The sequence below is a fragment of the Diceros bicornis genome, chromosome 24 (genome assembly GCF_020826845.1).
Source record: "Diceros bicornis minor isolate mBicDic1 chromosome 24, mDicBic1.mat.cur, whole genome shotgun sequence".
Lineage (NCBI taxonomy): Eukaryota > Metazoa > Chordata > Mammalia > Perissodactyla > Rhinocerotidae > Diceros > Diceros bicornis.
The window spans coordinates 45,019,687-45,308,044 of record NC_080763.1 but is presented as its reverse complement, the minus strand read 5'-3'; the positions used below and the strand labels follow the sequence as shown (position 1 = coordinate 45,308,044).

The window sequence follows — 288,358 nt, the reverse complement described above, 5'->3', positions numbered from 1 at the left end:
GAGTGAATGGATGAGGGCAGGGGCAGCTGAGTACAGGGCCAGGCTGTGTTCTGCCAGGCGAGTCAGAGGTGGGTAAGGGAAGGCAAGAATGGAGGGAGTGAAGCTGGGCACGGGCTTGAGAGGCCGGATGGCGACAAGGTGATCGGTGGAGGGCACGCAGGCTGAGAGACGCTGTGGTGGCAGTCAGACAGAAGGACCCTGGGGCACGAGGAGGGGGCAGGTGTTGGTGAAAACAAGGTTTGGGGGCAGCCATGGCAGGGGCAGGCCAGGGTGGGGTCATCAGAAGGAGGCCAAAGAACAGGCAGGCCAGACCGGGATAGACCATCCTGGAAGACGGACGCAGGGGTCACCAGGGAAGATGGGTTGGGAGCCAGTGACCCAGCATTAGTAGGTGTCTGCAGCAGAGCAGGGAGTGGGTACAGAGTCTGGCGGCAGGAGCCTCCGGAGAGCAGGGTTCGCAGGGGGCAGAAAAGATTTGGCAGAAGTGGGGCCAGCCCGGTGCCGCAAGTGGTTAAGGGCACGCGCTCCGCTCCAGCGGCCCGGGGTTCGCCGGTTCGGATCCCGGGTGCGCACCGACGCACCGCTTGTCAAGCCATGCTGTGGCAGTGTCCCATATAAAGTGGAGGTAGATGGGCACGGATGTTAGCCCAGGGCCAGTCTTCCTCAGCAAAAAGAGGAGGATTGGCAGATGTTAGCTCAGGGCTGATCTTCCTCACACAGAAAAAAAAGATTTAGCAGAAGTGCAACGAGGAGAAGCCCACCCATCCGCCTGTGGTAAGACAGCCCCGGCTTGGAGGGCTTCCAGCCCTGCCTGCCAACAGGCCACACTGAAGCCCCTCAGCCTCCGCTGCTCCTCTCTCACCCTCGCGGACACCAGGTCCTGACTTCATCCAGGGCATGAGAGTGGTCGTGCCATCTGCAGCCGCTGCTCCCCCTGCCCCACCCTCGAGGGGCGCCACCCCTCTCCCTGGTCCGGGGGTGCACCAGGAGCCCTCCCACCCCAGGCCTTGCTCAGGTGGCCACTCCTGGAATGTCTCCCCTGCCCCCCACTCCAAGCCGCCCTACAAGGGCATCACAAATACCTCCCCATCCTCTCCCGGCCTCTCCTGGGGGCCAGCCCGCCCCTCCCTGTTCTCGCGGCCGCTGGTTGGCAGGCGCCTCCGCCTCCTGGACTCTCTCAGTTCTTACAGGTGAGCAGGTGAGCATCTTCTGCTCAGGAAACGAAGCCCCCGAGGTCCAAGGTTATTTGCAATTCTGTCTGGCCGAATTCCAAGACCTTTCTACCCGGCCTCCCGCGTCCCTCCCACCACAGCGCCCCGGGTCCACTCGCAGGCCCAGGGCTTCCAGGCTTCCAGCGGCCGGACGGCGGGCGGCGCTGCCGTGTTGGTGGATGGAGGAATGGAAACCCCGGGCCCTGTGGGTCCGAGGGGGCTGCGCGAGGGCACAGATGGCTGTGGGCGCCAAGGTGCAGGGCCTCTACGCCTCCCCGCGCCCCATCTGGGGCTCCGGACACTGTCCGGGTCTTCCGAGGGGCGGGCTTTCGGGGTCGCGCCATCCCAACGCGCGCACGCGCACGCGCCTGCCCACCCCGCCCCAGCGCGGCGGGAGTGCGGCGGCGCTCAGCGCCCTCCAGTGGCCGGAGGGGGAGGCGCACCCGCCGGTGCGGGCCCAGCGGAAGGGTCTGGGACATCCCGGGGCTCCCGGAGGGTCTAAGGCTGGAGAGGCAAAACTAAATAAGTGTCAGGCCAGGCGGCCAGAGCAGCTTAGGGGAGAGGCCCCGCGAGGGCATCGCAGACGGAGGGAGGGCTAGGGCAGGGGCGAGAAAGAATTTGCCAAGGCAAGGAGGGGGAGACAGCTCAGGCAGAGGGGGACGAGGGTGAGAGAATGGAGGGCAGCCGACCAGGGAGCAGAGGACAGGGCTGGAGAGGGGCTCTGGCCACCAGCGCCTGGGACATTCATGGGGTCTGGTGCCTAAGCAACGTGTTGCAGGATATGGAAGGAGCTCGGGCCATGTCACTTCCAGCCAGGTACACTGCCCTCCTCCTCCCTCCCTCCCCACCCCATTCCTCTGCTTTCTTTCATAGCATCTGCCCATATTAATCTTGTATCTTCTCATGTCTCCTCTACGAGATGTAACACAAGTTCCGTTAGGGCAGTTCCATCAGCATCTACAACAGAGCCTCACACATCACTGGTGCCCAGTAGGCATTTGTTGAATGAATGAGTGAACCTGGGAATTTAAGGATAGGGAATGTTCAGAACTAAAAACTGCAAGGGGAGGTGACGACAGTCGGAAAAGTAGGTCAGAGCTGCAGCTTAGCTTTAAAAAGGGCAGGCAAAAGCTCTGGATTTTATTCCAGAGGAAGCGGAATCCACTGCAGGTTTGAGTGGGCTGGTGAGACCCCCATGCTGGAGACCCAGTTAGCTGACGGCACAGTACAGGGACATCAGAAAGCTGGAGAGGAGCAGCTGGCGCCCGAACAAGGAGCTGACAGCTGGCAGTGGGGAGCCCTGAGAGCCAGCTTCCAAAGCCGGGAGAGGCACTGTTCTGAGAGCCAGAGGCGGCAGTGCTGGGAGACAGGGAGGCTCCATAACAGGGACTATGGCTTCTTTGAGAGGGGCTTGGAGATGAACTCAGGCTGAGGGACCAGCGGCAAGCAGAGTGCAGTGGAAGCCACGTAGGCCTGAGTTTTGAATTCCAGCTGCCAGACCTTCACCAATGACCCTCATCCGTGACAAATGCTTCGGAATCCCTCCACGGGCGGTTTGGAGGAGTAAATGAAGTGTTCACAATGCCCAGCATGGTCCTGAGGACGGCTAGGTCCTCAACAATTGTTATTACAGCCAGGCAGAGACACGGGCAAGTGCAGAAGTACAGACACCGGTTGCAGTGTTACCTGGCGGTGCCCACAGTAGGCAATTCCAAAGCCCTCAATGACCTCAGTTCCTTTGCATCTGAAATGTGCAGCAGCACGCGCTGGTTCCACCATGGCTGTTCCTCAGCTCAACTCTACCTCAGGCCAGCACTCAGCAGTTCTGGGCCTCACGGGGCTGGGACTCGCCGCCTCAGCAGCATTGTGTCAGCTGCCCCTTCCACCATTAGCAAAAAGAAGGGCAAGTCGCATGGATTACAGTAATAAAAAACCTCACTCTGCAGTACACCAGGTACCAGGGTCCCAGCCAGGGGGGACCAGGATGCCTCTGCATTTTGCTTTGGGCCAAATCCTCACTAGCTCTCAGTATATTTTATCAAGTTTTAAAGAGTCTATCCCAGTTAGTAAGCTTTTCTTTCTGGCACTGGAGCTCCCAGAACTAACAGTGGGGATGATGGGCCCAATGGCATGAGAATTCCACTTGGCTGTGCTTTCTCAAAGTGGGTGAGGTTCTTGTTAGGATTCCTTCTGGCCCATTAGTCCATCTTGGAGCGGAGAAATTATGGGGAGGAAGCATGTCTTGCTGGTGTGAAACCAAATCCTGGGAGTTTCTGTTCCTGTGTCAAGAGGCAGCCCTCAGACCAGGCAGGAGCTTACAGCCAGGTTTACTGTGTAAGCAACTCAAGAAAAGGGGCAGCTTAGAGAACTGAGGAACAAACAAGAACCACAGGCATTAAAAAGCTTAACATTATGCGTTTATTATATTTTATAGAGCCATGTTACACATGCTTGGTGCTTCAAACTGAGTTATCGTTAAATGTTTTTCTGGATGCAAAGCCATCTGATGCTTGATGCGGATGCCTTAAATACTATAATATTTCTGCATCTATGACCTATGAGCTAAGGAAAAACCAAGGACAATTCCAGAAATGGCAAAGAACATTTAAGAAAAAGATGTACATGAGACGCAATGCTAAGTCCTTGAGCCAGGGCCTACAGAAGTTACCAGAAAGTGAATAAAAACAGAACTGTTCTATGAAAATGGTTGGACCAATCACTGTCTGTAGATAAGAGAGCCTCATAACGGTTATGGGTGTTGTAGACAAAGGTTCTCCTGTTTGGTAGTGATGCCCTTCCCCTCCATAATGTATGCAGACATCGTGCGGCCCCAGACAGAGCAGCAAACAGAATACAACACAGCAACTGGCCCCCCTCCCTGCGGCACCCCAGCGCTGTTTCTTATGGCATCTGAGTGTCTTTAATGAAAAGAAGTCAATTTGATTAAACTTGCCACTTTGTGGAAAATCAATCATTGTGCTTTAGACAAATGCTTTAGATCCCACACTCACCCTCTGCAGACTCCCAGAAGGCTGGCCAGAAAAGTGGAGACCAGGGGCACCACTCTCCGGGAAGTCTGATTTGCCTGCTGACCCAACGCCAATGTGTAACCGTCCCTTCCAGTTTTTATAAGGAGAGTGGATGAAGCATGTCAACAGGGTGCCCCCTGCCTCTCCCATCAAGTCTCGATCCTGTCCCAGCTGAAACACCCTCCCCAGCACTGTGCTGACCACCAGCGCCTGGAGAGGATGCTGGGAAGCCTTTCAGCCACACAGACACCCGCCTGTGGAGGGGCCTGCCCTCTCCTGCCTGAGGCTGCTGCTCTAAGGGCCTCACTTACACCATCTTCAGGGAACCAGGAAACCTGAGCACCATCTGAGCAGTGACAATCAAGGTCAATCAAGGTCAGTAAGTCAGGGGGCAAGAGACCTAGCCAGCCATCCAGTCACTTGCTTCTGCACAGGGAGGGATCCTGAAGGCATGGAGGACCTTCTGTAAAGCCAAAGAGCAGGCTATGGAGTGCGTGACCGCAGCTGCAAGGAAGCAGAACTCAGAGTCCTGGCTCCCTCCTCTCCCTCCTGGGTTACGAGTGTGGCTGGAACGCACCTGCCGGGACCTCCTGGGCCCAGACTCGGACAAGGTGCTCACTTGCACTAACGCCAATGGGAGCCGGGACAAAGGGCTACCAAGTCAGACAAGTGCCCCTAAGGCCAGGGGTCCCAGGCCACACAGCGACAGGCAGGAAGGAAGCCTCGAGGCACGGTGAGGGCTTTAAGTGGACGCCTGCGAGCAGCTTCAGCTCTCGCCATTGTTCTGAGCTCTGGGATCCTTGCTCTCGCTGGTGGTCAGATGTCAAGAAAACAGAAGGAACTTAAGGAATTAAAGATTAATAACATGGCCTTCCTAAGCCACGCTGATCCCAAATCACAGGAGTCAGACACAAGTGATCTATGCTCTCCACCTACAATGGGGGTGGGTCATCAGCTTCCCAACTCCAACACTACATTGTAGGCGCCAGGATTCCGTGCCGTGGACAGAAATTCTGCGGTAAGGTACCATAGGTACGTTTTGCTAAGCAGAGTGGGGGCAGCAATAAGCCCACTGAAAGCACTCCAACTGCTACTCAGGCAGATCCGCGTGTCTCTCTAGGCTTCTTGCTGAATGAAGTGACTCTCTATTTGTGAAGAAATGAACTAGAACTCTGCTTGGAAACACTGCCAGGCATTGAGCATACTATTCTGTCAAAGGGTCTTACTTTACTCAAACTTAGCAAAATAAGTGACATTTAAAAGAACTTGTACATGAAAACCAAATAGGAAAAAAAAAATCTTGATTTTCCTCAAATCCTCAGGCCTTGAATCTAGGCATAGCACACAAACACCATATGAAACCAACAGTGCGAGTTCAATGTCACCTTGGAAAATAAATGTCACTCTGGGGTGACAGTTCTTTATACAAATATTATGCTTCCCCCTAAACCCCACTACCAAAATGGGGGAAAATAATAAGAAATCCAAAAATAGAAAACAACATCTTGTTAAATGTAAACTTATCCTCTGAAGTTTTTATATTACATATGCTAGAAACATGCATTTATTTCAGTTCAGATGTAAGAAAATATGTCTATCAGTATTACTTATAAATCAGATTAATTCTCAAGACAACTGACTCACTGTTAGAACACCATTTCAAATTTTAGTAAATTACATCTTTAGCAAAATTATAAATTCTAACCACAAGCAAAAAGGGTTTAAGTTATACCCAATGAGAACTACCTCTACTCTAAATGGTCGCTCATTTATTAGTTTCCTACACTGTCACTGCAAATTGAGAGTGCTACATCAACAAGGAACTTGGACATTTTTTCTTCAACCCCCAATTAAATTCCTTTCAGAAAATAACTCTGCAGATTGAGAGAAGACACGTGAACAGAGAGAGTCAAGGGGAGTGATGACTATTCCACTCAGAGACATAAAGGGATGAAAGAGATGACCAAAGGCATCCCCCAAGGGATCAAGGCACAGAGGAAGAGGGACCTCCCTCCACACAGGAGCCTGGCTTCTGAAGGTCACGGCGTGGTTCTCAGGGCTGCCAGTGAGACTTTCCCACCACACGAGGCTACCCTGCCATGGGCCCTCAGGCAGGAGTCCTGAGGACAGCGCCGGGACCAGGCTCCAGTGCGGCGCAATGATGGGGCAAGGGTGATACAGTCCCAACTCCTAACACAGTCACCCAACTGGAGCAGCACTTCTGTATGGCCACTCTGAGACTGCTCACCTGAGAGTGGAGAGGGAAGGTGTGGGCGCTTATATATACCACAGGCACCAACGGAGGCCTCTGCCCCAGGTCTAATCAAAGAGCCACACGTTCGCACTGGGGTACTCAGCTCCGAAGGGGACCTCCATCACAGGCTTACCTCTCTCCTGACTGCCAGATACAGCAAAGCCTGGCTTATCCAGAGAACAGCTGGGGTCTTCTGATTAACTCAGTTCCATCAAACTACTCAATGGATAACAGATTCTGAACAAATAAAAAAAGTGTCTCAAGTTAAATTTTCATTTATGATTCAGAAGGCACTTCAAAATTCCGGAGAGCCACAGGGTCACTGTTATTTGGTCACTAATCCTCCTGTACAGGACCGATGGAGAAGCTGTAAGAGATAGGGCTACATTTTTGACCTGACGGTGTCCTGGACATCTTATAAATAAATCTCTGATATTAGCTAGTTTGTCAATTACCTTGCAGAGTCAAGCATACAGCACAAAGACACACGGTTTGTATTTTGAATAAATGGGATTTTGCTGTATCATGGCAGTTTATAAAATATTCTCATGAGTCTGATATTCCGACTCTAAGTAAAATTATTCAAAAATTATAATCATACATTTAAGAGGTCACAATGTGAGAGGTAAAGTACTCATTGAGTACAGTTTTCTTAATAATCTAATCACCTTGCCAATCTGTACTCAGTATCTGTTTAGAAGCATGAAATTAAGCTACTGGCGCTCAATCGCTACATGTTAGCATTTAAAGACTCCACTAGACAAAGGAACCAAGGCTCTCAACCCAATCGGCCGATACCCATAAACGCTTCCTGTTCAACCAGCCCTGACAGCAGCCTGAGCAGCGGACACGCCTGGTCTTCCCTGGGCTTGCGCCTCTGCCGGTTCCCCCTTACCTTGAGAGCACACGCAGGCAGGGCACAGCTGCTTCAGTCACACGTCTGCTGGGGGAGCTAAAATCAAAATCCTCTCACCAACGGGCCCGGCGTGGGGCACTCTGAGGTAGTTCCTTAACTCGGGGTGCCTGTCACCTACTCTCTCTCTCTCAGAATTCAGTACACGTAGAAAGTATTAAAATATCCATGCATCGCTTTAATCACAAGTCACTGTAATTGAGTGCAAAATAAAGGAAACTTGAGTAGCTTTATTTAGCTTCCAATTTCTGGGAGGCTCAAGAATTATAATTATTCTGGACAACAAAAGGAAATAAGACTGTGCTTACAGATCTTTTCTGCCATCTTCTTTCTGTAGGATTGCTATTTTATTGTCGCCCTTTCTGTTACATGGGATGTACACATCAGGTGTTAAAAGGTACAATACATTCTACAACTGAGCACCACTTTCTGTAACTGAACAGGCAAAGAAATTACACTGAACATCAGCATCTGGCAGTATTTTTCGGAAAAAAAAAGTGACTAAAATGGGTTTAAATTGATTAACACTATTAAATCACATCTAATATTTGATACTACATGATTCAATACAGCTATACGATACAATTATACAAAATGTGTTAACATCAAAGAATACAACCAAAATTAAGATAGCAAACAAAACCTATATAACTTTTTTTTTACAGGAAAAATACTTTTGAAGTATGCATGTAACTGCCCATTCTTTTAAAGAAAATCTACTGCAAGCAAAGTTATCAACCTCCAGAAAAATCACACATAGCATTACTAAGCATATCCCCAAAAAGTGTACAATATGCACACTTGGAAAATACAAAATTAAAAAAATTGTAAGCAACAGGTGAGCTTCATATTTATAAGAATGTGAAAAGAAGTCCCGTTTTTAGCACTGTTGTATAAAGAATTGTCTTTTGATGAGAAGTTCATGAATTGTCCTCCTGTTGGGACCACACTTTACAAAAACACCGTGTTTTTGAAACGAGATTACAGAGCAAGATAGAGCATCTCAGCAATGTCATCTTATTAAAGTTTTTTTTTAATTTTTACTACTTTATCAAAACATGTCCCTTAGGTGTGTAGGATTCATTTTTAAAATTCTTTCCTAGAAACAATATACAAAGGAGAGGCATATTTATTCCCAATCACACTCCTGGAAGATGCTTCCCGAGGTCGAGAAGGGTCTTCTCTTCTTCTCACTGGTTGTTTTTGGCCTTAGCATGTGTTAAGATGTGAGATTTCAGGTTAGTCGACTGAGCAAACTTCTTATTACAACCATCGAAGGGGCACACATAGGGCCTGTCTCCGGTATGAATTCGCACATGTGTGCGCAAATTGAAGTCCAGTGAGAAGCGCTTCCCGCAGCCTTCGAACGTGCACTGTCGAGGAGAGACCAGAGACAACCCACTCAGCGACTCTGACCAGGCCCAGGAGAGGGAGCAGCCCACTGCTATGGCGGAGAGCAGCCTGCTTCCCTGACCGAACACTTTGCCTCCTTGCCCCGGGGACATCATCTAGATATAGTCTACAGTTAGCGGGAAGGAGCTCTAAATGCATGTTGGACAACTCCTAAAACCCAAGGACAGCCCTCGTGAGCTGTTCAAATACAACATAAGAGAAACACTTGGCAAAACAGCAAGAATTCTTCTAATGTGTTAAGGTCCTGTACTTGTGTAAATATTTCAAATAATAAAATACAAATGATTAGGGAGGTTTCTGGTGTCAAGTATCAAAAAGAACCATGTTACATTTACTAGCTGCATTGCTAGTTGGTTCACTTGTTTATGGGCTTCTAAAAACAGACAAAATATTAACTATACTTACTCTCGTACAATAAAATTTTGGAAGTTCTCTGTCAATTAGTAATTCAATATACTATTAACTACAAAAAATAAACTGCTTCAGCCCCATAGTGAATGCACTAGAAATTTAGTTTTAGGTTGCTCTCGAGCAGCCCTATTTTTCTCCAACAACACCCTGACCCACCCCATCTCCAGTACCACAGGGGTTACACACAGGGAGTCAGGGCTTGGGCAGCTCTCCCAAATGACTCATCAGGACACCAATTTCGTTCCTCACTAGGGGAGCTAAGACCCTGACTCTCTGGGCTGGCCAGCATCTCTCTAGCATCGTCGCCACCCTGCCCACACCTGCAGGGTACTGTGGAGGGGAGAAGGGAGTGGCTCTACCTGAAAGGGCTTCTCTCCAGTATGAACCAGTTGGTGTCGTTTTAGTTTTGAGCTCTCAACAAAAGCTTTGCCACATTCTGCACAGACGTGGACTCTGGGACCGTGGGTGTGCAGATGTTTTCTCATGGCAGAGTTATCCCTGAACATCTTTGTGCAGCCCTTCGAACAGAGAGAGAAGCTTAGTGGTTCACACTGCAAACTGTTACAAAGGATTCAACCACTTAACAGCCTTCACTGACACATTAAAACCAAACTCCCCCACCCCCCTATTTTAATTTTACTTAGTATTATAGTAGAAATATTAAGACAAAAAACAGACAGCTGACAAGGCCTTATCATTTAATGCAAACCCTTGTTTTACAGATGAGGAAACTGAGGCTTAGAGATGTCTTAAGTAGACTTGCCCAAGGTCACACTACTAGTAGCAGCCGAGCTGGGAGTAGAACCCAGCACCCTGGCTTCCAGCTACACCACAGCTGCCTCACCCCACTATGTCCCCCAAATGAAATAACAGAAGCACTGATAAATAAATGGAGTTAAAATGACGGCAGTCCACCACTACCTTTGGTGGGCCCCATATTCTGTGCTGCAAGAATGGGCTGTCATTCTCCATCGCCTACTGTTCCCTCTTCTCTCTTTGCCTCTTTCCCCTTCTTGACAGAGAAAGAAGCAAGAGGGCCTCCAAGGAATGGCAACTACAGAAGAAATTTATTTTGTGAGACACTAGGAAAAGAAGCAGGCAAACTGATACCAGAGCAGGGTGGGGAGGCAGATGGGTATGTGGTGCTCGAGAGAAGCATGTCCTTCACAATTTCTTCTGCAGTTGTTGCCCAGTGATGGAGTGAATGGGGGAAATGGTCAGACAGCATGATAGAAGGACAGCACAGGCCAACCACTGGACAGCTTCACAGGCAAAAGGGAGGGAAAAGCCACAGTTTTTTCACCTTGACCCCTAGGTTGAGTTTCCATTTAGAAAACGGAATTTAAAAAAAATGTAATTGGAAAAGAAGTACACAGAACAGCTAGAGAGATGGCAGGCACTAAAGGCATAACTGTTTTCAAATGTTTATTTATTTTTTGGCCCCAAATCATTTTATATTTCAAAATCTCCACATTAAGAGCATTAAATAAAAGAACACAAAGAACTTATGAGAGCACAGTCATTAGAGGTGAGACCGTGAAACTGAATTTATCCTTCTCCATTGTTGATTTTTAAAAATTCTTTACACCATTAAAAATGTCTCCCCCTTGGTTTTTCTGCACCTAAGTGATACTATATTTTTGTTAGTTTTACACCCAATTAAGTTTGAAACAGACCCAACCAACACCTCAAACTACTTTTTAGGCTATCCCTTTATTTTAAAGCCTAATCACATTTGAAAACAATTAAGTACCCCCCGTACCACACAAAATTAACAGGGTAAATTAAGAAAATTGTGACGGAAATAATGACGCCTTACTAGGCTTACTTTAGCAACATCCAAAATAATATCCAAATTTTCATAATGAACCTACAGTCCCAAAAGGGTCTATGGGTGAGACACAACCCAATGTCTTAAGACTGACTTGTTGACAATCCAAAAAGAAATAAAATCCTAACATAGTACGTTCAACATATAGTAATAATAAAAACATTGGTGCCCTACAGTAACTCCTTTTAATAGTATTTAAATTTAAGTGGCCTTTACTGAACAACAAAACTTACATTACAAAATATAGTCTCTTGAATTTAGAAACCAAAAATTATAGTTCCTCACTTAATCTCAATTATGAAGATGGAAATAAAAGTGTACATATCTTATATGCTCTCTAAAACTTCAGTAACACTTTAATGAACACTTTTCCCCTAGCATTACTTACTTTATGAGGGCAAGCTATTGTTCTTGGAGCATCATCTTCTTTAATTTTTCTTGGCTTCATTCTTACCAAAAAAAAAAAAAGAAAAAGAGAGAGAGAGAGATTTGTAGGAGTGGGTAGACTCAACTGGCATAAATTATATAGTTCCTAAAATGTTTTCCTTATAGGTACAAAAACTAAGATTACAATATGCTTCCATGAAGGGGAGAGGAGGAGACGGCTCACAGTCACAGAACACCTGTGACTGCGAAGTACTCGTCCCATTCTACAGACAAGGACGCTGATGCTCAGAGACTGTTACTGCCTGTGGTCTCAAAGCTGATGAGCTGGTGCAGTGTGGAATGGCACCATGATCTCTGTGATTCAAATATCTGCTCTTTCCTCCAAACTCTTTAAAAATAAAAAGATCAACCTCCCAGAAAACCACAGAGGAATCTCCTAGTGGGAGCAAAGCAATGTATCCCAAGGCAGCTGCTGTGGTAATAAAGGTACCTTATAAAAAGGGAGCAAAGGACACGGGAGGGTCTTAAAAATATATATCCCTATACAACTGCTTTAAAAAAAGGGGGTCAGCTCGGTGGCGTAGTGACTGAGTTTGTGTGCTCAGCTTCAGCAGCCTGGGGTCCATGGCTTTGGATCCCGGGTGTGGACCTACGCACCGCTCATCAAGCCATGCTGTGGTGGCATTCCACATACAAAATAGAGGAAGAGGGGCAACAGATGTTAGCTCAGGGCTAATCCCACCCCCCCACCCCAAAAGGCGGGGTGTGTGTGTGTGTGTGTGTGTGCATTTCATACTGACAGAAATGACTGTTACCAGAGATCATTTTTAAAAAAGGGTACAGGGGCCAGCCAGGTGGCGCAAGCAGTTAAGGGCGCGCGCTCCGCTTCGGCTGCCTGGGGTTCGTTGGTTCGGATCCGGGCGTGCACCGACGCACTGCTCGGCAAGCCATACTGTGGCAGCGTCCCATATAAAGTGGAGGAAGATGGGCACGGATGTTAGCCCAGGGCCAGTCTTCCTCAGCAAAAAAAAAAGAGGAGGACTGGCAGATGTTAGCACAGGGCTGATCTTCCTCACCAAAAAAAAAAGGGGGGGGGCGCGGTACAGAACTGTCCTTTTAAACAGAGAACTATTTATATACATGTAATATCTCTAGAAGGAAAGATAACAAGCTGTCAGGACTGGTTACTTTAGGGAGGAGCCCTGGGGACTGATAGACAGGTGAGAACACTCCATATACTCTCATACTGTCTACGTCTCATCATACTATTATTTTTGGTGGTGGGGGTAGCAGGGAGATTACAATTTTTCAAAAAACAAGAGCATTTCTTTTACGGGACAGACTTCTGGACCTGCTTCAGAACCGGCTATAACAAGAGTCCCGGTTACATGGGCAGGCAGGGAGTGCCCTGTGTGGAATCACCACCCAGAGAGCTTGGTGATTTCATCTGGTAATTTACCTACCTGCCATTTCCACTGAACCAACCTTTGGTCTTTTGTCAAAACTTTCTTCCCAAATACTCCCTACATATCTGTGTGTGGTAGAGGGGTGAGAAATTAAGAGCTCCTAGAAAACCTAGGAAAACAGATTTCCATCTCGGAAACCGATGTTCTTCTCGTCCCTAGTTTTGCCATCTCACACTCCTACAGAAGGATGATATTTAACAAACAATTGCGTCAATGATTTCTTAACAATCAGAGCTAATTTACCACCACTTTTTCATTTCAAAAGATTTCTGCTGTCATCTTGAAGTCAGCAAAGGCCCTAGCAATATCCTTCTTCACCCCTGATCTGGGAAAAGGATTACCTGATGCTTCCTACTTTATAAAACCTGAACTCATGAAATCATATAGTTAAACTTTCCATGGCCTGGAGGAGCACAGGTGAGACAATTTCTTTGATAGCTATAACTTATCTCTACGGAGTTTGTTGAAGACTGCCAATTCCCTATTTTAAATTCTGTAAGGACATTTTCAGCCTGGTATCCTCTTCCATTCCGACCCCGTGGATACTCCTTCTTTCTTGGACTTGGAGGATCACCACATCAGTTAGCACATATTTTCTAAGTGCCTGTTGTGGCCAGGGCTCTGAACTAGTGTTTGTTACCTTATACACCATTAAATCCTGAAGTTTGGGTCTGAGTTCACAAAACCAGGTAGGACAAAAATGCGGTGCCATTACACCACCTAGAGGTTATATCAGAGTTTGCAAAACAATGATTCATATGAAAGGATTCTACTCCAACTAAATATAATAAGAGTGTATTAAGAACCAAGCTCCAATCTTCCCAATGACAAAAGTTTACCCTTTGATGATTTCACTGAAATGCTCTATGTCTTGACTCTGGAGATGGCTACACGATTGTGTTTGTCCAAATTCATAGAATGATACTCACCTAAAAGAGGGTAAATTTTACTGTATGCAAATTATCACAATAAACCAATTTTTAAAAAATGTCCACTGGGATGACAAATATGCCCCACAGTCTTTTCCCTGTCCCACCCATCTTGGGGTTAAAATATGGGGTCCATTCCAGTGGGACAGGTGTGGTCCAGTTACCCAGGAGGTCCCCCCCATACATTTTCTTAGATTTATTCCTAGGAACTTAATTTTTTTTTTTAATTTTATCATGGAAATTTTCAAATATACACAAAAGTTCCATGTACCATTTACCAAGCTCTTGATTTTTTAAATGTTATTAAGTGGTATTTTTTTCTTAAAATGTCATTTCCAAATGTGTGCTAGTATTTAGCAATATAATTAATTTGAGAATGAGAGTTTAAAATGCACTTGGACAAACACCCTTGGACTCAAGGAGGAAGTGGAAGGCGTTTAATTGCAGCCACTCAAGCTCCTTGGCAAATCATCTGTCTTCACTACAGAGGGCAAATGAGGCAGCATATGTTGTACCTTTTACATTTTATTCAAATGCGAACACTGAAAAGGTTATTTTCCAAAAAAGTATACTTAGATAGAAAGTGTTTTGCTTTGTGAATAGAAACTAAAATTAAAATCTTCATGGCACCAATTGATATACAACCTACAAAATATATATATATATATATATATATATATATATATATATATATATATATATATATATATATATATATATAATTTGAAATCCTAAAAAAAATAATTTTTAAAAAGACTAAAATCATACACTACTACCTAGAATATCTTCTTAGCCCACCCAAACTAGTCATAAGTAACCAAGATTTGAGATTTTCAGTGACTGTGATACTTTACAAAGATCTTTCAAACCGGAGACAACGACGACAATGCATAGGCATTACGAATGAGACGGAATGGGATGTGTGACTTGATGCTGACTTTTACTAGCTGCATGACCTTGAGCAAATTACTTTAACTTCTCAGCCTCAGTTTCTTATTCTGTAAAAAGGTATAATGCTACCTACTTTAGAGCTGTGAAGATTAAAAAAGATGATGTACATTAAGCTCTTGGGAAATGATAGCTATTATTATCATCAACTATGTGTTAAGTGGGCCTAGCTAAAAATGAGTTCATTTCTAAATAAATGCCAGTTGTACTTAACAACCCAGAAGGTTCTGATGCTCTAAACCGCCCTTTTCAACTAAAGGACTGAGAGACTGGAGAAAGAACCACACAGGTAAAGTAGAAAGGCCCTCTCAATGTATTAGAAATTCTATGGAGGAGCCAGGTACCAACAAGAGAAGTTTCCTGTTCAATTAAAAATGGAGAATATGCTCCCTATGACATGACTGCTGGTTTTATACTATCTCATTCTGTATACGTAGAAGGCACAACACTATAAAGTAGACTCCAGGACCAAAAACTGCAGGAATTTCCTGGCACAACTTTCAGGAAGGCATTGTGTAAACCAAAAGTTGCGACTAAGTTAAATTCACAAATGTCCCAGAAGACGAGATGAAACATTTCTGAAGCAGTAATCCTTGAACGAAAATAAGCCTCTTCCTTGCAAGACAAGCTTAGTTGACTTCAGACTGGAACCACCAATTCTGACCTGTGCTGGTGGCCTGAGTTCTGTTGTAGCATGGCTACCATCCGCAAGCATAATTTACCTTCCCTCTTTGCAAAGAATAATGCTGCTGTAGACAAATGAGACCAAGTTTCTTGAATGAATTATCTCTTAAGTAGACAGTGTCTATTCACGTGATGATACTGAAGAGTTTTAAGGTAATTTCTGCTCCACTACCACATTTCATCTTTACATGAATCCCATGAAAAAGTCTCAGGGTGGGTAGTGAACCACCACAAGACATAACCAACTTGGGACTAACCTAACCACTCTTCATTCTGATCTTTCTAGACCAAAGCTTTCCAAAGGGCTAACTTTAGTTAATGAAAAACACAAAAGGTTATCAATTTAATCAGCAAAGAGAATTTGCCAGGTCCCACCCACAGACCACTTTTTGAAGTATTTGCTTAAAAAAAATTTCAAGAAAGAACAAAGTCACCCATAGTCCCACCTCCCCAATACCATGACTTTCAAATCAAAGTGGTTGCTTACACTTGCCCACACACATATGTAACTGATTTACTCAGCAGTCCAGGCTCAGTGCAGCAGGAACCTGAAACACTCTGGTCAGTTTCAAGTCCAGTCCAGAACCCCATCACCCCAGGATACGAAGAGAGGGAAAGCAGCTAACACACCACCTTAAGCCAACAGCTCAGTCAGAGTGGAGACAGATGAAAAGCAGTGGCCAGCAGAACAAGTTCTGTGGATCTTTCTAAGCAAAGAAGATGGGGTCTGGCCCCCAAGTTTGAAAGTTGGTGCCTCTTTGTCTTCAGCTTTCAGAGTCCCTGTCACCAATTCTGGGGCCTCTGGAAAATCCTATTCAGCTGTTACGCACATTCTCAAAATGTGAAGATCTAATAAAATAGGGCATTCTAGGCTCAAATATTTCTCACCACCACTGTCCAATTAAAGAGATTTGTGCAGTTTTACAGGATCTCAAGAGATACTATGGAAAATGAGGATGAGAATGAGCCCAACCCTCAATCCACCTCACAATGCCCAAACCCTATACCTTTCCTTTGTACACATTGTCAAGATAAGCAAGACATCATTCTATTCTGTATACAGAATGAAATCTTTAACAGGTTGATTATAAAAGAAAATAAACACACTATATTCAGATGATTATGTAAATATTGCTTACTGTACAATTTAACTGTGTGCTAGGACCACATCTCTTGCTCTACAAGCCCAATAAAGTAGCTTCTATACCAAGGAGAGAATTTTCCTAGACTCAAGTCAAATGAGTTTTCTCTCTTTAAATATTGTCAAAATTATGCCCCATTTTTAGGCCATGGCTTTCTTAGCCCTCCACTCTCCTCTTCAGAGAGTTTCTGATTATCTTTTCTTTTTTAAAGCACTCTTTCCCACACCACCAAGATCTTCTACCTTCTTAACTCATTCTATCCACTACTGAATGAAATAAACTTTTCTTGAAGAAATTCTTGCAACCCACTGACTTCCTGTTCTAAATTGAACACGTTCTCCAGCTTGCTGCGCACCTGTCGTCTTGGTTTTCTTTTTACTGCATTCTTCAGGAAGTCTTCCTTTTGATGTTCATCCTCATTTTACTGGAATACATCCTCAAGTAACCTCCTCAGAAAGAGTGCATGCAACATAAAATGAATCCTAAGGCATCTAAAATTGTCATTATTTTGCCCTTGTACTTGACTGATAGCTTTGCTAGAAAAAGAATTCTATCTTTATAATAATTTTTCCTCAGGAATCTCAAAATATTGCTCCATTGTCTCCTAATTATCCACTGCTGTTGAAGAAAAGTGTTCAGGTCTAACTCTCCTTCTTTTGTATGTAACCTATCTTTTCTCTCTGGAAGCTTTTATCCTTAGTGTTCTGAAATTCCACAATGGACAGACATCTGGTCCCTGGGTCCCAGGGTAGTCCCCCTTCCTTAGAAGTAAGGTCTAAGGCAGCCCTGACGCAGAGGCAAGGCCACTTGAGAAACAAGCAGAGGCTTCTACTCCACAGCAGCAACAAACGCCTCCTGAGCTTAAGGCTGAAACACCCCAGATTTTCTGTTCAGAGGACTGGGGACAAGCTTTCAGATCAGATGCCCGAATTCTCCACGAGGGTGAACAAAGCCAAGGGTCACCAACACCCCATTACTTCTATGCTCACTACCCACAGGTTCCCTCTCTCTGCAAAAGCCTGCCTCAGCCCTCTGCACCTCCACTGAAATTACTTCCCAATATATCATCTAGAGAAATGTTATTCCTCCCTCTCTTGGCCCTTCTGGAAAGCCTACTGGCTTTTGTGATGCTGTACTTTCCTGAGTCTCCTTCCACCTGTCTGAATGATCCTTCTGCTCTGTCACTGGTTCCTCTTACCCTCTGAATACAAGGCTTTTCCAAGACTTTATGCTGCTGTCTTTTCCCTCCAAAACCTCCCCCCTCAAAGAGCTTCCTTCTGTGACACTTTGATGCTTTTAGCCATTCCTCATCAGATGACTCTAACCCTAACCTACTTCCTGAAGCCATCTCAAGTCCAATATGGATGTTTCATTAGCATCTGAAACCAAACACTGCCCTCCCTGAACCCCAAACCAGCACCTTCTCCCAATTTCCTGTCACCTAAGGAGCTAAGCTTTTAATGTGCATTTTGATTCTTCCTCTTTTGTTCCCTTCCCTCCAGACATTCAGCCAATCTGCTTCCCAATCTCTTTCACTGTCTTCTGTCACCTCTATCACATTTACTCTTCTAGTCTGACCACCACAATTCTGGCTCAGACTTTCATGAGTTTCTGTCTAACTGACCTCCCCCTTCCTGTTTATACCTGCACCAATCCAGCCTAGATACAGCTAAAAAGTAATTCTCTCAAATGAAGTTTCTGATCATACAGCCCCCTTCTCTACTGTTCAAAAAGCTTTAGCAGCAGTGCACTGCATACTAAAAAAGTCCACATATCTTGAGCCAGGATTCATGGACCTTAATGATCCGGTTTAAATTTACCAAAACTCCAATCATTTCCCTCTAAGCACCCTAATTCTCAGCCATGCTGGACTGCTTCCTGTTTTCTGAATATATATGGATATTGTAAGTGTCTACCGTGCTCATACCATTTTAGCATGTGCGCCCCAACCATGGAAACCCCACATCTATGAAAACTCGACGTTCTTTAGGGCCAGTCAAACGCCACCCCCTACACAAAGCTTTCCTTGGCTTCTGTGTTCCCAAGCTCTATCCCTGGTACAGCAGCCTATGTCCCCACTCAATTCTGAGCACAATAAAGAAGAGGTGACTAACTTTAAGAACACATGACAATACTAAACACTCGCATGATATGTGGCTCAATATGTCCAAAAACTCTAACCTTACTGCTGACTGTGTATCCTACAGATTCCATTTTTATTTGTACTTTTCTTGGTAGGGAGGGGAGGAAGGGCAGTTAATATTAGATTCATATACCTGTATTTAAAATATGAATAGCAATAAAAGCTGGAATGCAATGTCACTAACAAAAGGATAGAGCCTTACCTTGTTTTGTGAAGCCATGATAAATCAGAAATCAATTAACATGTATATTTCCTATAACTATAGTTTCACTGGAGAGGAGAAAAGGGTACAAACCCCTTTATTGAAATGCAATGGGAGTGGCTGGCCCTGTGGCATAGTAGTTAAGTTCAGCACATTCCACTTCAGCAGCCTGGGGTTCAAAGATTCGGATCCCGGGCAGGGACCTACACCACTCATCAGCCATGCTGTGGCGGCAACCCACATACAAAATAGAGGAAGACTGGCACAGATGTTAGCTCAGGGCAAATCCTTCTCAACGACAACAACAAAAAAAACCCAACAAAACCACAATGGGATTCTTACACTCATTTGACACATGGGGAAACTGAGGCTCCAAATGCAGGAGGTCGTCCACCTTGTTTCTGGAAGGGCTGGGAGAAACTAGGACACTCTAGAGTCTCCAGCTCTTACCTACGTTGCTCTGCTCTCAAGAGAAAGAAAAAAAAAGGTGTCCCACTCTGTTCTTAGACGGCGCAGGGTCACAAAGATGTCTTTCTTCCTGACCCTGCCCTCACCTCGATTTCCTAGGCTGTTCAGGCTCCATTCCACCTCAGGCTGAGAAAAGGAGCAGACTTGCTGCTCCAGAGTTTATTAATTCATTTCATTTTATTTAAAATTTTACATCATTGGGGCCGGCCCCGTGGCTTAGCAGTTAAGTGTGCGCGCTCCGCTGCTGGCAGCCCGGGTTCGGATCCCGGGCGCGCACCGACGCACCACTTCTCCGGCCACGCTGAGGCCGAGTCCCACATACAGCAACTAGAAGGATGTGCAGCTATGACATACAACTATCTACTGGGGCTTTGGGGGAAAAATAAATAAATAAAATTATTAATAAATAAATAAATAAATAAAATTTTACATCATTGTGGGTTTTCTCATGTCCTTGTAAAAACTGCCAAATAGTACTGGAAAATAAATAACATAAAAAGGGGCAGAGGCTTCTGTAGGAAGCCAGCCCAATTCAGGCAAAACAAACATGCATCCAGCAGGTTCAGATCTTCCTGACTGCTCACCTTGGACAGTCAGAGGGGTCCCAGCCACAAATATTTGATCTCTTCCTGTCATGCCAGCTTAAATTAACAAAACACTGGGAGCTTAACTGATGACATGCTGAAATATGAACTGATGACATCCTTTCCAGTGGTCAGCTGTAAAAATCTAGGACAGACCTAGGTCTCCTGCAGCTTAATCCAGGACAATACTCTCAAATCTAAAGTGTATACAAAGAGGCTAAGAGGTAGTATAAAGATACCCATTTCCAAACAAATTATGTGCAATTGTATTTATTCACACGCAATGTCAGGTATACAATTGAAGAGCATTTGCTTTATCTCATTGTCCACAAGGATCTAAAATGGTGCCACTCACACTAATAGCATAGTTACTACTAAAAATAAAACAAACTGCTTTTGTTTTCAGGTTTCCCTAGAACAAGAATACAAACCACCATCGTAACTTAGGCACAGAAAACCACAGCTGACAACACTCAAGTATTTTCTACAATTAAAAGGAAAGTTCTTATAACTTACCTGGCAAATTCTGCCAGTTGTTTGGGATCCGAGAGGTCAATGCCAGGTATCCCTCCAGGAGGAAGTTTCTTTCCTGTCATGTACTCTGAGTAATCAGGAGGTGAGTTCTCTCCAATGATCTGTTCTTCAACCACTGTCTCATGGTCAATATCTTTTTTTTCATCTGAAACACACCATAAGATTGACCATCTTAGCTGAGTAAAAAGGTCTATACATTTTTTAAACAATACAAATACATTTTTGTATTTGGGCAAATACATTTTTAAAACAATAAAAAGTGCTTTTATTAGCAGCTTCTTAAATGGGTGATTTATAGCCACTACCTCAATTTCTTAACCACCCAGTCCTTCTCCTCAATCTCTTGAAATCCTGTTTCTGCTTGAAAGTTACCAAAATCTTCAATGCCAAATTCAACGGTCCTTTCTATTAGTGTTCCTTCTTAGCCTACAGGGAAGAGTTCACCATTACTGACTTCGGTGTCCACTTGCCAGGCTCTACTCCCACTTCTCTACTTCCTTGCTTCTCCTCCTACCACCTCTCAGAGTTCTGCTTTTTGTCCACCACACACATTTCCTGTTAAGCACCAACTCTGCAAGGCTGACTCAAATCTAATTGTATAGCCTTCACCTCTTTGCTAGCCTCCAGCCTAGCTCTCTAGCCCCCTCGTTCTTCACTATTCTCCCCTCACTCTTTGCTGCAGCTCTCCTGGCCTTCGAGTTCCTCAGATGCACCACGACCCACCCACCCTCACTGCATGGCCTTTACTCCGCACCTTTCGTTGACTACAGTTGGTAATCACAGCTGTGTGACTGCTGTCGGCCTCTCCTAGTAGACAGTAAACTCCATGAGACAGGGATGCTTGTCAGTTTTGATCCCCATGTATCCTCAGAGCCTTGTTCAAGGTGCGCACATAGTTGGCCCTCAGTAAATACGCGTTCAAAGAATGTAGGACATTTCTATCCATATGTCTATCATCGCAAATCCAACAGGTTAAAAAAAGATGGAATACTGACCCCCATAATTAATTTCCTGTATCCCAGACACCAAATCCTATTGATCATTTTTAAAAGGTCTTCTCCCTTTGTCCCACTGCCATCAACTTAGTTCTTATCATTATCTCAAACCTAAATGACTATCGTAATTTCCTAATTGATCGTCACAATTCTGTTCTCTGCTCTCCTGATGCTATAAAGGAAAAACTGATACAGAAAATACAGCGGATATACTTTCACATGTGGCACAGACTCTTCAACAGAGGAATAATACTTCCACTCGGCATTCTGGGTCGTATGCTGTCTGATCCCATTCAAACCTATCTAGTCTTCCCTTCTGCTTCCCCTTTGCACATGCCCTCCGTATTCCAACCAGCCTGTTTCTCTCTCAGGTTAATTCACAAGCGCCTGGTGGGAGTTTCTCCTCTGCTCGCTCTCATTACCTCTTTCTACGCCGACCCTCCAGAGCTTAGCACAAATTCTCAAGGGCTTGTGGATTCTATCACTTCAGCCTCGGATTCTTACCTTTTCTTTGAACTCCTGGATTATTTTTTGATAATAACACTGACAAACTCTAAATCATGCTGTTTTGAATTTTTGTTGGCCTTGCCTCTTAAACTAGAGTGAAGATGCCAGAGGCCAAAAATTGTCTTTTACTACTTTGGTGACCAAAGCAGAAAATGACGCTCCAAAAATTTCAACACAGACTGAAATTTTCTGCTTCTCCATCAAATTGTTTCACAAAGAGCAATAACATAAAAACTTTCAGAAGTGCAAACTGGCTTGTTCAACTCTTACCTTGCATTACCTTTCCACTACTTTTAAAAAACAAGACCAAAACCCAATCCTGCAATTGATGTCACCACCAAAAAACTATGCAGAGCTGTTTAGCACATGACTCTCTGACATCAGAATATGAGGGCAAGATAAAGACAGGATGTAGGTTCATTTGGTTCAAGTGGTCATTATCAAGTTCAATCACTCTCAGCAATGAAAAGCACAGAATACAACAGTTTTGAACTTTAAATGCCTCTCTTCTCTCACCACTCTTCATTTTAGGAAACATTATAGGTCATTACAAGGAATCACAGAATGTAACAGCAACCGACATTTTATTGAATGTTTACACGTAGGCATTGTTTTAATCACCGCACAGAAGTTGCACCCTAGGAAGTGAGCAAACAAGCAACTTCATTTTACAGAGGAGAACGCTGAGGCACAGAGAGGTTAAGTTGCTCAGGGTTAACTAGCTAGAAGTGGCAGACGTAAACTCCTAAAGTCTAACTCTTAAGACCCGTGGCATCAAGGAACCACAGCCTAAGTCAGTCCTCGCAGCAGTTTTCAGCCTTATTAACTGAGGGCCTCCTGTGTACCTGACACTGTTCTAGGCACCAGGAATAACAGCCACAAACAAAACCAAGCCTGCCCCTGTGGAACTTATGTTCTAGCGAGGAAAGTTGTCTTAGTGCAGGCTGCTACAACAAAAATATCAGACTGCGTGGCTTAAACAACAGAAATTTACTTCTCTCAGTTCTGGAAATCAAGATGTCAGCCAATTCAGTTCCTGGTGAAGGCCCTCTTCCCAGTTTGTAGACAGATGCCTTTTTGCTGTATGCTCACGTACACATAATTTCTCATCACGTTACATAATTTCTCTGTCTCTTCTTATAAAGCCACTAATCCCATTGATGAGGGCCCCAACCCCATAACCTAATAACTTCCTAAAGGCCCCACCTCCTAACACCAACATATTGGGGATTAGGCTTCAACACATGAATTTTGGGGTGATAAAAATAGAAGTCAAATGAGAAAACACTTATTGAGGCTCATTTCTTAGTTCCACCATTTAAGAACATCAAGTACCCAGAGGACAGTCACTAAGATGACTAAGAATTAGAATACAAACATGTATGAAACAAGCCTAAAGTAGAGACTGACAGACTGCACGATCTACATCAGGGGTTCACAAGTACAGCCAGGGGGCCAAACTCAGGCTGCCAACTTCCTCCTTTTTTTTTTTTTTTTTTCCATTTTCATGTTTTCCTTTTTACTCTTTTTTAAATTTTGGTAAAACAGACATTAACATAATATTTATCATTTTAACCATCTGTAAATGTGAATCTGTCAATTCAGTGGCATTAAGTACATTCATAATGTTGTGTAACTATCACCACTATCTATGCCCAAAACTTCATTACCCCTAACAAAAACTCTGTAACCATTATTCAATAACCCCTCCTTCCTCCAACCCTGATAATTTCTATTCTACTTCCTGTTTCTATGAATTCGCCTACTCTAGGTACCTTTTATAAGTGGAATCATACAGTATTTGTCCTTCTGTGCCTGGCTTATTTCACTAAGCATAATGTTTCCAAGGTCCATCCATGTTGTAGCATACATCAAATTTTCATTCCTTTTCACGGCCAAATTATATTCCTGTATGGACATACCAAATTTTGTTTATCCACTCATCTATTGACAGATAGTTGGGTTGTTTCCACCTTTTGGCTATTGTGAATAGTGCTGCTATGAATGATGGTGTACAAATATGCCATCTATTTTTATAAATAAAGTTTCACTGGAACACAGCCATGCTCACTTGTTTATGTACTGTCTATGGCTGCCTTCCTGCTACAATGGCACTTGGAATTGATTAGCTGTAACAAAGACTGTAGGACCACAAAACCTACAATATTACTATCTAGTCCTTTACAGCAAAGGTTTGCCAACTTTTGATTTATATGATGAGATTTCAGAGAAAATGGTTTAGATTAGTGAAAATTTTTCTATTTGAAACAAGAAACAATTTCTGACAGTGAGATTACTGAACGATGGGATTTACTCCCCAAAAAGAGCGCATTTGTCAGCAGGTCTCTAAACCGGGTTAGATTTAACTTTTATCTTGGAGGAGGAATAAGCATGGCTGGGTAATGAATCAGACAGGTGGGGGGGAACAGGGATGTCAAGTATGCCATCTGAGTTTCTTGTGTGTGTTTCTTGGAGGATGGTGGCGTCATCAGCTGAGATGGGAAACAATGGGGAGGAGACCATGTGCAGGAGCAAATCTAGAGTCCCACTCTGGTTTAAGGTATCTGTGACACCTAGTAGACAGATCTCAAGAAGGTCCTTAGACATGCAAGCGTGGGGGATAAAAAGAAACCTAGGTTGGAGAGAAATACATGGGAATCACTGGCATACAGACCGCATTTAAAGCCCCAGAAATATATACTAATATTATCTATTGAAAAAAACAGAGAGAGGAGACGGCTCAGAACCAAAACCTGGGTAATTCCAGTACTGTGAGAATGAGGAAGACTTTCAAAGGAGCCTGAAGAGAGAGGTCCAGATGGAGGGAGAAAACCAGCTTTGTCTAATGAGAATCTGAATCAGTGACATAACAAATATAAGTGGCACACAGTGATGGCAGTCTATCTCGAGTATAGACAATGAGTGCATGGTCTGTACATAATTTTAAAACCATAGTAAAACTGATTAAAAATCAGCCTGCTTTAGATTATCACTATACACCTGCACTTCTAAACAATGTCAGTTATACAATATTCTTGCCTAAAAAGATCTTTTGTTGGTCTAAGTACTAAATAATTGCTGTGGTTACTGTATGCTTCCATCATATATATTTAAACTTCATATTATCATCACGTTTCTTATTTATTCCCTAATAATATATTACGTGGAACTTAACTCGGAGAACTTTAAGACCAGCGCACAGAAATTATAAAGAGAGTCATTAACTATTCTACAACAAGACGTAAGGAAATAAACTATTTATATAGGGGGAAAAAAATCACATGTCAAAGAAGACTGCTAGAGAAACGACAAAAGATGCTAGGTTCTATTGCCAGAAGAAATCAAAGACAAGGTCTGCCTCATTTTCACCAAGAACTGGACACATACTAAAGCAACAGATCAAATAATGTCAATGTCTGCTATTATTTGGCCATTTTATCTGATTCTTGCAAAAGAAAATCTTCAAAAGTTTTTGCCAAACGTAATAGAAATTTATGATCTTCTAAAAGAGAAATTATTGGGGCTGGCCTGGTGGCGCAAGCGGTTAAGTGCACACGCTCTGCTGTGGTGGCCCCGGGTTCGCCGGTTCGGATGCCGGGCGCGCACAGACGCACTGCTTGGCAAGCCATGCTGTGACGGCGTCCCATATAAAGTGGAGGAAGATGGGCACGGATGTTAGCCCAGGGCCAGTCTTCCTCAGCAAAAAAAGAGGAGGACTGGCACACGTTAGCACAGGGCTGATCTCCTCACCAAAAAAAAAAAAGAAAGAAAAAAGGAAAAGAGAAATTATTTTTATACATTTACAGACCATATGTACGTATAAGTTTCCCCTTGTTCAAAAAACATTAGTGAGGGGCCAGCCCTGTGGCTTAGCAGTTAAGTGCGCGCGCTCCGCTACTGGTGGCCCGGGTTTGGATCCTGGGTGCGCACCAACACACCGCTTCTCTGGCCATGCTGAGGCCGTGTCCCACATACAGCAACTAGGAGGATGTGCAACTATGACATACAACTATCTACTGGGGCTTTGGGGAGAAAAAGGGAAAGAAAAACAAAAAAGGAGGATTGGCAATAGATGTCAGCTCAGGGCCAGTCTTCCTAAGCAAAATAGAGGAGGATTGGCATGGATGTTAGCTCAGTGCTGATCTTCCTCAAAAAAAAAAAAAAAAGTTTCATTGTAATGGGTTTCTACAACCAATGTAACTTAAATTTATGATTGTGAATATCAGAACACAACTGGGCAAAGCAGATTAAAACCAAATCTCAGAATTCCTATTTGGAAAAAGCTGAGAATGTAAGTCACTGATTCAGAGGGGTAGAGAGGCGGGGGAAATCGTCATTAAGAACCTCTAGTCAGGGCTGGCCCCGTGGCTTAGCGGTTAAGTGCTCGCGCTCTGCTGCTGGCCGCCCAGGGTTCGGATCCTGGGCGCGCACCGATGCACCGCTTCTCCGGCCATGCTGAGGCCGTGTCCCACGTACAGCAACTAGAAGGACGTGCAACTATGACATAACAACTATCTACTGGGGCTTTGGGGGAAAAATAAATAAATAAAATTAAAAAAAAAAAGAACCTCTAGTCAGGGCCGGCCCCGTGGCTTAGCGGTTAAGTGCACACGCTCCGCTGGTGGCGGCCCGGGTTCGGATCCCAGGTGCGCACCGACGCACTGCTTCTCCGGCCATGCTGAGGCCACATCCCACATACAGCAACTAGAAGGATGGGCAACTATGACATACAACTATCTACTGGGGCTTTGGGGAGGAAAAAAAAAAAGAGGAGGATTGGCAACAGATGTTAGCTCCAAGCTGGTCTTCCTCAGCAAAAAGAGGATTAGCACGGATGTTAGCTCAGGGCTGATCTTCCTCACAAAAAAAAAAAAAAAAACAACACAACAACTCTAGTTAAATCTGTGGATCAGGCAACTCCAGCTCACCTCCACCAACCAGACTAAAGTTTAGTGGCCTCAACTGGAAGGTGTGGGAAAACAAAATCTAGCCAATTCATCCATAAATGGGCACACATTTTAAAAACATTCTCTATTTTTTGACATTTTTAAAAACATTCTCTATTTTTTGCATACGGAACTAGTCAAAAGGTAAAAACAGTTTATCGATAAGTCCCTCTCTCTCAGCTATCAGTTCCTTCTATGTTACCACAGCTATAATCACTCCCAGTCTAGTTTGAGAGGCAAAGCAAAGAGACTAAAATAATTTACAGTCATAAAGCTAAGATTAAGGAACTAAACGGAAGGCTGGGAGCACTCTACAGGTCCAGAGAAGAGGAAAAAAGGGGGGGTCAGACCTTCCCTCCGCACCCCAACCAAACTGGTGTTCTCACAGTGTTAGTCAATGTGGGATAAAAGGGATGTGATACACACAACTTTTGCCTCTTGCCTGCCTCTCATCCCCCATCTAAGTCCGCTCTACTCTCCAAAGCCCAGACCAAAATCTCTTTCCTTCAAGAGGCCCTTTGTTCCTGTCACTGAACCTTGCTTGGTTTCCTCATTTATTAAATAAAGAGAAGACCACCTATCTTATAAGGCTGAAACAAGATAACATGTTAAATGGCACTGTGTTGGAAAATAGAGTGGAGGGTCCAAAAACACCTTTATTCCACTTTCCCCTCCCCCTCCTGGGTTTAAGTGGAACAGTAGGTCCTATGCTTAATGGTTTTTAAAGAAGGCTGAACTTTTTAATTTTTTTCCCCCCCAAAGCCCCAGTAGATAGTTGTACGTCATAGTTGCACATCCTTCTAGTTGCTGTATGTGGGACGCGGCCTCAGCGTGGCTGGAGAAGCAGTGCGTCGGTGCGGGCCCGGGATCCGACCCGGGCCGCCAGCAGCGGAGCACGCGCACTTAACCACTAAGCTACGGGGCCAGCCCCTGAACTTTTTAAAACCTAGAGTTAGCATGTAAAGAACACAGAAAATCATGAATCATCTTCAGATAGATTACATGTTAAGCCCCTGGCTGCTCTAAGACACTATACTGGTTGGAATCTGGGCATTACTAACACTCAGTGTTCCCCTCATATGTAAGTCTATTCTATTTTAGAATTCAGTTCTAAGAAAGGTTTGATTTCTTTAGAAGTTTTTCCCATCTTAGAATCAGTTAGGGGTCGGCCCCGTGGCGTAGCGGTTAAGTGCGCACGCTCCGCTGCTGGCAGCCCAGGTTCGGATCCTGGGTGCGCACTGATGCACCACTTGTCAGGCCATGCTGTGGTGGCATCCCATATAAAGTGGAGGAAGATGGGCACAGATGTTAGCACAGGGCCAGTCTTCCTCAGCAAAAAAGAGGAGGATTGCCATGGATGTTAGCTCAGGGCTCATCTTCCTCACACACACAAAAAAAGAATCAGTTAAGGGTAAGATGGTTTCCCTTTTTGTCCTGATTGCCAGGAAGCTCATTAGGTTGACCCTAATACTTCCCTTTTTCCTCTGGTCTTGATTCTCTATTTTCACCAATTTTACTTACTTACTTATTTATGGGGTGACTGGATTTTGTTTCTCCACACCTTCCATCTTAGGCTATTAACTTTGGTCTGACCATTCTAGGTGACTCAAGGCAAAAATGACATTATCAATTCACCACTGTCATCACCCAAACCTTCACTGAAATGGAGGAGAGCTAAATATTAGAGATTCATTACTAAGCAACAGGCAAAAATCAGACATCGGCTGTTTCCACTTTTCCCCACCGAGAGAGACTTTAAGAAGGGATACTATCATTTACTGAGTACCTGTTTCATGCCAGCAACTGTCACAGTCCTCAATTCACTCAAGTCAAACAAAACCTGTTAAGATATCAACACCATGTTTTTGGTTGAAGAAATCAAGCCCCAGAAATGCCAAGTAAAAAAGAAACAAAGAAATTCCAAGTAATGAAGTAATGTGCGTAAAGAAGCACCCTAAGTGGCAGATCCAGGATTTGCATCTAGGACCGACTCTGAAGCCCATGCCTTTTCTAAAAAGAGCTGCTTCTCCACCCTCTCCTCACCCTCAATACTTCTTTTCCACCCATGCGCTAACAGATGAGAACGGTATTTTGTCTACAGGCCCCGACTCTGCCTTACAGCACAACTTCCAAGCACTCACTCACTCAGTTATTCACTGACAATCTTCTAATGTGCCTAGTGCCTTCCTAAGGCTGCAGGGTGACAGCCCAGGACTTATACTCTAGAGAAAGTAGAAAGAAAAGCAGCAAGTTACAAGAAAAAAAACCAAGACAATTTCAGACAGTGCTACAAAAAAATAAAACAGGGTTATGAGATAGTAAGGGGGGGTGGTGTGCTAATTTGAATGGATGAACAGGAAAGACCTTAGAGCTGAGGCTAGAAAAACATGGCGGCACTAAAATGTGAACATCTGGGGCCAGAGCCCTGAAAGAGGTGAGAGCAGTGCACAGAAACAAGTTCACGGAACTGAAAGGGGGCCAGCAAGGCTGGAGCACAATGGGAGCAGAGGGAGGAGGGGGAGGTCAGAGAGGAAAGCAGGGGCCCAATCACAGGGCCCCGCAGGTTATGATGAGGAGTTCAGATCGTACTCAATGTGATGGGATGCCTGCGGGGGGCGGTATTAAAACGCACAAAACATAAAATTTACCAATTTACCATTTTAACTATTTTTAAGTCTACAGCTCAGTGGCATTAAGTATATTCACATTGTTGTGTTTGAGGGGTTTTTAAGCAGGAGAGTGAAGTCATCTGATTTAAGTCTTAGAAAATTCAGAAAGGAATAGACTGCATGACTGGATCCCCAGAGGTCTGTATTTAGTTCTTGTTAAGAATCTATGAAAATTTATTTAATACAGGAGCCATATGTATTGCTACAAATAATAAGTAAGTTATGAACAAAATAAGAAATTAAAAACCAATTGTGAATTTGGAGTAGTGGCAGCAGCTTCTCGCCCTCAAATTTTCTGGGTGCTCAGAAGCTAGAAGACATAAAGGGAAAAGAAGTAAAGAAGGTCAAGTTGAGATTGGCAAAAAGAGAAAGACCCTTTGGGACGTTTTCAAGAGTGTGATACTCAGATACCAGACATTCTATTTGAAGTTCGTGACTCTCCCGGAAGAGACAGGGTCACAGCTTCCAGCACCACAATGGTAGCCTCTTTCCCTACTCCCCAGGGCCTCTGTTTGAGGGGAAGAATTTACACGACAAAGAAAAGAGTCCACCACAACCATTTACGTTGTTTTAATGTTTAATCCTATCTGAAACCACTGTGTAAGACTAAAGTAACTGAAGGGTTATTAAGAATTTTACTTAAGAGAATTCCTAGTATCTCATTCGCCAGGTCATGTTAAAATTGGATAGCTTTGCTTTAAGAAATCGAGTATATTGCTTCCCATTGTCACGTAGGAATTCGGTAAGGAGTAGAATTTCTTTGCTATAAAGAAACTGAAAATGCTTTCAGGGATCCCCCTACTCCAAGGAGTCATTTTACAAAGATTCCAAGGTCAAACATTAAGATATGCCAAGGTCGAATACTTTGCTCAGTGCCCTCTAAAGAAGAAATTTGATGCTGTTACCAATATGATTCCCAGAAACCACTGGGCTTGCTGTTATTGATAATCACAAAGGTAAGCAGAATGGGACCTACTAACACAAGATACTTAGGACTAGGAAACGGCTCCTCTCGGGTACTGTAATTTAAGTCCACCATACATGGGAAGGTACAAACTTATACAATAGAGTCAACTAACTTTCAAGACCTCCCCAGGTGTTTCTAATATCCTGCTAACAGTAATGAAATTAATATTATTTTCACCATCCAAGTAGTGCTTCAGATACCAAATTTTAAACATAAAAAGTTTGATTGTTTATCCAATAATACTATATAGACTACAACTCACTGGTAAATATACAGATTTTAAAATTATATAAAGTTTTCACTTTTGCATACTCTTCCTATGGGAAGTAGTAATAGCAGAGTTTATAAAATGGTCCTGGGAAGAGCAGATCAGGAGTTAACAAAAGACTGCAGATCTTAAATGTTCATTCTAATAACTGTTTTTGCTAATAACCTGTCATAAGCCCTAAATGCCCCAGCCTTAAAACAAACCGATCTTACTAAGCCGACTTCAAAAACAAAACAAATAGAAAGGTCTTTCGTAAATATCCACCCAGGAGTCTGCCATACTTTTTAAAAATTATTATTTATTCTCTTCCAAAAGCCTAAAATGCTAGTTGTAGGTAGGTCAGGAGCCCTGACCTTTTCCTGATAGGGATTTTTCTTTTCCCTCTAGGGAGAGTCAGCTGCTGAAGGTGGGAGGGAAGAGGAAAGGTTAATACTTTCTGAGGCTGACAGCAGAGGCTTTATCAGTAAGCCAGGCTTCCAGAGCTACAGGTCAGGAGTCGGGGCCTACGACTTAGGCTTTCCTATGTAGGCCATGGGTTGATGTGATTACTTGGGAGGGCTTCTTTGGCTTGGCTCTATGGGAATTTATGTTTATGGCATCACTACTTGGTGATAAATAGCATGGTAAAAAAGAAGCAGAGGGAAAACCCAGAGGAATGGCAAATGTCAGGACTAGTAATTTTTGGCAAACCTGAACTTTAGGAATACATAAAACTAACAAAAAATTTACTACTTTTCTATTTTCTTTCAATTTACTGATTCTAGTATCAATGGTCTTCTGGTCTTAGATGCTTTACTCTAGGCACTTCTGTATTCGGTCTAACAAAAAATAAAGTATCAACAACCTTTAGCGAAGGTCACAATTTCTAACTACCTGAAACCTCAAGATTTTAAAGCCTTCTAGGTTTCTCTCAAAACTAAATGTTTTAGGGGCCAGCCTGGGGGCACAGTGGTTAACTTTGTGTGCTCCGCAGGTTTGGAACCCCGGGTACAGATCTACGCACCGCTTATCAAGTCATGCTGTGGCCATGCCGTGGCGGCGTCTCATATAAAGTAGAGGTAGATGGGCACGGATGTTAGCCCAGGGCCGGTCTTCCTCAGCAAAAAGAGGAGGATTGGCAACAGACGTTAGCTCAGTGCTAATCTTTCTCAAAAAAACAAAAACAAAAAACAACTAAATGTTTTAATTACGGCTTTTATTATTAGCTTCCCTACCAGATCCAATGATTTCGTTAACTGGTTTAGTTTATAATAAGTTCTATAAAGTAGGAAGTTGCTCCTATACAACAGTAAGGAATATCTAGGAAAAAAACATATAATATTGTGCCCTACGTCTGGCAACATTGAAATGCTCATTAGTTATATGCCAGTACAAAAATAAAAATAAACACGGGCCTTAAAACAATGGATTACAAATATTCAATACACAGCTGAACTGTGATTAAAGACTGAAACATGTTCAGCCTTAACGAGGCCGCATTTTCACATCTGCTGTGTTATCTACACAGGGAACAGTATTCAGCCATAAAAAGGAACGAGACACATTCTACAACATGCATGAACCTTGAAAACAGTCTAAGCCAGACACAAAAGGCCACATATTGTATAACTCCATTTAAATGAAATGTCCAGAGTAGGCAAATCCAGAGAGACAAAAAGTAGATTAGTGGTTGCCAGGGGCTGTGTGGAGAGGTACATGGGGAGTGACTGCTACCAGGTATGGGGTTTCTTTTGGGGCTGATGAAAATGTTCTGGAATTAGATAGTGGTGATGACGGCACAACCTGGTGAATATAGCAGAAACCACTGAACTGTGGACATGTGAACTCTATCAATTTTTTAAAAAGCAGATCTCTAAGGACCTTTTCAGGTCTGAAACTACCAGATTCCCTTGCTGCTGTTCCATTTAAAAGATGCCAATAAAACAGATCGCTGTTATTTTCCGGGAAATTAAAGGAAGATGGCATACAAGCAAAAGAACCCTATAAAATCCAAATATTTGGCTTCCACAAACATGCTGGCTCCCACTGAACTTTTTTCTTTTTTAAACCAAGAAGTACTAACAAGTAACCAATCCCGAGAATACACTCTGTGTACAATTATTATTATAAGGACTTCAGTCTAAGTTTGGGCTCAGGCAAAACTGACACTTCACAGCTCATACCAATCTAAGGGACTGTTTTAATGACACTACAGTGTAGTCAGAACTCTCGTGTTTAAGATCCAATGAGATCAAGTACGTGAAAGTGGTGAGCACACTGCCCACCACAGTCAACACAGACACACACGGAAATCTAGCTGAACAATTAACCTGCTCTGATTTCTTTACCTGTTACCCGTGATCTCTATTTCAGTTCTGAAGATGAAGCTGTACTCAGAATATGAACTTCGGACATGCATAGTTAATCACAAACTATTTAGCTTCTTTTTGGTAATAACTCCAAATCCGAAGGACAAGGAAGGGGGATAGTTTACCACAATAGGCCATACTACGTTATTGCCATCAAATATTTATAGCATCTTGATGCACAGAGTACTTGAACACACCAGACCACTAACTCTTTAAAGAAACAAACATTAAAATAACCCCGAACTGTGCAACCCTGTAAGCAGCCACCTGCACAGGAGAAGTAATGACTTTCAAGTGCTGACTTAATTGTAAATTAACTCCCATTACTCAGGCCCCTCAGACTTGCACCCCACCTGGCTGACTTGATGTGTATCATTTCATCAAGTAAAGGCATACATTACCAAGTTTTCTGGGTATGGGAAAGCTGGTTAGCAATTTAGTAAGGTCAAATGCAGAATATGTAACGTACTCTTTTCCCAAATTACTATAAAATCAACAAGACCACACCATGAAAAAAAAGCAAGTTTAGTTTTATGTGGTTAACGTACCTTTACCTAAATACCTAGTTTCAGAGAGTATCCTGAATCCTGCAAACTCATCGATAGCCAACATTCCCCTCCCTTATTCCCTTTCTGTTAACGGGAAAACAAGGCTTTTAATCCCAACATGGTCAGCTTGCAATCATTCTGAGCTACCAAAACACACAAAAGATATCTTCTGATAACCATTAAGTACTAAAGTAGGCCGGTTTCATTCAAACATATAGCCCCCGCTAAACTCAACTTGCCAAGAGTTCTACAAGGCACTCCGACATCCAGAGCTGCCCCTGTTAGCACTCGCTATTGGATTATGGCAGCAACTCCGATCGCCCTGCTGAGCCCTCTGAGTCACAGATCCATCCAGCTTTATTAGTTACCTCAACTTGGGGCTTCCAATACATACAACCAGACCAGCTTTTCAGTCCAGGCTTGCCATTCTCTATTTCATTCGTTCCTCTGACTCTTAACCACCTTCTAATACTTAAATCACATTTTGAGGCCCCATCCAATTCTGAGAATTTATGAACTAGCCCTAATGGAACTTTGGGCGAGGGTCCTACAACGCAATTTAGTACTGAATCCAATCATCACGAGTACCAGATTAACTAGCTATACCAGAACTATTCTCAGCGTATTTACTATGCCAGCAATTTAAAATAGCAGGAGAATAAAGAGGATACCGAGAGGAAAAAAACCAGCCTCTGGATCGCTATTAAGTAGAAACGAAAAGATTTACACGTGCAGATAGGTATTTTTCCTGGCCTTCGTTCAAAGCAGTACTAACATATTGAAAACACGCTTTCTGTAATCCGTCTCTTCCCGGGGAAAATGAGGAGATGGCTTTCTCTCAAGTAGAAAGCATGCGGACCGAAAGGACTCGGTTTTATTAAGCCAGCGGCAAACCTCCCCAGCCGTATAACTGACCAGCCGGTCTGCAAAGAACCGAATCCTGCACAAGAGACCACCTCCCCGACCCTCAGGGCCTCAAACACCCAGGGCCCCGGCGGGCCGGCCCGCTGCGCGCTGGGGCCCGGGCCAGGCCCGCGGGCGGCGCGGTGCCAGGCCTGCGGGCGCGGAGCCGCACGCGCGAGCCCGCCGCGCCACGTCCCGCCCCGCCGGGCAGCCGGCAAGGCCTGCGCGGCGCGCGGAGCCCGGCGCCCCCGCCCCGCCCCGCCCCCGCGGAAGGCGCCTCCCGGGAGCAGTTGCGGGTGCGGGGCGGGGCGGAGGGGGCGGGGCGGGGCCGCGGGCGCCCCCCAGAGGCCGGCGAGGGCACGGCGGCAGCCCGGCCCCGCGCGAGGTCCGCGCTCCCCCGCCAACGCCCCGCCCGCGCCCCCGGGCCCGCGGGGAGCCGGCCCGGGGGGGAGGGGGAGCTGGCCGGGGCGGGGGGCCGCCCGGGGGGGGGAGCGGGGCGCGGACAACGGGCCGGCGGCGTCCGTTGGCCGAGCGCGCCCCGCCCCGCCGCCGCGCGGCCGCCCCGCCCGGGGAAACTACGCCATTGCGGCCTAGCGGGCGGCGCCGCGCCTCCGCCGCCATCTTCGGCCGCCGCCGCCCGCCGCCCCCGCCGCGGCCCGCCATCTTTTGGGGCCGCCATACTTGCCCCGCGAAGAAGATGGCGGCGCCCATCACACACATAAAACATGGCTTCCCTTCAAAACAAAAACATCCCGGGGGCCGGCGCGCGCCGGCGCTCACCTGAGGACCACATGGTGACCGAGAACTCGCCCTCCAGGGTCTTGATCTGCACCTGCTTCTGCTCCCACTTCTTGTTGCCCGCGTCCGCGCCGCCCGCCGCCCCGGCCCCGCCGCCGAGGTAGCCCTTCTTGCCGCTCTTCTTGCCGCCGCCCTTCTTGACGCGGCCGCCGCCCGACGACGACGAGCCGCCGCCGCCGCTCTTGCCGGCCGCCGCCACGGTGACCAGCGTCTGCTCGATGTAGTCGTCGTCGCCGCCGGCCGGCGCGGGCACCGGGATCAGGATCTGGTCCTCGAAGCCGTCCTCGGCGCGCAGCCCGTCCGAGTCGTCGCCGCCCACCACCTCCTCGCGCGTCTGCACCAGGATCACCTCCTGGTGGTGGTGCACCTGGGTCGGGTCGTCGGTGACGAGCGGCTGCAGCGCGATCATGGGCGGGTGGTGGTGGTGGTGGTGGTGGTGGCCCGCGTGCCCGTGGCCGCCCCCGCCGCCGTGGTCGCCGCCGCCGCCGTCCTCGTCGTCGTCGTCGTCCTCCTCCTCCTCGCCCACCACCGTGGTCTCGATGGTCTCCACCGGGATGGTCTCCACCTCGATCTCGTGCAGCTCCACGATCTCGGCCGGCATCTCCGAGCCGTCCGTGGCGATGTAGAGGGTGTCGCCCGAGGCCATGGCTGGGGGCTCCGCCGCCACGGCCGCGGCGGCCTCGGCTCCGGGGCTGCGGGCGGGCGGGCGAGGAGGCGGCCGGCCGTGGGGAAGGAAGGCAGAGGGAGGAAGGCGGCGGGCGGGGGGAGAGGGGGCGGGCGGCGGGGGGAAGGGGCGGGCGCGGCGGCGGCGGCGGCGGGCTTCCCCGCCTCCTCGCCTCGGTGCGCCCCGCGCTCGCTCGGCCGCTGCTCGCCCGGGCGCCCCGCCTCGCCTCGGCCGCCCGCTCTGGCCGCGCCTCCTCCCGCCCTCCGGGCCGACGCTCGCTTCCCCCTTCCTCCTGCGCCTCCGCCTCCTTCCACACAAATACCAACTCCTCACCCCGAGCCCAGATCTCGCCGCCGCCGCCGCCGCCACACTCCGCTCGGGCTGGGCCTCGCGAGACTTCCGCGCGCCTCGGCCCGCCCCGCTCGCTCCCACTCGCCCGCTCGGTCCCTCGCTCCTCCTCCTCGGCCAATCGATCGGCCCGGTCGCCGCCGCGGCCCCGCCCCCTCACCCGGGCTCCTCCCGGATTGGGGCCGGTGCGACGGCCCCCGCGCGAGCTGGCTGGCCGCGACGCGTGACGTCAGCACGCCGCCGCCGCCGCGAGTCGCGCGGCTCCCGCCCTCCGCGGGGCCACAGCAGCAAAACCTGCCGCCCGGGGCCCGGGCCGCGCTCGGGAGCGGGGCGTCGCCGTTGCAGCCGCCGCCTCGGGAGCCGGTGAGCGGTGCGCGCGGCCCCCGGCGCCGCGGGGGAGGGCGCCTGCGGGCGAAGGCGGGGCTGGCGGCGCGCGGGGTCGGAGTCCGGGGGCCGCGCGGGGGTGCGGGCGGCGCGCGCGGGGCGGCCCGGGCGCCCCAATAAAGTCTGCTTTGACGAGAAACGCCTGTGCCTCGTTCTTGGCGTCGGGCAGCGTTTGCTCTGGGCGCCGCGTTGCGGGCGGGCGGGCGGGCGATGGCGGCGGGGCGAGGGAGGAGGGCCGGGCGAACAAAGGCGGGCGGGCGCCGGAGGAACATGTCCGCCAGCGGCCACGGCCCCGCACCTCGCCGGGAGCGCCCGTCCCCGCGCCAGGCCGGGGGGCCGAGCTCAGGTGGGCCGCGCGCGGGGCGGGGCGGCGGAAGCGGCGCGAGGATCCCCGGGTCCACCGTTGGCAAGGTGTCCGTTATCCTTTTGTGACCCGCGGAAACCTAAGACGGAGCCGTTGGGTGCCCGCTTCTCCGCAGATCTTAGAAACGCGGGGTCCCGGCCGCTCGCCGTGGAGCGCGGCTTCGCATCTAAAATTTCCCTCTGAGCTTCCCTCTCTCCGCTCTCCAGCCAGTCATTGTTGCCCTTGACCGCGGTGTTCACCTATTTCTCCCTCGTAGATGCTCGTCCTTGTGCCCACAGGCTTTGCATTTGTCTCCCCGTTGAAAATCCCACCATTTTCCCGCCCTGTTCTCCATTATACCTGCGCCAGAGCCTGGATTTTTCCTGGCACGGATTAGCGTCAAGTTAAACCTTCCTGAGTAGCTAGCTATATTGCAGCCAAGTGGTTTTGTCCTTATTCATCCTTTTGGTCGACCCGACAGTTGGTTTAAAGCAGTAGGTATAAAGGTTTCCTGATTTCTAAGAAAACCATGAAAAACTGAAAACTTGGGAAGGTGTGTCTTTGTAGTACTCGTTTGGCCAATTGAACGCCCGTGTAAGTTTCTTGGACGTGTGTATTCTCCACCTTGACTCTTGGAATAGTGTTCTTGCAGTTGAAGCCCCTGATAGTGCTGAACTGTAGTGCATTAATCTTACATCAAACTTGTTAAAACAAGCGGGTGTGTTTTTGAGAACATATTAGAGAAAAGTGTATGGGTTTTGGTTTTTGAGAATATTAGTGTAAAGAGTGAAAAATTAGATCATTTTTGCTGTGAATCTGAGTTTTAAAATCTGAGTAATTCCCCTTGGAGCGCTGCACCCACACAGTTTGGCAAAGTCAGATCTGTTGAAACAAGTCATTTCTGGCTTCATAGCTTATAAATTCTGCATAAATATTTCACAAATGAGAACCAGTTGTGGGAGAATTTTTGTGTGGCTTAATTAATTTCACTTTCCCCACTCTCTAGTAATTGATGGGAAAACGTCTTTGCAAGTAGTTGATACTTCCCCGTAGACATGAGAGAAGTGGGGGAAGTACCCAATTAGGCAGCCTGGCTTCTGAGTCATAGATGTGTAGACTTCACAGTTAAGTGCAGAAAGCTGAAAAGGGTTTAAAACCGTCAGGAAGGGTGGTAGGTGTGAGAAAGCCCTGACATGCTTCTCAGTGCTATCCTAGCATCTGCTCCACAAATAGCTTTTAAAACTTGCCCCAGAGCAGGTGACCTGTTGGATAGGCCTTGAGTTTTCTGTGGTGGGGGATGTTCTTGTCTCCCGTTCTTCAGCTATGGAGCGAGCATCTTATAACTGGACATGTGAAGACACCATGCTGTATTGGCTCCAGGCTGCCTGCACTTGCTGCTCACAGGGAAAACCAGTTTAGAAGGACAGGTTAAATTGCAGTTTCAGAGCCATGGGACTCGAAAAGTGCAGATAAGTTCACTGCTTTTGTTCTGTTCTGTTTGGGCAGAATGAATTAGGCCAGTGAGCCATCCCTCTGAACTTTCTAGAGGCTTTTTGTTTTGGCAGCAAGACAAATGATTAATGTCGCTTAATTAAACTGGTATTTTTCTTACACCGGTGCTTTTGCCCTTCGGGCTGTGAGGGCAAAGGCCATGGCTGTGTCCATCTATGGCTCAATGCCTTGTGCATGGAATGATTGCTTTTTGCTTCATCAACAAAATGAAGTTGAAAGCAGCATACAGAGTTCTGTGTGATAGTGCTTGATCATTTCAAGCGTCTCAAAAGCTCCAGCTTTGTACAAAGCTTCCAGTTTACTGAAGAAATGAATGTCAATGACTATATAGAAGAAAGTAAAATATTGAAAGAATCGTAAGAGTTGTGCAAAGCTTTCTAGAATCTCTGAGAAGTCAGAGCTCACTAATGGCTGACGTGTGGTGACAAACAGCCTGCAAGGAATGTATACCTTGCCTACCTGATCAAGACAGAGATGTGGACTGTTAGCCACAGCTGTTTTCAGGTCTCCTCACTCCCCTCATTTCCAAATGGTTTCTTTCCTGAAAACTCCATTAAATGCTCCAACTTGATTTTAAGAGCATGTGGTTTAGGAAGGGACACAGGTGGAGAGTGGGAATGGACCCAAAAATAAAGGATCTGAGTTAAAAGATGCCTGGTACCTCTCTTTCCCCGCCTTTTTTAGACAGTATCTTCTTATTTACTGATTGTAAGGAACCTAAGTGTTAAATTTAATTCTACCATATTTCTATTTCTGACGGATTGGGAATGATTCAAGTAATGAACTCATGCTAGATAATTTCCCTTACTATAGACTAACTTGGCTGCCTTATGCAATTGCTTTTTGGTTAGTTTAATGTCTAGTTCTTCTGAAGTTACATCAAGCAGGCAGTTGGTGCCCTGCATCGGTTACAGTATGGATCATGTTAGAGCTGGTAGGACAGTGCTGTCTCTTCGTTTTGCAGTCAAGGGAACCAGCTGAGAGAGGAGACGCTCAAGGTCACATTGCAAGGGAGTGATGGGGCTGCAGCTAGAGCTGGTGTCTCCTGCCTCTGTTAGGCTGCAAAGCCTCTGTAAATTCAGGGGGTAGGTCCCTGTTCCAATTTAGATCCATGCTGAGTTTCCAATAAAATATTTAGAAAAATCTGGATGAAAATTCATGTTTATGCATCTAAATTAGTTACCTTTAGTCTGGACCAATACAAGTTAAATGAAAAACTGTAGGTGTCTACATGTTTTCTTAATCATCTAAACGAGTTCTTCTTGGTTGTGGAATCTGTGAAATCTGGGCTAGTAAAGGGATACCCCACCACCACCACTGCATATGTTACATTTGGAGCTTAAAATGGTGAGATACCCTAACTGTGCGTGTTTATTAAGCTCACGTCATTTATGCCACATTTTATGTCCTTTACTTCTATAAGGTCTTAGTCAAATTCTTTTTCTGAGGCTAAGTGGTTTATTACAGTAAATGAATCTGGTTGTTGCCCATAAATCTAAGGAAAGTTGAAGTCTTTAGTAATCACTTAGCTTTGTGTTTCTCTACTTTGCTAGTAGGATGCCCTTCCAAAGAAGAACCTAAATCACCTTATTTGTTCTGCAGTTCCTCCTACCACCTACCCATCCGAAAGAATGCAGCCCACGCACTTGAACAGAATGAGTAGAAAATTCTCTCAACCCGCAGTAACTTTCGTTAACCACGCTTGTTTCGCAGCATACTTACTGCAGCGTAGAAGTATAGGAAGTTGACTTATTCACGTGTTTCTGTGTGCGAGGCAGGTTAGTGTGGTGGAGTGGGAAGCGCTTACATGGACTGTGGAGTTCCCTCGTCCTCTCTGAGGTGGGTGGGACCTTCTCTGATAGGGATTTTCTGTTTGTTAAAGAGGAGTAACCTAGGGGATTAGGTGAGCCCAGCTGTTCCTTCCTGATTGTGAAGGCCTGCTCTGCAGAGCCTGGAGAATACAGCCGAGGACAGGACGACGTGCCTGTGTTCATGGAGCCTGCAGCCCAGAGGGGAGATAGGCCGTGAGCACAGAGATAGCTCCCAAATACTTGACTCAGTTCCAGTTGTGGGAAGTCGGAGGAAGAAGTGGAGCATTCGGGCACAGGAGAACCTAGCCTTGCCTAGTCCAGTGGAGGCCTTCCTGAGGAAGGGGCACTTCACTTGGGGCTTGAGAGATGAACAGGCCACAGAGTGCCCAAACCAGTGCTTGGCTGCGGACCAGCCTTTTTTCTTTTTTAATGTTAATTTCTGTGTGAAAAGGGAGGAGGTAAAATAAATCAGGTGATAAATTTGTCAATATTTGGGACAAGCCCATAGCACTCAGTACAAGAGGGCTATTTTTAGCCTTAGAAATTTGTTAAATTAACAGATTAATCCACAAACTACTACTAAGGATGGCTGGAGTTTTCCCAGTACTTGGTTACTAACATCATGTCCTACTTTTTTCCTTCTTCTTTTTTCCTTTTTTATGAGCCGTTCCTTGTTCAAAGTTACTGCTTGAACCTGGCGCTTAACAGTAGAGATGGTTTTGGAGTCGAGGCCTTGGAATGTGGACCTGCTGCAGGGTGCTTAGAAAGGCAGAACTGATCGGGGGAGGAACAGGCTGGAGTCATCCAAACTGGGGTTCAGGACCTGGTTGTGCCATTTTTATCCGTGTAACATCAGCCAAGGCTCGTAACCTCTAAACTCTTCGTTTCCTCAGCTATGAAACAGGCCTAAGAACGCCAGTCTTCAGGGGCTCTGGGAGTCAGCAGTAATGGTGAATGAAGTGCCCGACCGAGGCGTGGAAGGGGTCTGTGCTCTCCAGGACTGGTTCGGTTTCCTTCTTACCCTTCTCCTTCCTGGGTCAACCAGCTCCTGCCACTCGCCTCTCAGCTTCTGTGCTTGTGCTCTGCCTGCAGGCACTGCCAGCTTTAGGGCTAATCTTGTAGATGGGACCCAGTGCTCACCTGGTTCTTAGAATGGATGAGAATTCTTTTGCTAACCAGACTTTTTTTTTGAGAGAGAGAGAGAGTTGCCATACTAGTGATAAGTTTTTTGTCTTTCTGAGCTAGCTGGATTATTATCTATTAAAAGTAGAATAAACAGCTTGCTTTCGTGTTTTCTGTGTCGGTTAGAACTCAATTTCTCAATGTTGGAGTTCCTTTTGGAAATGTGTCTATATCTGTGATCCCGCTGCTAGTGTCTTGCTGGTCACTTTTCCCCTGGTGGCACAGAGGCGCTTTGGCTGGCGAGGGCGAGCCCAGGAAGACTTGGCGAGGGCATTGTCACAGGGCCAACAGCTGCCACTCAGGAGAACAGCAGCCCAGAGGTGGGAGACAGGAAAGAGGAAGACCATCAGTTTCTCTTCAGCTCCATGTTCCAGTGAAGCACGTTCCGTTCAGAGTTGCCACCAAACTTCCTTGGCACTCGTAATAAGTTTTTTTTTTTTTTTTTTTTTTTAATTTTATTTAATTTTTTTCTCCAAAGCCCCAGTAGATAGTTGTACATCATAGTTGCACATCCTTCTAGTTGCTGTGTGTGGGACGCGGCCTCAGCATGGCCGGAGAAACGGTGCGTCGGTGCGCGCCCAGGATCTGAACCCAGGCCGCCAGCAGCTGAGCACGCGTACTTAACCACTAAGCCACGGGGCCGGCCCCCTTGGCACTCTTTAGGGCACAGTTCTTTCCTCCCTTAGGTCATGTACAATTTTAAGTTTGGAATTTAAAGGATCGGGGTGGGGAGGAAGGACTTTATTATATTCTAAACTGTGCCATCCCCTTACCACCTGAGGAATGGATTGGTAGTGTCCTTGCACTCTTTTCCTAAATGGCGTTGTCATTGTGGCGAGAATGCAGTCATGGATAGTCTGAATCTTTTCCTGGTGATTTTCTGACCAAATCATACCAAAGGCAGTACTAATTCTGACACAGTGCCACCCTCTCTACCATCTCCTCACCCTCTCCCGTGGTCGCTGGAGGCCTGGCGCTAAATTAACAGTCCTCCTCTCGAACCTAAGCCTGCCGGACCCTTAGTTGACTTGAGTCACCACAGCCTCCTTGTGTTTTGGCCTTCGCCACTCCAGTTCCACCTCTTTTCAGCTGCTGCATTTTGGTCCTCGTCATTCCTAATAGCAGCACCACGTCTGCAGTCTTAAACCTCCAGTATCCTATCCTCTCTGACTCTCACACCTTCGCTCCTATTAGCCCCTTATTTCAGCCTCAGACCTTCAATTTTCTAATCCTCCCTTCTTTCTTTCCCAGACTAGAAATCCGTGGTTGATCACCAGCATCCTCAGCTGCCCATACTGCTATGACTGATAAAACTTCACTCTCGGATCAACCCATTTTTGTCCCTGTACTGCTGAAATCCTGGGATCTGCTGGAGGAAACACCACTGACGTGTGTTGATTTTTGCCATGACTTATTCATGGTCTCCAGCATCAGCTGAGTGTTTAATGTCACACGACAATTCTTTTTACTCTTCCTAACTCAACCCCCCTCTACCGGTTTGCTCAGCAAATTCTCTAAATTGCTTTCCTCAAAGTCCTTAAGAAATCTGCTTGTGTCCATCTCCCCATCCCCCTCCAGTAGCCCAGTTCCAGTGCCTCCTACTTCAAGAATTGGAAGGGTCGGAATTCATTTCCTCAAATGCCAGCCGTCCCTCTGTACCCGTCTCCCCTCCAAGTTAACCAATAGGCTCCTCCCGCTCTCAGTCATGCAGTGCTGCTCCTGGCTAGCCCGTGTCCTCCACCTGTGCTCGTGCCCCTGGGTCCCTGCCCCGTGGTGTGTCTGCTCTTGTTGACATGGATCCTGTCCTTTGGATTAGTTTCTCTCTTTAAAAACAAGGCTTTTTTGACCCTGTGTCTCCCTCTAGCCATTGCTCTATCTCCTTCCGTTCCCAGCCAGGCCTGCTGAGACCAAGTCTGTCTTGACAGTCTTCCCTTCACCTCCTCGACCCCAGGTAGGTGTCTGCCAGTGGTCTACCAGACATTCCAGCGTCGACCTACTGTTGTGCCCACACAGGTGAAGACTTTTCTGACCTTGTTGGCTCCTCTTTTCTGGCACTTGACGTCCTCTACTGTTCTGTCCCTGGGATTCCCGCCTTGGCTGTCTTAACCATACTCCTTTTTCTTCATCTTCCCCATCTTTGTGCTTCTGACTTTTACTCCTCTTGTCTCTCTCCTTGTTCTGCATGCTCTCCTGGGTCGTCTGATCCCTCTTGTACCTTTAACAGCCCCCTGCCTGCTGACCAATCGTAGCTTCTGTGTCTAGGCTGGATTCTTCTCGCAGCTCTAAGTCCACGTGCACTGTTCCAGATAGCCCGACACAGTGTCCATGGACCCCTCGACCTCATTGCTTCTCCCTGGCCCCTTCCGTCCTCCGCCCCAGCCCTCTTCCTCTCCAGCAGTTGTGCTCTCACCAGTCACACCCAGTTGCCCAGGTCCAGAATCTGGAAATCATCTGTGACTCCTCTCACTCCGTGATCTCCCGTGGGCAGCCACCAAGTCCTGGTGAGTTTTCCTCCTGAGTATTTCTCAACCGACTTTGCTCTGTTCCTGCGACTCCTTTCCTCAGGCAGGCCCTGGCTCTCTCTCACCTAAACCTTTGCCAACCAGCTCCTCCACCTGCCTCCTGTAGTCCTTCCCCAGGGCTCTCCGGGATTTTTCTATCATGCAAATGGGACCACATCTCTCCCCTATTCAAACTTGAGGGCCTCCGGGGCCCTCAGGATGGACCAGCTTCTCGGCAAGGCATTCCTCAACCTTCTAGCCTCACTTTCTATCCTCCCTCCTTCCCGCCAGACGTACGCAGCCTGATAGTTCATACCTTTCTTCTCACACTGTTCATTTTCCTCCGCCTAAAATGTCCTTTCCCACCACCTCCAACTTTAAAACAGCCCAGATGATGTGTCTAGGAAGCTTTCCTCGGAAGGGTATTTCCATAGCATTCTGTCCAAACTGCTGTCATTGTTCTTACACTTTGATGAAAGTGGCTGTTAATGGTTCTACTTTCCCACAAAACCGCACATTCTTTAAAGGCAGGGACAGTGTCTTGTTTGCCTCTTGTTCCCAGAGGGAACCAGGGCCAACCCAATGCAGGACACACTGTGGGCCCTCCCCGAGCAGAAACGTCTGGTTATGCTGTGGCCTGTGTGTCCTCCTCTGCTCCTCTGCATGTAGAATGAAGTCCAGAATCTGTGGCTGAGCTTTAAGGAAACACGGCAAAGCAGAAAAAATAAGAGCTTTGAAATCAGACAGACCTGGATTTGCATATTTGTTCCACCATTTATTAGCTAAGTGATCTTAGGTGAGTTTCTTAACCTCTCTAGGCCAGTTTCTTTATCTGTAAATTAGGAATATTACTGTTCAAGATCGTAAAGTTGGATTGAAATCATACGGACAATGCTCCAGCCTGTAATAGGTGCTCAATAGATGCCCTCATCTGTCACCACGTGTCTCTGCCTCCTGCTCCATCCTGACCCTCTCCCTGTGTCCGGCCTCACAGAAGTTTCCTTATTGGTGAATACACCCTTTACGCCTGTCCACAAGCCTCTGCTCGTTCAGATGCTGCCTCCAGGTGTGCCCAGATCCTCCAGTTAGAAATAATCCTTCCCTGCTCTCCTCTAGCTCCACACCAGGTAATAGTCCTCTAACTACTCAGTTAGCTGGTTTTGTTGTAATTGCTTGTAGATAGTCCCTGGATTGGAAGCTTCTGGAAGGCAGGGATGTTTCTTCTACTTTTTCGTAGCTCTCCATGTTTCTGAGCGCTCGGGGCCTGGGAGATACGCAGCGTTAAACACTTAGTCTGTGTTGACTGTGATGGGGGTTGGGGAGGACAGGAAATGCTCCTTCACTGGGCAGAACAGTGTGGTCAGAGTCCTAAGTAATCACTCTGGGCGCTCTGGATTTTAGCGTACTTGTCCTCCAGATTTTTTGAGTGATATGAATTTCTACATTTGCAAGCAAATAAACAAATGTTTGGAAATTAGACATAATTGTAAAAAAATTCATTTCAAGCACAGTGAAAAATCATCAGTCTTGAAATTAGTTTATAATATGAAGAAAATAAAGAACATTGCCCCAAACTACATGAAAGTGATATATATTTCTAATTATTTCCCAAAAGCATATTCAAAAAGGAAATCCTTTAAGTAGACTGTGCTTTGAAAAGATAATCTTATTTTCACCTGCTCAGATGAAGCCGACACAGTCTTTCATCCTGCCCTCTCAAAGCACACGGTATTACAAGTAAAATCCTGTTACAACTACTACGACAAAGAGGGAGTCCATATAAGAAGACCATTTCCTGTCGAGATAAGTGCCTTATTGATGGGTGTATTAATCCAGTGGTTAGCAGGCAACAGTGCTGTTTGCGCTACAGCAGGTAGGAGTGTTTATAGATCTGCTCGCACATATCTCTTCCAGCCATTAGGTAGTAATTTCCCTGGACTCTGCTCATCGCCCTCCCCCTTTTTTTGCCCCAAACCATTGAATTCTAGATGCAAAGCTTACTCCATGAGAGAATAGAACCAGTCCACTTTTGGCTTCAGCCGGAAGCAGGTAGCCGTGTCCAGCAGTGGGTTCATGTCAAGATTCGTTAGAACTCCTCTCTTTCCATGTGCAGAGGTGCAAACCAGCCACTGCTCACTTTCACATGTGTATGGCTTTTAAATCACCTTTTCTCATCCTATGTCGAACTGTTTTTTTAGGATCCAAATTTAGTAACTCACAGATTGCATGTGAAGTGTAGTATGTAAATCTCATTAGATATTTCTGTCATACAAACCAGTGGAGACCGGGAGGCGTCTCGACTGTCATCCAACACGTTATCCTACCAGCTCAGTGACAGCAGCTCACTCTCGTGTAGCTCTTTTGTACACTGGGGGTATACACCATCAATACCTTCTAGAAACAACCTGGAGGAGTGGTTGAGTACATTCCTGTATGTCACACCAATGTACGGGTATGCATTTATTTAGCACAGTGTGTGGGGGTCCCTATGCGTTCACTTTGTTGTCTAGCTAACAACTACTCTTCTAACACACGATGCTGCCTCCTTACAGAGCCCTTAGTTTTTCTTGTCAAGAAGCAGGTAGAAATCTTCTGATCCCTTGCAGCAGGGGTGAGGGTGGGAATGACACTACCTTAGCTGGGGGGATGGGGATAGATTGCCTAAACAACCAGGGCAGTCTTATTTCCTTTAGCCAGCGATTGATCTGAGGAGTGGGGGAGAATGTGATTCAATTCTGGCCAATGAAATGTAAAGGAGAGTGGGTGTTATTGGAGAGGGTTTCCTTCCCTAATGAAAAGATAAAGCCTCAAGAGAAGACAGCCCCTCTTCTTTCTTCCTGCCAGAAAACTGACATGATGGCTAGGGCTGCGGCAGCCATCTTATGACTGTGAGGAAAAGGCTAAGAGAATTGCAGAGTCATTGGTCAGGCACTGTGGAGCCTTGAACCCACTGCTACCACTGGGCTTCTTGTGTAAGCCATGGTACTGTGGGTGTTCATAACTTGGAAGGGCCCATTCTTGACGTACTGCCGCAGGTCAGACTGTAAATAGTTCCCTTGGGGAACAAGAAGGAGTGGGGAGTGGGATGGAGAGGATGGGACATCAGAGGGGAAGTTGCTCTTCTGTATGTCTGAAGTGTTTTCTTTTGGTACACGGCCCAACCATATGGAATCCATGGAATATTATATAATTTTATTTTTTTATTTATTTTTCCCCCAAAGCCCCAGTAGATAGTTGTATGTCATAGCTGCACATCCTTCTAGCTGCTGTATGTGGGACGCGCCTCAGCATGGCGGGAGAAGCGGTGCGTCGGTGCGCGCCCGGGATCCGAACCCGGGCTGCCAGCAGCGGAGTGCGCGCACCTAACCGCTAAGCCACAGAGCCGGCCCCATGGAATATTATAAAACATAGATTTTGGATGTAAAAATTTTCGTATGAAAAAATTTTTCGTATGCAAAAACGTAGAACATTTGTGTATATAGTAAAATCCCAGCTTTTGGGGGGAAAAAGTATAGAAGAAGTTGGAAAGTAAATATGTCAAAACAACCATAGTTTGCTTCTGGGAAGTAGGATTTGGGGCAATTGGTTTCTTTTTTTACTTTATATTTGTGTGTATTTTTTTTTTATTGTGATGAAATACAAATAAATTTACCATCTTAATCATTTTAAAGTGTGCAGTTCATTGGTATTAAGTACATTCATATTGTTGTACAATCATCACCTCTATCCATCTCCAGAATTCTTTTCATCTTGCAAAACTGAAACTCTGTTCCTGTCAGACAGTAACTCCCCATCCCCGCCCTGCAGCCCCTGGCACCCACCATTCCCTTCCTGTCTCTATGAACTTGACTGTTTTCAGGTGCCTCACTCACATAAGTGACTCGTGCAGTATTTGTCCTTTGTGACAGGTTATTTCACTTAAAATGTCCTCAAGGTTCATTCCTGTTGTAACGTATGTCAGAATTTCCTTCCTTTTTAAGGCTGAATAATATTCCGTTGTGTGTATATATCACATTTTGCTTATCCATTCATCTGTCAGGGGACATTTGGGTTGCTTCCCCATTTTTGCTATTGTGAATAATGCTGCTGTGAACATGGGTGTGCAAATAAACATGTATTTTATAATCAGAAAAAAAGCAACTGAGGAAAAGCTTGTAGAAGCCAAATCATCTGTTTGGAATTTGTGCTTTTTTTCCATCATTTCTCATCTTGTATCAGATCTTTTGGATACTTTAGCCAACTGTAACAGTTTCCTACCAGAAGGAGAAATTTTTTTTTGTGAGGAAGATCAGCCCTGAGCTAACCTCCATGCCAGTCCTCTTTTTTTTGCTGAGGAAGACTGGCCCTGGGCTAACATCCGTGCCCATCTTCCTCCATTTTATATGGGATGGCACCACAGCATGGCCTCACAAGTGGTGCGTCGGTGCGCGCCTGGGATCCAAACCCGGGCCACCAGCAGCGGAGCGTGCGCACTTAACCACTAGGCCATGGGGTCACCCCCAGAAGGAGGAATTATAGCTGGAAATTTCTCCCCGTTTAAAAACCTAATAGTAGTGAAGCGGTTAACCATTTTCAAGCGCTGTACCTACTTCCTACTTGCTTCCTTCCCTCGTAGTTAAAGGATAGGTTCTTGAACTTCTCACCACCTGAATATTCTCCTCTAGTACCTTTTGGCCCTCTCCATCTCTGAAACTGTCCCTGGAGTCAGTCGGTGTGTCCCCATACCCTTGGGCATTCCTTCATGGTACTTCCTAGGTTGTATTGGAGTCATCGGTCTGTTTACCCCACTGAGCTATACAGAAGACCAAAAAGCAACAAATTCACTTCACTAAAGATCAAGTGATGGACAAGCCCAAGGGGTAGCAGACGTTCTTCGCGGAACCTCTCTTTTCAGGTGGAAGAGGTGGTATTAGAATTCACGAATTGGTGAGAGTCGCAGAATTTGAGTCAGAAGAGAGACCCAGCAACTGATTTAGTCCGACCACCTGAGATGGCCAAGTGAGGTGACCAGGCGGTAGGTTGAGCTGAAAGCGCCCTTTCTGCTCTCGTCCTGCTTGGTCGCCGTCGTCCCTGTGTTCTGGTCATCGGGGCCATCCTGAGTCAGCTCTTTGGCCCTGATCTCTACTCAGAAGCCTTCCATCAGCCCTCCTCCTCTGCAAGATGTCTCTCTTGCAGTCACACCAGGTTTTCCACCGTGACCCAGACGTGCTTTGTCCCTCCCTCCTTCCCTTCCATCTGGAAGGTCTTCTCCAGGCTCCCCCTCTGGACGCTGGATCCTTCAGCTTCCGCCTCCGTGTAAGCCATTCCAGCCCCACGTAGGCTCTCCCTGTTTTGAGCAACTGCAGTCTTCAGCCAGACCAGCAGGATATTTATGTCACACACGGCTTTAGCCTTTGAATTGTGCTGTGTGTGTATGTTGAGACACCCCCTCCTGTCTCCCTGCCTCTTTGTCTCTCCCTCCCTCCCCTCCCTCCCCATCCTCTCTCCCTCCTCCTCTCTTTCTATATATGTTTTTATATAGCCTTATGTGAGCATGAAGAAAGGAATTAACTCATTACTGTAGTTAGTAGTGGTCACATTAGGCGAGGCAAGGAAGAGAATAAAGAATTCAAGACAAACTTATCTATGGATCTCTGAGCAAGCCCATGAAAGAAGAGGCCCTGAAGTTAGAAGGAGAAAGGCGTCCACATCTGGGTCACTGGGAATTGGATTGAGAAGTGCATCAAGGCTGTCCCCTGGTTACAGTTATGTCAGCGACTCAGGGCAGAGGAGGTGGAGACTGCTTCCAGAAGCCTGGTATGTCTTTTCTATTTACGGTGAACTAAACGGAGCTCATATTTATGGGGGACGGACAAGGCAGCCCTCCTCACTGTGCCTCTTCACTGTCTTTCTGGCTGCGGCTGTGTCGCTGCTATTTCCCTGTCTCTGTGCACCCCACTCCCTTCTTCCTCTTGAGTCTCCTGTTTGCATCTCTTCTCTCCTGGCTCTTTCCTGTGCTTTCCTCTCTGGGTTTGTCGTTTTCCCTTTCCCATCCCCCGTATGTCCACCTTCCCTCTCCTTCACCTCAGCTCCTCCCTTTTTAATACAGAGTTATGTATCCATTTCACACCTGTTCTGTTTATCAGCTATGGCTTTTTGTGTTATTAGTGGAGCCAGTAGATGCATTATGGTTTGGAGCTTTCCCCCCTAGAAAAATTCCAGCCCATGTGCTTTTTTTTTTTTTTTAAGAATTTTTCTTTTTTTTTTTATTTTATTTTGTTTGTGTGTGAGGAAGATCAGCCCTGAGCTAACATCTGATGCCAGTCCTTCTCTTTTTGCTGAGGAAGATCGGCCCTGGTCTGACATCTGTGCCCATCTTCCTCTAGTTTTTATGGGACCCCGCCACAGCATGGCGTGACAAGCGGTGCATCCGTCCGCACCAGGGATCCAAACCTGCGAACCCCGGGCCGCCAAAGCGGAGCGCCCACTTAACCGCTGCGCCACCAGGCCAGCCCCCACCCAATGTGCTTTAACTGGTTGTTCTCCCCATGGATCTATGATCTACAGAAATGTTCCCCATCACCCTCTGAAATACAGGCCTGGGGAGGAGTCCCAGAGCCTCTGAGCTCTACGTGTGCAAAACTGAACTCTGGCCCTCTCACCCACCCTCAGACGCTGCCGGTTTTCATTCTCCCACCGCCCACCCCCTGCACAGACCAAAACCTGGGGCTGAGCCTTCCCTCTCCCCACCAGTCCATGACGGGCAGTGTCAGGGCTCTGTGTGAGGTTTCTCTCCGCTCTCCCCTCACTCTCCCCGGCCGCGGTGTTGGGAGGGAGGATGGGCTGGGCGCCTTCTTTCCTGCGCTGCTTCCGGGACCGCAGAGACCAGGGAGGTAAAAACAGTTTCCCAGATTTCCTGTAACTGGGGTTCTGGGCGAAAATTGAGTTCCTTCAGTCAGGTGCCCAAATTGGGAAGGCTGGAGTACAGCGTCGGCTGTGGGGTGTGCAACGTGTAAGTTATAGGCTGAATTTAACGTAGGAAGTGGCAATGCCAGTGCCCTGGTCTACACCCCTCCCCGACGCTGGGGGCCGTTTCGCTTTGGGAATTGGAAGGACAGAGGCTCCTGGAGGGGAAGTCACCTTCAGTCCAGCTCCCACATTGAGCACCAGTCCATGGGAGGCTTCCCGGGACTTGGTTTTCTGGCCAGCAGGATCACAGAGACACGCATCTCCCTCTGTGTCCAGGCCGCTGACTTCTGATCCCTGGGCCACCACCATGCTGCATGCTCTTGAACTCAGCAGTCCCAGTGGTGGCCTCCTGAACCCCCCGACCTGGGCTCTCTTTGCTGGATCAGCCATTCCTGGATCTCTGGCGCATCGTTTTCAGCCCATCCAGTGATTTTCTAAGCTCCTAATTCCCGGTGTTAACTCTTATCATTTTAAAATATCACTACTGCAAAGAGCTTGCTATGAGCTAAATGTTTGTTTCCCCACCCAGAATTCACATATTGAAACCTAATCCCCACTGAGATGCTGGTAGGAGGTGGGGCCTTTGGGAGGTGATTAGGTCTGGAGAGGGGAGCCTCCATGAGTGAGATGACGGCCTTTACTTAGAAAAGACCCCTCTGCTCCTTCTGCCATGGGAGACACAGGAGAAAATGGCCATTTGCAGCTCAGAAGAGAGTCTCACCAGAAAACCCCACTTTGCCAGCACCCTGAACCTGACTTCCAGCCTCCACGACTGTGAGAAATCAATGTCTGTTGTTTATAAGCCACCCAGTCTGTGGTACTTTGTTACAGCAGCTGGAACAGACGGAGGCAGGGCCTTCCCTTCCCTGCCTCCCCCGGCCAGGCAGCCCTCCCCTCCCCACAGAGCGCAGCGTGTGGTCACACACTGGTCTGGGGCCTGCGCTTGCTCTCTCCTTCTGCCGCAGAGGCACTCAGTCAGTGTTGAGTAAAAGCCTGAAGAGTCAGCTTGAGGGGTCACACCCACTCAGCAGCACTTCTGGCAGCTGTTAGCAAACAGCTGGTATCCCAAACCTTGCACAAAGAGGTGCTTTCTATGGGAGCTGGACTGAAGGTGACTTCCCCTCCAGGAGCCTCTGTCTTTCTAATCCCTAATGCAAAACGGCCCTCGGCATCAGGGAGAGGTGTAGAACCAGGTCACTGGCATTGCACTTCCTACTTCAGATTCAGCCTGTAACTTAAACGTTGCATACACCTGGGGTTGGCTTAAGCTGGCGGGGCCCCCTGCCTTAAACCAAGTTGCTGGTTGGTTTTACGAGGTTCTAATTCCATTAACAACCCCAATCCACCCCAGAATCAAGGAACTTTTTTAGCAGGACCTGGGTCATGGGTGTGACTTTTTGTCCTAAGGGCAGATTTCTAGACCTTCCTCAGGGACAAAGAAACTACTCAGAGTTAAATGAGGCTGGAAGCCATATCAACTTAAAAGTTGTGAAACAAGGCCGACCTATGTCTGGAGTGGACCAGCTGTCAGGATCAAGGGGAGGCCGAGAAGCCGCTGGGTTTGCAGGAGAGGTAAGTGGAGCAAACAGGATGGGGGCGGCTTCGCGGGGTCCTCCTAGGCAGTCACCTCCAGACAGATCTGTCCTGTATCTGCCTTCAAAACGACCTGAAAGTTTGTGATGAAGACCCGGGGGTTAACAAGAATGAAGAACAGGAGCCTGATGCCACAGCAGGAGAGAGGAGGAGGCCGAGCGGCTCTTCTTGGTTGGCTCTTGGGCTCGCGTGGCTTTGGACCCTGCATTGCAGCCCGACTCTGCCTTACTGTTTAGCCGTGGGAGGAAATGCTGCAGGGGACACCGCGTGGGAGCTGTGGGAAGCCCTGCATCAGGTCGCGCTTGGACATCACAACTGGACGTCTCCAGCGCCTGCCCCTCCAGCTCTCAAATTCTTTGCATCTGTCGCTGCATCTTAAATGCTATTTGAGCTGGAAACCAAATAGGAAGAACGTAGAGCTGCCCTGCTCCAGTCCTTACTCCTTACTAGCTGTGTGACCTCGGACAAGTGATCTAACCTCTCTGAGCCCCAGTGGGGAAACAGCCTGGCTTTCAAGGCGCTTGTGAAAATGAAGTGAGGTTGTGTATGCAGAGCACCTTAGCTTGGCGCTTCATCCTGGCACATCCTGCGTGTGTTCCTCTGAAGAGCGCCAGCACGTTTCTGTAGAAGCACAGTGCGAAGCGGGGAAGCACAGAGCGAAGCGGGGAGGGGCAAGCACTAGCCCCCATTCAGGAGACCTGAATTCTATTTATCTCTGCTGCTCGATCCCTGTGACCTTGGGTAAATCCCCTCTAGGTTGAAATGGACTTATTTTATCATAGCTATGAAAAGTATGCCCCAAAAGTCACAGTGTGGCCCATTTCTGCTAGTTTCTACATGGGCTTTTATCTGTAACTTGCAGTAGCATCCAGGGGCGCAGGAGCACTCCTTAGTGCGACCAGGACAGGGTCATCCGGCTGTGGAGGCCGTCCTCATGGAAGACACCCATCAGTCCAGAGGCAGTCACTAACTTAGCCAGGAGCTCGTGAGCGCCAGAGGACGGGGGCGCCAACTCGCATCACCCTGCGCCTTTGCAGAGGCAGCCAGAGCACAGGAAATGCAGGAAATGGTAGTTGATCCAAACAGATGTGAGTGGCGTGGGAAGACAGGCAGTTGCCTTGAAGCCAGGTCTGCCTGGGCACAGCAGGTGTGTGAGCAGATGTGGCCACGGACAGGTGCTGCTGCCTGCCCTGGTGAGCTGTGGCAGCTGCACCTGGCTGGGCCCCTCAGGATGGGGCGTGCAGGTGGGTGTGTGGCAAGCTGCAGGGGTACGGGCTAACTGGTAGGACAGCACTGGGGTGCAGGAGGCAGGAAGCTGGGGTGAAGCACTGAGAAGAGCAGAATGGGGGGATTTGGAGCTGTGGGGACATTGTCTCCAGTGCACCTGGGCTGCTGGCCAGAGCCCAGCTGGCTACATCAACCTCAGGAGAGTCATCTCCCGGAAGCAAGGGGTGAGGGAATGGGGTTTAGCCCTCGGTCTTAGTCCAGAAAGGCTTCAAGGGGCTGTTGGCTGGGTGCCAGGTGCCTTTCTGTCACCCCAAGGGGTTGAGCACCATTCCCTCCACTTCACACAGCAGGAGACTGAAACCCAGAGAAGGGGCTTGCCTGATGTCAAGCAGCTAGTAAGTGGCAGAGCCAGATTTCCAACCCCACTGCTGGATATTGAGGGGTTGGTTTTTCTCCTGGTTTTCAGTGTTACAAATAACGTTGGCAAGGAGTAAGTTATGTTGTTTCTTTTGGATTATTTTCAGGAGAGCAATTACAGGCTCCAAGCATAGGAGCATTTCCATAGATCTTGATATGTAATTATCAGATTTTGCCCCCAAAGGGGTGTGTCAACTTACAAGGTCAGCAGCAACGGACCAGTTTCACCTGAAAGTGATCCGCCCCATAAACACCACTGCACCTCAGAGGCTGTGCCCTGTCCTGGCCACTACCCTCCCTTCTCCCTGCAGGTGCGCCCAGTGCAGTTTGGTGACACAGCCTTTGGGGGTTTTAACTGGGATTGCATTGAACCTAAGTATCACATGGGGGGTGGACCTGTTTATAGTGTTAAGTCTTCCGATCCATGGACATGGTATGTCTCGTGCTTCCCGAGGCCTCGTCATCTCTTAAAAGAGGTTTATGATTCTCTCCAAAGAGATCTTGTACGTGTTTTGTTAAGAGGCTTGTGTTGGATGTGATTGTAAATGGTTGTTCTTACTTCATTTTCTAATTGTTATAGCTAGAAATTTTTATTTATTTATTTATTTTATTTTTTGCCACCAAATCCCCAGTAGATAGTTGTATGTCACAGCTGCACATCCTTCTAGTTGCTGTATGTGGGATGCGGCCTCAGCATGGCCAGACAAGCGGTGTGTTGGTGCGCGCCCAGGATCTGAACCCGGGCCGCCAGCAGCGGAGCGCACGCACTTAACCGCTAAGCCACGGGGCCGGCCCTAGAAATTTTTTAATGTAGAGCTTTTTGCATATTGATTTTTATATCCAGCAGCCTTGCTGAACTCTCCTGTTCTAGTAACTTATCTGTTGATTCTTTGACTTTTCTACCATCTCTAAATGACAGTTGTGTTTCTTCCTTTCGATTCTTGATACCCTTTTTTTCCTTGCCTTACTGCCATGGCCAGGACCTCCAAGGCAGTTTGAACCACGCTGGAAGTGGTGACAATGGCATCTTTGTTGTGTTTCCGTCCTCACAGGGTTCCACCATTGTACGTGAGGTTTGTTACGGGGTTTGGTAGCTCCCCTTTATCAGGGCAACAAAGTCCCTTCCATTCCTAGTTTGCTAAGAGTGTTTCTCAGGAATGGATCTTGAATTTTAATCTGCAAACAGAGAGCGGATGGTATGACTTCTCCTTTTTTGTGTTAAAGTGATAGATTTATGCTAGTTTTCCAATACTGAGTCCATCTTGCACTCCTGGGATAAACCCAGCTTGACTGTCGTATCATCCTTTTTATGTATTGCCGGATTCAGTTTGTTACTCGTGTGGGATTTTTGCATCTGTTTACATGAATGAGATTGCCCTGCACTTTCTCACATTTCTGCATTGGGTTTTGGTGTCAAGGTTATGGTTGCTTCACAGAACGAGCTGGGTGGTTCCCTCTTATTCTACATCTGTGTTTGTGTCAGAGTGGAACTCGCTGTTCCTTAAATGCATATGAGAATCACAGGTGAAGCCATCTGGGCCTGGGGTTTGCTCTTCGGGAAGGTCAACTCTGACCAACTTTCTCTTTCAGAAATCTCATCCCTTCCTCCTGTCCTCCCAGACCATACCACCTCACGGCTCCACTGGTGTAGCACCCTACAGGGTCACCTCCCCGGGCCTCCCCAGCTAGTCTTCCTGAAGCTCCCCCTCAATCCTAGCCGTCTCCTGCTCCAGAGTGTCCACCACTGTGCCCAGGTGAAATCCAGGTCTACAGCAAGACGCTCACGGCCCTCAACTGTGGCCGGACCCCCTGTCTACCCTTCCTTTCTGCTGTGCCCTGCTGAGCTTGTGGCACACCTGGGCTTCTTGTGTGGGAGCTTCTGTCCATGCAGATGGCTGCAAAAGGCTGTCCCATCCTGAACCCTTGTGCCACTAATGCCACCTCTTCCAGGAAGCCTGCCCCTGCCCTTTGGCCACAAGTCCCCTCCCTCCTGTCGTCTCCATTTCTGCATATCATCAAAACTGCTTTGGGTAGAATTATTCCCTACTCAAGTAAGTATTCCAAGAGGGCAGGCATATGTTTATGATCATTCAGTTGTTCAGTCAACAAACACGTCCAGTGCACTAGGCACCATGCTCAGTGCTGGGATATATCAATAACTAAGACAGACAGCTTCCAACCATTTCAGAACTTTCCAGTGAGCAGGAAATAAAACAGCTAGCACTGTACAAATAAGCATAAAAAAACAAAATTAAATCACCCAGAATCCACTGTTAACATATTGGAGCATTTCTTCCCAGCCTAAAAATGCATATAATAATGGACCGGAAGAGGTGCATACTACCCTATTTTACAGACAAGGAAACTGAGGCACTTAAGCCAAAGGTGACAAGAATGACGGTCTGGATTTTTACTCAGCGTGGCCCTGAGCCCCTCACCCCACCATCGCCTCTTTAGAAGATATAATGGCTGGAACCATGTGTGCCTGTTCGGGGCCCAAATTTCTCACTTCTCACAGGACATGTCTTATCTTGGGAACACAGAAGTGTGCATTCTGGCCTCCACCTTGGTGTCACCCCTCACCTGCTCTACCTACAGCCTTCTCAGGCTGTCGTGGAGACAGACCCCGCCGGGGAGTCCGGAGGCCTGGGTTCTGGCCCTGCCACCAACTCTGTGTGTGACCTCAGGCTAGTCACAGGGCTTCTCTGGGCCTCAGTTTCCACATCTGTGCAAAAAAAAAAAAAGCCGAATCCTCTCACACTACTGCTGACCTTAAGGCTCCTCTCTTGAGGGGGCGGCGCCCCTCGGTTGGGCGGTCTCGGCGCAGATCCCGGAGGCGGGAGTGGGACGCGAAGCCCTGGGCCCGGGCGGGAGGCTGTGCCGGGAGCGGCCGCCGAGAGCCCCCTCCCTCCCGCGCGGCCGGCGCTCCGAGCCTCCCCCGCCCCTGACTGTCCCGCGGCCGTGGAGCGCCCGGCCGGCGACCCTGGCGGGGCCCCGGGGACCCTGCACCAGCCAGCGCCCCACGAAGGCGGCGACCCAAAGGAAGCGCGACTGCGCCGCCGCGCCCCCAGGGGCGCCGCGGTCCCGCAGCCCCTGCTCCGCAGCTGCGCGCGGGCGGGCGGGACGGGCGCGGGGTCTGGGGCCGCGCTGCCGCGAGCAGGGGGGCTATCTGCGGGGCATCTGGGGACCCCCTTTCCCGTCCCGGCGTCCCCGCCTGTACCACCGGAGGTGCGAGAGGAGCACGGAGGATGCGCTCGGGACGCCTGGCCTTGCAGGCTGTCAATCACCGTGACCGTATCCTGGAAATTCGGGGTTGGGGGTTGTGGTAGGTTAACAAGGCTAGGGGCGGGGCGCGTCCTCCCTCCCCGCGAGCCCGGCCCGGTCTCCGCCCCCCGCGGGCTGGCAGCCAGTCTCTTACAGGCCCTCCTGATGGCCGTGACCCGCGCGCCGCGCCCCGCCCCCGGGGCCCCCACCCCGCCCCAGCGACGTGTCCTCTCTGTAGATGGGGACCTTTGACTTAGTATGCCACGGACTCCTGAGGCAGTCTGGGGACTCCTACCGACTCCTCAAAACAATATTTTAAATGAATAAATGGAGGAAACCAATTATACAGAAAAGCAATTAATAAAAATTGTAAACACGTGTACTGTAGTAGTGTGTTTTATTTATTAACACGTCAAATAACAAGACCAAAGCTGCAAGTCTCAAATTCGTCATTTTGGGGCCATCCTTGTGGCCTAGTGGTTAAGTGCACTGTCTCTGCTGCTGGCTGCCTGGGTTCGTATCCCCGGCGCTCCCTCACCCATGCACCGCTTGTCAGGCCATGCTATGGCGGCCTCCCACATAAAGTGGAGGATGGTGGGCACAGATGTTAGCTCAGAGCCCGTCCTCCTCAGCAGAAAGAGGAGGATTGGCATGGATGTTAGCTCAGGGCTGATCTTCGTCACACACACACAAAAAAATCATCATTTTGAAGTAGTGGTGAGGGCCGTCCCTGGGGCTTAGTGGTTAAGTGCGCACGCTCTGCTGCTGGTGGCCCGGGTTCGGATCCCGGGCGGGCACCGACGCACCGCGTCTCCGGCCATGCTGAGGCCGCGTCCCACATACAGCAACTAGAAGGCTGTGCAGCTGTGACATACAACTATCTACTGGGGCTTTGGGGGAAAAAATAAATAAATAAAATCTTTGAAATAGTGGTGAGTATAAGTGATATTTAGAGATTTCTGCTTCAGTTGAAATGCGATTTGAAAATATCTGGACTTCTGTTGGTGACAAAGTCACAGGTGCAGAGGACACCACTGAGGTTCATTGCTCCCATTCCTAATTGATGGGAAAGTAAATATCAGTCAGAGGTGGGTGAGGATGAGGATGTAAATTTTTTTCGTCCAATTTCAGAAACCTCTGACTTCTACCCTCTGGCCTCCCCCTCCCTGGGGGGGGGGGTCTTTCTGTGGACCCCAGGTTAAGAACCCCACTGTTGATAACAGGATTGTGTAAGAGGAGCTAAGAGAGAAGTGGGAGGTGTGAGAGGCAGAGAGGAAAAGCCGTCCCAATTGGGTGGGTCTGTTTAAAAGGGAATCACAGGGCAGGTTTTTAATGCCTCTGGGCCTTTGCACATGCTGTTCCTTCTGCTAGGCCTTCCCATCCACTTGCCCCATCTGCCACCCCAAAGTAGTGTCTCCTTGGAAACTGTCCACCTGCCCCACGCCCAGCACGGGGTCCCCCTCACTCTTGCTCTGCTCAGAGCATTTGCACTGATCTCAGGTGTTTGCATTCAGGCTAGGCTCTCCTACTGGAGGGACACAGGCAAGGCCTTGGCCTGGGCTGCTCCATCTCTATGTCTCCAGGGCCCAGCTCAACACAGGTGCTCAGTGAGTGTTTGTTGAATGAATGAATGAATGACAAAGTCATGCCCTGCCATGTTCTCTAAGCCCCTTGCAAGCAGCAGAAGCTCCTTGCAGGGCTCTCATTTGAGAGAGGACTGTGAAGGAGAGGAAGACTATCCTCTACCCACTCAGGGTCCTTTCTGGCTGGGGTATGAATTAAATTGACATGAGACAGAATAACAGGAGAAAATCAAACACAGCTTTATAACATGTATACATGGGAGAGACCCAGGCAAAACTGGGTAACTCAACAAAATGGCGGAGGTTCTCCTCTTAAATACTATCTTGGCTAAAGACAAAGGAGGATGTTGGGGTTGGGAGGAGCCAGCTATGGGAGATTACCAGAAAAGCACAGTAAGGTTATTATGCAGATTTAAGGCCTCACCTTCCACACTGACAAGTTTCTAGAGATGAGGTCATCCTCCCCTCTTCCCAGTACAGAGAGGGAGATACCTTTACAAATGGAGATTTCCCTTACAAATGTAAATGTTTGGTAAACAGAACTTTGATAAGAATGGGTTTAGCAAGGACCCTCCCAGTCTAGCCATAAGGGGAGTTATCTATGGTGATGGCCTGTCCTGCAGACAGGACTTCTATCTTAAATCTTTTTAGGCAGTTAGTGGCGGGGGAATCAAAATTTCTTTCAGAGTCTTCTGAGCCTTTATTGTCTTCAGCTCAAAATAATCCGCATAGCAGAGTGGCACATCTTGGGGCAGCCTGCCCTGCCCATCAGCTGCCTGCAATGATGTGTGTATTGCCTTCCTAATACACTTTTTTTTAAGTCGTTATTTTTAAGAGCAGGTTAAAAACAATATATAACTACAATGGACTATTATTTGGCCGTAAAAAGGAATGGAGAACTGATACAAACTATAATACGGGTGAACCTTGAAAACATTATGCTAAGTGAAAGAAGCCAGCCACAAAAGGCTATATACCATATGATTCCATTTATATGAAATGCCCAGAATTGGCAAATCCAGAGACAGAAAGCAGATTAGTGGTTGCCAAGGACTGGGAAGTGGGGGGCAGGGAATGGGGAGTGACTGCTACTGGGATATGGGTTTCTTGTTGGGGTGTTGAAAATGCTCTAAAATTAGATAGTGGAGATGGTTGCACAACTCTGTGAATATGCTAAAAACCACTGAATTGTACACTTTAAATGGGTGAATTGTAGGCTATGATAATTATATCTCAATAAATGTGTTATTGAAAAGCGTGTAGGCAAATATCTATATCTCTGTCAATTTCCACATGTTCCTGCCATGTGGTCCCTGCACAGAGCTGGCTGGTGAGATGGGTGGGTGTGGATGTGTTTCAGATTTTCTGAAATAAACTTGTGCTACATTTGTAATCAGTATTTTTTAAAGTTTACTTGAAAACACTTGATTCTTGTATATATTATGTCATCATCTATCTAAAAAGAGATGGGGGATACAAATAGATACATTTTTACTTATATTAGAAAGAAATGTGGAAGGAAAAACCATCGTATAAATAAAGCGATTGTCTGTGGGCCTATGGTTATGTAACTGTAGCTGGTGATGGGTCCCTGGGGGTTCATCAAGCTGTTTCTTCTCTCTACTTTTGGGTCTGTTTGAAACTGCTCATAATATAAGTTTTTAAATAAATAAACTTGAGCTATTCAGAGGATATTTATCACTGAATAGCTGCATTTATTGAGTGCCGGCTGTGTGCCAAGTACTGTGTGAAGTGCTCCTAGGATCCAGCAGGTTATTTCGTCCTCACACCAGGCACAAGTGAAGGTGGGTGCCAGAGGGTTACTGTAAATATTCAAGAACACGATTACCCTTCGACCTTGTTCCCAACACATAAACAGATGAAAAGAAATTAATCTTGTTAATTTGCTGTTTTCTTGTTTAACCTGAGGGGTAACTCAAGGGTCACAAGGATTTATGAGCTTGTTTTGCAGAAGAATGCCTTCAAGGAAGTTACAATAACCAGATAACCAGCCCCCAGCTCACACTGACACCCAGAAGTCAGATTGTCCAAGGGCTTATCTGGAGTGAAAGAAACACGGATTTGCCCTTTGTTTCTCCTAAACTCCTCCTGAAACTCCTCCTGCCAAGCCCCTTAGCTCTCCCCTTAGCTCTATAAAACTTCTGCCTTCTTCTTTCACTAAGGCAAATTTGAGAGAACCCATCCTCCCACCTTCTCGTTTTGGCCAGTTTGATTAAACTTTTCTCCATCTCTGAGCACCAGTGTCTCAGTGATTGGCTTATTGTGCATCGAGCACATGAACTTGAGATTAAGAGGTCTGGTGTCACAAGGAGACAGCATGTTACAGGTAAAAGAGACCAAGAGGGGTGTAGCCACATTGGGAGGACAGGGCAGGGGAACCACTGTAGGGATATCTGGGTGTGAGGGTCTAACAGCTAAATCCTCATCTTTCTGCAGCAGCCAGTCACTGGATCGTATCTAAAAGTAAAACATCAGTAACTGTCAGTATAAGCCTGTCACTTACACATATAAAGGTGAGACCCAGAAGAAATATCTAGAAGAGTGTGAATGGCTGCCTCTGAGGGGAGGACCAAGGGTGGGGCAGAGTGGGGGCAGGGGACCACGATTTTTCACTATAAGCTTTATAATTCTATTTGTCCTTTAAAAATGTGTATCTGTTATTAATTTTATTAAAAATGAAAGATAAAGTAAAAAAGAAGAGAGAAAGAAAATGGAAGATCAGAGGGATGAAGTAACTTGCCTGAGGTCACACAGGATTCAGAGCTGAGCCTGCCTGAGCTCAGACTTGAGAGGGAGGTGGGCCCTGCATCCTGATGCTGGAAGCGAGCGGAAGGCCGTGTGGGCAGAAGGACCAGCCTCTGGTAGAAGTCAGGTTATTTTCACAGTCAGATGTTGCTGAAGTGAGAGCCTACAACACTGATGTCAACAAGCCTTTTATGAAACTGAAAGGCCCTTTTCACACATCTGACCTGGCAGGCTGGGTTCTGGGGACTCAGTGTCCATCAAATTTAGTGTCAGCAAATCAGCAGAGTGCTCCCTAGGTAGACTGCATCCTTTTGCAAGCCCATGAGTGAGCTGTTTTCTGAGGGCAGCCACAAATACGTCAGGCAGAGGGGCCGGGTTTGAATTCAGGTCTCAGCACCTGCTGGTCCTCAGGGCAGTGCTGGTGCCAGCGCAGAACAGGACTTGGAACCCAGAAAGTAAGGAAGGGTCTTGACAATGTGATGGGGGTGGGGCTGGGTGGACCCAGAAGGGAACAGCATGTGCTAAAAGCCAGGGGCCTTGGTCTGGGAGCCACATGAGTCAGTGACAATGTGATAGGGGGTGGGGAAGGGGTTACAGCCTAGGAGAGATGGGGGCTGAGGTGAGAGCAGGGCTTTGAAGGGCTTTGAAGGGCCTTGAAGGCGGCCATTGGGTCACTCAGCAGTAGTGAAAGCCTGGGGCTGTCCCAGGTGCACACCTGCACTCACCTCCCCTAGTCCCCTTTCCAATCTGCCTCACACCCTGCTGCTCCCTTAGAGGGGCCTGCCCATCAGTTTTCCCCAGCAGAGCCCCCAGGCCCAGCCTGCCTGGCATGAGGGTGTCCCCAGACCCCCAGTCCTGCCCCCAACCAGTCCATCTGAGGAACCCTGGGCCAGTCATTCAGCCTCTTGGAGCCTCCCCTGACTCCCCAGGAAAAAGGGACCCCAGTACCTCGCTTTCAGGGCTATCAAAACTGAACATCAGTCAGCCTTAGAAAGTGCCGGGCATGGGGTCTGGTACCCTGCTGAGGCCCAAGGAAGTTAGTTCCTCAGCCTTCAGCCCTCTCCTTGGTTCCTGTCAACACATGGGTAGTAAGTGCCCACTGTGTACCAGACTTTCTGCTCGGTGGGGGGGAATACAGAGATAAAAGGTCAGCGGGTGTAGACAAGCAGCCGGCAGCCCAAGGTAGGGTGGTCGGTGTCGGGAAAAGGAAGATGCACAGCGTCTGAAGAAGCCCCCAGAGGAACCTTAACCCAGCGCCAGCTGGGTCTGGAAAGATCAGTCTGAGCAAGAGGGGAGAGGAGAAGGGGACGGGGGTGGGGGGGTGGGGGGGTGGTTCCGGGCTAAGCAGAGGGCACCCGCTGCATAAAAGCAGGGGGTAGGAGGGGGCGGGTGGCAGAAGGCCAGGGTGGCCGGGACGGAGGCGCCGGCAGGAGCGATGAGGCCGGAGGGGAGGCTGGGAGGCCGCAGGGCCTCGGGGCCTGGCAAGGATTTGTGTCTTTACCCCAAAAAAGCCACTTCGGGGTTTGAGGACCTCGCTCCGGGCGCGGGGTGGGGGAGGGAGGCGGAGCAGCGGCTCCAAGGCGCAGGGGCCAAGGGCGGGGTGGGGGGGGCGACACGGCCGCACCTCGGTCCCACGCCCGCCGCTCGGGGCAGAGCCTGCAACCCCGCCGCCCCGCCCACCGCCCCGGGCGGGAGACCCCGCCTCCCTCGCTGATTGGCCCGGGCGTGGGCACGTGACGCCGGCGGCCAATCCGCGCGCTTACAGGGCCCCGCCGGGGATCTTCGCCCGGCTGCGCCGCGGGCCGCCCGCAGACCGGCCGGCAGGGGGCGGCAGAGCGCGGCCCGGCTGCAGGGACGCGCTGGCGGGGCCTCGCGGCCCGTCGCCGAGCAGCAATTCCCGGGACCTCCGCTTGGCCAAATGACCAGTTCCTATGAACTTCCTGGGGCGGTGTGTTCGCCGAGGCGGCCCGCCGTCCGCTGGGCAGTGATCGTTTCTCGTGTGGTCTGGCACGTCGTCACCGTCCCACTCCGCTCTGCCCAGCCCCAGTTTCTGGCCTCTGGGAGTCAGAGGGGCCCTTGGGATCCGTTGGAGTTCCAACAAGTCCCCTCTCCTCCTCTCCTCCGCCCCCCTTGTTAGCTCCCCACCTCTAAGTCCCAGCGTGCACGCCTCCTCCTCCAGGGAGCCTTCCTGGAGCCCCGGCGGCCAGACTCCGGACTCCCTGGCGCTCCGCGCTGTTCTCTCGGCCTGAAAGCGTCGGTATTTCGCTATTTTGCTCCTGGAGGGCCTGGCAGGGGCCCCTCCCGAGCCAGGACCCCAGGCTCGTTGGGGGTCCATCAAGGCGAAGTAAAGAGCAGAAGTTGGCCAGGACCACCTCCTGTCACCCACTCTCAACCGACTGGGAGGAGATGCAGACAGGGAGGCTCCTGCCGAGGCTGGGGGTCCCTTGCGAGGTGCGGGGGCTGGGAAGCTGGGAAGCGTCCTCTGGCCTCTTCGAACCTCCACCTGTGCCGGTCCAGATGGGGACCAATGACTGGCCTGGACCCCTTTCGATGGCCCGGGGACAGGGGTAGGGAGATGCTCCTTAGAAAGCATCCAAGGGAGGGTCATTTGCACCCAGTATTCAACCCATGAAAACGGCATGCAACTTAGCGTCAAAAATAAGGAAACGCACCAATTCCTGCACAGAACAAAGCTTCAGGAAACAGACTCCTAGAAGTGCAACGGGTGCTGCTGCAGAGTCCGCCCACCCCCACGGGAGCAAGAGTGTGCCAAAACATGGGACACGGACCTGGACCTTACTGGTTTGTCCTGTTATGGCCTCTGTCCCCACTAGAAGTTCAGCTCTAAAGGCACCAAAGGGTGTGCAGTGAAAAGTTTACCCCCTTATCATTTTCTTTAACATATTTGTATTTTATTCCTTTCCATTCTTGACTAGATCAACTACTGATTTAGCTATTTTCAATTTTTAAAAATTTATTTCTACTAGATTTATTTTATTTGGATTAGTTCTACTGATTTTTCTTTTCTAAATCATCATTTTACACTTTTATCTTTATTATTTCTACCCTTGTTTCTATTGGTTTTGTTGTTGTTGTTGTTATTGTTGACCTGTATCTTGAGTTAGACACTTAGTTCAATAGTTTTCATTCATCCTTATTCATATCAGTGTTTAAAGCTATGAATTTCCCCCTGAGTACTGCTTTAGCTACTTACCTTAGGTCTTGATATGCAGTGTTTCAATTATGGTTGTGTCCTAGACATTCTGAAATTTCAGCTTGATGTCCTTTCTGACCCAAGAACAATTTAGGACTTTTAAACATAACAGGTAGTGGGGGCCGGCCCTGTGGCGCAGCGGTTAAGTGCTCTCACTCCGATGCTGGCAGCGGGAGCTCAGATCCCGGGCACACACGGATGCACTGCTTGTCAGGTCATGCTGTGGCGGCATCCCACATAAAGTAGAGGAAGATGGGCACGGATGTTAGCCAAGGGCCAGTCTTCCTCAGCAAAAAGAGGAGGATTGGCATGGATGTTAGCACAGGGTTGATCTTCCTCACAAAAATAAATAAATAAATAATAAAATAAAATTAAGTTAAATTAACAGGTAATAAGGTCTTTTGTAGTTTGGTTATTAATTTCTGGTTTGATTTACTTTGTGATCAAAGAATGTTGTCTGTCCTACATCCACTTTTTGGGATATATTGGTTTTTAAAAAATGGTCTATTTTTTTATTTTTTATTTGTTTATTTATTTATTTGTGAGGAAGATCAGCCCTGAGCTAACATCCATGCTAATCCTCCTCTTTTTGCTGAGGAAAACCGGCTCTGAGCTAACATCTATTGCCAATCCTTCTCCTTTTTTTTTTCCCCCAAAGCCCCAGTAGATAGTTGTATGTCACAGCTGCACATCCTTCTAGTTGCTGTGTGTGGGACGCGGCCTCAGCACGGCCAGAGAAGCGGTGCGTCGGTGCACGCCTGGGATCCGAACCCAGGCCACCAGTAGTGGTGCACGTGCACTTAACCGCTAAGCCATGGGGCGGCCCTTTATTTATTTTTTTGTATGAGGAAGATCAGCCCTGTGCTAACATCTGCCAATCCTCCGCTTTTTTTTTTTGCCGAGGAAGACTGGCCCTGAGCTGACATCCGTGCCCATCTTCCTCCACTTTATATGGGATGCCGCCACAGCATGGTTTGCCAAGTGGTGCGTCAGTGTGTGCCCGGGATCCGACCCGGCGAACCCCAGGCCGCCACAGCGGAGCACGTGCACTTGACCGCTTGCGCCACCCGGCTGGCCCCAAAATGGTTTAATATGTGGTCCGTCTTTGTGAATGTTCAGATGTCAATCTACACAGGTGTAGTCTGTTTTTAGGGTAGAGAGTTTGCTATAAATTAATTAAATCTCTCAATAATTATATTATTAGGTCTTTAATCTTACTTGATTTTTTTGTACACGTATCTGTGAGAGATGAATTAAAATTTCCTACTCCTGAACCTTGAGGGTATTATATTAAGTGAAGTAAGCCAGACAGAGAAAGACAAACACCGTATGATTTCACTCATGTGTGGAAGATAAACAAACACATGGATAAAGAGAACAGATTAGTGGTTACCAGAGGGGAAGGGGGTGAGGGGATGGGTGAAAGGGTTAAAGGGGCACTTATATATGGTGATGGATAAAAACTAGACTATTGGTGGTCTAGCAAGATGCTGTCTATAGAGAAACTGATATATAATAATGTACACCTGAAATTACACAATGTTATAAACCAATATGACCTCAATAAAAAAAAATTTCCTACTCCTGATGTGCTTTTTACTCCTTCTCCTTGTATTTCTTTCGTTGTATGACTGCAGCTACTGTGTTATTTGATGCGTAAATATTCACGCACGCTATTTGGCACATAGCAGATGTGTGATATCTTCATTGTGACTTGCATGCATTCTCATTATAAAGTGCTCCTCTCGGGCCAGCCCCGTGGCTTGGCGGTTAAGTGAGTGCACTTCGCTACTGGCGGTCCGGGTTCGGATCCCGGCCATGCTGAGGCCGCGTCCCACATACAGCAACTAGAAGGATGTGCAACTATGACATACAACTATCTACTGGGGCTTTGGGGGAAAAAACGAGGAGGATTGGCAATAGATGTTAGCTCAGAGCCGGTCTTCCCCAGCAAAAAAAGAGGAGGATTAGCACCGATGTTAGCTCAGGGCTGATCTTCCTCACAAAAAAAAAAAAAAAAAAGTGCTCCTCTCGGCTTCATCTGTTTTGCCTTGAGTTTGAGCCCTGCTTTCTGTTTGTTGGCATTTTCCTGTTGCCCCTGGCACCAGCCTTTTGTTGTCATTCTTTCTGAGTCTTCTTGGGAGAGTATCTTTTGCCTCCAGCTTAGAGGTGAATGGGAACCATCTGACAGGCATTCCCCTTACAGACAAGGTAATCCATTTGCATATATCTATCTTAGTCTCAATGAAGTCATCTTATTTTATGCTTCCTATTTTTGTAGGTTATAAAATAGTCACCTAATTAGGGTACGTTTCTTCTGATATTTTGGAAATTTTGTAGCTGTGTACATGTGGTTTCTTTTATAATTTTATATAACACACTTAATCCTCTATTTCTCTAAAAAGTATCTATTGACTCCCAGCTATGAGTAATGATAACACTGTTAGGTTCTCTCTGCCTCCTTCCTTCCCTCCACTGTCCTTATCACAATATACTTTTAAATGAGAACAAACATCAGGATAAATACATTAATTTATATCACATATGTGATATATATATAAAATATGTTCTTGTGTCTAAGATGTCACTGATTTCAAGATGCTGCACTGATGTAGTGTGAGATAATAGAAAATATATATTGGCCTCTGCCCTGGGCTCCCAGCACAGAGCTCATAAAACCCTTGTAATTTCTTAAGTGATAAGAACACTAGGAGCATCTCTTGTTCTAATGTTTGTCTTTGACCTGTCCCTGACACAGGGCTCCTGAAACCCTTGTAATTTTCCCTAAATGATAAGAGCATTAGGAGCATCTTTTGTTCTAATGTTTGGTCTCTGCCCTGGTTCCTAGTACAGGGCTCCTAAAACCCTTGGAATTTCCTGGGTGACAGGAGCATCTTTTGTTCCAGTGAGGTGACTCTGGGTGGGCTCCTGGATGGGGGCTGGTCACCAGAAAGACCAAGCCATGATTAGAAGCTGGAGATTTTCAGCTCTGCCCCCCATTTTGTTGAGAAGGGAGAGGTGGCTGGAAACGGAGTTAATGATTTACTCCACGCCTCCGTGAGGAAGCCTGTGTAAAATCCCAATCGTACAAGGTTTGGGGGGCTTCCAGGTTGGCAAACACATCCACACTGGACGGTGACGTGCCCCAACTCCACGGGGACAGAAGCTCCTGCACTCAGGCCCCCCCAGACCTCGCCCTGTGTGTCTCTCCATCTTGCTGTTCATCTGCGTGGTTTCTCCTCTCCTTTCATAAACTGATCACCATAAGTTAGTGTTTCCATGAGTCCTGTGAGCCGCTCTAGCAAATTAATCGAACCTGAGGAGGGGGTCGTGGGAACCTCTGATCTATAGCCAGGTGATCAGAAGCACAGGTGACAACCTGGTCTTGCGGCTGGCATCTGAAGTGAGGGTGGTGAGAACAGACTTGTGGGACTGAGCCCTTTACTGTGGGATTGGATGCCGTCTCCAGGTACATAGCGTCAGAATTGAGTTAAATTGTAGGACACCCAGCTGGTGTCAGAGACTTGCTTGTTGTGGGGGAAAGCCCTACGCATTTGGTGACGGGCAGTATCAGAAGTGAAGTGTTCTGTGTGAGAGTAAAGGAGCCTCACAGGAGAGAAACACTGGAGGAAGAGCTGGGTTTTTCCCTACAGGGGGAGGAAACAACCGAGTTTTTTCCCTTATGTGTAGTAACAGCGTTTTGAATGAAAATGAAACTCTGGGGGCTGGCCCGGTGGTGTAGAGGTAAGTTTGCATGCTCCACTTCAGCGGCCCAGGGTTCGCAGGGTTGGATCCTGGGCACGGACCTACACCACTCATCAGCCATGCTGTGTTGGTGTCCCATACACAAAATAGAGGAAGATTAGCACAGCTGTTAGCTCAGCGACAACCTTCCTCACCAAAAAAAAAAAGAAAAGAAAAGAAAATGAAACTCTCTCCCATCCCACAGGCCCTGCAGAGGGCTAACAGTGCTCATGCCTGAGATGGAATTCAGGAGCATCTTCATTTTCTTCCTTCTGGACCCTATGTCCCTCCTGGGCTGCCCGACAGACCCCTTGCCCTCCCTTGGGCCTCTTGGAGGAGGCTTCGGTGTCCTTGGCAGTGATCACAGCCCTGAGTGTCTCAGCAGGAGCCACCTGGGGGCAGGGGCTCAGGCTGTGTCAGCCTGGATTCCAGGTGGCACAAGGCTCTGTGCCTGGTGGGTGACGTCAGATCCGTCCTGCCAGACGCTCCTCTTTCTGCAGCTTCTTTCATGAATCTGGACGTGGCTGACACTAGCTCAAAAGCAAATCATGTTTGATATCATCTTATTAAAGCATTCTGGAAGTTTCTCAGGACCCAGAGTTCCCAGAAGAACCCAGCATTGCCCGGGGCCACCCCGTGGCTGTGCTGGTCACGCCCCCCTCCTGAGGGTTCTCCAGCTCCTGTGTGCCAGCCCCACCATGGCGCCCCCATCCCAATGACACTGGGTCCTCGCCTCCCTCCAGGCCTTTGCTTCTGCTGTTTCTTCCACCTGGGCTGCTGTCCCCCTCCTGTTTTTGTGATTCAAACCTCACCCATTTTCTAAGACTCAGCCCAAACATTCACCTCCTGCTGGAAGCTGGCCACGGTGCCCACTGGAAGCTCAGGCTCCATCCTCTGACTCACATCTCTGCCGCCCTCTCAGAGCTAGGGTGGCCACAGAAGTTTCTGGAAAGAGCTTTGGAGTCAGACGAGACCCGGCCTCCACTGCACTGCAGTTTCCATGGTTGTAGAAAGGGGATATTGATGATTGCTGTTCTCCATTGTGAGGACGGATGAAGAGACTTGCCACCCAGAGCCTGGGTACCCGCCACGTGGCTTCCCTGCTCTTGACACGGGGGACACAGCGGCAGAAACAGCCCTGCCTGCCTGCATGAAAGGGGCTCAAAAATGGAGAACTATCATTAGTACCAGTGGTATGTTATGATATTAGTTTTATTGGTGTATTTACATTAAAGTGCAAAATCTTACATGAGCAACCGGATGAATTTTTCCATATGTCCACACTGGGGCTCCGGCAGACAAAGTTACAGCACATTTCAGCTCCCGGAAGCCCCCACCAAGGGCAATTACTCTTTTGACTTCTACCATCACAGATTAATTTGGCCTGTTTTTTGAACTTTATATAAACAGCCACATGCAGTATGTGCTCTCTTGGGTTTGGCTTCTTTCACTCAACATCATTATATGTTACTTGTCTACATGCTATCGTAATAACAATAAGAATATTTGTATTCCCTCCCCCTGGGGCGTGGCACATGGCAAGTGATCAGTTAACAGGGAGTCTTGGTTCAGGGAACTTGACCCGTTCAGCTTTTCTTTATGCTAGAATGTGACCTGAGTCGAAGCCACTGTTGAAAAGGCACTGAGGGTGAAACTGGGGCCGCAGAGAAGGCCGAGGAGCTCACTTTATGGGTCGCTGGTATCTGTGGTTTGGCTTGGCTGTTTATAAATGTGCCCAGCAGCGTCCTGAGGTCACCTCAGGCAGGTGGCTGTGGTCCTCCCTCGGGGTCACCAGGCCCTGCCCCTGCACTCCTCCGTGCTCCGTGCCTAGCCTTGGTGTCTCCACCTGTCAGATGGATTCCTACTCTTGTCCTCTGGGGTCTGGGGCGGGCACCCAGGAAGAGAGATATGCAAGGCACCCCTGGGCTCCGTCTCAAAGGGAGAAAACAGTCCCTCATCCTGCTCCAAAGCCCCCAGGTAGAAATCTTTGCCCTCGGAGTGGCTCCTAGGGGGGGTGGGTTCCCACTGGTCCCAAAATGTGCACCAGGTCACTCCTGGAGGGACAGGCTGTGGCTGCTCTCCCCAGCATCCACTTCACAGATGGGAAACTGAGGCTCAGAGTGCAGGCTGAGTCTTTATTCAGTGAGTGGATTAGGAATGCACCTGGCCTGCACCAATTAGGCACCTACTGCATGCCCTGACTTGGCACCAAGGACCCAGAGATAAGCTGACCTATCCAGGCCAAGGAGAACCACACTCAGGGGAGCTGTCTGGGAAAGCTTCACGGAGCAGGTGGCCTTTGAAGGGCGACTGGGACTTTTGCCAGGCCTAAGTGAGGGCATTCCAGGCAGAGGGAACCGCCTGAGCAAAGGCATAGCCGGTGAAAGTGTTCAAGGGCCAGCGACCGGGCTGCACTGGTGAGAGGAATATTCAGGACAGAGGCTTGGTCCAAGCTGCTCAGAGACCATCCTTGGGGGTGGTACCTTCAAACCCTGAGACTCCCTTTGGGGTAGGGCAGGACCCAGCTCTAGGCTCTCCCTTCCACCCTCTGGGTGACCCTGTGCTGCTCCTCTGTAAATCCTCCCTGTGGCAGATGGATGTATGGGGTAGGGTGGGGTGCAGTGAGTCAGTGAATGGGGTTTGAAAGCTGTGGTCAGGGCCAGGGAGGCAGATTGGAGCAAATGAGCCAGGCTCCCAGGCCGGCAGCATGGTTAAGTCAACACAAAGATTAGTCTCGGTGATATTAGTCATGTTCTCTCGTCTCACCTCCTGGAGCAGGCCATTCCTGCACCCCACCCTCCCAGAGGCCAACCTCAGTTTCTCTGGCAGGGCCACCCAGAGGCTTAACTGCCTCCCCTGGTTCAACTAGTGACCAACTTGCTTGATGCACTTGTCTCTTTCAAGGCCTCAGTTGTAGTCCGGGTTTGCCTTTACTTGTTTCGGAGGTGGAGGTGTCCCTGACACAGCCCTTGCCGAGCTGGCCCTTGGAGCAAGGGCCCAAGAAGAAATGTTCCAGGAGGATTCACTCTTGAATGGATTCGTGTTACAGAACTTTTAACGGTGCTCTCTTATGTCTGCACCTCATCCAGGCCCTCTGCCCCCTACAACCTCTGGAGTCCCTCGCGAGCCCCCCGCGATCGCCCTTTCTCCGCCGCAGCCCAGGACGCAGCAGGCTCGCCCTTCCCACTGCCAGGCCTCGCCCCGGCGGTGCCCTCCGCTGGGGATCTCGCCCTTCTTCTCTCTCTGGTCAGGCACGCTCTCCTCCTCGTCCTTCAGGACTCCGCCCACCGCCCCGCACCCCGGCCACGGCACAGCCTGGGACCCCAGACCATTACCCCCTGGCGCCAGCCGAGGCTCTCCTCCTCCTCCCCGCGCGGCCCGGGGCGTGGCTGGCGCCGCGCGCGTGCGCAGAGCCCCGACCGGGGCCCGTTGCGCCCACTCCCCGCAGAGAGGGGACAGATGGGGCCCCGGAAGAGGAGATAAGAGAAGAATTTCAAAGGCGAGTTCCTCCGCCCCGCGCTGCGACGCTGGCCCCGGGTCCCCGGCCCGCTGCGGCCTCGCCTCTCCCGCCGGTTGCCGCCGCCTGCATGCACATCCCTGCCCCTGGAGAGCCCCGCGTGGGGCCGGGGCAGGTTCGGGGGCTGGGCTGGGCTGCCTCCGCGCCGAGATTCGGGGTGGGCCGGCGGCGCTCCCCGGGCGGTCACCGCGAGCAGAGGCTGCGCGGCCTCGGGGCCCGGACGGCGCGGGTCGGGGGGCGCCGGTGGACCTCCCGGCCGGCAGGGGGCGCGGGGCGGGGATGGCGCGGAGGAGGGCGAGCCCCGGGGATGCTGGCCCGCAGGGGTCCACGAATTTAAAAATCAGATATCTTTTATGCTTTTAAATGACCCACGCTGGTAAAACTCAAACGGGGCAGAAGCACGAAAATAACCACCCTCGTCTCCCAGCCCCGCCTCCCGGAAGGAATCCCTGCCTCCGAGTTGAGAGCATCCTTCCGGACCTTCTCCAGAGCGTTCGCTCCCACGAGAACACGCTCACGCACGGATACTCACGACCGCAGACGTACACGACACACCCGCCTATGTACACGGACGGACACACAGACACTCACGCACCCACTGAGGGACACACAGACACATGGGAACGCTTTGATTACATAAAGAGGTTGGTCAGAATATTCTGTGGTGTGGGTGTATTTATGCAGACGCGTCTTTAGTGATGAATCAACGGCACGTTTTATTTTTACAGGTTTTGCTGTAAGGAACCCCACCTCCTTTTCCGGCTCTCCTACCACTCCATCAAAGGCAATTCACGCTTCCAGCCCATCTTCCCCACTGTGGGGTGGGGCGGAGCTGAAGTTGCTAGGTGGGTGCACGGTGGCCCGTGTCTCTTCACGGCTGATGACACGTTGCCAGGGCTGTTTGGGTGGCGGTGATGGGGTGCCCTGGGGTGTGGACATGGGTTAGCACCCACCTCTTGGGATTCAGGAAGATGCCCTGGGCGTGAGGGCAAAACCAAGGAGAGAAGTCAGAGGCCAGCAGCTGGACTGGACCCTCGACCTTCTTGAGGGATGTGTTTGAGGCCTTTGGGGCTCTCTGGATTTGCAAACATTGATTATCCCCTGAAAATGCAGTTATGTTGAACTAAAATAGACCCAGAGACCCCTAAAGAGCAGGCTCTCCCACACCTGGGGTCTTTGGTGGATCTGAACACATGGGGTCCTGTTAGACTGCCTGCGATTCCACCATTACCCCCCAATCTGTTGAGTTCTGGGGAGTTCTCTTCAAATTCATTATACCCTGATGGGAGGTAACCCTAGCCCCAACAGAGCCCTCAGTGGGGCTGACTGGTTGACGCTGACTTCCACGGTGTGTGGGTGTGTGTGTTGGGGGGAGGTGCTGAGCATCTCCCTGCCTCTCCCCAGCGTCCTCTGTCCATGGATTAGCTCCAGGCACCACTCTGAAGGTGTTTCCATTGAGTGGTGCTGGCAGCAAAGGCGCTTAGTGGCCTCGCACCCTGTACAAGATCTGAGCTTCAGAATGTGTCTGTGCAGGCTGTCAGGTTCAGGAGCCAGCCTTGTGGAGGTGAATCCTGACAGGACCAACAGACAGGTGGGGAGGGAGACAGGAGGGCACTGAGTCTGCCAACCCAGGGCTGCCCCTGTGCTCGGCTGCCACGCTGTTACCCCTGGGTCTTGGCTGGACACCCCACCCTAGAGACTAAGAACATTCCAGAGCTTTGATTCAGAAGCCTCAGCTCCATGGACGTGGATGTCCTGGTAAAGTATGCATGAGCCAGACAGGCCTGGGCCGGAACTCATGCCTCTGTTCTCTGCCCAGCCTGTTTCCCCCCCATCAGATGGGAGAGTGAGAGCTCCCAGGTTACAGAAGGGCAGGAACTGTTGCCGTTAACTTGGGGTGGCGCTGGCACCATCTGGAGAAGCACCTGACTTCTGGTTTGGGGTTGGCTTCCACCGAGGGGCTGGTACCTGTTTTGTCTGTGGACAAATTATGCTCAGAGACTGAGATTGTCTTTGCCAATAATTTATTTAACACAAGTTCATTTTATAATGAATTATTTCATAAGCCAATAGCATACAGGTTAATGTCTCTTAATAAGCCAATAAAGAAATAACATACTCCAAACCAATGATAGGTTAATTACACTATTGTTCCAGGCAAAGGAGAGATGAAAGAAAGAAAGTCCAAATTTAGTTGCAGTGTGTCTTTCTATGAATTGAGTCTCGGACAAGTCAACTTAGCCAGCCCAGAGCTGATGTCCAGCTGCCAGCGCAAAGTGAAAGTCCCTTGTTGCTAGAGCACGTTGCTAGGGAGGGAGACAGGCCAGTGTTGGCAAGATCATCTCCTTCGTGTGGCGCCGCGTGGTTCTCACCACTGCCCACAAGGAGTCGCCTTGCCCAGGCAGGAGCGAATGCCCCAGGGTCTTCAGAGAGCTATTTAGATCAGCAAAGGGTCGCCTTGCCCAGACTGAACCCTCCGGGTAAGTCCTCATAAACTCTTGGTATTTAAAGTCTAAATGTCCCCTAGCCACAGTCGCTGCTCCACGTGTTCTCATGGATAAGCCCCCAGCAGCGTCTGTCAGCTGAGCTCCTGAGTGCTTATCAATGACAGCAAATGACAAATGTCAGCATAGACATCCTGGCACAGCTTCCTCAACGGAAACAACTTCACTCTTAGATCAGAACTCCACTCTTGCCCTACATAAGTGGATTTGAAGTCATATGAAACCAATCCACAACCGTACCACGTCCTGTGCTGCAAACGTCCACACCCGCCTAGGTTTGTTTGTGTGTGGTGTGCGGTTGGAATTCCCTCCCAGAAACAGGGCAGACTTCTCCAACCGGTTTTTACTTTGTCCTTAAGCCACGTGTTTGAAAATTACTTAATCAGAGAGGGTTCATGAATTAAATCTCAGGCCTGGCTCCCTGCTGGCCTGGCTCTGGAGGCCCACGGAGGAGGCTTCGGGATGGAGTGAGCATCACTAGGTGGCTCATGGCTCCCTATAGGTCCGTGTGAGCTCCCCGCCTCGGCAGCTTGGGTCTCCCAGCTGACCACTGCCTTGATTGAGGGCCTACTATGTGCCAGGTGAGGTCTTGGATGCTTCCTATACAAGCTTCTGCTCACAACTGCCCTCGAAATTAGGGTAGCTATCCCCATTTTACAGGTGAGAAAACTGAGGCTTGGAGGTGAAGTGACTTGGCCAAGGTCACCCAGTGGGTGAGAGACAGAGCTGGGATCCCACCTGGGTCTGTCTGTGTCCAGAGACTGCCTGCCCCTCAGGCAGAACAGGGAAGGTGAAGACCACAGAGGTAGTCACCCATGTCTACGGAAGAGAGTGGAAGAAAGATGAGCCTCCAGCTCAGGCTGACAAATCAGGGAAGCTTCTGGAAGGAGGTGGCACTTGGGCTTGGCATGAAGGATCTGGAGAGAGGGGGAAGGCATGCAGGATAAGACATTTGGGAGTACAGGGAGGGGGTGGGGGCGATGGTGGGGTGTGGCTGGAGCGGCGTGCTCAGGCAGACGGGCGAGATGTGGCTGTGCGGGGCAGAGCTGGCCTGGTCTGGGCACACTGGGGCAGGCTGGGTGCACTGTCGTGGGAGAGCGGCCACGGTGGACTGGACGTGACAACCTGCTACACTGTCTTCCTACTTGCAGCATTGCCAGTGAGAAGTCTGTGGCCAGGCTGACTCTTGTTCTTTTGCAGGTAATTTATTTTCCATTTCTTCTTGGAAGCTTTTCGGATTTTTCTCTTCATTTGGGTGCTCAGAAGTTTCTCTACGGTGTTTCTAGATGGTGATTTCTGGCTTTTTTGTTGTTATTGTTTCATTCTGTGTTCACTTTTTTTTTTTAATAATTTTATTTATTTATTTATTTTTCCCCCAAAGCCCCAGCAGATAGTTGTATGTCATAGTTGCACATCCGTCTAGTTGCTGTATGTGGGACGTGGCCTCAGCATGGCCGGACAAGTGGTGCATCGGTGCGCGCCCGGGATCCGAACCCCGGGCCACCAGTAGCGGAGCGTGTGCACTTAACCACTAAGCCACGGGGCTGGCCCTCTGTATTCACTTTTTATTTATTTATTTATTTATTTATTTATTTATTTATTTATTTATCTTAATAATTTTATTTATTTATTTTTCCCCCAAAGCCCCAGTAGATAGTTGTATGTCATAGCTGCACATCCTTCTAGTTGCTGCATGTGGGATGCGGACTCAGCATGGCCGGAGAAGCGGTGCGTCGGTGCGCGCCCGGGATCCGAACCCAGGCCGCCAGCAGCGGAGCGCGCGCACTTAACCGCTAAGCCATGGGGCCGGCCCGTCACTTTTTAACTAAAGTGTAACACATATGAAATGCACACATCTTAGGAAGACAGCATGGTGAATTTTTACATTCATCTACACTTGTGTAACCACCACCCAGGTCCAGATGGAGACCCCTCACTTCCAGGCTCCCTTCCATCCCCAGAGGAAACCCTTAGTTTTGCCTATTCTTGAACTTCGTGGAAATGGAAACATATAGTTGTATGCTTTTCGTACTTTTTTTAAAACAAACTTTTAAAATTTTAGAACACTTTTAACTTCCCAGTAACACAAGTTACTGGGAAGATAATACAGAGAATCCTTGGATAGTCCATGCGTTTCCCATTTTATTACCATCTTACGTTAGTATGGTAGATTCGTGACAGTTGATGAACAAACACTGATACATTGTTTTTCTTTTTTTTTTTTAATTATTTATTTATTTATTTATTTTCCCCCCAAAGCCCCAGTAGATTGTTGTGTCATAGCTGCACATCCTTCTAGTTTCTGTATGTGGGACACAGCCTCAGCATGGCCGGAGAAGCGGTGCGTCAGTGCGCGCCAGGGATCTGAACCTGGGCCGCCAGCAGCGGAGCTCATGCACTTAACCGCTAAGCCACGGGGCGGGCCCTGATACATTGTTACTAACTAGAATCTGTACTTTATTCGGATTTCCTCAGTTTTTCCCTACTGTGCTTTTCTGTTCCAAGATCCCACCCAGGGCACCACATTCCATTCAATTGTTGTGTCTTCTCAGGCTCCTCTTGGCTGTGACAGTCTCTCTAACTTTCCTTGTTTTTGATGATCTTGGCAGTTTTTAGGAGAACTGGCCAGGTATTTTGTGTAATGTTCCTGAACTGGGATTTGTCTGGTGTTTTTCTCATGATTAGACTGGAATTACGGGTTTGGGGGAGGAGGACGACAGAGGCCATTCTCATCACTTCATATCAAGGGTACGTCCGGTCCACACAACTGTCACTGTTGATGTTGACCTTGATCCCCAGGCTGAGGTGTGTTTGTCAGGTTTCTCCTCTGTAAAGTGACTCCCCCCCACCCCCCACTCCCCTTTCCACAGTCCTCCTGGGAAGGAAGTCACTGCGCAGCCCACACCTGAGAGAGTGGGGCGCTGTCCCCACCTCCCTGAGGGCGGAGCATCTACATAAATTATTTGGAATTCTTCTGCGTGGTAGATTTATCTCTTCTCCTCCCTTTAGTTATTTACTCATTCATTTATTTATATCAGTATGGACGCATGGATATTTATTTTATACTTTGGACTATAATCCAGTGCTACTTTATTTGTTGTGTTGCTCAAATCGTTCTAGCTTTGGCCATTGGCAGCTCTTTCAGCTGGTCCTTGTGTCCCTTTGACATACCCCCATCTGTGTGTGTGTGTGTGTGTGTGTGTGTGTGTGTGTGTTGAGCACTTCCTTACTTTCTGGCACTACAAGGTGCTCCAGGCTCATCTTGTATGTTCCCTGCCCCAATCCTAGAATCTGCCATTTCTCCAAGGAGCTCTGGTTCCTTGCACTGGAGAAGGGCTTTCTCCCGGGAGAAATCAAGATCACACATGATCATAGCAATCGTAGCTACTGGCATGTCCTTGCTTCTAGGCACTCTCAGCTGACAAAGCAAGGATGGCTATATATGTATACTAACCCTGTATGTACACGTCTGTAACTGTTTCTACATGTAGCTGTTTGTATCTATGTTAAGCTAAACCTAAGCTTGTATTAATATCTCCCACTCTAATCCATTTCCACATGGACTATTCTGGCCTCTTCCCCTTGCTTATCTGTCATCTCCCACTGCAACAGTAAGAAACCTGGCTTTCACCATCTGCTATTTATTTACTCAATTGTTCAATTGCAACACACGTGTAGAGTGGTTCTAGAACTGTTAACTCGTGTTCCCATGGGAAAGAAGTGCATCAAGTCGAGCAGGTCCTTTTGCCCTTAGTCGTGCAGTCTCTACTCACTTCCCAAGCTACTTCCTTCAGCACCTCCTTCCCCAAGGCCCCTCAGTGAGGTTGTTTCCTACGCTTCTAATACCATTAGATTCTTTTCTCACATTCTGCGTTCAACCTCAGGATCCTTGACTCCTAAATGGTTTTTAAGGATTTTGCATCCATTAAGGTTCACTCTTTGTGGCATAACGTTCTGTGAGTTTTGACAAATGCTAATGTCTTGTATTTACGATTACACAATAATACACAATAATTTCACCTCCTTAAACATTCCCTCGAATTAAACATTCCCTCGTGCTTCGTCTATTCAACTCCTATCCCCACCCCCAGCACCCCTGGCAGTACTGTTCTGTGTATAGTCTCGATAGCTTTGCCTTTTCCAGAAGGTTACACAGTTGGAATCATAAGGTATGTAGTATTTTCAGTCTGCCGTCTTTCACTTAGCAGTATGCATTTAAGATTCGTCCATGTCTTTTGTGGCTTGTTAGCTCATTTCTTTTTATCTTTGAGCAGTATTCCGTTGAATGGACGTAGCACAGTTTATTTATCCATTCACCTATTGAAGGACGTCTTGGTTGCTTCCAGTTTTAGGTAATTGTAAATAAAGCTGCCGTCATCATTCACATGCAGGTTTTTGTGTGGACATAAGATTTATTTATTTATTTATCACTGAGGAAGATTCTCCCTGAGCTAACATCTGTTGCCAATCCTCCTCTTCTTTTTTTTTTTCCCCGTGAGGAAGATTCGCCCTGAGCTAACTTCTGTGCCAGTCTTCCTCTATTTTGTATGTGGGATGCCACCACAGCATGGCTGACGAGTGGTGTATGTCTGCGCCTGGGATCCGAACCTGGAACCCAGGCTGCCAAAACAGAGCATGCCGAAGTTAACCACTACACCATAGGGCCTGTGTGGACATAAGTTTTAAAATCAGCTAGGTAAACACCTAGGAGTGCAAGTACTGGATTGTAAGGTAAGAGTATGTTTAGTTTTGTAAGAAACTGTCAAACTGTCTTCTGAAGTGGCTGTCCCATTTTGCATTCCCACCAGCAGTGAGTGAGAGTTCCTGCTGCTCCACAGCCTTGTCAGCGTTTGGTGTTGTCAGTGTTCTGGATTTTAGCCTCTCTAACAGGTATGTAGCACTATCTCATTATTGTTCTAATATGCATTTGCCTGAAGACAAATGATGTGGAGCATCTTTTCAGATCCTTATTTGCCACCTGTATGTCTTCTATGGTGAGGTGTCTGTTCAGATCTTTTGCCCATTTGTTAATGGAGTTATTTGTTTTCATATTGTTGACTTTTAAGAATTGTCTGTATATTTTTGGATACAAGTCTTTTATTTTATTTTATTATTATTTTTTTTTGTGAGGAAGATCAGCCCTGAGCTAACATCCGTGCTAATCCTCCTCTTTTTGCTGAGGAAGACCGGCTCTGAGCTAACATCTATTGCCAATCCTCCTCCTTTTTTTTTCTTCCCCAAAGCCCCAGTAGATAGTTGTATGTCATAGTTGCACATCCTTCTAGTTGCTGTACGTGGGACGCGGCCTCAGCATGGCCAGAGAAGCGGTGCGTCAATGTGTGCCCGGGATCCAAACCCGGGCCGCCAGTAGCAGAGCGCGCACACTTAACCGCTACGCCACGGGGCGGGCCCAGGATACAAGTCTTTTAACAGATACGTATTTTGCAAGTATTTTCTCCCAGTCTGTGGCTTGTTTTTTCATTCTTTTAACAGTGTCTTTCACAGAGCAAAAGTTTTAAATTTTAATAAAGTTGAAACTATAGTTTTTTATCTTTCATAGATTGTACTATTGGTGTTGTATTTAAAAACTCATCGCCGGGGCCGGCCCGGTGGCGCAAGCGGTTAAGTGCGCGCGCTCCGCTGCGGCGGCCTGGGGTTCGCTGGTTCGGATCCCGGGCGCGCACTGACGCACTGCTTGGTAAGCCATGCTGTGGCGGCGTCCCATATAAAGTGGAGGAAGATAGGCACCGATGTTAGCCCAGGGCCGTCTTCCTCAGCAAAAAAGGAGGAGGATTGGCGATGTTAGCTCAGGGCTGATCTCCTCACAAAAAAAAAAAAAAAAAAAAAAAAAAAAAAAACTCATCGCCGGGCCGGCCCCGTGGCTTAGCGGTTAAGTGCGCGCGCTCTGCTGCTGGCAGACCGGGTTCGGATCCCGGGTGTGCACTGACACACTGCTTCTCCGGCCATGCTGAGGCCGCGTCCCACATACAGCAACTAGAAGGATGTGCAACTATGACATACAACTATCTACTGGGGCTTTGGGGGGAAAAAAAATAAATAAAAATTATAAAAAAAATAAAATAAAAACTCATCGCCATACCCAAGGTCATGGAGATTTTTTCCTCTATGTTTTCTTCAAGAATATTTATCATTTTGCATTTTACGTTTAGGTCTATGAACAATTTTGAGTAAATTTTTGCGTAAGGTCTGTGTCTAGTTCATTTATTCCTTTGCATATGAGTGTCCAACGGTTCTAGCACCATTTACTGAAGACGCTATCCTCTCTCCACTGAATTACCTTTGCTCTGTTGTCAAAGACCAGTTGTCTCTCTTTGTGTGGGTCTATTTCTGGGCTTTCTATTCTGTTCCATTGATCTATGTGTCTGTTTTTTCACCAGTGACACATTGTCTTGTAGAAAGTCTTAAAATCTGGTAATGTGAATCCCCCAACTTTGTTATTCTTTAGTATTGTGGTGCGTGGGCTCTGGATTGGTTAGTTTGCTTATGAAAGGCGCCCTTCCAGGCTAGTCATTTACCGTCTCTAGGAAGTGGCTAGCCCTGGGCAGGGTAGTCTCTTCAGTGTCAACAAAGCCCCAAGATGTCGTAGCATTAGAATTACAGAAAATAAAAAGTCATGATGAATACAATTGGCTGTCTGATGCTTTGACATCACATTAAGGAATCTTCTAGATGATGATAGAGTACTTTTAGGGAGTGGAGCATAAGTTTCCCAGAACAGCATAGAAAACGTTTTTTTATGAGAATAGAAAGGAGTGACACCAGTAGAAATATTAGGAGTCCTTCTAGGCTGGCCCATAACTCAGCTTCTCATTATATGGCATTACTCAAGAAAATAGATCTGAAATTTCCAGAGTCTCTCATAACACTATCTCGGTGGAGTTGTGGAGTGTGTTATAAGTATAAGGTGGTTGAGGGAGCGACTGCTAGGAGGCAGGTGGTCCTGGGGAGAGCAATCTCTCCATTAAGTTTTAACCTGGCACAGACAGGAGTAACCTCTACCAGATTCCCTTAGGCATGGGAGTGTGGGCGTGTATGCTTCGGCAGAGAGCAAGGAGTGTGCCAGGATTACGGCTTAGCAAACAGCGAGCTCAGAAACATAACAGAATCCCTGATCTCAATGGAGGAAAAGCAATCAATGTCCACGTCCACTTTATGCCTTGGCAGAGGCAGTCCACGGGTGCTGCTGGGGCAGAGGTGTGAGTGTCAGTGAAGTCGTCTCCGATGCAGGAGGAGGTGTCATCTCCAGCAGTGAGCTCCTGAGCCAGGGAGATGTCACCTGGGATGTGGGCCTGGGGTACGCTTTCCAAGAGGGTCCCCACTCAGGGCACCGTGGGTCTGGTTCTTGTGACTCTGGTGTGATGACAAGGCTGAGCTGGGGCTCCAGGATGAGCCTGCAGGCAGGCCCACCAATCCGGCCAATTACTCTGGGCCCTTCGCCTCAGTTCTCGGGTTCGTTGGTGGTGAAAGTGGTGAGGTCCTTGGGTTATGAGGCTTGTATTAGCTAAGCTTGATGCTTTTTTTTTTTTGGTCTTTAAACTTGAATTTATTGTTGTACAAACCTCCATTTCATAGATAAAGTGGCACATCTTTGCAGCTTCTATTGCACCAAGTATTGAAGATTAAAAAAACAAAAAAAATTTGGTTTTGAAAACACTGCAAATAGCCAAGTACAGTTGATTGAAGCAATGGCTCGCCTGGAGGGTTTGGCCTCTGATACCTCCCCAGCCAACAGTAATGAGACCAGCAGTCAACAGAAAGGTGAGCGCCACTCTTGACAGGTTTTGTGTTTATTGTGTGTGTGTGTGTGTGTGTGTGTGTGTAAGCTTAGGCTCAAATGGGTCCCCTATCAGATGGGCAGCTGCCTGGCCCGTGGGCTGATCTATGGTTAATGTGTCCCAAAATATGTGACCTCACTCCCGCCTCCAACCCGTATGGGATGAGGGCAAGATAGAAACTTTATAAAGATGAGGGAGATGTTAGCGAAGGCCTCATATGTAATGAGTCTTTATATCATGGAGAGGAGGCAGATCCCCCATCCTAGGTGGTCGGGAGACTCCAGGGGCAGGAGGGGAGGTTGCCGAGGCCTCGACAGTGAGGGAGTCTCTGAGGCACTGACAGACGTGCCTGCTGGTTGTAATTCGGACAGATTCTAGAGCCTTCTGCTGGAGGTGCCCCATTTAAGGTGGGCTGATTTGTAAGTAGCAGCATCACTGAGATTAAGTAAAATTTGTAAATGAGGAATAGGGTGCCACCGGATCCCAAAAAGGATTAAAAGATGTTGGACTTGTGTGTTCTTAGTGAGTGTGTGAGATGAAAAATCTCCGTGGAGGATGTCCTCAGTGTCATGCCCTCCCTGTGCTCCTGGAGGAAGGCGGCTGCAGTGAAGAGCCCGTCTGCAGAGATGGTGTGTGATGGCAAAGCTGTCGCGGTGCCCACGGGCAGCCTGGCAAAGGTGTGTGGGTCCCTTCAGAGGTAAAGGCAAAGTGTGGCTGAGAAGCTGTTGAAACGGAACTGAATGGAACATGTTATCCAGGGGCTGGCCCCGTGGCATAGTGGTTAAGTTTGGCGTGCTCCGCTTCGGCGGCCCAGGTTTGCCAGTTCGGATCCCAGATGCGGACCTACACCACTTGTCAGCCATGCTGTGGCGGAGACCCACATACAAAACAGAGGAAGACTGGTGCAGATATTAGCCCAAGAGAAATCTTCCTCGAGCAAAAGGAGGATGATTGGCAACAGATGTTAGCTCAGGGTGAATCTTCCTCAAAAAAAAAGAACATATTAGCCAAATCTATAGGAGCAAAATATATACTGGTGTCGATTGGGTGGAAGTAGTAATTTTGATAATATTGGATATTGGGTATGGGGTCTTAATGGATTGGACCACAGCACTGCTGTTGTAGTGGCTCCACCAGGAGGCTCCCTTTATTTTCCCAGCTTTCAGAACAGGCAAAGTTGGGCTTAAATGGAGAAGCGGTGGGGATAACCACCCCTTTATTAATTAGGTTTCATATAGTAAGTCTTACTCCCTGAAGGCCCTGTTTAACTTACATTGGGCCATATTAACTATTTTAACTGGAAGTCCAGTTAATCAAGCCAGTTTGTAAATGCCAAGGACTTACTTTAATTTTAATTTATTGTTCATTGTGTTAGCACATCTCTGCCCAATATGGGATATTTTAGGGCAAAGAGTATTATGACTGTGGGAAATTTAGGCAAGGCTACAGTGAAAGTGAGGCATATCTATTTTTTCCCTCTATTTTATATTTAGTTACTTTTCTAGGATGGTAGGGGCTCCAATGTTTAAATTTAGTGAGATCCCCAGGTGTGACTCTCATTTGAGCCGCAGTATTGATTAAGTTTGTGAAGTTTGTCAACGGGTGCATCTTAGCAAATAATTCAGAACCTATGTTGTAGAGGCACCCGAGCCAACTGGCACTTTTTAAAACCTTTTTGTTATATAAATTATTTTAGTATGTAAATTCTGTTGTATATTTGCTATGTATAATTATTGTATATACAATGTTATATCAATTTTTGGTGTACAAATTTTGGATTTCCAATTGGGTCAAATTATGGACATTTGTTTTAATTTATATATATGTGAAATTTATTTATTATATATTTTGTAGCTATATTAAAAAATATTGAAAAATATATAATATATTTATTTACCTTTTGCCTTCTCCCCCAGTATCTAGGAGTGTTTTTTCTTTTTTTTTCTCCTCCAGCCCCTCCTCCTTTTTTCCTGTTTTAGGCTTTTAGCTGCTTGAAGCTGTGGTTTTTAGTTTCTATCTTAGGCTGGTGGGAAAAAAAGGGAGCAGGGAGAAGGGGCCCAGTGGCCCTCCTCTAGGCAGCAGCCACTGCCTGGGGTGATCTGTTCTTCTACCCCCACCTTCCTCCTCCCCCTTCCTCCATCCTCTCCCTCCTCCCCATCCCTCCCTCCTCTTGCCCCTCCTCCTTCCCTTTCTTCTCCCCCCAAGGTCCCCATGGGTGTGACCCCTCCTACTCCACTGGGTCAGGGGAAGAATCCGGAAGGCAGTAAGGCAAACACGCAACAGTTTCAGCCCTTCCCACAGGACCGCAGGCACCGTGGTCCCTGAGGTGGGTGCCCCTGCACTGACTCACCGTGTCTGTGTGTGTGTGTGTTTCACAGCTCGTGGGCGCCTCTAAGGAGCATGCCCTCAGCTCCACGGAGCAGGCTGAAAGGACGTGACACTTCGGTGTGCCCAACACTTGATCCGTGCTGTCAGGCCTGGCCACTGCACTTGGAGGGAGGTGGCGGCCGGCCGGTGGCCTAGTGGTTAAGTTCACGCGCTCTGCTTCTGAGGCCTGGGGTTCGCAGGTTCGGATCCTGGGCACAGACCTACGCACCACTCATCAAGCCATGCTGTGGCAGTGCCCCATATAAAGTGGAGGAAGATGGGCACGGATGTTAGCCCAGGGCCAATCTTCCTCACACACACAAAAAAAAGAAGAAGGGAGGGAGGTCATACCCCTCTCCCTTTGGAAGAGCCTCTCCTAAACTTAGCCAGTCCACCGAGAAAAAGGGGTGCTCGAAGTCCTCCCAGAATCTAGGTGAGTAACAGCTCAGACCAGAGCTCAAGGAGGGCTTGGCTCTGGAGTTCCGAAAGGGGATCCATAGCCACACTCGGCGAATGCGCCAGCAGCAGTCGCACCAAGCACATGCGGTGTCAGCAGGTGGCAGCACCCTCCTGGACCACCCCTGGTGTCTGGTGGAACCAGTTAATAAGCTGAGAGCAATCCAGTGGTACATCATTCCAGTCTGAGCCCAAACCACCTGCTCACTGCACCAATTGTTTTCAAATGTAGGTTCTGTTATTAGTCAGGTGTGGCGAGGCCAGCAGCTCAGGAGACAAGTGCCTTTGAGAAGATAGTTTGTTATGTAGAGTTCTCAGGCAGAGGGGGCATAAGAGCCTCACAGGGCATGGGGCAGCACCAGGGTCCGTCAGGAGCAGAGGGAGTGAGGGGAGAGCATGGGCAGGGGCTGTCACTATGGTTCCATGGGAAGGAACAGTGAGGCAGAGTACGAAGGCTGAGGATTGGCTAGTTTGAGTAAGTTTATCCAGTTACCTGTCGAGTTGTCTGGTACCTGGCCCTGGGGTGATCAGGGCAGGGGAATGTTGGCCCTGAGTGTGAGAGCCACTAGAGGAGGTGGTGGCATATGTGGGATTGGTTAGTTTTCATACGAAAGGCAAGCTCCCGGCTAGGCATTTACTATCCCTATGAATTGGCCAGCCGTGGGGGTCAGCAACACCCCAAGATGTCAAAGCATCAGAAATACAGAAAATAAAAGGCATGAGTGATACACCACATTGGTGTGTGTATCAGTTCTTCGTGTTTTGTTGAGACACACCATTCCAGCGTGCGGATTTACCACGAGATGCCTAGGCCTTCTCCTGTGGTTGGAGGTGGGGCTGTCTCCAGCATTGGACTCTTGCCAATAAAGCTGTGACGAACATTCCTGCGATGTCTTTGGTGGATATATATTTTCATTTCTTTGGGCTGAAGCGTGAAATTCCTGCATTGTAAGGTAGATAGATATGGACCTTTAGGAGATGTTGCTGCAGAATTTTCCAGAGTGGTTGAACCAAGTTTTAATCCTGTTGACACCCTTGAGCCTTTCCAGTCTGAAGACTCGTGTCTTTCTTCTGACCTGGGGAATCCTCATTTATTACTTGGTTAATGTGATTCATTCCTTCATTTAGCAAATCATGATGAAAGGCATCTCCTATTCTAGGCGTTAGGGTTACCAGGGGTGAACCCAAAAGAACAAGACACTCTAGGGGAGGGAACAGACAGACAAGTAAGTAAATATAGGCTATAAAAATTTATTCCAGATAGGGATAATCATACTTACATATAATTATGTATATATGTACCGTGTTAGGGAGAGATGACTTTTATGAAGAAAACAAGGCGGCATAGGAATAAATGTTGCCTCTCCTCCATTCTCTCTATTCTTCTAGAAATCTCATTAGACGGATGCTGGGATTCTGTACCTGTCCTCCAAGTCACGTGTCTTTCATGTGCTTCCGTTCCAATAGAGGTTGTTTTTTTTAACAAGCAGTTTATAAATGTCCATCTCTAGTTTGCTTATTTATCTATTTTAATGGATGAACTAGCCTTTGGTGTCTCTTGGGAGATGTTACTGTCATTCCTCAGTCCGGTTCTGCTTTCTCCAATGGCTGTTTTCCCAGGTGGGAAGTGCTTCTCTTTCTCGGGGTGGTTGCCCTTCTTTCTTGGAGTCACCTCCTTCCTGTGCTGGCTGAGTCTGGGTCATGGGCTGTTACCCTGCCGGCTCCAGGGAGGGCTGGGAGGGGCTGTATGGAATGCGTTCTGGCCTGTTTTGTGCAAACGTGAGGCAAAGAGGACTTTCTACTGGGGCAGTAAACACAGTTAAGACTTCTGGGGGTAGATACTCCTGCTCCTCACAGGCAGCTGAAGACACCAGAGCACTCTGCCCAAGGGCCCCTCCTGAGAGTCAGTAAACGCTGCCAGGGCAGGTGCCCAGCCCAGGGAGGTGGGGGCGTGGAAGGGCTGCGGGAGTCACCGACGAGCAGCTGGCCTTGTGGGCTTCCTCTCAGTTTCCATCCACAAGAGTCCCTGTTTTCCAGTGCCGTTAGGGATTTAACAACAACAACTACATATATATATATATCTTTAAAAAAATGCACTTCATTTTTAAAATAAACTTTATTTTTAACAACAGTTTTAGATTTATAGAAAAAGTGTGAAAATAGTATTGATAGTTCACATAGCTTCCACATTCAATTTCCTTTATTTTAATATCTTATAATAGTATGGTGCATTCATAACAATGAATGAACCAATATTAATACATTATTATTAATTCAAGTCCATACTTTGGATTTCCTTAGTTTTTACCTAATGCCCTTTTTCTGGTCCAGGATCCCACACAGGACACAACATTACAAAGAAGATATATTTTCCTTTTCTTTTTCTTTTTTTTGAGGAAGATCAGCCGTGAGCTAACATCCATGCCAATCCTCCTCTTTTTGCTGAGGAAGACTGGCCCTGAGCTAACATCTATTGCCAATCCTCCTCCTTTTTTTTTCCCTTTTTCTCCCCAAAGCCCCAGTAGATAGTTGTATGTCATAGTTGCACATCCCTCTGGTTGCTGTACGTGGGATGCGGCCTCAGCATGGCCGGAGAAGCGGTGTGGCGGTGCGCGCCCAGGATCCGAACCCGGGCCACCAGTAGCGGAGCGCGCGCACTTAACCGCTAAGCCACGGGGCCGGCCCCCGGAAGATGTATTTTCTTTCCTTTCTAGGACCAGCGACATGGTGCGGAGGCTATGGCCTGTTCTCTGAGCAAGTTCACTATCTTGGGGCTGAGTTCCCACGGTCCAAGCCGACCTCGGGGACTTGGGGGTTAATCCAGGGCACCGGATTGGGAGTCACTTGTCTTGAACTTTTGTTCCACTCCCAGGTCTCTCTCCAGTCTGTCCTTTGACTTGTCCGTTCTTTGGCCTCAGTTTTCTCATCTGTAAAATGAAGGCATTGGGCTGGTTTCAGCTGGACAGGCCGAGTCCTGGGATGATGTCTGGGCAGAGGGAGCTGGCAGGCATGGTGGTGCCCCAAGGGCAGAGCTGGGACCCGCATCTCACTGAGCGCCACCTGGGAGCCAGCACCCTGATTCTGGCTTTTCAAGTCAAAAATGAGCTTTGCTGCTCATTTCAAGGTCCTCTTCATCTCTGAGCCTCAGTTTCCCCATCTGTAGAGTGGTGGCTGGTGGGATGATCTCTGAGGGTCCCTCTGCCTGGGAATAGAGGAGGCTGTGCCCGGGAGCACTGAGTTCTCTGTTTCTGGAGGTGTGCAAGCTAGGCCCCGTGACCCTTTGGGTGCTGAAAGGGGTGGTGCCAACACCAGGCCCTGAAGGTCTCCCTGTAGGGTAGGAATCCAGCCTCTGTGTCCACTGTTCTCCCACACCTGACTCAGGGGCAGGTGACTGGCTGTCAGGATGCCCACACAGTCACCTTCCTTCTATGCCAGGACTGCCTTTGGCCCTGGGCTGAGGGAGGCCTGCCAAGTGTACCACAACCCCGGACCATGGACTTCTCTCTCTGGGAGAGAAGCTCACTATTATGCCCCACCTGCCTTGTGGTCCCTTTGTCTGCCAGGCTGGTCTGCTACCCAGGCAGCTCCCAGCACAGGCCAGGCTCCAGGCCTCAGGTACACCAGGCACACCCTCCAAAGGTCCAAAGGAGAGAGAGGGATCCCTGAGGTGAAAATGGGGAGCCCTGTGCCCCCCACTCCCCTAAAACCGGACCCTCCATGCCAACAACACGAGTTCTTCCAAGCTTCTGAGCCTTGCATCTTCTGTTCCCTCTATTACCAATGCCCCGCTTTTTAGCTGTTGAACTCTTACTCATCCTTCAAAGCCCAATGCAAAAGATGGGTCTACTGAACCCCAGCTGCCCCAGGGCCTCCCTGTGTTATGGCACGTATCACCCTGAGTCATAATAGGCCTCTTCCTTGCTGTGTCCCTGTGTTCCTCAATTTCTCTGAAGGCAGGGGTGGAGCTGACACCTCCATGAGGTTGTCACAGGCACATTATCTGCCCTCTGTAACTGCGGGAAAGGGGTGGGTAGGGGAAGGGAGAATTGCCATGGCGAACCCTTCATGAGCACCTTCTGTTTACTCCCACTGTCACATCCATTTGATCTCTATCCTCCCAACTCTCCCCCACCCCCTGCCAAGTGGCCCTAGCACGGGCTTGTCCGTGGGGCAGGGGCGGCAGGAGCACGGGTGGGTCTGGCCCCGGAGAGAGGCGGCGCTCAGCCGCGGTGGGGCCTCGGTGAACCGACGACTCGCCGCGGGGAGCCGGGCGGATGAGCGCACGGGGCGTCCGCGCACCACCCTGGCTCCGGCGACTCTCGCGGGGCGCGCGCGAATCGTCCTTTTTTCCAAGCCAGGTGACTGAGGCCCCGAGGGCCGCCGTGACCGCCCTGATCAGAGCGCGGGCGAAGCCCGCGGCCTCCGCGCGCCCCCACGTGGCCCCGCCCCGGGTCCTGAGGCCCGGGGTGCACCTGGCCCCGCCCCCGGGAGGCCCCGCCCCGGCCGCGCCCGGAGCCCCAACTTGTCCCGCGCCGCGCGGGCCCGGCGGCGGGTGGAGCAGAGCCGAGCCGTCGTCGTGCGCTCCGTGCCGCGCTCCCGGCCCCACCATGGGCAACAGCGCGGGCCGCAGCGACTTCGAGTGGGTCTACACCGACCAGCCGCACACTCAGCGGCGCAAGGAGATGCTCGGTGAGCGCGGGCCCCGACCCCGCGGCGAGGGGGACAGCCTCGCGGGGCCGTCTGGACAAGGGGGCCAGCCCGAACCCAGGGGGTTCTGGGGGGGCCCGGATGCCCAGTGGCCTCTCCTCTGCCCCTGCTCCAGGGAGGGCGGGGGCACCACTCCCCTCCCCAGCGTCCCCGGGTCGGGTCCCCGACGGTCCCTCGTCCCCGGTCTGAAATTCCCCTGCGTCTCTGCCTCCGTCCTGGGACCCAAGACCCGAGGACCCGCGTCCGGATCCGCGCGCCGGGGAGCGCCTCTGGGCTGCTCCATCCCGGCTGTGGGACGCGAGCCACTCCCGGGGCGCGGACTGGGGGCGCGGGGACGCGGCGGCGCAGGGGTCGGCCCCGGGGGACCGTCTGTGTTCGGGATGCGCTGCCTCCCCTGCGGCAGGTGGAGTCTTTGGGTCCTGTGGCCGCGCGAGTGGCCGCCAAGCCCTCCCCCATCCCCCCGCAGTTTAGGGCAGAATGAGCGCCTCGGAGGAAGCAAACGCGAAGGAGAGAGACAACTTTTTTTAAAAACAAAGATTGTACCAAAGAATCCCATCCATTCCGTCCTGTATTTTATAGTTTAATACACGGTGGCCGCTCCTCTCTGTGCTTTAGTGTCCCTTTGAGGTCATTTTTACCTACATGCTCACCCATCCTCGGATTCACCGTCATTCATGCCAGCGGCTCGGTCTACACCCGGGACAGACAGACCCTTACCCGGATTACAGGTTAAAGGGCGCGCCCTCCAGAACAGCTTTTACTGGATGCCACTGAGTCGCCCCCACAGCGCCAGGCCGGCTCCCCCTCCCCAGGAAGGGTCGCGGTTTCCCCACATCCTACACACCTGGGTTGGCAAGCCTTTTAATCTTTGCGGATCAGATTGACGAACCAATACTATTTTATTGTGGATTTAATCTGCATTTATTTGATGATTGGTTTCAATGTTTAATTGGCCATTTTAATTTCTTTTTTTCTCCTGGGTTGGTCTTTTGCTTGTTGATTATTAGAGCTCTTTGTAAGCAGGCTTTTAACTCTTTGTCTTGTATGTTGCAAACATTTTTCCCCTTTATAATTTATCTTTTGCGATCACAGAAGCTTTTTTTTTTTTTTTTAATGCTTTCGAATCAATGGGCTTTTTTCTTTAGAGTTTTCCCTTTGGCATCTTCCTGCTGCACCCCAAGACTATGGAAATATCCATCCTATTACTTTTATTTATTTTTTTATTATTTATTTATTTATTTTCCCCCAAAGCCCCAGTAGATAGTTGTATGTCATAGCTGCACATCCTTCTAGTTGTTGTACGTGGGACGTGGCCTCAGCATGGCCGGAGAAGCAGTGCGTCGGTGCACGCCTGGGATCCGAACCCGGGCCACCAGCAGCAGAGCGTTCGCACTTAACCGCTAAGCCACGGGGCTGGCCCCATCGTATTACTTTTAAACCTTTCAGACACCGGACGCATTGAGTGGTTAGTGCATGACTAACCCTGCTGTGGGGGGGGCTTCAGGGGCTGGAGACCCCCAGGTGGGTTTGTGCCTTCTGTGGTTTTCTCCTGTGAGGTGAGCGGTAACTGTTTGTGGTCTCAACCCTGGCAGCATCCTCCCCAACACCTGTGAGCTTCCTGGAGGTGGATCAGAGGGGTCTCGGTGATCATCTGGTCCTCCCTCCCCGCAGAGGGCAGGTGTCTTGGCTGCTGCCTCTCAGTAGGTCCAAGGCAGGGCTGTATTTCCTTCCCCTCCCCTGGCTTCCCCCACCTGCCCCTCACAGCCTCCCTGGGCACCTGGCCCCAGATGGAGAAGGCTGGGAGACATATCCTGGTCCACAGAGCTGCCTGGAAGGATCCAGACGCTCTGGGCTGCAGCCTGAGTTTCCTAATCTGCACAATGGGCACAGTCATCCTGTCTGCAGAGTAGGTACGAGGATGAAAGGCGATCTTGGATGGGAAGGTGCCCAGGGTGATACGCAGCACTCCAGGACGTGGAGAAGGATCTCTCTAAAGACAAGCCACAGGCCCTGTACCAGTCCGGGAAGCTTCCTGGGGGGGCGGGGGTGGCTGGGAAGGCTGGAAGACGTGAAGGACAGGGAGGTGACTTGGGCCAGAGTGGGGACAGCACATGTCCTCAAGGGCTGACTTCTCAGGGAGCTTTGCTCATTCCTAGCTTCCAGTGGGTGCCGGGGATTCCTCCCCACTGTCCAGTTTTGAGCTCATGAACTTGGAATGTGCCATTCTCCCTCCCTCCCAGGCGTTTGCACAAGCTGCTCCTCTGCCTGGATGTCCTTGCTCCCTGCTCTGCCCAGCTCCCTCTTGCTCAGTTCCACCTCCTGCGAGAAGCCCCCAAGGCTGCCCTCGTGGACCCTGGCCTGGGCTGGGTGAGGGCACTCCTCTGAGATTCCCCTCCATGGCGCCAGCCCATTGCCTTCTTATCTCTCCAGGGCAGGTTGCAGAGGTCTAGAGCTCAGCTGTGGAGCTGAACTCCTGGCAAGGACCTCGACACTCACTCATTAGTCATGTGACCCTGGGCCAGTCAATAAAGACAGGAGGAAATTGAGGCTTGGTGGAGTTAAAAGGGGTTAATGGAAGCCAGCCCTGATGGCCTAGTGGTTACAGTTCGGTGCTCTCATCCCTTAGGTGGGCCGGGTTTGGTTCCCCACTGCGGAACCACACCACCCGCCTGTCAGTAGCCGTGCTGTGGCGACGGCTCACATAGAAGAACTAGAAGGACTTACAACTAGGATATACAACCATGCATTGGGGCTTTGGGGAGGGAAACAAAGAAAGAGGAAGATTGGCCACAGATGTTAGCTCAGGGTGAATCCTTCCCTGCAAAACAAACAAACAAACAGGAACTTGACATTGGTAGAATGTGTGTGTACAGTTGGTTGGAAAAAAAAGGGGATTAATGGTAGTATTATCCTTGCAGAGCTGTTGTTCGGATTCACTGAGGTAGTGATACATGCCAAGGCCAGCACTCAATAAATGTTAGCTCGATGATAATTATTACCTCTCACAGACAAACTCGTGTTGTCCTCAAGGACAGGGAAAGCCTTTCCATCTCCGCTTCCCTGATGCCTGTGCCATTCCCAGCCCAAGAGAAACCCTATGTGTAACTGCCAGCGTCTCTTTACTGAAGAGGCAGCAGAGGGGGCTCAGAGAGGGGAAGCGACTTGCCCAGGGCCACACAGCTCCAAGGCTGCAGAGGCCAGGTTGGTGCTCAGGTGGACAACTGCTCGAGGGTGTGCTCCAGCCCCCCCCGAGGTGGCTTCTGCTGCCCACGCCAAGCTCTTGGGGGCCACTGGATGCTCAAGAAAGCTCCTAATCTCAGGGTCAGAACCCTGGACATCCTTGCACAGAGCTGGCTGCAGTGCTGTTCAGGCAAGACCGAAGTCCATCTCCAGCTCCTATCTGGATGGGGACACGTCTTAGGGCACAGCGTCCTAAGAAAATGGGGTCCCACTGCAGCCCCGAAGAGCCATGTCTCCCAGGCCAGGGCTGCAGCTCCCTGTCCTGGGAGGGCAGGAACGGAGCCCAAGACTCCGGTCCCATCGGACGGAGATCAGAGTCCACGCCAGGCGTGGCGGGCGGACTAAGAAGCAGGCTTTGGGTCTGTCTTTTCCAAAACAGATAGCTTTGTGGTTTTGTTTCTGTTTTGTTTTATTTATTTATTTTTTACTAATAAAAGCAGGGCACACACATGATAAAAAAGAAATTCAAATAATCAAAGGAAAACAAGGAAGTAAGACTCTTGGCAACTGTTGGATTATTTGTTCAGGAAGGGCCCTGGCTGGGGTTCTCTCAGTGGTAGAATCCAGAACAGAGCTGGCCGAAGCTCTCAGGGGAGTTTGTGGGTGCTCCTCACCCAAGCTCAGAGATGCCGGCTCCACGGGTGGGGAGCAGGCAGGCCGCAGGCAGCGCCAGGCCTGTGTCCACCCAGCTCCGAGATTCCACAGAAGAAGGTGCCTCCCTCCCCTCCCACCCTGAGAAGCACGACTTCCCCTTGAGCTAGCTAACCTCTGGCCAGCGCCGCGAGTCCTGTGATTGGTCAGCGGGCAGGGGGCTCTGATGGGCAAGCCCCACAGCATCACATGTAAGGGCGGAGGGAAACAGCTCTCCAAGAAAGGGAAGGGGCTCTGTGATCCTGTGCTGGTGGGGAGGATGGAGGGGTGCTGGGTGCACGGGCGCACAGCAGCTCAGGCAACAGGTGATCCCTAAGGGGTTACTCCGGACCCTATTTGACCTGTTATGTCGTCCCCTGCTCAAATCCTCCAAGGGCTTCCCTTTCTAAAATCCCATCTCTGTCGTGGCATATTGGGCACCCCCATGCTCTGGCCCCTGCTCTTTCTCCTTACTTTTTGCCCTCTGGCTATTTTGTGGAATGCACCCCCATCTGCCCATTTTTCACTTCATGGCTTTTGCAAATCCTGTTCCTCTGCTTGAACTCTTTTCCTCTACTCTTCATCTACCAAACTCCTATGCATCCTTCAGGTCTCAGTCTAAATGTTCTTTTCTCAGGAACACTCTGTAACAACACACACACACACACACACACACACGCGCATGCTGGTAAACATGAACAGTTGACTGTCTGGAGGGAACAAAAAGCTCTGACTTGCCACACACACACACACACACACACACACACGCGCATGCTGGTAAACATGAACAGTTGACTGTCTGGAGGGAACAAAAAGCTCTGACTTGCCAATTGGCTTTTGCCAATTTCTGTAAGTATTTCCATCATGGCCAATTTCAAGCTACCAACATGCATCGCTGAGCACGGAGTTGGGGGCTGATTGCCACACCACCGCCTACCTCCCCCTCCTAGCTCTCCCTCCCTGGTCCTCCCTCTCCTCCCTCAGGGTGCTGTGCACTTTGACCTCATGGCCTTTGCCCCATCTGTATTAATGTGTGGGGTGATGGCGTCAATTGTTTGACTCAACCAAGGGCTGGCAGGCCCACACACCCCCCCCCCCCCCGCCGCTGTTCCCCCAGGGTCGGGCCCACAGCAGCTCCCGGGTGTGGGGGGGAGTGAACCGAGGGGGCAGTGGGCACCTGCTCAGGTTTGGTCTGCTCCAGTCCAGTGCCTGCCAGGAACGTGGCCAGGTTCCCTCCTCCTGCGGGGCTGGGGACCTGTCAGCGCTGGCTCTCGGCGTGCACGTGGTTTAACCCTTGCCAGCTGGAGAGTTGGGAGATATCCATTTCAGTTGGCATTTCTCAGCTGGATGGTGAGGCTGTGTATTTCTTCCTTGATTTCACTCTTTCTTCTTTTGTGAATTTTCTAATCATGTCCTTGGCTCCTTTGTCCATCGGAGTCGTCCTTTTTCTTGATTTGTTGGAGTTTTTTATATATTATGGATAGGAGCTGTGTGTTCACCACACATCACAAGTATCTTCCCTGGTCCGTCCTTTGTCTCTTGACTTGGAGTACTTCTTTCTGTTTTTTTTGCGTATAGACATTTACACTTTCTATGCACAGCAGGACCTGGGAGGTTTGGTCAGTGCCCGAGCTCACCTGGCCGGTGGGGGCTGGCCAGGCCTCCGCACCTCTGTTGCACCCTCTTCTCTGCAGGTCCCTGAAGACGGCCGCCAGGCATCCTCAGTCCCTGACACATGACTCCTGTGTGGCTGCCAGCTCACGTGTCCCCTGGGCCTCGTCCCCTCCAGCCCCGTGTCAGTGCACGTGCTGTGTCTTCCACCTGGCATTCTGTCACCTGATGTTCTTTAATTTGTACCAGCTTTTATGAGGCGTGATTTACATACCATAAAATTCACTCATATAAAGGCACAGTCCATTGATTTTTGGTAAAGTTACAGAATCCAATTTTAGAGCGTTTTCATCATCCCAGAAAGGTCCTCTGACCCCTGTGGTCACCCCACTGCCTCACCCCATATTCTCACATGCAAATCCTCCCTCCTTCCAGTCTCAGCTCGAGTGTGATGGACTTTGTGTGTGCGGCCCTCTCTTGGCACGTTCTAGCTGGGACACACTGGGTCCGGGCCTGGCCTGTGTGGCGCCCCCGCCCCACTCGGCCGGGGAGCCCCTCCCATGTCTGTGGTCTGGGGCCCGGCTGGCCACAGACCTTTGGCAAATATTTGTCAATGAGTAGAAAGCAGGTTGAGCGAGAGGCCGGCGGGGAGGTGGAGTACAGTGACTCCTGAAGGCACTTGGGGCCACTTTCCACATTTTCGGTGTCGAACCGGCTCCCCCCAGAGCCTCCCACACTGACCAGACAGGGTTAGGCTTCCTTTTGGCTCCCAACTGAAGGCAGTGTGGCGTTAGAGCCAGAGCTGCGAGGAGGCCCTTTAGGATGGAGGGGATGAAGAGGACCTGGGGGCCTCTGTTAGGAGGTGTTGTTGGAGGTAAAGGCACTCGGCTGCGGCTGCTGGAAAGCGAGGGAGGGAGGGAGCGCTGGGCTCCTGGGCGCCCGGGGGCAGCTGGTGGGAGGACAGAGTCCATCCAGTGGGAGCTGGGAGGCAGGTGGGCAGCAGTGAGCGGATGTGTGGGATGGAGTGTTGGAGACTTGGGGGCACTTGAGTGACGAAAGGTGATGACAAGGACGTCCCCTAGATCCAGCAAGACTGTCATGCAGTGGCGTTGGGCCTCCGGGGGAAGTGGTAGGAGTGTCGGTCCTGGATGTTGCCAGGGCGGGATCAGGGGAGGGTCCAGGGTGAGAGTGGGAGGAAGCCCGTGGGCTCCTGGCAGGCCCGAGAGAAGTGACATCATCGCCAGCCGGTCAGCCTGCCGCAGGGAGGAGGAGCCCGGCCCCCGGCCTGGGGACCACCCTTGCTGCCCAGCAGCCTCCCCCGGCCAGCTGCCTGTTTCTGCCATCTTCCCTCCCTCTCGCTGGCTCAGCAGAATTTGTCAGAAGTTCTGGGAGTAACCAAGTATGCGTGGGGAGACCGTTCTGTGGGCTTGGTGTGGGGGTGTTAGGGTCAGGCTGCCCTCCCTTCTGGCAGGCCCGTCCTCCTGCTCTGCTTTCTGCGTCCTTATGAACAAGTGTGGCATGTATGTGAATCTATGGAATGCATGTAAATGCACAATTCTGCGGGAGCCAAGCTTCCCAACACCCCAGCGCCTGCTGCCACCTCCCTCTTCCCCACCCTGTGGCCCCTGTGCCACCTCCATGTGCTCACAGCCCCCGGGCTGCCAGAGCCAGCGCCAAGAGATGGAGAGTGAGGAAGCAGGCCCAGAGAGGGACAGGGGCTTGCCCAAGGGCACACAGCAGTTGGACCCAGCCAGGCTGCAGTGCGGCTCTCCTGAACCAGGACCCAGGGTTTTCTCTGGGTGCTTTGCCCTGAGGTGGCCCAGCTCCAGGAAACAGCTCCTCTGGGGGCTGAGGCGGCCCTGCGGCGCGCTCTCCCGTCTCTCTGGAGGGGCCAGTGGAAGTCAGGCAGCTGTTTTACCTGGTGGAGGGACCTCTGTTTCCTCATCTGTAAGATGAGGCGATGGTCCCCTCCTGCGCAGGGCAGTGAGGCCTGAATGAGTAAGTGTGTGTCAGACGCTTGGGTGTGTGACACCTGCTGATGTCCCCATGCACGCCTGGGCCCTGGCTCACATCCTGCGGGCCTGGAGTCAGAGGTCCTGAGGTCAATTCTTGGCTCCGTCAGCCTCGCTCTGCCTTGTTGGACCCTGGGCCTCCGTGGCCCTCACACCCTCCTTCTTGTGTCTTGCCTGGACAGCATGACTTCTAGCAGTGATGGCTGTCGTCCATGGTCAGTGGCTCAGCCATGGCTGCTGCTGGAAGCCCACCGGCATGGGTCTGTTTGTCTTTGGTTCCAGGCGGCCGTCCACGCTGGGCTCCAGGCCATCCCCCAGACAGAGAGCCCCCGAGGCCTGCCTGTCCTAGCCCAGCTGCTCCTGTCCTCTGGGCTGGAGGCCTGAGCAGGCAGGGTCGCCCCGCGGTCAGCTGGGATCCCATGGGGGTAGGGTCTGGTCAGGCTGGGCCCGATCTGGAAGTCCAGCCGGGGCCTGGGGCTCCTCGTGGGGCTGCCAGGGAGCATGCAGTTCTCTCCCCTCCTTCTCGGGCATTCCACCTCTCCTAGGGCCCAGAGGACACGAAGCCCAAGGCCGTGGAGCCCAGTGGCTCTCCCCGTCCCCAACTCCGCCTCCTTCCCGTCCCCCTCCCCTGGAGGGGGCTCCCCTTCTGTTGGGCCAGCACCCGTTGCCTTCTCTATGACCCCTGCCCGGCATCTCTGTCCCCTCCTTCTGCTGTCCTGGCGTCTCTCTCTCATCGTAACACCCCAGTGGGCCCTCCCTCCCCCGACACCCACACTCACCACATCCATCCCTCACCTCACTGCCATCGGGGGGCCGTGCTGAGATGGTTCCTGCCGAGGCCCCCATGACCTTGCTCAGTCCGGCAGGTGCCTGTCCTGTCTTCTGTCCGTGACCTTCCTTGACGCCTGGCAGCTGGACATCCCCAAGCCCATGGCTCCAGTTACGCCAAATCCTGACTGTGCCCAGTGCCCTCAGCTTCCAGTCTGTGTGGCCGTTGCTCCCCGAGCCTCTCCGCCAGGAGGTCGCCAGGCCTCCCACCTCCCCAGGGCCCTGGAAGCTGGAATTGAAAGGGTAGATGTTTGCTGTTGCCCTGAGTGAGGCAGGCAGGCGCTGGCCTGGTGGTCAGCTTGCTCCTGCCCACCGTGCTCTTAGGGCGGGTCCGCTCCTGAGACGGGGCCTTCCTGGGGTCTCCACTGACGGCCTGGGGTGTTCAGTGAGGTCTCCCAGCCATGCCACCTCCGGAACCCGCTGGACTTCCAGCTCCCGGCAGCTGTCTCTGAGCCTAACGGGGTCTTGCCCCGCACACACCTTCAGCCAAGGCCCTCCGGGGACCCTGCTGTTGGCTGGAGCGCCTGCTCGGCCCCGCCTCCCTGATGGCTGTTCTCAGCCCGCTCGGCTCCTTGGGGCTCCTCCTCCCTGCACTGTGGTCCGGAAGGTGCCTCCAGGCAGGGTGGAGGTGATCCGGGGCTCACTTGCTGGCCGCCTCTGAGGGCTCGCCCCTGTGCTGCCTGGCGTCCACTTGTACTTCGGCACCATTTCTCGTTGCTTCCAACAGGATGACCGGGCCCAGTGAGTGACCCTCACGGCCTGGGAACATCGGGCTTGTTCTCATAGGTCAAAGCAAGCCCGGGGCCAGGTCAGCCTGCAACACCTGTACCCACGGCCCCAGAGGTCAGAGGTGGGACATTTTACTCTCGGATCACACAACTGTATTTAATAACAACAATAATAACAGGGCTCAGAGCTGTCACCCCAGCCTCACCACAGCCCGTTTCCCAGATGTGGAGACCGAGGCTGGGGAGGTGGTACGGCCAGGACTGGCCCCGGCCTGCTCGGTCAGCTGGGTGAGGGGCTGGGGACCAGGCACCCCAGGCCCTGTTGGGGCTGCACCGAGCTGGGGGCGGCTGAGTCCTTGGGAACCTGTCTTGAAAAGGAGGAAGGGGCACCGAGCTCCCTGAAGGAGGGCTGGGCAGGGGTGGGGCAGGGAAGGGACCTGCAGGGATGTTCTTTGCTCCCCCACATCCTACGCCACAGGTAGGACTTATTATCTTTATTCAATGGATGGGGCACCTGAGGCCCACCGTCCAAGGTCTCAGCTGCCAGGCTCTGTCACTGCCCTTGCCTCCAAGGGGCATGGGAGTGGCCTGTGTGCTGGCCTGGATCCCAGAGCCGGGATCCTGGTCCCCGCTGCCCCAGAGCTTGCCAGGCTGTGACCACCTGGTGCAGGTGTGGCCTGCGCCACCCTCCTGCCCCAGGCTTGGCCTCCTTCCAAGGGGAAGTGGGGGAAGCCTGCCCTGTGGGGGCTGGTGGCCTCCAGCCACCTGGGTCAGCTCCCAGGTGTGCCTCGGACGAGGGCCAGGCCCCCGGTTGCCCAGGGGGGAGGCTGGTGCCCAGAGGCCGCCCCTGGTGAGAGGGAGGTTGGTGGAGCCCTGTGGCCTGTGGTCCCAGCCTGACATCCAGGTATGCAAAGTTTCGGGGGCCTTTGCATGCGATTTCCCAGGTAGTGGGCTGTGGGCGGAGCATCCCTGATGGCTGGGGTGCCAGCACATCCTTCTCGCCCTGGCCACATGAAGACACCTCTTCCTTCCCTGGCTCTGCTTCACTGCAGCTGCTGGACTCCCACCCTCTAGGCCCCCCGCCCCCCACTGGAAGCACCCATTTTCCCAGGCAACACTGAGGCCCACCCTCTGAAGTGTCCCCGCTCACTCTGACCCCCTTTTGGGGCAGGAACAAGCTGGGATGAGGCCTGCCTCTGCACTCCCTCTCGAGTGGGGTTCATGTGTCAGCCCCACTCCCCAGGCCTGGGGCCTTTTGTCTTTCTCGTCCCCCCCCCTCGGTGGGATGACGCTGGGCGAGTGCCATGCTGGCTGTCCACCTCTCCAGGGCTGGCTGGCAGCGGGGCTGTAGAGGGGCAGCGCCAAGTGAGTCCCCGCTGTCCCCAGTGTACAGCACTCCATCCCCAGGTCCAGTGGAGGGACGGGGGCAGGAGGAACAGACCCCTGTGGTTGCTGGGGTGCTGGAGCCCCCTCTGTTTCTTCATCCCTGGGGCACGTTGCTGTGTGAGTTTCCTTGCTGTTTCTTCATCCCTGGGGCCAGTTGCTGTGTGAGTTTCCTTGCTGTTTCTTCACCCCCCTGCCCCCCCCCTCCCCCACCAGTTGCTGTGTGCGTTTCCTAGGGCTGCGGGTATTACCACAAGCTTGGGGGCTTATAATAACACACTTCTTTCTTTCTTTTTTTTTTTTTATGAGGAAGACCAGCCCTGGGCTAACATCCGATCCCAATCCTCCCCTTTTTGCTGGGGAAGACTGGCCCTGGGCTAACATCTGTGCCCATCTTCCTCTACTTTATATGAGACGCCGCCACAGCACGGCTTGATAAGCTGTGAATCGGTGCGCGCCCGGGATCCAAACCTGCGAACCCCAGACTGCGGCAGCGGAGTGCACGCACTTAACCACTATGCCACTGGGCCAGCCCCATAAAAACACCCTTATTATCTACAGCTTCGAGGTCAGAAGTCTGACACAGTCTCGCTGGGTGTTGGCAGGGCCATGCTCAGCTGGGGGCTTCAGCGGAGAATCTGTTTCCCAGCTTCTGGAGGCCACCTGCACTCCTGGGCTTGGGGCCCTCCCCCGTCTGCACAGCCAGCAATGGCAGATGGAGTCCCTCCCATCCACCCCTCCGACCTCCTCTCCTGCCTGCTCTTCCCCTGTTGGGCCCTGGGATGACATGGGGCTGCCTGGGAATCCAGGACCTTCTCCCTGTTTGTAAGGTCAGCTGACAGCATCCTGAATGCCACGTGCAACCCTGGTTCTCCCTGGCCCTGGACTCTAACGAGCGCACAGGCCATGGGATTAGGGCTAGCCATCTTTGGGGGCCATTATTCTGCCCACCACGGTTGCCAAGCTCTCTCTCCACCTTGTGAACGGCTCTCCTGGTTTACGTCGGCAGGGCCTTTGCGCCCCTCCCGTCTCCCTCCTCCGGCCTCTGCGGGCAGCCGGGTCACCTCCAACAGCTCCGAGAGGCCCCATCAGGCGATGTGGGCAGGACTGGAGGGGAGCAGTTAATCAGCCCGTTCGCCATCACCATTGTCCACCACCTTCCAGCCCTGCAGCTCCTTGACACCGCGGGAAACTGTCTGCGGTGAGCCTTCTGGAGGCTGCCTCTTAAAGCTGGCCTGCACTGTGTGCTTTTGTTGACTCGTCCGCCTAAAGCCTGCCATCAGTGTGCGCGCAGCCTGCGCTCTCCCGAGCCTTACCTGGTAATCCTTCCCGTGACCTGGTTTGTGGTTCAGAGACCAAGCCTTGGAGCTCAGGTTGCCTGCCCGGAGTTGGGATCTTTTTTGTTTTGTTTTGTTTTTTTTGGTGAGGAAGAGTGGCCCTGAGCTAACATCTGTGCCCATCCTCCTCTTTTTTGTACGTGGGACGCCGCCACAGCATGGCTTGATGAGTGGTGTGTAGGTCCACGCCCAGGATCCAAACCTGAGAACCCTGGGCCGCGAAAGTGGAGCACGCCAACTTAACCGCTACACCACTGGGCTGGCCCTTAACATTTTTTTATTGTGGTAAAATATATAGAACAGAAAATTCGCCATTTAACCATGTTTTAGTGTATGATTTGGTGTCATTAATTACATCACAGTGTTGTGCAGCCATCACTATTTCCAAAAGCTTTTCATGACTCATTACCAGGCATGCCCTGTCGCCCTCGGGCCCCTCCCCAGCCCCTGCTGACCTCTACTTTTTATCTTTGTGAACTTGCCTGTTCTAGATATTTCACAGAAGTGGACTCATACAGCACGTGGCCTTTTGTGCCTGGCTTTTTTCACGTGGCATAATGTCTTCAAGGTTCCTCCACATTGTAGCATGAGTCAGTACTTCATTCTTTTTTTGGGGGGGTGCTGGTAGGTTATTTGGGAGTCAATTCCAGGGAGCTGGATTAGGGGAGTTGGAATCGTGAAATAGAGAAGGTAGAAAATCCAAATAAGAAATTTTTTTTTTTTTTTTTTTTTTTTGCTGAGGAAGATTCGCCCTGAGCTAACATCTGTTGCCAGCCTTCTTCTCTCTTGTATGTGGGTCGCCACCACAGCATGGCTGACGAGTGATGTAGGTCCTTGCCTGGGATCCAAACCTGTGAACCCGGGCCACCAAAGCGGAGTGTGCCAAACTTAACCACTGGGCCACCAAAGCGGAGTGTGCCAAACTTAACCACTGGGCCAAGGGGCCTGCCCCCAGAATTTTTTTGTAATTGAGGTATAATTGACATAAAACATTATACTAGTTTCAGGTGTACAGCATAATGATTCAATATCTGTATATATTGCAAAACGATCACCACAATAAGTCTAGTTAACGTCTGTCACCATACACACTTACAAATTGTTTTTTCTTGTGATGAGAACTTTTAAGATCTACTTTCTTAGCAACTTTCAAATACACAATATGGTATTATTAACTATAGTCACCACACTGTGCATTACATCCCCATGACTTGTTTATCTTATAACTGCCAGTTTCATTCCTTTTTAAGGCTGAAGAATCATCCATTGTGTGATTAGGCCACATTTTGTCTTTCCAGCCATCAGTTGATGGACATCTGGGTGGCTTCCACCTGTGGGCTATTGTGACTAGTTCTGTGGACATTGGTGTACAAGTATCTGTGTCCCTGATTTAAATTCTTTTGGGTATATGTTTAGGAGTGGAATTGCGGGGTCATATGGTAGTTCTGTGTTTAACCTTTTGAGGAACTGCCAAATGGTTCTCCACAGCGGCTGCACCATTTTGCATTCCCACTAGCAGCGTACAGACGAGGCTTCGTTTCTCCGCGACCTTGCTGACTCGCGTTGTTTGCTGTTTTTTGAATCTAGCTGTCCCAGCGGGTGTGACGGGGCGCCTCATTGTGGCTTTGATTTCCATTTCTCTAGTGACCGATGGTGTTGAGCATCTTTTCACGTGCTTATTGGCCAGTGCACATCTTTGGAGAAATGTCTATTTTTCAGATCCTTTGCCCGTTTTTAAATTGGGTTGTTTGTCTTTTTGTTGTTGAGTTGTAGGAGATCTTTAGAGATTCTGGATATTAAACCCTTATCTGGAGCTGGGATTTGAACCCGCACTGACGCTGCTCCCTCCCAGTCCCCCAGGGATGCTGTGGCCCCCTGTGGCCCCTGTTTGGTGGGGCTGAGGTTTGTTACCTGTCGCTGGGCTTGCTTGCTCTTTCTGAAGTTCTGCTCTTGTATGCGCACTGTAACTACCATCCTCGTGGGTCTGCTGGGTGGTTATGCTGGGCCAGCTTCAGGGAGAGACTCCTAGATCGAAGCGCCTAGGCAGTTTTGGGAGCTGGAGGCCTGGGAGTGGCGCTGTCCCATGTCTGAGGCGACTGGAGTGGGAGCGTGTGTGTGTGTGTGTGTGTGTGTGTGTGTGTGTGAGAGAGAGTGTGTGTGAGAGAGAGAGTGTGTGTGTGTGTGTGTGAGAGAGAGTGTGTGTGTGTGAGAGAGAGTGTGTGTGTGTGTGCGTGTGTGTGTCAGGGGAGTCCTGCTTCTGCCCGCCCCTGCCGTCTGTGGGGTTTCAGACCCCACATCGGCCACTCATGGGCTGCCCTGGGGACTGTGAGGAGCCTCTGCTCACTTGGTTGGAGCCCAAAGCACCATAGCTGCCCGATGAGGTGGAGGCCTGGTGGGAGCGCTGGTGTGCAGACTGCAGGGGTGTAAACGCTGCCTGGGGACTCTGTTGGCTCTCCCAGGGTAGAGGTGGCCTGTGGTTCTAGGACGTGGGAACGCCAGCTCCCCCGCAGCATCTCTAGCAGGACGATTCCATGGGGACAGACACCCTGTGAAGCACAGCACATCTGTGCTATCTCACACAGGGACACCGAGGCCCAGAGAGGGTGGGAACGCACCCTCGGCCACACAGTGAGATCAAGACTGACCCCGAGACAGGGCAGCTCGGGCAGGAGGATTTTGATCCTGAGTCTTCCCTCCAACTGGGGAGTGGGGACAGAATCCCTTTGCCCATGTTGTGTGTTTCTCTTTGCATACCCCAGGGACAGGCAGCTCACCACCCCTGAAGCACCTGTTCCATTGCTGGGTGTCTCTGACGGAAAGTTCTTGGGGCTGGGAGGGGGGAGGGTCCTGGCTGAGGCGGCCTTGGGTGGCTGAGCTGAGCTGTCACATCCCATTCAGAGCACAAAGGGGAGGTGACTTCCTGGGTCACTTGGAGGAAAGAGCGAGGTAGGATTCGACCTTGGCCTGGCCAATTCCAGTTGGGACCTGGCCTCTGCTGTGTCTGGAGACCCTTTGTGGGCCAGTCTTAGGGTGAGCCCAAGGCTGCCCGGCTGCTTGCTGGGCAGGAGGGGTGGACACTGAAGGCACTGGAGATAGGCACTGATGACCGAGGGTGCCCTGGGACAGTCCCTGCCCTCAGTTTCCCCATCTGTGCATCACGGTGCTGGCTCTACCCCTGAGGGCTGTCTGCTCTGCCCCGGGAACTAGGGGACAGAGCAGACCTGGGGGCATCTGTCACCCTGAGTGTGTCATGACCTCTGGCCTTGTCTCTCCCTGTCTCTGGATGCAGCACCAGCCTCCTCTCCCACCTTCTGCCTGGCCCTGCCAGCCCGCTCCCGCAGAGCGGGCAGCCATGGAGGTTTCTGGAAGGCACAGCTGTCTTGCCCCAAGGGCGTTCACCCCACCTGCTCTTGCTGAGGTTCCTGCAGGGTCTGGCTTCCCCTGGCCTCCCTCTGCTTGGCCAACTCCCATTCTCATTGTTTTTCCCTTTTCTGTAAAACAAAACACAGGAAAGTACAAAAGATACTCTAACACACACCCACCACCCAAAATAAATGCGTCCAACATTTTATCGTATTTCCTTCAGATCTGGTTTGTTTTCAGAACTGACACACTCAGACAGAGCCGGAGCCCTGCCTCCCCGGGCCTCCCTTGCCCCCCAGGTTCCTGACGAGTTTGGGGCGTCTGGTCCACCTCATCAGTCACTCCCGGGCTGCGCGCTGTTCCTAGGCCCCCAAGGTCTTAGAGTGATCCTCAAGGGAGGGGCGAGTTTATCTCCACATCACTGCCTGGGGGCTTAACAGACGATGGAAAGAGGGAAGAAGGGAGGGAGGAGGGAAGGTGGGAGCAGGGAGGGAGGGGAAGGAGGGGAAGGAGGCGCTGGGAGGAGGAAAGAGGGAAGATGGGAGGGATGTGGGAGCGCAGCGAGCGCCCCCCTCACGCCTTTCTCTCCGGGTTCCACTGCAGCCAAGTACCCGGCCATCAAGGCCCTGATGCGGCCCGATCCTCATCTCAAGTGGACGGTACTGGGGCTGGTGCTGGCGCAGCTGCTGGCCTGCTGGCTGGTGCGGGGGCTGGCGTGGCGTGGCTGCTCTTCTGGGCCTACGCCTTCGGGGGCTGCGTGAACCACTCGCTGACGCTGGCCATCCACGACATCTCGCACAACACCGCCTTCGGCACGGGCCGCGCCGCCCACAACCGCTGGTTCGCCGTCTTCGCCAATCTGCCCATAGGCGTGCCCTACGCCGCCTCCTTCAAGAAGTACCACATAGACCACCACCGCTACCTGGGTGGCGACGGGCTGGACGTGGACGTGCCCACGCACTTCGAGGGCTGGTTCTTCTGCACGCCGGCCCGCAAGCTGCTCTGGCTGGCGCTGCAGCCCTTCTTCTACACGCTGCGGCCGCTCTGGGTGCACCCCAGGGCCGTGACCCGCATGGAGGTCTTCAACACCCTGGTGCAGCTGGCGGCCGACGCCACCATCTTCGCCCTCGGTGGGCTCAAGCCCGTGGTCTACCTGCTGGCCAGCTCGCTGCTGGGCCTGGGCCTGCACCCCATCTCGGGCCACTTCGTGGCTGAGCACTACATGTTCGTCAAGGGCTACGAGACCTACTCCTACTACGGGCCCCTCAACTGGATCACCTTCAACGTGGGCTACCACGTGGAGCACCACGACTTCCCCAGCATCCCCAGCTGCAGCCTGCCCCTGGTAGGTGGCCACGGCCGACAGGGCTGCGGTGGGCGAGGGCTGCGCGGGCGTCTTAGGAGGTGGGGAGGTGTGGGGAGGGCCCTGGGCCACGCTCTGGCCTCCTTTTCCTTTCGTGCTGATCGTGATGGCTGCGTTCTGAGTTGTGGTCCCCAGGGTGACGGGAGAGGCCACACGGTGCAGGTGAGTGCCCGGCTGCAGAATAAGAATCCAGGGAGGGCAGGGGCTCGAGGGGCCTTTTACAGTTTAGGCCATTAGGTTTAATGAAAACCTGTTTGAATCCAGGTACCACATGTGCTGGCTGTGTGTTCTTGGGCAAGCCACTTGCCCTTTGTGTGCCTTCTGTAAAATGGGGCAGCAGTGTCGATACCGCGTGTGAAGCACTTCTCCTTCCTGGCTCCTGACTCCGTCTCTGCTCACTTCTTGTCACTGCCTAGTCACCCTCCAGGGGCCCCCTCGTGGCACAGAGAGGACAGGGTGGGCTTTGCCCTCTGTGACCCAAAGGGCTTGGCCTGAGCTGCCGCAGAGCGGAAGCCTGTGGGGCTGGCGCCTCTGTCTTGGGAGACGTGGGGTTGGAGGATTTCTGAAGGAGAAAGAAGAGCGGTGGTTGGGGGGGGGAGTTCCGGCCTGGCGCTGGTGGGTTAGAGAGCTGAGGTGACCCGAGGGTGCAGTGGTGGGGAGGGTGTGAGAGTGTGCGAGTCTAGGTGTGTGCCTGCCCGTGTGCGAGTTCCTGCAGGTGTGAGTGCACATGTGCATGCATGTTCGCCTGCCCATGCGCGCACACCTATGTATGCGGGTGTTTGCATGGGTGCCTGTGAGTGTGCCCGTGTGTACATGTGTTGGTGCGTGTCTTATGTGTCAGCACTTGTCTGGTGTGCAGATGTTTGTGCCCTGGCCTGTGGGACTCTGGAGTCCCACAGCCCGGTGTTGAGCCCTGGAGCCCTGGCCGTGCAGCACCCTCCCCCTCTCCCCACCTCCTCTCTCCCCGCCCCTCCCCCTCCTGCTCTGTGCAGGCACCATCTCACTTCAGCCTCCCCACAAGCCCCTGTTGCAAGTGCCCTCATTGCCCCCTATCCCCATTTCACAGATGAGAAGGCAGAGGCTCAGAGAGGGGAGGTACCTGCCTCAGGAAGTGGCAGAGCCCGAGTCTGGACCCAAGGTGGTCACGGAAGCCCCCGCTCTTAACTGCGAGCCTTTACTTCTCCCGAGCAGTCAAGGCTTCCTGCTCACCGCCCTGTGCAGGTCACCTCGTCTCCCTGAGCCCCATCTTCTGCTTTAAAGCAGGCCCTGAGCACCAGGTGTGTCGTCCATGGGGGAGCGGAGGGTACTGCCTGCAATTGGCATGCTGGGGAGATGGTGGTGCCGATGGAGGCAATGAAACTGGGAGTACTTCCTGGAGGACGCAGGCTGAGGGGTTGTCGGGTGCAGAGTGGGGCAGGGAGCTGCAGGGGGAGTGGCGTGCATTTGGGAAATGACAAGTACTGAGAGTGGGAGGAGGGCGATGGGTGGGGGTGTGGTGGGAGCCGAGGCTCCCAACAGAGGGGATGGCAGGTTGCAGAGATTGGGGAGCGTGACGGGACTGTGGGTCAGCAGGACTCAAGCCAGGCTGTGCCTCAGAACTCTGCAGGCGCTGGAGGGAAAGAAACCCCGGCCCGGCATCTGGGCTCCTAGAGGGGAAGTGCCTTTTTTAACTCCCCACGCCCACCGGGGCAGGAGCTCAGAGCCTGCTGGTGCCCCGGGCCACAGGCCCCTCTGCCTTCAGGCAGCAGGTCAGCCTCTTGCCTGGCTGAGCTGGACACAGAGACCCTGGGAGATGACAGGGTGTGTGCATGTGTGTGCACATGCTCACGTGTCTGTGTGCCTGCATGATCACCTGTGTATGCTCACGTCTGTGCACACATGCTCGTGTGTGTCTGCGTGCAAGCTCATGTCTGCACTCATGGGTGGCTGTGGGCGCATGCTCACGCGCACACGTATGTGCCCACATGCTCACAGCTTTCACCCCCGCCCCTCCCGTCCTCTCCGCAGGTGCGGAAGATTGCGCCCGAGTACTATGACCACCTGCCACAGCACCACTCGTGGGGGAAGGTGCTCTGGGATTTCGTGTTCGAGGACTCTCTGGGGCCCTACGCCAGGGTGAAGCGGGTGTGCAAGCTGGCACAGGACCGCCTGTGAGCCCTACCGACTGGCACCTGGAGTGGATGGACCTGCAGTGCCCTGGCCCTGCTGCCCGGGCCTCAGTGCTGAGGGTGGGGGCCGGGCCTGTGGCTCGTGGGTTACTGCCCCCCCCCCCCGCCCACCTGCTGCAGAGCTGGTTGTCACTGTCCCCTCCTTAGCCTAGTGCCCAGAACTGGTTTGGCTGCATTTGGTTCCTGCACCCTGGGCTGCTGCTAGAGACCAAGCCTGGCGACAGCAGGCACAGACCGCTACCTGGAGAAGCTGGGTCTGCACATGGACGCGCTGCGACCTCGGGCCAGGCCCCCACTTTCTGAGCCTCATGGGGCGAGGCCTGGCCCTGCCCTAGGTGCATCAGAGGAGCAGAGGTTCCCACGCCCTCGATTAAATCAGCGTTTTTTTGCTTTCACATGCACAGATCGTGTTTCCCAGGGGTGGTCTTGGCTCAGCCTGGGCCTCAGAGAACGGCTCCTGGCCAGCCCTGGAGGCCCCAGTGGGCCTCCCTCTTGGCCAGCCCCTGGTCACACCTCTGCTCCCCACCCCTTGGGGACCACTTTGCTGCTTAGGCAGCATTCCTGGGGGGCCCTGCCATTCTGGGTGGCCGGCCTCTAGGGATATAGACAGCAGAGGGCTCCTGCATGCCCTCGAGGTCCATGTGGCCCCGAAGCCCCTCATTACCAGCCTTGCCCCCTCTCCACCGCCTCCTCTCAGCCCATGTCGCCTGCTCCTGCCCCACCTTCAGCCCTCATCCCTGCAAGAAGCCTTTCCTGAGCCCTGAGAAGATTCGAGCTTGACACCAGGGTCTGCTTCCTCCACCAGCTCAGACATGGGACTTGAGGAGAGTCTAACAGAATGGGTGCCACAGGCCAGACAGATGGCGGGTAGACAGGTGGCTGGACAGACAGGTGACTGCCCAAGTGAACTACAGCTCCGAGGGAAGCAGGCTGATGGCGCAGTGAGGCCTAGGGAGGCATCCTTCTAGTCAGCCCCGTGGCCCTAGGGGGCTGTACTGAGGTGGGGTGGGGTCCTGGTCTCCCAGAGGCAGGCAGGCTGGCTGTAAGCAGGAGAGGTGCGGGGGTTGGGCCTCCCTGCCAGAGGAAAGTGTGTGGGTGAGGCCCTGCAGCTCCCACAGCAGCCCTGGGGAAAGGCAGCCCCTGTGCCCTAAGGCTGGGGAGGCAAACTATCCCCCAGGGGCGGGCGTGGCTGGGGCTGTCTTCTACCCAGGAGAGGGAGGGCTGGAAGGCAGGCACATTGCATCCTCTGCCCGCCCAGTGCCTGAGACCTGGCAGGTGCTGAGCAAGGACTTCCTGCCCTGGCCTGGGAGTGGCCTCCTGTGGTGCCAGGCGCCCCTGTCTCCGAATGGTCTGATCACTGAGATGGTCTGGGGAAGAGGCCCCTGAACCCCAGGCTGCTGTGTGAGGGAGGCACAGTTCGGCCTGGGAGTACTTTGAGCTTGGGCAGGCAGCCCCTCCTTGTGCACACAAGCCAGCCCGGGTCCCTGGGAGCCCGAGATCCCATCTCCTCCAGTGTGCTTATCTGCAGACAGGGCAGAGGGGCAGGTCCAAGCCTCACCGACAAGCCAGAGGCCGGCCCAGGGCAGGGGCCCGGCCGAGCTCTCCCGAGGCTGCCGCCCAGGGGGAGAACGCCCTGTCACCACCTGCCAGCTCCCCCCCACCCAGGCCCTGAGACTGCAGGGTTCCTGGACCTTGGGAGGTGGAAGGCAGAGGAGAGAGCAGCTCTCGGAACTGCGGAACCTGCCAGCTCTGAGTTAAAACCACCACTGGATCTGGGGCAAGCCACCCAGAGATCTGAGCCTCGGGTGGCTCACCTCCTACTGGCGGAACAATCCTTTTTCTGTCTTTTCGGTCGGTTGAGAGCACTCAGTGAGATGAAGTATGTCCACAGCCAGGCCAGAAAACAGTAGGACCCTTGTCATCAGCCAGATGGGGGGCTGTGCCTCCTCCCCTCATGGCCCCCAGAGGACGGCTGGGCACACTGCTGTGTCCATGGTGGCTGTGGGATGGTCACAGGATTTCAAGGCCCACCCACGGGCTGGGGCCTCGGTCCTGGCCCGGGATAGCAGTGGCCGAGGCCAAGAATCAGACCCTCTTTGGCTATGATGGGGAACTGGCATGGTCTGAGAAGTGACTCGGGTGGGCATGGGGGCGCCCCTGCTGTCGTGGAGATGTGGAGGATGCAGAAGGAGGCTTTGTGGGGCAGAGCAGAAGGCAAAGGATGCCTTCCATTTCTGTACGGCTGGCTGAGCCAGAGATGCAGTTCCCCCATCTGTGCAGTGGGTGGTTGAAGAGGCACATCCTCCCTGCCGGTCAGAACCCACATGGAGTCCCTTAGATGTTCCAGGCATGGGCGCCACTCAGGGCCCATCTCCCTGGGGGAGGCCATAGGGGGTGGCTCCCCGATGCAGGACCTGAGGACCCCGGGCCGGCAGTGCCTGAGCTGCCCCGGTCGCCCTCCCCGTCCTTCCCCATGTCTGAATTCAGCCCAGCCACCCACCCAAGATCCTGTCTTGCTCCTACTATTCCCGCCCACCACTGTTGTGGGCCCTTCCCCAGAAAGGGGCATCCGCAGCCAGGAGCGACCAAGAGCCGGCGTGACAGTGAGAGCCGGAGCCGGGGTGTGGACAGTAAGCGTTTATTACCACGTGGACACAGACACCGTGGGGCGTGGACAGACCCTCACACTGTGATGTGGGGACGGAGCTGCGTGTGGACAGCTCGCCACTGCCAGCCAAGGTGTTAACAGCGTCACCTAGGAGAAAACCTGGAAACCATCTAATGAAGTGTGATTTGGGGGTGTCTTCTCTATAAACCAAAAGAAATGTACACTTAAATAGGCAAATATAAAATACAAAAAAAGTAGACCTGGTGTTCTGTGTCAGGTAGAATCTAAAAAATCCAGGAATTAAACTTTTTTCCTCATTTTAATATTTTATCACAGGTTAAGATCTTTCAACGAAGCACATCCTAGCTTCGGTACGTGCTTGTGTGTGCTGAAGGCCTGGGGCCGGCCGGGTTCCTCGCTGTCCCCCGCTGTCAGGTGGACCGGCGTCTCGGGCAGCGGCAGGGGCCAGGCGCACTACGAGGTGCTGATCCCACTCAGCTCCTGCCTGATGGCTGAGGGACAGGACAGGAGAGGAACGCTCAGGTGCAGGGGCACAAGCCCAGCGCGCTCCTCCACAGGGCCCTGTCCCTACACCCCTGGTGAGGTCCTTCCTGGTGTCTGCCCCGCTCTGTCTCCTGAGAGTCCCACGCAGGCTCCCACCCCAGTTCTTGGGGTGACAGCAAAGCCCCTGTGGGTCTCATCTACCATTTCCTGAGCTGGCAATCCCTCAAGGGCGGTGCTGCCCCCTCCCTGTTAGACGATGACCTGAGGCTGGGGGAGTGTGACCTGCCCACAGCTTCGGAGCTGGTGAGGGGCCGGTGGGCACCAGGATCCCTGGACAGATGGGCAACCCGGTTCCGCCTGGAGGACCCGGGAGCCCCTCCCCTGACGTGACAGCAGGAAGTCCCTGGCCTTGAGCGTGGTGGACGGCTCCTGTCCCCGACTCCCCTGGCCTGAGCTCCTTCCCCTCCAGGGAGGGCCAGAGGCTTCTCCTGCTCTTCTCCCCAGCTTCCTCCTGTCCCCACCCCTCAGGGTGCTCCCCCAAATTTGGGCCTTTCCCCAGAGAGACCCCACTGGGCTTGGAGCCAAAGGTCAGGAGAAAGCTGAGGGCTCAAGTCACGAGGGGATGTTTCCCATGGCCCGCTCCGCCGCCTGCCCGCCAGGCAGCTTCCATTTGTGGTTAAGGGGACACTGAGGCCCGGAGACATGTTTCCCACCCCCGCCACTGCCTCCATCCCTTGGCAGACAGGCTGGCTGGGCAGCCGAGCTGCTGGCCCCACACCAGCTCTGGCCACAGGCAGCCCTCCTAGGTGGGGGCACCAGCAATAAAGCAGAGTTAATAGTTGGCCTCTGTGACTCCTTTTTGGCTCCGGCTGTCTCACTCTCTTCATTCATTAACTCCTTATCTGCCCAGCCTGGGCCTGTAGGGGGACGGGACAAACAGGAACCAAGTTCTCTCTGCTGGGACAAGGATGGGGGTAGCCTGGTCACCCAGCTCTGGGTAGGGGGTCTGGGTCTGTGGGCATCCCAGGCAGGCTCCCCTCCGGCCTCCTCTCTCTCTCCAGAGTCCAAGCAGTCCTCTGATGCCAGCGCCCACTGCTTTGAGTTCATGGAACCCTCTTTTTCCCAGGTCACCTCTGATGCCCTGGGGGCCAGGCCCACCCGCCCACCCTAGCTGTGACCTCATCCCCTGCCTCTGTTTGGGTAGGGGGTGGGTGGCTCAGGCTGCGCCTCAACGCCCTGTCCCGGGGCTGAGCCAGACCTGCCCAAACCTTTCCTTTTCCTCTGGCTCTGGATCTGAGCCTGCGCATCAAAGGCTCTGGTGGGAACCGGAAGGACGGATGTGATTCACTGTGACGTCTGAGCCCCTGCCCTCTGGAGCCAGAGGCTGCTCCCCTAGCCCAGGGCCAAGCAGGCTGTGAACCAGGTCAGGCCCAAAGGCCGTTCTGTGGCTTCTTGGTCCCTCTAAATCCCCGGGAAGGCAGCAGTTGCCCTCATAACCCCAAACCCAGTGACGGGAGGTGGCAATCTAAGTCCACAGACACTGAAATAAACAAAGAACAGATCACTCAGGCTGTGGTGGCTGCTCCTGGCTTTGGAATGCACTCTCGGGTCCTTCTCCCTTCCGGGCACTCACCACGGCTCCTCCCCGGGAAGCCACACAGGGAGGGAAGATCTCAGATTTATGTGCGTATGTTTAGGCAAGTCACTTAACTTGTCTGAGCCTCAGTTGCTCAATGAGCAATGGGCATCAGGAGGGAGAAGGACACCTCCTAAGGACAAAACCGCAAGCTTGCTGGCCCATCCTGGCTCCATGCTTGGCAGCCCCAGGTGACAGCAGCTCTGGCCTCTCTCAAGGATCCCCGGTGCAGCCCCGGCCCCAGGGAGGGCCCTCCACTCACCGTCGATGATCTCCTCCTTTACTTTGTGAAGCTCTCGGACCACCTCCTCGAGGATCTCCTGTTGGCAGCAGAGAGGGGAAGCTGGTCTTGCTGGGGGTTGTGTGTCCGCAGGCGTAGGGGCACCCTGGGCCTCCCTCTGGAATCTCGGCTGTCACCCTCACCCATGCCCCAAGCCAGGGGAAGGAGGGAGTGTGAAATGGGGATGGGACCCCTGGCAGGTCCTGCTGACTCCCACACCTCAGGCACACTCTGGAGAAACCAAGGGAGGCCCTGGAGGAGACAGCCCCACAGGAGGCTGGGAGTGCCCAGAAGGGCAGAGGGAACCTGTGTCCTGATGGTAGCAGGAGCTGGGGACGAATGCTGCACGTGGGCACTCCCTTCCTCCACTTCTGGTTCCCTGACTGACTTCTGGCAGCCACATGGGCCCCACTGGGCCTGTCTGCCCATGCGGACCTGAGACTGTCCCCAGCCTCTGGCTCCTTCACAGCCTCTCAGGAAAGGTCACGCTCACCTGTTTCATCCGGTCCAAATCTAAGGCATCTAGGGCCATGTCATTCACACTCCCCGCCGGCTTCATCCTGGGGAGAGGACGGCAGAGTGCCGTAAAGTGGGCGGCGGAGCCTGCAGGCACCCGTCACGCTGGAGGGCTGAGCAAGGGAAGGCAAGCAGGGTGCACCAGGGCCTCCCTGCTCAGGGGCCAGGCACTGGCCCCTTCCCTTCATCCTTCAAATGCTTCCTGCTTTGACCTCCGGCCACTCTTCAGCTACTTGAAAAGGACTCTAATGCCCTGACTCTACCTCAAGAGGGTCTCAAGGATACTGTGACCATATTTCCCAACCCAAGAGTCAAGACTTGGGGTCCAACAGGGGAACCGTTTTCTGACTTGGGAGCTCTCACAGATGTGGCAATGGGAGCAGACAGCGTTACCCGTCATATGCTGCCTCCCCGGGAAAGACAATGTTGATAAGCTACTCCTCTGTGGGGTCTACGTTCCCGGCTAAACTGAGCCTTGGGGAACAGCAGGAATAATGACATTACATACAAAGCGAAATTGCAACAATCGTACAGTAAAGACTCATCCTCAAGGCACCCACTTCCAACACAACCAGTGTCCTGGGGCTGGTAAGCGGCTATCGTGCGTAACCCCGTCTTCAGGAAACATCCTTGCTGTGGTTTTGCTCTTTTGAGGCAAAGGTTTCAGTTTCACGGAAGACTGTACTTCTTCGAAAAGCTTCTAAACTAAGGTTAGCTGGTTTGAAATTTAATGTCTCTTGCACATGAATCATCCCTGGAAAATCTTTGCAAAATGCTAGTTTAACCACCTGGCCTTTTAAAACAGGACCACGGTGCTGAAGGGCACGCTTTCTGGATCTAGTTTCTCTGCCCACATGGAGAGAACGCCTGGAGCCTGTGGGTTAGGGAAATGATGTGAACCGAGCTGGTGACAGGGACTCTGGATGTGACGGCTGGCGGACACACTGACCTGGCAGGGACAGCACGGCCGCAAGGGGTCATGGTACAGATTAGGACCCTCTGGTGAAATCGAGGACCGCTTTCCACAGCTAAGGAGAATAAGCATGAACACCAACATGCTGGTGCAGCCAGAGCAGAAAACGGTGTGCAGGTTCCTCAAAAAAATTAAAAACAGAACTCCCACAGGAGCCAGCAACCCCACTCCTGGGTATATATCTGAAGCAGATGAAATCACTATCCTGAAGAGACACCTGCCCACCCCATGTTCACTGCAGCATTATTCACAACAGCCAAGGTACGGAAACAACCTGAGTGTCCACAGATGGATGAACGGATAAAGAAGATGTGGTGCAGACATATGATAGAATAGTACTCAGCCATGAGAAAGAAGGAAATCCTGCTGCTTGTGACAACATGGGTGGACCTTGAGGGCATTAGGCTAAATGAAATAAGCCAGACAGAGAAAGACAAATACCACATGATCTCACTTATATGTGGAATCTAAAAAAGCCATACTCATAGAAACAGAGTAGCCTCGCGGCTGCCAGGGGCTAGAGGGTCGAGGAAATGGGGCAAGGTGGCCAAAGGGTGCACACTTCCCTCAATAAGATGAATGAGTTTGGGGGGTGTGGTGCACAGCATGGGGACTAGAGGTAACTATACTGTACTGTGGACTTGAAAGTAGCTGAGAAAGTAGATCTTGAAAGCTCTCACCACAGACATACAAAAAAATGTAACTATGTGAGGTGATGGGTGTGTTAAGTAACCTTATTGTGGCCATCATTTCACAATATATACATTATCCAATCACCATGTTGTACACCTTAAACTTACACAACAGTAGATGTCAATTATATCTCAATAAAGCTGGAAAAACCACATCGAGTGCTATATAATGTTAGTTGTTCAGTGCACAAACCTGGATAAAAAAGACAAGAACAATGAAGTGCTCCCGGCATCCCTCCTGGGTGAACTCAAGAGGCAAAACATGGTCCTGAACAAGTCTGTAAGTAATTTTGGGTCCCGATGGGGAGAGAGGGCCAGCGCGAGGCCCCCGGGTCGGTCACATACGTCCTGTCGGTTTGAGACCCTGTTCCAGCGGCGGTCTTCCGGGTCACCTGTGCAAACCGCTTCCCCTCTCTGGCCTAAGTTCTCCCCCTCTGCACACCCGATGGTAACCCCCACACGCTCTGTGAGCTCTGCAAGGCCACTGCCTGAGAGGGACTGTTGCGACACGCCCCCTTTGGAGCCATCTGTGAAACCAGAGAACAGATTGTCTCCGAGTTGGAGAGCCCCATTCCGAGTGGGAATGCCCTTGACAATGTTCTTGCTCTGTGAGGGACGCTTGGCCACTCAGAACTTGCCAGCCCATCTTACTCCACCAGCAGGAAGTGTCAAGAGAGCTGCAGGCTCAGCCCCAGCCACCCTGCCTCCTCCGGGGCCCCGTTTTTGCTCCTGTCCCACTCCGGTCCACCTCCCCTTCACAGCCAGAGCGACCTGCCCAAAGCCCTCATCCATCACGGCACCCTGTACATAAAGCTCATGGACTGGGCCCTGCACACAGATAAACCCAAATCACGTGACTCCTTCCTACCCCTCTGAACTCACCTTCCTCTACCCTCCCCTCTACCACTCTCCAGCCACACTGGCCTGCTTTCTCTTCTTGGAACTTGCCAGGTGGTTACAGGCTCAGGGCCTCAGCACTTGCATTCCTTCAGCTTGGGAAGCCGTCCCCGCAATCACTGCAGGTCAGGCTCCTCCTCATCCAGGTCAGCGCAGACGCCACCTCCGAGAGAGGCCTGCCCCAGCCCCCACGCTAAAGCACCTCTGTCCCTGGCACTGTCTACCATGCGACCCACTATGTCTTCTCCAGAGCACCTCTTAGAACCCACACTAATCTATGGGCCTTTCCAACAGAAAAATGAGCTCCTTGCAGGCAGGGACCTGCAGGACCCATCTCAGACCTTGGCTGACCACAGGCCCTCGACAAATCCTGGCTGACTGCCAAGACCTCCTCATCCCTGCCCACCCGCGTCTGCCATCACCATTCCTGCCAGGGCCAGGCCAGAGCTCTCTCTGCTCATCACCTTGTTTCACTTTGCAAGACCAGGCTCAGATGCCACCTGCTCTGTGATAAGAGCTGTTTCCTTTCAATTTGTGGTGAGCATTGCTTAGTACGGGTTCTGGAGGCCTGCAAATTCAGGCCACACTTGGCCTACGGTTACTATGTATCTGTTTGTCTCTGACTTTTTGGGCAACCTCAGTTTCAAACATCCCATCCTGTTACCACACCAGCTTTTGGTTTGGGAAATATGGTCAGTGTATCTCTGGGGAAAACTGGCTCTGTGTGCTGTATGCAGAGGAAGGAGGGGAGGCAGGGTGCTGGGCCAGTCCCAGGATCAGTCGAACTGTGAGATGCAGCTATGGCCAGTGAGCACTTCCTGCGTCCAGCTGTTGTCCGCACAACTGTTCTGCGAGGCAGGGATTAACAGACCTTCTTAGAGGGTGGGGTGGAGGCTTGGAGAGGTCACCTGGCTTGCCCAGTGGCACAATTCGTGAGTCTAGAGCTGGGATTCCATCTCAGCTCCACTTCACAGCCTCTTTGGATGGGTCACGCCCCTCCCCAGGCCTCAGTCTCTCCCTCTGAGAGGAGAGGAAGGAGCGGCCCACACCGTCCCTGAAGTGCCCCCAGCCCTACCTTTCCCCAGGGCTGAGAGAAGAACAGATCCCTCTTCCCCAGAGCAAACTGTTAGATGACAGGACTTGGGCCGGGGTCCGGGGGTGTTAGTCACGGGCAGGGGACAAAGGAGGCCCCAGAGATGGGGTTGTTCGGTACCTAGAGTGAGGCTGCGACTGAAGGGGGCTCTTAGCTTCGGGGCTCTTTGCCACAGACGGGGTTCTACGGCAATGGAATGAAACAGACATGTGAATTGACGCTGTCACCCGCCTTGGCCCCACTGGACTCGCGGCTCGGGCCTTCCCAGGGCAGCTCACCTGGACAGTAACGAGGACACGGGTTTCTCCACCGAGTTGCTCCGCTCCCAGGGCTTCCGGCCAGCCTCTGTCAATTCATTTCGGGGATGAAGAGCCTCAGAGCTGAGAGGACGCTCGGTGGCCACCCCGATGCCCTCAACGTCCCAGGCAAGAGGCCCCATCAATGCTGGGGTTGCAGAGCTGCCCCGTCAGGAAGGTCTGGTTTGAGCGGAGCTGAAACCTGGCTCCTTCCTCTCAGGCCCCCTTTGGCCCAGGCAGCCCTCGCAGGGTGGCAGATGGCACTGCAGTCACGCTGTGTTCCCCCACTCAGGGCACAAGCTCCCCTTCCCTGGACCCAGCTGACCTTGATCTGTGGCCTGCTTCTGAGTCCTCTCACCATGGTTGGGTCTATCCTTGGAATGTGAACCAACTGGTCAGGGAACCTCTTAACTAGGACTTCTAGAATCAACCTGTGACTCCAGCAATGGGCTGAGCAGGACAGAGGAAGCCCCTCACCCTGAACACTCTCAGTCAGTCTCAGGTCCACACTGCTTTCGGGGGCCAGGCCCCGGTGGCCCCATGAGCACCCACGGTCCACTGACTCCGTGGTCTTCCCCACACACTGCAGCTGGCTCCTTCCCACCCTGGGCTTGAAAGATGGTTTGTCTTTCCTTTTTCTTTTTTAAGTTAAGTGGTATTAAATTATATTTCCTTTTATTTCAAGAGATTTGTTGAACTTAATTGAATTCGATGATTTTGCAGATGAGCAGAGAGGCAGAAGGAAACATCCCTAAGGGCAACAGGACAGCGGGCCGCCCCAAACTGACCCTGAGACTCTGCAGGCCGACTGCAAGTCTCTTCAAAGCCACCCCAGGGGATACACACTGGGCCTGCAGGCAGGAGAGCTGGGACCACATCCACGTTCCAGACATGTGGGCTTGAGCAAACCACTTAACCACCCTGAGCTTCAGCCTCCTGAACTGGGAAAACACCCAACCCATCCACTGAGACGGGAGGTGTTCACGCGGTCAGGAACCCACGGCAGCACTGTCTGAGAAGCAGAGGGCCCGGAGTGCGGTCTCTCGAGGGAGGCAGACACCAATGGAGCATTAGGATGCAAGGCCTGTGCAGGCGTGGAGCTACGCCCCAGTGAGACAGCCAACAGCTGGCAAGAGCCTCCCTCTGCTGGGGTGGGGCAGCCTATTTCCTCTCTGCCTCTCCCCATGGTGCTTAAAAGCACAGGCCTGCCTTGGAGCAGACACTGAACAAATGTTTGTTGAATGACTGAGCAACCAACCCCAGCATCGTCTTCCCACTGTACAGCCTCAAGGCACTCTTCTAATTACATCCTCGTGTCCCAGAGCTCAGACTGGGGGATTTGGGACCACGTTTCTGCTGGAGCACAACTCACTGGTGATCACTGTAACGTCACTCATAGCTGGCATGTGGCAGGGACATGAATGCAACATTTAAACATTCCTCTTCGTTTTTTTTTTTTTTGTGTGAGGAAGACCAGCCCTGAGCTAACATCCGATACCAATCCTCCTCTTTTTTGCTGAGGAAGCCTGGCCCTGGGCTAACATCCGTGCCCATCTTCCTCTACTTTATATGGGACGCCGCCACAGCATGGCTTGCCAAGCAGTGTGTCAGTGCGCGCCCGGGATGCGAACTGGCGAACCCCAGGCCGCCACAGCAGAGCGCGTGCACTTAACCGCTTGCGCCACCGGGCCGGCCCCTAAACATTCCTCTTCGAAGCCCTGGCCCAAGGCCAGGAACCTGAGCCCTAGGCACAATCTCCTGCCACTTGACACGTGCTGGCAGGCGAGCTCCTTCCCTCGTATAGGAAAACGAGAGAGAGCTGGATGGGTGGTCTTTACGGTCTAGCTGCCTCTGCTGCCCTGACAAGGCAGGCCATCCCCTGGGACGCCAGCACAGGCAGCCGGTCCAGCACCTCCGTGCCCCTGCTGGGGCTGTGTGAAGGCCATAGCTCAGCTTGCTTCTGGCTCCTTGAGGAGGCTTGGGGCTCAGAGGAGTGGGGCTTCTGCAGAAGACGGCAGGGAGACCCTGCTAACGCAGCCTCTCTTGTCCTCTCTGCTCATCCATAAAGTGAGGCTGTCAGATCAGACCATCTTCCTGAAGAGCCCCTCCTGCTCTAGGATCTGGTGCCTGGTGCAGGGCAGGACGGTGCCTCTTACCTGAGGAGTTAGGCGGCTGGCTGGCTGCTCGGCTCCCTGGAGATGGAGAGGTGCTCGGCTCTTCCTAAAATGGAAAACAAAGGCTCTGCCATCAGAGTCTGCTTAGGAAGGCTGGTTGGGGGAGGGGTAGGATACCTTCAACCAGGTCATCCAGAAAACCTGTTTTCCAAATTTTCTAATGAACATGTTACTTTTATAATAAGCAAAACAATGAATATTAACAAATGAAAACCCGAAATATTGGTGGGGAGTTGGTCTAGCCCATGGAAGTGGGGGAGGAGAAGGCTGTAGGGAGACACAGGCTCCTCACAGCAGGCCAGGCTTTCTTTACGGCCCGAAACAACCCGACCCATTACTGTCCACTTGACTTCTCATGAGCGTGACAAACGTGGCCAGAGCTCCTGGGGTGTGCCAGGGCTGTGCACAGCACTCACTGTTGTTCCCAAGGGGCTTCTGCCCCACTGTCCACTGTGACAGGAGTAGCCAGGCGGGACCCACCCAAGAGACCTCCCCTCTCCAGGCCTGGCTCACACCTCTGTTGGCTGCTGAGAAGACCAGATGTCTCGGTGACCCTAGAGGGTGCTGGCTGCACGACTGGGTCAGGGCTGGCCTTGGGCACAGGCGTACTTCACTTCTCTTTCACAAAGAGGAGGGAGCAGTAAGAATCTAAGCTTATCTCTGTCCCCAACCAGCCCACAAGTTCATCGCTGTTGCAGCCAAAGAGTTCTAAAACCTAAGTCTGTCCTCACCACGGCTCTGCTAAAAGCTCCCGACGTCGCCTGAGTGCTCGTGGGCACCAGGCTTGAGCGGTGGGCAAGGCAGAACCCCAGCCCTCGCGGCCCCAGCATCCCTCCCGCGCCTCTCACCACCACCTGCTGTGTACCCACATGAGCTGTTCTCCAAGCTCGCCCACCTCTCCGTGCCTTTGCCTACACTGCCCTCTTCACTACGCGCTCGCTGCTTGTCTCTGCCCTGCAAACTCACGCTCATCTTTTAAAGCTCAGGACAAATACCACTCCTCCTGGGAGTCGAGGTGGGGTTCAGGGACTTCTCCCTCGACTCCCAGAGCCGACGGGCTCCGGTCTCTGCCCTCAGCACTTTGTCAACAGCCTGTTTGTTGAGTCCTCTCCCTCAAGGATGGTGGCCATGTCCTATCCGTCTCCGGATCCCCGCCACGCACACAGTGCCTGGCCCAGGGCAGGGATCCACGAAGCCCGGCAAATGCATGTCTGCTCTGCCCACGGATTAAGTTTGTGGTGATGCTCAAGTAACGGAGGTGAATAACTCAATAGTAATAAAAGCTGCCATTATTACACACATGTATTTTGGAAAGATCTTTACACTATCAAGAAAATGGCATTTATCAAGTAATCAAAAATAATTAATAAAAATCCTCCCCGCATAAAGGGAAGTTATGCTTCAGTTCCAAGCAAGAAGGAAGACTGCCACAGCCCCTCATGGAAGCTTCACGCAGCGGTTTGCAGCTCACAGGGGGTCTGCGTACAGCCTGCGGGCTGCCAAGCAGGCGCACCGTGGGGGCACCGTTTCCGTGCGGCAGAACTGGTCCTCAGAGCGGGAGCCTGTGGCCAGCAGATGGCAGAGCGCCCGCCTGCCTGAGCCATCTGACTCCACATTCAGGGCTCTTTCTGTCTTTTAAATGACGCTTATTTGTCCTCCTTTAGTTATAAACCTAGCACGTGTTCAGTGAAGAGAAATTTGGAAAATACTGAAAAGTATGATAAAGAAAGAAGCCCGCCTGGGGCCGGCCCGGTGGCGCAAGCGGTTAAGTGCGCGCGCTCCGCTGCGGCGGCCCGGGGTTCGCTGGTTCGGATCCCGGGCGCGCACCGACGCACTGCTTGGTAAGCCATGCTGTGGCGGCGTCCCATATAAAGTGGAGGAAGATGGGCACAGATGTTAGCCCAGGGCCGTCTTCCTCAGCAAAAAAAGAGGAGAATTGGCGGATGTTAGCTCAGGGCTGATCTCCTCACAAAAAAAAAAAAAAAAAAAAAAAAGAAAGAAGCCCGCCTGTGTCCCCGCCCACACCGCTCTTGCTCAGGTGTGCAGAGCTCTCCTAGCCCCTGCTCTTGCAAGAGGCTCGTCCCGGGTGTGGGAAGGGGCCTCCTGACTGCATGTGGGACCAAGGCAAACTAGCAGTGACCAGGAAGCCTATTAAAAAAGGAAAGAAAAGAGGCTGGCCCGGTGGCGTAGCGGTTTAGTGCACGCACTCCACTGCGGTGGACTGGCATTCGCTGGTCCAGTTCCCAGGCGTGCACTGACGCACTGCTTGTCAGGCCATGCTGTGGCAGGCGTCCCATATAAAGTGGAGGAAGATGGGCACGGATGTTAGCCCAGGGCCGATCTTCCTCACACAAACACACAAAAAATAAAGAAAGAAAGAAAAAGTGGGGGCAGAGGAAAGAACACCCTTAGGGTTGAAGGTTTCTTCTGGAAGTCCCTGGGATTTGAACCCACTCTTCTTGGAGCCTGCGTGGACGGGGGCTGGGAAGCACCAGCAGCTGCCTGAGAAGCACCGGCGCTAACTGGAGAGCTCTGATGCTGCTGGCCGAAGCGAGGCCACAGCCTTCCGGTACCTGGGATTATCATGTGCTCCCGGCCAGACAGGCCTCTGCACTTCTAGAAACTCGTGGTGATGGGGCCGGCCTGGTGGCGCAAGCGGTTAAGTGCGCGTGCTCCGCTGCGGCGGCCCGGGGTTCGCCGGTTCGGATCCCGGACGCGCACCAGAGCACCGCTTGTCAAGTCATGCTGTGGCGGCGTCCCATATAAAGTGGAGGAAGATGGGCACGGATGTTAGCCCAGGGCCAGTCTTCCTCAGCAAAAAAAACCAAAAAACCAAACAAAACAACAAACCAGAGGAGGATTGGCAGATGTCAGCTCAGGGCTGACCTTCCTCACCAAAAAAAAAAAAAAAGAAAGAAACTCGTGGTGAGTTAGTTGGATGAACTCCATACTCAGCGCAAGGCATGGGGACAGTGGAATCCTGAGGCCTGGCTCTCACAGGGCTTAGGATCCAGCAGGAAAGACCAAGTTTGAACAAGAGAAACATGTGCTAAGGGCCTGAGGAGAAGAATGGGGTGGGCGCTAGGGATCAAGTACGGGGGAGGCTTACCTAGCCCCGGTGTCTGGGAGGCTATTTTTCAGGGAGTAATGTTTATGCAGAGAAGTGCAGGGTGAGGAGGAATTAGCTGGTGGGGCCGAGGGGATGGCACATGCCCACGTGTGGGGATCAGAGGAAGGGAAAATGGGCTGGCAGGGCTGGAGCCCAGGGGTCACCCCAGGTTAGCCTCACCCTGCTGGTGGGGGAGATAAGTCAGTAAGTGTGTACTGGTACCTGGTGGTTGTACTACTTCTGTCTCCTCCTGCCACTGAGATGTAACCTGTATGCCATTTCTAGTTAAGGTCTAAACTTAGCAGTTTCAATAGGAGTCTATTTTTATAGAAAAAACTTAGAGGAAAAGAGAATCAGCCACCCTAAGTGGAGCTGATGCCTGGAGCTAAGTGCGGCCAGACTGGGCTCCAGGATGCCCACTAAAGACAAGAGCGCGAGTCCTGCCTCCTCCACCCAGCTCACCGGCAGCTCCTGCTGGAATCGATGGACTCAAGTGGAGTCTCTAAGAACAGACAGAATTTGAAAATAAAAACCGCCCTGGTCTTGCAGCAGACATTCCCTACTGTGAGCGCACTCTCTGACCTCCACATCCCTGAGAAGGCTGGGATCTGTCTGTGTGGTCCCTCTGTGCCTGCCAGGCTCCAGCCTTTTCCCTCATGGCACCCCTGGGCTGGACTCTGCTTCTCTGTCTTACCTGACTCCCGGGCAAGGCTGTGCACTCCAGAGCAGAGCAGTGTCTGCCAGACACTCAGTGAGCGCAGGCCTGCCAACGGTGCTGTGGTGACTGTGGTGACGGCGTGAGGGGTCCACTGGCGCTCCTGTCCCGTCCCTGACCCCTCCTGCCCTCCCCACCTTCCCACCTCGCATGTCCCCCTGCCCTCCTTTAGATGACCCAGGGAAGTATCTGTCACACGTATGTCCAAACCAGGTGCACCTCGGTGCCCCAAGGCCTGGCATGGGGCCAGAGAGCCTTCCTGGTCTACTCACACTGGTGAGGTGGGCGAGGGGTGGGCTTTGCTTACCGTTTGGCTTTCGTCTTCCTTTTTATCAGCCGGCTTGTCTGTTTGGGAGGCTGCTTTTCTCCTAACACAAGGAGAAAGAAGACAGACATCAGCTCCTGAAGGTGTTCACACTGATGTCTCCTCTGCCGGACACAGCCTGGTCCTCAGAGGTTCCTGTGCTGGGATCTGACCCTTATTTTGAGTGAAGGAGGCAACTTGTCCAAGCCCCTGTCTGGTCCATGGCAATGCCTGGCTGAGTGTCCAGGCCTTCTGTGCTCGTCCCATGACCGCAGACAGAAAAGTGGCCCAGGCAGAGAGGATGGGGCCTGGGGGACACTGCCATCTCTGTTTACAGCACTGAGGGCTGAAGGACGTTGGTTCGTGCCCTGTCCAGGTCCCCAGGGGGCTGGGGGTTGGCTGGCTGGCAGCTATTCTTGCAGGATGCTCAAGGCCTGGCCACGTGGGACAGGGAGAGGTGCCCCTCTGGGCTGCAGTCTGTCACAGGTTAGGGCTGCGGGAGCATCCCGTCTGTAGTCTGACTGTCTTGGGTAAGCCCACCCCACCACTTTGTGGGAGGGAGGAAGAAACCTTTTTCTCTTATCCTAAAGCTCCTCCTATCTTGGAGCTCAGTTACCCAGCCGCACCCTCCCCAATCTGGAACACCAGCAAGACCCTGAATAAGCTCAAACTGATGCCCTATAGTCAATTCATGCCTTTCCCCCACAGGTAAGAAGTCTCTTTCTGGGCCGGCCTGGTGGCGCAAGCGGTTAAGTGCGCGCTCTGCTGCAGCAGCGGCCCGGGGTTCGCTGGTTCGGATCCCGGGTGCACACGGACGCACTGCTTGGCGGGCCATGCTGTGGCAGCGTCCCATATAAAGTAGAGGAAGATGGGCACAGATGTTAGCCCAGGGCCAGTCTTCCTCAGCAAAAAAAAAAAAAAAAAAAAAGAGGATTAGCAGATGTTAGCATAGGGCTGATCTCACACACAAAAAAAAGAAAAAAAAAAAAAGGGCTGGCCCTGTGGCTTAGTGGTTAAGTGCGTGTGCTCCACTGCTGGCGGCCCGGCTTCGGATCCCGGGCGTGTACTGATGTACCGCTTCTCCAGCCATGCTGAGGCCATGCCCCACATACAGCAACTAGAAGGATGTGCAACTATGACATACAACTATCTACTGGGGCTTTCGGGGAAAAAAAAAAAAAAAAAGTCTCTTTCCATATACTCTAAAAACTCACACATACTTTTTGGCCTCAGTGGTCACCCATATCTGGCTAACTCTCAAATCTACACATGTAGACCCTTAACATGTCTTTGAGGATCTTCAACTCTATGAAGCTGCCAGAGCATATGACTCTCAGAACTCAGGAGGTAAGCTGCCCATCAAGAGAGAAGCTGGCCTGATGAGTGTGAGGGGCCGCCGGCTGGCTGTCACCAGTCAAGTGACGGGCCCCACACCATAGCCATACAGGGGCCTCCTTCAGTCTTCTCATCTCAAGTAGCACAGGTTTACCCACCTATCGCTCCTCCCAGAAACCCAGAGATCATCCTTGACGCCAACTTCTTCCTCACAACAGTCAAGCCTGGTCAATTCTACCCACATTTTATTTCAAATCTGTCTTTTTCCTATCTTTACTTCGAAGACTGAGTACAAGCCACCATCATCTCTTCTGGACTGCAACAGTCTCCTCACCAGCCTGCCCACTGCCCCTCTGCCCCACAACATTCTATTCCTACCCAGAGCCAGCATTTAATCATTTAAAAATACAAAGCAGCCCAGGCCATTCCAGTCCTGTGAAGATTCAATGTGAAATGTTTGTGAAAGTGCTCAGCACAGAGCAGCTCTCAGCAATACTGATTTTCCCTCTTGGGCTGGGACAAAGACTCAACTGCAGCCCTCAGAGGGAGGAGCAGAACATCTGTGAGAACCTTCATTAAAAGAATGGGCCTAGGGCCGGCCCCGTGGCTTAGCGGTTAAGTGTGCGAGCTCCGCTGCTGGCGGCCGGGGTTTGGATCCCGGGCGCGCACTGACGCACCGCTTCTCCGGCCATGCTGAGGCTGCGTCCCACATACAGCAACTAGAAGGATGTGCAGCTATGACATACAACTATCTACTGGGGCTTTGGGGGGAAAAAAATAAATAAATAAAATCTTAAAAAAAAAAAAAAGAATGGGCCTGCAAGGGCATTCTCACTGTCAACTCCATCCAACATCCATCACCAAGGGGGATTTCAAAGAGCAACTTGATTAATCCTCGCTGGGTTGTGCAAAGTACGTTTATTCTTGGTAGGGCCTTGACTCTCCACCAGCATCTGGGCGTCTCACTGGCTCCTGGCAACACCGGCCTTTTCCTGTTCTCAGGAACTTCCTCTCCATTTGGTTTAAACCATCGAAGCCAAGCTGTTATTGTTAAAGGATTAGTTTTGGACTTGGGGAAAGCGTGAGTATTTTCTTTTCGAAAAACATCTATTTTTACAGGAGGCCCCGTTCACCTCTCTGAGATGGCACCCGATGCGCTTGCACAATGAGGCTCTCTTCCAGCCTGACTTCTGGTCAATCTCCTCTGTGACCCCTGCTCTAGGCACAGTGGACGCCTCAGCCTCCCCAGGTATATTGACACTGCCCACCACACCTCTGCTCTTCTCTCTGCATGGACTGCTCTCCTCTCCCACCTCAGCTCAGAGAATTGTTCTCGACTTTCAAGGCTGAGCACATGGGAAACTTCCTCTGTGAAGCCCTCCTGGCTCTCTCCCCCAGGGAGCTATTCCCACTGTTGTGCAGCCACGGTCACCCTGCACACCTCTAGGCATTGCTGTATGACAACTGCTCACCAGTCTGTCCCCTGTCTTGGTTACCTATGTATGCTCAGGTCCAGCTGGAGGCTCAGGAAAGGCTGGTGCTGTGGATCAACCTCACTGCTCCCTCTGCACTTGTGGTGGGCTCCCCGCTGTGCTGTCCCTTGCCCTGTGCACAGAGGCCCTGGGCAGGAAAAGTGGCTCGGCCCTGCCATGAAGCGCCAGACTGGCTACGTGCACTTTGTGGGTCTCTGTTTCCCTTTTCCTCCTCGCAGAGCTGTGTGGATTTAATGAGCTGAAAACCCGAGGCACACAGCGAGTTCACACTCAGGGTTAGCGACTTGGAGGGCAGCAGGAAGAGCCCAGAGAGTGAGAGAAGACAGCAGGGTCACTGTTGGAGGAAGGCTCCTGCCATTGCTTTTCTTGGACAATAAGGAGCATTCTGACAGGTGAGGCCGGCTCCTGTGCCCTCTGGTGCCCAGGTGAGCTACGGCATCAGTAACCTAAGTCAGTGCATTCCTGCTGCCATGCGACACTTACAAGTAAAATCCAAGCTTTGCAACTCTTCTGAGAAGGAGCTGTCTGATCTCTCCACATGCTTAGGTTTCATTTGGAAAAAAAACACACAACCACGAGCCATTGACAGGCTGATGGCCTTGGGCAAGCTAGAGCCATATCTGCTGGTGTGGATGGAGAAGTGGATGAAGAGGCACCCGGCCCCAGAGCCCAACAGTGATGCGGATGGAACTGTTCTTCCATCTCCTAGGGCTCATGTCTTCTAGGCTCCTGCCACTTCCTAATTCCTTTTCCTGTGTCCTCCATCACAGCCCCTGGAGGACTGGCCCCCTCATCACGCATCCACCATGCTGTACTCTGAGCAGCTCGAGCACTGGGACCACATCTTGTTTATGCTGGGATCCTAAGTGCAGGCAACACTCCTCTTTTCTCTCTCAATCTCTCTCTCTGAAATTATCTCCAAATTTCTCTCTGCTCAGGACAGGGCTGGTACGTGGAAGATGCTTCATTACACACTTGCTACACTGAAATGAAGAAGGATTTAGAGGACTCCTTTTGTCTCGATGCCTCAGATTGATCCCTTGAGAAGGGAGACCTTGATTAGCAGTTCCGCTGATTGGCTAACCCAGGTGACAACGGATTCTCTGCTCCATGCTGAGGCCCAGGCGTTCCCGACAAGAGCTGAGTTTGGGGAAGCCTAAACACCCACCTCTTGGCCAGCAGTTTGTTCATTTCTTCCATGAGGCCTCCTCCTCCACCCCCGCTGCTCGCCCGGTTGGCGTCAGACTTGGAGGTCCCGCTGGGACTGGAGCCTCCAGATGCATCTTCTGGCTAAGGGGAAAGGGTACAGTGTTTAAGTCTGGTGTCTGTGACAGGACACTACTTGAGGGGGTGACGGGGACGTGTGTGAATGCGGACGTGTGCTTCCCATCACAGCAGTGCTGGAAGAGACCTGAGGGAAGGGTCATCTCATCCAATCTCCCCGCCCCCCAAGACCAGAGCAGGACCAGGACTGGCTGGTCACACAGTTAACAGCCACTCCCCAGGTCTACTGGCTCAGTCAGGGCCCTTGCCAAGACCAGTGTAATGGGAAGGGGGAGGAGACGCAACTCTGTGGGAAGAAGTGTTCTTAGAACCACAGCCACACTCAGCCTATTCCAGAAGTTCCACCTTCTAGGACATCTGTGGAAGGGCTAGGGAAGAAAAGCTGAGCCTGATGGAATTGACTTCCATGACAGAACCTGGTACAGTGGAAAGAGAGATGGACTTAAATTCACAGGACCCAGGGCCCAAGTCCAAACTCTGCAACTGATAAACTGCATGACTTGAACAAATAAAGGGGGAAATATTTCTTGTCCCGCTTGTGACGGTCAATTTAAATAACTGAAACCATATAAACTTATGGTTCACACAACGCTGTCTCATACGTTTTCTCATTTAACAACAATCGGCAGAGGTGTTGTCTAGGTTGGGAGAGGGCAGTGCTTTGCTCCGTGTCTTGCAGATGAGGGAAGGCTCTATCCATTGCGCAGTGAGAAACCAGTCCCCCAGCCATCCACCTGTGCCCGGGGACACTTACCCGCTGGACTCTTCTCAGCTTGGCCCCAGCCAGGGCAGCGGCCAGTCCTGACACAGAGCTCTCGTCGTGGCTGGTACCCTGGGCTCCTCCGGCTGGCAGTGGGGGTGGGGGAGGGGGGGTGGCCCCTGTGGGTGGAGGCGGGACAGGGGGTGGGGGTGGGGGTGGAGGCCCGCTACATGAGAGGGGGGCGCTGGCTGCAGATGAGGGGTGCCCTGGTGGGAGGATGGGTCCTGAAACACAACAGTGGGGCTCAATCAGTCCCCAGCCCCTAGCTGGTGCTTCCCTGGGAGGAGGGACAGAGGGCAGCCTGCTCTCTGAGGGATGAGGAACAAGGAACAGCTTAAGGTTGCCTCTTTCAGGAAGCCCCCATGGGATGCACTTGGCACTGATCTAGTCACTCCCTACGCTGGTCTCCCCAGAATTCTGGGACCTGGCCCAACCCATAAGGTCACATACTTGCTTAATACTCCTTGAGCTCAGCTAACTTTCTCTTCCTCCAATCATGGTTTCCCAGCGGGAAAGGAAGCTCTTTGGTGGCACTAATTGTACCTTTTTTTCCTTCTCTGTTCCTTCTCAGTACCTAGAACCATCCTAGGCATTGGCAGAGTTGGTCGCTGAGATGTGACTGTGACTGACCCTTGGCCTTTGGGGACTGTGGCAGGTAACTGTGGGTCACAGGGCTGACTGGGGCATATGTCAGGGAGCAATGGTGAGTGCTGGGCAGTCCCCTGCTCCCTGTCCATCCCTGCAACCAACCCTCCATCCCACACTGAGCCTCCACTGTGTGCCTGGCACTGTGCCAGGCACCGGGGAAAAACGGTGCTTGTGGCCTGGTGGGGAAACAGTCAACCACTCACAGATGAATGCACAATCGTTACTGTGGCAGGTTGACAAGTGCTACCAAGAACAGGCACACAATGCCATCTTGGCATAGGGAGCACAGCTCCAACCTGGCCAGAAGTTCATGGAAGACCTTCTTAGGGAAGTACCGACTATGCTAGGACATGACAGAAGAGCAAGAGTTCAGTTCGGTGAAGGGGGAGTGAGTGCAAGGAAGGAGGAAGAGGATAGGAGGAGCCTGAGAGGCACTGGAGGAACTGAAGGGAGACACCAGGAGGGGAGGGCCTAGGCAGGACGTCTGCAGTAACCAGGCCTGTGCACCTGCAGGCCTGCTAAGGAGCCCAGCTGTTCAGGAGTGATGGGGTAGGGGTGACATGGTGTCAGGGTCAGACGTGCATTAGAAATGCACAGGGTGGACCAGAGCAGGAGCAGGAGGCCGAGAGAGGGTGGTATCAGCCAGCATTTTCACCAGCAGGGGCTCCTGCAACCAGCCGGGGCTTGGTTTTCTCATAAGTAAAACAGGATAACATTCACCTGCTTACTTCCCAGGGCGTTTGAGAGAATTAAGCAAGACAAAGCATATGAAGGCACTCTCTAAGTTATGAAGTGCTATACTTACTAATCAACATTGCAATTTTGCAGACAACCCTACTCCTGCTTTACTGTGCTGAGTCCCGGCCAACGTTCAGGACTGACCCCAGGGCGGTCGGGCTCTCCTCTGTGTACCTTTGAGCCTCACTTGGTCAGCTCGTGTGCTCTGTGATGATCCAGTGTCTCCCTAACTGGACAGTGGGCTCCCCAGGGCATCTGCCTCGTCCATCACTGTGTCCTCACCCTTAGCACAGTGCCCGAGACGTGGCAGGTGCTCAGGGAATGAGTGGTGGGCAGGGGCCAGACCAAGCTGAGCTAATCTCCCACCCTCTGCTCTGTTCTTTGTCCCCTACTTTCATCAGACGTGACTGCCACACTTTGAGACCTATGTAACCAGCAGCTCTTCACAGAGGGCCCAACATGCCCCTAGCATCATCCAAGTGAAGGGGCTGCCAACCGGGCACAGGTAAGGGAAGCAGGGGGCTCTCACCTGTGGCTGAGGTTCTTCTCTCGAGAGATTCCTGACGCTGCTGCTGCTCCATCACTTGTCTGAAAAGCAACAACAGCAGAGCTGGTCTGACTTCTCGGAGCTGAGAACAATGTGGCTCTGTGTCCACGGAGCCCGGGCATTAGCGTCAGGTTTCGCCAGCACTCCCTGAGAGCCCCCTGCACACCCTCGGCTGGGGGCTTGGCAGTGAGCTCCCCTCATCCCACGCTGGGCTTCGCGCCCCTACTTAATAGGGGCAGGGCATGTGACTGGTTCAAGGTCCCCAACAGGTGAGCGTGGCAGCCCTCTGAGTCTCAGGCACGCGTGAACAGGAAGCCCCTCACGAAGGCTTGGGTGACCATCTGGCCGAGTGACCAAGCTTTCCCCTAGGCTGGATGGGCTCATCTGGCTTTGGGGGCCTATCCGACCCCAGGACCACCCATTCTTATTGCACCTGGCTAAGTTCCCTGGAACAATTTTCAGGCATTGTTTGTTGTCAGAAGTGGACACTATGGCTGCACGTCCTCATTCTTTTCACCACAGATCCAGCCGCAGGCCTGGCCTCCATTTAGAGGGCCATTTGGTACGCTGCAATGCAACGCTCTGTGTACCCCAGTGGGAACTAACGTCCTAGCTCCTTATGGCAGAGTGGCCTCAGGGTGCCAGTAAAGGCTGGTCAAGTGAGCACACTGACCCACAAACGTATCCACAGACAGGGACTGAGTTGCCGGAGCAGGAGGGGTGGCAGCAAGGCTTCAGCTGGTGTGGAGCCAACTCTAACTGCCTGCTAAGGGAGCACGGGGCCCGGGTGTCTGCGGCCCTGGAGGCCAGCAGTGGGTTGCAGGCCATGTGCCTACAGCGAGCTGGTGTTTCTCTGGTGCCGGCACCGTGTCTGGCACACAGCAGTGGCTAAGTGCTTTGTGAGGGAACAAATACAGGAATCTTGTCCAGCTGCTCTCATCTTAGACAAAGGTCAAACGGGACCCCGAGTTTACTGCAGACTATCTAGAGGTACAGAGCTTTCTGGGTCCCGCTCTGGGATTCACGGCTTTGTGATCACAGGTAAGTCAATTCCCTTTCCTGGGCCTCAGACTCTTCCCTGTAAAATAAGCACAATAACACCTGTTTCATGGGTTCTCTTGAAGGATTACACCTGATACCTAAAAAAACAGGAAAAGACCTTTTTGGCCTTAAAGGTGTTTGAAAAGCTCCCAGCATTTGTATTAGCTTCTCCATCCAAACTGCCAAAACAGGGGCTGGCCCCGTGGCGTAGCGGTTAAGTGCACGCACTCCAATGCTGGCGGTGTGGGTTCAGATCCCGGGCATGCACCAACGCACTGCCTGTCAAGCCATGCTGTGGCGGCGTCCCATGTGGAAAAAAAAAAAAAAAAGAAGAGGAAGATGGGCACGGATGTTAGCCCATGGCCAATCTTCTTCAGCAAAAAGAGAAGGATTGGCATGGATGTTAGCTCAGGGCTGATCTTCCTCACACACACAAACTGCCAAAACATCACCCAAAATTCCAACCTCCCCAGCAGGAGCCATATGCTTAGAAACCCTCTGCAAAATGAGGACTTTTGGAAATATTTAAACAGCAGGTATGATTCAGGTCAAGTTCACAGACTGACCTTCAGGGAGTGCTCTGGCCCATGACAGTGGACTGCAGGCAAAACTGAGCCACCTTCAGCTGTCAGCGGCCTTGGGCACCTTGGATGTGGGTCGTGGGTTAAGATAACGCAGTGTGGTGCTGAACCAATTCTGAGAGAGCAACTGAAGGATCTGTTTAGGACCCTGGTACCCCTGTACATTCATTCCTTGAGTCTGGAGGAGCTCACTCAGGCCCTTTTCTGGGTGGAGGCAGCCCTGGGACCCGGCAGAGAGCTGAGTTGGGGCCAGACCAGGCTTCCAGTCCTCGTTCTGCCTCTAACTCCTGGCTACTTTGGGCAAATCCATTCCACTCTCTGAGCCTCAGCTGGCTCACGTGAGAAACAGTGCCAGTAATAACAACCCCTGAGGGTTAGTGTGAGGATTAAAAAGAGACAAAACGTGTAAAACCCTTTTGTAAACTGCAAGGTGCTATATTCCTGAGAGGCTAGAAGACAGGCCCACTGAATCAGTAAATGCATGGGAATTAATAAAAAAGGACTCTCTAGGAAGCACACCCACATGTGTACCTCATTTGCTTGAGATAAGCAGAGCAAGGATTAACACTATCATCTCCAAACAGGGAAACTAAGGCCCAGCGCAGTAACTTGCCCAAGGTCACAAAAACATGTCAGAGCCGGAAGGCGCCTCAGAGATCATTCACTTTTGGCTTTCACTCCTCAGAGTCGGGGGGTGGGGTGGGGAGAAGAGACCGTCCTGAGAGAGCCTCTTAGCTAGGTGAGGGGTGGGGATAAGCGCCTCCTCGGCCCCCAGCCCGGGCTCTACTTGAGTCTAGCCACAGGCCCATGGAGTCACTCCCTCTCCCGGTACCCTGGGTGAGGACAGCATGGACCAGGCCACCTCCTCAGCACGGCTCCCACAGAGCTGGGATTCACAGCCTCTCAGAGGCAGAGCCCTGCAGGACGGCAGACCGGGTTCAAGCCCTGCCCCACTGTTCACGGCAACGTGACCTGGTGGGGCTGCTCCTTCCTCAGCCACCACGACCTCTTCCATAACTTCAGGACCACAGCACGGGCCCTTCCTCCCAGTCCTAACCCTGTAGAAGCTCCTCAGAGGGTGGTGGGCTGTTGCCCCATGGCTCACTCCCTGTGGAGCTGTCTCCTCCACAGGCTGGCCCAACCAGGACATCAACAAGGCCCTGGCCAAGCCGTCGAAGTGCAGCTGCGGCTCACAAAGCGCTCTCATGGCCTCTGCCCACTTTAACCTCACTGGGAGGTGAGCAGGCAGGGGGTTGAGGCCCTCTAAAGAGGGCGTGGCACCCGCCCAAGGCTTCCGGCGACAGAGTGGCAGCACCAGAGCTCACAGCACCACTCCTTCGGACAGAGTCAGAGGAGAGCAGCATAGGACGGTGCCAAGGCCAGGGCCTCAGCCAGACAGACCTGGGCGGGTGGTGTCCACCCATCTCGAGCAGTACGGCCTTCGCCTCATTACTGAACCGCACCACGTCATGACAGCTACCTCCTGACACACTCGGGAGGACTGAGTTAAATAAGAGTGGACAGCACTCAGGACACTGCCAGGCTCATCATGAAGGCTGCCCAGTGGAAGTCAGTGGTGCTCTCTCTCTGTGAACCACACACGCCATCATTGCTCTGGCGGAGCTGTGAACTGGCTTCCTCTTCCTTCTGGTCAGGCCTGCTCCCCTGCCTGTGGCTCTGGGACGCCTGGCCCTAGCTGCAGGTGTGTCCTCCGCTCACTGAAGGGTGCCCTGGGCCCCCAGGCTGGCCCTTGCTGGGTGCGAGGTTACCTTCTCTGGATGTCCATCTCATCAGGAGAGGGGCCATTCTGCACCTGACGCTGGGCGGAGGGGCCTGCGGGCAGAGAAGCACAAAAACATGCTGGTTAGTAGAGAAGAAAGGCCCTGACACACTCCTGGAGCTCTACCTGTCTCTGCCCCTCCTGGTCCCACAGGAGGTGCCCCTGACCTTTCCACCTTGGTTCTCCCCTGTGTGACCCCCGCCCCCATCTCGTCCTCTTAGCTGTCCCTCTCCCTCTATCTCGTGGTTCCTCCCTTGGAACCAATAAATGAGATCACATTTTTCACATGGTTCAAAATCATCCCTTTTAGCTATTGACTTCTTTCTCCGTCCCTCTCAAATTGCCCATGCTGTTTCTACTTCCTCACCTGCCACTGTCCCCTCAACCTTCTAACATCTGGCCCTGGTCTCTTCATGTCCCACAAGCTGTTCTAACTAAAATCACCTGTGGATTTAGCATTACCAAACCCAGTAGATCCATTTTATTCCAACTTTTAATTTTTTTTTTTTTTTGGTGAGGAAGATCAGCCCTGAGCTAATATCCAATGCCAATCCTCCTCTTTTTTTTGCTGAGGAAGATTGGCTCTGAGCTAACATCCGTGCCCATCTTCCTCTACTTTATATGGGACGCCGACACAGCATGGCTTGACAAGTGGTGCGTCAGTGCACACCCGGGATCCGAACCCACGAACCCTGGGCCGCTGAAGCAGAGCGCACGCACCAAACCACTTGCGCCACTGGGCCGGCCCCAATTTTTTTTTTTTTTTTGAGGAAGATTAGCCCTGAGCTAACATCTGTTGCCAATCCTCCTCTTTTTTGCTGACTAAGATTGGCCCTGGGCTAACATCCATGCCTATCTTCCTCTACTTTATATGGGATGCTGCGACAGCATGGCTTGACAAGCAGTGTGTAGGTCCGCACCCAGGATCCGAACCTGCGAACCCTGGGCCGCCGAAGTGGAGCACGGGAACCCAACTGTTACGCCACTGGGCCGGCCCCCTATTCCACCTTTTGAGCACAGGAATGATCCTTACAGCAGGTAAGTGTCAGAGCCAGGGTCTAGCACCTGGTCTGTCTGAGCCACAGCCCACGTTCCTCCCGGTGATGTGATGCCCTCCTGCCTGCGTCTAGGAGCTGCAGCTGTGGGGTGGGAAGGAGCCGGTGGAGGCAGAGGTGGCAGAGGCTGTCACGGACAGAGTAACCGTGGAGCCTTCCAGGCCCCACCCTCACCCTGGACCCAGAAGGAAGGGCCCCAGAGCAGGCGGGGTCTGCTGTGTGAAGCCCGTGTTCAGATGGGGGCTGGTGCTGTGCCACATTTACAAGAAAATCCAGGCTTTTGCCCTACCCTGAGAAAGAGCTGACTGTTCCTTCTCTTTGCCAGCTCAGGTGTCACTTTGCTGCAGAGGCACAGTGACAGGGGATGGACTCTGGACAGGCTGATCTGATGCCTTGCTGACTAGATGGGGAAGGGGCTTTGTCTCCTCTCTGGAATGAGGGGACAGCAATGTTCAGCCTACAACAAAATCCACAGTGTGCAGAAGCCCTCTCCCACAGAGGCTTCAAGCAGTGAGGGATTAGCAGCTTGTCCCCTGGATCAGGGGCACGGCGGGATAGAGTAACAGAATCTCAAAGCTGAAACAGATCATCTGATTCTAGGGCAACCTCCTGCCCAGCACAGAAACCCTCTGTGCTTCCTAGGCAGGCCCTCTGAGCATAATCCCAGCAATGGAAGCTATCACCTCCAGGGGACCAAGCTCTTTCTTATACTGAGGTCCCAAATCTACCCACCCATGAAGGCCCCATTTCCACACCAGGTGTAACACAACCTAGGTCAAATCTTTTCCTGTGCTTGACAGCCCTCCTCATGCCCCAAGTTGGCTTCCACATTCGGCGGTTTCCAGACCTGCTGTCCTGGGCCCCAGTCTCAGCCTCAGCCAAGTTTTCAGTGAGCCATGCTTTGCTGCCCTCCTGGCCCCAGTGTGGATGCTTCAGCTGGGGAAAGGGGAGGCTCCAGATGGTGGGCAGTGGGCCCGCTGCTTGGTGGGAGGCGGAGAAGGCCTCCTCGCACTCGAGGAGGAACTCCTCCCCTGGGTGGACCTGCCTGACCCTATCCTTGCTCAGCGCCTCCCACTGCCCTCAGAGGATGGGCAGGAGAGAAGATGCCTGGGTACTTCGTACAGAGGAGACATACGTAAGTATCTGGCGTGGTGGCCTGGCACATGGGAGGCATGAAATAAATATTAGTTTTCTTTCCCCGCCTCTAAATACATTTTTTTGCTTTATTTATTTAACATACAATAATTTTGCTCTTTTAAAAAAATTGGTTTTTCTGACTATAAATAACATGTAACATATGTTCAGTATAGACATTAGAAAATTTAAAAGTTTAATAAAGAAAATAAACATTCCCAATTAAAAAAATTCCCCAGTGGGGGATCTCTCTTCCCCTGTTTCACAAGGCCCAGGTCTTAGGGCTCCTTCCCTCCTTGTTCTCAGGAAACCAGAGCAAGAATACAAAAACACTACTTTACAGTAGTGTCAAGGCACTTTTCTTAATTTAAATTTATTTTAATTCTCAAATCCCATAAGACAGCTCCCACAAGGACTTGTAACAGTAAAGAAATGGCCCAGAAAGGGTAAGTGACCTGCTCAGGGTCTCAAAGACAGCAAGCGGCAGAGCCAGACTCAAACTACCTGCAAAATGCCACTTTCTTCCTTAAATTCAATCACACTGGTGTTGGATTGAGACTGGCTTGAAGAATGAAGAATGAAGGGGCAGGCTGGTATGCCATCAGAACAGCCACGAGCACAAGGGGCTGCAGCCCTCAGGTGGTGCTCTCAGGCTCTGCCTGGTGTCCACACAGCGGTCAGGTGTCCCCCAAAGGCTCTGTGCCCATGCCCACTCATCCTGGCCAAGGCAAGAGGGATTCAAGACGTCTAAGCCCACTGTTCTGGGACCCAGGCCTGAGCTGCTTTGCCTCTGGCTTGGCCCTATCCTTGGGCTTGGCCCGGGGTCCTGGGTACCAGATCAGGCAACTAGACTTCTGTTTCGTTCTAAGACCTGGCCCACGCTTGAATCTGGATTCTGTCCTTCTTTCAAGGGCTGAGCCCCTATTCTGCAGACCCTGTCTAGCACCTGGTCTGAGAACTGGAGCCCACCCTTACCCTGGCCAGACCCTGCCCTAGGACGGAGGTCTTGCGATGCTAGGGCATCAGAGATCTCTCTGCACCTGCTGGCCTGGCCTGGCCTCAGTTGCTGGGACTGTTTCCCACTCCTTTGTCAGGACCCCAGATGGCTGCCAGCTACCTCCACGGTGGTCTGTTGTGGTCCTGCGCTTGGGCTCCTCATTCTGCTGCTGGGCTGGATTTCCTCCCCACACCCTGAGCCAGGCTCTTTCTCCAGAGGGTGGGGGAAGTCTGACACGAGCCCTCGCTGCTCCCAGGGGGCTCTGGCCCCTGCACTTCAGACATATTTCAAAACCAGACAGCTGGAATGTTAGATTCTACAGAGCAGGAAGAGACAACATTTGGTTGCATAAGGCCTTGTATTTTTAGTAAACTAAGAACATGTTAGTCTGCCTTGAGCTATGAGGGTCCTAAACATTAGGAAGTATAGTCCCTTTGTTTTAGAGGTGGGAGCTAAGGCCTGGGGAAGGGGTCTGTCCAGTGTCACACGGGGTATCTACAGCAGATGTGAGATTCCCACTGTCTCCATACTCCTGGCCTATTCCACCCACTGGCCACAGCTGCCCCAATGGCAAAGGCAGGGAAGAGGGGCAGGGAGGAGGATCTTTCCTCCAGAACTGTCTAGGATCCCTGGGGAACACCAGGCAACATCCATTTAGGTGCTTCTTCAGCATTGAAATCTCAGGGTGGGAGCATGTAGGTGGCTGGTCATCACTCCCATTTGTCCCGGTGTCGAGTTATTCTCAATGATTCCCTGCATGGTGCAATCAGAAGCCAAGGTGGAGTAATGCCTCAGGCCAGCTGCACCTCTGCCTTCAGGATCCAGGTGAGCAAGCAGGTGGGAACCCCAGCTCCTCCTTCTTCATCTCCCACGTCTCGTTAGTCACCGAGTCTTATGGCTGCTGTGTCTGAGATCCCTACAGAACCCATCTGCCTCTCCTACGTGGCTGCCTCAGCGTCTCTCTCCTGGACCGATGCCTCAATCTGCCAGCGGGACCCTCTGCCTCCATTCTCTCTCCTTTCTCCCTGTCCGTCTTCCATGCTGACATCGCGGCCTACACGATCTCTGGGAAACACACACTCTAACCTAAACACATGAGATTAGGTCCAACCTCCATCGAGTAAGATTCCAGCCCACCCTGCAGCTGCTTCTCCTGCACCCCCCTTCACAGTGGACCTTCTGCATCTGCTCCCTAAGCCTGATCACGGGCGGTGCTTCCCACCTCTCTGCCTCTGTGTGGGCTACCCAATCCACCCAGGATCCCTTCTCCACCTGCCAAGTCTTCAAGGCCCAGCTCCACCGTTGCCTCTTCCGGGAAGCTTTCCCCTGTCTTCATGCTCCTGCCTGCTTAATACCCAAGGGCCTCTCTCATAACACAACTTTCTAATATTATAGTGATTTGAGGGCATGTCTTCTCTTCCCTATGGGATCTTGAGCGTCCTGAGGGCAGAGACCACATCTTACTCCTCCTTCCATGCTCAAGGCCTGGCTCACGTCAGACCCTTGGTATATTTTATTGAACTGAGATGGGAAGGGTACAGGCAACTCGTGATCACCAAGCCTGGGGGAAGCACAGGTGAAGGAACAGAACTGAACTGGCTCAGATGAAAATACAACCAAGGTGAGCCCCAGAAACACAGGGACCCCCAATGCATGCTTGTTGGAGACAAGGCTCACCAAGGGACAGTTCCAGGCTAACTTCCCTGCCAGCATCAGGAACCCACTGCTGACCAGAGGCCTTGGGGCAGACCTGAGAGACGGGGCTGCTGACCTGGCCTTTGTCGCAGGGCATTCCGCTTCAGACGTGCTCCCTGGTAGAGGACAACCCTTGGCTCTGCATGCAGCTGTGTGCTGACTCTGCAGTCACCTTCTGCAGTCATGCAGTGCCCCCCTTTGTACAGTAAATGTATGGGGACACTTGTCTGAAGATCATATTTAACTGCCACAAGGCTGCCACTGTCTCCACAAGGAACAATCCTGGGCAGGCAGTGGGAGTGAGGACCAGGGTTGGGAGGGTGAAGACAGGCCTGAGTTCTGCCCAGGCCTGTTCGCGGTGCCACCTATGCAAATCCACCTGTTTCCTCATCTATAAAATGGAAATATGAACATGAATACTAATACTAATAGTGGCACCTCACAAAGCTGCTGTGAGGAATAAATGAATTGCAGGAAAAAAGCCCTTGATAAACTATGAAGCCCTGAAAAGTACAGTTCTTGTGACTTTCTAGAGCAAATTCTTGGTGGACCTCTTCATTGAGTCAAACACTTCTTGCTAATCATTAACCCACCTGTGGACTTGCACACTTGAATGGCCCTTTGCCCCCAGTCAGGTCTGTTGGTGCTGCTAGAAAGGGCCCTCACCCCCCGTTAACAGAGCGCTTTCTTCTCTGCTGGCCTCCTGCTGCTGGCCCCCGCTGCCCAGAGGGTCCCACCACGGCCCCGGGAGGTACACAGAATGAGCAGTGGTGACTCCAAGAGGTGAGGGGACTTGCCCAAGGCCATGAGGCTCGTGATGCTGGCCTTGGTGTCACAAGCTTGTTGGTTTGGGAGCTGATCTTGCAAGTAGCAGGGGTCTGGCCCACCCACTGGGGGTGGGGTCCAACTCAGACAACCCTTACCTTTCTCTCACTCGCTTCAAATAAGTGTTGCCAAAGGCAAAATAAAGAACCTATTCGCATTATAGACACATGAGAAGAGGAAAGGAAATTCAAGCTGGAACATTAAACAAATGTCGGGAGAAGCAGAGTGCCTGTGAATTACTGGTGTTTTGTGGGTACAGCCCATGCATGGGTACATGGGTACACCACACCCTGGTGGCAGGCCAGGGCAAAGTGACCTGTGCCCTCACGGACCTCCTGTCTGAACACAGAGAGGAGCAAATGGACAGAGGGCGAGACCCAAGCTGACACCTGCATCCAGGATTGTCTGCTCTAAGTTCCACTGGACCATGACGCTTCTTGGGGAAGGAGTTGACTTCTCACTGCCTCTGAGGCCCACTTTCCAGCTTCAGGTCTAAGTTCCATGAAACACCTACTCCTACAAAACACAGTGTTGACTCAGGAGGTCTTTTTATCCTTGGAGGACATGAGGTGGGGAACACAAAGAAGAAAACCAAACTGGAAGACAGGGTGAGGCTGGCCACACTCCAGCCATGAGCCCACCTGGGAGGGGGCGATGCGCGGGGGGAACGCTGGCCAGAGGGGATGGGAGCTGGCCCCGCACCACAGATGCTGAGGGACCTAAGGTGAGAGTCAGTATGACTGACCTGAGGCACTGACGTTGGCCAGACTGAGGGAGAAAGTGGGGCCAGGAGGTCTGACATCATCTCTGAGTGGTGGCACATGCAGGTCAGAACAGCCGAGGGCATCTGTACCCGGGACTCCCTGAGGACTTGGGGCAGGCCACTTCCCCCCAGTTCTCACCTATGAGTGGGTGTTAATGGTCGCCACACCCTTCACAGGGTGTTCCCAGGTGGGAGGAGAGCATATTCGGTACCAGTACTGCACCCTTTCTAAAGGCTTTTTAGGCTCTGTCTTTGACAAAGACTCCCAACACAAGATACGATGATCTTCAGGAAAGTTGACTTTGCTTAACAGGGAGGGGCAGGGGAGAACAGATGAGAGGAAACACCTGGTTGCACATGATCAGGCTTCCAGGAGAATGCACCAGATGTGGCTGACGCCCCCTCCCCCAGCCCTGCTGCGGGGCAGAGAGGTGGGCAGGGTACAGGCAGGGCCCAGGTCACACTCAGTTGTGCAGGGGGCACCTCCTCACAGGGACTCTGCTAGTGCCAAGCCCCTCGCCCACTAGGACACACTAAGTACACCTGTACATGCCAGGCAAACAGAGAGGTCGGGACTTTCGATCTTCGGGGACGTGTCTGGTGAGTTCTCCATATCCCAGCACTTAACTTTGTTCTTGGCATACAGTCAACACTTGATAAACATTTGTTGAGTAAATGAATGACTGGGCCCCAGGCAAACTGTCTGAAGACCTCCAACCAACTGTTGAGACTGGAGCAGGTGACACATTCCTAAAGCTCTCACCTCACAGCTGGAAATAGTCAGTGGCTCTGCTGGGGACCATGCCTCGTAAGCCTTGAGACATTAGAGCAGGTGAGACATTGCAGGTCCCCAATGGTGGTGGCACTTGGAAAATACAATGGGAAGGGATGAGAGAAGAGAGAACTCAAGTTTACTGAGCAGTCACCATGCTATGTGCTAGGTCCTGTGCCAAAGACTTCACAAATGATGCTCACTTAACCCTCACACTCATCCTAGGAGCCTTGGTTTATCCAGAAGAAAGGTAGAAAGTTGGAGAACTTAAGTGACATCTTCACGGCCACTCAGCAGGTAAAGAGTGACACCAGGTTTAAACTTAGGAATAGAGGACTTGAAAGCAAATGCCTCTTGCTGATTCGCTGTGACTTCAGTGCACGTTAGGCACATGCTGTCGAACTTCTCACATCCAGAGGAAGGAAGGGTGGGGAAGGAGAGATGGGAAGAGAGGGGCAGAGGGTCCTAAAGAGGAGTGGGCAGAGCTAAGTAAAAGAAAGCACCGGGGCGGGAGAGAGGGCACCTTGGCACGAAGGCAGAGGACTGCTGTACACAGCGTCCTGGCATGCTCCTTTCTTAGCAGGAGCCTAGCCCACACAGCAGCCTCTCAGCACCCACTGGCCTCTGGAAAGAGACGTTGCCTGCCTGCTGCCATCCTGCCTGTCCCCGACTTGATGCCCCGTCCATGTAGTACTTGGGTGAAGTGTGTGCAAACAGATGTTCCCATCCCAGGAGAAAGATCTGGATCCCAGGCTCGCAGAGCTGTACAGAGCCTGAGGGGCCACCTGGCCTGGCCTCCCTGTGATGGGCTTATATGCGTGACGGGGCTGCCCCAGTGTACGGCAGATCTCCTGCCACAGTCTTCCTCCTGATGGGCTGAAATCCTTCTTGCTAGCCCTGCTCCTAATGGTCCCTCTGTCAGGACCAGAGAGGCAGTCTTTCAAGTGATGGCCTGCCAGCCTTAGGACAGTGGAGAATAGTGCTCATGCTCCCTGTCCAGTCCTCACCAAGGGAACAGCCCTAGACCTCCCACTGCCCCTCATTCCTGTTTTCCAGTCCCTCCTCTTTCCTGGCTGGCCTCTTCTGGACTGTTCCAGAAGGGGAACAGTCCTGGATAAGTGAGCAGATTAATCACAACATTTATATAAATTTATATAAATCCCCTTCAGAGTGAACCTGGAGCCAGGAGACCCAAGTTCTTGTTGGAGTTCTGCCACTAAGTCCCTCCACCTCCCCGGGCCTCAGTTTCCTATAAAGTTAGAAGGATGGAACCAAGGATCATCTAGTTCTGAATCTCTGCAAAGAAGGAAATATACCAAAATGTTAACAGTAGCTATCTCTGGATTGTTGGATTATTTTCCTCTTTTTGAACTTCCAAATTACGCACAAGAGGATGTGTTACCTTATAATAAACAAATGGCTAAGGGTCCCCATGGAAGAGACAAGCACTCCTCTGTGACTCTATCCTCGAGTCTGGCAGGTGCAGGGCAGGCAGAGGCCACTACAGCTCCTGTCCCAGGTACTGCACTTGAAGCTATCCAGCCTCAGGTGGGCAGATAAAGCGAGGCATTGCTGACACCTCTTCCTGAGAAAGGCCATCTTCTTGCCTACCCATTAACATTTATGAGGCTCTGGGACAGAAGGGACAGACTAGGTTTCCAGTTAGTCTCTATCGGAAAGGCATCCGCTGAGCCTCCTGAAAAGACGGAACCTGAGATCTCAGGAGTGTCACAAAGGATCCAGCAGCTGCTCAGTGATGCTTGATGGAATTTCTGGCCAGCAAGCGACAGTCACCTGGTCTGTGCTGGGCATTGTCCCAAGCCCTTCTGAGTCCCCCTCCCCCTTCTGCCACCTCTCTGCCCAGCTCCTTCTCCTTTCTCCAGAAGGGTCCCTCCATTTTGGACTGACTTAGAGTGATACTTTGGGATGGGGTGCAGCCGTCCCTGGACCAATTCCTTAGCATGGCCTTCCCTTCTCATTTCAAGGTTCCTACTGCCAAGCAAGCAAGTGTCCAGGTGGGAACGGGGTCTGTGATCTGGGCCTGAGCCCTGGCCTGGCCGCAGTCTTCAGAGTCACCTCACCAAGGGCACATAAGAATTGGTGGCAGAGCTGGGACCAGCGCGTAGGACAAATGTCTCCCAGCCCAGAGCTCTGTCCAGTCAGCACACTGCTGCTCAGCTCTGATTAGACAGGCAGCTGCCTCACCACCTCCGTGCTGAGGAAGCCAAGGTAGTGATGCTTAACCCATCTCCCGCACTCGGCTCAGCAGCAGACAAATCCTGATTGCCGCCTCCCTACTTAAAGTTACCCTAGGTGAATTTTCTATGCCTTTTCTGCCCAGTCCTTACTAATGAATTTAGGCTCACAGTGGGCCGATATGTGAGGCAGTTTCTCTGTTTTACTCAGATCACCAGAGCCAGCTGATTCCTTCCCACGACAACCAGGTAATAGACCCTCATCCGTGGGCTCAACCCCATGGTGACAAATGGTTAGAGCTATGTCTAAGAGACCACTGTCTAAGTGACCTGTAGACCTGGAAGGTCAGCATGTGCAGCTGCGGAGAGCGCAATTCAGAGAGGGGCTAACTGCCCGAAGCCACACAGTAGGATGCACCTACCAGCCCTTGCAACTAGGCACCAACATGGTACGCTGGAGAGGAACGGCCTTTTCATTTTGACACCGACAGCAGGAGGCCTGCTGGGCCGCCCTGGGTGCTAGCAAGCTGTACCACCTCCCCGTCCCTCTCCTTGTGCAAGGGGGTCCTGAGGCCCGGGGAAAGGGAGGGACACGGCCTAAACCAGGGGTAAGCAGGCCTAGAACCCAGGTTCCCGGCTTCCAGTCCAGGACACTGCCAACCGGCCTGTTTGGTCCTACTTAGGCTGTGGTCCTCAGGCCAGTTATTTTCCTAGTAAAATATTTTTCCTCCCTTTCCCAATAAGCTCATTTTAGGACACAGAATAAATCTTGAAAAGAATCTCAAACAGAATAAAGTGCAATAAAAATCTGTCACACCTTTATAGTGTGAGGGACAAAGTACCTTTGCACCATTGTTGTGATTAATCTGCTCACTTATCCAGGGCAAGGCCTATGAGACCTATTTTATAGATGAGAAACTGAGGCTCAGAAGGGGTGAGTGACTTGCCCAAGGCTACATGTCCTAAAGTGAACGGTGCTGTTGGGACAGGAGCCCACATCTCCCGATGCCCAGTCCGCATGCTGCTGCTTCTGCCCACCACTTCTGCAAGGCCTCAGCGCAAAACAGCATCTTAACCCTCTGATCGGTCAAGGACAGGTACTCCGTGCCAGGATCCAGAGCTCACACCTCCCCGCCCCCTACCCCAGAGCAGCTGGGAGTGAAAGGAGAGGCCCATGAGGAGCAGGAAGGAGAGGGAGGAGCTCCCGTCACCTACAGTTCACTCTGCAAAGCACGGTGCAGTCGCAGTGGCAGAAGCAGAAGCAGTGGCAGGTCCACACCCTGCTGACCATTACAGGCCGGCCCCTGGCGCAGTCCGGGAGGTGCGCTTCTCGCATCCTGGCCACTTACCTCTCCTTCCTCAGCCGCCTGGCATACGCAGTGGGAAACCGATACGCCAGCCGGCCGTCAAATGGGCTTCACCGCTTCAATCTTTAATGATGCTTCCCAGGTAACCTATCAGAACCCTCCTGTCTATCAGATTCCAACAAGCCCTGGGGCCCTGGAGGAGGGTCCAGACCCCTCGTGGGGCCAGCTCACAGGCCTTGATGACACAAAGTGTCTGCCAGAAGAAACCTCCTACTGTGGCTCTCCTCTTGTCCCTGGTGGGCGATGGGATGGGACAGGGTGGGCACAGAGCCAGAAGGGAAGAGGTGACCAGCCAAAGAAAAAACCCCCAGTCACTGTTCAACTCAACCACTGCTTTTCCCAGGCTCTCTCCAGGCGTTCCTCCTTGGCTGTTCCTTGGTCTTCCTTTCCTCCCCATCACTTTTGCTTACTCTCTTATCCAATCTTTGTTGCTCCTGTTCTCTTTCTCAGCCCAACTAGCCCCAAGGCCTGCAGGAAATCAATCCTTCAACTTGTCAGCAAGCATGCCTCTCTTCCACTGCCCTGGGACCCCTTACTGCCATCATACCTGTAGGCACAGTGGCTGTTCCTTTGGCTGAGAAGGCTTGTCTGCACTTCCCTAACTGGCAAACCCCATGACCCATAAAGCCCAGCTTAAGTGGGTCTCTATCCCTGTGGAGCCTTCTCTGGCTCCTCAGGTAGCAGCGTGGGCTGCTTCCTCCTCTTCTCCCCATCTGCTCCGCTGTAGTATCCTGCACCTCAGCATCCTGAGGAATGAGCTCACTGCGAATTTTTAAGTTTCTGTTTATTCCACTGAACTGTGAGCTCCTTGAGAGCGAATACCATGTCTCATCCTGCACAGAGCCTGGCACAAAGTGTGCAGAGAATGTCTGTGGGACATGCCCAAATTCGGCATCACTTTCAGCTCACTATGTTGGAAACCCAAGTTAGCATCTTCTCACAAAAGCAATGCCTATTTCCCCAGTCCAACTTTGGTTTCTCCCACTCTGCCCTCTACTGTTCTACAGCAAATGCTGTCTCTCCTGCAAACTGTCTCTCAGGTCCACCTTCTCTGCCCTGCCCTGATCCCAGTCTCATGCTCCTTCACTTGGGGGGCTTTCCTGTAGCCCCCAACTGGTCTCTCTGCCTCGGCTGGGCCCCTCGAGCCCATGTTTCCACATATAACATCAGAAGCATAGCTCTTCCGTGCTGTTCCCCAGCCAGGAAGCTAGGGGCTCCCACTGGTTCCCATGGGAAATCCTTACTTTGGGATCTGAGGCCTCCTACACTGCGACTCGCTGGCATAGCCCCCAGTTCCTCCTCCAGCCCCCTCTTTCCTTAGGAGTGACCTACTTGGGTCAGGCACTGTCTCCCTTAGTCTTCCCTTGTGGGTACCAAATGTTCCTTCTTTACTTCCCCTAACTAAAAGGCAAATATATAAAATATGTAAAGGTATTTGTAAGATACAATGTTGGACTTACAGGAATTTGAGAGTCCCTCAGACTTGCTGCCTAGAAGGCATCTCGTCTTCCCCTCTATTTCCCCCGAAGCGGGACTCACGTGGTCCTGCCTGCCCAAATCCTTCACTGGATGATTAACAAATGGATCCTAGCGGGCTCTGGAACCTTGGGTAGCCAGTCACTTTCCCTCTTTGGGACTGAATTTTCCCACCTTCAGGCTGAACTAGAGAGGAAGCATCACGATGCCGACAGCAGCACCCAGCACTTACTGAGTGCTCACTACATGCCAGGCGCTGTTCTGAGCACATGGACTTGAAGCCAGTGAGGTAAGTTTGAGTCCTGGCTGTATCGCTGACTCTTCCACCTTGGGCAGGTTACTGACCCTCTTTCACTCTGTTTTCCTGTTTGAAACATAACAAGAGCACGGCTTGTCTTGGGGGTGGATCAGTGACATGTTAGTGTCAGCCCAGAGTCTGATGCAGCACAACTCAACACCGCCGGTTTGCCTCCTCTTCAGGCAATTTTGAGTGATTAACATTTCATATTTGTATCTACTAAATTCTCGTAACACAACCCACGGAGGGACCACGAGCAGTGTTATCATTACCCCATCAGGCCAGGGATGCCCAGAGAGATTAAAAACTTGCCTCTGTCAAATTAGTGAGTGACAGAGTCAGAACCAGCAGCAGGTCTTGCAGCTTCCAATCACATGCTCCGCCACAAAGAGCTTCCTCTGTCTCTTCAGAGGTCACCTCTACAGTGGGTTACGTGTGTACACTGCCCGAAGGAGAGGCCTTCAGGAGCCGTCTCTCTCCTCGGTATCCACTGGTCAGAAATCCAACTCCAGGCCTTCCTGCCAGCAATGGACCACTTCTGCTTAAAAGAGTGGTATGTAGTGGAAAAAAGCAGCTGGAGAAACTGAAGCTGTAGTTGTAATCAAACCTAGGGTAGGGGTTCAGAAGATCCATGTGTTAACTCTGTTTGGGCTTTGGTCTCTCTCTCACTTCTAACGGAAGAAAAGGCACTGGATGGAATCCACAGAATTTCACACCCTCCCAGGTGGGCAGGGCCCACACTCACCAGCAGGGCTCAGACCCTGGCTGAGCTGCAGCTCTACCTCAGCTGCTCAATGCCCCAGGAGGTGAGTAATGAAATTTTGATATCAGGGTTTGCAAAAGGGAATAAGGAGGACGGGTGCTACGAAAACACAATCAAGCAAATAGCTGGGTTTGAGCCCTGATTCTGCGGTATTGACTTTATGAGCTAGTTTCTCCATCGATAAAACTAGAGTCTCAGCTGATATGGCCCACAAGGCCCTTTTTGACACTGTGAGCCTAAGAACTAGTTAATTAAATGTACTTGTTTCTTCAGCAATATTTATTTCTAATTTTTTACTCCAGTGGAGGAAAGCAATGGAGGGAAATTATTTCTAGACTAGACCACATAAGAACATTCTGCTAATTATGCTTGGCTTGGCTAATCTCCAGCTGTACCGGGTCCCTGAGGTCAAACCTGGTGGCTGGCAGTCTTCTTGAGCTTCGGCATTCTGCTACTGAGGCCAATCCACTCTGCCCTCCACTCCTAAACTGAAATGGGCCCCTGGGCCTTGAGCAGACCCTTTCAATTTGGGGGTGGGCACCCCAACAGTGTGGTGTGCTCTAGGGGTGTGTGGAGAAACAGGGAAAACACTGACCATCCTTCTGGAGCATCAGTTTTACTCAACAGTAAATAATTTAAAATAGAGAAACAAGCACAGATCTATCATGGAGTAGAATATAAAATCTGCATGAGTTTTTACAATACGGCACAAGACTTCCAAGGACTTTGGAGACTGGGGGTCCCTTTGGGCTACACCCCACCTCAGGCCCAGGAAAGGCAGGCTCTGGCTGGCATCCAAGGCCCGTCGACTCACACTCCGAGGCGAGCCTCCAGCTGCTCTCTCACTTGCCCTCTGCTGTCCTTCAGTAGGTTACTTGCAATGGTTCTTCCTGAAATGTTTCTTTCCCGCCTTCCTCTGGTGGTTCCTCTGACTGCGATGCAGCATGTTCCCATCTCTGCCCCACCAGCCCCGCCATCCTCTGAGGAGTGCTCAGCGACTTCCAGGAAGCACCTCCTGACATCCTCAGAGAACGCTCCTTCTCCGAGCCCTGCCCTGCCCAGCACCCAGGCTGCCTTTTATTAGAGCCATGTAGGTGCTTGTCTGCTGCCCCTGCTGGACTGGGAGCACCTTGCATAAGAGAAACACCCCACATTTATGCTTCCACATCACCGTGTCTAATTCTCAAAACAATCTGACAAGCTGTTATTATCACTCCACATAAGAGATCAGAAAGTGGAGTTTCAGAGGCATGAACCACCCATCTAATTGGTGGTAAAGCTGGGTCAAGCCAGGACGCTTTCAGCTACACCTTTCTGCCACCCTCAACATGGCCGTGTTCCTCCGAAGCTGGGAGACAGGCAGGGGTGCCGTCCATGCACAGTGGTTACGGAGGCCAGTTGGCCAGAGCAAAGTGTCACTAACTCCATTTAGAAAGAAGTCACAGAGTTGCACTGGAGTCGGGGGAGGGAGGCAGAGCCCGAAGCTCTCAGGCCTCAGAAAGTTGCAGGCCAGCTGGGAATCTGCTGGGAGCTTCTCTCTAAGCCCCGATAAGAGCCATGGCTCCGGGGCAGGGATATCCAGGCTGTGATTTTTCACCTCTAAAGAGCTGTTTGGCAGGGAGAAGAAGGCCTGGGCCTCCTTCCTCACAGCTCCAGGGGCAGGTCTAAGCTGAGAATATTGTACTCAAAGGCTGCCCTTCAAGACCAGGCCCTGCCTATTCCTCACTGCACCTATTCTCCCAAACCACCCAGGACAGGTAGCGGTCCTGTGCGTGGCGCCACGCTCAAACACGTCTCTGGGTCTCTGCACGTGCAGCTGCCTCTCTTTGGACTGCTCCTCTCCCTTCTCTAACCGGCAAACTTCTATCCATCCTTTAAGACTCAGATCAGGCATGTCCACCCCCAGAGGCTCTCCTGATAGCCCTGTCCCTCCACCTCAGCCTGCCTTCTAGGCCTCCTCTTTAGGCTCCCGTGGGCCCTGTACTTCCCTCTGTCATAGCACTTGCCACACTGTACTGTCAAGTCTCTCTTGCCCACCTGATTGAGCTCTAAGAACACAAGAACCATGTCTTATTCATCTTTGTGTGCTGGTGCACAGCCCAGGATAGATGCTCAGTAAATGTCTGTTCATTCATTCATCACACACATACCACTGTGCGAGCACTGGGGATATAGCCTTAAAGTGGGGACAACAAACTGCTCCCCTGAACTTAAGTCCTAGAGAGGAGAGACAGGCAACAAAGATACAACACGTGAGAAGAACACAACAGGGAAGAGAGCTGAAGTAGCAGGTGCGTGGGTCCCAGCTCTCCGATGAGGTCACGTGTGCGTAGAAGCACGCAGGAAGGAGCCATGGTTATGTGGAGGTAAGGACATTATAGGGAGAAGAGATGTTAGGGGTGAAGGTCCTGAATCAGGAGCGTGACTAGCACGTTCGGGGAAACGAGGACGCCAGTGTGACCGGAAGTGGGTGAGGTAGAGTGGAAAGTGAATCAGGAACGCAGCCAGGGCCACGCAGTCCATGCAGGCTTGGTAAAAGACTTGGATTTGATTCTGAATAAGACTGAAAGTCCCCTGCAAGTCTTGAGCAAGGGCTGACCCGACCTGACCTAGACTTGAAAAGATCAAACTGCCCATGTGTGGAGAAGAGATTACTGCAGCCTAAGTGTAGAAGCAGGCAATTCGAGTAGGTGTCTATTGTGAAAACCCAGTCATCTGTTGAACAAATAAATGGATGAATGAAGGCAGGCAGCACAAGTGGTTGGGGGGCAGGGCCTCAAATGCTCACACCCTGCCCACTCTGGAAACTGCAAGTTGTACCTCAATTTCAGCACTTGAGTTTCTGAGCCCCTGGGATGGTTACTTATTAAGATATTTGAGGGGCCAGCCCCGTGGCTTGGCGGTTAAGTGCGTGCTCCGCTATTGGCGGCCTGGGTTCGGATCCCGGGCGCACATCGACACACCACTTCTCCAGCCACCTGAGGCCGCGTCCCACATGTAGCAACTAGAAGGATGTGCAGCTATGACATACAACTATCTACTGGGGCTTTGGGGGGGGAGTGGAATAAATAAAATCTAAAGATATTTGAGCTGGCTCTTACCCTGTACGAGCTACACTTGGCAGAAGGCTGACTTGTGAAGTTATCACTCTTGAGGAAAGATATTATATATGCTAGGTGAGAAAAAAGAAAATGGATGCTAATGAATTTTAGACTTACTTCAGGTATTTGGCTATAAAGACGGGCCATGATCAAGCTGGGTTATGATTCAGAAAGCATGGAGGCCGCCAGCTGACCAGGGTCTCTTCTGAGAGGCAATCTTGCCCAATGGGCAGAGACCTGGACTTGAAATTAGGAGACCAGGGCTCTGTCACTCACTAGCGTGGCTTTGGGTAAGTCACTTACCGCTGTGAGCCTCTTTCTTCATTAGGAACAATTCCTAAAGTCTCCCTGACAGCCTCAGGACGATGCTGTGAAGACCCAATGAGATGAGGAGGGGCATGTACAACAGAAGACATGTTCCCTTCCTTAAGGAGCATGTAGGTTAGTTCCTTGGGGGGGGGGGGGTGTCACAGCTTCTTCTCCCACCAGTAATGGCTTTGGCTGTTGTTGACAGTGACAGTAGGACAGTGTCTTGGGATTGGATGCACCAGGAACAACAATGACAACTGGTATTCTTACGGTACTTCAAAGCGTACAAATCACATTCTCATCTATTTTATCATTTGAGCCTCACAACAACTTTGTAGGCGGTTATTACATCCATTTTAAAGACGAGGAAACTAAGGTTCAGAGTGGTGAAATGGCTTGCTCAAGGTTTCACAGCTGCTACATGTGACAGGGCCTGAAGCTAGGGCATGACATTCTGTCATCTGCCCCCAGAGTCTGTGTCATTTCTGTCAGTCACATGTGCTGACCACGGGGCTGCTCACCACACCCCAACCCAAGGCGTACTAGGCAGGCACTGGCGAGGCAGCGTTCTGTAATGGACCATTCAATATTTCAAGCCCTGACTGGGCATGTGGTGTCCAGGCCATACCTGTGGGAAACTAAAAGCTCCAAAGAAATGTTCCCATCAGTGTTAGGGAGATAATCCTGGGGCTGGTGGAAGGAGGTCTTTTTTCTCTGGGATATGAACTGCAAACAAACCAGCAGCTCTTAAAGGAAGACAATGGTGGCAGCAGGCTGCTGGTGGGATGTTCAGAAAGTAGGGACCCCCAAGAGGGACACAAAGTGCTGCCAATGTGCAGAGGGAGACTGCAAAGGTCAGGCAGAGTTGCTTCTCAGACCCTTGATTTGAAGTCCCAGACCACCCAGATCTGCTGGTGCCACTATCCTCCTATCGTCGGGTCCTCCCTATCCACCTTCAGTCCTGCAGGCCTGGTTCCAGCCCCGCTCCCCTCACCAGCCCAGCCCAAGCAGCCTGGCCTCCTGTCTCCCAAAGCATGGGCTGTCAGTATCACCACGGGAGTTGATACTGTTAGTTAACTTTTCAAACGTTAAAAAAAAAAAAGAGTAACTTCAAACTGTTACAGTCATTTACAGGCGACAAAGAACTTTCACAAACATCATCTCACATTATCCTCACAACAACCCTGTGAGGTAGGTATGGTTAACCTATTGTATAGATGGAGAAATCAAGTCTCAGAAAGGTGATGTGACTTGCCCAATGGCACACCATTGGCACAAGCAGTGTTTGAACCCAGATTTGTCTGACTCCACGTCTGATGGGCACCCACCTCAGGGCCATAGACAGCTGTAGGTCTGTGGAAACAAGGCTGCTGGCTGGGGAAGGCGTGCTCCTTTGTTTAGCAGTGGTGCTAGGTGGGCCAAGGTGACGGGTGCGATTTCTGTGTGAGACAATTCTATTTGCCATGTCCCTCAATCACAGATAGCACCCCTCACCTTGTGCCCAGGTTCACAGGCTTGCGAGCGGTGCTGGTTCAGGAAGGTCATCTTGGTCTGCAGAGGATGGTGCGATGACAGGAAGGGCCAGGCTACAGGAAACACACAAATGGACAAGGGAACGAACCGGCGTGCTCACCCACTCACCAAACACCTAGGATGGGTCAGCCCTTCTTCAGGGCGCTAGAGACTTGAAAAGCAAGGTGCCTGTCCTCGAGGGGCTCACAGTCTACACAAGCAAACCACGAGTTCCAACCACGTGGGACGACAGCGTGTCCAGAGCTAGGGAGGGAGCCTTGCGGTCTGCTGGGGTGCTGGGAAGGCTCCCCAGCACAGTAACGTGAAGGAGGGCAGGTCAGCAGCAGACAGAAGGACTGCAAGTGCAGCAGCACCGAGAGGGGAGAGCACGGCATGGCCTGGCGCAGCTCAAGCACAAAGTATGAGGAGAACATAAGCGAGGCAGGAGCCAGGCCACGAAGGGGCTTGTGAAACTGACCTGGGTTCTGCAGAAAGGTCACGTTAGAAGTGCCAGCAGGGAGGACAGATTAAAGAAGGGGAAGAAAGGCTGACCAGGTAGGTCCTGCCACAATCCTTCAGCGGAGAAACAATGAGTATATGGGATTGAGGTGGTGCCAGGGAGGTGATGATGAGTCAAAGGGGTATCTGGGGTCAGGCCCAGTGCACACCCTTCATCAGTACGAACTGTCCAGTGCGATTCCAATACAGGGTTGGGGGCCTGGGCCGAGGGTCCCAAGACCCAGCAAGCCCCTAGGTCTTAGTTTGCTCACCCAACCTGGTATGGATGTAGCAAGTGCTCATAAGTTAGACACTGTGCTGGTTTTTGAGGGTCCAGAGACAAACAGGACACTTTCTGACTTCCCAACCTGACTGGATTCACATGCTGGAACAATATGAGATGCCAAGTGGTGTTAATCGTTATAGCGGAGGCAAAAAGACAGCACGTGGGGGTGAGGGGAAGGAGCGATCCTGTCACCGTGGCTGGAAAAAGCTTCATCTGAGAAGCTACATTGTGAGAGAAGAGGGGCTTGAAAGTGTGGGGGAATGTGAGAGTGGATGATGGCAGGGCGCCTTCTGGGAAATGTGTGGTGGTGTGCTCTGTGTAACTGCCGGCATGGATGATGACGAGGGCCCTGCCTGAGCTGAGGGCCCTGCCAGCTGCACTGGCCTGCCAGCTGCTCAGGAAGTGGCCACCAGAGGGCAGTCAGGAGGGGAGGACGCAGGGAGGACGTGCAGAGCAGTGTCCTACCGTTCCAGGTGGGGCCATGCTGGGCCTACTTTCTGGTTGCTCTGGGGCAGAAAGTGCCAACAGCCTCAGCAGGAGGCAGATGAAGACAGCTCAGTATTTCTTTAGGGGAAAAAGGTAAGGAATTTTCAACAGAAAGGTTTATAAGAAGCAAAATCCGGCCCCACTCTAAGAAGCTCTGAGGCGGAACAATGTGAGGAAATGGCCCTGGGCCTCTCTTCACGAGAAGGTCGAGCTGTCTAGAAGCCTTGTGCCTGGGCTCCTTCCCATGGTTGTGTTGACGCTGCACTGGGCATTGATTAAGGACACAGGACACTGGGAAAACCGGGAAAACATTTATCATCCAGCACCTGGAGAGACACATCTTGAAATATACCAATGATGTCATTACAAGCAAACCGAGTAAGAAAAACATACACTGTTATGTTCTAAGAGGCCAATGAAACTAAGCACTTCATCAAGTGTTTTAATTCACCTCACATGGATTCCTATTAAGCTATTCGGTTTTTCTTCTTTCTCTTTTTGTCAGAGTCCCGAAGGACAAAAATAGATAAAGTGGAACTATTCTGGTTGCATCAGACACTTAGGTGGACCCTTGGAACTCCTCAAAATAACATTTGAAATTTGTTGCATTCAACCCAAAAACTGCAAACAAAGTTGCCTTTGACTACACATGCTTCTGTGCCACTCCTTGCCCAACCCTCCAACACCAGGCTTCAATATTATGAGGCATTCTTACGTCTAATCTTGTGGCTAAGGCTTTTAAAGGAAATCTACATTCTGGCACTGAGCTTGGATATATGAGGCATTAACTCTGAACTTCCAGGTCGAGGTTGTTCTAGCCAGCCAGTCTTCAGAACTCCTGCCATCAGCAGTGTGCTTTGCTGTACCCCATTACCTCATCCGAAATAGGCATTACCACCTCACTTTACAGATGAAGAAACTGAGGCTCTGAGGAGGAGTCCTGCCCAAGGTTAGACAGCCCATCTGCAACAGCCGGGCTGCTCCTGACTCCTACCCTCCTGAATGCAACTTCACCCTACTGTCTAGCAGAATAACAGCCGTTCCAGGTGGCCAGTCCTGCTATAGAAGTCCAGGCGCTGGGACACATGTACTCTAGTATCCCCTTCTGTGGGGCTCCAGGGCTCCAGAAGTCCTAAGGTTCTGAGGTAGAGGGGCTTCTTCCTCCAGCTCGAAGTACAATGGCTGCCTTCTAGAAGTGGTCATGGGCCCCAGACCCTGGCGGTCTATGTGGAAGACCTAATACATGCTGGGAAGAGGTTCTCTGGGCCTTCTCTTCCACTCTTGCTGACACATTCAGGCTCAATCACAACATGAGGTTTGGCCAGCTCCCCTCGTCGCTCCCAGGGACCTACTGGGAATATCTATGACTTTGGCAGGAGTTGGGGGTTGCCAGGTCTTCTGATTTGGAAAGAGTTTCTTGGGGTCTTAGCGGGAGTTGAAAGTGAACCCTCTGGTTTGGAGTCTCCCCACTCTGTCCTGAGTTGACAGTAAGAAAGGTGACGCTGTGGGAGAGTGAGCTGAAGGATATCATGGCTCCTTGAGGAAAGAACAGTGAAGAAGTTTGCTAGCAAGGGCAGACTGTTCTACCCACTGGGAAGGTCTGACTGGATTTCATTAGAGAGACTCAGAAGGGAAAAAAATGGACAAAATCAGGCTAACTCAAGCCCCCCTGAACACTGACTTTCACGCTCCTCAGCTCTCTTCCTCAAGTCCCACCCCGGTCCTAGGCCCCAGGGAAAATTCTTTTTTAGGAAGGAATGGATATATCAAACCTGAGTCGTCTGGGATAGTGGGGGAAACCTTGGGTGTGGCCCCAGCTCTGCCCCTGACTTGCTGTGTGACCCTGTGCTAGTTCCTCCCCTCACTAGGTCTCAGTTCTGTCATCTGTAAACGTACATTCTGTTTCATGATGCCCAAGGCTCCTTCTCTGGGTCCCACTCATCAGACCCACCTGGGCCTCAACTATCTGTCTTCCACACCCCAGAGGCTTCGAGGAGGAAGATTTTCTCAAAAACTCACTCCCGGGGCTGGCCCAGTGGCGCAAGTGGTTAAGTGTGCGCGCTCCGCTGCGGTGGCCCGGGGTTCACCCGTTCGGATCCCGGGCGCGCACCGACACACCACTTGTTCAGCCATGCTGTGGTGGTGTCCCATATAAAGTAGAGGAAGATGGGCATGGATGTTAGCTCAGGGCCAGTCTTCCTCAGCAAAAAAAGAGGAGGATTGGCAGATGTTAGCACAGGGCTGATCTCCTCACACACACACAAAAAAAACTCACTCCCACCAGGTGGCTGGATCCTATCAGTCTGGGGCCTCGCTTCAGGTGCCACTAGGGCCCTGCTCTCCTGGACAATGGGAGACGACTATACAACGACTGTGGTGAGTCTGGAGAGAACTTCAAGTAGCTGAATGAAGAGTACTGGACCTGAGGACAGAAAGTGGAGCCAGGAGGAAAGAAGCTTTACTTACGGGACACCTGCAGGTGTGCAGTGTCTCACACGGGCACTGTGTCAGATAACCCTCCAAGAATCACTGGTACTACCATATCTATTCTAAAGATGAAGTGACTCGCTCAGGGTCACACTGCTCATAAGCAGTAGAGTAGAAATTTGAACCTAAGTGTGGAGAGTGACACGTCCAGAGAGCATGGAAGCTCCATACCTTTCCCCCATACCTTGCCCTATGCATCTGGTCCTCCAGGCACTTCCTGAGTGATATCTTTTATAATAAACCAGTAATCTAAGTAAAATGTCTTCCTGAGTTCTGTGAACCACTCTAGCAAGTTTACTGAACCTGAGGGGGTCATGGGAACCTCTGATGTATAGCCTGTCGGTCAGAAGCAGAGGTGACAACCTGGACTTGTGACTAGTATCTGAAGTGGGAGGTGGTGGGGCAGACAGTCTTGGGGACTGAGCCCTTAACATGTGGGAGCTGATGCTATCTCCAGGCAGCGTCAGAATTGAGTAAAACTGTAGGACACCCACCTGGTGCTGCAGAATTGTTCGATGTGTGGAAAATCCACACATGTGGTTCAGAGTGAAGTGGTGGTGTAGAGAAGTACTGAGAGCAGAGGAGACACACAGGAGTTGTTTTCCTTTACACCAAGTACCCTGGCTCCAAAGTGCACATGCTTCTCACAGTACCTTGTTGCTTCTATGACACCTCCTTGTCTCTGGATGAGGAGAGGACGTGTTCTAATCCCAGCTTCTCTTACTGACTGCCTGTAAGTGGTTTGGGCCAAGGCCTCACTTCCACCCTCTGGGGCTCAATTTTCTCAGCTGTAAGATGGGCATAGACATGGTGCTATCTATCTGGCATTGTTAAGTGACGATCAAATGCGACAACAGATGTGATGCAAGAAGGAATCAGTCTGATTTTTAAAGAACTTCTAGTCTGTCCTTCTAGATTCAATGGCCCTTTTTTATTACAAACATTTTTTAATTTTCTTGTATTACCTTGAAGTGAAATTCATAGATATAACCTACCTACATAAATTAGAAAACAAAATAATGCCTTAAGTGTACTATAAAGGAGAGAGAAGAGAGAAGCGGTCCAGTGCGTGAAAGCTCAGCTACAGCTACGCTGGGAGGTGGAATCGGTCAGAGGCGCGCACCTGCCCACGGACTCACAGTGAACGCAACTGCTACAAACAGATCTGACGAAGGGGAGATGCAGGGATGATGGAAAATCTCACAATGACAGTGCTTCCAAAACAGAAAACAATTCTTGGTAAAGTTACAAACAAACTAAAGCACAATTTTATTTTGAAGTATGTGGTACCTGCATTACTAGAAAATTCAGCACGTATTAACTGGTTAAAAAAAGTGCTTTTCTTAAAACAGACAAGTTCTGGCTCAGATAATTAAGTTTTTCACCTTCGTGTATTGGGTGGGACAGGCAAAACAGCACTTCATCGTGCAGGACTGCCCGGCACACTGCAAAACGTCCAGCACTGTGCACCGAGTTGCCAAACACCTCCTTTCCATTTCCACGCTGTCCTTGTCAAGAACACCCACAGGTGCGAGGTGGGTATTGTGTCAGGTGCTTGTCTAGTACAACACCAACACCTACACAGAGATAACACACGCCTGAAGTTACCTGCAAGGCAGTGGCTGACTGGGCCAAGAACCAGGCTCCTGACTTCTAGGCCAGGCTCTTCCCACTGACACAAGTCAACTCCTGGAGGGTCAAATTTCCGCAACAGTTTCAGACACTGTGGCAGGGGAGGCATTTCCCTTAGACAAATGGGACTTAGCCAAGCCACTACTGTTGGTCACCAGCGCAGCCCTTCATATCTGCTGTGCTGTGCTGAACGCCTCAGAATCCTTCCATATCCATCATCTCCTTGCACTCTCATGCTGTGAGGCAGACATGCCACCCCATTTTACAGATGAAGAAACCAAGGCCCAGAAAAGGAAGTGATGTGCCCAGGTCGCATGTAGGTAAGCAGCACAGCCAGGCCCAGCTTCTGGGTCTGCTGACTTCCTCACCACCACAGCCTCTTCCTCATCAGAGCAGATGGCAGCTCACCTGGCAGCCCAAAGAAAGGGCTACGACCAGCCTCTAGCCTGGGTCCTCGGGGGACAACTACACTCCCTGTTTCAGATGAGGGAACTGAGGCCCACAAAGGTCACTGGACCTGATCGAAGTCACACAGTCAGTGAGTGGTGGGGCCAGGATCAGAGCCAGGCCTCCTGCGTCTCAGTCCAGAAGGACAGAACTTGGGGACTCTGTTCCTTCTGGGGTTGCTGAGATTCAGGTCAAAAAGGCCAATGTAGCCCTCACACATTTCCTGAGTTCCCACCGTGTGCCTCCCCTGCACTAGTTTTGGAGCGGCAGAGGTGACTGAGACCACACTGGTCCTACTACCAGTAGAACTAGCGGCCTATTGGGAGAGCAGGCACGACAGAGGTATTCGGAATAAAATCGGCTAAGTATCACGGTGGAGTGAATGCACAGGGGCCAAGGGTGCTGGCTGCAGCTGCCCAAAGCAAGAGGCAGCGGGGTGTACAGCAAGTGTGCGGGCTGGGTGTTAGCATGACCGGTAAGGTCTGTGCTCTCTGGAGCCTGCAGCTTGACAAAGCCCTCTGTGAGGCTAGCTCCCCTCCATCCTTCCCCATCAGCCAGAGAAGTAGCTCCAAAGGTCAAAAAAAAGTTTGGGGGAAAAAAACTGGACTAAATATCTCTAAGATCCTTCCCATCTTTAAATTTATTTCTAAATATAAGTAAATATAAATATATAGCTCAGTGAGGGAAAATTTCTCTACACACTTGATTTTCCAGTGGAACAGTCATGATTCTTTTTCATGTTACTGCAGTGAATTATTCAGGGAAATGCTTTCCCAAACGGGCACCCAGACTCCAGTTAGCTCGATATAACGATCATTGTTATTACTGTTATTGTTTTTATTATTTTTAATGCATAGCTACTTCATCCCCATCATAATCGTAGCTTTGCAAGGATTATAAAAAGATGTCCAAGAAAAAGGAAAAAATAGGTGAGAAGGAAAGTCAAGGGCAGATTCTCACCGGCCTGGACACCTGCACTTGCTGGGGTGCCGGGGACACTGCTGCGCCGAGGTCCTTACATTGCTGTGGAATTTTCACAAATAAACTGAGTGGCCAACGTCACCAATTAGGAGGAAATAACTCATGGTTTGAGAGAGTATTATCCACATTAACAACCAATTAATCAAATATGAGAAAAGGAGTGCCAAAACCAGGGATCTGATCAACAGTGAGAAGCAATGGCAGAGAGTTTGACGGAGAGGAAGGAGGTCTGAACCACCCTCGCCTAACAAATAGAACTGAAAAGTAAAGTCCTCTGGGACCGCTGAACGCAGAGGCTGACTCCGCACTCGTCCCCAGCCCAGCGCCACCTGACAAGGTCAGGGTTTTAAAAAACAGCGTATATTTATCGAGCACACAGTGTGTCAGGAACCATCCTGGGCACTTCATAGGGATGAGCACAGTTAATGCTCACAACACCCTGGAAGGCCTGGTACGATGACTACCATTCCCACCTTAAGGTTCAGGACACTGAGCACAGAGGGATTAAGCAACTGGCTCACGATATGCACATATAGATGTAACACCTACATAATACACACACACAAACCTGCAGCACGCAGGGTGCTGGACTCGAGGCTGTGAATACAGAGGTGGATAACATGTAACTCCTGCTCGCAGGAGTTCATTCATTCAACACTTAACAGTTCTTTACGAGTGCTGTGGATATGGCAAGCACTGCGATGGGTGCTGGGGGGTCCACTGGTGAACAGGTCAGATGTGACCCCCCCCCCCTTCACAGCAGCCAGGCTTTAACATCATAAGTGGGGAATGTGGACAGGGAAGCACCAGGAGTACAGAGAAGGGGTGCCTCGTCCAGACATGCGCCAGGGCAACGAGGGGGCACAGACGTCTTCCCAGAGAAGGCAACGTCCAGTGAGAGAGAAAAGGTAAGTACCCAAGACAGCAAAATGGAGAAGAAATGAAGAGAGGGAGGCAGGAGCCATGCGTCATGGGAGGCCAGAGGAGGGGGCCGAGAAGTTGGGATGAGAATTACTGAGATGAGAAGTGGCAGGGTAGAGGGCAGGGGAGGATTCTGATAAGTAGAGATGGTAAGAAAACATTCCAAAGGAGGGAACAACATTTGAAAAAGCTTGGCATCCAAGCCCTATGGGGTTCTGCCCTTTCTAGATTTGTCCTTGGCTGTGTGCCCTTATTCTACCGCTTGCATATTCTTTGGAAAAGACTCATCAGAAGGCGCCCTGTGTACCCTTCTTGTCACTTTTGGTATCCTTTCTTCCTTTAAAAAAAAATCCCTGGGATAATTTAAAATGACAACCTTTCCAGCCTTCTCAACCCCAGAGCCATGGAATCTTGTCTCTCTGGTTTCCGTCCATTTTTAAAAGTAGGGTACCGTAGGACGGTGGGTGTCAGGAGCAGTAGGCAGCAGAGAAATACCATGGTCAGAAGTACCCTGTAGGAGAAGAAGGAAGGTAAGTGGGGGCTGCACTGATGAGGAAACCGCCCAACCTTCCAGCTGGTGCTTCTGGCAGAATCGAGGTCTTTTAACTCCAAGACGTCCCTTCTCTCCTTTAAGAAGCCAGGTGAAGGAGCAGCCAAGGAATCTCTCTGTGACCCATCAATGTGATTCTAGATACCAAAAGTGAAGACAAGACGTTCCTCCAGTGGAAGTAGAGGTCCAGGGAATGAACAGAAATGAAAACGAATATTTTCTTCTACGTCTATGCAGACAGGCATGAATAACAACAACTCCTAAAATACAGACAGTACGGACATTGCTTTACAGTAGCTTGGTGAGGGAAGTGTATTTATTACCCATCACAAGCCTGAAACACACATGATACCAGACTGCCTCCATTCACTTGCCAAAGGAAATACAAGATCCCCTTGTTGTTAGAGGACGCATATACGTTGGGAGTGGGAAATCATGCAGATGTGACTAAAGGTGCAAGAGATCTGCATTCCTCCATGCTGAACTGCACTTAATTAAAGCTAGTGCTGAAAATAACGGGAAAAATGAAATCACCAATTAATGTAGGAAAAATGTTCATCCTTACTAGGAAACACAAATGCAAATTAAAATGATATGTTTTCCCTTCTCTTGTGTTTACTAAGATTATTAAGAGTACTAATGCCTAGACTGGTGAAGGCTGGGGCAGTGGGTGACTGTCATATGTGCTGGACGGAGTGTAAACTAGTATATTCATTCTGGAAGGCATTTTGGCAAGACACACCAAAGCTTTAAAAATGTATATATTGTTTGACTCAGAAATATGCCCAAGAAATAACTGGACAGGTGTGCAAAGATGGACACATCAGATACAAAGCATAGGCACAAATAAACATGCAAGAAAGCCCTCTATTACATGAACATAATAGTGTGAAATGGGGACAACCTGTATGTTTAAAAGCACAAGACTAGTTAAATTATGGTACATCTTCATACGGTATTCACTTAAACGGTGTGAAGACCTTACTTCCTTGACACGGAAAGGCATTCATACCACAGTGTGAAGTGAGAAAAGCAGGTTACAAGACAGTATGTATAGACTATTTCTGGGGAATAGCCATTCATATATGAACACAAAAAAGTATGGAAGGATCAATGTGTTAATAGCAATTATCTCTGGGTTGTAGGAATAGAGGTAATTTCTGTATGCTTGTCCATATTTTTTTTTTTTTTTTAATTTAATTTATTTTTCCCCCCAAAGCCCCAGTAGATAGTTGTATGTCATAGCTGCACATCCTTCTAGTTGCTGTATGTGGGTCGCGGCCTCAGCGTGGCCGGAGAAGCGGTGTGTCGGTGCGCGCCCGGGATCCGAACCCGGGCCACCAGCAGTGGAGCGCGCACACTCAACCGCTAAGCCACGGGGCCGGCCCTGTCCATATTTTCTATTTTTTAATAATAAACAAGGACTGACTGACACAGCAACTATGGATGATGAGGGATCCTGGCTCCCAGATGTGCTAGGGTCCTTCAGGAGGTAAAGAAGAACATTCTGCTCTTCCAGCTTCTTCACAGGGTTTTACCTGCTCCTAGCAACAGCCACAGTGACAATGTCTGCTAGCAGTGAACTGGAATTCACTCCTGCCCAGACAACATACATAAAACCATAAGCCATTTGAGCTAGCAAGACCTGTAGAGATCTTGATCAAGTCCATATCCCTCCTTTCAAAGATGGGGAAACTGAGGCCCACAGAGAAGCGACCTGTTTAAGGTTACATAGTGAGTCAGAAGTAGATATACATAAAAGCATAAAGAAGCAACTGCCTTTATAAGGCTACTAAATTGTGAACTGATATCTGCTAAGAGAATAAACTGTAGGAGGAGGGAAGCCGAGCTGGGCGGGGAGTCAAAGTGCAGCCTGTACACATTCCTCCCCCTGCTGGATAACTGGCCACACGATGGTGGGCTCCCACTAAAGACAGCAGAGAGGAAGTCTCAGTAAGTGCTTTCTGGAGTTGACATCAGTGATTCAGCAATTGTGACGATGCAGACCCACTGACACTGAGGCCTGTGTCCTTGGTCATCCTTCTGCAACTGGCTGTACCTTGCCAGGAGCCACACTCACTGCCCCTGCCTAAGCCCCTGTGATCCCCAAAGTAAGAAGCCTGCCTGGAGCTGTGGGTGCAGGCTGGGCTCATGGAACACTGGCTTGTTGGCCTTCCTCTCTGACCTACTGAGGCAGTGCAGAGTTGTAGAAAAAAACAATGGATTTCAAACTAGAAGCCCTAAATTTGAGTCTCAGTTCTGTTGGACGATGCTGGCAGACATGTCATCTTTTTAAATTTCAACCCCCTGTCTGAATAAACATGTATAACAGTAGCTGGCCTGACCATCTACTGGAAATAAAAGCCAAATTATAAGCACTTTAGAGTATAAGGAAGCACTTCCTTAGCCAGATAAGGTCTTCTTGTGTGGCTGCTGGGCCCTTACCTTCCTTGGCTGTTTGGTTAGGGAGGCCTTTCCATAAGAAGGTCAGGGAAGGGGCATATAGGAGAAGGAGCGTGGTAAGAAATAAAAGCTTCAGCTTTGAAAAGAAAGTCTAGATATTATTACTATCACTATAGTTATTATCTTTGTCAACCAACTAGGCCAAAGAATCCTCACTCTGAGTTCCCACCTAAGCACATGCACCATCCTTGGCCATCACACCTTGTCACACAGCACCCAAAGACCCAGAAAAGCTGGGCCACATGGTCTGTGAGCCAAGCTCTGTAAACAGCAGGGGCCAGAAATGTACATAGACAGCTATGACCACACGAGGCTGCAGCCCTCCATTTCCACCAACGGGGGCTGCACGGAGTTAGTGCTGCTTCTCCTTCGCCCACATCTGAACGCCCCAGATGCCCACCACAGAACAGGACATGCCAATGAGGAGAGGAAGGAGTAGCGAGTGACCACTGATGAGATGCCAGGTGCCACACTGGGCCCTTGGATCCTCTCCACAACTCTGTAAGTGGGACTTATGACCCTGTTTTACAAATAAGGACACTGAAGCTTACAGAAGATAACCACACTTAACAAGACCAAAAGGGAAAGAACCAGTATTATTTGCGTTCTTATCACATACCAGGCATGATACGCTAAGTGCTTTATAAACATTTCAAATTTAATCTTCATAACAACCCCAGGAAGTAGGGTTTATTATCCCAAGGCCACAGGTGGCAGAGCAAAGACTTAATATAAGATATACCTTGGGCCAGCCCCATGGCTTAGTGGTTAAGTGCATGTGCTCCGCTGCCGGTGGCCCGGGTTCGGATCCCTGGCGCGCACCGATGCACCTCTTCTCCGGCATGCTGGGGCCGCATCCCACATGCAGCAGCTGGAGGGATGTGCAGCTGTGACATGCAACTATCTACTAGGGCTTTGGGGGGAAAAAATAAATAAATAAATAAAATCTTAAAAAAAAAAAAAAAAAGATATAGCTGCCCTAAACTAGTGCTTTTTTCACTACAGCAAATTGCTTCCCACCGAGGGAGGGTAGGATGGAATTTACCGATACTGACAGGATTTAATCAAAAGCATCACAATTATCTGGCAGCAAGAGGCCGTCGCTGGTGGACAGAGATGGGTGGTAGAGAGGCTGTCTGTGTACTACGTGAGCTCTAAAGGCTAAACTATGGATCAATGTGCACAGCACATCATGGAGTAGCACACTGCAGTGACAAAGAATTGACTACGGAGACACCCAATTCCAGGGATGAATCCCTCACACACAATGTTGAGGGAAAGAAACCAGGCACAAACGTCCACACTGCATGAGTCTATTTACATGAAATTCAAACACGGCAAAACTGCTCTGTCATCGTAGAAGTTGACATCCTAGTTGTCCCGGGGGAGGGAGCGAGAGGGATATGGTCTCCATCAGGACCTGGCGGGGGGACCTGGCATACGCACGTGTAAAAGCTCATCGAGCTGCACACTTCAGTCCTGTGCATGGCAGTGTGGGTAGGTTACACCTCAGGTGAAGAAAAAGCTTAACTCGCAGTGGGCCCAGGACCTCCCCTCCATGAAAGGTCATGCCTATAGAAGCAGGAAGTTGGGCTACGGCCAAGAAACTGGGATGGGCAACTGCTACTCCTGATGCAAGCTAGAAATCAGCCACTCTCGCATTGTGAGCACACACCCCAAACCAGCTGGGGACCCCCCACTCTCACCCCGACAAAGATATCCATTCAACCCAAAGGAGACATAGGAGGTCTGGGTTCTGGATCTCAGTTACTAACTGACACCAGTAAGTTATTTCCACATAATGGGTCACAGTTTTCTTATTTGAAAATGAAAGTGGATTAACCGATTTCCTTGTGATTTTATGGTGAATTTAATAAAGTAACTAGAAGTTTTTATTTAATTTACGCAGTTGCTCTGAAAAAGCTAGTCATCTGATTAAACTAAAACCTTTTTTTTTTTGCCCCTCAATGTATCCATATGTACAGATAAAATAAAGATTAACTCGCACATCCTAGGGCAGGTGAGGTAGTTCAGATGGGAAACTTGACACTCGACTCACTGTCCTGTGAAGCTCAAGGCTCTTGGGTGGAAAAAAGACAGCTGAATAAACACTGGGTGCCTACCATGTTTCAGGCCCTGTGCTTGTCACTCAATACCGCTGTGGTGGGGCAGCTTCCTCACCACACAGCCCAGTTCTCCGCAGAAAAACTGCAAACCTTGGAGCCTTTCCACGGCGGGAAAGCACCCTACAAGTCCCCACTCGTTCTGTGTACGACCTATGGGAAGCATCCTCAAAACGTGTTCTGTATTTACTTAAAAAAATTCTCCGAGGGTTTAAATTGGGTCCCAAAGCTCCAACATATCAGGCACAGCAGACATTTAAAAGCTCCCTCCAGGTTGTAAGAACCATGTCTCCCCACTTCCCACTCCAGTTCTGGCAGCAGCAGCAGCAATGAGAGTAATAATACTCACAAATACTAATACTGGGTGATTACTATTTGCAGGCAGCCTGCTAAACATTTTACATTCTCGCTCATGTAAACACAAAAATAATCCCACACCACCCCCATTTTATAGATAAGGAAATTGCAGCACAGAAAAATGAAGTAACTTGTCCAAGAGTTCCTCAGCTAGAAAGTGACAGAACCAGGACTCAAACCGAGCAGTGTGACTCCAAGCTCAGTTCTTATTTACCGTGCTCTACCAAGGTCAGATCTCTAGCAAAGAGCAAGACCATATCCATGGCCATCAAGACACCCGTGCCCTGGAAAGCCTCTGTCCTCCGTCTGAAGCTGACACTGCACATTTCCAATAAAAGCCACGTGTACTTTTGCTTCTTTGCTTAACTGCCCTGCTTAGAAACTTTTGCTAGCACCAATACCCCACCCCTGCACTGTCTACACCAAATAGCAAGCCCACCCAAATTCTTCCAGGTAGGAGCCTTCCACTGTGCAATCCCCACCACCCTTCCAATTCCATTTCCAACCTCTCTCCTATCTGTACTCTAGGCCCCAGACACACTGCAGTAGACTCCTTCCTGGCACATGCCGAGCCTTCATGTCCACAGCTGTTTGCATTTGCTGTTCCCTCTGCCTGGAATGCCCACTCCCACCTCTGCCTTGTGAACTCTTCACCCTTCAAAACTCCAGCTCAAATGTCACCAGCCCCGAGAAGCCTCCCTTGGCAGCCCAGATGGGCAGGAACTTACTTCCCTTTCTGCATTCCCTAAGTACCCTGCTGGTGCCTTATTAGAGTGATGATCACAACACATTATAATTAGCAGCTTATGAATCTACTCCGAAATACTAAGTGTCTTGAGGGGAAGGACTCCATCTATTCATTTCTTATCTATTCTGCCTAGCCAGTTTCTTACACTCAGTAATTATTTAGTAAAAGTTTATTAAACATATGAATGAATAATTTAATAATTGAATAAACTGTCCCTTGTTCCCTCTCATCTCTGCTAAATATGTGTTCTAGAATACGAAGTAGGATGAAAAATGTAAAACATATCTGGATATATAGCTCTAGGGACACATCAGTAGAAATCTGTATCTCACAAACGGCAAAAAGATGTAAAACGTGATTCTCTCCTCCTTCAAATTGTTAATGTCTCTCTGAAGCGAGAGGCAGGCAGCAGGCTTCTCTGAGAACCCCTGTAACATCAGCTCCACGCAGTCGTGGGCTAGAACACCCTGAGAGCCAGAGTTATGGGAGGGCAGAGGGAGAACGCAGAGGATCTCGGCACCAGGCCAAGACAAAGCCCCGCTTACCTCCTTCTTGGGAATTCATGATGTTCAGGGCAAACAGCATGGCATTGGAGAACGTGGTTGCCTCTTCCTTACTTGCAAAGTTTAAGCCGTAGACCTGGCGGGCATCTCGCCACTGGTGGAAGGTTGGTGTTGCCTGATTGTACTTCAGCCCTTTCACGATTGAATAATTGATCACAACCTGGAGGGGAAAGAGAGAAACACATGTAAATAAATAAAAGGTAAGTGAGCTGGAGGGAGCTGCTATGGGGCAAGGATACTGTGTCCCCTGCAGCTATAAGAGGACACGGAGATGAGGATGGGGTCAGAAGAAGGGGAAAGCATGACCAGGGGTCTTTTCAACATGATCCATAGAACAGTGAGGGTTTGAAAAACCAGTTATTTCACCTAACTAATAATGTTGTGTAGTCACAACCTCCAGATGAGAGACCTGAGCTGGGAGTCAGGTTCCCTGGGTCGTGGTCCTGGTCCTGCCTCCCAGTTGTGTCACCCAAGGTGGTCACTGCACTTCTCTGGGGCTCAGTTTCTCCAATTATAAAATGGGGATAATAATCCTGGCTCTACCGACCTCACAGGGTTACTGCAGAGGTCACATTGTGACACATATCTAATGTAGATTTCTAGACACAAAGATCCTTAAGGGCAAGAGTCTTTCCTGATTCATAACTATGCCTCCCATGGCCTTCTGCGTAGTGTCTAGTACCTAGAATGCATTAACAAATGGGTTATTAGCTAAAAGGATAACTTGGAAAAGTTAAGGTGTCACAGATATACAGTGTTATTAATATCTTCATTATTAATCAATCAGTAAACATCAACGGACTGTCAGGAGCAATGCCAGACCCAGCAGGGAAAGATACAGGGAAGACTAAGACAGAATGTAGACACTCAGGTGCTTACAAGCAGTCAGGGGATTCCATACCAGGTCCACCTGACCTCTAAACTTTGCTCTTTCAGACACTTAACGGAGAATTATTTCAAAGTTCTTCAAGACTACACTTAGTATGTGGGGCACAGTGACAGCAGTGGGAGGCCTAGAGCCATTATTCTGTGTCCCTATCCCCTCTGCTTGGAGTCACATGATCTAACATCAGGGAACTTATTAGTCATCAGTTTTCTTAACTGTAAAATGGGGAAGAATGTGATATGGCTATGGTATGGCACCCTCACAGTGTGTTGTAAGGATTAAATTATGCATGTGAAAGCACCTAACACAGCTGCTGGCACACAGCAGGTTGTCAACAAGTGTTAACTGAGAAATATTAAGGTCCCTAAATATGAAAGTATGCAAGCAGAGTCTGGATGAAGCTAAATGGCCTGCTGTTAGTGATGCGATGGAAGGAACTTTGCTTTAGGAGAGGTACAAGACGATTTCTCAGATCTCCTCTGGCTTTGAGGCTCCAGGGTTTTGTGATCTGAAGTCGGAGATAACTCTGTCCACTGTCCCTGGTCAGGAAGGTTAGCTCAGGAAGAGATTCAGAGATACAAAGGGACATGGCCAAGACACTCTGCTAGTTGGGTGGGGCACTAAGATGAGAGCTCTGATGTATTACTCTCCTTTACTGCTCCGTACTGCTGTGCTGTTGGATAAAAGAAGGCCAGAGGACAGCAAATATGGGCAATATCCAGAACAGCTTTTATCCAGGTCTTAGCCAGGCAGAAGGTGGGTTTGAGTTGTTCTATAGTGAAGAGAGAGAGAACAAGCAAGAAAGAGAATGTGTGTGCTAAATCAGCTAAAGAAACACAACTGTTTCATAACTTAGTTGTTACATACTGACACACAGAAATTTTGACCAACATCTATACCCAGGTTCCTGGGGTGGTTCTCTCTCTAGGTGTAGCTCTAAATCGTCAGAAAAAGGGCTGGAAGTTTTGTGGCATATATGCACGATAAGACACATAGTGACCTGTGGTTCAACAGCTCTTAAGATTAGAGGACACATTAACAGTGGTGTAGTGACTGGAGTGAGGGATAACACCCTGTTCTTTTCTGCCGTGGTAAGTCCATACCAGAAGTTCTGTGTTCAGGTGTTTTTGTTTTTGGTACTTTGCTTTTAGTGGATATTAACAAACTGGAGCAAGCCAGAGGGAAATGTTTTAAACAGAAGAAGGTCTGGGAACCACGTTCTGTCAAAAATGGTTGAGGATACCGAAGCAAGATAAAAGAAGACTCTTTAGTGTATCATGACCACTGTCTCCAGGTACTGGAGGGGATGTTCAGGGGAAATGAGATTTAGAATCCTATGATTTGAAATCTCTGGTTGGCTATGTTCTTGGAGGGAGACTTAAGGTACGTGGGAATTGGGGGAGGCTGATGCCTAGCCAGAATATGGAAACAGTGTGGCCAAAATAATCAGTGAAAGGAACTCAAAGAGACCATAGAGAATATCTAACTCAATCTTCTTTTTACAGTTGGGAAAACTGAGGCCCAGGGAGAATGAGTGACCTGTTCAAGTTACACAGTAAGTTAATGGTAGAAATGAAGTTAGAAGCCAAGTCTGTAGCCTAGGACTTTGTGCTGCTTCTGATCGCCAGTATAATGAGTTAAAATCTTTCTTCTGATAATTCCCAATCTGGTCCTAGCTCTAACCTCTGGAGCCTCATAAATCAATTGTCTACTTGTGGAGATTTTCAGATATTAGATTGGGAGAGTGTGAGGGAGCCATTCTAGAGGACACATTCCTGTTCTAGAAGTTCTCTGGGTTCTTTGCTGCACACTGCTGGTCTCTCATCTGACTGCAGAAATGGGACTGCCATTTCTGTTCTGTCTATACCTAGAGTACAGGGATTGCTCACCAAGTCCTGCCGCCTGCTAGCTAGACACAGCCCACAACAGTCTAGACTGCTCTGAAGACAACTATGGTGCTAGGTACAAGGAACAAGCAGTGGGCTTTGAGTCAAACAGTTCTAGGTTAAAAATCTCGCTTTATTACTCTGCAGTTGAATAATTTTGGACAAGTTACTGACATTAGCTTCTTCATAGGTAAAATGAAGGTAGGTAAATAATGTTGCACTGAATATCCTTGTGCATATATCCATGTGAACACGTATTTCTACAGGATACATTTCTATAAGCAGAACTGCTGGACCAACGGACACGACCATCTAAAAATTTACATTCACTATTTGAAAAGGTACTGCTAAGTGCCCTCTAAAAAAGGAGAGTCACGCAGTGTGTTTTGGATGTCTGTGCAGGTAACACATAGCCGATATGTCATTTGACCATCTGTTGAGAGGTAGCCAGCATTCATTAACTGTCAGACAGACCTCTCGGCTGATAGTTAAAATCTCTGCACCTACCTAATGGTTCCATCCCTTTGTTTACTCTGCTTAGAACGTGTACATGACTGCAAGCTCCCTTTGGGGTGTGGATCAGCTTCATTTAATGCCCCTCTCCCAATGCTCCTCCCCAGAGAGGACCATGTTTCTGACTCTTATCACCAGTTACAGTCACCACTTTCTGACTCTTATCAGTTACTTTTGCCTGTTCTTGAACTACATGGAAATGGATTCATATGGTATGTACTGTCTTGTTTCTGGTTTCTTTCATTCAACATCATGGCTATGAGATTTATCCATGCTATTGCATTTGTAAGTGTTTAATTATTTTTGATTGCTACATAACATTCCATTTTTTGATATACCACAAATAACTTATCCATTCTCCTGTTGATAGACATTTGCGTAGTTTCAGTTGGCTGTTATGAATAAAACTGCTAGGAATATTTTCATACATGTATTTTAGCGGACACAGGCTCTCACTTCTCTTGGCTATATACCCAGCAGTGGGTTATAGGGTAGGTGTGTACTGATTTTCAGTAGGTTCTGTCAAACTGTTTTTCAAAGAGGCTGTATCAATTTACTGCTCCACCAGCAATACATAGGAGCTCCAGTTGCTCTGCATCGTCACCAACATTTAGTATTATCAGTCTTTTTAATTGTAGCCTTTCTGGTGTGTGTGTAGAACTGCCTCATTGTGGTTTCATCTGTTCATCATTCCCTGATGAACAATGATGCAGAGCATCTTTCACATGCTTACTGGCCATTTCTTCTGTTCCACTGCTCTTTTGTGAAATTCCTTTTACAGTCTTTTTGCCTATTTTTAAAAGAGGTTGTCTTTTTCTTATTGATTTGTAGGAGTTCTGTATATATTCTTCATATGAGTTCTTTGTCATATATACACCTATATATATACACATACACGTATGCAGTGAATATCTTCTCCCAGTCTGCAGCTTGCCTTTTCACTCTCCTAATGGCGTCTTTTTAATAAAGAAAACTTCTTAACTTTAAAGACGACCAACTCAATTTTTTCTTTTATAGTTAATGCTTTTTGTGTCCTATTCAATGTCATGAAGATATTTTTCCCCCAATATAATGAAGATATTTTCCTTTAGAAATTTTACTGATTTACTTTTCATATTTAGGGTGATGATCTATCTTAAATTAATTTTGGGGTATGGTGTGAACTAGGGGTAAAGATTTTTTTTCATATTGATGTCTGATTATTCTGGCATCATTTGTTGAAAGGCCATCTTTTCCTCAGTGAATGCAACAGTGCCTTTGTCATAAATCAAGTGACCATACTATGTATGGGTCTATCGAGACTCTTTTTTCAGAGAACCAAAAACGTTTTGCTTTTCTCTATTGTATATCTCCTTTCTATGTCATTAGATTTTAGTTTTTGTCTTTATTTTTTCCTTATTACTTTTGTTGGGTTTAATTCGCTTTTGTTTTTTCTAACTTCTTGAAATAGAAACTTAGATCACTGATTTTCAGTCATTCTTTTCCTAAAATATGCATTTATAGCTATAAATTTCCCTATAAGTACTGCTTTAGCTGCATCCCACAAATTTTGCTACATTGCATTTTCATAATTGTTCCATTCAAAATATTTTCTAATTTACATTGTGATTTTTTTTTTTTTTTTGGTCCCATGGCTCATTTAGTAGTGTACTGCCTAATTTCCAAACATTTGGAGATTTTCTAGTTATCCTTCTGTTACTGATTTCTGGCTTAATTCCTCTGTGGTCAAACAAAATACTCTGTATGGTTTTAATCCTTTTTAATTTGTTGAGACTGGCTTTATGGCCTAGCATATGGTCTATTTTGGTAAACGTTCAATGTACACTTGAGAACACTGTATACTTTATGGGTTTTGGCTATAGTTTCTATATATGTAAATTAGGTCAAGTTGGTTAATAATGCTATCCAAATTTTCTACGTCTTTACTTATTTCTGCTTGTTCAGTCAGTTTCTTGGAGCTTTGATTAGAATCTCCAACTACGCTTCTGGATTTGTCTACTTCTCCCTTTAGATCTGTTCATTTTTGCTTTATATATTTTGAAGATATATTATTAGATGCATACAAATTTAGGAATGTTATGTATTCCTTTTCAATTGATCCTTTTATCATTAAAGAGGTCCTTTTTCATCTTTAGTAATACTTCTTCCCTAAAGTCTATTTTGTATAATATTAATATAGCTACACTAGTTTCTTTTGGTTAGTATTAGTAAGATTTATCTTTTTCCACTCTGTTACTTTCAATCTGTGCCTTTATCAGCTTTATTTTAAAAATAATTCTCCAAGCTTTGGTAGGACTAATCTGGACAATTGCTGAAGGATAACCTTATTTTAAAAGGTCACACTTTTTGTATAGGAGCCCACAATGACAATGTCTGCATATGTTTTATTTTGGGGAGTGTAGAAATAAGTGGGAGTGCTGTTGCTGTTCTTTTAAAGGAAGGCCTTGCAACTCCAAATACTGTTCAACATGTTTCTGAGGCTTCTGAGTGAAAATAGTCAAGAGTCCTTTACAGAAAAAGAACACTGATGGTGGAGAACTGTCTTCCTGATCCACTTATTCATCTGGATCTAAAAACCACAGAATCTACGGGGTTGGCAAAGGCCTTTGAGGTCTCATCTCATCCAAATCTCTACCCAATGATGGAATGTCCCTCCCAGAATTCTTAGCAAATGGCCAGCTAGCTCATGGGCTCACAAAGCAATACATTCCATCTTTCGACAGTATGCTTGTAAGAAAGTTTTTCCTTTTATTGATTTCAAATCTTCTTCATTATAGTATTCATGCAGTATTCCTAGTTCTGTTCTCTGGAATACAGAGAAAAAGTGAGATTTTGCCTCTACATGGCAGCCCTTCAGAGATTTGAAAAGTGTGGCCATGCCCCCTTCCGTTTTTCTCTTCCCCAAGTAAATATCTCATTATTCCTTCAATTATTCTACTTATTACACTGCTTTCAGACCTCTCACCAGTTTGTATGCCCTCCTCCTTACAGATTCCAGTTTGCGACCCTCGCATTTGGTCCCAATATTCTTGGTGAAGTACGACCAGTGCAGAACAGAGCAGGACTATCGTCTCCCTCCTTCTGGACCTCTACTTCTATTAATTCAGCCTGAGAACTCACTAATATTTCTGGTGGCCATAACTCCTTCTCAACTAAAAATCTTTTGTTTTTTTCATCTTCAGTGTGAGATCAGCTTAGATCTTGGCTAATGATACTATAACTTACCAGTCCTTTTCTCCAGAAATGATCACTTGGTTCTATATCCACCTATTTAGCAAAAAGGGATGATAATTCTTGTACCGTTATCCTCATGGGATTATTGGAGACTGAAATAATAAACATGAAAAGTGCTCCATAGCCATAAAGAGCATTAAACATGTAACATATCCCTATTTGGTTCTAAAATCAGGAATCGCTGTCTCTCAAAATATTTGACCTCGTAATCCATACTGACTGGAAAACAGACCTGTGAAAATCAATCTTTTCTCCTGAGGTCCATCAAAGTTATTATGGACCAGGTTTCCTGTCACTTTCTCTAATGCCTGGGTTTACTAAGAATCTCTCCACGTTCCTAGCTAACATTCCCCATCATTTGGGGAGAGAGTCTCAATCGCATTCTAGGAGCCTGTTTCTTGAACATGCAATTCCAAGTGGAAGGCTGTCTTGATAACTTCTCTGTCAGACTCTAGGAGATCTTTAGGTTAGAGTCAACACAGCCTCTTTGAATTTATCCAGGAGATCATTGAGGACTGCTGCTAGTCCCTCCCGGCATGGGGAAAAGGTTTCCTCCCAAATGAGCCCCAACTTGTGGTTTCCTCTGAAGGAGCAGTGAGGTGTTGAGGTCCCTAAGAACAAGGTGTTTGTTGGTTTCAGGGAATCCAGTTTTCCAGTCCCATGCCCTCTCCAGCACACCATGCTATCTTCCTAGTGTGCCCCTGAGGGCAACCAAGAGGCATGAAGGGAATGGAAAACTTGTCATAATAAAAGCAATCACTTAGGGAACAGCCACTATGATTCAGGAACTGAACTAGGTAATGAACCTTATGTCAAAGGTGAGTACCAGGGTGGTCCTGCCACACCAGCCCCTACCCATGGTATTATGGAAATGTGTGAGATGTTTTGGGTTGTCACCATAATTGGGGCTAAGGGTGCTATACATCCTGTAATGTATACCACAGTGTGCCTCTAAAAGGCAGGACTAGAATCAATGAACTGGAAGAACAGGGAAGCAGCGTCTAGAAGGTTTCTAGGAAATCTTTCCTACCAGTAAGGCTCATCAACAAGGGAAAGAGATGCCCTTGAAGGTACCAAGAGTTCCAGGTTAGACAGACTACTTCTTATCAGGGGTCCAGAAGTGGGGATGTTGTTTTTAGCCACAAGAATCTGAAACTTAACAGAGCTATTTTGGCCAAAGCAGAAACCCATTTAATAGGCAACACACTAAAAATAGAGTCCTAAGTTTCCGTTCTCTCTTTTTAAATGCTAGCATGCTGATTCCTGCAGAGACAGCAGCTAACCTGCTGGTCAACTTAGCCAAGGCTTGACCAACAAAGGATGCCAGAAGATGCTATTTAGATAGAGTTTTTCATAAATGCTGAAACTACAGATCTGTTAACTTTACTGCTAAAAATGTCCTTGTCAATCTCTAAAAGAAGAGAGCTGGAGGGAGAAGACTGAAGTACTAACCAAAGTCACTGTGGTTAAGTACACAACCCCTTTCTCTACGTCTCTATTTTAGTCCATGTCACACCAGACTACTTGGTCTTGGTTATGTGGGCACGACTATTCGTGGATTTACCTTGTATTTGCACAGGTACTTACCACGTACACTCAACAATCATCTTACCTGATTTGCCCAGGATGTACTATTAGGGAGAGAAATGATCCCAGGTTCTTCAAATCATCTTGATATTCCTTCCAAAGTAAGACTTAGGGGGTTGATGAACCAAAAATCTTCACAGCCATATTACTTATGGATATGTAGGTACAGAATAATACTAACACATTTGTACAATATATTTTTCAAAGCTGTTTCACATCTATTATTCGATTCTAATACAACAATAAGACAGTGAGATAGGCAGGGTGTGGATTACTGATGTGAATCTAGAAGACAGACGTGAAAAATGAAGTTCAGAAAAGATAGTTTGCTCAAGGTCTCATACCTCAGAGCATGAGAATATGGAGTCAGAATTTGAACCCAGATCCTCTGACTCCAAATCTTGACCTTATTATTTTCTGATCTCTTTTCACCATACTTGCGTGTGTGTGGCAGAGGTTCATAGGTATAATCTGTTACTCCAGCACTCACCTGCTGATCCTGAAGCTTGACTCCAACCACTCTGAAGGTGTTGCTAGCAGTGTTGTGGTAGATGGTGATTCGGCTGAATCCCTGCTGGCCAGGTTTGATTGGTACCCATTTCTTACTGGTGTCATCGTAGACCATCACGGAAGCCCGGGCTTGGCAGATACTCTGTTCACTGCAGAGCAAGAGAAAACAAGCGTCAGCCTCAGCTACAAGGGATGGAAGCTGGCTTTGCTCTTTTCTGAAACAGAGACTAATTGCTACTTGACACAAAGAAACTTTCTAAGTGCCAGAGCTCCCAACTGTCTATGGAAGGGCTGCTCTGTGATGTGACGAGTTTTCATTCTCCAAAGACCTTGGGGAGTGAAGAAGAGGTTCTGTGCCAAAAATTTTCGATAGCATGAAAAAGACTCACAATTTTGCTTTCAGGGGAAAAGGCACTTGAATGAGAAAGGAACCACAATTACAATTTGCCAACTGTCTACAGTATTCTAGGCACTGCGTTGAAGAAGACAATGCATTAAAGCACCTAAGCTCCACATCTTAGGAAGTAGCTATTTATTACCCCCATTTTGGAGAGGAGGAAAGAGCAGCTCAGAGACTTGGAAAGAATTATACAAATTCACAGAGGTACTCAGGGGTTAAATTTGGGATTTCCAACCAGTTCTGTCTGACTCTAGAGTACATGACATAGATAATATTCTTCACAACATCCAAGAAAATGCCCAATTTATGATATTATGATAGGGTAGCATCATACAAGCTATGTTGACAATAAAATGATTATTGGGTGATCTTCTAGAGAACAGTGTGATGGACATCAAAATAAATAGATGGCTGCACCTCACTTTGCTGAAGACATCTACCTAGCAAGTTCATCTGTTCAGACTATGACAGAAAACCAGGGGGGAAGCAAAAGAAGTCCCTGTAGAGAGAAAAGAGTCACCACTAAAATCAGTGCACTACAACTCCTGCCACTGTATTTAGAGGATGTCTCTCAGAGCCCACTGGCCTCTCCACGTACATACAAGCCTAATAACCTTGAACGTTTACTTTCTCAGTGTCTAGCATATTAGCATTGCCAAACTAAAACGGTAAGATGTGGTTGTTGAAGGCAGGCACACCAACAGCAGTAAGGGGCAGCCATTATCAGAAAGGGAGGCATTTAAACACAACTGGCGAATTAGAAACAAAAAGTTGAAGCCCAACAATGTGGGGCCAATTAATATAGTAGCAGACGTGTATACAATAATGGATAATCATAACGATGAGACCAGCAGTCAAGAAAAAGTCACATTATGTTCATTTTACCATATTTAAAAGGCAGGGAAACAAAATATTTGAAAAAGATCCCTATCCCCAGCCACAGTAGTCTCTGGGTGACAAAACAGTGGTTTTTAGGAGATTAGCCCTCATTGACTTAGAAACCTCAACCCAGCCTATGTAGTCAGCCTATGTAGTCAGTTTCTACGAGTCTAGAGGGCTGAGCTTCCTCGGGACCCAGCTCCCCGATGACTCAGGGATGGTGGATATCCAGTGTACAGATTATTACACTCTTCACGAGAATTTTGTGTACATTGCATATACAAGCCTTTCCACACATAGTCCCTCACCTACTTTGCACAAATCCCTATGAACATTTTACGACTGTCCAGCCAACGACTGAACGTGCCAGTGCTGGGTCTGAAACCCACTCTGAATGCCTATGCTGCTGGGTCTCGATCTTGCGGCCGACCCCTCAGCTCTGCTCTGGGGTTTAGGAGGCTAGGGTACGCTTGACATCAGCCATCCAAGCCTGTGTCGAGGGCTCTGTCTGTGGACAGATGGCTCAGGAGTGAATCATAAGGGTTTTGTTGTACAACTGTGTGGCACCTTTTTTTCCATAATTCATCATTCATTCAACAAATATTAAAGGGGAAATCAGTGATGATCAAAATAGGCGTGAGTCTTCTCAGAAGATAGTCATATTATACTGGCAGGGAGAAAAAAGAAAAAAAAAAAACAAAACAGTACTATGCTTTGCCTTCTCGGAGTTTTGGAGCTTGAAACCACATATCCTCTAAGAGAATATGCTTAGGAGGAGTTGTTCTTCTAGCTAAGTCTTTGGCGCCCTGTCCTCAGAGAGTCACGTAGACCTTGATTCAAATCACAGTTCCATCCCAATATACACCAACTACAAATCAAGCTATGGGCTAAGTCGCATCACTTACTGCTATTGCTACTCAGTTGCTAACTGTGACAGTGGACAAGTAGGTGTGTGCTCCAGAGACTGTCTCAGGAGCCAGAGGAGAGCCTGAGATACAGCATGGTATTAGTTAAGAAACATGGACTTTATTAGGTCAGAGGGATCTGAGCTGAAATCCCAGTTTTACCACCTGCTGGCATATGACCACAGAAGGATGATTCTGCGGGAGCAAATCCAAGAAGGTACTGTGTGAGAGGACAATGCTTTCTAGAATCCTGTGTGGCAGCCATGGAAGTGTGCCCTTCAGATCTCCTTCAAGAGAGCCTGTTACGAGAGCAGAGCTGACCAACGGCCCCAGCTGCCACATCTCTGGATGCCCACTGCGTGTGCAAACAGGCCGTGCTTCTCCGGGGCTGCTCTCCACCAAGGACTGAATATGGCAGGGCTACCAGTGCCAGCCCATTCTTTCTGGATGGGGGCTCTTCCATGGGGGAAACCTCTGCTTGGGGCCCCCTCACCAGCCTGTGCGCTGCAGTCTGAGACACTTCCTACTCAGTCCTTCCTGCCCTCTCTCCTTTCGCAGACAGCAGACCTGCATCACGGCCCGAGGCTCTCCCTGCCAGCTCCTGCTCCCTCTATCCTTCACTGATGTTCCTGATAAACCTCTTGCACTCTAACCCTCCACAAAGTCTCGGAGTCTGCTTCTTGGAAGACTCAAAGTGGCATACTCTGAGATAGTGCAGGTTCCCTGAGGGCAAGGGCATGCTTGTCTCATTCTCCACTGTGCCTCCAGAACCTGGCACACAGCAGGTGCCTAAGAAATGCTCACTGTAGAATCTCAGGGCTGAAAAGAAGCCTCGAGAGGACCTAATCCCCTCTCATGTCCAACACGGCATGCCTTCTAAAGCAGCCCTAAGTGCACACTAAGCCTCTGAACGAAAACTGCCAGTGACGGGAACTTACTGCTCTCCAAAGCAGCCCATTTTGTTGTGAAATGGTTTTATTTTTCAGGCAATCCCTCCTTGTTCTGAGTGACATTCCACTCCTGCCCTCCGGAGTTTTAAAGGCGTTTTGTACAGCCCATGACAGTCCAGTGGACAACGGAAGGAACATCTTGGTCCTTCCATCCATTATTTACACGACAAAGCTATAAGCCTCCTTGCCATCCCAGGCACTCTCCTCTAGTGAGTCCCGATTTGTCACATTTTCTCTTAGTGTCCAGGTCCTATGACTGGGTATGATACTTTCATCTCAGTCCGACAAGCACAGAGGACATTTAGCGAGGAGATGAATGTGACAGTTCCTGCCCTCAGTGAGCTCACAGTTACTCAGGAAATGAGACAAATGGCTACACACCTTACTTTGCCTGAAGGGGTTGGGGGAACCAGGGGAGACTTTCTGAAGAAAATGCTGTGTAGGCTTAAAGATGAAGAGCTTTCAGCCCCCGGCGAATTCAGGAAGGGGATGTGGGATTCCAGGCAGGGGAGGCAACAGCCCACAGAGGCTGTGAGGCAAGAACAGCGTGCTAGGCCAGGAAGTGCAAGCACAAAGGGGCTGAAGTGTACCCGGGATGCCACCACCTTAGGGCTGTTCGGACAGAGACGATAGAAATAAAGTACCCACCACTGTAGGTGCTTAAACACCAGTAACTATGCTTCTTATTGTAATTACAGCCACAGGTTCCTTTTTTGGTTGTTGTTTTTAACACTTCAGGTTCAAACTGAACTTGTGGTTAACCAAAAAACCCTGTTTTTTTTTTCCTATTTGAATAGCACTTGTCTGTCTCTGCTTATTTTATTATCACTAACAAAACCTAAATGCAAGAAAATATTCATTTATTCTACTTAAGATTCATTTATTCTACTTAAGATTCTTGCTTATTGTCCCTTTGGGATTTTTGTTTTGTTTTAATAAAATCTTGATAGCCATCCAGTCTAGACGTTGCCCCCGAGCTCCATATATTCAACTGTCTCCTCAACATCTTCACTTGGATGAATATGCAAACTCTGTACTACACACATACCCATAGACATCACAAACTCCATTTGTCTAAATCAGTTATCATTTGAGGAACGTTAATTTGATAGACAAATATTTTTTTTTAAATATTCTTTACAGAATGAATGAATGAACTATTTTTTTGAACACACACATACGGAATTTTCTTTACTAAGTGAAAAAAGACTTCCTACTCCCTTGCAACAGGCCCCACACAATTTGTGCCCGTGGAGACATGGCCTCAGAGCTCCCCACCGTGCTCTGGCTCTGAGGAACACCAAACCACACGGAGCTGGAGCGGAAAGCCGAGGTGGAGTCTCACGAGGGCTTCATTTCTGACAGGCTGCCTTTATATGATCAAAACAACCAGTTGATTAGTGGGGGGAAATCTGTCAAAATACACTGTTTGGTGTGTTCTACATGGTGCTGAACTAGCAGGTTGATGGATTTTTTTCCCCTGGGACCTTACAGGCTGCTCTGAGCAGTAGGTACAACCAGTTTCTCTCCCAGGAGAAGGTTCTTTTAGAAAAAGCAGTCCAATTCCACTGTCATTTGGGGGTTTTGTACAGGTATTTGTGGGCACTGTAGAAAATTCAAGCCTGTAATTTCCCTCCCTGTGGCATGTGAGACATAAACTAAACAAAATTTTGGACTGCCCTTTTGTCAGGAGCTTAGAGGAGAAAGATTGTGTGACTCTGGGCCTCAGTTTCCTCATCTGTACAAAGCTAGTCTGACCTCAGGGGTCCCTGAGACAGCAGTGAGTACTCACTGAGCTCTGCCCATGAGCCCAGTCCCGAGCAAGGCAGAGTCTATGTCTTCTCACTGGTTCAGCAGTTAAGTCTTTTAGACCATACATCAGAGACCACTATTGAATATCTGTTGAAATCTCTCACTTAAAAAGAAAAAAGCAAAACACACCCCAAACTTTCTGCATACAACTGTGAAACCTAATTATGGATCTCCCTGGACCTGACATAAGATACCACTGATGTGTTTGGAGAGAGACCTAATACACAGGGAAAAAAAAAACCTGTGGCACACCCCACAGTGAAGGCAGCCTGAGGTCAGTCACAGTCTCTCGCTCTGTAGAATCCTCTGGACAAGCACAGGCTCCATGCCCCACCAGCTGTTGGACTCCGGCTCCACGACTCCCTACATGGCCGGGAATAAGGTTTCTGAACTTCTCGAGGGCTAACACAGCCACGCTCTTTCCTGTGCACAGTCAACTTGGAATCCCTTCCCACCCTACACATATCTGTCAGGCCTTTACTATAACAACTTGAAGGACAGAGTATAAATTCATAAAGGCCAGAAGGATGTAAAGCCAGAAAGGGAACAGAGAGGAACAGGGCTAACCACAAGAGGCTTGCTGGAAAACTGAGTTCAGGGTTGCGCTTGAAAAAAGTATAGCACCTAGACCTGTAAGCCAAGAGACCGGCTCCTGCAGCACTCTCCTCATTTCTGCCTCTTGGCACAGCACTCATCAGTTTGTCCTGCTTCTCAACGTCTAGTATCTGTCTGCCCTACTAGACTGTGTGCTCCTTGAAGGCGGGGACTCTGTTGTTTTCCCCTTTGTAAACCCAGTCCTTTGTATGCTGTAGACACTAATAATTGTTTGTGGAATAAATGACTCTCTAACTGGAAACAGCGCATTTATAATTGTGTGCCCATGGGAACATTCCATTTACAATTCTACTTCATTTATTCTCGGAGAGAGTAGCTGCCAAATAAAAGCATCTGTTACAGATTAGCGTCAGCGTTCTCTGTCTCACGACAGCCTGGGATCCCGGAGCCAGGAAAGCTCTGAGGGTGGCCTACCGTGCAGAGTGAGGTTGCTGCCTCTGAAGGCACCTCGGCTCCAGGCCAGGCCAGGCCTGCGAAATGTGGGCTGCCCTTCTCGTCTCCTCTGGAGGGTCAGGCTAGGAGCCACATTTCTCTGTTGCTTTAATCTCTTACTGGAAAGATGAGGATCAACGCCTCCCTCTCTCCCCCCAGCACTGGCACAGTGGTCCTGTTCAGCCCAATGCCCTGACTTGGTCACTGCCTTCAGACAGAATAACTCATCCCACTGTCTGATCTCATCTCCCAGCAGGACCAAGAACCCAGGTTGCCTGGGACTAAGGGGTTTCCTGGGAGGTAGGACATTCAGCACTAAAACCAGAATAGTCCCAGGCAGGCCGGAGTGAGTGGCCACCCAACTGGGAGCCCCTTTCTCTCTCCCCACAGTAACTATCCCAGGGGTAAGCACCTAATCAACACCCACTGAACGGGAGTTTCGCTGATGTCAGTTGATACGAGCTGCCACCCCCAGCTCTTTTCTCTTCCCTCCAGCTGCCTGTCTGCTTGTTCCTCTCTTTCCTCACCACTCGCTCCCTCTCCAAGCCCCACCGGAGCCTGGCTCTGTCCCTAATACACACTCGAACACTCCAGACAAGGTTACTGACTTGCCTCTCCCCAACTCCAGCGGGTGCTTCTCAGCGCTCAGATCACTTGATCTCTCTTATTGAACTCAATACTGCTGACTACACGCTCATTTTGAAAATCTCTCCTAATTGACTCCAGTCTTTATCTTCCCCTGGCTCTCCGTTTCTCTCTCTGGTGATTCCTTTTCAGCCTCCTTGATAGGTTTTGCTCTGCTCACCACTTACATCATGGGTTCTTACGCTGGGGTCCACAGAAAGGCTTAAAGAGCCTAAGAATCCCCTGACACGATGTACAAAAGTGAGTGTGCAAGCTTCTTCTCAAGTAGGCTTTCACCATGTTCTCAATGGGTCTTGCTCCAAAACAGACTTTAAAACCACCTTAAATTTTGATGTTCCCCACTGTGAACTACTTAGAATTTCTTTTCTTTCACTCTATGCCCATGGTTCTCAAAATTGTGTACATCGTACGAATCAGGTGAGGTGTTTATTAAAACACAAATTCTCAGATCCCTCTTTAAGAGATTCTGATTCAGTAAGTCTCAGGTGGGGCCTGGGTCTCTGTATTTTAACACACATTCTTGCTGATTCTGATGCAAAGGGTCCATGAAGTAAATTCGAGAAATACTAACTTTCAAATCTCTTCATGGGCTCTTTCACCCATGGCTGGGGTTTACGTGATCACCAACATACTGACAAACGCCACGGTGCTAAATCTCTGATCCTAACCTTTGTTCTAAGCTATGGAGCCACACTCCCACCTGGACACACCTCAGAGACCTCCAAACTCAACATGCTCGCAACAGAAAGCGGTCCTTGCACCATTCCCCACTGCAGGGAACAGCAGCACACCTACCCAGTCTCCCACGTCTGAAATCGGAAAGTCATTCCAGACACCTCTTTTTGCCTCACCGTCTACGGCTGTCATCTCTTGTACTTCTTAAACATTTTTCAGATCTGTTCCTTTCTCTCCCTCCTTGTTGCCATGTCCTAGCCCTTGTCATTTGTCACCTAGACCACCACAATAGGCTCCTGCCTATTCTGCCTGCCTCTGGGTTCAAGTTTCATGCCCCCCAACTCATTTTTCACCATAGTCATCAGAAAGATCTTTATAAAATGCAAATCTGATTGTGCCTTTCTCTCACTGGGAGTTCTGCCACTAACCAGCTATATGATCTCAGACAAATACTGAGCTTCTCTGTTCCTCAGTGTCCTCATCTGAATCTTATCTTTCCTTATCTTCTTCATGGAGTTGTGGTGAGAACTGTAAGATTTAATATGTCACACCTGGAGCCATACCTGGCACCCGACAGCGCTGAAGAACGTGAGTCATTACTATCACAGGACACAAAGCCAGCTCCTTACAGGCATCTGGGGCCCTTCACATCCTGGTCCTCACCTACCTGTTCACAGCTGACCCACTAACTCTGGGCTCAGCTTGGTGGAAACACTCAGGGACCCTAACAGACCCTGCTCCCTGTGGCCTCTCTGCTCTAGCTCACGCTGTTCCCTCTGCCTGAGATGCTTTTTCCAGCCCAGCTTACCAGTAATTCCTACTCATCCTGAAGACTTCAGATATATGTCCCTCCTTTAGAAAGCCCTCCTTGAAGCCCCAGCCTGAGCAACACGGTCCTCTGAGCCTTGTTAGCATATCCCATGCCTTAGCACCATAACTGGTCCCACCACAGGGTACTGCAACAATTATCTACTTTAGGCCCCTCTGCTGGGCATGAGCACCACCAGGGCAAGGACCATTTCCTCAAGACAGGCTTCCTTCCCTTCGGCTGATCAAAGGCTTGGTCCACAGTTCCCTTCCCACCTGTTTATCTTTGGAGGTCCAAGACAATAGGGCAGATTCTTTGCTGGTCCCAGGAAACCTCCCTCCTTGCTCTCTAGGAACTGATGCTGCCCACACCCTGCCTGGTGCAAATTAGTGAGGAAGGGAGGTCTGTCTGCACAGTCCAACCAGCAGCCTGGTGGTAAAGCCAGGTCAGACAGCAAAAGCACCCTCCTGACATTTGGGCCAATTAAAATGACTTTCTGGTATTTCTCAAGAAATTAAAGAAGAAAGATGTTTCCTCTGCCTAAGATACATTCTCCTTCCGACAACCACAGGTTTGCATTTTACCTCTTCTCAAGCTCAGGTCAAGTCATTGCCTTCAGAAAACATCTCTCCACTCATTCCCATTCACTTAATAGCTACTAAAAGGAGGGTGCTCTGCTAGGCTCTGGGAATGAAAGTGACATGCTCTGCCCTTAAGGAGATTACCACTTGCAGGAAAAATAGACAAAGATAGCTACACAATGGGTACACAATGGTGCTGGGGTTCTGTAGAAGTAATTCTCATCTGTAAAACAGAGCTAACTGAAGTATTTTTCCATGGTGATTAACTGAGACAAGATATATGAAGGTGCCCAGTATCCAGTGCATTCTGTGTGCCTAAAACATGTGCCTCTGCCCCTCAGCTGCACTTCAAGGCCCTGTGTGCCTCTGACCACTTTCAAGCTTTTGTGATAGCTATTTAGAGCTTATCTTCCTCCTGAGACTGTGAGCCTCTTGAGGGCAGGCTCAGGTCTGAGTCATCAGATCACTCCCTGACCTTCCTTGGTGTAGCATGGAACCCCCATCTTAGCAGGCGTGGGCTCAGTAGCTGGCAAGGGAATTAATAACTAAGCGAGGGAACAGTGGGAGGGCAGAGAGAAGTGGCTATAAATAAATGTTCCCCAAACCAAGAAGAAACAGAGCCAGACTCTGAGGCAGTTTGTAAAGTCTTGACTTGTTTACTTTCAACATACAAGCAATGAAAGTGAACTTAAAAAGTGGGCTGAGAATCATCTGGAAGGCTGCCTCTCAGCTGGGAGTAGAGCAGCTGACACTGAGAAGCAAGGGCTACAAAAACCTATCTGGGTGCTCCAGGACAGAGCGAGCTCGAGTTTACCTCCCGAGTACCAAGGAGAGGAACAATGGAGACAAGGACACAGGGTCCTCTCCTTTGCCAAATTCCAATCTCTCTCTGAAGCACATCTCCTGCTAGTTCAGTAGACCCCTGAAGGTCAAAGACTATGATTTCATGGGATGCTCAAAACAACCATTACAAAGTAGTAATTACATTTATCCCTTTACATTAAGTGACTTTTTCGGAGTCACACAGGGAGTGAGAAACACCACTTCGCTGGGATCCTGTCTTCTTCCTCCTTTCTCTGGAGGCCTCTCCTGCGGCTTCCTGGGCCTCACTCCCTCAGTGTCCTCTGCTCACATTTTGAACTCCACCTTCCACTCACAAACACACTCCACTCCTCTCTCCCTCAGCCCGTCACGGCTTCTCTCCAGGTCCTAGGTCACAGAGTTCAGGCCCTCTCACCACTCCGCTCCAGTTGCTCTCTCTGCGGTCACCAGCGGCCTTCTGCTCACTAGAGATGATAGGCTTGCCCTTGTTCTCATCCTCTTAGTCCCCTTTTTGACACCCTTCCATTGGCTCTTGTGACAGCACTAGCTTGGTTCTTCTCTGGACTGTCCCATTTCTGGTCACTGTCTTCCTCAAGGTGGACAGGGCCAGAGAGAGAGAAAGTCAGAGAAAGTCTGATTGGCTGGTGCCAGTCAGGGACCAGAGATGTACCAGAAACACAGTGCAGGAACATCTAATTTACACTGTCACTCACAGAGGCAGTGTTAGGAAGTTAAGGGAGCACGAGATCAGAGTCTGAGCAACGCCCAGGCCTGGCTCCGTCATTTGCTAGCCACGGGACCTCAGGAAAGGCAGTGCATGCTGTGCAAAATGAGGGTAACGATCTTTCTTGACTAGCTGTTAAGTTTGTTGGAGCTCGAATAAACCGGAGCACAGTTTACTAAACATGACTAGCACCCAAGCTACCATCTTGAATAAGTAAAATCTTGGTTCAAATAATAGCACATCTGCACGAGGCGAGACTTAAGGTGTAATCAGTATGAAGTGCCTTCTGTGTCCACATGCAGAGTCGTTATTACCTCTTAGTCTTTTAACTTTTAACCTCTAAGTAGAAAATCAAGGTGGTGGGTTCCTCAGTATGGCCTGGAGAATCACCTCGGGGGTCCAGGTAGGATGGGTGCTGTCGGGCCCTGTCTTTGTGGAGCGCCTCAGGGCTGAGGCTTGTCCACTGGAAGGGAGGCCTCCCTGTGGGGCATCTACTCCTCCAGGTCTCAGGTCCTGCTTTGCCCCTGTACTCTCCTTGTCAGCTCCAGCCAGAGTGATCCCCTACCGCCACTGGAAAGACTCAGCTTAACTTTTCTTCATACCACTTCCTGTACTTGCCACTATATTGAAGGTCTGTTTATTTTCTCTCTCTCCCATGAGGCAGGTTTTTTTGGGGTTTGTTTGTTTTAAAAATATTGTTCATCTCTGTAGCCCAGTAACTGGGACCTAGTGATTGCTCAATAAATATTTCTGAATAAATGCTTGCTTTTGAGTTTGCCTAGTTTTGCCAGGGATCGTATTTCTCAACCTTCAAGGATTCTGTTGGGTGGTGGGGTGGGCGGGGCGAGAGACGACGGGACCCATGACTCACCTGAGATCTGGCCACTCCTGCCTTCTCTCTCTCTCTTCCTGCATTCATTTAAAAAACAAACCAAGAAAACACCTCATTTACTGAGTATTGACTATGCACCAAATATATTCCCATGCCTAGTACTTAAAAGAAACTCAACTCTCTGTTGAATAAAAGACGTAGTCTCTGTCCTAAAATGGAAGGCACACATGTACAGACAGTCCACAAGGCTATGAGTGGCGCACCCAGGTGTGTACAAAGTGCCACCGGTGCAAGAGGAGGGCACGCTTCATCCTGCCAGGGAGGGAGTGGACCATTTCAGGCAGAGCGAATAGAGTCAGCACAGAGAGGAGAGCATAGCCTCCTCAAATATCACCCTGGGCCTCCCGGCACCTCTCAACATGCATTCAAGAGGAATGAGGAAACCCACACCACAGAAGTCGTCACCATGTCCCAATTCAGTGATTGAGAAACAGAGAGACTGGGAATCACAGCCTTGTTAGAGCTGAGAAACATTCAGAAGCAATTTTTTTAGATGGAGGAAACAGGCCTGCAGAAGGAAGTAAGTTTCCCAATGTCCCACGGCTAATAGGGGGGAAGGGCTGGGACCAGAGTACAAATCTTACTTTCTGCTGTACAAGAGGGCTTTTCTGCTTTACTTAGTAAAGCATTTTTACCACATGTGATTTTTCCTTTTCCATATCATTTTTTTCCAAACCACTTGAAAGTAAACTGCAGATACCACGATACTTCAATCCTAAGGTTTTTAGCATACATTTCTTCAAAATAAGGACATTTTAGTATATAACTTAAATACCGTGATTACATCTAAGAAAACTAATAATTTATTAATAATTTACTAATAAATCTAATACAGAGCCCATATTAAAAGTTACCCAATTTTCCCCCAAATTTTTTGGCTTTTATGGATCCAGGATCCACCCAGGCACTACATCTGGTTGGGCTGTCTGCTTATTCTCTTTTAAGCTAGAACATTAGGCCATTTTTTGTTTCTCACTGATATTGATTTTTTTGTGTGAAGGGTTCAAGTCAATTGTCTTGCAGGCTGTCCCCATTCTGGATTGTTTCCTGGTGATTAAATTCAGAGTAAACAGCAAGAACACTGCCTAGGTGATCGTTGGTACTTATTCTATCACATCTCATCAGGCAGCACATCAAGTTAATTGGCTACTCTGAGAGGCATTTCCCCCTTGGTAATTAGCAAAGCATCTATAGTGTGATTTTTTTTTCTTAATAGGAACAGGCTTGAAACAGGTTTAATGTTGTCTTCTAAACTTAAAATGTTTATTCTGAAATCTTTCATGCCTGTGAGAAGTAGGTTCCTGTGATCCCACCACTTGGTCTAGGAAATGTGAGGTCACCTCATAAAGCTGTTTAGTTCAAGAGAAGCCCCCACATCCTCTTCCAGATCCCAGTGCCCTCCTCTCTACCAGTGGGAGCCACCATCTTGAACTGGGTGCTTACCAGTTCTATGCACACATTTCTTCTTTTTTTTTTTTTGTGAGGAAGATTGGCCCTGAGCTAACATCTGTTGCCAATCTTCCTCTATTTTGTATGTGGGACGCCGCCACAGCATGGCTTGCTGAACGGCGTGCAGGTCCATGCCCGGGATCCGAACCTGTGAACCCTGGGCCACTGAAGTGGAGCACACAAACTTTACTACTACACCAGTGGGCCAGCCCTATGCACGCTTTTTGAAGTGCAGTCATATAACTGAATATTTTACAGAAGTGGTTCTCAAAACTTTGTCTCAGAACCCCTTTATATCTATAAAAATTATTGAGGATGTCAAAAAGCTTCTGTTTATGTAGGTTAAGTCTACCCCAATTTACCATATTTGAAATGAAAACTGAGAATTTTTTAAAACACAAGAATACACAAGAGCACATTTCATTTCTTGTCACAGTGACAATATCAACACACATCAGGTAGCCTCTGGAAAATTCCACTGTACACTTGTGAGATAAGAGTGAAAAGGGCAAATAATGTCTCAGTATTATTATAAATATAGTTTTGACTCATGACCCCTAAAAGGGTAGGTCTCCTGACCACATTTTGAGAACTGCTGCATTACAGCAATGAAAACAGTAAATTAGATCTGCATATATTAACATGCAGAAACTCAAGTGGTGACTGTTTGAGCCCCATTTTGTGAGGGCTAGAATTAAAGAAATGAAGCCTAAATTCAGTGTTAACCCCAGACATCCTCTCTTCTGTCCACATTGGCTGGGAGGATCAGACAGCCACGTCACGTGCAATCAAGACGTTTGCCTTTTCTCCACTCTAGTGCCACCGCCCCAGATGCTTGGACAGCTGGTTTCCACTTCTCTGTGAAGTCTACTGGAATCTGGAAAAAACACTCCAACCAACTGTTGAGAGAGTCTGATATTCTTAGACTGAACCTGTCTCACACCATTTCCCACACTTTCTTTCAAGGCAGCCAACATAGCCATTTCCTTAGGGAGCCATCTGATAGGCCACAGGGACATTCGGGCTCCTCTAACCTCAAAAACATTTACATTCTGATATATAGTGTGTCCCCAGAGTCTGTGACTTTGATCATTTGTGGCAGTGGAACGGGTTCCAACACAGCCTTAGGACAGCAGTAGAGACCTGCTGGGCGGAGGACTGGGGCTGTATGCTCATCTCTGAGAGTAAATCAATAGCCTGGGAATGAGACCTGGCTAAGCCCCAGCTAACATCCCTGATTAAATCATCTGCATACTTAGCAATTCGACTCTGCTCAATACACATCTGAGTAAGTGCACATCATTTACTAGGCACAGGGACAGACAGAAATGAGTGATACTGTGTCCTGACCTTGAAGAGCTCTAGGCTAGAGAGGAGATGGTGAAGAACAGATGATTGACAGAGATAAGCATGAGGCGCTATAGGACAGAGGTCTCTGTCTTTCCCGGTATCAACAGTGTGAATCAGAGACTGCAAAGGATAACAGAGATTAGGAGGCCTTGCTTCTAACCTTGATTCTGCAATTTTGGGCAAGTTCCTTCAGCTTTTGAAAACACAAGAGACCTGGCTTCAAATCTCAACTCTGCCAAGTGATACCAGTGTGACCTAGAACGAGTAAACCTAACTTTGCTGCCTTGTTTTCTATCTATAACACCTCAGAGGATGAGGATGAAATACCACATATATAATATAATTAGCATAATGCTCGGTATGTAACACTCAAAAAATTGGCAGCTGTTGTTATTTTTCTCAAGCATTTTCTGCCCCAGGACACCTGAGGAACACAACATGCTCTCATGAGAATAACCTAGAATCATTATGTTTCCCAACGGGAGGCACACTGGATTTTTTGGAATAGAAGAAGACAGAGAAGATTCAAGAAGCTCGCCAAATGACTTGGCCAAATGACACGGCCCTGGGGAAGAGTAACTGGACAGCATGCTCTCCGAGGGCTTGTTCAGTTGTAAGCTTCTGGAACTCTCTGACTCGCCTGTGAGGACAAGATGTCAAAGGAAATACCAGCTGCTCTTAGAGACTGTCTTCCAAACCCCGCTGCAGAGGCAAAGGCTGGGGATGGGGGGACTATGGGACGGACCCAGGCTGTGGGAGACTTCTTACATCTTCACATATTCAAGATCTGCAGGACAGTGGAATAAGCGGTAATTATTGTGCCCAGGCAGCCAACTAACGACTGTACAGGGAGTCTTGGAGCCTTCACCGCCTGAGAGCAAGTGAAATGTCTGCTTTTCTGGCTTCTTCTCTAACACGCCACAGCAGGAAGCTGACTGAGCAGCAGCTTTGGTAGCGCAGGCATCTCCCGTAGCATGTGTCAGAAGTAGTTAAGTAAATCCCGCAATTTAATCAACGTGTAGTGCCAGGCAATGTTTCAGGCACTGAGGACACATCAATGAGTAAAGAGACAAAAGTCCCTCCCCCCTCTTGGAACTTACATTCTGGAGAGGTGGAGATAGATAACAAATAACAAAAATAATGAATAAAAAAGTTATATGACATGTTAGAAGATGGTAAGTGCTTTAGAAACAAAACAAAACAAGCACCGAGCACAACAAGGACAAGAGGGAAACAAGGGAAGGGATTCAAACCAGCTGGCTCCACCAGAAAGGGTCAGACATACCACTCACTCACATGGCTTTTCCTGCTGCACTCGGATATCGGCTCCTTCCTGCTTAGTTCAGCCTTGTTCTAGTCACTGGGAACCTGTTCTGCACAGGGTCAGAAAACCCTACCTACCCCCAGCTAGCACTCCAGATGCTCGCATCAAGCCTTTCCCATTATGGTCAAAGAAGCCACTGTTCACCTGACTCAGGTTTGATTCATTTCTTTCCTTCACACCCACATCTGATCCATCAGGAAGTCCTGGAGGCTATTCCTCCAAAGTACATCCCGAAACCGGCTACTTCTCCCACCTATACCGATTGCTCCATTATTAGTCCAAACCACCACCGCCCCTTACCTGGATGACTGCATCAGCCTCCCAGAGGTCTTCCTGCCTCCATTCTTGTCTCGCTACAGGCCAGTATCCACCCAGTAGCCAGAGTAATTTTTCTTAAACCTCTATCAGATATATTTCTCTTAAACTCCTCCAAAGGCTTCCCATGACACAATGAATAAAATTACACTCCTTACAAGGCCCACAGGCTCCCTGTGGTAAGGCCTGTCTACTTCTCTGCCCTTATCTCCCTTCACCCTCCCCTTATTCACGCAGCTTCAGCTGGGATCCTTGTTCTTTTTCTGATCCTTGAGCCCATCGAATTCTTCCCATCTCAGGGTCTTTACACTTGCAGTCCCTCTCCGCGCGCCCCCCACCTCATGTTTTCACCTTCAGAGTTTTGTACGGCTGCCTCATGTCACCACTGAGGTCTCAAAGTAAATGTCCCCACTATGGGCATTAGCTAAGGGAGGAGCCCAGCCACTCTCGACTGCGTTGCTCTACTTGGTCTTTTTCGCATCTCTTGTGTATGATTTCTCGACTGTATTCCCCCTCCCCACCTGCTTCCAGTACAATTTCAGGACGAGACCACCCGTTATGTTCACCTCTGCATCCCTGGCACCTAGAGAGCACACTCTGGGTGACGCTGACAGATGCTTGCTTGGTCCATTTTTACAATCACGCCTACCCTTCAGTTTACCTGAGAGCCCACTTTCTCCTGGAAGTCCTTCCCGACGGCCCCAACTTCTCAACGCTTGTTGCTCTTCCTCTCTACACTCACTACTGTCCACATCGTGAGGCACTCATGCCTCGTGGTCTCTCCATTTCTGAGAGTCTCCAAGTCTCCAGGCAGGGGCTCTAACTCGGCGTGCAGGGACAAAAGGACAAGGCCGTGGCAGTCAGGAGACGCGCGCTCAAGGTGTTTCTCCTGTCAAGTACTCGCTCCTTCTCTGCCTTGGTTTCTTCCTCTATGAAAAGGGAACAATAGAAGCAATACTTGCCACTTTCAGGACTGTGGTGAGAATTAAATGAAATGATGCAGTGAGAGCATGCTGTGCACTGCTGTGCCCAAGGGAACTCCAGCTCCCAGTCCACAGCTAAGGGCTCAGAAAATGTTTCTTGACTGATGGATGGCCAGAGCTGGGGCTGATAAGGTGGGTTTTCATGATACGAAGGCCCTTTGTATCCTCACCACAGGCACCACATGACTTAGGAATCTAGATAGTATATCCCCATTATGTCTGCATGAAGAAAACAAACAGTTGAGTGTTGATAGCAGCAGGACTCGCAGCTCCCCTGCTGCTGCCCCCGGAGTGCTAGAGTGCTGTGAGAGGCAGCAGCCTTGCACAGGGCAAGGGAAGTACAGAAAACCTGGGCTTTGGGTTTGGCTGGGCCACTAATTCAGCAAAGACAAGTCCTGCCCTGCCTCTGGGCCTCAACTTCCTGATCTGTGTACCTCAGAGCTGGACAAGCTAGGTAGTTTTCAGACTTCGAAATCATCATCACCAACAATACAACTCTTTATTTCTCAAAGAAATACTGAGGAATACTTAACAAAGATAAAAGAGAGTTAATTTGGTTGAAGTGGAGAGTAAGATGCCTGAAGCACCAGTAACCTGGATGATCTACTGCAGGTGGTCTCTAAAGGTCTTTTCAAGACAGAAACTTCTAAGATTTCCACAATTTAAAAAGACCTTTAAAACATTGCTTTGCTTCCTCCCCATTTGCTTCTGATCCTACTTTCTGCAGTCAGCAGTTGACAGGATAAACTGCCTGGCTTTCACAGTGTAACTCACAACTGAAAATGACTTTGGAAGTTAACACGCCTTTGAAATGGAAAGTATTCTGTTCTCTACAGCTCCACCCACAAAATCCATTAAAGCTAAAGGAAATTATTAAAATGATAGAAAACTGGCTGCAAAGGAGCAGGAATAAAGCCAACCATAAAAAAACAGTGTGTTTCCCTCGCCCTGTGAGACTTGGGGGCCCAGAGGAGGTGATTCCAACAGCATGGCCAAGACTGCACTACGAGGGAAAGCTATGCTCCCTCACCAAAGCCCCCCTTCTGCTGACCAGAAGCAGCATCAGACCAGTTCTACTTACTGAAATGTCAATCTTAATAACTCACTGCAAAATGCTTCCAGAGAGCCTGTGTAGCGTCCTGGAAAAAACAACGGACAAAGCTGTTCTGGTTGGTTCTAGTTCTAGTCCTTCCTCAACCAGCCATGTGACATTCAGTAAGTACCACAACTTTTCAGAGGCTGGGCTTCCTCATCCACAAAACAAGACAGATAACCCCCAACAGGGTTAACAGAACCAAATAAGAAAACTGGTGAAACAGCACTTTGGAAGCTGTGAAGTGCTTTTTAAGGTAGGGGATTATCATTTTATGCTAAGACATAAAGCTGTAACCAGTTAATAAAGTAAATGCCAAAAATCCCAGAGGATAAAACTCTGTCCTATCACCTACAATCTTTCATGGAGTGTAGGGCCGGAAAGAGTCATGTCCAAAATGTAACCTCGCCTTTGGAAAGAGCACTCACAGTTAGAGGTGTAGGATGTAGACTGGCTGCTGCTTACACATGGGCTAAACAGCAACAGTCTAAGTGACCAATGGCCTAAAGTCAGTCACAAGTCTTTCACGCAGAAGGGCAGGACTCTGCTATTATAGTCCACGAAGTTTCTAACATAAAAGGAACCTCCATTCTTCTCTCTCTGCCCAGTATTCAGAGAAAACAACCTGAATGTTTTCAGGCCACTATGGAGAGAAGAACCAGGACCCATCCACAGCACCTCTGAGCCAAACCACAACCCTTTAGATAGTTCAGACCCCTCTACAATCTGAGACAGGTGTCTGACTTCTGACTAAGTGCTTTCAACACAGAAGCCATTAAAGATCACAAGCACTGAGAGACACAGGACTATGTAATGGACAGACCAGCAGATGGAGAGTAAGTGGGCTCTGCCACTAACTTGCTGTGTGACCTTGGGTAAGTCCCTTGTCCTCTGATCTTTGATCTCTCACCAGTATAACAAGGGTATCTGGAATGACTTCTGTGGTCCCTTCCGTTCTACATTGTTACGTTCTAGGTTTCCTCTTGACATCCCTCTGTCCCCTTTTTGGTCCCCGTACTCACCCCGTGGCCATGGCTGAAAGGCTTTAGCACAGGGAACCCTGAGGAGGTGAGTCCTGTACTCCCACCAGGCTACGCTGATCAGGACCACAGACCCTCGGATGGCAGCAACTTGATTTTTAGACTCTACTTAAAACCAAACAGGAAAAGGAAGCTAAACCAGAGACAAAGGGGAAACAAACCCCAGTTAAAAACTGAAACCTAGGTAGAAAATAGAGAAACAAGAGGCTCACAGTGCAGAGACCCACCAGCGTGGGTGGCTGAGAGCCACTGCACGGCCTGAAACCCTCAAGGCTGGCAACCTCAAGCCTTGAGCGCTTCCTGCAAGGGCAGAGGCAGCCTGGGCTGGGGGTGGGGACCAGGCTGTGGTGCTGGCTCCACCACCAACTCTCTACAAGTCTTTTGAAAGGTCTAGACCTAGGCTTTCCCACGTGTTATAGAGAGTGGAGGGTCAGCGCAGGTGGTTTCCTAAAGGCCTTTAGGAAAAGGCTCCAAGAACTTGAAAGCATCCTTGCTCATCCTGCAGAGAATAAAAGACTACATTATGAAGTTTTAGTAGCTGAAAAAGGCGTAATAGTTTACTCCGGTTAAATTTTGCACTCCTGTTGGGCAGACACTTCTCTCTAATGGTGCTATTTCAGTCAGCAACCTAGGGCCTGAAAGGAAACTGTTTGAGGAACACTGGAAACCTGGCTTTGTCACTAGCTCACCAGGTGAGCCTGGGCTTCAGCTTCCTCAACTGTAAGATGGGGCTAATAATCCTTATTTTGCATGTCTCCACAGGGTTCTCACGAAGATAAGAACCATTCCCAGGGGACGCCCCGTGGCTTAGCGGTTAACTGCACGCGCTCTGCTACTGGCGGCCTGGGTTCGGTTCCCGCGCGCGCACCGACACACTGCTTGTCAGGCCATGCTGAGGCGGCGTCCCACATACAGGAACTAGAAGGATGTGCAACTATGACATACAACTATCTACTGAGGCTTTGGGGAAAAAAGGAGGAGGAGTGGCAACAGATGTTAGCTCAGGGCCAGTCTTCCTCAGCAAAAAGAGGAGGATTGGCATGGATGTTAGCTCAGGGCTGATCTTCCTCACCAAAAAAAAAAGAAGAACCATTCCCAGTCTTTCATGCAAAATTTACCGAGAATCCACAGGATGTCACGCATTTTCCCAGAAACTAGAGACAAAACACTGAAGAGAGCAGCAGTTCTTGCCCTGACGGGCCTTTTACAACTCCGAAACAAGAGACTGATATGTTAGCAAATAGATACATTCAAATGTTCTTACTGATATAGTGAAAACAGCTGTACAGAGTACAGCACAAAAGAAAGATAAGCTGTAACGGAGAGTTGAAAGCACTCTGAATGTTGAAAACATATTCTAAAAGGCTTTCAAAGATATACATTTCCCTTTAAGCACTGCTTTAGGTGCAAACCACAAATTTTGACATATTGTGGTTTTCATTTTCTTTTAGTTCAAAATATTTTCTATTTTTCCTTGTGATTTCTTCTTTTATCCATGGATTATTTAGAAGTATTTTGTTTACTTTCTAAATATTTGGTGTTTTCCTACATCTGTTACTGTTATTTATTTCTAAGTTAATTCTACTGTAGTCAAAGAACATACTTAGTATAATTTCTTGTTTTATTTTTCCTGGTATGATTTCAATCCTTTAAAATTTATGAAGACTTGTTTTATGGCCCAGCATGTAGTTTATCTTGGTGAATGTACTATGTGCATAAGAAAAGAACATGTATGCATCCTGAAATTGGGTGCAATGTTCTAAAAATGTCAATTAGGTCAAGTGTTGTTCAGATCTTATATGCCCTTACTGGTTTGTTGTTGTTGATTTGTTTTTGTCTAATTGCTTATCAATTGTTGAGAGATAATGCACCGTTCAGGTTTAAAATCTCCAACTGTGGTTGTGGATTTGTCTATTTCTCTTTTTAATTTTGTCAATTTTTATTTTATGTATTTTGAAGCTCTTGTTAGGTACATCAATTTTTACGACTATTATATCTTCTTGATGAATTGACGCTTTGATCAGCATGAAATGTCCCTCTTTATCTCTGGTAACACTCTTTGTCTTTAAGTTTACTTTATCTGATGTTAATGTAGCCACTTGGGCTTTCTTATGCTGTTTGCCTGGTATAACTTTCCACCCTGTATTGGTTTTCTATTGGTGCTGTAACAAATTACCAAAAACTTATGGCTTATAACACAAATTTACTGAGGTATAATTGACAAAATTGTGTATATTTAAGGTGTATGACGATGTTTTGATATACAGACACCATGTGAAAAAAAATCACCACAATCAAGCTAATTAACATATCCATTGCCTCACATAGTTACCATTTTCTTTTCTTTTTTAGATTCTCCACTTTTAAAAACTCGCGTGATTAGACTGGGCCCACTGGATAACCCAGGATAATTGCCCCATCTCAAGGTCCATAACTTGAATCACATCTGCAAAGTCCGTGTTGCCATGTGAGGTGACATACTCATAGGTTCTGGGGATTAGTGTGGGGTGGCAGTAGCACTCTGCCTACTACACATCCTTTTACTTTCACCCCGCCTGTGCCTTTGCATTTGAAGAGTGTCTCTTGCAGACAGTATACGATCGAGTCTTGCATTTTCATCCTGTCTGACAATCTCTATCTTTTAACTGGACTTACATTTAATTTACTGATATGGTTGGATGTAGATCTACTATTTTGCTATTTGTTTTCCGTTTGTCTCATCTGTTTTTGGTTTCCCTGTTCCTCTGTTTTAGTATTCTTTTGGGTTAACTAAATACTTTTTAGAATTCCATTTTAATTTCTCCATTGACTTTTTAGCTATATCTTTTTATATTATTTTTTAGAGGTCTGTCTAGGGATTACAATATACATTTTTAACTTTGTACAGTATACTTAGAATTAATATTGTACCACATCATGTAAAATGTAGGAACTTTGCAACTGCATAAATCCACTCCCATCCTTTATGGTATAGTAGTCATATGTATTACATATTCACAATACGTTATATATTTTTGTTTTAAATGGTCATATATATATACACACACATATTTTTTAATTATTAAAAAGAGGTCTTTTTGGGCCGGCCCCGTGGCTTAGCGGTTAAGTGCACGCGCTCTGCTGCTGGCGGCCCGGGTTCGGATCCCGGGCGCGCACCGATGCACTGCTTCTCTGGCCATGCTGAGGTCGCATCCCACATACATCAACTAGAAGGATTTGCAGCTATGACATACAACTATCTACTGGGGCTTTGGGGGAAAAAAATAAATGAATAAAATTATAAAAAAAAAAAAAACATAGCTTTAAAAAAAAAAAAAAGAGGTCTTTTGTATTTACCCACATATTTATCCTTTCCAGTACTCTTCATCCCTTCCTAAACATCCGAGTTTCCTGTATCATTTTTCTTCAGCCTGAGGAACTTCCATTAGCATTTCTTTATTTTTTTTTTTTTTTGGTGAGGAAGATTAGCCCTGAGCTAACATCTGTTGTCAATCCTCCTCTTTTTGCTGAGGAAGATTGGCCCTGGGCTAACACCCATGCCCATCTTCCTCTAATTTATATGTGGGATGCCTGCCACAGCATGGCTTGATAAGCAGTGCGTAGGTCCACGCCCAGGATCCAAACCAGGATCCAAACGAATTCTTAAATTTCATTCTTGTTTCTAGAATTTCCATTTGGTAAATTTTTTTATAATTTCCATTTCTCTATTGAGATTCACCATCTGTTTGCTCATTTTATCCATCCTTTCCTTTCAGTCTCTGAATATATTTATAATAGCAACTTTGAAGGACCTGGCTGCTAATTCCAATTTCAGGGTCATCTCAGGGTCTACTGATTACTTTTTTCCCTTAAGTGTAGGTCACATCTTGTGACTCTTTACATGTCCACTAATTTACACCTGTAAGACATTGGTACGATACACTACAGAAAGTATGGGTTATGCTGTCTTCCTTTAAAGGTACTGACTTTGTCCTGGCAGACAGGTAAATTATTGGCAGATCCTTTTGGTGCTGTCAAGCTTGGATTAATTCTTCCTTAAGTTCTATTTTCATTTTGAACTTAGCCCAAGGGAGTGGCTAAGGGTACAATCCTTACTCCTAAGGTGTGGCGTTCTGGGGTCTCAACTGAATGCCCGAGGTATTCAGTCAGGTCTCTTCATACAAGTTGACTGCGATCTCCAACATCTCCCAGCACTGCATGACCTTTGGCATCACCATTCAATTCTTAGCCCTACAGCAGGCAATCTGTGTTAGGCCTCATGGAGAATTTCATTACACACACACACAGCCCGCCCTTAGCCAACAACCCAAAGTGAATCCCTACACAAAACTCTCTTATGCTTGCCCCTACCATGAGGCTTCCACTTCTCTATTTCCTTGCCCTGCAACCATCCAGCTATTTCAGTAGCCTGTAATTCCAGTACTTGCCTCCTGAGCTCATTAACAAGAGCTTTTAGCTTGAGCTCCACCATTCAGCACCAAGACCAGAAAGAGACTCCAGGCAGAAGGCCAGAACCATTGTGGGGCTTATGTGTGTTTCTTCACTCAAGGATCAGAGTCTGCCTGTGCTGTCGGTCAATGCCTGAAAACAGCAAGAATTTAATATTTTGCGTGAGTTTCAGTATCCCTCATATATGCAAGTGCTTCATATATTTTGTTCAGTTTCATAGTTGTTTTTGTCAAGAGAGCAAGTCCATTACCATTACTCTGTCATGGCCAGAAGCAGAAGTCAACTATGATTATTAAAGTGCCAAAGGTTATTCTTTTTCATTTTCTGAGCATTTCCTGAAACCGTTAGCCTGACTGTGAGAATTCACTGTGAGAATGTGCCTTTCACTTGCATCCCTCACTTCCTCTGTCCTCACACACATTACTACTGTCTTTTCTTAGTTTCAATAAGTAGGTAACAGTTAAGAGTGAACCTTTTGGGGGCATTCTTTTAACTCTACCATCTAGCCTTAATAAGGCAGTTGAGCAGAATTATGAGGAGCAAGAAATGTGGAAAGATTTCTGGCCAGGGTGTTACGAGATGTGGATTCTAGCACATGCTTTATTATTGACACGGTACATGTCCTTGGGCATTCACTTCCCCACTCTCGACCCCAGCTTCCTCATCTGTTCAATGAAGTGACTGGCTGTATTAATAACTATGGACTGCAGATACAGCACCAATTCCTAAATGAATCGTGTCAGGGCAACAGAAAATGTTGGAAAAATAGGATAGGAGCTTTGACACTTGAAGAGCAATTTAGTGAGATAGTTAAAAAATGGCCTGTTTAAGGCAGCACCTTACAATGTGTTACTATGAACTGAGCTCAGCACCCAGTACACTGCTTAGGATACAGGAGGTACATGGTAAATGTTGATTGCATAAATGAATATATGAATGAATGAATGAAAGGGAAGGGCACCAAATCTCACACAGGATATTAAATGCTAAGGCATCTGGCTTTGGATCTTGAACATAGTAAATGCTCAACAGATGACAACTGTATTGACTTGGATTGGAAGAGGTGTTTTTCATGTGTCTAGATCCCAATGGAAAGCACAACGGTTGACAACAAATCAGGCAGCTATACTAAAAGACAATCTACTTAGGAAATCTAGTTAAAAGACTTGCTGTGTGGCTTGAGAAAGTCGTCTTACTTCTGCGGATCTTAGCTTCCTTTTCTGTAAACAGTCTAATCTCTCTCCTACCCTCTCTCGGTGGAACACTTGAGCATAAAAGAGTCTTTGACTAAGAAATATAGGAAAAAATTAAGCTTGTATAATAGCGGCTTTTCATAAGAATTTGTATTAAAAAGAAGGCAGGGTGTTCTGAGTAGAAGATCTTATGTCCTAGGAGTGGAGAAAAAGGGGATGGAGAAATGGCTACACAGAATTAGTTATCATCACTGACACATTATGAAAACCTATTAGCAATGCTGCATGATCAACTGCCGTCAAACTTGGGTTTGCCCTTCAAGATCCAATTTACATATTACCTCTTTAATGACTGTTTATTGAACCCCCAAGATAGAGAAAATTATTCCTCCTGCTGTGCTCCTTCTGTATTTTAAAGTACTATCCATTTAGTTGTCACAGATCATTGTCCTTTAGGTAGGGGCTATCATGTTTTATTCATCTTTTTAACCAATTGTGCCCAGCACAATTCTTGGTACACAGTGGGTGTTCAGAATGTTTGTTAAGCTATTCTGCTGAAAAGACTGGGACTTAAGAAGCGTATGAATTACTAGTGGTAACGAGAGGGTATAAATATGGCCTTGTTTTTCAAATCTCAGCAGTTGGAAAGGGAATGGTTGAGCCTAGTCTGCAATATCAGGGTGCTCTGTCCTGAGGAACTTCCATCCCAACCAAGCTCCTTGCCAAACTCATCTGCAGCATAAGTAGACACTACTAGCCAAAGCAACTGAATGTTCCAAGGAAATAATGCTGAACTCAAAGGGGAAATTATAACATCTCTGAGAATTGCAAGCACTTTAAAAGAAAGACAACAAACAAGGCAAGCTGTGATATATAATAGAAATATATATTTGGTCTTTATCCCTGTTTCTGGGTCACAGCTCCCAAAACCCTTGGAATTTCCAAAGCATAAGACCAATGGAAGCATCCTTTGTTACAATGTTTGGTCTTTTGTCTTCACTTCCTTAAATAGCTTCAGAATGATAAAAGTGAAATGGGTGTCTTTTGTTATTCATAACAAGCCCCTTTCAACCACCCCTGAGTTTACGTTTAATGAGGTGACTTTTGGAAAGTCCCTAAGAATAGAGGCTGGTAGCCAGGGGAACCAACCATGTGATTAGAGGGTTGGAACTTTCAGCCCCAGCCTCGACCTCTGACCTCTCGGGGAGAGCAGAAGGGCTGAGACTGAGTTCAATCACCAATGACCAATGATTTATTCAATCATGCCTGTGTAATGAAGCTTCTATAAAATCCCAAAATGACGAGGTTTGGAGAACTTCCAGGTTGGTGAGCCAGAATGCATCCATGTGCTGGGAGGGTGGTTCACCCTAAACATGAGGATAGAAGCTCCTGTGCTTGGGATCCTTCCAGACCTCACTTTTTGTATCTTTTCATCTGGCTGTTCATCTGTATCCTTTAATATCCTTTGTAATAAACCAGTAAGCTAGCAAGTACACTGGTTTCCTGAGTTCTGTAAGTTGCTCTAGCAAATTAATCAAACCCAAGGAAGGGGTCATGGGAACCTCCAATTTATAGCCAGTTGTCAGAAGCACATGTAACAACCTGTACTTGTGACTGGCATCTGAAGTGGGGTGGGGGGGTGGTCAGTCTTGTGGGTCTGAGCCTTTAATCTGTGGGATCTGATGCTATCTCCAGGTAGAATTGATTTAAACTGAAGTACGCCCAGCTGGTGTCACAGAATTGCTTTATACATGGAAAACCTACACATCTGGTGTCAGAAGTGAAGTAGTGTAGTAGAGTAGTATGAGAGTAAAGGAAACACACAAAAGTAAGTTCTTCCTTTAGACAAGCTATACCATGGGAGACAGAATTCAAAAATTAACTAACTAAGCATAATAAATGCCATTGGAGAGACAGAAAAAGATACTTAAAACATTAGATGGGAATAAGCAATGAGGAAGAAGAACCAAGCAATTTTTTTTTAGTGTAAAAATATAATTGTTGAAATAAAGAACTCAATGGATAGGCTAAGCAGAAGAAAAGACAGAGATGAAAAATATAAAATCAGGTTAAAAAAACTGACCTAGACATATTAGGAAGGGAAAAACAGATAGGGACAGAAGTAGAAGTATCAATTTCAGTGAAAAAGGCATCTCAGAAGGAACGAAAGACAAAGAGATGGAACACCTGGAAAAATAACGACAGAGAATTTTGCACAATTCAAGAAAGATGTAAAAGCTCAGACCAAAAAGGCTAACAGAGTGACGGAATTGATAAGTAAAAAACGTTAAGTGTGCATGTGCACACACACAAGGTTTATAATAATATTTCAGAACATCAGACAGAGAAAATTCTAAAAAGCTTTCCAAGTAAAACCAGATCATCTATAAAAGAGCAAAAACCAGACTAGACTTCTACATCCTAGCTGCCAGCTTCAGAATGCTGGAGGAAAAACTTTGAACCTTACATTTCATACCTAAACTATTATTTCAATGTGAGGGGGAAATAAATATATTTTCAGGTACACAAGATCTCAGAGAGTTTACCACGTATAGACCTTATTTAGAAGAACTTTCACTGGATATATTCCAGCACAAAAGAAAATGTACGTAGGAAGAAATACAGTAGTCTCCCCTTATCTGAGGTTTCACTTTCCATGGTTTCCGTTACTTGCGTTCAACTGCGGTCTGAAGGCAGATGATCCTCCTTCTGACCTACCATCAGAAGGTCAACAGTAGCCTAATGCTAGGTCACAATGCCTAAGTCATTCACCTCATTCATCTCATCATGAGGGCATTTTATCATCTCACGTCATCACAAGAAGAAAGGTGAGTACAGTACAACAAGATATTTTGAGAGAGATTACATTCACATAACTTTATTATAGTATATTGTTATAATTGTCCTATTTTATTATTAGTTACTATTGTTAGTCTCTTACTGTGCCTAATTTATAAATGAAATCTTATCATAGATATGTACGTATAGGAAAAAACATCATATATATAGGGTTTGGTACTATCTGCAGTTTCAAGCATCCATTGGGGGTCTTGGAACGTATCCCCTGTGGATAAGGGGGCACTACTGTAACAAGATATGGAAAGTGGGCACATACAGTTGAATACCATTTAGCCATAAAAAGGAAGGAAGTACTGATATATGCTACAACACGGATGAACCTTGAAAATGTTACACTAAGTGAAAAAAGCCAGACAGGAAAGGCCACATGTTGTATGATTTATTTATCTGAGATATCCAGAAGAGGCAAATTCATAGGACAGAGCACAGATTAGTGTTGTCACGGGGTGGTGGTGGTGGTGGCAATTTGTGCCTCTTAATTCATAAAGGCGACTGAGTGACAACAATGCCATTAGAAGAAAAGTATACGTTACTCACAGTTCCCCTTGAAACGAGGGGATGGTCTTGGGGAAGCACCAGTGTTGGGCAGGAGGCAGGAGGGAGTAAGGGGAACGCATAGGCCACAGCCGTCATGGGGGTTTCCGTGGGAAAGGCAGGGCAGCATAAACAGATGAGAACTGGCTAGTCTGAATAATTCCAGCAGGCTGTGGAGCACAGGGGCTGTCCCTAGTTGTGCGGTACCTGGCCCTGGGTTGATTTACGGCAGGGGAGATATTGGCTTGGCGGCTTGGCGTGTGCGAGTTAGACAGAGGAGGTGGTTAGGGTATGGACTCAGGACTGGTTAGTTTGTATATGAAAGGTGGGCTCATGAACAAGTGTACTGTCTACAGGAATTAGCTAGCCCTGGGAGGGGCAGTCTCTCCCCAGCCAGCAAGGCCCCCAAAGATGTCGAAACGTTAAAAAAACATAAAAAATATAATTAATGAAGGAGAAGGTACGGGAAGAGGCTGCTTAATGAGTATGGAGTTTCCTTTTGGGGTGATGAAAATGTTTTGAAATTAGATAGTGGTGATAGTTGCACAACATTGTGAATGCACTAAATACCACTGAAGTGCGCACTGTAAAATGATTAAAATGGTTTCAACAAACAGTTTAGAAAATTTGGGGGGAGCAAAAATCTAATAAAGTTTTTTATTGCCTGAGGTTTAATTATGTTTGAATAAGCAATGATAATCAATGACCATTTTTAAAGAAAGTGTATCTATAACTTTGAACAAAAATTCCAGATACACCAACTTTTGTGTGTGTGGGTATCACTCTATGAGGAGCAGAGGGAGGTAAGAGAATGTTAAGACCCAGAGAAGCCATGGACACCTGACAAGCCTTAAAACAACGATAACGAAAGATAAGCGTAAGCGTGGGTCACGATAAGTTAGGAGTGGCAATCAGGAGAATGAAAACAGAACATACAGTTTTGAATTCAATGGAAGAAAATTTAATATACACACCAGAAGGCAGGGCGGGAGGGGAAAAACAAGGAGAAACAGAATTAAAAATAGAAAATAACAGTAGAAATAAGCGCCATTCTCTGGTTTCCCAAGTTTTCTGCTTACGTACCCTCTAGAAATATTTAGAAAAATTGTGTATCCTGTTGCATTGTTTTTTTTTTTTTGGTGAGGAAGATTAGCCCTGAGCTAAAATCTGTTGCCAATCCTCCTCTATTGCTGAGGAAGATTGGCCCTGAGCTAACATCTGTGCCCATCTTCCTCTATTTTATATGTGGGACGCCTGCCACAGCATGGTTTGATAAGCAGTGTAGGTCCGTGTCCAGGATCCCAACCTGCAAAAACCACGGCGCCGAAGCGGGAGCGCGTGAATTTAACCACTACACACCGGGCCGGCACTCTGTTGCATATTTTTAAGGTGATATGTATAATTTTGCCTCGTGAGTTTAGATGGCTGCAAAGGATTTAATATTTAGAAACATTATATATGGTATGTATGCATTAAAAATGTTAAATTTATAGATGCAATTTAATATGTAAGATTAAATATGCTAAATTTATAAATGTAATTTAATATGTGAGCTTAAGCTCTTTCAATTTATGAACAAGATCAGCCATAAAACTTACTTGGCAGAGCCTGTTTGCTCTATCAAACCATTCAGCCAAATCAGATTTATTTTCCATCAGAAGAAGTTTGACTAATTTTTCAACTCAAACATGCTTATACACATCACACTGAGAGCAGATCACCTCTGAATTCTTAATTTTAACCAGACAACTAGATAGATAAGGCATGGCACTTTCCCACGAGTTGGGAGCCTGGATGAAATAACAGCTGCCCTCTTCCACATTCTCGATAGATGCTGTCTTTGCTTTGCTCTTAGGAGACTCTCCTTCAGGGCCAATGCATCCTCAGATTATTCCTGTTTGGTCTGCTGACGGTTATTATTATAGCCTCCGGCAACGAATCTTCGTAAGATTTGGAAAGAGCAGGCAACATGCCTTTCTTCTACTCAGTGAAAAAGGAGGAATCGTGAAAGGTGACGTGAGGCAGGGGAAGCAGCACACCACAGGCACATTTTCAGACGGATCAATATTAAGATGGAATACATACGGAAGTGGGAACTCAGGAAACTGATTCTTTTCAAACTACCCTTGCCCATGTGGTCCCAGGAAGTCTTGATGTACCCTCAGGAATAAATGTGGCCCAGCGTGAAGATGGCTGTGCTAATGTAATAGTAACAACCTACTACAAATGGGTTAAAATCACTGGTCAAGAGACAGGGATTGTTGCATTCGATAAAAAACAAGAACCAGAGTTATGCAGTCTACAAAAGACAGTTAAAACAAAAGGATACTTCAAGATTGAAAATAAAAAAATGGAAAAGTTATAAGGCAAAGATAAATAAAAAGAACACTAAGTTAGCAATTTTAATATCAGACAAATAGAACTGAAGGAAAAAAACACGAATAAGGATCCAGAGGAATATTAATTACTAGAAAAATAATCATGAGCATGTATGCATGTACTATAGCCTCAACCATGTAAAGTAAACTGAAAAATTATGGGGAGAAATAAACAATCCTAGTGAAAATTTTAAAATATATGACTTATTAGATATTTTTTAAAACAGAGAGATACAAAGTAAAAAAATGTGGGGTGGCATTAGCTCCCCATTCAGATATCCCTTGCTTTAAAGTTATATTTGTTTAAAGGTAGAAAACTCAAACTACAGAAAGATGATGGTAAATTAAGGTCCCTCCGCTCTCCCCTGGGCCTTTCTCCCCAAAGACAGCCATTGTTAACACTGGGGAAAATGTTCTTATGGTGGGATTTACAATTTTCATTGATCACATTCCAGTATTGCTTCCATTATGTCTGTGTCCCCTTAAGGAGGACGGACTAAAGTAAGTCCTGCTTTGTAGATAGGAAGTCATGCAACTTAATATCGCAAAAAGTAATACATGCATGCTAGAACGTGGAGGAACCCTGAAAACATTAGGCCAAGTGAAAAAAGCCAGACACAAAGAACCACATATTATGTGATTCCATGTAAATGATACGCCCAGAATAGGTAAATACATCGAGAGAAGTACACTGTTGGTTGCCTAGTGGGGAGGGACTGGGGGAAACTGGGGAGTGACTGCTAATGGGTACAAAGTTTCCTTTCGGGGTGACAACAAGGTTCTAAAATTCATTGTGGTGATGGTGACAAAACTGAATATACTAAAAACCACTGAACTGTACACTTTAAGTGGGTGAATTTTATGGTATGTGAATTATTATTTTATTATTTATTTTTCCCCCAAAGCCCCAGTAGATAGTTGTCTGTCATAGCTGCACATCCTTCTAGCTGCTGTATGTGGGACGCGGCCTCGGCAGCGGTGCATCAGTGCAGTCCCGGGATCCAAACCCCGGCTGCCAGCAGCGGAACGCGCGCACTTAACCGCTAAGCCACGGGGCCGGCCCTGGTATGCAAATTATATCTCAAAAAAGGTATGATTAAAAAATGCCCCAGATGCAGACTGAAAATGTAATGCTTTCAAATGGGTTATGAATTAACAGTGGGACTTTGAGATTACTGAAGAAAATCATCCCACCATTCTGGTTCACATCAGAAACTATACTCAGTAGAAAGGACCTCATCCAGGGCAACAATTCTCAAGTTATTTCAGCTTTCTAGAAAGTGGAGAAAAAACAGAATGAAGCAAGGGCACGTCTGACTAAAAGGGCTTCCCCCGGACACAGCAGCTGCAGTGTATGTGCTCTCTGGCCTCAGGGCAATTGCTGTGAACTTGAATTATGCTTAGGCTTCAAGGCAAGCCTATGAACTTAACCTGAGAACTATTCATTTCTCAAGCTATACACTGAGTATTCTAATGTTTCCAAACTGCCTCCTTTCAATGATTTCCAATGGTTTTAATGAGCATTTAAAGGAAATAGGACACATTAGTTAGATCTGGTTAACTACAAATCAAATAAATCCAAATGAATATAATAATGAGGGACAATTATTCATCATTAAAACTACTGGAGCATTTTGTTTGTTTCTCAGAACTTTTGGTTTGGATTTTATTTCATTTCTATGAATTGAACACCTGCATGGATCCGTGTAACCATTGCCACAATCAGAAGATACAGTTCCATCACCCCCAAAACTCTTACTAGCTATCCCTTGGTGGCCACACCCTCCCCCCACCACTTACTCCCCACAAACACTGATCTGTTCTCCATCTCAACAGTTTTTTTTTGTAGAATGTCATACTAATGGAATTATATTGTATGTAACCTTTTAAGACGCTTTCTTCACTCAGCATAATAATGCCTTTGAGATTCATCCATGTTAAATAATTTGTTCTTTTTTTCTTTTTTTGCAGAGTAGTATTCCATTGTATGGATGTACCACAAACTATTTATCCATTAAGTTGAAGAACATTTGAGTTGTTTACAGTCTTGGGCCATTATAAATAGAGCTGCTATAAACAGTCATGAACACATGCACAGGTTTTTATGTGAATGTAAGTTTCCATTTCTATAGGGTAAATATCTAGGATTGAGATTGCTGGGTTATATGTTTAATTTTATTAGAAACTGCCAAATTGTTTTTCAGAGTGGCTGTACCATTTTTGTTCCTCCCAGTAATGTAGCAGCATTGCTGTTGCTCTGCATCTCCACCAGCACTGGCATTGCCAATATTTTCTTTATTTAGCCCTTCTAGTAAGTACGTGGTAATATCTCGTTGTAATTTTAATTTGCATTTCCCTAATGACTAATGATGCTGTATATCTTTTCATGTGCTTGTTTGCCATCTGTATATCCTTTTTGGTGAAGTGTCTATTCAAGTCTTTTGACCATTTAAAAAAATTGGGCTGTTTTCTTACTAAATTTTGAAAGGTCTTTATACATTCTGAAGACAAGTCATTGGTGATTTGCAAATATTTTCTCCAAGTCTGTGTCTTATCTTTTCATTCTCCTAACTGTCTTTCACAGAGTAACAGTTTTTAGTTTTTTTTTTTTTAAAGATTTTATTTATTTATTTATTTATTCCCCCAAAGCCCCAGTAGATAGTTGCATGTCATAGCTGCACATCCTTCCAGTCGCTGCACGTGGGACACGGCCTCAGCATGGCCAGAGAAGCGGCGCATCGGTGAGCACCCCGGATCTGAACCCGGGCCGCCAGCATCGGAGCGCGCGCACTTAACCGCTAAGCCATGGGGCCAGCCCAACAGTTTTTAGTTTTGATGAAGTCAAAATTATTTTAATTTCATGAAGTCCAATTTATCTTTTGTTTTCTTTTATGGATGATGCTTTTGCTGTCACATCTGTGAATCCTTTGCCTAACCCCAGGTCATAAAGATTATCTCAAGTTTTCTTCCAGTTTTATATTTTACATTTAGATTTAGAATCCATTTTGAGTTAACTTTTGTATAAGGTGCGGGGATTAGGTCAAAGTTCTTTTTTTTGCATATTGATGTCTAATTGTTCCAACTCCATTTGTTGAGAAGACAATGCTTTCTTCATTGAATTGCTTTTGCACCTCTGTCAAACATCAACTGACATATTTGTCTGGACCTATTTCTGGTCTTTCCACCCAAGTGTCCAACATCTCCATAAGTCATCTTGAAAAATCACGAGACAAGCTGGTTGGTATCGTATTTGTCTCATCATCAGAACTCAGAACTTGAATCAGGAACAGTGATTGGGTACTTGATTCATTTATTTTGTGATACAGGCTGTGTAGTACATAACCCATTCTCTCTCCAGGCTGGACCACACATGGAAGATTGAGATCAGTTATTGATATCTCAATATGAGAGGTACTGGCATCCTGGAAGCATTCTGAGAGGGTGACTAAGATGATGAAGCAAATAGAAACCATAACATATGGGGACTGGCTGAGAAAAATGGAGCTGTCTAGTCGGGAGAGACGAAAGGAGAATGCGAACACTAGCTCTGGACCTATGAAAGGGAGTTCATTGGAAAGAAAGAATCCTTCTTTTACATGATCCCAAAGGAGATGATCAGGACCGGTCGCTACAACCAGGCACTGTGCTAGGTGCTGGAAGTCCAGAAATGGACAAGATTTGCTACTTGCTTTCAGAGGGGGAAGCCCCAGGGAAAACTATTTTGGTTTGACCTAGGCCATCCAGCCAATTGTAAGTGTAATGCACATCTGCTTTAGGCAGGAGATTGGATCAAATGACTTGCTTTGACTGTGACTTTGCATGATTGCCAAAGATGGCCCAACAACTCTGACAATTTTGAACGAACGACTTGTTTCTGTCTTTGGGTTTAATGGTCTCATGAAGAGACTGAGGTCATGTGAAACAAAGAGATCTAGCCAAGGTCTCAAAATAGTGGCTGCAAAACCGAATTTGGAAACCAAGGCTCCTGATGCGTAGTCTAGGACTCCTTTTTACTGTTTGTCAAACTCTTAATCAACACTGTGTTTGCTGAAGAATAGATAACTCACTGTCTCCTTATACATACTGTCTCCTGGGTTTTTCTGACTCTGAGTTTTCAGTCTTGCAGGCTCACTGTCTCAGAGGCCTTTAAAGAAAAAGGAACCCGGGCCGGCCCCGTGGCTTAGTGGTTAAGTGCACGCGCTCCGCTACTGGTGGCCCGGGTTCGGATCCCAGGCACGCACCGACGCACCGCTTCTCCGGCCATGCTGAGGCCGCGTCCCACATACAGCAACTAGAAGGATGTGCAACTATGATATGCAACTATCTACTGGGGCTTTGGGGGAAAAAAAGGAGGAGGATTGGCAATAGATGTTAGCTCAGAGCCAGTCTTCCTCAGCAAAAACGAGGAGGATTAGCATGGATGTTAGCTCAGGGCTGATCTTCCTCACCAAAAAAAAAAAAAAAGAAAAGAAAAGAAAAAGGAACCCTATAATATGAAATTTCAATGACAAGTTGGGGAGAAAAAAATCATATCAAATCAGACAGGTCTCTTCTGAAGATTTTATTTCTGCTCTGAGCTGCTTTGGGTGACCTACTACTCTAATTAGGCTGGAAATAAACCTGGCTTTCATGAGATTCAGGATATGGCTGGAGGAAAAAGTTGTCAAGACTACTTAAGCTCATCAGTGTTCACGCTGGCCTCAGAGCATTCCAGGAATTCACTGATTCATTCCATAATTCATTCCGCTGATTAACCACAAACACAGACACACAGGGAGAACAAACATCACTGACTGATTTAGTCTTACTAATACACCCAGCACAGGACGGAGCAGAAAAATAACACCACTTCAGTTTATTGCTGGTCCCTTCCCCAGGCTATTCCAGTGAGCGTGTGATGCAGGAGAGCCAGGGCCTGAGTTTTATAGTCCTCACCTTCCTTTCTGAGGTGTGTGTACCTAATAAAAGGGAAGAAATAAGCCACGTCCTTTCTAGCTGACAGAGTGCTGGTGAGGATCAAAGGAGACAATGGAAGGGAAAGTGCTGTGCAAACTGAAAAGCATTGGACCTAGGTGAGAGGTTTATCCACTTAACAAACATGTGTTGGGCACCTATTAAACGACACATACCATGCTAAACACTATGGGTATATAAAGTTAAATAAAATATAGTTCCTGTACTCAAGAGACAACCAGATAGAACATAGTGCAGCAAGTACCATGATGGGAGAACACAGGGAGACGTGAGAACACAAGGTAGAATAGACTGTGAAAAGGCAGCACGAAGAGAGGATAAAGGCAGGAGAAGGAGTATACAAGATTCCAGAAAATATCTCACTCTTCTTATTTTATTTAATACTCGAAACAATCCACAAAGTGGGCATGAATTTTATTATTATAAAGCGGTGGCTCCCAACCAGTGAGGAGGACGGGGGTGCTACTGGCACCTAGTGGGTAAGACCAGGGATGCTGCTCAACATCCTACAGCACACAGACCAGCCCCCCAAAAAAGGGTTGCCCGGCTCAAAATGTCAGTTGTGCCGAGTGGAGAAGCTGACTGTAAAGAAGACTGAGGCCTGCAGAGGAGAAGCAACAAGTCCAAAAGGCCACAGCAAGTCAGGAGCAGGCCTCCTGTGACCTAGTGCCACACACAAGTTTCTCAGGTGATACCCTACACGGGTCCTCACCTGGCGGCACAAGGAAGGAGCATGGAGGACGATAGGCTGGGGCAGGAGCTTGACTGATGCGACAGGAAACACCCGAGTCCTAGTGTATGAGCACCACCAACAGACTGAGAGCTGTGAGAGTGAGAAAGGAGAGAGAAAGCAGGAAGAAAAAGCAGAGAAAGAAGTAAGTGGCCATCAGGACGCTTAGCTTCTGGCTCTTTACTCGTTAACATTTCTGTAGGGATCTGCATTTAAAGAAGCTCCTTTCATCACAACAGCCACACCAGTGAGGTGGGTGAGGCAAAGATAAATATTCTTATTTTCTGAAGCCTAGAAGAGTGAAATGCTTTACCCCAGGTCTCAGAGCTTTGCAGAGGCAGGACTCAATGGGAAATACCCTTTCAGGCAGTAGGAGCCTCACACCAGCCCTACACCATGCTCCTGTTCCTTGGCTCTCCTGCAGCCCAAGGAGGGGGACAACAGTCTCTCTGAAAGGGCTTTCCTGTGAGCCAAAGGAGACAACATGTGAGCTAGGAGATGGCCGGGCACAGCGCCTGCAGAAGGGCAAGCCCTCAAAACCTCCTGATGTACTGAGGTGTAGAGGCAGAGGCGCTGCAGACCGGGGCTGCTCTCTGTTTCCAGATCAGGTGCCTAACTTCAGGTGAGTCACTTGGCTTCTCTGGGCATCACTGCCTGTCCTGACAGTGAGAGATCCACAAGACTACTTTTGAGAGCACTCCCTGCTCTAAAAACAAGAGTCCATTCTATTTTAAAATCCTCTTTTCCTGAAGCCAATGATAATGCTTTCAAGCGTGGCCAACTAAAACTGTTACTAGGAAGGCAGCTGGTGTAGCTTAGTTCCTTAGTCTGGGTTGACAGGAAATATAATTACTTTGTTAATGAATTAATTAAAAAAAAACCTGAATCCTTATAAAAAACTTTGTCCAAATTTCCTGACTGCTGTTTCAAGTAATTTTGCTGATGACTGCTCTAATTCCCTTTCATGCTAACACTTCTCCTATGAATTACGCACTGACGTGTGCCAAATGGCCATGGGGCAGCTGGAAGCCCTTGCAGGTGGATGTGGCAGGGCACTGTGGAATGAGCACTGAGCTGGGAGTCAGGAGACAAACTACACCTGCTCTAGCATCTCAGGCAAACTCGCCCTTAAAGCTCGGCGTCTCAGAGCTTTAACATGAGGAACTGGATTAGCAGGCCCCCTGAGCACCGTCAGCACTAACTCGCTCAAACCATAGTCGTCCGCCATATAAGGACATTTCAGTCAATGACGGACCACATATACAACGGTGGTCCCATAAGATTAGAACCATATAGCCTAGGTGTGTAGTGGGCTGTACTGTCTAGGTTTGTGTAAGTACACTCTATGATGTTCACACAACATCACATGATGAAATCGCCCAACGACACATTTCTCAGTGTCCCCATCATTAAGCGATGCATGGGTGTATTCTAAGTCTCAACTGGTCTGAATCTCAGTTTCTTCATTTTTATCTTCTTATGAAGATTAAATAAAACAATGAATGGGCAAGATTTGGAAAGTAGAATATTTCATTTGTTGGAGAAGCTTGTCAGAGAGGTGTGGAGCTTAGTACTTTGCTTTATTAATAATACTAAGAGCTATTTATACTGATGCCAATTTACTCTTGCACAGGGATTTTTAGCAGTAGTTCTCAACTAAGGAATTGCAACTTAGTGTGTCAAGAGAAGTTCTACAGAAAATTGCACTGAAAGTAATTACTATGAAGTATTAACATTTGCAAGAATTACATTTTTCCCCATCATAAAGCCCAATCAAAGTTCTCCCTATGACATCATTCTCTCTAACTTACATTGCAATACGATCTTTGTAGTAGAGGGGTGGAATTACATTCTATACTACCCTGAGTGTGCATCCTCTAAGCGACTGGCACCACCTGACAGTCATTTTCTGGTCTGGGGGACTCTCTTCAACTTCTACTGAATTCTACTTCAATTTCATCAATCTGGATCTAGCTAATAACAAAGTTCAGGATTTAAAAAAAATTTTTTTTAAATCCTATCCTCCTGAACTGAAATCTATGAACTAATGTATTTGTTTTTAACACATGCCACTAGAATCTTTCCATAACTAACAAAAGGCATGTAAATCCACTGAGCTTTGCCTCCTCTCGATGTCCACTCATTCAACACTTCAGTAGAAACTTCTCAAAATCACTGGCCTTGAAGTCACCTATTAGACAGTGACTAGATCCAGCTTCTCCACTTGCCAGACCCTCAAGGAGTTCATGAACTCCAGCTCTTCACAAAGCATTTAGCTCTTGCTAGTAATACCCAACCTCTATTTCCCACTCAACCTCAGTCTCTTTCTCTACCTTCAGTTCACTGCCAGGAAATGTGTCCTTAATCAAGGTCCTGCCCAAACTGATTCAGAAGAGACACCTGTGAGCCCTGCGAGGGGAACACCCTGCTACATCCATTGGCATAGATCACAGCAGTGACGTCCTCTGGGAAACCCTGCCTGGCTATGCCAGGGGTTACTCCCTCCTTCCCTCCTTCCCTCCTCTGGCTACCCTGGCAGCCCAGGGACAATGCTTCTACAGGATACAGCCAAAAGTGATGTATTTCAATGATCTGTTTGAGGGGTTGCTCCACCATCACACTGAGCAGGGTGGGCAGGGATTGTGTTTTATCTTCTCTGCAGCCCCAGGCCCCGACACAGATCAGACACGGCTTTTGTTGAATCAATGGAGGATTACTGGATGGAAGAAGGTTGACTGAGGGGAAGCACAATCCATTATATGAAATGGCCTGACCTTGGAACCAAAAGACCTAGACAAGTCCTCGCTTTGTTCTTTAGTAGCAGCAGGACTCCAGGCAAATCTCTTCACCTCTCTACCCTGGCCTACTTCATCTCCTGTAAGATCAGTGACGGGTCCTTATTTTGCCATAGGACTGATGTGGAGATAGTGGACCTGGGTATACTATAAAGCAAGTGAAAATGTGAGGGGTTGTTTTTATATTAAAAAACCTCTCATAGCCTGGCATTTGGGATAGCGACTGTCAATTAAAACTTTTGCTGGGTGCTTCTTACCCTGCAAACATGAAGACTGCCAGGCTAATCCCATGCACTAGCATTTCCCATAAAATTAAGCTTAGGAGACACTCGTTTTGCCACACAGAGGAAACAGCCCTGGCCCAGGAGGCATGAGACTCGGGCTGATGGTCCTGGCTCTTCTGTTAGTTCTCCAGGAGCCTTGGACAAGTGAGTGCCCTCTCTGGGCCTCAGTGTCCCTACAAACAGTGAAGGGAGACACTCAGAGGATCTCAAAGCCCCCTCCTGCTGGCTCCTGCCTCTGGGCTGAACAAACTGAGATGTCTCCTCAGTGGTCTCCCTCTTTTTGCTGCCCCTCCCTGAACTCTCCCACTTAGAGTTCAAAGGCTGCTTCAATTCCACCAACCTCTTGTGTAGGAGGCTCCCTACCCTATGACAGCATTCAACATGCTGGCTGGAATTACTCTTTCATCGTCTCTATTCCTAGCTCTTTCTCCAGCAGTTTCTATTTCAATTAACGCTACCACAATTTATTTGGCAGGCAATCTGGAAATTTCTTTCCTACTCTTCACTGTCTACATCTGATTATTTACCAAGAACTGATAACCCAGATCAAACCTTAGTTCTCACCTGGATTAATTCAATAGCTTCCTAACTGGCTGCCCTGCCTCTAGTTATAGCTCGCTCAAACCCATCTTCCACATAGTTCCAAGAGTAATCGAGATAAAACATAAATCTGACAATGTCATGTACCCATACAAAACTCTCTGAAGACCCATTCCTGTGGGAAAGCTGGGGAGCTTATCACAGCATACTCCATGCCGTTTCTCACTGTCCGCTCAGGCCGGAGGGAAGGCCAGCTGGCTTTGGTTACCTCCCGCTGGTGGGAGAAGATTCACTTCAGGCTTTGTCTCTCCCAGCAGCTTCTCAGGACTCACCTAGCTGGGGCGCGTGCATGAGACACCCAGCCCCACCCCAGGTGTGTCTTTGGCACTGCTCGGATCACACCATAACCACAATGGCCTACTTCTGCGTCTGTCTTTACACTGTGGGCTCTCGGAGGGCAGGCATCATGTTTTCTTCCTCTATCTTCCCAGCGCCTGGCAGACTGAAAGTGTTCAATCCATGTTTATTTTCCTACAGCCTTTGGTTGAAGCTTTTTGGACAGTTTTTAACATGGGATTCTGGAGCAAGGGGTTGTTTTTGTTGTTGTGTGTTGAAACAAAATCTCTATGTATAGGAAATGTTGCATGCCATGAAAAATCAAAATATTTAAAAAGAGAGTAAAATATCTGCCTCTTATCCTAGCTCCCTCCAGAGGCAATTACCCGCCCTATAGTTTCGTGTATATTCTTTCCCAACTACCCTATACCCATTCAAGCATGTTTGTGAATCCCCAACCCCTTCCTTCCCTCACAAACGGGCACATACCACACATCCTGTTCTCAACGTGAAGTGCACAGACTGGCTTCAGGGATCCATACAACCCCTGAAATTGTACACAACACTGTGGTTTAAGCATGTCGTACTTTTTCAGGAGATTATGTTAATAAATTCCATTAATTTCTCAAAGGTACTCCTGGTCTCCAAAAAGAGACCTTCCCACCACAAAAAGCACATGAATTGCCCTGAGCCCAGGGATCGCTACTGAAGCACTGTCACAGTATGTTCACCCTGCTCAGAGATCACTGAGCCCACAGATGAGGGGGTTAAAGGAGGCAGCATCTCCACTGGGCTCTTGTCAGTAACACAGAAAGCAGCAACAGTTCACAGAGTATTTGGAAACTTTCAGTATCAATGCACATCTAATACAGAGCAAGGAATACTGCATAAATCTGGAAATTCTATTTGGCCAGCACTTTGAAGTTCATTTGCTAAATGCAACAATGTAATCGAGATCCCTGTCTGAGTTACTTTCCATACCTCAGTTCACTGGAGCTGCACTGTCCAATATGATAGCCTCAAGCCACGTGTGAGTAGGAGTACTTGAAACATGGCCAGTCTGAATAAAGAAGTGACGTTAGTGTAAAAGACATACCAGACTTCAAACTTAGTACAAAAAATCCATTTAATATAGCTCATTAATAATTTTTATATTGATCACATGTTGAAATTGTAATATTCTGGACACAATAGTTTAAATAAATACATTATTAAAATTAATTTTATCCGTTCTTTTTTACTTTTCTTAATAGGGCTATGAAATATTTAAAATTCCACATGTGGCTCATATTTGTGGCTTGTGTTATGTTTCTATTGGACAGAGCTGCTCTAGAGAATGGGGCACCACTATTCGCTATTCTGTGTTCTCCATCAATGATTAATTATTAATTCCCACCTTAGAAATGTTCTATCCTTTGCAAATTAAAAGCAAAGCTTTCAGAGAGGATTTTCTGACTCAGGTATTATTAATGGCACGCAAATAAAAAATACTTCACCAAAAATACCTGGGAAAGTACACTAAGACAGACAAATTTATTTATGGGGTCTAAGTCCATGGTGAAATCCTTTTGGCCATAGCCAGTTGAAAATGTCACATCAGGATATATGACTAATAATAATCTCTTTTTAAAGATGTTTACTGAGCACCTCTGTGTACTGGGCTCTTCATATTTATTAACATTATTTCCATTTCAAACACAAGAGAGCTGAAGCTTGGAGAGTGGCTCAACCAGTAAGAGACAGGTCACCTTGAACCCAGGTCTCTATACCACGGCACACTCTGCCCCATCCCTCCCTCTGCTAACATTCTGCTTTTTTCATGTTTGCATCACACTTTACAGTTTACAAAGTTCTTTCAGATACATTATATCATTTAATTATCCACACTTCTGTGAAGCAGACAGAGAGGTTATCAATCACCATATTAAAAGGAGGGCATTAAAAGCCTAGCATGAAGGACTTGCCTTACATCTCACAGCTTGGCAGAGTATAATCTTACAACTAGGAGTTCTGAAAAAAGTTCCATATTCTTTCTTTCTTTTTTTTTTTTAATTTTATTTATTTTTCCACCAAAGCCCCAGTAGATAGTTGTATGTCATAGTTGCACATCCTTCTAGTTGCTGTATGTGGGACGCAGCCTCAGCATGGCCGGAGAAGCGGTGCGTCGGTGCGTGCCCGGGATCCGAACCCAGGCCACCAGTAGCAGAGCGCGTGCACTTAACCACTAAGCCACGGGGCCGTCCCATCCATATTCTTTCTTTTTTTTTTTTTTTTTAAAGATTTTATTTATTTATTTATTTTCCCCCCAAAGCCCCAGTAGATAGTTGTATGTCATAGCTGCACATCCTTCTAGTTGCTGTATGTGGGATGCCGCCTCAGCATGGCCAGAGAAGCGGTGCGTCGGTGCGCGCCCGGGATCCAAACCCCGGCCGCCAGCAGCGGAGCGTGCACACTTAACCACTAAGCCACCGCGCCGGCCCTCCATATTCTTTCAAAAGCATCATCTCCACTCTACCAAATATAACTTCCTCTTTTTAATTACTACTGATTGCTTTCCTAGTCTTGGAGTTAAAGGGAACAATGAAAGAGGACCTTTATTGTCAACAGTAATCATGTTCAATTACAATGCACCTATTCCTAAACACATATTGCTGTCTATTAGACACCCACACGTTATTACTGCAGCAACAGCACCATGAATTTAGAGTGCGATGTCTGCCGTAGCATCACAGCCATTATCTCATTCGCTCTTCCATGCCTACAGTATCACACTAATTTGAAAGAGGAAGACTCAGGCACAGAACAGTTAAGTGACTTTTACGAAAACTCGCAGAACTATTTATGGACTAAACAAATTCACAACACAGGTAGTAAAGGGAATGAAGAGTTAAACGGAGAAGCACAGAGGAGAAACCTTTCCTCTTGGTCTCTAATATCCCAGGGAAGGTGTCTGACTGCCCAATGTATAAACCCTCTAGTGCAGAACGGGGAAATGTAAAGCAAAAGGAGAGGAAGACCCATTAAAAGGTTAATTTCTTGGGAGTAAACTGTGTTCACTGTGTAAGAGTCAGGTTTTGTTTTGTTTGGTCCAGCCGAGTTTTCTGAGGACCAGGCTTAGCAGCCACACTTTACCCTCCCTCTGCCTCAATGCTTAAAGTCAAATCATGGGAAAAACAGTGAGAAACAGAAGTAACCCAAATACAGAGGAGAAGGTGTGGCCTGAGCCAGACCAGAGAGGAGGCTGCTCTCGCCCAGAGGGAGAGAAGGCAGGGCCAGAGGAGTAAACACACAGCGTGTTACAAACAAGGAGTAAGGAGGAGTTCAGAAGAGAAAAAAATACAACAACTTAAAAAAGTGCACAAAAACAAGGAGGAGGGAGAAAGCAGAGAAACAAAAGCAGTTTGTAAGAATTCATAGAAGGTAGCAAAGTGGTAGTAACACAATCACCCTGTACTGAGCCATTTGTCGAGTCATCTACTCGTGCCAGAAGCAGGCACACCAGAAGGGCAGAAACCAGTAAGAACAGTGAGGCCAGCGCCTGGGACACACAAGCCAGAGAGAGCAGAGTAGGTTAAGATCCTGACTCAGGGCTGGCCCGGTGGCGTACTGGTTAAGTTCGGCACACTCTGCTTTGGGGGCCTGTGTTTGCGGGTTCGGATCCCAGGCATGGACCTACACCATTCGTCAAGCCACGCTGTGGCAGTGACCCACATACAAAATAGAGAAAGGCTGATATAGATGTTAGCTCGGGGCCAATCTTTCTCACCACCACCAACAACAAAAAAACATGCTGACTGATTCCAGGCCAGGAAACCACTCACCACCCCTTAGTGTGGGGGATGGAACTCACAGTTGTTTATTTAGAACTTTCTTGCATGTGGTTTATTCAACTCTTCAATAAATCTAGTTCTTTTATCCATACTGTGCACCCAAGTTATTCATTTTATTTAAAGTCCCACTTTAAGAAGCCTGACAAGGACCGTTTTAATTAGAAAAGGACTGAATTTCATCCTAACCAACAGTTGAAAAGCTAGAAAAATTGAATTATGGGGTAGTTAGATGAGGAATCTTGTTTAAAAAGTCTTTATCATCTGTGAGGTCTCTGCCCCCACAATGTAACTTTGAAAAGCACCACTGTCCTCCTTTACCGCCCTGTTTCCCTTCAGTCTCATGCTTCGTTGGTGTCCTGGTTAATGACTCCACTTTCTTTTCTGAACCGTTATCTGCAGGGGCCAGTTCCAGGCCCCGAGGGGAATAACTAGAGGAGACACGGTCCCTGCTCTGGAGGAATTCTTCTGTTTTCGGGAAAGGCAGGATATATTCAAGAGAACCCAAAAGTAACCAATAACCCAAAACTTGCCACCTAATTTCTAATCTTTGTGAGTAAACAAAGCCATATTCTCTCTTTACACCATTACACACGCACACGTGTACACACACACACACACAATGAAATCCCAGGGCACACAGGGTCCTAAGTTGTGCCCAAGACTGTCCCAGACAGTTTCCCACCCAAGCTCTGGCCTCAGCTGAGTGTTTACGGATCCCGGTGAAGTTCTAGCATTATTCTGTTTGAGCTTTTTATTGTCAGCAGTTATGAATTTTTCAATTAATAAAGCTAGCTTACTAAAAAGAAAAAAGTTTAAGGGTGCAAAGGGACAAGTGAAATGCAAATGGGGCCCAGCCCTGCTCGCCAGTTAAGACAGTAACCGACTGGAACTAAGAGCCCTGGCCATCCAGACCATGTGGGCCTTGAACAAGAGGAGGTGGTGCTGGCCCAGCAGGCCTCCAGTCTCGGTCCACTGCTCCTGCTCTCTGACAGGGCAGGTCAGGGTATTTACAGCCCAACAGAGCTGGGAAGTCTGTCCAGAGAATGGCATGATAAGATCAGTTTGTCTAAAACCTGCCATATTTGCTTTGCCCATGCTGAGAAATTCTCTCCACTCGCCACGACTTCTTTAGATTTTAATTTCCTTTTTCCCTCCTGATTCTACAGGGGATGGCCAATGTGGTGCTTTATTAGACTGACGGAGCTGGTTGCCAGTGCCTCTGGCTCTCCTGGCGGGTATCCAGGATCCAGGACCCTCGTGCTGCCTTCAGCTCGCTGTCTGCGGGCATCCTCCCAGGACTGATTTCCGTGCCAGCCTTCCCTGGTCTACACTTTCTCCTCATTACGGGGCAAGGGAAGAAATTCAACGGAACAGGCATCAGTAGACGTGAGTTCTAGGCCCGGTTCTGCTGCTAACTACCCTGATGGCCATGACCAGGTTCTGACCTTTTCTAGGTTTGTTTCCTCACCTGTAAGAGGGAGTTGATTTCTAACTTGCTGAGTGTGGTGTTAATTAAATAATATATTGTAAAAAGAGATCTTGGCACTTAATAGCCTAATAAACAGAAGCTATCCCAGCTACATCCCTAAGGTCTAGCTCTGAATGAATAAAAGATCACTATACATTGCCTGGGACACAGAGTGTTCAGTAAATATTACTTCCCTTTCTGGAAATGCCTCAAGAGACTCTGACATGTCTGCTTCAGGAAAGCGAAAAGTAAATACTGTGTCCAAAGAAAGTAACTCCTAAAGCCCTGAACCGGGATACCTAAAGAGCTTTTTCCATTCTAACACTGCCTTTTCTTCTTCAAAGAGCACACCCCAAGCTCTTCATGGACTGTCCCTCAGACATGGTCTTGAGCCCCCTCACCATTCTCCTCTCTTTCTTTTAAATGTGCCTGTCTTAGTCTGCTAGGGCTGCCATAACAAAATACCACAGACTGGGTGGCTTAGCAGCAGAAATTTATTTTCTTACAGTTCTGGAGGCTGGAAGTCAAATATCAAGGTGTCGGCAGGTTTGGTTTCTCTTGAGGCCTCTCACCTTGGCTTACAGACAGCCTTTTCTCTGTGCATGAGTGCTCCCAGTGTCTCTTCTTCTTATAAGGACACCAGTCCTATTTAATTAGGGCCCCACTCTTATCACCTCATTTAACCTTAATTACCTCCTTAAAGGACCTATCTCCAAATACAGTCACAATAGGGATTGGGGCTTCAATATATGAATTTGGGAGGACACAATTCAGACCCTAACGGTATCCTAGGCCACAGTCCTCTGTCAAACCCCTAGATGGAATACAACACTGCAAAAGTGGTCTAACAACTTTGAAGATAACTGGGATGGTCACTTCTTCTGGAGGTAAAAATGATACAAGTTTTGGTCTGCTTTTTATTTACCTTGCACAGTTTTGTATTATTTGGGATTCTTTAGGTTGTAACTGACAGATATTAATGGGAAAAAATGGAATTTATCAGTTCATATAGTGTAATAAAAAAAAAGCCTCATAGATAAGCTTGGCTTAAGCAGGGCTGAATTCCTGGAGCACATGCTCAGTGACGCCATGAGAATTTGGTTTCTTTGGCCATCACTGAACTCTACTTCCCTTCTGTTGGCTTCAATATCAGATAATCTTTCCCTTAATGGTGGGAAAGAAGGCTACTAATGACTTGAGGCTTTCATGATCCTGACAGCTCTTGATCTCAGGAAAAAGCAGCATCTTTCCTAATAGCTCTAGCCCCAGCCCCATGGAGTACACTTAGATGACAGACCTGCCGCTAAACCAATCACCATAGCCAGGGGATTGAGTCTTGGCCTGGCCAGGCCTGCGTCATGTGCCACCCCCAAAGTGTGTGTGTGAGGGAAGGGTTAGGCCCACACGAACCACATGACCAGGTCAGATTACTGTAGAATGGACTGCTAGTTCCCCTCTACCTAACCCCTCATCTCCAAATTGGCTACTGGGCAAAACGCAGTATTTTCTAGGAATAACAATGTTACTCCAGCAAACAAATAGGTGTGCTAAAAAATTATTTGATTGACTCTCTCTTTTTTTAAATTTCTTCATCTTTATGCAATGTCTTACCTATTAGAATAATCTCAAACTCACATCTGTCTCTTTGGCCAGGTGCTACAAGACAAACGACTTATTTACAGCGGGTAAAGAAGGCCCTCACACACCTCAGCACTCTCCACCAGTAAGAACCGCCCTGGTGTGCAAAATCGCAGCAAGTTTCTCTCCTGACAGTCCCTAAAAAGAGCTAGACTTTATCATGGAAATATCAAGAGTGATTACATCAAGAGGGTGAAATGTTAGAAATGCCTTAAAACACACACACACACACACACACACACACACACACACACACACACACAGACGGGCACATCTGAGGAATGAGCAGTGTAAAAAAACAAAAACAAAAAAACATAACACATGCACACTGTTGAATGAAATTTACCAATTTGCAACTGTCCAAAAATTTCTTGCTGCCAGGGACACGTCAGAAAAACACAAAATAAACTGCCTTAGCAGTCCAAATTGGGGTACAACAAAGTGAATGAGAGAAACTTGGTTCCTGATTTTCCAACTGGGTGACTTCATGAAATTCCAGAAACATAAAAACCAGCGAAAACACAATTTAGAAGGAAAAGTCAAGGAACAAAGTGTCATTTAAAAAAATTTCACTCTATGTCAATTATATCTCAAGAAAACTGAAAGAAAAAAATCTTTTCAGTTGTAACAGACCAGTTACAGAACTCAGAGACACCGAAGAGACACTGAAGAGAAAATTCATTCATCCATCCAACAACTGTTAATTGTCCTTCAAACACCTGGTAGAGGCTGTGCTTGGTACTGGGAAATGAACTTGGTAAACCACAATTAAAAACAACAACTTTGACTTTTACTGTTTATAAAGCATTTTTGTGTATATAATCACACTTTTCCTCACAATGATCCCATTTTACAGATGAGTGAGACCCAAAAAGAACATATGATTTGGCTCACGTTAGACAGTCAATAAGAGCAGGAGCTTGAACTCACACCCAAATGAGACTTTGAATCTTAAGCTCTTATATCTTCTTCCAGTTATGTGTTTTGCCCCGAAGATTCTCTTTTTCCCCCCAATTCTAATTCCCAGCCTCAGATTCTCCTTCCACTAGAGCAGTATCTTCCACAGTGTAAACTAAAAATTAAGTGTCAGGCAACCCAGTTCTTTCATCAAATGAACATGGGAAACTCAGGGGCAAAATTCCCACCCCTCAGTCCCACAAGACTTCTCAGAGCCTTCAGGTTGCCATGCACCATCCTCTTCCAGGGGAGTGGGGTGTACAATTTTTCTCAAACTGACCACAGAACTTTTGTTCCCCATGAAGCCCCTGTATAACTAAGACAGCAGTCAAAAGCATAGGTCCCAGGGTCAGATGGTCTTGGGTTCAAATGCCAGCTCTGCATGATGCTAAAAAGGTTATTAAGCCAGTGACAAATTGGTTTTTTTAATCTGTGAAACAGATATGACAATAACGGCAGCTATCTCATAGGATTCTTATGAGGACAGCAGTACATGTGTTTATGCATATAAAGTGCTTAGCAGGTCACAATGTTTGTAGTCAAAGCTCAACAAATGTGATATATTCATTTATTCAACAAAAAATTATATAAAACAAATATCACTAGAACACCTGACAGATTTTCCTTGTTTTACAAAATTAGCGTTGGAGGCAGCTATGGAATGACAAAAACAAGCACTAACTTTTTAGTTAGAAGACTTAGATCCCATTTCCAGCTTTACCAATTAGGCAAGCGTGTGACTTTGAGGACGTGATCTAACCTCTGTAAATCTTCTAAGGTGTCTCTCAGGTAAAATGGTAATAATAATGCCTAGCTCATAGGATTGTTGTGAAAATTAGAGGTAATAACAGAAGTGCCAGGAACATAGTGGGGACACTTGTACATGTGTTATCTTGTTTGTATCTGAATCTAGAAGAATCAGCAATTTTTCACTTAAATACATAACGACTTTCCAAACTTCACATGCATTTTTACCAGCTCAAACCCTTTTGTAAATCCCTACAGCTTTGAAAATCTACCACCTAGCCCTCTTAGGCATTCCTGCTGATCGACTGCCTGGACCAATTCTGCCCATTCAAAAGCTGGTCCTGCTTGCTGGATTCACTCTCTCTCTCTCAAAATCCCAATCATGCCTTCATGCTTAGAAATGAACAGCCATCAAAAAGGCAGCAACTGTCCTCTTTCCTGTCATTTCCCCTTCTAGGGCCTATAACAATGACCGGGCATATGGCAGGAGGTGAAAAAAAAGGTAATAAAAACAAATAAATAAAAAGCGCTGAGAAGCCATGATGCATCCAGCTCTGTTCAAGTGTGACAGATGGAATGAAGCTGTATCAGACATTGTTTCTGCTTTCAAGTAACCCTCGATCTAGTCAAGAAAATAAGATTGAGAAAAATTAAGTATTAGATTATGTGTTATACACCTCAGGTGTTGTATGGGAGTTCAGAAAAAAACGGAAATTTAGGGGCCGGCCCGGTGGCACAAGCGGTTAAGTGTGCACGCTCTGCTGCGGCGGCCCGGGGTTCGCCGGTTCGGATCCCGGGCGTGCACCGACACACCACTTGTCAAGCCATGCTGTGGCGGTGTCCCACATAAAGCAGAGGAAGACGGGCATGGATGTTAGCCCAGGGCCAGTTTTCCTCAGCAAAAAAAGAGGAGAATTGGCAGATGTTAGCTCAGGGCCGATCTTCCTCACACACACACACAAAAGGGAAATTTAAGAGGGCTAGAGAGGTCAGAAAAGGTTTCCTGAAGTAAGTATGCACAGTGCTGGGTTTTGAAGGATTTCATGGGGAGAAAACAAACATTTAGAGATGAGGAAGCAAAGTGGTATGTGTAGATCTGTGACTAAATCAATTTTTTGGAGCAGAGGGAAGATTCCTGGAAGCTAAGCTTCAAGAGAGAATGTGCAGTCTGGCCACGGAAAGCCTCATCTGCAGAAGACAATGAGGAGCTGGACCGGCAATGGACAGCGCTATCTTACAAACTGGTAAAGGACCATCCCCAAAGTACTAGGATCTGTTCCTGTCATTTCCCACTTCCTCTGAAGCAAGCTGTATTTCAGCTCCAGTCAGGGCAGGGACCAGCTAATTCCCACTTCGTTCACACCAGGGATCTGATTATCATGAACGTCCCAACCAAGACAGGAAAACAAACAATTCTGTCAACGGTAGCGAAATGTCTACCCTTCCTCTACCTTAGGAATCTCTACTTCCCTCACTCTTCAATGAGCTGGAGAATAATAAAAGTACACCGTCTTCACTCTATGCTTTGGAAGTGCTCCAAGGTTCATTTGACTATGAAAGCATCCTCTCTCCAGAAAAAGGAATTTCACCACTGAGTTTCAAATACTTTAAATCATAGTTTGATGTCCTGCTCATAAAAGTACATCCAACCAGTTTTACCCATCACCCCCTCTCCCTCGAGAAGGCTCTATCTTGAGTTAATACAAAGCTTCTGATCTACTGCATAAAGTGAAAAATGAAGAACAGAGCACAACTTCTGAACACCCAGGCAGGAGCCCTGGAGGGGACACCCACCTTCCTGCCCCTGGTTCTCTTCCTGGTGTTCCTGGCGTGCAGCCTGTGCACAGTGGCCAAGAGGTGATCTTCAAAGATGGAAGAGCTCCAAGTTTTCATGTTTTCTCCAGGGCCTCCACAAGTAAACATAGGTCGTCTTTTCTCCCTTCCAGCACTTGTGCTGATGAAGATGGAGGGCAGGCTAATCTCAAAGAACCCAGAGTGAGACTGATGCTGGCATCTGGCAGGCTCTGAACTGGCTGACGAGTGAAAATAACTCCTCTTGCTTGTAACCGAGTACAAAATGAATTCCTGACAGCCAAATGACCAGCTACGCAGTTACCAAATCCAAGAAGGACCACGAGCCAGCAAGAGTTCCGTTCTAGACCAAATGTTGTAGTCTCTACAAGCCACACATTTAACACACCTGGATTCAACCTGCCTTAGGAGGTGCCAGCTGAATTCAAAGGCACATGTAACAGCACCTTTCAGTATGCAGTGCTCCTGCCTTTCCAAGGCCCCCATGTGGCCATTATTTTATTCTCTCTGAATCACATCTCTGTAAATAAAGTATTATTTCTATGTTCCAGGTAGACAAACTAACCAGTGAAGTTAACTGACTTATCTAAAGTAACACAGCATCATTAGAACTAGGGTTTCCAGGTTCGCGAGCTCAGGGTCTTCCCACAAACTCTAACTAGGGGTATGCATCAGAATCATCAGTGGAGCCTTAAAAAATGCACATGCCTGGGTTCCACTGCAGAATATCTGGACTTAGGAGGTCTGGGGAGCAGCTTGGGCACCTGTGTTTAGAGTGTGACGGGCTCTCCCAGCTGAGAACCATTACATGGGATCCCCAAGCTCTTCAGTAGCTCTCTTGAGGTCCAACAGAACCACCCCAGATAATAGCTCCTTCTTGTTGGAAGGGTGCTCACCACTGAGTTCTCACTTGTAATTCACTCTGTTCCCCCCACGGAAGAGACTTTACACATGGTACCTGTCCAACGCAGTCCACATTAGTTCAACAGACATTTATTTCTTATGCCAGGCTCTGGAAATAAAGAGGAATGACACAGAGGAATGCAGGATAATGAATAGTGGGCTGTGGTCTAAGAATGCAGGCACTGGGGAAAATGTTAACACTTGGTGGTGGGCTCTGGTTGTGCTTTCATAATTAGAAAGAAAACACTGTAGTCCCAGTTTGTCAACTGCAAGGAGCTAAATTTAATTAATCTCCCAGACCAGTGAATCTGCATGTCGACCAAGCCAAGATCTAAGCTCTCGGCTGATTAGTCATGTCATGGTTGGTTCATTATGCCATGAACGTTTCTGTCGTAAACATGCTTACCTTCCAAGGACTGATTTTTAGCATTCTGAGTCTGAACACTCAGGGAGATGGGGAGTTCAGAGGCGCTCCATCCTTCGAGTGTGTCAGGCCTATTTTGGGCTCCTATGCAAATTTTAATCCAGGATTAGGGTCTAATTAAATGCTCTGCTGCTTAAGGGAAATTAAAGGAATTAATTTATTGAGTATCTACTAAGTGCCAGGCACCTTGCTAGATGCTTTATATAAGTAATCTCATTTAATCAACACAATAACTCTGGGAGGTAGGTAATAGGGAAACTAAAGCACCAAGAACTTAAGTAACTTGCTTGAGGTAACAAGATGAGTGGAAAATCAAAGAAAGGTGCCAGCCCTGCAAAACCTCTAGCAGTGTTTCCCGTGAATCCTACAGATCCCCTAAAGGTGAAGCGTTTACCTCTGCAAAGCAGTGAACTTCAGGGCAGAGACACGCCACCAATCAGGAGGAAAAGACAAAACAGAGGGTTACCCCGAGAAGAACGAGAAGCCTTCTCCTCAGGTTTGGTCAGAGGAAGCATAGCTGAGAGCACACCGTACCTCTGCTCCCACGCCTCAGCTCCTGCACTCGTCCCGACAGCCCTGCCCTTTATGCGTTTTCATCCACCCAAATCCTACACTCCCCAAGACTCACTCCAAGAGACGCCTCCACCAGAAAGTCTCAATACAGCAAAACCATGTCCTCCTCCTGGCCCACAGCACCTTATCTGTATCCCTACAGAACTGATCCCACTTCTCCCTGTGTTCCTTTGTCTTTGGCTACCCCACGCCACGCTTCTGGTGTCTGCTCAGTACCTTTTGAGGACAATAAATTCCTGAGGCAGAACTAAGGATCACACATATCTGCATTTTCTACTGTGGCTTATATTTAGCAGATGTTCAGGAAGTGTTTATTAAGGTAATTGTTATCCTAATAGCAAAAAGGCCCTCCCACTTCCAAGAAGCCACACACCGAATTTTCAGAACCTCAGCTGAAGATACTTTTGCAACTATCCTAAGTAGCTAGCAAGGGTCATACAGATCCAGTTGGTATCCTGTTCCGGGACTCATTCTTCTAGGTAATAAGTCCAGTTAAATTCTTTCCTCTTAGTTTTGTTGTTTTTAACATAAAAGACTATTATTATGCTAAGCAAAGAGGAACAGGGAATGAAAACCAGGACTGTTTTAAAAAGTAGCACTTGAGGGGCTGGCCTGGTGGCATAGTGGTTAAGTTCGTGCACTCATTTCGGCAACTCATTTCGGTTTGCAGGTTCGAATCCTGGGCACGGACTGATGCCCTGCTCATCAAGCCATGCTGTGGTGACGTCCCATGTACAAAATGGAGGAAGAAGGAAACAGATGTTAGCTCAGGGCCAATCTTCCTCAGCAAAAAAGAGGAGGATTGGTGGGAGATATTAGCTCAGGGCCAGTCTTCCTCACAAAAATATAAATAAATAAAATAAAAAGTAGCACTTGAACCACTTAAATATTAACTGATTAAAGCTTTCACTGATTCTAAAATGCAAACATTACAGAAAAAATTTTTAATTTATACACTTCTTTCCTATATGTTATCCTCAAAGTAGCCCCTTTTCTGTAAGTGAAGTAAGTGAGGCCTACAGAAATAAGGTGACTCTCCCGAAGTCACAGCTTTTAAGTTGACATTGTACAAACTGAAGCCACGTCTTTGGACTCCAGATCCACCACACTGCCTCTCTCTGAGTAAAATCCAACAATAATTGTAACACTTATTTAATAATAGAGGCTAGACTGGTATTTTTAAATATATCTGCTTTGCCATCCTGACAGCTAAATTATTTGTTTCCCAGAATAACATTTTGCTTGTGGCTAGTCAGACAAGCACTGGGCGGAACTGTCAAGTCAATGAAATTTGTCTGTCCTTCCCCCTCTCCTGCTCTATTTTTCTCTAACTCTCCAAACTCTGTCCACTTCCACAAACCAGGTGCTCCTACCATCGCCTATTAAAGACCCACATGGTGGTGTGTTCTAATAGGCCCTGGAGGATCAAGGACAGAGCAATCATAAGCTCCTCACAGTTAGGGACTGTGACTTCTTTAATTCAAACTATTTTAATACCTACAGTATCAGTACTGTAAACATTTAATAATCTCTCTCAGAGCTGACACTATGTTAATGGTTGGTAGCGATATACGATGCCTAAGATATGCTCCCTGACCTGACCTCAGAGCTCACACTTAGTAGGGTAGAAAGATGTGACAGAAACCACTTGTTATACAATCACACTGTAGTAAGTATACACAGAGATGGGACGTCAGAGCTGTGGGACTCAGGAGGAGGGGTCAGTTTGTTCTATCCTAGCTGGGGGGATCCTCTACTCCTCTTCTATTCTCCACGTTTCCCACAGACATGGAGGTGTGCCAAGTGCCAGGCACTACAACAGGCTCTGGGCCCACAGGACAGATTCAGAAGGGTTGTGCTGGCTAGAAAACATAAGGTCAATTCACAGGATGGCACTCCAGGCACAGAGTATCTGGGAAACATGGACTGAACTGAAATTGACTGGACCCCCTTAAGTGCTGGGTGACTTCAGGCAAATTACTTAACCTCTCTGAGCCTCTGTTCTCATTTTCTTCATTCATTTAACAAATATTTATTAGATACCTACCATGTGCAAGGCACTAGGGATACCGCAGTGACCTAAACCATTAAAAAAAACCCTACCCTTGTGGCACTTACATTCTGCTGGAGGGAGACAACAAACAAATACGAAATTAAAATCTACAGTGTGTTCTGGTGAAAAAAGATACGTGATCTGGTGAAACAAAAAGCAGAGTAAGGGGACAGGGGAGTGCCTACTGTGGGGAGGGGTATATTAAAAAGGGAGGTCAGGGCAACGGCTGAGCAAAGACCTGCAGAAGATGAGGGAGCAAGCCACGTGGCCATCTGGGGGCAGAGCCCAGAGGAGAGAGAGTTCCCGGTGTGCTCAAGAACAGCACGAGGCCAGTGTGGCTGGAGTGCACGAAGGAGAGGGACACTGTCAGAGACGGAACCTGGGCGGTGACAGGGCCAGGCCGAGCAGGCCCTGGGAGCCACTGCCAGAGCCTGGGCTCTCACTCCCAAGTGAGAAGGGAAGCCATTGGAGGGTCTGAACACAGGAGTGACGGGATGTGATTTTATATTTTAAAAAGAAAAACAGCTGAAGAATTGAGAAGAGAGGAAAAAGGTACGCAGGCAGCTTCGAGGCCAGTTACAAGGCTACTGTGGTAATTTGGGTATGAGACGGTGGCAGCTTAGACCAGGCTGGTAGCACTGGAGACAGTGAGAAGTGGTTGGACCCTGGGTATATTTTGAGACAGAGCTGCCAGAACTTCTCTTGATGGATTGGATATGGACTGTAAGAGAAAGAAAGGAGTCAGGATGACTGAACAACCAGAAGGAAGGAGTAACCACTTACCCAGTTGTGGAAGACTGCAGAAGGAACAGTTTAGGAAAGAACAAGAGGACGGTGTAAGGCATGCTGAGTTTGAGATGCCTGTTGGATTTCCGGATAGCGACGTCAAGCAAGCAGTCAGATATATGGGACCAGAGTTCGGGGAAAGGTCTGGGTTGGAGGTATATGTTTTGTGGTACCTGTGTCCCTGAGCCTCTGTTTTCATTTATAAGATGTTACATGGGTTAGTTACCACAGGCAAAGCAACTTGTGGTGTCTGGTACATGGTACGTACTCAGCGAGCGAGTTCAGTATCTTCCCCTGCCCTGCCCAGCCCCGTCTCCACCTCCTGTAGACCCGAGACTGACTTCCTCACCACAGTGTCCAAGTCACGGCACCCAAACATCTGTTTCTTCAAGGGATTACAGGGCCCCGGGGAAGGAGAGGGACTAAGCTGTCATGGGCTCGTGACATTCAGGTGGGCTCCCCTGGCTTGTGAACTTCAGGTCTTCCCTAATACCACTCATTTTAACTCGTTTCAATATTCCAGTGAAAGGGCAAGAAAAGTTATAATATTTCCCAAGACTAGATATAAATTTGAAGTAATAAAGAAAGAGCTAGTTGGAGTTTGAACAAAATCCTTCCATGATAATGTTTTATTTAAAAATAAAATAAAATAAAACAAAACAGACTAAAAGTAGTAACCTCCCATTTTCATGTGACCGACACATTCCAACTGCGGATTTTAAAACTTGGAGTTTGTATACCACATTCCTTCTAGAAATAAATCAGAATAAATACCAGCAATTCTGAGAAACAGTGGTTTCTGACTCGGGTTCCATTCTCACTTGAGGGATTATGAAGCCAAAAGTCACATTTAAAACTTTATTCTGGGGATGGTAAGGGAATAGTCACTGTTCTGGGTCTAGAGGTGAAAGGAAAACTACACAGTATTCCACAAAGCTGTCTCAGCAGTACTCAGGGGGGTGTAGGAACAGGAACAGTTAACTTAAACTACTAGTCCAGTACACATCTCCTCTAAGAAGTTTTTTTAAAAAAGGCAAAACACAAGTTCAGCGTGTCTACCACCACAGCCAGCTAGAACAGCCTGCCTGGTATTAGAACAACACAGTCTTGTAGTCAACGTCAGGCAGAATTCCCCAAACCAGCTGGAAAATGCTGGTCCAACCTCTCAAACTCTCAGGATTCTGCAACTCTCCAGGCATGGGCCCCAGGCCCCAGGCAATCATCACAACCATCAGCATGTTCTTGAGTGAGATCTTCTACAGAGGTTCCTCATGAAACGTGATCGGAGTTCTCTGGCACTCCAGCAACTGGGGTGTGCTGAGGACACTTCACATTTTTCTCAGGAGGTCAGCTGTCAGCTTTTCGACATGCTCTTCTGAACTAGCACACTCAGTGGGCACCATGGCACCAAATCAGACCTGCACCGAGCTAGCCAGATAGCTTGCTTGCTTTTTCTTCCCTGTTAAATCCTCATGAAAAAGAATTGCGTCAACTGCTTATTAAGGCCTTACTGTGTGTCAAGCTGTTTTTGGCATGAAGAAAACAAAGTTAAAAACACAGGATTCATGAAAGCCCTCAAGGAACTCATAGTCCAACAGGGAATAACAGCACGTACATGTGTTTGTGTCAAAATGAGACTGCCTTTTTAAAATGAATGCGGCCCTTGTGCTCTCAGGTGCGTGTGTGTGTCTGTGTGTCTACGTGTGTGTGTGTGTGTGTGTGTGTGTGTGTGTGTGTGTGTGTACGTGGCCCTTGTGCTCTCGGGTGTGTGTGTATGTGGCCCTTGTGCTCGTGTGTGTGTGTGTAGGAGTGTATCCACACGGGAGGCCCACAAACACGCATGGATAAGCTGATGGAGTCGCCCCAGGGTCCTCTCCTCCCTTTATATTACGTAGAAAGAGTGCTATAATTTGTAAAGTAAGTTTATGTTATCTCATTTAATTCTAGCAACATTAAAGATTTTCTTGGCAAGAATTACCATCCTCATTTTTCAGTTAAGAAAACTGAGACTAGAAAGATCAAGAGACCACAAAGGTAATACATGGCAGAACTGGGGTTATAAACCAAGTTTCCCGATCTTGTCCCAGTATTGCTTTCCACTGCTCTAAGGCCCCACAGGAGGAGGGCTGTTGTGACTGACTTGGCCATAGTTTAACCTCCCTATGGGCAGGCCCTGTTCCAGTCCATCTGTCTGAACCTGACCTGCTGCTTCTGGCTCCTGACTTCTTTCTCACCTGCACCTGCACCTGGCCTTTGCTTTAGACTATCCACCTCTATGACAATCTGTCTACTTTTCCTAAGCCAACGGTTCTCAAAGTCTGGTCCACAGACCTGCAGCATAAGAATCCCTGGGAACTTGTTAGAAATGCAGATTCTCTGGATCAGGACGTCTAGGAGTGGGGCCCAGCAATCCGAGTTTTCATTTTCATGAATCCTCTAGGTGATTCTGCCACCTGCTACAGCTTGAGAACCACCTTGACCTACACTAAAAAGCTAAGCCCCTTTATAGTGCCTGTGTTGTCCCCACCGTGATCACCAGCCTAAAGAAGCCATTTGTCTCTACTGTGCAGCAGCCATGAAAGGCCATCATATCCAGCAAAGCTCTTCAGGGCCAGCTTAGGCAGAAGCTTGAAGTAGGGGTAGGAGACCTCCCCTTTCTGGTCTACTTTCCACAGATGGCTCCACTTTCTCAGTGCAGCAGTGCAGTGGCCTTTAACTTGACCCCCTCCCACCTCATCAGACCCAGCTCCTGTCTCTGGGCTAGGAGTCTCCCACAATGGGAACGGGTCTGTGGATACACATCCCTTTTCCCTAACCAGGAAGGGTGTGAAAGGCTCCAAGCTCTGTTCAAGGCGGCAGCTAAGGCTTACTCCATGTAGAATAAATGCTAACAATAAAATACGAACCTCACAGTTGTACTACTTTCTACAATTTACAAACCTCTTGTATAACTCTCAGAAGGATCAGAAAAGCTGGTTTTGAAACTAGGACTAGAACCCAGGACTCCTGATTCATTCCCTGAGGGACCTATCTACTGCAACATGTCAAGTGTTAAATAAATTCTTGTTAGTTATCTAATGGAACCATCATAAAATAAATTCTGGTCACTGTGTAAGGGCACAGGCCCCATAGCATCAGAGCATGTTGCCACATGGAAAGAACGTCCTCTTCACAAGCCCAGTCCATTAGAAATAATGCAGAGATGCGCTCTTAAACAAAGGATAACTTCCTGGATCCAAGGCCCCAAGTTTACAGAACAGGCAGGGGATAACCTTTGCAGCTCTGCTTTTCTTTGTGGAAATCTGATGATCCTCTCATCTACTCTCTTGATTTTGATTAAAAAGTCTCTAGTTTCTGCTTACAAATAATGAAAGGTGGTTATTCTAGTATCATTTTAATGTCTATTGCAGCAACATTTGGAGGGAACAAAAATGGCCTGTAGAGGTTCCCACACAATCACTTCTTTGCCTATCAATGTAGTATTTATGCGCAGTTCTAAAACACACAGAAATTCCATTTGAGACATGAGAACCCGTCAGAGGTTAGAAACAGACATACACATATGTACTCTCTTCCATACATTCCAAAGAGGTGGAAATACGCTCAAGAATGATCAGATAACCCTCTCTTTCTACCTCCTTCATTTTCATTTCTTAGAAACTATCTCTGCTGGAACATCCCCTCCCACATTCATACCCATAGATAGATTCCCGGAGAAGAGATGGAGGAAAGAGAAGGAATAAGATTCATAAAAGAGTCTAATTGGGAGCATTAATAATTATAGCAGCTGAAAAGCTTACAAAAGCAAAGAAGGACCCCGTTAACAAAACATATCAGGGCACTTCCCAGAAAACTGCCCAGCCATGAGATCACTATTAACAATGAGGAAAATCAGAGCCAAAACCAAATCTCAACTAAGCAGACAGACTTGCAGAATTTTTCACCTTCACTGCTAGAATTAGCATTTTTCAAAAGAGCAGCAGACTCCATGAGTTTGACAAAGGAAGAAAAACAAAAGATAGCAAGAGACTCATTCTGAATAAACAGTTGCTATTCTGTATTCATAACTCTACACCAGCAACAGCAGTGCAAATGAGGCACAAGGTGGGGTCCTCGGCAAATTTACACACGATCAAACCAATTATCCATGCTGCACTCGTGCATGCAGTAAATACCCTTGACCTGCACCACCTCTGCACCTCCCACCCCTTTGGCCTAGATAAACCCCACTAAACGCAGAGAAGAATCCTTTTTTTGTGAGCACCAGCCAGAGCCTAAGCTGTCATTACACAGCAAAAACCTAGCGAGAACAAAAACCCAGCAGCAGACTGATGCAGGAAACCCAGAACATACCTGAATTCTTCAAATGCAAACATGACCTAGTCAGAGACAATTTCCTTAGATTGTCTGGTAGCCTTTTTGGTTTGCAGGACAACCATTTAGTCAGTTAGATGGTGCAAAGTGCAGAAAAAAGAGGTGGGGTTTCCACACTCCCCCAATATTCTGAAGTAAAAGGCTTTCTGCAGACAGGGGCCTGCAGCCTCCAGCTCTGCCAGCTGCTGACAAGCGGCAGCTAACAGGGGAGGCAGCTAGAAAACCATGTGATCATTCCAGCAAGTCTGATTAATGCAGTGTATGCTTAGGCTCCAGGCTGGGAGCTGGATTAGTCCAAAGAGAAAAGTCGAACCCTGGGCATGCCTGGGATCCTGGGTAAAAACACATAACACATCCTCCCCCCACCCCCACAGAATTTTGCAGGTTGGGGGTGGGGGGCACAAGCTTACAGGAATCAGAATGCAACCTGTTCCACTGTCACCTGCCCAGTGACCTTATCCTCCTGTGGCTGTTGCTGCTATAACAATCAAGTATGACCGATGTGGTCGGTGAACAGTGTAGAGTGATACCGAGCTACATTGTACTGAAAATTCTTCAGAATTTTGTATTTTACCCTTCCACTACCAAACATTATCTTAGCACAAATGCATAAGCTGCTTTAGAATCACAGAAGTCACATTTTATGCCCACCACTTGACCATGAACAACACGACCTTGTAGGTCAACCGTGATGAGTGATCTCATTCATCTGATAATTCATTTATTGAGTGTCTAATGTGTACCAGGCTCTTATCAATTCCTTAAAGTACAAAAATTGATGTAATAATTTCAGAACAGAAGTTAAGAAAAAGGAAACAAGATGTCAGCCAATAAAAGAGAAATGTTTACCAGTTTGTAAAGCCCAAGCTGGCAAGATCTGGCAAATGAGCTGAGGCTGTATTCTGAAAGCTGCCATTAAGGAGAATCTTCTGTGTTGGAATTGCAAATCTTTATAAAATAAGAGAGAGAGATCTCAAATAAAAACCTGTGAGTCACTCGACTTTTTTCCTCTCCCTCACATCACAAATATAATCAGTCACTAATTCTGATTCTACCTCAAAAAGGTAGAGTCTGACCCTTTCCCCACTCCCACGCCCACTACCTTGGCTCAAGCCTTCAGCATTTCTCACTGAATCTCTTGTATTAGTAACCGGTCTTTCTTGTTCCATCCCTTCTCTAAAAATCTGCCAGAGCAATTTTTCTAGATCTGATTTTGATGCCGCCTTATTTTAACCCTGTACTAGTTCCTCAGTGCCCACAGGATTAAGTAAAAACATCTCAGCCCAGCACATAAAGTCTTATTTCTCGAACTCTTTCTTCCATTCACAAACCCAAAAATTCAGCCAGACATTCCCAGTTCCCAAAATATGCCAGGACCTCCTTTCTTTGGTCCATGGGCCAGGTGGCCCAGATTATTCCTTGCTCCCTACATGACCTGCACCCTTCCATGCGGCCCACACTGTCCCCTCAGCTGCTCCGTCCCAGAAGCCTGAACTATTCCCCAGGATAGCTGGCTGATCTGTCTGGGGCCAACTGCACCGCATTACAGCATTCTGCCTGCCCCACACATCTATGAGGCTCTCAAGGGCAGGGTCTGTGTGAGATTAATTTCTGTACTCTTAGTGTCTGGTACAGAGCTCGACAAAGAGGAGTTATTCAATAAAGGCTTGCTGAATAAATCTCCTTTTGCCTCCACTTTCTATCAGGGAGAAAAGCGATCTAGTAGTTGTACTCACACAAAGGTGCCCTGGGATGATGCACCCCTCTTCAAACGTTATCTCTATCTCGAAGAGAAGTGAGAGTCCAGAGCCTGACTCAAAGAAACCAAGTGATAACGGCCAATAGAGGCAGACCGATTAGTGAGGAAGATATTTTGGGGAGTCCTGTGGTCCCTCAAACCATAGAGCAATCATCAACTAAGCTGATCCAGAATGCCTTCCACAATATTCCTGACAAGTCTCTGCCTGAGACCCTCCAGTGACGGCAGCTTCTCAGCAGAATCATGATACAAGAGAAAACACAGGAGAGTCACAGTCACTAAACAACCCGAGTTTAGGTCTCCAGTCTGCCACTTACTAACTCTGTGATCACTGGCAAGCTACTTAAGTTCTCTGACCCCTGATTCCCCGCATGCAAAACTGGAATAATGCTCACTCTGCCCCTGGCTTTCTCAAACAGGACAGTTGTAGGGATCCAACAAGGTAGGACTTGTGGATCAAGTATATAAAGTCATAGAAACATTTTATTACTTCACAAGGTAGTCTCTTACTGACAGCACTGATAGCTGGATGGCTCTTCTTTATGGTGTGGCCACCCTCCTCATTGAAGTGTTCTGTCTGTTCATTGGTAGCTCATTTAATTTTTTTTCGGGGGAAAGGGGAGGGCAAGGTATTTCTGTCCTGTGTTCTCAGGACAAGGGATGTGTGTGTGTGTGCAAACACACATATATAATATGTACGTATATATGTATAAAATCACTGTCCTAAATCCTAAGCTAAAAAGAAAAAAAGCGTTAGAGGTTACCCAAGTGTTAGGAAGAAGAATTTGCCCACACCAAATATAATTATGTGATATTTTTATTTATTAAACTACCTGGTTATATAGTCATAGATGGATGGGGTAGGGGCAGCTGGTAATCAAGTAGATGTAAGCTTCTCGAGGGAAAGGAGATCCCAGAGCACCCCATTACCAGTCCTTCCTAGCCCCAAGGACAGGACTAGTAAACAGCAGACACTCAATAATTACTTGATGAATTTGCTGGATGGTCTAAAGGTCAAAACCTACATTCCTGACACTCTTTGCAAGGTATGGAGAGAGCAGCAGGAGGCTTAACTCCTAGCCATTTGGCATGGTGGGAACTGGCCTGATGTGCTTTATCCTGGCCACCAGGCAGGTCCAGTGTGGCAGAGGCCCAGTGGGATGGAGAACCTCTGGACTTTGTGCCTATTTTCCACCAGTGACTCAAGAATCTCCTCTTGGAGAGCGGGTTATATCTTTTAGGGCAATTCACAAGGTTCTGGTTGAGAGCAGAGTTGACAGACATGGTGAAAATCTCCAAATCCTAGCACCAAGTATATTTTAGACATAATTTTAGGAGATTCCCCAACTTACTAACAAAAAAACAGAGGCCAAAGTGGTTAAGTAACTTGCTCAAGGGGATATTGCTATTAAGTGGCAGAGCAATGCCTTGGACCTAGGTAGGTTTAACGCCAACATTTTAACCCCTGTGCCCTCTTGGTGTCCTGATACCAATGATCCAACTGCCTCAGGCTGCCTCCAGAAGAGGACTTATTCCATAGACTGTCAGGCAGCCTGAGGCCCCGAGACGGGGCTGGGACATGGTGACCCTCTGGGGTTTTTTCATCCAGCTGGCCCTAGCTAATCCCCAGATTTCATGGCCAGGCAAGAGACTGCTAAGGGCTGAGAGTGCCTCAGCTGCCCCAGGAAGTAAGGGGTGGAAACCTGAGTTGACGCTGCCTTGGGACCAGATTGGGAAAAGCATCTGCTTCAAAGGCTAGGCACTCCCATTGGACCACTGGATAACTGATAGCACCAAAGTGGCAGGAATAGGGACATAAGTGAGGGTCTGTGACTCCTGACTGCTCCATTTCTCTCCTGAACGGCCCTTCTGTGACCACACAATGTTTTAAAAAAAGAAAGTCATCCCAGGTCATCTACCAACGACTCAAGGCTCAGACAAAGCATGTTCCTACTCTCGGAGTTATGTTCCCTTTGTAACATTAAGGAATAGCCAAATACTAATTTTTTAGCCTTTTATTTTTTTATATGTCACTTACACGTAACATAAAACCAACATGAACATAAAACTGCTAAAAGGAGACAGTTGTGGTTGAAGAGGGAGTGGAGGAGCCCCGAGGCCCTGCTGCTAGGCTTTCCCTCCCTCCACCAGGGACAGGCCCAGGTGAAGACACTCAGCCTAGATGACCTGACAGCCCAACAGCGCTGACATTTAGCTCTCCAAGCGACACGTCGTCACATTCAGCCTAGTTAATCTGGACTCACTTTGTCTTTCTAGTCTCCTCTTAAGAATAAAAGCCTCCTGACTGGGCCTGCTGTTGTAGCAGAACACTGTCCTACTGCAGTCACTGGACGTGCAAGCTGCCAAAGCTTCTCCAGAGAAACACACATGGAGACAATGAATAACAACACGATCATTAACATGTGGTGTCCGCAGGCCCCTGACAATTGTGGAAAGCTAAATGAGAAGGATACTTGAAACCCGTGTCCTTAGCTTAACATGCACCTTAGTTTTGCAAGCAACATGTCTTTCCACGTGAAATGGTCAATTTCCCAAGACAGCAAACTTATGATTTGTTGGTACTGAATCCTCATCACACTCCCTTTGGAGACTGACAATCTGAGGGTTTAAGGCCCTGATGTCCCGTGGGTTTGAGGCCTCACAACCAAGGTTTCCTCTCCCACTTTTTTTTGGTTGCAGGCACACAGCCATGATGAACGTGCTGCAAAATCAAGTCTAACGTTCCAATCAAGGAAACAGGAATGCTCTTCTGACATTTATGGACGTGCACATTCACTGCTGTGCTGCATAGAGACCAAATAGCAGGAGACATAAATGGAAATCAGTTACAGTCATGACCAAATATACGATTCTTTTCTCATGGCCCAGTGGATTTTTCCACTGAGCAGAGGGCTGAGTGGTAACAAGCAGCACTTTAGAGTGTCCTCAGTGGCCTACTTCTTCCTAGTCTCCCCTCTAGCACCCTAACTAAGACTCTCTTCACCTCTACTTGATCTCCCTGCCTGTCTTACTCCCTTCCCGCACACAGTCACCTACGCTAGCACCTTCCAGCTTAAAAACACACAATTCTTTTTCACTGTCTGCAGAATGAAGTCTCAGCAACCCAGCATGGCATAAAGCTCTTCCACACACCTCCCACACTCGCCAACCTGGATCCAGGGTGTTCTCCCCACTGGCCCCGCACATTTACTCATGCGTGTCCACAGCGCTTTCTGCCTTCTCTCCACAATGGTTATGGAAAGCGTGGTTCTGAATCCAATTCTACTACTATCCACCTGAGAAGCTTTGGGCAAATTCTTACCTGTCTAAGCCTCAGTCTCCTAATCTTAAAATGGGACAAAAGCACGTCTGTAGGGATACTGCAGAGATGAAATGCCTGGCACACATTAACCACAATCAATGGTAGTTAATATTACTGCACATGTTTTAAAATCCCATCGAGTTCCCCTCCTGACCCAAACTAACCTACAGTAATCTCTAAAACTCTGGAATTCTTATGATAATCAATAGCTATTTTTTAAAAATCTCACACATCATCTTGTACTGAGGAGTAACCTTTGTCCATTACATGTCTTAGGCCCCTGACCACATGAGAGTTGTTAGGGACAGGGACTAAATGGGGGCTAGCAAGAGGAGACCTGAGGAGCTGAGCCCCTCAGAACCCCCATCCAAGTAAAAACAACACACTTGCTATGCAAATACAGCTTCAAGAGAAATCCATCATAATTTTGGACCACCATCCTCAAATTCTACTTCAAAATTGTGGGGAGCCCATAGCAGTGACCCTTGTATTTGGTCCTTTCTAAGCCTTCACAAGGCACAGCACATTCCTAGGCATATAGTAGGTCTTTGGTCAGAAACTTTTTGAAATCACTGAATGTGCTTTTATTCCAGTTGAATTAACCTTTTCAAAAATTTAAAAACAAACAAAAAAACCACTTCTTGAATCAACAGGAAATGTGTGAGTCCTACACTCTGAACTAATTCTTTCCCCCAAATTACATAATTCAACTGAACTTCTACAGTGACTAAATTTAACTTTAAAACAAAAGTTTTAAATAAAGCCACCCCTTACCTCCATTTTGAGAACTCTATTTAAACTAAAAGCTACCCCCCCCAATTCTACCATAAAGCAAAGCCAATTACATTTTTCAGTCTACCACTATTCAAAAGTAGGAGTTTATTGGTATTACTTATGCATTGCTGTCTACATCAACCTCTCTCACCAAATAAGCACTCTCTAAATATCTGTACCAGGTTATTGAAAATTACCCTTGCATTCACTCGACAAAGACCTGTAGGCTACGATGTGCTAGACCCTATTCTAGGTGCTGCAGAGACAGCAGTGAATAACCTAAAGGCCCCAGTGTCATGGTCGTTACGTTCTAATGAAGGGAGTCAGATAATGAATGACTAAGAAAAAGATTATAAAATAGGGCAATGTGCCAGAGTGACTGGGGGCTATTAAACTTAGAAGAGGTGATAGGAAAGGCCCCTCTCAGATAGTGATATTTAAGCTGAGATTTGAATGACAAGCAGGGGCAGTTGTGCAAATATCAGGGGAAGATCACTGCAGGCAGGGGAAAGAGTTGGTACAAAGGCCCAAAGTGGGAGGAGACACCTCGGCACTTGTCTCTCATACAGCCTGCCTGGAACCGGGAATTAAGAAGGAGAGCGGAGGGAGATGAAGGCCGAGAGGAAAGCAGGGCTTTACCAGCCAGGGAAGCCACTGGAGAGTTTGAGGCAAGGGAGTAATATGACCTGATTTTCGTTTTTAGAAGAAAAATGGAAGTGGGGAGAAGCTGTGGCAACAGGCCAGGTAAGAGAGATGCTGGGTTTGGACTCCAATGGCAGCAGCAGACAGAAGAGAAGTTGATGGGTTTTAGGCATGTTTTAGAAAGAGTCTTTCTCACGACTCAGTTGTTTCATGAGATTACTAATGAAGCAAAGACTGAGAATGTTTCAACCGAAATACTAAAAACCACCAGGACCATGAGCCAAAGGAAGTGTAAGCTCCACGAGAGGAAGGCTCTTGCCTCGTCCTTACCATTCTATCCCAGGGCCTGGCACCCAGATTTATTCAATAAATATCTGCTGAGTTAATGAATCAGGGGTTTGTAGATTTAGAGAGAAGATTTCATAAAAAGATGAAATTGGACTAAGTCAGCAGTCCTCTTTCTGGTGCAAGCATCAAATAAAAGGGCAGATTATCCTTCTGAATGAACAAGTGCAGCTGTTCCAATGTCACCCAGATAGATAGAAATTTGCCAAGAAAGTCCTACCAGGAATAGAGGAGAATCAAGAAGACAAAAGCACGTAAAACAAATTCACATATGCAATCCAGAAATACTAACAGGGCACCTGCTATGTGTCCAGCACCACTCTAGCCTTGAGGAGAGGGAGGTGAAGAAGATTCAGACACAGGTCAGGCCTTGCCAACTCTCAGGAACAGACCACACATCCTCAAAAAGTAAAATGCGAGTCAGCGACGGTAAATCAACAGGCCAGGTGTCCGAAGCTGTGGCACAGGATTTTACAGTTACTCTGTTAGCATTCGGGTTTTTTCCCATTTCAACTCACTGCTCTTATCAAGATCCTCTTGAATCCTGGTTCCATCACACAGTTGCCTGTGAGCTTGGAGTGTGCACAGCGGGGCTGTGGTCCTAACTCCACTCCTTACCAGCTCAGTGTCCTTCGGCAAGTCACTTTACCTGTCAGTCTCAGCTTATTCACCTATAAAATGTGGATAATTCCTGTCCTGCTCCCTCACAAAGAAATCAGGGATCAAATACAATAGTAGGTGTGCCAGTGTTTTGTCAACTATAAGTGCTGTATAAATAAATAATAGTACTATTTTTGTCTGTGTGTGTGAGGAAGATTGGCCCTGAGCTAATATCTGTTGCCAATCTTCCTCTTTTTGCCTGAGCAAGACTGTCCTTGAGCTAACATCGGTGCCAATCTTCCTCTATTTTGTATATGGGACACCACCACAGCATGGTTCAATGAGTAGTATGTAGGTCCACACCCGGGATCTGAACCTGCGAACCCCAGGCCGCCAAAGTGGATTGCGTGAACTTAACCACTACACCATTGGGCGGCCCCCAATAGCACTATTATTAATGACAAAAGAAATTATCCTTTTCCACTCTGTGCCATCTGAGATCTTGATAAGGCAGGAATTTTAAGTATTCATCCAGGCCATATAATTAGATGATCCATAAATCCAACTTACCATCCAAGTGACCAAGAGAATTTAGATAAACACCCATAACTGTGGGAATTCACAGCTGAAAAGACCTGGAAGTCAAATCAGTCAAACCTACTCCTGGGTAAGCCACCTAAGATGCTTATCTCCTCAATATGTCCTCAGTGCTGTCAAAGTATAATTTCAGAAAGCTAAAAACATAACTCTCATACAAATATACAGTATGCATGTCTCAAGGACTGATTTAACTCATTAATGAGCAGGATGGCAAAGCTGATTCAAAAGTAATACAAGAAACATACATATATAGAGTCAGTGGAAAAAAAGAATGCTGTAATACTCTTGCAAAAAGTTAGATACATAACTGGTTAATGTCCTAGAGGGCAATTAAAACATAACCATTGAAGTTATCTTTTCTACTTAGAAATCATTTAGATCTCTACTGGACAAAAATCCTTTGTAACTTATCAATTTTCTACAGGTTAACATCTAACTTTACAGAAGTAAGTCTTCTCCAAGAATGTCAGAGGTCCCTTAGATGGGCTTGCTAGACAATCCTCCTGAGTCATATTGAAAGGACACTCAATAATCATTTTGCCTTTTCTCCAAGTTTTAGATAATTTTCCTAAAATACCTTTAAAATATCTAAGCCTAGCTTATTACCCATTCCAGTGAACTGGCTGATAAGAAGTTCTTTTCTACCTGGTCCATTTATGCTTCTGTCTCATTTATATCCTCTTAATTTGTGAAAAGTCTTCAAATGATTGAAGTCTATTCTAAACTATTGCTTAGTCTTCTTAGGTCAAATCATCCTGAAATTTGGGGGGCCCTATTTTCCAGAATTTCCAGCCTTCAGTGCTGCTCTGAATTTTCTCCAACTATCATCCTTGTGGGTCTCTTACTATTATATTTTTTTAATAAATTTTATTTATTTTTATTTTTTTTGTGTGAGGGAGATCAGCCCTGAGCTAACATCCGTGCTAATCCTCCTCTTTTTGCTGAGGAAGACCGGCTCTGAGCTAACATCTATTGCCAATCCTCCTCCTTTTTTTTTCTTCCCCAAAGCTCCAGTAGATAGTTGTATGTCATAGTTGCACATCCCTCCAGTTGCTGTATGTGGGACGCGGCCTCAGCATGGCCAGAGAAGCGGTGCATTGGTGCGTGCCCGGGATCCGAACCCGGGCCGGCCAGTAGCGGAGCACGCGCACTTAACCACTAAGCCACTGGGCCGGCCCTGTGGGTCTCTTAAAGATGAACAAGAGAACATCTGATTCACAGGTGCTGATTCACAGAGCCCCTCCCCCAGGCTCTGGCTATTCTGAGGCAGTTACCATAATTAACTCTAATTCCCTAACTTCACAAACCCACTCCTATCATCCTTTTCTTTTCACTATAACAGTACTTGGAAGTGACAAACCAAACTCACTACAGAGACACATATAAACCCAACCCACACTAACTGGCACAATAATATCAAGTCAAAGAAGAAATCTAATAAACCAGAGAATGTCTTGTTCATATCTGTATTTTCCAAAGAGGCTGGGAATTGGAATGAATAAAACAAAAAATTAATTAGTTAACTGTTCTAAAGAACTGAAAGAATGAATGGATTCCAAAGGCTTTGTGGCACGTTAAGTGTCTTTCAAAAAGCTAAATGAGGATAGGAATTTCTGGGGACTAGCCCAGTGGTAGCCTTCAGAAATGGAGACTGTCTTAGTCCATTCAGGCTGTGGTATAACAAAATGCCACAGACTGGGTGGCTTATAAACAAACATTTATTTCTACCAGTTCTGCAGGCTGGAAGTCCGAGATCAGGGTCCCAGCACGGTCAGGAGAGGGCTTTCTTCTAGGTGGCAGACTTCTCATCACAACTTCACATCGTGGACAGGACCAGGGAGCTCCATGGGGTCTCTTTTATAAGAGCACTGCTCCCATTCATGAGGGTTCCACCCGCATAACCTAACCACTTCCCAAAGGCCCCACCTCTTAACACCTTCACATAGGGAGTTAGGATTCCAACATGTGAATTTTGGCGGGACACAAACATTCAGACCATAGGAGAGACCAAATGAATGAACACTGTGGGAATTTCTAGCACCTACTGGCAAGGCAGGGGTGAAGACATTTTATTTTGAAGCCAGGGAGGCAAAGGAGGGGAATAAATATATGCATCTAAAATCAAACCACACAGGTCTGAAGGCACCCAGACCGCTCTCAAAGAGAGTAGCGTTCCTATGTTTTGAATACCGAAGGTCTGGAGTCCAGGCACCAATCCTGACCACGCCACCCATTCCTAATCGACAAACGCTAAAAAGGAAAATCATCTAACACATGTTCTGACTGGAGAAGGAGTTAGAGGGAAGGCAGAGATAATGATAAAGAAACTGCATGAATATATGCCTAAGAGACTTGTAATTTGAGAAGTCCTGCTTTAGACAAATGTATTCTGTTCCCTCAAAAAGCTAGTTTTTCTTTCTCACATTTTATTTCTGTTAATCAGGCTTTCTCTATTTCTGATTTCCTACTAAAATGTACAAGGTGGTGTTTTTCCTCATCCAAAATAGCACTGCTTCTTAGTTTCCAAGAGTTCCATCTGCATGAGTCTTGCAATGGTGTATATATCCCTTCCTGCAGAAAGCTCCGACACCCAGCCTAGAACTCTGGTGTTTAAATTAATAGGGATGGGGACACACTGATTGAGACCTTCCCATGGATTGCTACTGCCGAGCTAGGACTGCTTGGGTAGCTGACTAAATTTGGAACTGCAGTGCTTTTTTAAAGACGTATTCTTGCTAACGTGAAAAAAACGAGCATTTGATTATCTTCTAAGCCTCATTCTCAAACCATTCACCTCTCCTATGACACTATCTTCCTTGGACCCCAGAGGAAATGCTAAATAAAAGAAAGAAAGAGAAAAGAGGGCAAAAAGGACACAAGCATTGAACGAACCAAACCTGGAGAACCACTGTATTCCATCAGAAGAACATGCATTTTGAAGGTTTTCATAGATTTCATTAATGTGGTAAGTGACCTAAGAAAAATGTCAGTCCAATCTCCTCATTTTGACCAAAGAAAGAGAAAAACATAGTACGCCTTGCCTAGGGTCACACTACACTCAGATGGAATTGGAACTGAAGCCTCCCGATTTCTAATTTAAGTGCTTTTCCCGTACACCAGTGGTTCTGAAAAGTAGGGTCCTCCACCAAACAAATCAGCATCACCTGGGAGCTTGGCATACTGTAAATTCTCAGCCCCTCCCCAGACTAACTGAATCAGAGACTTTGGAAGGATGGAACCCAGCAATTTGTGTTTTCACAAGCTCTCCAGGGGATTCTGATGCATGTCCAAGTCTGAGAACCACTGACTGCTCTAACACCAGTGATTCTCAACTGGGGGTGATTCTACCCCCAGGGGACACTTGGCACTGTCTGTAGATATTTTTAGCTGTCATAACTGGGGGTGGGAGAGTGCTACTGGCATCTTGTGGTAGAGACCAAGGATATTGCTACATATCTCACTGTGTACAGAGCAGCCCCCACAACAAAGGATTATCTGGCCCAAAATGTCAATGGTGCTGAGGTGGAGAAACACAGCTCTACACCTACTACTGGGAGGGCAGAAGAGATAGGAAACCTTGTCAGTGTTGTGCTCTCTCTCTAAAAAGCATCTAGCCCCTTTAGCTGGAGTTTTAGTTCTCTTCATAACCGTATCCACTCAAGCTGTGCTCCCCAACTGGTGTGCCTCCACCAGGCCAGGTGAGCCGGCATCTGGATCCCCCATAGTCAGTGAGTCCAGAGTCCCAGCCCCCGAAGCCAGTCACTCCCACTGCAAGCAGCTACATCCAACTCCCGAGTGTGCCGCACAAATATTATCATCTTCCAGAAGTGCCATGATGTGATTAAAGATTACAGATCAGCACTGAAATTTAAAGAAAAGGTCAGAGTGACTTCCCACTTTCACTAACGGTGAACAAGGTTTTATAGATCAACCCTTCTAGTGACAATAACCAAAAAAGCCAGGTAAAAAACAAACAACACATCTAAAGGCATCCAATTGCTGTCAAGATGGTAAGGAATTTCTAGGCTAAAACCAAACAGAAAAAAAGGAGTCTAAAAAGGCAAATGAGCACAGAAGCCCCTTTTTGCCCTAAGCGCATTTGCTGATCCTGGAAAATACAAACTTTCAAGCTGATGGCCTCACAGGGCAAGAGAGTCACCCTCTCAAGGTGCTCCCCTCTTCACGTTAAGCTGGAGGGATCCATTGATATCTCCCCAGATGCAATCCGTGGCACTTCAAGTGAAGAACTCCTATCTCCATCTCCACTACCACCCACCACCCACCACCCCATAGAGAGGGGTTAACACTTACGGAGCAGTAATTGGGTCCCAGCTACGCTCTACCTACTTTACAGGGGTCAATTAACTTAATCCTGGGGCAGTGGCAAGGAGTTAGGTTCTATTATTCTTCCCTTTTCATAGGTGTGGGAACTGAGGAACAGAGAGATGAAATAATTTGCCCAGGATTACAGTCCAAAAGTGGCCGAGCTAATCATACTCAGACGTAGGCTGCCTGACTTGAGTGTGAACCCTCACCCACTACAGAGCAACAAGTTAAAACCAAAAGAGCACAAAGATGTTGATTCCTATACGACAAAATAGCAAAAACCTGGGAATAACTAAATATCTATCAACAAGGGATCAGTCAGATAAAGTACAGTATTTACAAAGAGCATTATAAACACAGACCTATATTAATTGCACAGACATTACCATTGTTCAGTAAAAACATAATAGAAGATTATTACAAATTGTGAATTATTGTTGTATAATAAACACCTCCACAAATCAAGCAAAAAAGCAAGTTACAGAAAAGCACACATAGTGTATTCTCATTTATGCACTATCATATACATTTTATACAACATAGCATAGTAGTTACTCGATCTTTAGATTCAGAGAGCTTACCATTACTTGACTTTGGGCAAATTACTTCACTGTTCTAAACACCAGTTTCCTTCTGAGTAAAATGGGGTAACATTATTATCTCACAGGGTTTTGGTGAGAATCAAATGATATGACGCACGTCGAGCTGCTCAACACAGAGCCACTGTGGAATAGCACAGTAAACACAGCTGTCCCATTATTATTATGCTTTTGTGTGGGTGTATATATGTGCATAAAGAGATGTTTGGAAGCATGTTAGCCAAAGTGCCATCAACTGCTTATCTCCAGAGGACTGACATCTCCTGGTCATTTGTACTTTATTTTTTTGGACTTTTCTGTATTGCTGAATTTTTACAATGAATGGGTATGATTTTTATAAAAACAATAACACTTTTATATATACCCTCCTATCATACAGATAATTGGGCAACATGAACACACTCTCTATTCCAATAGCATTAATGTGATAGGCAATATCTCAAATTAGAGATCCATGGGAAACAGAAAGGGTAAGCTGAGGAGAGTGAGATCCTTGGCCTGGAACATTGCCAGGCATATAATAAATATTTGTTGAATGAATGAAGGAATAAATGAACTGAGAGGCAATACAACGCAGCAGTATTGAGTTTTGGAAACAAACACAGTTGGATTTAAATATTAGCTCTGGGGCCAGCCCTGGTGGTCTAGTGGTTAAGATTCAGCGCTCTCACTGGTGCAGCCCAGAGTCATTTCCCAGTCATGGAACCACACCACCCGTCTGTCAGTTGTTATACTGTGGCAGCAGCTCACATAGAGAGCTAAACTAACAACTAGGATACACAACCATGCACTGAAGCTTTAAAAAAAAAAAAAATCAGCTCTGTCACTTCCTTGCTTTTAACCTTGAACAATTTATTTTTAACCCTTCTGACCTTCAGTTTCCTCATCCATACGGGACTGTACCAATTCATAAGACTATCATATGGATTAAATGAGACAGCAAATGTGAAAGCAGTTTGCATTTAGCAAAAGTTCAATAAAAATGAGTTCTTTCCCCCTAGTCCCAGGTTTGCCTGTGACAGACTGTGACATTGGACAAGTTGTTTCTCTGAGCCTCAGTTTTCTCACCTATAAAGTAAAAATTATATTTACCTACCTCTTGGGATGATGAGATAATTATGTAAAAGCTTTTCATGTGGTATGAATAAGACAACTTACTACGATTATTATGGGAGTTTCTTTGGTCAGTTTATTTTATAGCCTCTTGGCTCCAATAAACTAAACTTAGGTAGCCTCTAAAATCCGATAAACATGCAGATTTTATTAATTAGTAACAATTTACCGACCTTCATGAGCTTTCCCAGAATAGCCTAATCCCTGTCTACCTGAAAATAAAGTCTGCCTTGATCTGACTGAATCACTGCCTCCCAAGACACCCTGGTCTGGTTCAGCCCATTGTCCTGACTGCACAGCACAGGAGGAGTTAGCTGGCACAAGAGCTGGGCGCCTGTGATCTCGGTTTTGTTCTCCTAATGCTAAAGACAGAAACGCTTGCTTCTTCTCACTGTTTAAGAGGAAGTGCTAACTATCTGAGGTGCCACCAGCTGACACCCTTTCATAACTGGACATCCACGGTCCCACTGAGGAGCACCTTGACAATATCTAACATTTATAGAATCCTTTAAAAGCATTTCTCATACATTGTCTTCCACAGCCAAAGAATCACCTGCCGTGGTAGGCCAGGCAGAGATTACTCTCCCTACTTTACAGAGGGGAAACTATGGATCCAAGAAGTTAAGTGAACTCAAGCAAAGTCAAGCCTTGCATTGCCAACCATGCTTGATAGCCGAAAGGGAACTATATATAGTGCTTCTCTTTGGGAAAGGTGAGGAGGGAGTGCCTTCAACCCTACTTAATCAAGGGCAGGGCCAGAAGCTGACACCTGGAGTAGAGTTTGGAGTTTACTTACATCAGGATCACTTCTCCCTAATTTGAACAACCAAGAAAAGGAAATATTTATGTTTATGGCCTCACGTGACTCAGTTCTGCCCTAATTTTGGATGTCCAGCACCCTGAATAGGTCTGTCCTCCTGAGTCAAAGATCCACAGAACCACAGGCTACTAAAGCGGAAGGGTTCTTAGACATCATTGAGTTCAATCCCCTCCTGTCACAAATAGATGATAATGATGAGGTGCAGAGAAAGGAAGTGATTCCCCAAGATCACCAGTGAGCTGAGGCAGAGCCAGGCTTAGACCCTTGTGCCCCTGAATCCAAGCCCAGCATTCTTTTCACCCCCTTCCTCAAATGACTGACTTCAAATCTATCTCCATTACTCTGATCCCCACTCCCACTAGCCTCCCTATCCTAATCCCTTCCTCTTCCAGAATCAAAATCCTGCATCCTGGTCAACAGACATTGAGCAAATACCATATGCCCAACTGTGGCAGTAAAACATCCCAATCTCTTGATCTTTACTACATAAAAGATGAGCCTACATGCTGATCCATAAGCACAGAACGGCCATCACCCTGCCCTTTAGGCAAGAATAACAACTGACAACAGAAACTCAATTGTGACGACTAAACATCCACATTATCCTTTCCTTCTGGCTTCTTAACTTCCTCAAAGCTTGAAATTCTCTATGAGAAGTCAGATATCTATGTTAGCCATACAAGAAATGCCCAAGGAGTTCACTTAGGCAGACAACTATGTTTACAAGTGATGAAAAAAATGAATGCGCTAACGAAGACGGGGAACATCAAGTACCAACTAAAGGCTTGGACTGCAGGTTAAACAGGGTTTATCCGGAACCCCAGTGCTGTGAAGTTTTGAGCAATATGGTACCATGACACCCCAGCCTGGGACCTGCTGGGCACGGTGCTTTCTAGCCAAATGGGCAAGTTACTTGTCTCTCTGTGCCTCAGGCTTCTCACCCATAAAAAGAGAGCAGTAACAGTAACCACTTCTGCAGTTACTGTGCAAAGATTCAATGAGACAATGTGTGTTAAGTGGTTAGAAAAGTGCCTGACGTGAGAAATACTCATGAATACAAGCTATTGTTGTTGTGTGGGGGATCAGAATTGGCCACCTCAAAATGTGTCTCTCTGGCTTGATTTTTTTTTGTAATTTTTATTTTTTTTTTTCCCCAAAGCCCCAGTAGATAGTTGTATGTCATAGATGCACATCCTTCTAGCTGGTGTATGTGGGACGCGGCCTCAGCATGGCCGAAGAAGCGGTGCGTCGGTGCGCATCCCGATCCGAACCCGCACTTAACCGCTAAGCCACTGGGCTGGCCCTGGCTTGATTATTTTTAAGAACAAAAGACTCTGAAAGAAACTTTGACCTTCCCCCTAACTGCCTAAAAGAATTTAAGAGAGAAGGCCTGTTCCAGGAAGGAGCTAATACCATAAGATAACATTGTTTATAGCCAGTCCAGCAAACACTTGTTTAACAAACATTTACATTTCCATCCCCATGTAAATTGCCTTCCTCCCCTTTGAAGTTTCACACCACTACCCACAACATGCTCCTTTGTCTTTAGCTGAAAATGGTATTCAAGGTGGCGACCTTGGCCATTCTGGTGAGTTACTCAGTTTTTCCAGCTTTCTCCCATGTATACACCTTATAAAACTTCGTTTGATTTTCTCCTGTTATTCTGTCTCATGTCAATTTAATTCTTAGGCCAGCCAGAATGACCTAGAGGGTAGAGGAATTGTCTTCCTCCCCTACAGCTGCTATTATTAAGAACATTAATTAAGAAATAGAGTTTAGATCTTACCAAGCTGCACTTTTGAACTCAGAGTTCACATTTTATCACATTTTCACAAACTATAGAAAGAGGTTAAACTATTTCCCAGAGAAAGCTGACTTTAAAAGAGAGAGCACTGGGAAAAACTAATTTTTAGTCTTACGGAAGTTTTCTGAGCTTTGCTAATATCCTAGTACATGCCAGAAGATGTTTTTTCACAGTTAAAGCATTTATTCAATTGCTGTTCTTGTGAAAGTTTCACTGATTAGACACAGTTATATAGTTATCACTTAGTTTCCTAGGCAAATAACCAACCTCGGTGGAAAGGAGAAGGGGCAAGAAGCAAGGAACTCTCCTATTTGTATTTTCCCAATTCTTTACAACTCTCTCATACCTCTGCCACCTATCATCAACAATCAAGATGAGATCCACCATGGGAACTGGACTGTTTCCAAAATGCTTGGTATGAGTGAAGCCATCAGGAACAGAGGCAAAGCAGAATAAACGAGAAATGAGAGATTTATTCTATGCTGTAGCAAGTTAAAAATGAAAGAGTGGACAGTCAAATGATTTTCAACAAAGGTGCTAAGACAACTCAGTGGGGAAAGGATAGTCTTTTCAACAAACCAGGCTGAAATAATTGGCAATCTACATGCAAAACATGAACTTAGACACTTACCTCACACCATACATAAGAATGACCTCAATTAGTATTTGGGCGGTGAAGATGACGTAATCTATGCAGAAACAGAAGTATAATGATATACACCTGAAATTTATACAATGTTATAAACCAACGTTACCACAATAAAAAAAAAAATGAACTCAAAATGGATCACAGTCTAAGCATAAGAGTTAAAACTATAAACCTTCTAGAAGAAAACATAAGAGAAAATCTCCCTGATCTTGAGTTAGGCAAAGAATGATCCATAAAAGAAAATACTGGTAAACTGAACTTTATCAAAATTAAAAATATATGTGCTGAATTCAAGACACTACCAAGAAAATGAAAGGGCAAACTACAGACTTGGAGAAAATACTGCAAATCATATATCTGATAAATGACTTATATACAGAATATGTAACAAAATCTCAAAACTCAAGAATGAGAAAACAACCATAATATAAATGGAAAATAACCTAAATATCCAACAACAAGAACTGGTTAAACATTCTAGATACCTCCAGTCAATGATATACTACAGAATTGTTAAAAAATTAAACTCTTAAAAAAATAAGATAAGGGCCGGCCCAGTGGCACAGCAGTTAAGTGCGCATGCTCCGCTTCGGCGGCCCGGTGTTCATAAGTTCGGATCCTGGGCGCACACCGATGCACTGCTTGTCAAGCCACGCTGTGGTGGCATCCCATATAAAGTAGAGGAAGATGGGCATGGATATAAGCTCAGGGCCAATCTTCCTCAGCAAAAAAGAGGAGGACTGGCGTGGACATTAGCTCAGGGCTGATCGTCCTCACACACACATAAAAAAATAAGATAAACTGATGGAAGGAGAGAGGGATGGATATATGGCTAGAGAAGTGACAAAGCAAATACAGTGAAAAGGTGGTAGGTATGTGTGTGTTTACTGGATGATTCAATTTTTCTAAGTCTGAAAATTTTCACAAGAAAATGTTGAAAAAAGTTAAGCTCTAGAATATTTAATGACACAAATATGTCATTAAACATGATGTATCAGTATATTAAAAAGGTTACAAAGCTGTACACATAGTACAAATCTGCAATATATACATTTTTTTTTTAATGTTTGGCCATAGGAAAAGAAGGGTACACAGTAGAAAGCTAACAGTGGCTCTGTGGACGACGTGATAACGAGTACTTTCCCCCTTATTCTGGCTTATCTCTAGTCTTTAAATTTTCTACAATGATCAAATATTTTTACGATTCAAATAAAAGAACTGCCTTAATAGCAGTGAAGCAAGAACCAATTTCAGACAAGAATGATTAGAATTTATTTGATCACAAATTCAGTAACAGAAAATACTCCTCTCCAAAAAATCTTTAAGAGTCTTTTTTTTGGTGAGGAAGATCAGCCCTGTGCTAACATCTGCCAACCCTCCTCTTTTTTTTGCTGAGGAAGACTGGCCCTGGGCTAACATCCATGCCCATCTTCCTCCACTTTATATGGGACGCCGCCACAGCATGACTGGACAAGCGGTGCGTCGGTGCACGCCCGGGATCCGAACCGGCGAACCCCAGGCCGCCGCAGCAGAGCGCAGGCACTTAACTGCTTGCACCACTGGGCCAGCCCCTAAGAGTCTTAAGTGGGTTCAAAATATACTCAATGAATAATTCTTTCCGCCTGTTACTGGCACTGGAACTTCGTGCCAGATGCAGAAACTTAAAACAATTAGCGCTGGACGCCTTGAAATATACGTATCAGAAAGAGAGTTGATAAAGCCCTGAATGCTGCACTGGTCACACCATATCTGAAGTCAACAATTGGTAAGAACCACTGACAAACTGGAGCCTGCTGACTATGTTATACAAGGCTCAAGAGAGCAAAGTGTTCAACCTAGGGCAAAGCAGACTTTGAGGAAATAACCGCCTAATAACTAATAACTAATAACTAATAACTAACTAATAACATGGGTGCTGTTATGGATGATGTGAAACTTGGATCACTCAGCAGAAATTTCAGAGAAGCAAATACCAGTTAAGTATAAGAAGAAGAAGGAAGAGGGGTCGGCCCCGTGGCTTAGCGGTTAAGTGTGTGCGCTCCGCTACTGGCGGCCCAGGTTCGGATCCCGGGCACGCACCAACGCACCACTTCTCCGGCCATGCTGAGGCCGCGTCCCACATACAGCAACTAGAAGGATGTGCAACTATGACATACAGCTATCTACTGGGGCTTTGGGGGAAAAAAAAGGAGGATTGGCAATAGACGTTAGCTCAGAGCCGGTCTTGCTCAACAAAAAGAGGAGGATTAGCATGGATGTTAGCTCAGGGCTGATCTTCCTCACAAAAAAAAAAAAAAAAAGAAGAAGGAGGAAGAGATACTAGGGCTGGGTTAGTAATCCAATATGCTGCCTCATAACCCAGAGAACATCTTACCAGTGAAAATATTAAAGCAGAAGCTGGGTCAATGCCTGTCATAAGTAACAGCTATGATTACATTCATTCATTCAACAAATATTTACTGAGTGCTTATGATGCAATGAGGGAAGTGTTCTATCATCTGTGCTAACATGGTAGTCACCTGCCACATGTGGCTGTTGATAACTTGAAATGTGGCATTACAATCAGGAAGAATATCATATGAAAAGAACATGTGAGGGTAGGTTCTTATAATAAGGAGAACACAGGAAATCAATCTAGAGGGGCAGAGAGAAGCCAGTTCAAGAAAGACTTTATATACTATGCTACGGAGTCATGACTTTATCCAGAAAGACAGAGAAATATCCTGAAGAAACTTAGGAGGAGAACATTAACTCAGATTTGATTATTAACAATTTAACAAAGTACAGAGGAGACATTTTAAGAGGTAGAGAACGAAAGTGGAATGTACTTATTGCATTTTAATGAAGATGAAGACCTGACTTGATAAATCAGTATCATGGCTCTGGAGAGAAGGGGACAAAGAGATTTTAAGCAGGAAGAAATGATAACGACCTGTCCACGTGGATGTGGCGAGAAGGAACTGAATGACTCCATCAAGCCTCCAGGTTTCTATTTTGGATCACAGAGTGTATCTCACTGAGAATGAGGATTCTGGAAGAGGACAAGTCTGGGAAGGAAAGCAATGAATTCAGTTGTTTTTTTAAAAAACAGATTTATTGAGAAACAGATTTTTATTCCATAAAATTCACCCATTTAAACGACACAATTCAATGATTTTTTTAGCGTATACACAAAATGGTATGCCCAGCACTGCAATCTAATTTGAGCATGTTTTCATCATCCCCAAAAGAAGCCTCACACCCGTCAGCAGCCACTCCTCATCCCAGCGCAACCCCCAGCAACTACTAACCTACTCTCTGTCTCTACGGATTTGCCTTTTCTGAACACTCCATATAAATGGAATCATATAACATGTGGTCTTTTGTGACTGGTTTCGTACACTTAGCATCATGTTTTCAAGGTTTATCCATGTTGTATCAATATTGGTATTTCATTCCTTTTTATTGCTGATTATTCCACTGCATGGATATGCCACATTTTGTTAATCCATTCATCAGTGCATAGACATTTGGGTTGTTTCCATTGTTTGGCTATTATGAATAATGCTCCTATGAGCATTCATGTATAAATTTTGTGTGGATGTATCTTTTAATTTCTCTCGGGTATATGCCTCGGAGTGGAAATGCTGAGACATATGGTAACTCAATGTTTAACATTTTGAAGAACTGCCAAACTGTTTTCCAAAGCACCCTTTTACATTCTCCCCAGCAATGTAAGACGGTTCCAATACGAGATTTATTCACATAGCCACTTACCCAATGTGTCAAGGTATCCACATCCTCACCAACATTAGTTACTATCTGTCTTGTTTATTCTAGTCATCCTATTGCGTGTGAAGTGGTATCTCATTATGCTTTTGGTTTGCATTTCCTCATGTCTAACGATGCTGAGCACCTTTTCATGTGCTTATCAGCCATTTGTATATTTTCTTTAGAGAAGTGTCCATTTAAATCATTTGCCCATTTTCAAACTGGGTCATCTGTCTTATTATTGAGTTGTAACTCTTTATATATTCTAGATATGTCCCTTATCAGATATATGATTTGCAAATAATTTCTCACATTCTATGAGTTGTCTTGTCACTTTCCTAATAGCATGGTTTGCAGCATATAAGCTTTTAATTTTTTTCTTTTTTTGAGGAAGACTGGCCCTGCACTAACATCTGTTGCCAATCTTTCTTTTTTTTTCTTTTTTCTCCCCAAGGCCCCAGTACATAGTTGTTATCATAGTTGTAGAGTTGTAGCTCTTCTATGTGGGACGCTGCGTCAGCATGGGTTGATGAGCGGTGAGTAGGTCTGCGCCCAGGAGCCAAACTAGCGAACCCTGGGCCACTGAAGTGGAACGCACGAACTTAACCGCTATGCCACTGAGCCGGCCCCTAAGTTTTTAACAATTTACCTATTTTTTTTTTCTTGTATCATTTGTGTTTTGGTGTCATTTCTAAGAAACCATTGCCTAACCCAAGGCCATTAAGATTTACTCTTATATTTTCTCCTATAAGAGTTTTAAAGTTTTAGTTCTTACTTTTAAGTTCATAATCGATTTTGAGTTAACTCTTGTATACGGCATGAGGTAGGGGTTCAACTTCATTCTTTCGTTTGTGGATATTCAGTTGTCCCAGCATTTGTTGAAAAGGCTATTCTTCCTCCACTGAATTGTCTTGGCATCCTTGTCAAAAATCAATTGCTCATAAATATAGCAAGCCCAGTTTCAGACATGCTGAACTTGAGGTACCTGTGCTCTATCTCCTTGGGACTGAACCACATGTATAGAGAACCATGTCTTCTACTCATAGCCCAGCAATAGCACAGGAAAGTCAATAAATATTTGGTGAACAATTATCTATCTGTGTGATTCAAAATCATGCTGCCTCATCACCCACAGACTTGGACACTCTGAAGCATATCACTCTCTGCTCTTGCGAAGGGACCAGCTGGCTCTCTTTCTAGTGCTGCTCTTCTATTTGGGACTCTTCCTTTTATCTGATTCAGTCTGTTGCTTACAGTTCTGTTTTGCATAGTGACACAACTCAAGGAGAGCATTCTCCTTCTTCCCAGGAAACGAAGCGTTTGTAAACAGTACCCTAAAGCTGCTCAGTTAGAAATCTCCGCTGGCAGAGGGAGCAGAACTAGTGGATGCATCTGATTCTGATCTGTCCACAGGCACGCAGGCTCAGAGGTGTGCTACGTTCCTACCGGGCATAAAGGATTTCGCTTGTGTGCCAGGCACATCTTTCTGTGTGCAAGCCAAAGTTAAAGAATTCAAATTTTTAAATTGCTAATGGGACTTCAGCAGGTCAGAGCTCAGTGAAAGGAAGGCCTCAAAAAGGCCACTAATTAGAGATAAATCAGAAGTAACTGCAAGAACCAAGGACATTTAACTAAGATAAGGCAAGACTTTCTGAAGACCATTGTCTTTAAGCAACTGAAAAGCCAATTGGAAGAAAAAATAAACCAGTTCAAAGAAGTGCAAAAGGGAAGAACCAGAACAGAAGATAACATCCCTTAGCCCAGTCAAAATTCTGCCAGTTCCCCTAGGCCCACTGCAAATGCAAACTAATAATAATAATAATAACAAAAATAAATACATAACAATTGCGTTGTTCATACCTCTTTTCTGGCACTTTCATCCCAGATGCCCCATGCTCCCCTTCTTGGCTCTATACTCCTTAAGGCCCAACTCTCACTTGTGTCTGTAGCTCTATCCCTAACCCCACTGTCTTACACATGGTAGGTCTCGATATATACCTTTCAAGTAAAAATTTAAGCAGATATGATACATGAAATCAGATAAATAAGGAGAAGTTATGTATTTACAATACGGAGAAGGCTATACTTTAAAAAAGATTCACATTTACTATAGTAAGTTTAAAATTTAAAAGTATTTTTAAAGTATTCACATCTACAGAAATTATGTTTACATTAAATATTTAACACCACCTTTATTGTATAAATAAGATCTACAAGTGTTCAGATTGCCTAAACCAATCACAACGCACACTTCTCTCAAACATAAAAAGCATAAGGTCAAAGTCTTGACCTCCAGGGGCTCTTCTAGCTCTAAATTCTAAACGCCTGTGATCATCATTCCAATTTCTCTCCTGTCCCAACCTCAAAGCTACCCAGTATGGGATTAAGCAAAGTTGTTTACAACCATGCAAATGCAGGCAGACACACTTGTTCACACTTGTCCACCATAGACAAACAACAAATCCTTTTGTCTGGAGCTGGAGTTACCCTGAGCTGAGATGGCCATGATGAACAAGGAAAGGTGCAACACGATTTATTTCCTTGAACACACTAATCATAGCTCTTTCAAAATCCAAGTCTGATGATTTCATTATGTCTGTTCCTATTGTCTATGTTGTCGGTTAAGTCTTATCTTCTCGTATTTGTGATCATTTCTGATTGAGTGGCACTCATTGTGTATGACAACTGTATAGATAATCTGAGGCTCCTCTAGAGGGGATTTAGTTTTGCTTCTGACAGGCAGGTGGGTTAGGGGTACAAATGACCCCAGGTTACCTTAATATAATCAGGTATTGAGATGATTCAAAGCACTACTTTAGTTCCTGAGAGGGCCAGTCTATTTCTGGTTCACCTTTGTTCCTAAGCAGAGCCTTTAAGAAAAACCTGAGGTATTTATTAGGCCTCCTCCTCCTCGGCAGGCTCTGAACACCAATTTTTATCTCCCTAGTCCCATGAATCTGTCGAAAGCTCTAATCATCTTCTCAGTTGACAATTTCAGCAATGACAATTGCTTCAAGGGAAGAAATGGTGCCAAATGTCAGGCTTACTTGTCCATCCTCTCCCAAATCTTTTGGCTCTGCAAATCCTTTCTGCCATGTAGCTCTCCCACGCCTTCAAACTGATTTTCTTTTTTAACTTTCATCTTTTCTTGTTCTTTTTTTTTTTTTTTTTGTGAGGAAGATCAGCCCTGAGCTAATCCTCCTCTTTTTGCTGAGGAAGACCGGCTCTGAGCTAGCATCTATTGCCAATCCTCCTCCTTTTTTTCCCCCCCCAAAGCCCCAATATAGTTGTACATCGTAGTTGCACATCCTTCTAGTTGCTGTATGTGGGACGCGGCCTCAGCATGGCCGGAGAAGCGGTGCGTCGGTGCGTGCCCGGGATCCGAACCCGGGCCGCCAGTAGCGGAGCACGCGCACTTAACCGCTAAGCCACGGGGCCGGCCCTCATCTTCTCTTGTTCTTAGCAGACTGGTCCAAACAACCTGATAAACCACTGCCAGAAGCAGAACCCCCAAATCCAACACAACTTAACATAACTTAACACAACCTTTGTTTAAACTGAACCAGACGGGAACTTTCTAACAAATTACTCACAATTTCATTCAAGTGTTTTTCTACTTGGTCTCCACACCTTCTGCAGTTTTGAAATGTTAGTCTTTCCCAGGGGACTACCCAAATTAAGGCTGGATGAAGCAATTTAGGGTGTGAGAAAACATTTGGAATTACTGTTGACTAACAGAAAACCATAAAAGCCTAATTACAATAAAGCACTAATGAAAAGTAATGTCGTCATGCACTCTAATCTAAACTCTAACATGCTTTACTGCTGGAATTGGGGGTGTGGAGCTCCCTTCAAAAAACGAGGTAGCTGTAAACTCCTCAGCTCGGAGCCTGCACCCAGCAAACACACAGGAATGGCAGTTCCCTGTGCCCTTGCCTCCTTCTCCCCTGTCCCTCTCCACTCCTCACCTAGAGTGGGGCTGAACATAAACACAGGCTGAAATTTCAGCATAGTCCAGTCAACTTACTACAAAGTCTAAGGCTCAGTCCCAAGTCTGTTCTGTATTGAGTAGGAGGAGATAGGGGCTAAGTCATAAAAAGGGACAACACGAGTCAAGAGAGCAAATGCTCTTGCCGACTTTCGCCTATAACTGAAGAGGATGATATGGATGAGGATAGTGACACAAGACCAGAACTGGGAGACAAGAAACCTGAGCTCCATGTTCCCATTACCCCACCACCTGTGAGCCCTAGGCAAGTGAGCTCTGGAGTCTGTGTGTGTGTCTTCTCATCTGAGGATGAGGTACTCATGCATTCTTCACCCAACATTTATTCAGCACTTACTACATTCCAGGGATACTGCTGGGTGGTGGGACCACACTGCCAGTAAACCAGCCCTGCTCTGGACCTCAGGACCAGGTCGGCAGTTCTCAACTCTGGCTGCATGCTTAACCTAAAGACTTAAAACAACACAACAAAACACCTTCCTCCAGATTATGGGGATTTCTGAAGTAGGGCCCCGGAACTGGGAAGAGGGCAGAAAAGAGGGCCTTTTCAAGTGTTTCTGATACCCAGGGAGGGTTAACAACCACTGGACTTAGAGAATTTTTAAGTTTCTGAATCTAACTTTCTATGATTTTACCAATGAGTATTTTTTACCAGTCAAAAACCTCCTGCGGTTTCACTACTAATTTGGGGGAAGGGTGACTGGGGTAAGGGGTGGTAACCTGTGGTTTCATTACTAATTTGAGGGGAGGGTGACTGGGGGTAGGGGGTGCCTCAACTGTGCTAACAATCCTATCCTGAAGTCATACTACCTGTGAGTGACCTCTAGTCTCACTCCAGCCTCCTTGGATTCACATTCAAAAGCCACATGCATAATGTCATAAAGGAGAATTCTCCCCAAGGGGCACAGAGATGCCTAAATCATGCCGTTCTGGATTTGTTCCTTTGGGTTAAAGCACTATTTCCCAAACTTTGGTCATTCATGATTTTTGTCATGTCTGTTTAACATGAGGGCTATTACTTAATCTTTTTCTTTAAAATCAACTCACTAGAGCAATAAGAGAGTACTAGCCCTACTAAATATTAAAACATATTATAAAACCTCTTTAATTAAAAGTAAGGTATTGGCACTTGAATAAATACAGACCAATGGAACATAATATAAAATCCAGAAATAGGTCAAATTAATTAAATATGACAAAAGAGGGCATCTCAAAACACTGGGAGAAAATGGAATTTTTAATAAACGGCATTCAGATAACTGAAAAATCATATGGAAAAGGCTAAAATTGGATCCAGCCCTCAAACCATATATTTCACTCCAAAGGCATCAGAGAATCAAATGTTTGAAAGAATTAAAAAAAAAACAGAAGCTATACAAGTACTAGAAAAACCGTAAGTCAATTCAAGCTGGGAGCATAGAAGACTTTCCAGCTGTGACTGAAAATCAAGAAACAGTGAGTGAAAAGACTGAAAAAAATGAAATCTGTTTACTTTCTATCTAGTAACAACATCCACAAAATCACAGGCATTGAGCACTTCTGCATCATTTCAGCTCCTCCAGCCTTATCTGCTTCTTATTCGAGCCACCCCTGGGGGAACCAGTTTTGCCCAGGCTCTGACCCGCTTCCCCGCCCGGCTCCAGGGTGCTCTGCCGCAGCCCCAAGGGGGTGCCATGGGCGACCCCTCAGTACCCGCATGTGAACCTCTCTAGGTGCAGGGGCGACTCCTGTGAGGCAATCCTTTGTCAAATGAAGACAGCAGCTAACGGATATATGCTTCTCCCTTTCCCCCCCACAAGCATCAGTCCTGTGCAGCTGAGTCACCAGTCAGTTGGCTTACAGCAGCAGCCTAATCCACAGTGAGAGCTGGACTGGCTCTTACCCCTTTCTTCCCTCATTCCTGCTCCAGAGGTCACTCTGCCCTCCAAAACTCCTCTCACCTGAGCCTTTGTCTTGGGTACAGCTCTCTGGGGAAACCAGCTAAAATACCATAGATGTGATGCACTAATTTTTTCTAATACACATAAAAATAAACAATTCTTAAAATTTAAGAAGTATTCATCAGAAGAAGGAGCATAACTCCCCACTCCACACATGTGGGCTGTGCACAGTGACTTTCTTGAAAAGAGGACAGTGTGAAAGGGGAATGAAAGAGTAACTTGACAATAATGACAGCTGACCAACACTACTTCAGCCAGGTGATCAAGGGCAACACCAACGGTCATAAATCATGAATATAACAAATGTGCCATGTAAGACATCCCACGGCAGCAGACTGAAGCGCTGTCGCCCCAGCAATGCATGAATTCAGTGAGCACATAATGAAACTGCTTTCGTCTTATATGCCGGCTTCAACCGCTGGGGGTGCGGCCTGAATGCTGTACTTGGAAGGACCCACGCCAAGCCAGAATGAATGTCATGATTTACTACCCATTTTAGGTATAGGTGGCAGCAGCAATATTTATTAAGCATTTACCAAGTGCCAGGCGCAGTGCTAGGCTCTAGGGATCCCATAGAGACCAAAACAGGCATAATCCTCTGTGAGGTACAGGACGGAAAATCTGAATAATTACAAGTTACAGAGTTACAGAAGAGGAAGTAGGGGATGCCTTAGAGGCAAGTAACAGGGTAGGGGTCAAGGAATGCCTCCCTGAGGAAGTGACATTTAAACTAAGATCTGAAGGCTAAGCAGTTAGCAAGGTGAAGAGGAAAAGTAGTTAGACTTTGGTCAACTCGTGAATTACTCCATCAGATCTTTTCTTACTTAAGGATCCTTTGAGAGAGAAGGGAGAAGAGAAGATCAGAGCAATAGACACAGGTCCACAAAGAGAGCCCAGGGTGGAGGGCAGGACCCAGAGAACGTTTAAAGGTGCTGGAAGCTTTTAAGGAAGGGGCCCAGGGCAAATACATCACCCGGGGAAAAGGACTGGCGAAGGTATGTAAGAGGCTTCCAAAACCAAGCTCTTGTAAGGCAAGCTGTCCACTGTCTCTAAGATACTCAGAAAACACGTCTTTAGCGCTCTACGAAGGTGTGTCTCTGTTTTACTACAGAACGAGAGGCACCACCGGCTCCTGCTGCCCTTTCTGCCACGGCTTCCAGGAATTGTACAGCAAAACGTACTCAACCACAGTAACTATTTCTTAATTTAAATTTTATGGTATAATTATCTCCTCTACTCCAAAATAACATGCCTCCTATTTGGTCTTTATTTCAAAAGTTCTCTTTTGTGTCTTTTACAGAGAAGTCCCTCAATCTCTTTCAGAAGTTGAAGCATCAATATCAACCGTCATTTCTAAACCAAAGAATTATCACATATGGAGATAAATTATATAGGGATCTGACAAAACGGTAGAATATTTGAAATCAGAATTGTCCCAGATTTTCCAGGGTTTATCTTCCTCACAGACCTAACAAATTGGGGTGGGGGGTGGGGGCAGTAAACTAACCTTTATTGAACACCATAGGCTAAGAACTTTTTATGTATTCTCATTTGAGCCTCACAAAACCATGTGAAGGAAGTGGGATTAGCCTCATTTATATTTGAGGAAAATGGAGGCTCATAAAGGTTAAGTAATTTGCTCAAAATCAGTCAGCTGGTAAGGAGGGGCTCTGGGGTAGAATCCAGGTCCCTCTGACTCTAAAACCCAGGCTGCTACAATGGAGGCAAAATGGGGCCCAACTCACAATTTAAAAAAAAAGTTCACTCACATACCCACATTAACTCCAAACTGAGCAGTAGAAGATGTCTTTCACACAGCCTTAAAGACAAAGACAGAGTCCATCTTCACACACTGTAGGACTCGGGAACAGGGCTCCCCCCACTGGTGAGCAGATGGAACCACACCATTTACTTCTGATTCCTTTCCTAGACCTTTGCTTTTTTGGGAGAAACCTCCAAATTAGGACCAAGATTAAACTTCCTTTCATTGACTTTATCTCTTTTTTTCCTCTCTTCTTTGTTTAAAATTAACATTCTGATAATATATTGATAGCCTTTAAAATGTTTATACCCTTTGGTACCAGTAATAATACCATTTTGCTAATTTATCTTAAGGAAATAATCAGAAATGCACGCTAAGATTTATGTGCACCGACATCATGTTATTTACAATGATGAAATACCAAAAACAAGCTGACTGTCCCCAAATTGAGGTACTGGTAAATAAATTATGGTATACCATCTGATAGACTATTATTCAGCGATTTAATGTTTTCAAAGAATATTTAACAAAGGAGAAATGTGTACATGTTAGATGTAAAATGTCCACTACAAATATACAGTATTACATCAATTTTGTGAAAATGTTACACTTACACATGAAAAAGATAAAGAAATGACACCCCACGTTTAATGCTGTTATCCCTAAACAGTAGGATCAATACTGATTTTTACTGTCTTTATACTTTTCTATGTTTTCAAACTCTCCACATTCAATACAAACATTTAAATCAGAAAAAAAATTATTTTTCTAAAAAGTAAGGGAAAATTGCTACTAGAAATTATTTCTATGGGAATCTTCGCCTTTTGGGCTAGGAAAGAGAAAACTGCTTACAGCTGTTAGCTGAGGGGACCACTGCCCTTCCTATGGCACCCTGTCAGCTGGAGGCGCTCTTCTCTAAGTTATCACATCACATAGCACTTACGATAGACTCATTTAACAACTCAAGAGTCATCAAGCTTACACTCTACCACAAGCTCAAGCTTTTGTAGTGTAAAGATTCCCTTTTAAGGGAAAAAATCTTTATGTGAAACAATGCCGATTTATTTCCATGCAGCTTATTTATGTACAATTACAAAACTAAGTTTAAATTTCTTATGTTTATATAACTAGAGACAAACAAAACTACCAAACCAGCAAAATTCAAAACAACATTACTTTAACAAAAGGATGATGTTGCTTATATTAAAAATCATCATCCACAAGATAAATATAAATATGGTAATGGCACTGGCCTAAAAACAGGCAGACAGAACAGCAGAAGAGAGCCTAGGAAGATACACACATAGAAGCCACACAACCTTATAGCTGGTCTCCCTAACGTGACTTCTAAAGACATCTGGAGAAACGCTCCCTTGTCCCCATTCTGTAGCCCTAAGTTCAGCTATATACTTGGACCCAACTGTGTTAGCTAGTGCAGACTAACAATGATAAACAAGGACTGTGTTTGTGCCTGTGTATCTTACACTGTACCCTGTAATCGCATCGCATTCTGTATAACTCCAAGATTGATAAAGTGCCCTTGGTCCAGATGAGATGGTTCCCTGGCACATAATCAGATTTGCAAGATTCTAGACTGGCCATGTCTTACATATACAAGGGGGCCGGCCCCGTGGCGTAGTGGTTAAGTGCGTGTGCTCTGCTGCTGGTGGCCCGGGTTCGGATCCCGGGCATGCACCAACACACCGCTTGTCAGGCCATGCTGTGGCAGCGTCCCACATAAAGTGGAGGAAGATGGGCACAGATGTTAGCCCAGGGCCAGTGTTCCTCAGCAACAAGAGGAGGATTGGCATGGATGTTAGCTCAGGGCTGATCTTCCTCACACACAAAAAAAAGGCTGGCCCTGGTGGAGGCAGGTAAGCTGAGGATCGGAGGTGATGCACATTCAGATGTTACCAGCTGCAATCATGCACCCCTGGAGAGGATTTTGGGATCCAGATATTTGTACTGCCATCCAACTTAGAAAATATTCCTAATATCTCTGCCATATATCTACTGATATAGTCAGTCAAGCATCTGATGAGCAATTTTGAAGAAAAATGTAATTTTGATCTTCACCTCGTATCCCAGACAATTTGAAGGAAGAATCTTTTAAAAATTTTATATATAAAACAGAAAAACAACTTAATACTTACCAAACTTCTGGAAGAATGCTATTTTAAATATAAGAAATGATGTAAAAGTCACAAAGAAAATGACTTAATGACATAAAAATCTTAAACTTCTATATATCAAATCTTGAAAAGATAAAAGGCAGATAGGGAAAATGTTCACATAAGAGACTTTCTGAACAGATAAATGACTATATATTATGTATGTGGATGTTTTTTGTTTTAAGTAGAAAAAAGGATGCAGCAAGGGATCTAGTAAATTTCTGTAAATCTTTTAGGGATGAGGGGTATTTGGGGGAGGGGAAAGTCTGGATCCTTCCATTACCTTACCTACCTACTCCAGTATCAGGCAACAGTATGCCCTCAAAAAATAATTTCTGAATGAAGATATGAAAATATACAAGGTCTGTTAGGAAAAGGGAAATAACAAGGCAGTAGTCTAGAAAATAAAGAAAATCTCAGACACAGCCTCAGTTATCCAAGTAATTTGATTCAACAGGCCTTTTTTGCTAAAATATGCAGACCTGTGCCTCAGGGGTTCAGTTTCTTCGTTAGAATGCATCGCCAGCCTTATGTCTGAGACCCTCCTTAAAAGGGATGGTTTGGAGACCATATTTCAGACCTTTATCAATAGGTCACATCTATGTACTCCCATGAGATTATCTAGCAATAAAAACGCTTTATTTTCATTTAAAAAGTTCAGGATTGAACAAAAAGGAAAATGTTTTTCATGGATGAACCAAATTGTTTATAAACATCCAAATCAAATGAGCTGACAACAGAGGTAATAAACAGATCCCCTTGACTCATTAAGGTCCATTTGTAAAAGCCAAGTACTTGAGGTACAAGTAAATATATACACATAGATGTTTAACCAAAAACAGTCTGTGACAGAACCACGTTAAACTGTCAGCAGCATTTTTAAAAATCTGTGTAAAAAACAAATGACTTAAAGAAAAAAGAATAACTGAATGACTCATTTTGCAAAAATCATTTAAGAACTTTCAGTTGTACATTCATGCCTTTTTATCTGATCCAACAGAATGGGATCTGAGAATGCTATTATGCTCTTGTTGATCAAAAAATTAAATGTTCTATTCAAGAGGACCAGATAAAGAATAATCTTAAATAAATAATTTAAGATATTAAGGCAAGAGAAAGAAACAACTATGGAAAGAAGAGAGCAAAACACCTGCTTTATAGTAATGATCTGAACTAAATTGCCATTTTTTCAATTATATATTAAGAAGAAATAAAGACTTATTCTTAAAATTATCTTGATTCTAAGAGCATTTCACAACTGAGACAATCTAATATAGTTATGACATAAAACAAAAAAACAGGTGTTATTATTCTCCACCACTTCTGTAACCTGGCAGCTCAAATCTCCTCCAGAATTGAATATTGACTCAGACTGCCCCTAACATGCACACATCGGGGACTTTTGCTTCCAGTAACCACGGACTAAGTAAATCAGAACAATCCTCTGGCTGAAGAGAACTAGAAAAGCAGGGAAAAAACGTAATAAACACTTGCTTGGAGGCTTGGGGAAGGAAGGCACATCAGGGGCTCGGAAAGTAAGCTCAGTGTTTGGGGCTACTTTTTCCTGGTGTTTGCCAACTCAAAGGGAATGCTAAAAGCCTGGTGTTGGGTTGGGGTGTGAAGGTGCTGCTGAAGAGCTGAACACTAGGAGTAAGGGTGAACAGAACAGGCTGGCTCTCACGAGGACTGCAGCTCACCTTAATATTTCAGTCCCTGAGACTGCACTGAAGTGACTCCAGACTGTAAGCGCCCCGTTTGCCTGACAAAACAAATGTGAATTATCTCTGGAAGAGAAAAACATCATCTTAGGCCTCAAATTATTTCTACAAACAATTTTGCAAATATGATGTCCAGCACACAATAAAAAAAAAACAACAGGGCACATAAGGATACAAGACAATATGAATGAAAACCAAGGAATATTGCCATAATCAGACCAATTTAAGATAATTATACATACCATATTCAAGGAGATAAAAGACAAGATTAATAATTTGGCCAGAAAACTGGAAACTATAAAAAAGAGAACCAAATGGAAACTAAAGAAATCAAAAAAATATATAATAACTGAAATTAAAAACTCAATTGATAGGTTTAATAGCAAACTATTTATAGTAGAAGAGAAAGAGATAAGTGAAGAGATATCCAGAATAAAGGACAGAGAGACAAACAGAAAACACAGAAAAGTTAAGAGACACAGAAGACTGTGAAATAGTCTAACGTAAAATTGTAGTTCCAGAAAGAAAGGTGAGAGAGAATGGGGCCGAAATAATATTTGAATCACTAATGGCTGATGACTTCCAAAACTACTGAAAGACATGAAGCCACAGATTCAAGAAGCCCTCAGCATCCCAATTACAGGTGTACCTCACTTTATTGTGCTTCACCTTATTGCGCTCCCCAGATATTGTGTTTTTTACAAGACTCCCTATCAGCAAAAAGATTATGACTCACTGAAGGCTCAGATAATGGTTAGCAGTTTTTAGCAACAAAGTACTTTTTAATTAAGGTATGTACATTGTTTTTTTAGACATAATGCTATTGTATACTTAATAGACTACAGCAGAGTGTAAACATAACTTTTATATGCACTGGGAAATCAAAAAATTTGTATGACCCCCTGTATTGCGATATTCACTTTTTTGTGGTGGTCTGGAACCAGACCCTCAATATCTCTGAGTTACGCCTGTATAAGTGGGGGGAAAAAAATCCATACTAGAAACAGCATAGAAAATGGCTGAAAAGCAAAGACAAAGAGAACATTTTAAAAGCAGCCAGAGAAAAAGACCAGTCATGTGTTGCTTAATGACTGGGATACATTCTAAGAAATGCATCATTAGGTGATTTCATCCCTGTACAAATATCACAGAGTGTACTTACACAAACCTAGATGGTATGGGCTACTACACACTTAGGCTATATGGTACTAATCTTACAGGACCACTGTCATATATGCAGTCCATCACTGACCGAAAAATCATTATGTGGCTCATGACTGTACCTTCAAAGGAACAACAGACTGATAAGTGACTTCTCAACAGAAACAATCCAAGTCAGAGATAATAAGATATCTTTAAAGTGCTAAAAGAAAACAATGGCAAACCAAGAATTCTGTAACTACTGAAAAGACCCTTCAAAAATGGAGAAACATGGGGGGCCGGCCCGGTGGCGCAAGAGGTTAAGTGCGCGCGCTCCGCTGCGGCGGCCCGGGGTTCACTGGTTCGGATCCCGGGCGCGCACCGACGCACTGCTTGGTAAGCCATGCTGTGGCGGCGTCCCATATAAAGTGGAGGAAGATAGGCACAGATGTTAGCCCAGGGCCGTCTTCCTCAGCAAAAAAAAAAAAAGAGGAGGATTGGCGGATGTTAGCTCAGGGCTGATCTCCTCACAAAAAAAAAAAAAAAAAAAATGGAGAAACATGTTCTAAAATTAGACTGTGGTAACGGCTGTATAACTCGTGAAAATACTAAAAACCACTGAACTGTATACTTTACATGGTTAAATTTTATGGCCTGTGAATTATATCTCAATAAAGCTGTTTTTTAAAAAAAAATGCAGGATAAATGACATCTGCAAAAAAACACTGTAAGAATTTGTCACCAGCTGATCTGCACTAAAGGAATACTAAAGGGTATTCTTCAGGCAGAAAAATAATGACCCCAAATAGAAGACTGGAAGATGACAAAGGTGGCACTGCAGAACTATGGGGAAAAGATGACCTTTTTGATAAACAGTGCTGAATAAACGGTGCTGGTAAAAATCAAACTTGACCCCTTTTTCACAAGTTCCACAAAAATCAATCCCAAGTGGACTACAGATCTTAATTTGAAAGGCAAAACAGTAAGATTTCTAGAAGACGTTATAGGAAACTATCTTCTTGACTTTGGACTAGAACTACAAATTAGGAAGAAAAAGACATGTAAAGCCCAAAGGAAAACTGGGCAAGACAGCTGAACAGGCACTTCATAAAAGAGGGTATCAAATAAACATGAAAAGATGTTCAACCTCATCAGTCAACAAGAAACTGCAATTTAAAACCACGATGGCACACCACTTCACACTCACCAGCATGGCTAAAATTAGAGACTGACAATACCAAGTGTTGATAAGGATGTGGAGCACAAGAACTCTCATATACTTCCTGGTAGGAGTGTAAATTGATACAAACACTTTGGAAACTTGGCATTATCTACTAAGGTTGAAGATATGCACATGTTTTGACCTACAAATTCCACTGCTAGGTATCTTCCCAACAGAAATGAATGCCCCAGGAGACATATAAGAACATTCATAATAGCATTATTAATAGCTAAAAGCTAGAAACAATTCAAACGTCTACCAACAGTGGAACGGATAAATTGTGGACATTCGTACAATGGAATACTACAGATCAATCAAAATGAACAACAGTTACAACAGAATGGATGAATCTCAAAAACCTCCAGACACAAAAGAATATATATTGTATCATTTCATTTACATAAAGTTCACAAAACAGGCAAAATGAAACGACAGATACTATAGTTTTTATGAGATATGTGTTTAGAAGGTAAAATTTCAGACAAAAAAGGCAAGGAAATGATTATCCCCCAGAAGTCAGGATTAGGCTACCTCTAGAGAGGGAATTCCGGGCTCCTGGGTGCTGGCGGTGTGTATTTCTTGACCTGATAACCGCCAGACCCCCCGGCTGGGTGATAAATCAGCGAGCAGCACATTTGGGGTCTTGCACTTGACTGGCGTGCAAGAAGAAAAGAAAAGGGGGGAGAAAGGGGAGCAGAGGGAGTAAGAGCTGCAGACGGAAGGAAACTCCCGCTTTACAAGGACGCTGAAAGGAGGCTCTGCGCGCCGGCAGAGGGGAGGCTGCGCCCAGGGGGACAGCCCGGAGAGGGAGGCGGAGGGGCTTCGGGCCGGCCTCCTCGGGGCTGGAAGGCACCGAACGGGGCTGCGGCCAACGTGTGCCACCGCGCGGCCGGGGCGCGGCCACACCTGCCCGCGGGGTCGGCCTCCCCCAACCCCGGCCCCGCAGCCCCGACAAGTGCCTCCCGCCAAGGGCAAGGGCCGGCACCCCCCTCCTCCGGGCGCCGCCCCCCCGACCCCCCCCACCGTCCGCGGCGCCCCCCGAGTCTCCCGGAGCCGTCCCCGCGCTCCGGCCGCCGCCCGCCCGGCCCTCGGGCTCTGCGACGCCCGGTCCCCTCTCCGCGCGGCGCCCGCCGACTCACCTCATTGTCGCTGCCGGGGCGGGCGCGCGGGGCCGGGGGCGCGGCGCGGGGCGTTAGCGGGGGAGCCGGCCCCGGGCGCGGCGGCTCCGCGTCTCGCTGGGCTGCGGGCGGCTGCGGGGGCTCATCTTCTCGGGGCGGGCGTCCGGGCCGCTAGCTGCGGGGAAGGGCGGCGGCGGCGGCGCCTGACAGCTGGGCCCCGGCCCCTGCCATCTTGGCGGGCGCGTGCCCGCACCGGCGTCTGCGCGCGCCGCCGGAGGGAGGGGAGGGGGCGAGCGCGTCTGCCCGAGACTCGGGGCGGCGGCCCCCGGGCGGGCGCGGGCAGCTAGGGGTCCGCCGAGGGAGAGGCGGGAGGGCGCGCGCGGGCGAGCTCAGCCCTCGAGGCGAGACTGAGGGTGCGTCCCTCCGCCCGCTGAGGGAAGTGCGCGCGCGTGCGTCCCTCAGCCCGCGGGCGCTGAGGTGAGAGCGCGCGCGGCGGACCGAGCCCGACACAAAAGGCGCGGGGCCCCACAGCCCGCGCCTGCGGGAGAGGCGAGCCGGGGGCTGCGGGGCGGGGCGGGCCGCGAGGGGCGGGGCTTCGAGGGAAGGCTGAGCGGTGAGGGGCGGGGCGGGCCGAGGGGCGGGGCTTCGCAGGAAGGGCGAGCAGTGAGGGGCGGGGCGGAGCTGCGAGGGGCGGGGCTTCAAAGACGGGGGCCCCGTGAGGGGCGTGGCCTCGGGTGGGCGGGGCCTAAAGGGGCGGGGCGCCGGGCCGGCACGTGGAACACTGCGCCCCCTTCCCGCGCGAGGTACCCCACGTACTGACAAAGGCTGGTTAGTGCTCTGGCGTCCTTGGTCCGTGGTCCCAAGCTTCCCCTTCTGCTTCCCTGCTGTGTGCCCCGCTTGCTCAGACGCAGCGGGCAGTCCCAGGGGCGTCGGGGTCAGCAACGACTGACCCCTCTTTTTGTAAATGAAGAGCCAAGGCAGGGACCGAGAGTCGCAGCTTTGGGGCAATATCAGCACCTAAAGGTCCTCCCCCAGCCCAACAGGAGCCCCACCTGGCGCCCCAAAACCACAGCCTGTGAAAAATCACTTCGACAACACGAGGTCGTCCAGTTGTTTTCTCTGCTTAAATCCCCCTCCTTCCTAAAGCAGACACCGTTCATTGTGCTTTTTCAATATCTCCACTAATGCTCCTTTTCCCTCTGTCACAGCAACATTGAAATCACATCTGCCTTTTAAAACATTGGGTCTGAACAAGAGCATATCAAGCGTTTGTGGTGTCTGGCATACAGTAGGAGGGTAGTGGAGGGTGGCTGTTTTGCTCCTGGCCCGGAGTGAGAGGAGGCTCTGTGAGTTACGTGGTTTTGCCCAAGATGCAGGAAATGGTGGAGCCAGCTCTCAAGCCAAGGTTTTTCTGACTCAGAATCGCCAGTGCCTTCCATTCGATTTTGCTGCAGTTGATCTTCGTTCTCACTCATTGCAGATTGGGTCTCTATGGGTTTATCCCCCTCCCTGTCCCCTGTCCCCTCCCTCATCACCCACTTGTTATCAGAGTTCCTCAGAGACTGGTGGTCACACTGCCACTTTCCTTCCCCTATTTGAGCAGAAGTCTTCAAACTCAAAAGGCACCTTGGGCCCCTCTAGTCCTGTTAGCAGCTCCAGAGGGTTTCAGCCTCCCTAACCTTATTTGTCTCTCTATTCCCAGGGTCGAGATTGGCTCTTTGCTACAGAAGAGACTTATTGGATCCTAAAAATTGCTAAAATAGACAAGCCCCAGGTCACTTGGAGACGTCCAGTTTTGCTCTGCAGAGGCAGTGTTACCCCTGGTCAGTGCATATCTGACTGTGAGAAGACCCCCCAATAGCCAATAGCCTGTTTGTTCCCAGCCTGGTTTATAGAAGCATGTGGCCCACTCTGACCTCCAAATTGGGCCTTTTCCCTGCTGCCTTGGAGTCTGACAAGTTGTTACTGTCTTGTAACTGGAAGAAGGTTCGCTGGGAAATGTTGGTGGATTCGTTATACAACACGAGCATCAAAGGTGAGGGGCACACGCCTGCTATCAACCTTTCGGGCTAACTGCCAATCGCCTGGAACAACAAAGACATTCAAGTTCCTTTAAGGAGGATCACAGAATACTGATGCTGGAAGGGACCTGCAAATCCTTCTCTAGGTAAAGGATGGGGGCACGGAACACTGAGAAAGGGAAAGTGGTTTAACATCACCCCGTGAATTCATGAAATCAGCTGTGTCGGGCTCCTGGAGAGGTCGTTTCTTGCATCCGATATTTGTTCCTCAGAGGGCTTCAAGAGCAGCAAGAAGGTCCGGGAAGGACAGGTAGGGGCCACTTGCGCCCTAAACTAAGCCCCACTTCTCCATGAATGGGCATTGGTCTTTGTCTAACAGCCCAAGGATGCTTGGGAAGGAAGAGCTCCCGGTTTTAACCAAGCATCGCAGACCTCTCTCAGCCTCCGTTTCTCACTGACAGACCGGACTCCTGAATCCGTCTTGCAGGCACTGCTGAGGGTCAACACAGAGTAACTCCTGAGAAAGAGCCTTTCTGCCCTTCTCCAGCGCTCGCCCTCTCGCCTCTCCTTCCCCTTTCCCTTAACTGTGGATCTTTTGAAACCAGTCTACTTAACATGTTTCCCATCTACTGAATAAAGACTTTATTCCTTAAAAGTACATGAATTCATGTTTTCCATTCTTCTGATAAAAAGAAAATTAACATTTTTTTGGACCTGTGGCCCTCAAATGATTTGTTTCTGGAGGTCACCATTCCTTGGATTTGAAAAGTTTGCTCCTTGAAGTCAATGACTGTGACATCTGATATGTGTGGGTGTGGGACCCGTGGCCAGGCTGACTACCCCGGGTCAGCTCTGAGGCCCTCCTGGACTGGTTCCCATTCATGGGGGAGGCAGGAAAGATGGGGTTTCTGCTGTCTGTTGAGCCCAGGCTAGTCATCGAGCCACAGACACTTAATAGAGCTAGGATGTTCTCAAAGGGTATCTTGTCTGACCGCCTTGTCCTGAGGAGGGTGAAACTGAGGCCCAGAGAGGTCACACAGGTGAGTGGATGAAGAGCTGGATGAACACGTTTCTGCAGTCTGCAAGTCCCAGGACTGCCCACGTTATCCCATGCTCCCTCCCTGTTTCTTGATGTTTTTCCAGCCCCGGGTCACTGGTGAGGAACCAGCCCCATGGGCCATATTCCCCATTACTTGGCTTTGCCAAAACAAACCTCACTCACCGCAAATAATCAAAAGAAACAGAGTTGCTTTTGATGATTCACCAATGAGACCATGTCTGGTTTATATTAACCAGCATAAGTAAGTTACTAATTCATGCCAGAAACTCAGGTGAAGACAACAACGGATGTCTCAGGGGGCTCAGGGACCACCTGTGACTCTGCATCCCTTTTTTGACAATTCTCATTTACACCATTAATCTCACTGACCAATTCAGTTATTACCAACAACTGTTTTCCTTACATACAACACAATTTGTTTTCATGCATTCTTTCATTCACTGTTTATTGAGCACCTACACATCTCTGCCTCCTCTCATGCCCAGCCCACTGCCTCTGTTTACCTGGCAAGTCATCTTCAACCCTCACCCACATGTCACTTCTCCCCTGGGACCATCAGCACTCCCCTCCCATAGGGCTGCAGGTGCCATTCTCCATACTGCTTTGGGGCTTTTGGCTTGGCCCCATCATACCCCCACTGTACCATATTGGGGTGGTCTTCTTACTTGCTGGTTCCTCCACTAGACTGTGAACTTCATGAAGGCAGCGAGCATGGTTTATTCCTCTTGGTCCCTGAGCTTGTTACAGCACAGAGCTGAAGAGATCCTGCTGGAGTGTTGTCCTTATCCAGGCAGTGCCCGCGGGGTTGGGGACCAGCCTGTGTGCCCAGGCATTACATTTTGGAAACCAAAGCTCCTGCTTGTGTTCTAGGTCCATCTGGCAGGAAATGTCAATTGCTTCTGACCCATTTAGCCTTCCACACACTTGAGGATGGTTCACAGCTGGAGCTTCTCTTTGACTCCACCTGTCAGGCTCCTCGCTCAAAACGCCTCTCCTTAAGATTATGTTTCACCGGCTTTGAAGGCTCAGGAGGGGGTGACTTGGGAGAGGGGCCTGTGGGGGTCCTACTGGGGATGACTCCAGCTTCCTGCTAGGGTAACGCAAGACCTGGACCAATTGCGGGGAAGCTTGGCCAGATTGGGGTTGGGGACAGTTTGGTACCCATCCAGCAGAGGGAAACTTCTTAATGCCACTGTTTGCATTGGGAGGAGAACTGAGGACCCAGGCTGGACAGGCCTGCCTTTCTGGAGGAGTCTGGAGCCAAGTCCTGCATCCAAGGCTGACTTGAGTGTTCCCACTTAATAGGATCTTAATGTTCCCACTTAATTAATTAAGAAAAGTAAGCCCTCAGGCCAGCCCAGCCAGCAATCCTGGAGAGAGCTGCTGATCCCGGGGGAGCCTACGCCCTTTCCCACGAGACCCCAGGCCTTTGGGAAGGGATGTTGCACCCAGCTCCTACCTAGGAGAGCCCAACCTCCCTCCCGCATTCCCAGCCCCAGTTATCAGGGCTGTTCACCATCAGCCCTTGGGAAGAAACTTCCTGATGACTTTGGCCTCTTGGCTGTCTCAGACCTGCCTTGGAGACCCTGACAGCAGGCCTTTGTGGGGCTGAGGGAACTCACTCCTGCAATGGGGCTAGGAGGCCTGGGCCTCTGAATGTGTGAGCAGACATTTTAGGGTACTTGGAAAGTTTGAAGGCAGCGATTCCCCCAATGTGATGTTCTACCAAGTTGAGTAGTCAGAAGGTGGCACGGCTAACAGAGGGATTGATAGAGAAGTTATAAGGGAGAATCAGGAAGATCTTGCACAAGAGCAATCTGAGAACAAAACGTAATTTGGGGAATAAAACACACATTATTTAAAAAATTTTTTTAATTTAATTAGAGGCAGTGAAAAACAGAAAAGACACTGATCTAGAACTAGGGTTGGCACACTTTTCTGCAAAGGGCCGGACAGTAAATATTATTGGCTTTTTGCAGGCCATTTGGTCTCTGTCATAACTACTCCACTTGGACTTGTAGCTTGAAGGCAGCCATAGACAGTATGTAAATGAATGGGTGTGACAGTGTTCCAATAAAACTTTCTTTACAAATACAGGTGGCAGGCTGGATTGAGCCTGCAGGCTATAGTTTTTATCCAGGACCTAGAAGATCAAGTGAAAAAATTATTTCACAAAGGAGAGTGAAAAAGAAATGGAAATTATCAGTGACAAAATAAGACACATAAGTGATAGATTCAAGAGATCTTACTTCTCAAAAATAGGAGTTCCAAAAGGGGTGAAAGGAGGAGAAGCCATAATTGAGGACACAATAGAGTTTTTAAGTCAAAAGAACTCATCAAAAGACTGGATGTTTTCCCCTAAGATCAGGAGCAAGACAAGGTTATCTAGTCTCATTTTGCTTTTTGATATTGTACTGGAGGTTCTAGTCAGAGAAATTAGGCAAGAAAAAAAAAGGCATTCCTTTTGGAAAGCAAGAAGTAAAACTATCTCTATTTGCAGATGATATGACTTTGTGTGTAGAAAATCCCTAGGAATCCACTAAAAAAACTATTAAAACTAATAAATGAGTTCAGTAGGGTTGTAGGGTTCAAATCAATATACAAAAATCAATCATATTTCTATACACTTGCTATAAACAATCTGAAAATGCAATTAAGGAAACATTTTTATTTACAGTAACATCAAAAAAATAAAATACTGAGGAATAAATATAACAAAAGACGTATAAGATTTATATACTTAAAACAACAAAACATAATTGAAAGAAATTAAAGAAGACTTAAATAAATGGAAAGACATCCATTTGTGGATTAGAAGGCTTAATATTGTTAAACTGGCAATGGTCCCCAAGTTCATCTACAGATTCAACGCAATCCTTGTGAAAATCACAGCTGCCTTTTTTGCAAAAATTAGCAAGTTGATCCTAACATTCAGTTGGAAACGCAAAGGATTCAGCCAAAACAATCTTGAAAAAGAAAAACAGAGTTGGAGGAGTCATATTTCTTGATTTCAAAATTTACTGAAATGCTATAGCGATCAAGACAGTGTGGTACTGGCATAAGGATAGATATATCGATTGATGGAATAGAATTGAAAGTTCACAAATTAACCCTTATATTTTATGGTTAATTGATGTTTAACAAGGGTGCCAAGATAATTCAATGGAGGAAAGAATAGTCTTCAATAAGTGGTACTGGAACAAGGAGATATCCACATGCAAAAAATGAAATTAGACCCTTCTTTACATCATACACAAAAATTACCTCAAAAATGGATCATAGTCCTAAATGTAAGAAGTAAAACTATAAAAATCCTGCAGTAAAACATGTGTAAATCTTTGTCACCTTGGGTTAGGGAAAACCTTCATAGATATGACACCAAAAGCACAAGCAACTAAAGAAAAAATAGATAAACTTGGTTTCATCAAAATTAAAAAATTTTGCTGCAAATAATACCAGTAAAGTAAAAAGATAACCTACAGAATAGGAGAAATTATTTGCAAATCATATATCTGAAAAGAGCCTTGTATTCAGAATGTATAGTGAACTCTTATAACTCCATAATAAAAAGACAAATAAGCCAATTAAAAAGTGGGCCAAGGATCTATATAGATATTTCTCCAAAGAAGATATACGAATGGCCTAGAAGCACATGAAAAGATGCTCAACATCATTAGCTATCATTAGCAAATCAAAACAGCAATGAAATAGCGCTTCATACCCATTACAATGGCTATAAATAACAAAAATAAAATAAAGGGAAAATAACAAGTGATGTTGAAGATGTGGAGTAATTAGAACCCTCATACATTCTGGTAAAACTGTAAAATGGTGCAACCACTTTGGAAAACAGATTGGCAGCTCTTCAAACTGTTCAACATAGAGTTATAATATAACCCAGTAATTCCACTCCCTAGGTATATGCCCAAGAGAAATGAAAACATATGTCCAGACAAAAACTTGTACACAAATGTTCATAGCAGCGTTATTCATAACAGTCCAAATGTGGAAACAACCCAAATGTCCATCAATGATGAATGGATAAACAAAATGTGGTATATCCATATAGTGGAATGTTATTTGGCAATAAAAAGGAATGAAATACTGATACGTGCTACAACATCAATGAACCTTGAAAACATTATGTTCAGTGAAAGAAACTAGTCACAAAAGACCACATAGTGTGTGATTCCATTTATGCGGATTGTCCAGAAAAGGTAAATCCATAGAGACAGAAACTAGATTAGTGGTTGTCAGGGGCGGGGGGCAAGGGGGCAGGCTGGGAATAAGGAATAACTACCTGTTATGGACTGAATTGTGTTCCCCCAAAATTCGTATGTCGAAGACCTACCTTCAGTACCTCAGAAAGTATTTGGAGATAGGACCTTTAAAGAGGTAGTTAAGTTAAAATGAAGCTGTTAGGGTGGGCCCGAATCCAATCTGACTGATGTCCTTATAAGAAGAGGAGATTAGGACACAGAGAAACACCAGGAACAGAGGAAATACCATGTGTGGACACTTCAGGAAGATGGCCATCTGTAAGCCAAGGGAAGAGGCCTCAGAAGAAACCAAACTTGCTGGTACCTGGATCTTGGACTTCCAGCCACTAAAACTGTGAGGAACTAAATTTCTGTTGTTAAGCCCCCCAGTCTGTGATATTTTGTTATGGTAACCCTAGAAAATGAATACACTGCCAATGGGTATGGGGTTTCTTTTAGGGATGATGAAAATGTTCTAAAATTATACAGTGGTGATGGTTGCACAACTCTGTGAATACACTAAAAACCATTGAATGGCATTCCTTAAATGCGTGAGTTTTGCGGAATGTGAATTATATCTCAATAAAGCTGTTTGAAAAAAGAGAGCTCACCTGGTATTAGGGAGGGTTAGTGTAGACAGACACACACCTAGACACAGGCTGGTGGAAATGTCCTTGTTTTGCTCTGCCACTTTGATGATATCCTTAGCTGGGAAAAGATTTTAGGCCTGCAGTTCTCTTTTCTCAGAGATTGTAATCGTCTAGTTTCATATTGCAGATAAGAAGCCTAATAACCAGTCTGATTCTCTTTTCTACATAGCGTATTAGTTTCCTGTTGCTGCCATACAAATGACCAAAACCTTGCTGGCTTGCAACAATACACATTTATTCTCTTACAGTTCTGGAGGTCAGAAGTCTGACACAGTCTCACAGGGCTAAAATCAAGGTGTAGTCAGGGCTGCGTTCCTTCTGGAGGCTCTAGGAGAGAATCTGTTTCTCTCTCTTTTCCAGCTTCTAGAGGTCGCCCGATTTCCTTGGCTCATGGCCCCTTAGGAAGGGGACATCTTCAAAGCCAGCATCTATGGGTCAAGTCTTTCTCACGCGGCATCATTCTGCCCTTTTGTCTGTGGTCACATCTCCCTCACCTCCCCTTTCTCCCCCCCCTTCCCTAGTTAGGCACCCTTGAGATTTAACTGGTCCCGACTGCATAATCCGTGATAATCTCCCTAATTTATGGTCAGCTGATTAGCAACCTTAATTCTACCTGCAGCCTTAATTCCCCTTTGCCATGGAACCTACTTACTTATGGGTTCCAGGATTAGGATTGGACATTTTAGAGTGGGCTGGGAAGGTGCATTCTGCACAGAGGCATTCTGTTTTTTTCCCCCAGGAAGCTGAAAGGAGTTTCATTTTATCCTTGGAGTTCAGAAATTTCACCAGAGTGCAAGGAAACCCTAAAAAATCATAAATGATATAACAAAATTTTAGCTTGGAAATGTAAACATACTCTTCAAGATAACTTTTAGCGGAAAGAAGAAATCAATATCAAAATGACAAATTAATAAGAAATTAATGAAAATGAGAAAACTTTGTAGTAACACCCATGGGATGCAACAATAGCATACCTCACATGTTTTTATTATATAATAAAGGATATATATAAACGAATGAAGCATTCAACTTAAAACACAACAAAATAAATAAAAAGACATTATGGGGAAGGAATTAATAAAGAAGAAAGCTGCAAATAATGAATTAGAAAAAAAATACAGAAAAATAAAATTAAAATCCACTTCTTCAAAAAGAAATAAAATGGAAACCCTGCAAAGCCTAAGAAAGAAAAGAAAAGGAAACAAAAGTACAGAACAGTAGGAATGAGAAAGGATTTATAGTCTCAGGGGTAACAGAGTAAAAGAGTAATTATAAGAGGATATTATGGCAGTTTTATTTCAATACACTTGAGGATCTACATGAAATGGATGATTTTCTTAAAAAACAAATAAGTAGAGATGCTAGTAATAGGAGAACTTAAATTGGATAGATCCCTAAAATCAAACTGATAGCTGGGGGCATGGGGGTGGTAAGTGTTGGGGAAGCCAGCCACTCCCGGGACACCTTGGAGAAATGTTATGCATTGTGACTGTGAATGGCTGAGCTGGCTCCTGGCGAGGCATTGGGTGGAGAGTCATTTCCAGACACGGCTAGGAGCCTGGCATGTGGACCCTGCTCTGCCACCACTCATTGTGTGACCTCGGGCAGGCCCTGCCCTTGCTGGCCTGAGTTTCCTCCAGAGTTGGATTCTAAACAGTAGACTTTGGAGCCCCATGGGGCAGCTGGAAGTGTGGGGCGAGGTGGGGAGGTGGTGTGGGGTGTTCATGGGAGGGGGTAACGAATAGAGGATGAGAGTATTTCTGGTCACCTCTACTCCCTGACTGCTCAGCCACAGCAGCTGCATCCTCAACTATATTATAGAGGGAATCTTCCTGTAGGATTTTATCTGAAGAAAGCTTTTGCTGCTAAAACAAAGTTTGAAAACCAGACGACCCCCCAACCCTCAAGTTGCTTTCAGCTCTGCCCTTTCCACAGTAATCACCTGCCAAAATTCATTGGTTTTGCTCTGATAACTTTCTGGTCTCTTAGAATTTTAAAGATGTTCATAATTTAGTCCCCAAATGGAGATGGATATGTGTGTGTGTTTTCTTTCTTTTACAAAACCACTGCTTAATTTGGAACGTAATTTAAACTTGATTTTCCCAAGTGACCTAGAACTAGGCTAGCGCGCAGGGGCTGATGGGTTGGTGAGGCGGGTACACAGTTTCCGCACACACGCCCAACTTTCTCCTCCGAGAATGACGAGGTTTACAGCCTTTAGGTAAAAATAGCTTTGTGCGGCTTCCGCCAGGAAGACACTTAGAAAGGGAAAGAGGATTCATCTGCTAAAAAAGAAAAAGCCTCCCAAATTGCTACCGTAATTTTGGAATTCATTTTTGCAAAACGTATCAGGGGACTTAAAGATGTTCTTGCCCTCTAGGTCAGTAATTCCATGCCTGGGCATTTGCCCATTTAATTCCAAGAAGTAAATGTAACTAAAAGAAAAGGTCAGTGGACAAAGCTGTTCTCGGCAGTGTTGTTCGCAATAGTAAAACACTGGAAGCAGGAAAAGATACTCAAGGTTAAGGGCAAAAGTTTAGAAATGTAATACAAGGCCAAACGCTCCCCTTGCTGCTCAGAGGTCCATTCATTCATGTGTCCACCTAACCCTTACTGAGAACCTGTCTGCACCAGGCACTGTGCTAAATCCTGGAGAAGCAAGAGTGAACCAGATGCAGTGTTTATGCCTCAGGGAGCTTAGGGACACAGGACCACAGGCAAGTCAACTGAGGCTTGCAATTCAGTGTGATAAGGGAAGTACAATGGAATGGGGGCACCTGACAGGGACTAGAACCAAGACGAGGCACTCAGGGAAGGCTTCCCGGAGGAAGTGACTTTTAACCTGAGTAATGCAAGTTATGGTGGTTGGCCAGGAAAACTGGGAGGAAGAGCGTAGGGGCAGAAGGCTCGTGTAAAGACTGGGCAGTGACACAGAGTGCACTGAGGTGTGGGGACAGAGAGTGGAAGCAGAGAGAGATGCTGTTAGAGAGGAACTGGGAGCCCACTGAGCAGGCCCTGTGCACAACGTGAAGGAGCTTTTTCTTAAGAGGCACTAAAGCGTCTTAAGCAAGAGGGTGACGTGTTTAGAAAGCTCACTGCCATGCGGAGCAAGGCTAGTGATGGCAGCCAGCAAGGGCAGAAGCAGTGTGGGTGGGGAGATGCCGTGGACACCGGCGGTGGCTCCTTGAGTCTTGGACAGGCAGAACAGTGCAGTGGTTGAGGGTGAACTCTGAAACCTGGCTACATGGGTTCAAATCCCAACTTACTCACTCTGTAGCCCTTAGGAAGTTAACTAACCTCTCTGTGTTTTAGTTTCCTCCTCGTAAAAGGAGGATCATCATAAGAAGCCACCTCATGGGGTGTTGAGAGTATTGAAGAAGTCACTATGTGTAAGGCCCTTCCCATGGTGCCTGGCATGGGGTAGTGCTCTCTAAGTGATGCTACTGGAGTTGTTACTGTTATTGGCAGCCTGTTGATATGGGCAGGGAGTCAAAGAGAGGGGTCGAGAGGGATGCCCACATTGCTGGCTTGGGTGTTCGGGTGGATGGAATACACTGTTTGAGGGGGGAAGCGGATGAATTCGGTTTGGGGCATGAGATTGAAGCACCAGTGGGTGAGCAGATGGACATACGGGTTTGATGCTAAGGAAGCTGAGTCAAAGATATGGATCTGGGCCCTATCAGGGTCAAAGAGGTGACTGAGACCCTGGGAGCTGATGAGATAGCCCAGGGAGGGGTGGAGCGGGAAGAGAAGAGGGCCTGGGAGAGAGCCGTGTGGAGCGCAGAGAGGTAAGGGACAGACCAGGGAGGTTTTCTTTTTAATGGGAAAGATTTAAGCCTGTTTAGTGTTGATGGGAGGAGCCTTCAGAGAGCACACTGTGGATGAAGACCCTCAGTAAGGGTGGCCTTTATTATTTTTTCTTATCATCATCATCACCAGCATCATCAATGTGAGAGGACTGAACAAGGAGTGATGATATTAATCATAGCAGGATGTTATACGGCAGATAGGAGTTATTTATAATGACATGGGAAAATGCTTATAAAGTTACATGAAAAAAGCAATATAAAGTATTGTATATGCAATATGTTAACTACGGAAATACATCCAAAAATGTACTCATAGAAAAAATACAGGAAGGAAATGCACTAAGAAATAACAGTGCTATTTCTGGGTGGTAGGGATATGGCAGAGCTTTCTTCTGAATTCACTAGAATGAGTATATATTAGTTTAAGAAAAGAAACAAACTAGGACAACCAGGGGCTATCGATGCCAAGGTCACAGTGACCCTGGGCAAATCTCTGTTCTCCAGGGACTTTGGTTTCTCTGTCTGTAGAAAGAAGAGGCTCAACAAGACAGCATTCTCCCCAATGTGTGCTCCCGGAGACTGTCTTGCACAAGTTTCCCAGGAAGGAAAGACTGTGTGGTCATACAGTCTTGGGAACCCTGTGTCCTCTACACTCAGCAGACCTCCCCCAGATGGCCGCAGGACTCGGGACCTCACTCTACCACTCCACTCTGCTCAAAGGCCACCTTCCTGAGTGCCCGGGCTCAAGCAGCCTTCATCACCGCTGACCCCTCTCTGCCTATCTCCAGCTGTCCTGCTCCACGAGAGCAAGAAGTGTGTATTCTGTGCTATCTCTGGTCCTAGGATGGTGCCTAGGATGGCTCAGAGCAGGGGATGGTGCTTACTGGGTGGATGGATGGACACAACGGCCCCTTGCACTCACCATGCATACGAAGGTATTAAAAATTCTGAGAAGATCCACACTAAAAGCCCTGCTCAAACCTGTTTAATGCAGCAACTCCCAAACCCAGGGTCTATTAACACCCTGTGGAGTCCACGTTCCAAAGAACATACTTTGGGAAATACTCGCCAAAGACGACCTCAAGTTTCCCTGCAGCTCCACCGTTCTATGAGGTGTTCAAATAAACATCCCTGCTGTGGCAGTGGCCAGAGGGCCTCAAGGGAGGTGAGAATGTGGTGGCTGCTTGGCTGCCCTCCTGGACTCCGATGTCCCCGGCTGGCTGTCCTGAGCACGCTGCGTCCTTTCCCTCCACTGCTCCTGGCTGATGCCTGAGCCCTGGAGTTGCCTCAGCCTGGAAGGAGATGCGCAGGAGTGAACATGCCAGAACAAGGGGATAGCCTTTCCTGCAGCAACCTGAGTTTCTAAAAATGCTTTCACATCAGCTCAATGCCACAGACCCTCAACGATCAAAGGTAAGGATGGGGCAACCTCAGGTGCCCCGGACGTCAGGAGCACAGGAATGCAGTCTGGCTTTTCTCGTGGCTTGATTCAAATGCAGATGATGAGTTGGTGCCGTGGTTTCTAAACCTGCCACTTCTATGAGAATCAGATTAAAATAAACCACGTGAAAACAGGAACACTGCAGTCCCATGGGTGTGGGGGTGGGCAGCGTGCTGGGTTGTGACTCTCACAGCCCACTCTCTTTTTCGGAAGTCATGGCTCTGAGGGTCCTGGGGATAACCTAAAAGACGCAGAAGCCCATGTGGGCAAAGGAACCTCAGAAATGCCACAGACTGTGTGACATCAGCTTTGCTGTGGCAGGGAGTCTGGCAATTTCCTAGTTCAGCCCTGGTAAGGAGGGAGACTGCCCCAAATGTTATAAGCTGAAATGTTATAAGCTAGTGCTTTCTCAGTGTCTCCCTTTCTACCCCTTCCATCTCCATGGCAACTCGCCTAATAAAAGGAGCAAAGGTCCTTCCTTGTCCAGGGGGCTTGTTCTGTTGCCACAGACGCTCACCATTGCACCCTGAGGGTCTCCAGTTACTGATTTGCACATCAGTGAGGCTGACTGCTCTATTCTAAAGAATTGGCTGGGCACACCGGAATAACAGGAAAGCTCCCCTCTGCCTTGTCCCTGCCACTCAGAATTTGGCCTTAGAGTCCTTCCTCGCTGAAACTCAGGGGAGAGGAGGGAATGAGAGTCATTTGGCTCCTGAGTTCCCTGTCACTTCTTTGTTACATTAAGCTTCTATATGATTAATCTTCTCCCACGGCATTTCCCAAGGTGGTATGCCATGGAACGTTGATCCACAGCCAGTGATCAGCGTCTTGGGAGAAAAGTGCCCCATGCTTCTGTTTGGGAAATGCCAGTGTAAACAGGCTTAGTACAGAACTTCTCAATGCCTTTAATACACAATCTGCACGGGAGTCTCTACATACCATCTACTATGTGTAGTATGTGGCACTTTCTAAAGTATATTAGCAACTTCTCGAATGGCGCTCTGCAGAACATCAGTCTGAGAGTGCCGGCATTCCACCCTTAGCTCTTCGAGCAAGTAGGTGATGACCTTGGGCAAGCACCTCGATCTTTCTGAAACCCCTCTGTCTCTTCATCTTCAAAGAGGGGCAAGTGGTCCTACCTCTCAGGGCTGTCGTGCAGGTGAATGCTGGCGAGGAAGTGGAACAATGGTGACCCTGCTACACTGAGTGGGAGAGAGACCGGGCAAAATCTGGTGAAGCCAAGCATGTGCGTGCCCCAGAAAACCAGCGGTCCCACTCTTGGGAAGAGATCGCAGAGAAACTCTTGCTCATACAAAGTACAAAGAAACTGCATGAGAGTGCTCATTGGGACACTGTTGTGTCACCAGATGTTGAGCTGCCGTTTCAATTGAGGAGCCAAGATCCAACAGATGTGGCATTCCAGAGGTGCTGCTAGCCCCGGGCAGAATTTACAAAGGAGGTCCCCAAGGGAACTCTTAGCCTCCCTCATCCATGGTAAGGGTATACAAGGGTCGGGAATTAGAATTTTAAAAAGTATTTGTAGGAAGATCTTTGGGGGAAAGTTGAGCTGTTGATTCCAACCCTTTTTCTCAAAGAGGGAGCCGTGGGGGTTGCTCCCTCTCACCTCAAGCCTCTTGAGCCTGGGGCGTGTCCCCTGGAATTTGTAGACTAGTGGCTAAAAAATCTAAAGGCAACAGGGTGGCTCTCAGCCAGATGCCCAGAAAAGGCTGTGTGTGGGAGGAAGTGACTGCCCACCCACTGGGGTCAGGGTCCGGGAGGCACAAAAGTTTCCTCAGAGCAGATGTGAGCCGTCAGAGAGCCTGGGTGGGGTGATCTGCGATCCTGTCCACAAAGCCACCTGGAGGGGCGGTGGGACTTCCACAGAAGAAGGACTGGAGGCGGACTTCCCTGTGCTCAGGGGCTGCAGGAGAAAGCATCTATCTCACAGAACACCTTTACCCAGGTCAAGGGAACTGAGGGTGAGACCATCAGCAATGTAGGGGTTCCCCAAGAACCTCTGAAAGCCCCTTGAGGAGGGTCAGTTGACACACCTGCCCCGCTCAGAGAGTGGAGAACCGTCTTAGTCAAGTAAGAATTTTCCTTTCTCCCTCACCACACTCCCAGCCTAATGGGGGCGGAAACAGAAATGGCAAGCTGGAGGGAGAAGGCCGTGCTCTGCTTTCTGCCACCAGGTGGCGCACCTGTAGCTAGCGGCGCTGGTGGGGAGAAGGTTAATCTAGTTCAGTGCTTTTGGTAATTACCTTTTCAGCCTTCATCTTATGGGTGCTATGGTAGCTACTTCTGTTCTAAGCTGAAATAACCAAATTTGTTCTAACTCATCCACATTATCGAGCCCCCTCACCCCTCCCTCAGGCTTCCCTAGTGCGGGGTGCTCATATGACAGCCAACAGAAAAGTATGTCTGCTGCCCCTACTCGCTTGCCACCTCCTGGCCCCAGGGTGGTACCAGTTTGCATCCCCTTTTTATTGAAAGGTGTGGAAAAGCGTGGAGGAGAGAAGCTGGAACAGCTGGGACCCTCTGGGAGGGACGAGAACTTCTGCAGGCGACAGTTCACCTTGAACGAGGCTCCTCCTCCAAGAGGGAGAGGAGGTTTCTCAACCGCTCCCTTGTCTGGTCCAGCCTGCCAGCCTTGGTGGGAAGGATCCAGGCCGGGTGACCCCTTGAGGGGGCCTGAGGCAGAGTGTGGGGAGGGGGAGGGACAGGGAGGAGCCAGTGTCTCCGGGCAGCTGAGTATCCAGCCCACAGGCGAGGGAGTGGGGGGTGGGGAGGCGCAAATGGGCAGCAAGCCACAGGGCCTGTGTCGGGAAGATGTAGGTCCTGAACTAAGAAGGGTCCTGAACTAAGCTGCAAGTGCATGCTTGAGCCCCTAGCCCGTACTTGCATGGAGGGAGGCAGGCATGGAGGTTGTACGCCCCCGTGCTTTGTAGGGTTGTATCATGTCCCTAGTCCGTGATAAGCATGAGACATGGGGCTGGTGTGACAACTCGAGAAATTTGAGTATGGCCTGGGTATTCAACTGTTAAGTCTGTCAGCTGTGATGACATCACTTGGTTAGTAAATTGTCCTCCTCAGAGCGGCAGACGGGAGTATTTACAGGTGAAATGACATGCTGGCTTGCACTTGCCTTTGAAATACTCTAGTCCCCCCCAAAGA

The 288,358-nt window shown here is 48.0% G+C and overlaps 3 protein-coding genes across 8 annotated transcripts; 1 reads left to right on the top strand and 2 right to left on the bottom strand.

The window, feature by feature from the left end:
- Window positions 1-7,617: 7,617 nt before the first annotated feature.
- YY1 (YY1 transcription factor) lies at window positions 7,618-36,384 on the bottom strand. Its single transcript, XM_058567691.1, has 5 exons — window positions 35,481-36,384; window positions 20,532-20,694; window positions 11,451-11,511; window positions 9,591-9,749; window positions 7,618-8,780 (listed from the first exon to the last, which is right to left on the bottom strand). Exons 1-5 carry the CDS (start codon window positions 36,142-36,144, stop codon window positions 8,598-8,600), a joined length of 1,230 nt encoding a protein of 409 aa, XP_058423674.1. The 5' UTR covers window positions 36,145-36,384; the 3' UTR covers window positions 7,618-8,597.
- A 53,819-nt stretch (window positions 36,385-90,203) lies between these two features.
- On the top strand, window positions 90,204-109,549 carry DEGS2 (delta 4-desaturase, sphingolipid 2). Its single transcript, XM_058567702.1, is given in 4 exon segments — window positions 90,204-90,328; window positions 106,082-106,195; window positions 106,198-106,823; window positions 108,849-109,549. Coding segments are annotated over 4 exon segments (969 nt in total). The 5' UTR covers window positions 90,204-90,246; the 3' UTR covers window positions 108,996-109,549.
- A 2,082-nt stretch (window positions 109,550-111,631) lies between these two features.
- Window positions 111,632-272,406, bottom strand: EVL (Enah/Vasp-like). Of its 6 annotated transcripts, XM_058567686.1 has the most exons (16): window positions 271,966-272,406; window positions 256,050-256,164; window positions 253,100-253,157; window positions 176,414-176,582; window positions 167,800-167,977; window positions 135,003-135,066; window positions 131,594-131,652; window positions 129,673-129,902; window positions 128,803-128,924; window positions 124,810-124,870; window positions 120,661-120,724; window positions 118,487-118,553; window positions 118,329-118,391; window positions 114,531-114,597; window positions 114,020-114,077; window positions 112,753-113,078 (listed from the first exon to the last, which is right to left on the bottom strand). In XM_058567686.1, exons 3-16 carry the CDS (start codon window positions 253,111-253,113, stop codon window positions 113,020-113,022), a joined length of 1,275 nt encoding a protein of 424 aa, XP_058423669.1. In that variant the 5' UTR covers window positions 253,114-253,157; window positions 256,050-256,164; window positions 271,966-272,406; the 3' UTR covers window positions 112,753-113,019. The 6 variants fall into 6 exon arrangements, with proteins under 6 accessions (XP_058423673.1, XP_058423669.1, XP_058423672.1 ...); XM_058567690.1 differs by lacking the exons at window positions 112,753-113,078; window positions 256,050-256,164; window positions 271,966-272,406 and adding an exon at window positions 111,632-112,129 and having other exon boundaries at window positions 253,100-253,189; XM_058567689.1 differs by lacking the exons at window positions 253,100-253,157; window positions 256,050-256,164 and having other exon boundaries at window positions 271,966-272,405.
- Between the last annotated feature and the right edge of the window lie 15,952 nt (window positions 272,407-288,358).

Excerpts from the sequence above, each read along its gene's own strand:
- YY1 (XM_058567691.1), bottom strand. The coding sequence starts at position 36,144 with ATGGCCTCGGGCGACACCCTCTACATCGCCACGGACGGCTCGGAGATG. Across the intron at positions 11,512-20,531 it reads CAACTGGCAGAATTTGCCAG|AATGAAGCCAAGAAAAATTA; the intron begins GTAAGTTATAAG and ends TTTTTTGGTAAG. Across the intron at positions 8,781-9,590 it reads CTGGAGAGAAGCCCTTTCAG|TGCACGTTCGAAGGCTGCGG; the intron begins GTAGAGCCACTC and ends TCTCCTCGACAG.
- EVL (XM_058567686.1), bottom strand. Across the intron at positions 167,978-176,413 it reads TCAAGCTTCAGGATCAGCAG|GTTGTGATCAATTATTCAAT; the intron begins GTGAGTGCTGGA and ends TTTCCCCTCCAG. Across the intron at positions 120,725-124,809 it reads AGGAAGACGAAAGCCAAACG|GAAGAGCCGAGCACCTCTCC; the intron begins GTAAGCAAAGCC and ends TTTCCATTTTAG.